The sequence below is a fragment of the Canis lupus genome, chromosome 26 (genome assembly GCF_003254725.2).
Source record: "Canis lupus dingo isolate Sandy chromosome 26, ASM325472v2, whole genome shotgun sequence".
Lineage (NCBI taxonomy): Eukaryota > Metazoa > Chordata > Mammalia > Carnivora > Canidae > Canis > Canis lupus.
Genome location: NC_064268.1, coordinates 19,799,855 through 20,088,212, shown reverse-complemented (window position 1 = coordinate 20,088,212; position 288,358 = coordinate 19,799,855). Strand labels below are relative to the sequence as shown.

Sequence of the window (288,358 nt, the reverse complement as noted above, 5' to 3'; positions counted from 1 at the left end):
TTTGTTTTGTTTTGTTTTTTTGCCTGCTGACCACCTTTACCTAATTCCTCTATCCTCACACCCACCCCTGACTCTGGCAACTACAAATCTGATCTCTGTTTCAATGTGTTTGGTTTTTTGAGATTCTACGTATTAAGTGAGATCAGACAACATTTGTCTTTCTCTGACTTATTTCATTTAATGTAATGCCCTCAATGTCCAGCCATGCTGTTGCCAATGGCAGGATTTCATTCTATTTTATGGCTCGATAATATTCCATTGTATGTATATACCATAGTTTCTTTATCCATTCATCCATCAATGAATACTTAGTTTTTTTCCATATCTTGGCTATTGTAAATAATGTGGCAGTAAACATAGGGTTTCAGACATTTCTTTGGGATAGTGACTTCATTTCCTTTGGATAAACACCCAAAAGTGGAATTGCTGTATCATACGGTAGTTCTATTTTTTAAAAAAAATTTTGAGGAACCTCCATCCTGTTCTCCACAGTGGCAGCACCATTTTACATTTCCACTCACAGTCCACAGCGTATTCTCTACATCCTTGCCAACATTTGCCATATCTTGTCTTTTTGACAGTAACTGTTCTGACAGGTGTGAGGTGATATCTCCTTGTGTCTTTGGGTTGCATTTCCCTGATGATGAGTGATGTTGAGCATCTTCTCATGTGTCTGTTGACCCTTTGAATATCTTTTTTGGGAAAATATCTATTCAGTTCCTTTACCTATTTTTAATTAGATTATTTGGGATTTTGCTCATTTTCTATTGAGTTGGATGAGTTCCTTATATATTTTGGATATTAACCGCCTATCAGATATGTGGTTTTCGAGGCTTTTCTCCCCTAACTTGTATTATGTAGTAGCCTCTCCCCCTCCCCATAGACCTCCTTGCTTCTGTCCCTGTCTCCATCATCTGTTCTCTACCCAGCAATAAAATGGATTTATTTATTTATTTATTTATTTATTTATTTATTTATTTATTTATTGAGGGGGAGGGGCAGAGGGAGACAATCTCAAGCAGACTCCCCACTGAGCACAGAGCCCACTAGGGGCTCAATCCCATGATCTATGAGATCATGACCTGAGCTGAAACCAAGAGATGGATCTCAACTGACTCACCACCCAAGCGCCCCTGGAAGGATCCTTTTATTTATTTTTTTTTAAACTTTTTTATTTATTTATTTATGATAGGCACACAGTGAGAGAGAGGCAGAGACACAGGCAGAGGGAGAAGCAGGCTCCATGCACCGGGAGCCCGACGTGGGATTCGATCCTGGATATCCAGGACCGCGCCCTGGGCCAAAGGCAGGCGCCAAACCGCTGCTCCACCCAGGGATCCCGGATCCTTTTAAAATAAGATTTAAATTGTGTCATTTCTTTACTCAATATTCTCCAGGGATTTCCTATCTTATATGGATGCTGAGGTGCTACATCTGTTATGAGATTTCTTGTACACCTGTTTATCTCTTCCATCCTGTTACCTCTATCTCTTAGCCAAGTCCCTACTGCATATATTTTTTTCTAGAGACACCTGTGTGTTTTCTCATTCCTGGAGCTGCAAACTCTGCAGGCTCACCACCTTTTCCAACTCAGTGCCACACTTTCTAATATCTTTCCTGCTCACTCCAGCTCTGACGCCATCCTCTTTCTGGTCCAGGGACTTCAAGTCACTTCTGCCCAAACTTTACATGCCTGAGTGTAGTGTAGACTGTTACACATGTTCACAGGAAATTAATCTTTCCATCTTTGTTAGTAATGGAATAGGAAGGCAGGGTAGAGAGTGGTCTAGTCCTTTCATTCGGGAGTCAGATGGGGCTCAGATTGAATCCTGACACCTCCTAGCTGCATCACCTTGGGCTGGCAACTTCTTTCTGGGACTCACTTTATGCACTTGTCAAATAGGGATGTGGACTCTCTTCCTTTCCCAGAATTGTGGAGCAATCAAATGAGATTATGAGCATAAAGGAGATGGATTTTTAATCAATGCCTGGCTCTGCCCTCCATTCACTTTGTGACCTTGGGCAAGTATCTTTACATTTCTGACCCTCTGTTCATTTAGTTATAAAATGGGGATATGTGTGAATACCTTATAAGGCTATTGTTGAAGATTACAGGAAATCATGCATCAAGAATGCTTGGCTAAGAGCCTGGTGCCTAGCAAGTACTTAATCAGTTATTATCACTATTATTTTTTATAAAGCTTTTGATCCAAAAGCCACGGTGGAATAACAGTCACCAAGAATACGGGGCAAATCCCTGAAACGTCAGAGGGCCTGAATAAAATGTAGTGGTATCAGCAATAAAATCTTAACCTGGAGATGTTACATTTCTGGGGCTTAGAATCTTCTGTTCTTCTTTGGGCATTTTGCTTCTTGAATAGCACTTCAGAAGCAAACCAAACTTCTTCAGTTGTGAAGAAGGCAACTGCCAGAGAGCCTAGGGTAAAATATGAAAGCCTTTCTCTTCACGCTTATCCTGCCAGCGATCTTAAAGGGGGCAACACACCGCCCTTTTATCTTCATCTGCAGATGAATGTAAAACATGCTGCTTGGGGCATGATGGATGGGGCAGGCTGCTGAACACATCAGCTCCTCTCCAGAAGGTTGAGGCTCCCTTGGTGAAGGCAAATACATCACCCAGAAGCCCGTAGAAAGGGCTAGATTTCAGCCTGGAGGGGGAGGAGAAAGAGGCTGAGCCTTTTCAATAATTAATTCCATTTAATCTTTTGAAAATTTTATTGTTCAACATATAGTACATACAAAACAGTGAAAATCTATAGACAGTGAAAGAATAATAATAGCATGAATATCCGTGTACTCACGTCTTGACTCGAGGAACAGAACACTATTAATAATTTAGAAGCTCCTCAAAGAAACTATTGCTCTAAATTTTGTTTTAATCATTTCTTTGCTTCGCTTTATAGCTTTACCATCATGTGCATATTCCTAAATAATGATAATAATACGGTGGTAAAAACAACAATGAAGGCAAAAATAACCGTAAGATCTAACATTTACAGATATTTGTCTGTGCCAGACAGTCCGTGCCTTGACACATTTTCATTCTTTTAATCTTCATAAGAACTCTTTGGGGTAGGAGCTGCTGCAGTCTTTAACATTCCTCCCTGGAGGAATTAGCTCTAAAGTCTCTATTGTCTTCCTTCTGGGAGAAGCCATATCATTCTTTACTTTCGATGTGCATGGCACATCCTATAATTCAGTTTTGTGGATAGAAAGATGATTAAGGCATGGGTGACCCTGGGATCGCTCTGATTGCAGGGAGAGAAGACAGACATTCCTAACAGAAGTTAACATGTGAATGGGTGACGGGCACTGGGTGTTATTCTGTATGTTAGTAAATTGAACACCAATAAAAAAAAAAAAATAAAAAAATTAAAAAAAAAAAAAAAAAAAAAAAAAAAAAAAAAGAAGTTAACATGTACTTTAGGTCTTACAGGAGAGAGCAGTACAAAAGGATCTGGAAGTGCAAAGGTGAAAGTAAAATCAGGGAAGACTTCCTGAGGAGGAAACATTTGAGGCAGTCCTTGAAGACTGAATAGGAGTTATTCTGTTGGGTGAAACAAGGCACTTCTTATGGGGAAACAGCACAGGTCAAGACTCTGAGTAGGTAGGAAAGTCATGGCATATTCAGAGCAGGGTGAAGTTTGGGGTGGCTTGAGAGTCAGCTGTGGGAGAAAAGGGGGCATGAAAGCTTGATGGCGAGTGGTCTTGTATGCCAAGCGAGGGTGGACATGGTCTTATGAGTAATGGGGTGGTCATCACTGAGGTCTCAAGGCACAAGTGGACCGCTCTTACAGAATAATCTCCTTTGTCCAACACAGAAATCACTCTTGGAGAATAGTCACAAAGCTTCCCTTTTGAGAGAATGGAAGTCAGGGACCCCATTCCGAGAAGTGCGAAGGATCCAGAAGAGAATTCATAATTCAGATTCACACCTTATTCTCTCCCTCCCAATAGTACTTACCTGCCATGTGTTTAGTTCCTACTCCACTAGCTGTATGAATTGGGGAAAATGATATAAATTCTCTGTGTTGTGGCTTCCTATCTATAAAATGAGCATAATAAAATCTCCTAATAATGTCAGGGAGTTTTAGGACAGTTAAAGGCATTCATATATATAAAGTAGTTAGAACAAAGCCAGGTACATAGTCTTCAGTTTTATTGAAAATTTAATGTGATTATCCTCTTCTTCCTCCTCCTCCTCTTCCTCGTTGCCCTCCTCCTATCCCCCTCCCCCTCTTCCTCCTCCTCCTCTTCCTCACATTTTCAGGAGACAAAACTAGACTCTGAAATACATTTAATGATACTGAATCTTTTTAATAGCTCTGTGGAGTGGATAGCATAAGTATTTTCCTCCACAGACAGATGAGAGATCTAATAGGTTGAGAGAGCTGACCACTATCACCAGAATCAATAATGGGCTTGCAATTTCAACCCGTGCCTTTTTATGGATTTCCAACCATGACCTTCTATACCCACTCTCAGACTAGGACATTGCCCCATGACCTCTGCAGAACGTGGCAATCCTTAGAAATGACCAAATATTTGAACTCGACAACTGCTCAGTCAGGACCTTGGACAGTGGCATAAATTCTTAAAGAATTGAGCGCTTCAGCCACAGAGAAAAACATCCCCTCAGTGTTCATTCTAGCATGACCACCATCAGTCTTGCAATGAATTAAATAGCACCTTTGGGGGAGCCCGGATGCTTCCTTACTCACTTTATAATTCTGTAAGTCACCCCCCACCACCGATACTCTTACTTATCTTCAGGGCTAATTCTTTGCTCTGATCACAGTGGGAAGCCTGTGCCCAGTTCCTGAACAGTTAATTAAGGTCAAAACTCATTTCTACAAAATCGCAGTGAGATTGAGGCTGCAGAGTGTACTGTAACCTCCATTATTCACGAAAAGAGGACGTGTGTGAGGGGAGCCAGGGGGAAGAAGAGAGAGAGGGGAATGGAAATTATAAAACATGTTGGCAAACTCACTGTTTAGATCATTAGGATTATAACTGCAAAAAATTCTTTATTGGGATTTCTGGGCCAAGAAATGAAGACCCAGGAGAAGCCCAACTGGTGACAAGATCAGGGGATCACAATAAGGTCTACCAGTGACTTCACCCCACCTCTGTTGAATCCAGAGACTTTTCCTTAGATGTCTTTCTCTGTGGGGCTAAAAAGGGTTCACAAATGAGCAGTATAAATGGAGCGATTTCTCTGCTTCAGCTTTTACTAATCGTCAGGATTTTGACTGATTCTGGTTCCCAGGTTCTGGTTTGGATGTTCCTGGTTGTCCAGTGGAAAAAGAACCTGAGCTGGAGGCTGGAGACATGGGCATGACATCAGCTTGGTCTGTTGCATGAACGGTTCTTCCTCCTCTCTGGGCTGCAGCACCCACATCTGTCAAAGACTTCTTTGGTGGGACAGTGGGGGTCCAAGTGCAATCACAGAGCAAATCACTTTGAAAAAATAAATCAACACAAGGGAGTTCAGTTCCCATGCTTAGTTCTGATCACTAATAATTTAGTAATTGCCTGTGTGTGCCTTTCTTTCCTAAATGAAGGTGAGCTCCTTGAGGACAGAAGCTGTATCTCATTCATCCTTGACTCTTTAGCACCCAACACGGTGTGTTATACAGAGTCACCCTCATTTAATGTTTGTGGAACAAGAGGTAGGATAGCCTAACTGGTAAGTGCATGAACTCCACTGTCACAAAAAGAGGGTCATGTCTTGGGTCTGTGACATCCTAGCTGTGTAACCTTGAGCAAGTCTCTTAATGTCTGTCATTCCCAGTTTGCCCATGTATAAAAGGGTGATGACTCCTCACTGAGAATGTTGAATAAGGCCATGAATATAAAGCATTTGAGGAAATTTCTGGTATCTACTCAGTGCTTAACAAGCCTCAGCTAACACATTTATCTTCTGTATTTGAATTCTTTTACTGTGGACCACCAGTGGGCTCCATGAGGGAGCCTACAATTGCTAAGAGGGAACTCTGTTGGTTCTGTGTGGCTATTCCAAATCTATTGTAGTATGACTGTTTCATCAGTCAGTAAATATCCAGAAATAGCCAGTGAGACTCTCCAGACACGGTAGAAAGGTAGATCTCTATCAGCTCTGCCACTCACCTGCTGTGCAGCCCCATGCCAATTGCTTTTCATTTCTCAGCTTAGTTTCCCTATAGGTAAAGAGGTGGCCAGGATTGACTTCTAAGCCCACTCTGCTGCTCTAAGCACCATGAATAATCTCTGTACTAAAAGGAGGTCATCCTTTCAGAAACCCCAGCAGCTGTTTCTAGGGAGGACTGAACCTAATAGAACAAGGGATATTTGCTTTGGACAGAGCTAAGATCCTACCTACATCAGTGTTGATGAGCTGCCTGAAAGACACAATTCAAAGCAGAAATTAGAGATGAGTGCCCCACATTTCATTTGGGGGAAATCTGAGGCTTTGGGCTTTCCCGGTTCCTGCCCCCATCCCCTCAAGGACTCATTTCACTCAGGTAACACATTTCCCAAGCTGACTACTCTCTTTAAAAGAAGTCATCAGTGACTGGATTTCACAAGGAGGCCATTGCTGCTATACTGAAAAGCACATAGAACCCATTTTCATTCAGGAAATGGAATGCTTGCTTAGAGAATCAAGACAAAAAGTAGCTTTTCCTTCTCCCCTTTGAAAATTAGAGAGAGTATGCCAATCTTGAGGTTTTTGCAGTAGTGGGAACTGGTTTGCGTTTGTGTGACCTCAGTAGGGACAGAGACTACCCCAGACAAGACTCGAGACTTGGGTCAGCTGTGCCTTTACCATTGACATGCTGTGTGATGTTGGGCCAGTGCTTTCCCCTCTCTGAGTCTGGTACTCCATGCCTGCTTTGACATTGTCTAGGGTGCGTCAAATGTACCACTCTGAGCCAGCACTACCCTGGGTGCTGGGGATGCAACAGGATATGGTTCCTCTTTGCCCAGAGCTGATGAGTGAGGAAAGCAGAGGTATAGAAAAATAGTAAGTAATTGCTTTACCATGAGACAATGCTGGGGGTACAGGTGGAGAAAGTACAGGTGCTGGGATAGACTTGGGAAGGGAGTGTGCGTGTGTGTGTGTGTGTGTTGGGGAGTTAGAGAAGCATTTTCAAAGGATGAGTATCTACATCAAAACTCTAGGAAGAATCATAACCACATTTTTTGAGTACTTACTATGTTAAGTACTCAAAAAGTACTATGTTACTATGTGACAGGTAAAGGGTTATCTCATTTAATCCTTAAAACATTTTTTTTTGAGGTAGGTAGTATTAACATAGTCCTCATCTAAGGGACAAAGAAACTGAGGCTCAGAGAGGTTAAATCATTTTTGCAAAGCTGCACAGCTAAGAAATGACAAGATTGGGTTTGAACCCAGGCCCGGAGGCTTCTGAGCCCATGCATGAACAAGCCATCACCCTGTCTCTCATAATGAAAGATGTCCAAGCCACTGAGCAGCAAGAGGAAGTTCTAGGTAGAGGAGGACGGTGCACGAAAAAGTCTGCAGGGCAGCCTGGTGGCTCAGTGGTTTAGCACCACGTTGAGCCCATGGCCTGATTCTGGAGACCCGGGATCGAGTTCCATGTCAGGCTCCCTGCATGGAGCCTACTTCTCTCTCTGCCTGTCTCCCTCTCTCTCTCTCTCTTTGTGTCTCTCATGAATAAATAAAATCTTTTAAAAAAAAGAAAGAAAAGGTCTGCAATTGGGGTGCCTTGGTGGCTCAGACAGTTAAACATCTATCTGCCTTTGGCTCCAATCATGGTCCTGGGGTTCCTGGGATCAAGCCCCACATTGGGTTCCCTGCCTCCCCTTCCCCGTGCTTGTGCTCCCTCTCACTCTGTCAAATAAATAAAACAAAAACTTTTAAAAAAGAAGAAGAAAAAGAACAGGTGTACAGGTGAGTGGCAGAGTGGTGGGTCTGAGAAACTGAATGGTGTGCACACTGGGTGGAATGTAATATGGCAGGGGGAGGGTCAAGGAAGCAATTGATGGCACCCAATGTGGCCAACAAGAAAGATAAAATATGGTAAGGGGTAGAGACTTGGTCTCAAGGCAAAGATAAGCCTAAAGGGTTTCCGGCATCAGAGAACTATTGCCAAATTCGCTGTTTTGAAAAACCATTCTGGCTGTCCTACTGAAAACAAAGTGTTTGGTGCCACTTGGTGCTGATGGCCAGGGGACTTTGCCCAAGAGTCAGTGAGATGTTACCATGGAGAATGGTGCTCACCTCACTCACTGTCATCTGCTCTCCATGCGTGACCCAATGAGCTTCTGCTTCATCAGCATCTGGTCAGACTCATCAGTTAGGAGGCCAGTGTTCCATGGCAGCCACAGCCAGAGGCCTATGAGTGTGTTCAGTGAGAAGGACCACCTGCTACTTCCCATCCAGTCCCAGTCATGTTTTGGGGGAGATGCCACTGAGAAAGAATTGATGACACTGCAGAGAAAGACCAGAGGGCAACCAACAAGTACTCCATGGTTGCAAGTTCCATCATTGCTTCCCTGCTATATTGCTTAATATCAGCTGCTTTTAAAGCCTCAGTTTCCCCATCTGTAAAATGAACTGGTGAAAGAAGGCCAATGTTTTCCAGAGTATATTCCAACAAAATGGATTTAGAAGATGCTCCATGGAAAATAGATCTTGTGACCAAATACTTTTTGGAGAGGCTGCCTGCCAAGACCTTCTGCAGATTCACATCACACAACTATACATTAAAGGCTTTGACAAGTCCTGCAGGAAAATCATTTACTTTCTTTTGTTTCTTCATTCTTTCTTCTTTCTTTCGACATTCTGCAACCATTTTTTTATTTATTTAGTTGGTTAGATAGTTTTTATTTTAATTTAATTCCAGTGTAGTTAATGTACAGTGTTAGACTAGTTTCAGGTGTACAATACAGTGACTCAGCAAGGAAAAGCAGTTTCTGAATTCACAGGCCATACACTGGCAATGGACTTTTCTCCTCCCATATAACATCTCAGAGCATCGTATCCAAGTAGAGTTTCTGTGGCACTCACAACAGGGAGATTTTGGAAGAGATATTTTTAACTTTCTTGCTCTAGGAGTCTCTAGTTAAATATTAAGAGCTCCTGGAGGTCAGAGATGATCCCTCCCATAGTAGGCACTGATAAGGTATTGGATGAGAGGAAGAAGTTCGTGGCTACTTCACTCCTGTGCAGAATCTAAAGGTAATCCCTAATCTTTAACTTTATTTTACCAGGTGCCAGGTGACGTACCTGCTAATTCCTATAACCATGGGTTGATTGGCTACTGTGTGCCAGATTTGGAGGCTGCAGCTCTGACTGCCCCCTAGCAGGTTCCAGTCTCTGGGAAAACTGGAGCAAAACAGCAAGTGCCCTAATAGAGACCTATACAGAGGATGCTGGGTGCTGGGCAGCTTTTTCTGTCCTTCTACCCTTCTCCACCTACTCTGGCATCCAGATATGGACCACATTAGCAGACTCCCTTGTATTTTCACTGCCAGTGTGTCTGCCAATGAAAGACACCAACGGGACCCTGGGAGTAAAAAGTAAGTGATTTTGGGGTTTATTTTCCTGGCCCCTTCCCTGATAGTTCCCTGTGAGGTGAGGCTGTCAGGGAACCCTCTCTATAGTTCTATCCTTTGTGAGTTTCACTGTCTCATTCTTCCTCCCTTGGCTGTTTTAGGCCTTGGGGGTAGCACTCCCCACCCCCCTACCACCACCACCTCCCGCCGTTGTGTTGCTAGCCCCAGATGCTGCATGGTATCCAGTGGGTTTCCTAAAACCCATCCCTTAAGGCCTATACATTAATGATGTATCCTCCATTGTAAATAACCCTTCATTATTAAAGTCAAGGGTGCATTTATTTTCAGCTGAGACCCTGACTAATAAACAGTGTGAATCTGGTGAGTGGAGTGGTGGGGGTGTGGCTGGGACAGGGGATTAACTCTTGGGAGAGGAGGATAATGATCAGGAAAGATTTCACAGAGGCCGGGACATTGAGCTGGGTTTTGAAGGCTGAATAAGAGTTGTCCAGTAGCTGTTCTGTTGTGGAGGGATGTGCCTACACAAAAGCAAAAGGGTAGGGAGAGACATAGTACTTAAGGGAACAGCTGAAACTTACATGATGTTAGCTCTTCTTTAAGATCATCCTGACACCCTGAAAACTCACATCTTAGAAGCTGTCGAGGCAAGCCATGGCCAGAAATTCCTCAGGATTTAGTGACAAAGAGGTTGCAGATAAGGCCTAGCTCCTCAGAGATTGCAAACAAATAGCCTGTGGTTCAGATCAGCCACTTGAAGATCCATTATACTCACAAGGATCTTTAAGAAAACTTGGGCCAACACTTAAAAATTGAGATGCTTTACTTCAAAATTCTGGCTTCTCTTAATTAAAAAAAAAAAAGAAAAAGAGACAGTCTGGCAGCCACGTGCCACCTGCCTTCCCATCTGGCAGCAACAGTTGGAGCTGGGAAAGCCCTTTCCCAAGGCCAGGAAAGGAGCATGTGTTTGCCACAGTCCTCACCACTCCCTACCATCTCCCGACCAGGACTTTTTTCACTCCTGTCCACCAAGCTCTGTGAGATTCATCCACTGAGCTCTGTAAGAATTTAGACTGATGATCTGGGCTATAGAGGGTCTGAAGCCACCAGAGACCCTCCGACCTCTCTTCTCCTGTGGCCAGTACCTTCGCTCAGCAAGAACTTTTCCACCCTCTGACCTGCCTTTCTCCAGACTCAGTGTCTGGGAGATGCCAGAGCATGTTCTTGCCTCACTGTCTTTGTGCAATGTGCACACAGCCTTATTTTTAAGTGGGAAGAGGGTGGGTTTGATATGCCTCTTATGATCAGAGCCGGCAGGATTTTTAAGAGCCCATTCCAGAGAAGAGCACATTCTTTGATATGTGATGCCATCCCCAGAAGTACTCAGAGCATCAAAGTCAGCCCCCTCATTTTACAGATGGGGAAACAGATGGAGAGGGTGGTAGGAGTCATATCGGGGGCATGTGGGGAGTAAGAGGTGGGCTGGGGAAGAAAAGGGACCAGCATTTGGCGGCTTCCTACTAGATGCTTCAGAGGGGATGTTTGTGTTCTTGTGACAATTAGGTAGGTGACTGTTAATTTCCTTTTACAAATGAAGTGATGAATGCTTGGAGCCGTGGGCTGGTGTCAGAGGCCACGGGGCCAAGATGTTACAATGATTCTGAACTTGGGGACCCCAGCATCTCGATCCGGCATGGATACAAATATCAATTGTGTCACCTACAAGAAATGAAGAGTTATCCACTATCCCAGAGGAATCATCCCCCTTTCTCAGCTCACAGAATGGAGCAGTTCCGGATACCAGAGGCTTATCTTGATGGGGATGGCCTCTCCTCCCTGTAAAGGGAGGCTGCTATCATGTGGCAAATCCCACAGGACAAGTGTAACCACTCTTCTATTTACTAACCTTGTATCCTTGGTTAAGCCACTTGCTTCTCTGAGATTTAGTGTCCTAATCTCTGAAATGAAAACACTATTTCCTTCATGGAGTGGTTAAGAAGATTAGTGCAACGATATTGTAAAGAGCTTCACAAATTGTAGACTCCTCCTTCCAGGTTTGGTCTGATTTTGAGGGTTTCCTAAGACCCCCCCACCCCTCCACCTTCCACGATTCACTGGAGGCATTTATGGGACTCAGCAGGTGGTTGTGCTCATGGCTAAAGTGTAGTACAGACACCGGGTCAGGAGGCCCAGTCAGCCCAGATAGGCAGGGAAGCATAGCTGGGTGTGCAGGAGTCCACACGTAGGATCCTATGCTGCCTTCCTCTGGAAGTAAACATGCAGAGGTGCAGATATACTCTTTGTAATGTCCAAGGTTGCCTGTTTGAGACTCAGAATTCAGGTAGTTTACTGGAGGCTGGTTGCATAGATGTCTCTATGCAGCAACTACAAAATTCCAGACTCCTGGAAAAAAACCCGCATGTTCACCATCAATCACATTGTACGAACGGTCCAGGCCCAGAGAATCTATCTTATCAGTTAAGGAACAGAGGAAGCACACTGAAAGCCAAGACCCTAGGTACCAGCTAAGGACCAATCTTGCAAGCAGGCATTTCTAAAAATCATAACCTTGGGCATGCTGTGTTAACTCTTTTCTACAAAGACCCCCTTTCAGAGTACTGACACTCATTCCACGACTTTTTTTTTTTTTTTTTTTTTTTAGAGAGAGAGAGAGGGAGATAGAGACAGCCTGTGTGAGGGTCAGGGGCAGAGGAAGAGGGAAATAGAGGATCTTAAGCAGGCTCTATGCTGACTGTGGAGCCTGAATTCAGGCTCGATCTCATGACCCTGAGATCATGACCTGAGCCTAAATCAAGAGTCTGATGCTTAACTAACTGAGCCACCCAGATGCCCCATCATCTTATGAATCTTTATGGAGCTCCCACTAAGGTTCTGAGACTAGAGGCTGTGTGTTTGCTGGGGCAATGAGAGATTCTGATCTCAAGAAATTGGCTGTCTAGGTAATGAGAGAGAGAGACAAGGAGGAAAATACCCAACAATGGCAACAGAAGTCTGTGTAGGACACCTGTTGGTTCAGAAACCTGAGCTCCTTCATTGTTTCTCGAGATAACAACACTGTCTCCTTCTTTGTGAAGAACTTTCTCCCCTGCTCCTCACCCTGGCACTTCTCCAGTGTGTAAGCAGTAAGGCTGCCAATCACAGAGGGCCACAGGTACTTGAGTACAGGCCACTTTGGGCCAATCATATTCTGTTGGCCATGAATTTGGATTTTGGCCGGAGCTGCTCAGAGACAGAAAGTGGGACCGTGTCACCCATGCCAATGTCTTAGAGAGACCATGCTCCAACCTCTGTTTTTATAATCTCTGAAGGCTGCCTGGTGCATGACCTTCTGGAAGTCTGGTGGTGACTTCCAGTAACTCCTTGTCCTGGTTCAAATGAGCTAGGATGGGTTTTTAGTGGGAACATGCAGGAGAAGTGTCCTGACGGGGTTAGAAGACTGATGTGGAGTCCATAGCAGAGAGAGCTATGTCCTGACAGAGTGTGGGTGGAGGGCCAAGGACCACGCTCTACCCCACATCCCCCTCCCAAGCCAGAGTTGCCAGAATTAACAAATCAAATATGAGATGCCAGGTCAATTTGAATTTCCGAGACATAATAATGCTTAGGATAAGTATATCCCAAGTGTTGCATGGGACAAACTTTTTCTAAAATTATAATTGTTATTTTTTAATCTGAAATTCAAATTTTATTGGGGTTGGGGTTAGGGTTAAGGTCAGGGTTAGGGTTAGGGTTCAAGTTACCAGCCAGCCCATTTGGCTCACGCAAAAGAGAAGTTCCATATCTACCTCCTGGCTCATCTGAGACTTGTGCTAATTGTGCACTTTCATCAATAAACCTTTGGTGCTCAGCCCACCATTCCACGTGGGACCCATCTTGTTACCTTCTCTTACTGCCTTTGATGGATGGGAACAGCAGAGGCTCACCAGATGCAACCAGGACAGCCCTGTCATACAATCATTGCTCTCAGACTCTGCAACGCAATGCCAATGCACCAAGCGTCATCTCTCTTTTGATCCCATGAGAGGGGAGGAAATACTCATGTGCCTCACAAAGCCAGGGGCTCCAGTTCTCTGGCATCCATTAGAGATTCCGGAACAGGCTCTTTGGGATCCGGCTTCCCCAGGTCACAGATAAGATGATAATATGGTAGATAATATGTCATCTTATTGGGATGCATTGTGTGAGAGTGTCCAAATAGCCCAGTGCAAGGTTTTCCTTTCTCTGCCCAACACGTATACATGCTCTCTTTGCAAAATGTGTTTTGTAGACAGCTGGGTGGCTGGGGTGTCCTATTTCTCTTTCTTTCTTCTAAATGTCCTCCCCGGATGCCTCTGAATGCCCTGCCAATGAATGGTCCCACTGTCAAGCATCCTTGAGCAGTCAGCAGGCAGCGATTTGCCCTCACTCAATTTGCTTCGTTTGCGACCAACACATCCAACACATCCGTCCTTCCCAGGCCCCCAGGGAGAAATCCAACCAAATGCCCCTTTGCACTCACAACAAAGTGATAGGGCTTCCCAAACTTCTTTTGCTACTGGGCATCTGTTTGCACTCTCTTCCTCTGTCTTGCTTCTCTGGCCCCATGAATCTGTTGCATCCCCCCAACCCCAACCCCAGACTGCTTCTTTAGCCTCCCACCCAGACTCAGCCTTGTCTGAGTCTGTGCACAGGCCCTAAGGTGGGAAAAAACAACATGCCCCTAATCTTCATTTATAATAAGCAGGCCTAAGTGACCCCACAGGCTTACCCTCTAAAACTCCCTGCCTTTCCTCCAGCACAGTCCAGCAGGACCTAGAGCCAAAAACCGTTTGTTGGATCATCTATATGCAGGCTTCCACAACTGTGATTTAATTACAGCATGGATGCCAAAGGCTTTGAAAGTCCCAGACTAGGTGTTTAAAGCACAGGAAGTAAGAAGGGCTTTGCCATGCCTCAATATACCTTCCAGAATTGCTCCCAGGGACACATCAAATCTCCAACCCCCTTTCATCTCCCTTTTGCTTCTCCAGCTCTGGAGCAGAGAAGTGTTTTTTCCCCCCAGATAATTATTTACACAGAAGGAGAATAATTAGCAGCCCAGGAAATACTTCTTTGTTCTCAGCTCCCTGCCCCTGCCTGCCTCTCTTGTCTGAAGTGGTGCCGCTTAGAAGAGGGACTTCAAAGTGTGCTGAGGAGGCTTTGCAAGGAGAGGGATTTTCTTTGTCTGATTGAAAAGCAAAGAAAGACAGTCTCGGCTTGTTTGTCTCTGCCCCCTAACTGCTGCCATTTCTCTGGGCCCGAGGACCACCCCAGCAACCCTGGAGAGGTTAGAATAACAGATTGCTTCTTCCCAAGTATGGAAATAAATCTATTTTGGGTTCAAATCTTTTCCCCTGGACGCTAAACGGTATGTTCTGCTTTCTTAGAAAGCCATAGAGCTGTAAGAGAATGGTTGGTCTGGAAAACACATACTCAGACGTCTCTAATGGCCAGCAGGTCAGGAGCTGAGAGAAGCAGGCAAGTACAAGGTGATGGGATCTGGGGTGACTTGGAGCACATTTGCCCATCCAAAAGCCTGTCTTGTCATTGTCACATGGCAATGGGGGCCCAAGAGGGGATGACTCCCCAATTTTCTGAAGGAGCTGGATATTGGACTTTTCAGATGGAAATTTCTGGATTGCAAAACACTGTGCAGGCCAAATAAAACATCAAAAGAAGGGATGGATCTAGCCCACAGCCACCAATTTCCAATGTCTGATCTTACAGATGAGGTAAACTGAGACCCAAATAGTAGCAGTCAGTACCTTACCAAGTAGTACTAGCAGTACCAAGTATGTCATGACCATTTCCAGCATTTAACATAACTTAACATGCTTGACACGTAGTAGATACTTAAATTGCTATGAACTAAATAATTAGTAACAATATTTATTTGACATTGATTTCCTAAGATGTTTTAGCAGTACCTAGATGTTACATGTCTCAGATACGCTCACCAGAACTCTTAAAGGCTGCAAATGAGAGAAACCCACCTCAAAATAGTTTAAACAAAGAAACAAAGATGTATGAGCTGCCATATGTTAAGGTGTATGATCTTCTCATGTGGCTGTATTTAGATGTTCTCTGCACCTGTCAGTTTGTTTTGCAGCCCCATGTTGTTCTCTTTTCCTCACTTTATTGAAGACATTGCACTGATTCCATTTCCAGATAGGTGCAAGGTGGCACGATTGGCTGCAGGCAGCTCCAGGTTTTCTCCTTTCCAACTAAAAACCCTACAAGGCCAAAGTGCTCCATGTCCCAAGAGTTGAGCAACAGTCCCAGGACTGACTCTCATTGGACCCAACTAAGTAATGCTTCATTCCTTTTTTTTTTTTTAAGATTTTATTTATTTATTCATGAGAGACACACACACAGAGAGGCAGAGACATAGGCAGAGGGAGAAGCAGGTTCCTTGCAGGAAGCCCGATGCGGGACTCCATCCCAGGACCCCAGGATCACGACCTGAGCTGAAAGTGGACGCCCAACCACTGAGCCACATGGGCGCCCCAGTAATGCTTTATTCCTAATCCAATCCATTTGGCCAAGAGGATGGAATGCCCTGATTGATCTCGGGGTTGATGACTACCCTTAGCATGTGAGTGGAAGGAGATGAAAAGGAACTCCATCCAAATCCATGACCTGAGAGTGGCTGGAGTGGGGGGGGGCGGGGAGTGTGCCCCAAAGGAACATCAGTGTGCTGTATGGGGAATGGACAGACAGAGGCCACAGATGCCCATTCTATCAGTGTGAATCCTTACAGCACCCTTATGAAAGAGATACTGTCCCTGGATCCGTGTGACTACCCTTGAAGTGAGACGTGGGACAAGCAGGATGTCTCTATTCAGGGGAAACCATGTTGAGTTTTCTCAAGCAGAGGATCTCAACTAGGAGCAATTTTTGGCAACAGTGGGAACATTTTTGATTGTCATAACTGGGATGGGGGTGCTACTGGCATCTCTCCGGTAAAGGCCAGGGATGATATTAGATATCAAACAATGCACAGGACAGCCCCCACCACAAAGAATTACCCAGTCAAAATGTCAGTAGTGTTGCCATTGATAAAACCTGTTATAAGAGTTAACCACTACGGAAACTGCATGCACGTTTTTCAAAGCAAATAGACATGCAAGAGCCATGCCTCCCCTGGGATTTCATCTATTTCCTTATAATAAGGTAGAACAGATGGAAGGAGTGGCATTAATCCCTCCTCCTAGAGGAGGCATCCCATATGGTGGTGCCCAAAGCAAGTTTAAGATGGCAGGAAAAGGTGGTCATTTATGGGGTCAAGTCAAGTTCTAGCAAACAGGATCGTTGAGACTCCAAAGTGACCCATTGGTAGAGTGCTGGGAAGACCAGAGAAATGGGCATCAGGGGAATTCATTGCAGGGCTCAACCTCTGTGCTAGGGTCCAGGGCCCTACAGGGACTGGACAGATCGAGACAAGACTAAAGCATCTTAGAGATAGAGATTTGGGCCAAAGTTTATAAGAAGAAGCAGGACACTGAGCAGAAGGCAGAGTGCACAGGAAACAAGGCAGAGGCGCAGGTGGAAGACTGGATTATGGGTACCTCCAAGGCAAGAGAGGTTTAAATCTGGCCCATCCACATGCAGGATTGGTTCTTGGATCCGAGGCAGGGAGGGGCATAAATAGAAAGCAAGTAGTTATAGATGTGAGTGGAGCAAACATGTGAGGGTCAGCCCCTGGTGTATCCTGACCAGTAGAGGGCCAAACCAAGACATTTTCTCCAATTTTTAAAATTGTGATAGAATATGTATAACATAAAACTTACATATCTTATGCGGCACCTGCATGGCTTAGTTGGTTAAGCATCTGCCTTTGGCTCAGGTCATGATCCTGGGGTCCCAGGATGGAGCCCCACATCAGGCTCTGAGCTCAGTAGAGAACCTGCTTCTCCCTCTTCCTTGGCCTTTCCCCACTCATGCTGTTTCTCTTCCTCTGTCTCTAATATAAATTTTAAAAATCTTTAAAAAAAACCTTACATATCTTAACTATATTTAAATGTATGGTTCAGTAGCAATAAGCACATTGGGTGACCACCATCCACATCCAGAACTCTTTTTTTTTTTTTAAGATTTTATTTATTTATGAGAGAGAGAGAGAGAGGGAGGGAGGGAGAAAAGAGAGGCAGAGACACAGGCAGAGGGAGAAGCAGGCTCCATGCAGGGACTCAATCCCGGGTCTCCAGGATCAGGCCCTGGGCTGAAGGCAGCACTAAACTGCTGAGCCACCCGGGCTGCCCTAGAACTCTTTTAATCTTGCGAGACTGAAGCTCTATGCTCATTAAACACTAACTTTCCGCTCCTTCCTCCCACCTAGCCCTTGGCACCCATCATTCTACTTTCTGTCTGTAGGATTCTGATGGCTCTGTGTACCTCATATGAGTAGAATTATACAGTATTTGTGTTTTCATTATTGGCTTATTTCACTTAGCGTAATCTCCACAAGGTCTATCCATGTTGTAGTTTATATCAGAATTTCTTTTTTTTTTTTGAGGCTGGATTATATATATATATATATATATATATATATATATATATATAATAATTTACTTACCCATTTATCTGTCAATGGACTCTTGGGTCACTTCTATGCTTTAGCTATTGTGAATAATGTTGCTATGAACATGGGTATACAAATATCTCTTTGAGATCCTGCTCTTAATTCTTTTGAATATATACCCAACAGTGAAATTTCTGGATTATATGGTAATTCTATTTTTAACTTTTTGAGGAAACCTCACTCTGTTTTCTCATAGGGGCTGCATCATTTTACATTCCCACCAGCAGGGAATGAGAGTCACAATTTCTCCACATCCTTGCCAACACTTACCTTCTGTGTGTGTGTGTGTGTGTGTGTGTGTGTGTATTTATAGTAGCCATTCTAATGAGTGTGTGGTGATATCTCATTGTGGCTTTTATTTGTCTTTCCCCAATGATTAGCTTTGTCAAGCATCTTTGCATGTGCCAACAATTTATAGATCTTCTCTGGAGAAATATCTATTTAAGTCCTTTGCCCATTTCTGAATTGTGTTGTTTTTTGTTGTTGTTGTTGAGCTTTGGGGGTTCTCTATATAGTCTAGATATTCATCTCATCGAATATATGATTTGCAACTATTTCCCCCCATCCTGTGGGTCACCTTTTTACTCTATTATAGAGTAAAAATTAATGCACGCAATTTTTAAATTTTCATGAAGTCCAAGTGTCTGATTTTCTTTTTGCCTGTGCCTTCAGTATCATATCCAAGAAATCAAGGCCAAATCTAATGTCTTGAAGGTTTTTCTCTGTGTTTTCCTCTAAGAGTGGTATAGTTCTGGGTCTTACATTTAAGGTCTTTGATTTATTTTGAATTAATTTCTGTATGCAATGTTAGGTAAGGGTCCACCTTTTGCATGTGGCTCTCTGGTATTCCCAGCACCATTTGTTAAAAAGATTGTATTTTCCCCAATGAATGATCTCAGTATCCTCATTGAGAACCATTGAACCATAAATGTGAGGATTTATTTCTGGACTTTCTAGTCCTCTCCATTGGTGGATATGCCTGTCACTAGGCCAGTACCACACTGTTTTGATTAATGCAGGTTTGTAGCATGTTTTGGAAAAAAGGAAGGGTGAGTTTGCTCTTCTTTTTCAGGATTGCCTTGGCTACTCTAGGCTTCATGGAATTTCATATACATTTTTGGATGTGTTTTTCTACTTCTGAAAAAAAATTGGGATTTTGAAAGGTGTTAGAACTATAGATAGCTTAGGGTAGAATTGAAATCTGAACAAAATTAAGACTTAAAAATATGTCTTATATGAATGTATATACCCACATGTATGTATGTGTGTGTATATTTGTGTTTGTGTGTCTATGTGTGGTATGCATTTGTATGTTTACATTTTTTGTATGTTTGTGTGTCTGTGTGTTTGTATCTTGATCCAGTCTAAAAAGAATATGAAATGGTTCTCAATCTAAAACACCCCTGGCACACAGTGGGAAATAATAACTAATTTGCGAGTTAATCTAAATGAGCAGAGAGCTCATTATTGGCCATAATGTTCAGAGGCTAAGGTTTATCTAGGGTCAGTCAATGAGTAAGTTGTATTTGTGCTGATTTTATTATCTCATCTTAATGGTTTAATTATTCATCCAATCAATATCTTGTTTCCTCAGTTAAGTGTTTAGCACGTGCTCAGCGCTGTACTACTGCTAAGGATATAAAGTGATCAACAGGACAATTTCTTCTGGCATTTATTGATCTGGGGAGAAAGACATTAATGAAATGATAGTTAACAATTTAACTGATGGCTGCTGTCCTTCTTAGGGACTGTTAGCTTATCTTAATGAAGTTGGTCGTGTCTGTTAAGAATGATAAAATTTACTTATGTCACCATATTTTCAAGGGTTATCTTTGGAATATTTTATACTTTTCAAAAAAATTCTTTGATTAGTTAAAATGCCATAAGAGGCCTTAAGCTACCAAATCAAGAAATGAATGACAGAGAAAAAGAAAAGCCTAAATTGTCATCACCTTTTATACTCAGACTCTGACCCCTTATGGTTTGGGTTGGGCTTATATAGTCACTGTTTTCACAGGTGGCTACCAGAAAGGCTGGAAAGAAAACACAGATAGTCAAGCAAAATGATGTTTACGGTTGAGGATGAACTTTAGACCTCAGAGTAGGGGTTTAGGGCATATGTGTTTATCTGCTGGCTTAAAAACATTGACCTGCATTGACCACAGATGGGAGCCAGCCAACACGGTCTTGTGGGATACTGTGTAGAAAACTTGATCAGTACCAGGTATCCCACAATCAAGCCCCACCTTATGCCCTCTTGCCATGTGATCTTTGGCACATCACTTCATATTTTTGGCTGCCTCTATGATCTCCTCTGTGAAATAGGGCTCATCATTTTGCCCACTCAGAGGAAAGCTTGAATCTCAACAAGATTGTCTGTGGAAGCTCTTTTCCAATGTTGATGGCATTGAACATGTAAGGTAATATTTTCATTGTTCTCTACACGCATTGAATTCTTCTCATTTCTGCCACTTGTTTACACCTATATTCTTGGCATTTCTGCCATTCCACATGAGTAATTTCCAAATTAAAACTGCCACTCAGCTGGAAGGCCTTGGAGTTTCTTGTTTATTAATCTGAATATCTTTCAAGTCAACAAATGTTATTTTCTAGTTGCACCAAGTAAATTATTTCAGAGATAGAATCAATGATCTTCAGTGTTAGAGCAGTGCCACGGCAAAGAAGAAATTTAGAGGAAACAGATAATCACAAGGGGAGGCACAAGGCTACATGACTACGCCCTAAAAGCCCACCCAGTGTGTTTGTGTATAACCAATGCCTAGAGCACTAACTGTGACCTGGCATTAGGAAGATAAATTACTGATGGAGGCTATGCTGTATTTTTGCCTTGTACCATCTCTCTACTCATTATCAACCCCTTGTTTCTATTCCTTCTCTCTTCGGGGAACCTGGAATGGGTAGACCAGAACACCAGCCATGGAGCTTGGCCTTGAGGACCAAGGATTCAGGGACAGCAGAGGGATTCTGACGCAGAGTGACATGGCACATCCATTGAACCAGAGGAGGCTGTGTTTTCTCCATCAGCTACATTTCATTGATGAGAGATAAAAAGCGAGCTCAAATTAGCTTAAGCAAAACTTAAAATTAAAAATGAAATGGTGGGATTTATTAGCTGATGTTGTTAGGAAATCATAGGAATGGAACTAGCTTCAGACTTGACTGTGAACAGTGCCTGGGAAATATTGTCAGGATTCTGCTCTGTCTCCACCTCTTAATTCTTGGCTTGGGTTTCCCCTGCAATAGATTCTCTCCATCTGATGGCCATTTGACCTCCTGGCTCACCAATCGCCTAGCAACTCAACACGTCCAGTGGAAAACAGAACAAGTTTTTTCTTGAAACCCTTGCCAGAAAGGTCTCAGAAAGAACAGTGATTTGTTCAGTTTAGATCACATTTTCAATCTCAGCTGAGCTCCTTGGGCAGACTGGGCCAAACCAATCCTGTTGTTGGAGATGGTGGCACAGCATCAGTGTCACCCACACTGAATGGGAAAGGTATCTGGCTACAGAGAGGTATCCCAGAAGAGGAGTAGGGGAAGGATGGAAGCTGGGCAAAAATGACAAGCATTCATCATATCAAATAAGGCTTTGTGGATCCCAAGTCCTGTGGGACAATCCCTACACAGAGAAAAGACAAGTCCCATGCTCAAATTAGCTTTGAAAACACTACAGTCTCAACTGCTATGTATTTTAAAGGCCTTAGGAAGTCAGAGAGAAGAGATTTCTTTAAATTTGTCTAACCCAGCATCTCCTAAGATGGTTTGACCACAGAACCTTCCTGTTTTTCAGAATCATTTTCAAAATTGGCAACCAGATGGGCTAGGATGGCCCAAGATTTAAATGCTAAAGATGTCAAGGCCAAACTCTCTAGGGCAGGAGGGAAGTTGGTGTCATAGGACCAAGAGGTTGGAGCTGGGCAGAGGTACGTTAAGAGTGTCAGCAGCTCAGAGACAAGCAAAGAGCATCCAATGGATGATCTTCCTTGGACAGAAGGGACAGAGTGCATGGGTGTGCTAGAGTGGCCAGAAAAACTAGAAGCTAACAACTATAACCGTGTCACCTATTTGAGGGCCCACCTCGCTGTGAGCAGGAGAGAAACGTAGGAGAATGGAGATGTGTGTTCTTCTGGGGAGGGTAAAGAGAAGCCAAGTTCCTCGCAAGGACTCCTTAGCTGATGGAGCTGTGTGCTCCCAACACATGGCATAAGAGTCACTGAGAATTCAAAGCAAAACTCTAACAGCTTAATCAAAGCTAATTCTAACAGGCTCAGGATTTGGAGTTAGGACTTATATCTGTCAGAGACAACCAGGAGAACAGAAAAACTGTATGGATGTGAAATATGGGATATAGTCCAGGGAGCTGGTTCCATAGGTGATGGAAGAGCTGAGAAGCTGGACAGGCCCTGGTAAGATATCCCAGAGAGTTAACACAGCAGGAAGCCCCTGCCCTTCTTGGCTGTGTGTTCCAGCTGGGGAGACAGTATTACCAGAGTCCAGGTCTGAGGCACTCCGCAGAAGCTGGCTTCCCAACAAAAACTCAACTCTACTGTTACAGAGTAATCCGTTCTAATAAAGCTTTATTTATGTAAACAACTATAAGCTGGATTTGACATTCCAGGTTATGTGAACCTGGGAATGTAGAGAGACAGTGATTATTGCTGTACTTGACACCCACAACGTGAACACTTCGGTTCTCCATAGGAATGGAATCACAGGGCTAATAAAAGAACCATTTAAAAATATTCTTATGCTTAACACTGTTTCTCCCTGGGTTCTGACTTGCAAAATCTTTCCTAGGCTGTCACAACAATTTACTACATTGTTACCACACGTGTCTTTAAGATGCACCAATATGTTGCAGCCTGGATCTACATACCATCTCCAAACTTCTTTAGGACAACCTGTAATTTCTCCTTCCCAGCGCCTCAGGCACAGGGGAAGCTGGAGCAGCAGGGGGTTAATTTCCCATTGTACATAATGAACCACCAGTCAAGAGTGACTCTTCTCATTGGTTTGAAGAGGCTAATTCCATCTCTGGACTCCGGAGAATAATTTTCTAAAACGGCCCCCTCTTGTGATTTCTGGATGGATTTAGGCAAGCAGTGGCAATGCATTCAAGTTGGAATTGGTCTGAAGTGGTGCAGACTTAGGGAGACTGACCCTTTCCCCAAGCTCCAGGCACAGCCATGGCCCAGCCTGAGAGGATTGGTACTACACTTCGACGCATCCATAAAACAGAAATCCTCCCATGAAGACAAACTTTTCTAGAAAGTCTGTGTTTCTTGGCATTCCAAATGTAAATAGGGCTATTCATTTTGGTGTTTGTAGATGCCTTCTCTTCCTGGCCTGGGCTGTTTTAGACTTGATGTCTCATCATCTACATCTCCTTCCCCTCCCATTTCATCTCTTTTCCTTTTATTCTTTTGAGATCCCTTGTTAATGCCCCCAAGATCCATCACCCCAGTAGCCATGGTCCTCAGAGGGGCGTGTAACAACCAATAAAGCAGAGACTTGCTTGGTTGGACGAATCTTGTTGGAATTTCTGGCCACGTGGCATCCACCAATCTGGGGAACCAAGAAGTGTCCTTGTTCAAGCCAACTTTAAAGAGGGCAACAGTCCCCAAAATTTTATGAGGGCCACCATTACATTACTCTTCCCTCTTAATTCTATTATTTTCCCTTTGATCATGGCCAGCCATATAAAAGAGGGGAGGAGCAAAAAGAACCATCTTGTCTACAAGTCTTGAATCATACAACAAATTGTATTTCTTACCTATCAACCTTCAAATCTCAGCATTGTCCCTATAACCCAGTGCATGTCACCTTCTTTCTTTGCTGTCAGTTTCGGCTTTCCTCTTGGTCAGATCATATACCCCGCCCCCCCAACTCCTTGGTTTCATGAACTCACAGAGTGCACTCAGATTATTGTGGGGTTTTTTTTTTTTTAGATTTAATTATCTATTTGAGAGAGATAGTGAGTGAGCAGGGGGAGGGGCAGAGGAAGAGAAATCCTCAGACTGACTCCCTGCTGAGCATGGAGACTGACATGGGACTGGATCTTATGACTCTGAGATCACGACCTGAGCCAAAATCACAAGTTGGATGCTTAACCAACTGAGCCATCCAGGCACCCCAAGTTATTGTGTTCTTATATTGATTGGCCATCTAGCTACCAACTTATCCCACTCACCTCCAGTCCCTGCATGGTGGTCCTCCTCCCTGTTCCCATCCTGGTTTTTCTTGACCTTGAAGAAGGGTACAGGAATTGACTTACAACATTGCTTATCTGTCTCCAACCATCATCAGCATGGAAATGGATCTTTCTTAGTACTTTGGAAGAAGTTACTTTGGACTGAAATAATTTTCAGAAAGCAATACAATTTTTGACAGTAGATGCTCACTTTTTACTTATTTTGTGTCATCCTTAAGGGCCTCAGATAGTGTTGTATATGATGACAATAGTAATAGGGTTTATCTTGCTTGCCAGATCCAGTTGATTGGGAGTGCTTGCCTGGAGTCATATCCAGGCTCTGCAGGAAAGAGTTCCATGACTGATTAATAATGTCTGCAGCAGGTATATGCTGGGAGAGTGGGGACCCATGAGCTACCTATCTATTGTCCCCATGGTAGGTGTTCAACTATTACTCTCCAAAGCTGAGGGAGAGTACAAAGAGCTCAGGACCAGAATTAGAAGTGCTAGGATTTAAAATTAACATTGCTGCTAATTAGCTGGATTGATTTTGAGCAAATTTCTAATCCTCTCTGGACCTCTACTACCTGCACTATTAAGGGAAAAGTTGTGACCAAAACAAAAACATTTAACCTGGAGCCTCCAATCTTGCAGAAGGTTGTGAAGAAATTGATGGATGTTCCTTAAATGACGGGCTATGTTTCAAAAAGGCTAATGAAAAGGCTGTAGCATGTAATGGTTAAAAGTGACTCTGTGGTCAGATAAACCCAAGTTTGGAGCCTATCTGGGCAAGTTACAGAACTCTCTGTGCTTCAGTTCCCTAAACTGTGAAATGAGGACAAGTTTATGACAGTCTAGTAAAGATTAAGCAAGATAAGGTTTGTAAATCCCTTAGCTGGGACCCAGGTGATATCTAGTAAATCCTATTAATATTGGTTTGTTATTATTATTATTTTAAAGATTTTATTTATTTATTAGGGGGGGCAGAGTGAGAGAGGAGAGAGAATCTCAAGCAGACTCCCTGCTGAGCATGGAGCCTGATGCAGGGCTCCATCCCACGAGCCTGAGATCATAACCTGAGCCAAAATCAAGACTCAGACCCTTAACTGACTGTGCCACCCAGACACCCTGGTATTATTATTATTATTTTAGATGGAATAGGCCCCTTATCTTTTAGAGGCATCATATTAACCGAGTGTTCCACGAGTTCTATAGATCCATGGTTACTCTCTGGGAAAATACATCCTTTTTCAGATACTCAGAGCAGTTTAGTCTGCTGGCTGCATCCTTTACAACATGAGAACCATGGGAAGGGGGCACATTCAAAGAGCCCTCTGATGTGGAAAAGGCTGGAACCCCCAGGGATGGTTGCCCTCCAAAGCCCTTTCTTATGCCAAATGTCTGCTCTCCTCCAGGTGCCAGGAATGCATCTCTACAGGGCTCAGCACACAGGCAGCCCTCCTGGCGGGGGATGCAAAGCCATTCTGAGATTTTTCTGTGCTATTCGGACTCAGTGTACAGTTCGTGTCCCCTGTTGGGCCAATTACCGACTTAAAACGTTAGGAAAAGGTAAGCATGTTCATTATGTAGCAGCGAGCCCGCAGGCCCCATGGTTTTCTATTTATGCTGTTTGAAAAGCCATTATTTCCTGGCACTCTTTGTGCACACATGTCACCAAAAGGTCTCCGAATTTCAGATTCTTCCCTGGCTGCTGCCTGTCTCCCCTCTTCCTGCCTGTCCTCTCCCACTCTGTAAGGAGTGGCCAAGAGAGGAGCCACAGGGGACGGACTGTGGAGTAGGGGCTGCCGTTGCTGGTGGCAGAGATGCTCAGTATTGTAAGATGAGGGGAAGGCAAGAGCAAGAAGGCAGCAACTGATTTACAGAACCAGCATTCTTGTGGCTCAAGTGGAGGGGAGATCTCATGGTGCCATAATCATGGGTAAATTCAAAGAAGACACTTGAAAACATCAAATAAAGCAAGAGCTCCCCTTTGTAAAAGGCAGATGAGAATAGGAGCTAGGATACCCAGGTTCTGGTTCTGGCCCATTTGACCTTGAACAAGTAATTGAACCTTTCTGGCTCCCAGCTTTTTTCTTCTGCAAATTGAAATTGTTTGGTAAGATCTTCAGTGTGTTTTCATCCAGCACCTACCCTCTATGGGTTTATGATTCCATGAACCAGAACTGGAGGAGAATCTGTGTTCTTTGGGATTCCTATTTTAGCTTACAGAGACCCAATCTCGATACTTAAGGACAGAACCTCGATTTCCTAAATTTGTATACATCTTAGATAAATCTTGATGTGTTAAAGTACAGAGCTCAAATCGCCAACCACTTGGAATACTATTTACCCATCTGGCCAATCAATCTTTTTTATCTTGTGATAAATATTTTATTGCAAGAAATGCATACATAGGGGCTTTTTATTAATCCAAGTCTGCTATCAATCAGGGAATAGATTAATGCTTTCACTTTATTTTTCTTAAGCATGCAGAACGAGCTCATCTCAGGGGTAGGATTAACTCCTCCAGGAGTGTGGATCGCTTTCTGCATCGTCAAGCTAACCTGACATCTGAGTCCTCACCTCATCAGAAGCCAGCTTCTCCAACCCAGTTACAAAGAAGCATGTATGTATCCTCTCTTAAATTGGCTCTTCTAATTTTGTTTGTCTTAATTTTCTACTGCCTTTTTTTTAAAAAAAAATTATTTGTTCTTAAGTATAAGGGTGCAGGTCTCCAGAGGTAAACTTAAGGAGCCCAGATTTTTTTATTAGCTAAAAGATTACGATGGGGTTTCTCCATCTCCTCTGCCTCCTTTCTAGGCTCATGATGAACAGAAACATAAAGAGTGGCAAAGTGCTTTGATCCTCTTGGCAAAATGATGGCAACAACCTCCATGATGGCTTTCCCCCTTCCATCTAAAGGGAGAGATTTTCCTTTCTCAAAAGAGCAAGGCTCTCCTCACTAGAGTCACCAGCCTCTCAGTGTTTACTGAGTTAATATGACAATGGTCTCCTTAGCAACCTCACTATCACAGGATTAGAGGAGACAAGCCCTTCTTCAATGCTCTGGATTACAAAAAAACCCCAGCCTAGATCAGGACATGGCTCTTCCCAACATCAGTAAACAGAAGAAAATGAGGTTACAAAAAAAACCAGAGTATAAGATACTTCTCCCCCACCCTGCCCCCCATAGCAAGGAGGGGTTATTTAGGCTACACAGTGGCTCTCTATAATGAAGGGCCTGGCCCACAGAGGATGGTCTGTCCCTTCCTAAATGAACTTGATGTTCTAAACATACAAAATGTTGCATTTTATAGAATGCACATTCTTGGCTTTTGATTGAGGCTCACAGATAATAAATGAAAACTCCTAGCGTGGAGTCTGGCACACACTAGGCAGTCACTAAGGATGCCTGATGGGTGTGAAGAGCTTATAATTTACTAGACTATATGGTCTAAGAAGACAGGGGATCAATCTGCCGTTTTTAGCAATCGATGCTTAGAATGGAGCCTGGCACATGGCGGATGCTCAAAAGTTAGTGTTGCTTAAATGCACTTGGTATGTGTTATTACATCATTGAATCTTCAATATACCAGGGGGGTTAGATAACACCATTATCTTACATTTTACAGAAGGGGAAGATGAGAATCTGAAGCCAATCTCTGGACTCAGGTCCTATGATAAGTGGAAGAGCCAGGCTCTGTCCCCACATCCAGTTGACATTAGTGCCAAAGTTCTCACCTCTACTACACCATCTCAACAAACAGTTGCTCTGTCTCTGGGCTCCTTGAAGAACAGAACAAGGTTCAATTTCTCACTGGTGCTCTCAGCCCTGTTTACTTGCCAAGTTGGAAGGAACAAGTGCAATGTGGGGGATTCCCCTCAAAGAACTTTCAGCATCATTGGTGCTTTGGAATTCCACACCTCTGCCTGCCCACTGTCTCCGCCATCCTGTGTCCCCTGAAAGTTGTCTCCAAATTTGATGCTTGAGCGATCCAGTTTCAACACGGCTCATTCTAATTCATCCAGGAGAGCTCTCACTCTCTGTTGCTTTTCCAACATATGTTTATCCAAATTAATCATAGTAACAGGGGATCGCACGTCCCTGGCATGGGGCTCCGCTGCCTGGGCAGATTTTCCTGGCAAGGAACTCGAGCACACAGAACTCTGGGAATGGGGTGGGCGCACAGCTAATTTTATTGAGCCCTGGGAAGGTGCTAACAGCCTCCTTTCAAAGGTTAGGATAATGGAATAAGGAGACAAAAATGCAGTTGTGAACATCTGGGCGAGTCAGTGTAGTTCATGACCACAGGTTGTTCTGTGAGAGCCCCCAGGGAGTAGATGACACTGTGAAACTGTCTGCCGGGACTGCAGAATTTGTGCATGATCCTGGGCCTCCCTGCTCTGGACTGATGCTAATCAGTGACCTGTGAAAGTAATAGGCTCCCAGACTAAAAGCCACTGGAACATCTGGGGTTTGTCCCCTTTTCCCAACCTCCATGTCCAATTAGATTCTGGACCCTTGTATAGAACCTTCTCTCTGTCTGAGTTCACTCATTAGCATCTCTTCCCTGCACTTTTGCAATAACGTCCCTACCATCCCCCAGCCCCTTCTCGTGCCCCTCTCCATTATATCATCTCCTTTGCAGCTGGAGTGATTTTTTTTCTTGGTAGGAAAATCTACTCAAAATCCTCCAAAGACGTCTCACGTCTTTATCATAACACCAGATCCCATAGCCTGGCATTCAAATCTGTTCATGAGCTAGCCCCTGTCTAATTCCGCGGTTTCACCTTTTTGCACCAGATTTACCCTTTCCAAGCAGCAATAAACTTCCTTATCTCCATGTCTCTGCCCATGCTATTCCTATTATCTGTAATTGTATTTCAGCCATTTTTAAGAGTTGACACACTGCTTTCCCATGAGCGACACACTCCAGCTCCCCAGGAAAATTTTAGGTCACCATGAATTTGGAGCTTACTCCCACGAGACTGAAAGGCGTCTGATGCACATTATGTACACCCCTGCGTTGACACAGATGACACAAATAAGATGCTAACCAGAATGATAGAGAATTAGAGCACGGACTTTTGATATGGATACATGCAAGTGTAAATTCCAGTGCTGGCACCAGCCATGAGGCCATAGGCAAAGTGCTGAACTATGTTGAACTTGAATTTCTTCTCCTGCCAGATAGGAGTGATCTAACCTCAATTTTTAAAAATTGTGCAAAGCATCTAATGTTGTGTCTTGTCTACAAATGTGTTTAATAAACAGCAGTAATGATGATGAGGATGATTGATGATGATAACAGTGACCAGAGCATAACCCAAGTACATCTGGGGCTCCACATGGTCCAGTTTGGGGTAGCATGGTGCTCAAAGAAACACAGTCCAGCAATCAGAAGGTACTAAAAAGCAATTCCAATATTTACTCATCTCTCTCAAAGAGACATCCAAGTCATAATCACAGTGCCATATTTAAAACACCTTTTCCCAAATTCTTTTACTCTCCTATTTGGTAGCTACCCCAAAGGGATTCCCTCTCTAACCACCCTGCAATACTCAGCTCTGAAACAAAAATTCAGCACCCAAGCTACCAACTTGTCCTTTTTTCCTTTCTTTTTTTTGCTCGCTTTTCCTTCCAAAAGAAATCTCTCCAACTCCACCTTTTTTGGTTCTCCCCCAGCTGAGTTCTTGTTCTTTCTACATAATGAATGTTGGGAGGGCAGGAGAGGGAGGGAAGGAGGGAGGGAGGGAGGGAAAGAGGGAGGGAGAGAGGAAGGGAGAGGGGTAATGCTGAGCAAACAGTGGCAAAATTTTCCTTATTTGGTGAGGATAGGGAATGGAGCTGATAATATATGCCCATTATCCCCATGTTTCCTCTTAAAACAGCAACAGGACAATAGAGGACAGGATAAAAACAATGAATTGGTGAATCGCACCTCTCTCCTTGGTAACTAACCAGCTCTGTAAGTGGAGAAGACCTTTTTGATTCTATAAGAAGATAATGTGTGAAATTATCACAAACGTTTCAAAGCAAACTGCAGCCAAGTTGGAAGGATTCCTAGCTCCCAAAACTATGCCTTTCACCCTAACAAGACAACCTCAAATATAGCCAACAGTGGTGAAACGTGTGTGTATGTGTGTGTGTGGTGGGGGGCGGGGTGGAGAGGATGTCTAGAATAGTGGAACAGAATGTTAGCTGTAGATTTTACCAATACCTCCTAAAATAAACAAAGAATGCACTTAATCTTTTGGTTTAACCCTAAACATTTATCTTCTGAATGAACCTGGCTGACTCCATCTGGAAGGCATGTGACTCTTGGTCTTGGGGTTGTGAGTTTGAGGCCCATCCTGGGTGTGGAACCTACTTAAAAAATATATCCTACAAATGACCTCAAACATATATTCAAGGCTATTCATTACAACATTGTAGAAGCAATGGCTGGAAAGAAGCTAAGTGTCCACCAAGGAGGAATGGTTAAGGAATTATGGTTGATTCAGGTAGTGACATTCTGGTGGCCCTCGTTGAGCCAATACAAATCAACCTCCAAGGTGTATTTTTAAGTACAAAAAGTGCAGAAACATTTATTTAATATGCTTCAGTTCATATTTTTAAAAATTGTTTTATACGTTTAAAATTTGCGTGTTTTGCATTTATGCTTGTCTATGCTTAAAACAGTATTTCAGAAAAGATGAACAAGAAATCAGGGGGAGTGGCTTATCCCTGGCAAAAGGACCAGGGGTAGAAGCGGGAAGGAAACCTTTCTCATTGCATATCTTTTGGCACTTATTTTATTTCACAGGCATATCTTACTTTATAATGAAACCTTTTCTTTTTTGGAACAAAATTGCACTCTCTTGTAGAGAGACCTGGATCAGATCTCATGTCTTTATTGATCAGCTTTGGCAAAGCATTTCACCAGTCAGACCTCTGTGTTCTTACTATAAAATAGGAACAATGATCTATTTCTTGCCTGATCTGAGAATGAAGTGACGCCATGTACTCAAAATACCCAGCATACATCTGGGAGATACTATTTATTTATTTATTTTTTTAATTTATTTTTTATTGGTGTTCAATTTACTAACATACAGAATAACCCCCAGTGCCCGTCACCAATGCTCAATGCATGAGTCTTTCTGTTTTGGTCTATTGTTAATCCTTGTTCATCATACAAGTCCCGGGCACTCTGTTCCCAAGACTTCCAACTTCACTTCCCCTCTCTCAGAACTACACCTGCCCTTGAGCTTAATAGCTATGCATATTTACCTTCAATGACTCCTCAACACAGTTTGTAACTTCCCAACCTTACTCAACTTCCTACCCAACCTTACTCAACTCTGGACCCTACAATGAGTCCATTGGCTGCCTGAAACTTGCAGGGCTGGCTTATAGCTGCCCATGAGCAATAATAATAATAATAATATCTAAATTTTATTGGGCATTTTCTATGAGTCTAATGCTATTCTAACGCTTGTCTCATGCAAATATCCAGGGAGGTAAAGATCATTATCATCCTTCTTATGTAGACCACGAAACTAAGGGTGGGCTATCATGAGGTTAAGAAACTTGCCAAGAACCACAACGTGGTGGTATTGTGCTGTTCTTCTGTCTCCTGAATTCCTACCGCACCCTGTCCAGAAAAATTCAGATACCAAACCTGATCTCCACTCCATCACTACCTCTTAGTAACACTTATCTATTCAAATAGATTTGTTAATCTCTTCTTCACTGTCCTTCTAGCCAACACCTGCCGAATAAGTAGCTCCAGAAGGCAATCTTTTTTTTTCAAGATTTTATTAATTTATTCATGAGAGACACACACAGAGAGGCAGAGGGAGAAGCAGGCTCCCTGTGGGGAGCCTTATGTGGGACTCGATCCTGCGACCCCGGGACCATGACCTGAGCCAAAGGCAGACGCCCAACCACTGAGCCATCCAAGTGCCCTCCAGAAGAATATCTTAAACAGCTTTTCCAAACTGGTGAGGTCTGAAACCACTTTTCGTCCACAGTCTACATATCAAAAATTCAGTGGAAGCCACCGTGCCCCCATAATGCCAGGGTTCTGATCAGACTCTGGAGCCTATACTGCATACCTAAGGCACATAGTTATGGCACCATAGGTGCATCTGTGAGCCCATCTTCAGCCTCAGATAAATGGCTCATCTTACCCTCACTGCCAACCCGTGTTTGTCCAGTGGTTCTGCAAGAGTGATTGTACATTTAATGATGACCCATCAATTTCCACACACCCATTACCATGGCCTGATGGGGCGGGGGGGGGGGGGTGATTGCCCTTGTTGATTTGTCTCATCATCTAACTTCCCACCAGAGATAAATGGAGCTCTTTTCCTGAAGCCGTTTCTTGTAAGAATTAAAATCAACTCAAGTTCCCGATTCAGAATTGCTTTGTAGGGACAACTATGCCTTACATTCAAAAGCACAGGTGTATTTAACCTAGTTTTGGGCTTTGCAGTGCAAAGGAGGGTCTGCCAGTATTTAGCACCTGCTGTCTACCAGCCATCTCACCTACTACTTAACACACATTTTCCCACTGAATCCCACGAGCAGCTAAGTGAGGCGGGTGCTATGGTTATAGACTAGGAAACAGACTTGCCCAAGGCCATGTTGGAAATGTGGTCAGAACACAAACTCAAGCCTCTGGATTCCCAGCCCTGGGATGATTCACGCGAACCTCATTCAGTCACTCATTTCTCCAACAAGTGCATGTTAGTGTCTCCCGGTGCCAGACTCTGGGGATTCAGCCTTGAACAAGACAGTCACAACTCTGCATTATGGAACCTTTATTACATTTTGTCAGGAGCACATTATGCTTGCAAAATAACCATCGCCTTTTATTTGCCAAGCGCTTTAAAGTTTACAAAATGCATTCATGCCCATTATCTCATTTTGAATAAATTTACTGTACTCCCTGATGCTTAAATAAATGGTAAATGAGACCAGTGACTTTGGAGTGGCCTGTTATTGACAGCACACCCTCTTCCACTCAATCTTTCCCAGACCAGAGGCTTGTGTTTACTAGACGGAGGCAATTGCATTTAAATTAAATTACTATCCCTCCTTCATTCATGCCCCTCTCTGCTTTCTGCTACTAATAAAATCCTCCGTGGGTCTCCATATTGGTGACTTTTGCTTTCTCTTGCCATTGCATTTGGATGAACACGTAGTTCTCCTGGTACTGGGGGACAGGCATCACCTGGGAGACATACAGGGCTCCGTGTAACAGCTTGGAACAGTGCCCTGAGCCATAAGTCCCCCTCTTGGAAGTTACTAGTCCTTTACCATGTATCTACCCATTCTTTTTTGGGCTCTTTTTTTTTTGTAGTGGGGAAATAACAAGCAAATACCCCATCAAATGTTGTGCATCAATGGTGTGTCCATAGCCCAATAGACCATGATACAGAACTGAGCTTTCTTTTCTTACCCAGGGTAATAGGAAGCCATAGAATAATGGATCCCTGCTATGAGAGTCTATCTGCACTGCTTTCCTCTCTGCTGATGAAGAAGAAGCCCTGCGTGGCACCTTCACTCTGTCCCTGAGAATTCCCTCCAGGTCTTTAATCCTCAGCTAATAATAATAATAATAATAATAATAATAATAATATCACTACATGTAAATCTAAGCCTCTATCTGGGGGGTTCACCATACATTTATCCCATTACTCTAGAGTTCAGGAAGGTTCTTTCAGCCTATGCATCCAAGTCTCTGTAGGGTGTTCATTTAGCAATGATATTTTGAGTGCCGGCTCTACAGCAGGAGAGCATTCCTATCCTCATGGATTTTACTGTAACAATGAAACAGACGGTATACCAGGAGACCAATAACTAAAGCACAATCTATGATTTAGGCCAGAAAGGAAATCAACAGAAAGCTAGGTATAAAGCGATCATGCCAAGCCCACCTAGACTCTGAGAGGAGGGGGCACTTAAGTGGAGAGCGAAAGGATGAGAAGGAGCCAGACACATAGGCTTCAAGGGGAGGAACATTCTGGGAGCAGGGAAGAGCCTGCGAAAAGGATCAGACCTAAGAAAGGAACTGACAGGAAGCCAGGGCAGCAGGAGTTGGTGAATGAAAAAGTGGTATCAGGTGTCAGAGAGGCAGGTAAGGGCTGAAGAAGTACTAATTTAAAAATTTCTGGATTGTCAAAAGAGTAGAAAGAAGTAGGTGACATTAATTTTAGTAATACATGTTCTTTACAACCAAAAAAGTTATCATTTCAACTTATAAGCACATATAAAATGATTAGTGATATATTTTACATTTTTTGATATAATGTCATTGTAACCCGGCATGTATTGTAGGCTTATAGCACGTCTCAACTTGCACTGGCCACACTGCATGTGCTCAAGAGGCATATGTGACCAGTGGCTACCATATTAGACAGAGCAAGACTCGTTCATGCAAGGTCTTAAGATAGTCAATGACATTGGTGACATCCCCTCCCCCACCCTCAGTAGATTACATTTCTCAACAGTCATGCCATTCTGCATTTTCTCCCACAGTAAAAATGGGCCAACCAATAGAACACAGAAGTGATGCTGGCCTTAAGAGTTTGGCTTTGGCAGCCTCCACCTTCACCTCTTGCTCCTGGACTTGGTCACTGTGCTGGGAGGAAGCCCCAGCAGCTGTGTGAATAAGATCACATGGAGGAGAACTAGGCACCCAGCTGATAGCCCCAGGTGAGCTTCCAGACAGCAGCCAACTCTAACTACCTATAAGGGGACTGAGCTCATTTTGGACCTTCCAGCCATGCCAGGGTCCCTGCCCATCCCGTGTGAAGTAGAAGGGCATAGTCAACCCATAGAGTTGTGAGAAATAATTTACAGTTATCTTAAGCCACTAAGCATTAGGGTGGTTTGTGTCACAGCATTTGAGAAGCAAAATACTATGGTAATGATGTTGTGGGGTTTGAGGGGGGCTGAGTTGAGGAAGCATGGAAGAATCTTAAGCAGAGGTGAGGTTTGATCTGACTTTATTTTGAAGCAGATCGTTCTGATTGTTGGGTTGAGGACAGACTCTGCAGGAAGAATGGAAATACAGAATTGAGGCAGGGAAGCTCACAGCACCCAGACTAGAGATGCTGGAGACTCTAACCAAGTTGACAGTGGTGGAGGTAGAGAATGAGCTTATTTGAGATATTTTGATGGTAGCATCAAATGTCCCCCTGATGATTTGGATAAAGGAGGTGATATACAGAGGGGAGCTCAAGATGTACGTGGGAAACTCTACTGGGGAGGCTTGAAGGACAATCCTGAGCCTTTCCCAACCATTGTGGTGCCCTACTTCTGGATATATCAGATTTTCCTGCAAGATGGAAGCTAAAAGTGTCTACTTTCCTCTTCCTAGGCAGGTATTTAGGGCACACTACCCCATGTTCAAGGAGCACAGGCCAACAATGCCCACTGCCTGTTCCCAAGCCTCAAGGACATAAGTGGATGAGCCTGGATAATTAACAATTGTCCCACAATTTTTCGACAGCCACTGTATCTTAGTGGCTGCATAAAACCCTCCCCCAGACAACTGCTGAAAAACCATGATGGCACTAGTCCTCATAAATTGATACTCAAAGAAGTTATAAGCACAGACATTATTAACTGGAAATGGATTGCCTGACAGAGTCAGGCACACTCATGGCAACCAAGCACTTTAAAGTCTTATTTATTTATTTATTTATTTATTTATTTATTTATTTATTTAGCTGGAGCAGAGCTTCCCTCCTTCCCCTGTGAGAAGTGAGGCACACACCCCTTGAGAGCAGACGTTCTATCAGTCATCTACTGACACTCTGATGCTGCATAACAAGTATCCACAGAAACCTGGTGGTCTACAAAGATGAGTGCTTCTTGCTTAGTGCCTCGAGTGGTTGGCTGGGTGACTCTGCTCCGCTGGTCATAGCTGAGATCTCTCACCTGTCTGTGTGTGACAGTTATGGGGGTGCACTGCTTATATCTGGCCTCTAGGAGAATTTTATGTTCAGCCCCAAGAAGTACCATTACGTGACAGTCTCCAGCTTCTGGGGTACCTTCAGGATCTCGTCTGGCCACATACTTCCAGGACACCTTCAGATAAAGACTGAATCCAGTAGGGTACTTGAGCCTGGCTATTTCTTCCCGATGCTAGATTCCTATAAAGGAAAAGCTCTGCTCCAGAGCTTCCTTTGAGGTTGGTTGGGATTTCATCAGATGTGTCTCATGATCTGAGGCTCTCTTCTCAATACTATTTCCTTCTCATATTACCTTTCACAGGTGACACCCCCCCCTCCCCAAGGAAACACCTTGTACTCTGAATCCCGTTTATGCTTCCCATGTGACTCAGGTGACATGCTGTGGGCTGGCCGGCTCTAGGCTGGTGTTGGATGGCTTTAGCTAGGATGACTGGGGTGAGTTGGTGCTGCTCCATGTGTCTCTCATCCACTAGTGGCTCAAGTCTGGGTGTGTTCCCATGATGATGACAGAGGTACAAGAGAGCAAGCAGAAACATGCAAGACCTCCTGCTATGGACTGAATGTTTGTGTTCCCTCAAAATTCTTATGTTGAAGCCCTAATCCCCATGTGCTGTATCCGGAGACAGCATCTTTACAAAGGTAATAAGGTTAAATGAAGGCATGAGATAGGGCCCCGATCTGATAGGATTCAGGTCCTTATAGGAAGAAGTGCCAGAGAGCTCTTCTCTCTCTTTCTCTCTCTCTCTTTATGCATGCACAGGAAGAGATGGTGTCCACCTACAGGCCAAGAAAAGAAGCTCCAGAATGTCACCACTGCCTTGACATTGGACTTCAGCCTCTGAGAACCATGAGAAATAAAATTCTACTATTTAAGTCACCCAAACTGTGATATTTTGTAAGGGCAACACCAGCTTATGAAGATACTTCTTGAGATCTAGGCTTAGAACAGGTGCACTATCGTCTCCACCTCATTCAAATGCCTAAAAAAGTCACAAGGGGAAAAAAGGACTTTGTGTGGAGAGAAGGAAGTCCGAGGTCAACAATGAAGCAAGGGGATAGGAAGAGATGAAGAAGTGGGGTCATCAGTACAATGCACCATACTTATTACCATTGGACAAGCCATCCCAGGGGGAGGGACACCAGCCTTGAGCCTTTGCCCATGTATTTCCCCTCTCTTGATGTCTTTTCTTCTTGTATTTGAACCCTTGCATCTTATCCAACCTCCAAAGGCTATTTCAAACCCTCCTCTTCTGTGAAGTCCTTTCTGGTCACAATCCTTGTGCCTGTGTCCCCTGGATTCTCCCTGGGCAGATATTGAAAGCCTTCAAAGTGCAAGTCAAATGCAAATTCAAAGCAGGTCTGCTCAGGGTCAAAATGAACTTCAGATAAATGTTTGTGAAGGAAACCACTGAATAATGAGTGCAATGCAACAAGAGACCTACACAAGAGTCCTCCACGTGAAAATGGAAACAATGCTTCTACCTATTGCATGGAATTGCTAAGGAGAATTAAATAAGATGCTCCATGTTAAGCACCTGACACATCTGCAGTATATTATGAATGATCACAGTCCTAAGTGTAAGAGCTAAGACAAAAAGCCACTTGTAGAAAAAAAAAAATAGAAGAATATCTTGATGACCTTTTCGGCAGGCAAAGGTCTCGCTGAAATGGTTTAGAAAGTATGAATCACAAAATGGGGAAGAAAAAAACTGAGCTTCACCAAAAATTAAAACTCCTGTTTATCAAAATACACCTTTAAGAATATAAATAAGCAAGCCACAGACTGGAAGAAAAGACTGCAAAACATGTATCTGACAAAAGACTTGCATCCAGAATATATTAAGAATTTGTACAACCTGATAATATGAAGATGAGTGATTCGATTTAAAAAAATGTGAACAGATAGATCCTACAAGAATATACGCAAATGGCCAAGAGGCACATGAAAAAGTGCTCACCATCATTAGTCATTAGAAACATGCCAATTAAAATCATAATGAGATATTGCGACATGCCCACCAGAGTGGCTGAGATTAAAGGGCCCGCAACACTGAATGTAGGTAAGAGCGTAGGGGAGCTGGGACCCGCCCTCGAGGCTGGCGGGAATGTGAAATGGCACCATCACTTTGGAAAACAGTTGGGCAATTTCTCAAGAAGTTACACATACACTCACCCTGGGACCCACCAATCCCTCCTGAGGCGTCTGTCCCAGAGAAATGAAAACAAACGTCCAGGAAACACTTTGAAGACAAATGTTCATAGCAGCCCTTTTCATAAGAGCTCCCCAAGGGAAACAGCCTAAATAGTCACCTACAGGAAAATAGATTTTAAAAGATTGTGGTATATTTAGACAATTAAATAGTACTTAGAAAAAAAAAAAGCCCATAAATGACTGACTCATCCCATAACATAGATGAATCTCCAAAGTGGCTTGCTGAGGGAAAAAGACATCCAAGCACAGAGAAGTGTATTTGGTATGATCTCATTTATATGAAATTCTCGAGATAAGTAGAACTGACCCTGTGATGATAGAAACCAGGACAGGGGTTGCTTGGAGGGGAGGGAGGATGGGACGAGGAAGGAGCATGTGGAACTTGGAGCATGGGGGTGACTAAATGTCTCCTTTTGATAAGAATTGCTCAAAAGAGATTGAACAGATACTTTAGATCTGAGCATTTCTCTGTATGTGAAATCAAACTCAATTAGAGAAGAAATATGAGTTATCGGGGCACCTGGGTGACTCAGTCAGTTAAGCATCTGCCTTCGGCTCAGATCGTGTTCCTGGGTCCTGGGATCGAGTCCTGTGTCAGGCTCCCTGCTCAGCGGGGAGTCTGCTTCTCCCTCTCCCTCTGCTCTTCTGCCCACTGTGCTCTCTCTCTCTCTCTCAAATAAATAAATAAAATCTTTAGGAAAAAAAGAGTATGAGCTCTCATGAATATTATCGTCATTATTGTTTTTCTGTGCACTGGGCACCTTGACTGACACTTTGATGTCTTGTCTTGTAGTCAGGGGACTACAAGCACAGCGAGGGCAGGACCCTGTCCTGCTCCAGCACAGTGGCTGGCACAAAATAGATGCTCAGTGGATATCCGTTGGATACATTCATGAATGAACAAGTGAGTGAGCATTTGCAGAGGGGGAGAGCACTAGTGAAAGAAATGTCTGGCTTTTGAAAGCGGAGCTGGGAGAAACAACAGTTTCGGATATTTACAGCCCTCCAGTCTCTCTGTTTTGGTTTGCTGGACCAACGGGGGCTCCGTTAGCACTCATATCTGTGTATTTACAGGACAGCCTGGAGGCTGCTTGGGAACTAATTCAGCATCTCAGAGAAATCGTTTGCCTTTAGAACAGGAGATGTGAGTATTCCCCACTCAGCTGAACAGAATGGCTCCACTGGGCTCCCCAAAACAGTCCTTAAGAACGTCCTTTAACTCACTCCGGAGGCTGGGAGAAGGATCGCAGGAAAGAAAGAGAAGCTGGAAGCATCGACGGCTTGCTACAGTTCCCCACTCATTGTCTCCTTTACTCCCCATGATGATGAAGCCGGCAAGGGTCACCGTCTCCATTTCACAAATGAGAAAATGAAGGCTCAGAAGGGTCCCAGGTGAGTTGCACTGTGTTGGGGTTGGCACTGCCTGCCTGGCAGTTGGTGGGGCTGGATACCCAGGTGTCATCCGAGCTCCGACTCTCACTTGCTGGGTGCCCGGGGTCAGGGTGCTCTCTGAGCTTCAATTTCCTCATCTGTAGAAAGGGGTCCATGCCTTGCCCTCCCAGCTAGGAAGAAGTGAGGCTGAGAGGAGCCCCAGGGAATGCAGAAAAGCACCCACTTCTCCTCCCACCCAGGGAGCTGGACGTGTCACCTGCCAGGAGGTCACCACAAAGAACAGGTGCTTCTCCATCAAATGTCTCCAGCTGGCAATGCCCTTCTCACTCTGTTTAGAAGCTCCTCCTTCTGCACGGCCTTCATTGCTACCACTCTGGTCCGAGCCATCTGGCATCCCTCACCTGGGTTAGCGGCCTCCACACTGGTCCCCCTGATTCCACCCTTGTCCCTCAAAGTCCATTCTCTACTCAGCAACCAGGATGATCCTTGTGAACCCCAGGTCAGATCATGTCACAGCTCCAAACACTGGAGTGGTTCTAAGGGGACCGCCTCATCCTGGCTTGCCTGGGACTTTCCTGGTTTGAGCACACAAAGTCCTGTGTCCCGGGAGCCCTCTCAGTCCTGAGCCAAGTGGGATGGTTGATTACCCTAACGGTTTCCAAATCTTTCTGTGTTAAAGCCAACGGGTTCACAAAGTCCCATATCACCCGGCTCCCATCACCTCTGTGACCCTGTCTACTGCTCCTTTCCTCCCAGCTCGCCCCACTCCAGCCATACTGGCCTCCTTGCATTCATGCTGTCACCCCAAAGCCTTTGCACTGGCTGTTCCTTCTGCCTAGAATGTTCTTCCCCCATTTCATGATTGGCTGTCTTACTCCTGTCAGGTCTTTGCTTAAATATGTCTTTCTCAAGGACCCTTTCTCTGCTTATTCCAACTAAAATAATTCTCCACATCCCTCCCAATGCCTCCCAGATCTCTGTCTGCTTCATTTTTTTCCTTTGCCACACTTTTAATTATCTAACACATTACATATGTTACTTTCTTCTCTTGTCTACCATTTGCCCCTACCCCCAACTAGAATGTAAATTCCACGAAGGCATGAACGTCTTTCTACTTTAGTCACTGCTGTACCTCTGGGGCTGGAACAATGCTTTATAAATCAACACACAGCAGGTGCTTTGTGAATCATGGTTGAGTGAATGAGTTGCCTTAGCATCACCCATAAGTTGGGTCCTCAAGCTCCCAGTTAGGTGGGGGAGAGCAGCTAGCACACAGAGCCTAAGCAGGGCTGCAATGGCAGAGGGAGACACAGGGGTGTGGAGCCTGTGGAAGAGCCCCCCAAGCCTGCCCGGAAGTCAGGGAAAGCTGAGAATAGGAGGAAGAAGGGCAAGAAGACAGAAGCCTGCCAGTGGCATCTGTTTCGCAGCCACAGAGAGCTCTGTCCCTGCATGCCCCTCCATGCTCTCTCTGCCATGCAGGGTTCCCTTGGGGACTTCGGGGACATAGCTGTGGCGGGCAGTGGCCCACCCACCTAACTCCGATTGAAGCACCCCATGAGCTGCCAGCAGCCAGAATGATTTTCTAGAAGCCTCTCTCTTTCCTGGAAAGGACACCTTTAAATCTATCTGGTGGTGTCTCATGCTGTGGCAATTTGGGATAAGCCATTCCACCCCTTATGCACAGAACTGGATTCCTTCAAAGTCAGGAGGGCTGGCGAGGTACCCCTGGAGTCGTCCCCTCCTGGATCCCATGCCACCTTCAATGGAGTTGCTTGAGATCAGAGCTGACAATAGAAGTGAACGTCTGCTCATGCTGGGCCTTCACTTAGTGGGTCTCTGCCTGGGTTGGAGCCAGACACCCTTTCAGCCACTCCCCATGTGGGCCAGGCGACCAGGCCAGAAGACTGGGAGGAGGCCAGGGAGCACTGGACAAGGGAGCTCTGAACTCCGATCCTAGCTCCTCTGCTGCCAACTCGGTCAGTCACTCAGGCTTCCTAAGCCTCAGTTTTGTCATCTCTAAAACGGGCTCAGTGATCCTGTGTGCTGGTGCTTCTGTGGACCAAACAAGCTCTAAAACCAGGAATTCCTCTCCCACTGCTTATTACCCAAGGCCTAGAGGAGTTTAATAAACTGCTTGAGATCCCAGCTTAAAAAGTGGCAAAGAGGGGAAAAAAATCCAAAGCCATTCCAGGCCACTGGGCACATGACCTCCAGATGGAGCAAGTGGAGCTGACTTTGGCCAGAGAGATATGGCGGAAGGAGAAGCGATATTCCCCATAGGCCCATGCTACCAGCTGGCCTTGTGGGAATCACAGTCTACACTACCAAGCTTGGCCAGTGGTCTTCTTATAAGAATGGTGGGCTTAGGAGTCAGGGCTTTGGATTCAGATCACAGCTTCACTTGTCCTTCTCACGTTCTTCCTGAACCTCAATGTCTGACTGCGGGGTGGACCCTCCAACCCTCTCCTCTGATTCACCCATTGAGCATGAAGAACTGTTATTCATTGAATTGGTGAGAACCAGCTATAGTCTCTGGACTGAGTGTACCAGGGGGTAAGACCACTGTGCCTTACAGGGTTGCACACCCCAGCATCCTTCCACCTCTTGCAGCAGATGCTCCCAAGGACAGGTGGGAACGACATAAGGCCAAGGGCTTTCTGCAAGCACAGCTGCATCCCTGCCACTCCCCATCCACCCTTTGTGGCCAGCCAGAACAGGAAGATCACAGACTTGAGATTACAGGAGATTCGAGATGGGGAGGGTTGATATAAGCTGCTCCACTGAACTCTCCAAGCTGATGGCAAGCAGTATGAGCACGGTTTTATCAGAACCCAGAAAGGGGGTACTGGGCCTTCATGTGGCCGTCATAAAGCAGCACCTGAGTCATTTTTAATTTTATCTTGCATGAATAGAACGTGAGGGGTGATTGATAGAGCAGTGGACCCCCAACCATCTGCCTCTTAGAAGTGATGTTAAATACCCCTGAGCACAGCACCTAGCTTCTTGCCGACATATGAGGAGTGGGAGCTGTTGGTGGCTCTGAACACAGGGTGACAAGGTCACCACCTCACCTTGTCACCAAGGCTACTGCTTAGCATCTGGCACTGTGCTCTGAAGGGAGCTGCCCACGCTGACAGGTGAATAAGCAACCGGGACAGGGGTGGTGGGAACAGAGCCTCAGCTGCCTGTCATCTCCTAAAGACAACAGCGGGAGCCTGGTTAAGCCATTAATCATATCTAGAGCCATCCATGGCCACAGCCGACATCCTCTGGCATCTGCCTCTCCCAGCTGCAATGTCTTCCTTCTCTTGTTCTTTCCACGGAATGATCCCTGAGATTAGGAAAGAATACAAACCCTCAATTCCTCAGCCCTAAACTGTGCAGTTGGCCATGGGTCTGGGACAGGGCTGGATCTCCGGTGGCCTGCGGAGCATCTGGGCAGGGATGGGATGGTGCAGACACAGGAGGATGACCCGTAGCAGGTGGATGATGGACAGGACATCAGGTGATGTGGGCACAGCCAATGCCTAACTCCAAGGTTATTATTCTCGTAAGACGTAAGCTTCGCAAAGGCAGCCCTCCTCCCACCCCAGCCTCAGCCTTATCTTCAGTGCCTGCAACAGAGCCCAGCACGTGGGGGTGGTGGGAAGATCTGTAAATATTTACTAAATGAAAAAATGTTAACTGGGTCTTAAATTCAAATCTGCCTTTGGACACATCTTTTCCCTCTCTGAGTCCCACTTGCCTTTCCTGTAAAATTACCCCAAGTTTCTTTCTTCTTGTCCTGAAACTATAGGGTTCTTTTAAGATCCTGGGCACAGAAACAAGAGGAGACATTTGGGATGGCTGCTTAACCACTCTCACCTCTCAAATAACTTCGGTTATGCTGGCAGGGAAGCCCCTGGAGGGCATGGCCGTGCAGATGGAGCCTCCAACTTGGGCATCAGGGAGCCAGGATGCCCGAAGGTCAACGGAGCAGCCATGCTTACTGTGAGCTGACATGCCGGACACTGTGCTTTGGGGAGTGTGGACTTCACAAGGTGCTGGTGGGCCGGTTGCTATGAGTTCCAGACCCCTTGCACAGATGAGGGAAGGAGGGCCCAGAAAGAAGGAACTGGCTGAGGTCACACAGGGAGGGGATGGCGGAGCCAAGGGCATGAGCCATTTTGATATTCATATAGAAGTGGTGGGATCCCTGGGTGGCGCAGCGCTTTGGCGCCTGCCTTTGGCCCAGGGCACGATCCTGGAAGACCCAGGATCGAATCCCACGTCGGGCTCCCGGTGCATGGAGCCTGCTTCTCCCTCTGCCTGTGTCTCTGCCTCTCTCTCTCTCTCTGTGAGACTATCATAAATAAATAAAAATTAAAAAAAAAAAAAAAAGAAGTGGTGGCTTGGGTGGCACTTACTGCACTGGGTCCTGGGCTGAACAAGACGCAATGTGACACCAGGGTCCACCTGGGGGTTTCTGCAGGTGGCTTCCGAGGAGGAAGACCAAACTGACTCAGTAGCTTCTGCATCAGGCCGTGTTGAGTTGGGGGGATCTGAGGGGCAAGGGGGCAGTCATCATCTTCAGGGATGTTAAGCTCACTTCTAACGAGGGAGCATCTTTGGGGTTTCCGTCTCCTGCGCAACAGTGAGGGGAGCTTTGCTGCTATGACTTGGGTTTAACCTTTTTGGATGCACTGCTCACACATCATTGAAGAATAATGACAGGTTTCTCCTTTACCAAAATGGACTTCATAAAATAAATTGTCCAGTAAATTTTTAACAGAGAACTCACAGAACTCGCAAGATAATTTCATCCTTATTTTTCTTTATTGCGCTTCTGGTTCTCTGAAAACATTTATTTTATGCTTACTGCCTGTCTCCCCAGGTAGGATGTTCCCTCTAGACATGCAGGAGGGGCTCTGACTGCTTACCATGGATCCCCCCTGTGGGGAACAGTGCCTGGCACTTAGCAGGTGCCCAACAAATATTGGTTCAATGAGGAATCCTGCTGGCACAGGAAACGAAGCTCCTGGAAACTCACAGGTTCCAGGCCCTAAAAATGCCCGCAAATCTCCAATGCCAAGAAGGCAATGCAAATCTTTTCTTGAGTTCTATAATTGCTTTCATTTGGGGACCAAACTGGGAGCTTGGGACATATTTATCTGATCACTACATGAATAATGCACACTATTAGCAAATTAAATTACCACCTACTTTTGCAGAGCACAGGTTATGAGCTGAATTATGATCTCTACAAACTGTGCATGGGGAAGCCCTGACGCAAACCACTTCAGAATGTGACTGTATTTGCAGTTGGGACTTTGAGAGGGGTGATTCTGGTAAAGCGAATCCTTTTGCATTGCCCCAATCCAAGCTGACTGGTGTCCTTATAAGAAGTGTACATTTAGACACACGGGGAGACGAGGAGGGATGCATGCAGACAGGCCATGTGAACACAGGGAGAAGTCGCTGTCTACAAGCCAAGGAGAGATGTCCAAAGAAACCAGACCTACTGACACCTGCCTCTTGGACTTTTAGCCCCCAAAACCATAGGGCGATACGTTTGTGGTTTAAGCCACCCACTTTGTGGTACTTTGTTACAGCAGCCCTAGCAAACTAACACACAGAGGGAGCTCTGATTGGCTATCCCGGAGGTGTCCCAGGGATAGGGGCACATTGGGGGTAGGACAAAGTCTATGCCCATGGGAATTTAAATAGAGGTAGCATTGGCATCTTCCTGTGGGCATAAGCTGGCATTGCTTTTGTAAACAAGGAATAATAAGTACATTTATCTCCCAGGACTATTTCTAAAGTTGTGGTGTGATGCTCCATGTAAAATGCTTAGTACAGTGTCCAACGTAGCATGTGAATAATAAACACTAGCCTACACTTTTAATATAATACTTCAAGAGTGTTGAAGAAGCACGTATCCAAGCTCTAGACGTGCTTATACAAGTGTAGTGTGTGGTACATGCACATATTTGCATGTGCGTGGTGGGCTCTGAGCAGACGCTCACAGGTGCTTGAGTGCTGATACGGGTGCACGTTTGTGGGGATGCATTCATGTCGGTGTGTCACACGAAAAAGTTCCTTAACTTTTTCAGTTGGTTCGTTCATTCATTAATTCATCCAAATTTCTTGCCCACACGTATATACACAATGCAGACAGACAAGGAAACCATGATAGAGGTAAAGAGGAGAATTAAGGGCGAATGGAGAAAGAGCATTTATTTCAGTTCGATGTATCAGGGAAAACTTCCTGGAGGAGGTGGCACTTGATTTGACTCAGCCAAGGGAAGACGAGTAAGGCCATTGTCTGGAGTTATGTAGGGGAGAGATATAGCAGTATGCACTCAAAACTACAAACAGTTTGGGCTGATTCCATTCCTTGGAACCCTTCTACCCGTGCTGGACCCCTCCGTCCCTGTAGAAACCTCCAGAGTCCCATGATCACAGAACAGAGAGGAAACATGGATGTCAAGGAGCCATGGCTTTATTTTGTACAGACCAAGCATGCTGGGATCCCCATGCCTGAGGGATATGCCTCCTGCTGGGCCCCTCTTGCCTCTCAAGCACAGCCATGCTGGCTGGCTCTGGACTGAGGGTCCCTGGGGAGGTCTGGCTGGTCTCTCTCTCTCTCTCTCTCTCACTCTCTCTCTCTCTCCCCAGACAGTTATGGAGTCAGGAAGTCTTCAACGGCAGTACATCTCAGGAGGCTGTAAACAAACGCAGGTCAGAGTGGATCAATGGGTTGCAGGAGGTGTGTTTTGGGGGTGGAGGCCCTAGCGTCCCAAATCCCCAGGTGACACTCCTGCAGAGACACCACCCGTTCCCAGAGGAATGAAGGGTCGTAGGCAGCAGAAGGGGAACGAGTGGAGACACACGTAGGATACAGCTCCCAAAGGGCCAAATGTCCGAACTCGGCACAAAATGACACTTCCCCGAGGGTGGGGATGTCTGGCACTCACATCAAACTCACAGTGTTACTTTGGGGGGTGGTATTATTTGCCCTGCCCTTGAGCTGTGGACACAGGTGCTTGGCCAGGTCACATCATTTGCCTAAGATCTCATGGCCAGTTACAAGGAAGACGTGAGCTTTGAGGGAGCTTGCTTGGTTCTGAATCCCCTAATACATTTGCCTTATGGGAGCCGGGGCTGTGTTGTTCAGTTCAAGCCTCCAGCGTGGAGGATTTTTTTGGCAGGTGCTCTGTTATCACGGTGAGCACCGCTGGGAGGGAGGACTTGAGTTTAAAAAAAAAAAATGGCAGAGACAAGATGTTCTGTGATGACTTCTGCTAAGAACTGTTCTCCTTATGGACGTGTGCCCTTTACTTGGCCTTTGAAACTGCTTTCTGTGTCCCCGAGAGCATAATAATGTAAATGAATATCACATCTCTTCCCGGTAATTGAGAGCAGAGAGAAGGCCATGTTAAGTCAAATTAATTTGCTCTGATACAGTCCAAGCCCATCTTCACAGAAGGGGCAATGGCTTTTTGATGGGCTGAGGGTGGCTCTCGAAGTAGCAGGTCTATGGAAGTGGAGGCCGGGTGGCTCGCTTGGGTCCAGGGGGCCTCTGGAAGGGGGGCTAGGGAGGGAGGCAAGGCCTGGAGCTGCTTCCAGTTCAGTGGCTAAGAGATCTCTGGAGGCCACATGTTATTACCGGGCAGAGGGTTTGCCTTGTGTCTGGACCAGGAGGGAGGTGCTCACATGTCCTCCGCTGATGCCCAACTTTCCCCTAACTGGCTTTGCCTTTCAGCCTGGAGCTGTGAACTGGAAATGCCCAGGGCCCCAAGGTTTGAAACGTGCTCTGGAAGGACTTGTCAGGGGCCAGCCCTGCGTCAGGGCAAAGAGCACAAAACTGGAGGTCAAGGTGGCTGGGTTGGCAGCAGACTCACTTTGTGGTGGGGAGGGGCCTTGATCTTGAGGTCTCCTTCATTTGTTTTACTGGGGAGGTTGGAGTTGAGGAGTTCCAACATCCCTTTAAGTGTAGATGGTTGTGATGTCGAGGGAGGCAACCTCTTTAAAGATCCAGCTCCGTCACGGAGGCTCTGCATTTACTCCTGTGCATGCTGGGAACATGTATTAGGGTCACCAGTGGGGATTCTGGAGTTTTGAATGCCAGTTCCACCTGGGTGACTTCGTACAAGTGGCTTGACCTCTTTGACTCAGTTTGCCAATGTGTGAAATGGGAATAAATCATACTAACCTCCTTTTGGGGGTGACCGTGGATCTTAACTCACCTGTTTGATATGTACACCCAACAAATGTAAGCCATTATGAGCAATGGATTCCTCTTCCTACCTTCAGTCTGGAGAAGTTCCAGGGTTAGCACTGGGGTAGGAGAGAAGGCAGAGAGCAGCCCTACTTCTCCCACTGCTGCTCTGGGACCTTTGCCCTCACTCCTTCCCCTTCCGCCAACCCCTACCTGGGGCCTCAGTTTCTCTCTAGATATTTAATGCAAGAGTTGGACTCCACTATTCCCAGAGCCCCTTCTACCCTGGCCTGAGCCTAGCTCACAAGATCTGCCGTCATTAATGTGGACAGAGCACCACCACGGCTCCTCCAGCTCCAGGTGGAATGGAGGCCTGGAGAGACAAGACAAGAGTGGGGAAACTGAAGACCCAGAACCTTCTTTAGCATTGCCCCACAGGACCCTCTGGCTTTCTGATGGGTCTGCATTTTAAAGTACTAAGGAGTCAGTGGCACCTAGTAGAGCGCTTTGGATGCAGCAACTCATTATTTCTGCAAAAACCTCTAAAGCCCGTCGTCTCTAGAGAAATCATGCACAGCGTGGAAGGCAGTGGCAGCGACAGGTTTTCTCCAGGCTGGCAGGCCTGGGAGGGCTATTTGGTGTTCACTCCCCCCAGAACGGCCCCCGCCCGTTGCTTTTTACCTGTACTGGCTCCTACTTCTGGAGGTATTTCTTCATTATGCTCTCCACATCCTCGTCTTTTGTCCCCACCCCCGGCTCTCTGTGCTCGGGGGACATTCGCTCGCCACCATCACCCTCCAGCCGTGGCATCCTTGGTCGGCTCTTGATGCTGTCGGCGCTTTTGAAAGACACGATGGAGCTGGAGGAGGACGACGAGTCAGAGAGGTGAGCAGGGTCCTCCTTGGACTCCGGACTCTTTTTCAAAATGGTCTTGATCCCTGAGAGAACGTTCCGGTCGGCCTCCTCTGTCTCAAAGTGGATGCGTGAACGCCGTGGACTGTCTGGACCCTCTTTGGCTGCTCTGGTCAAGGACACAGGAGTCTCAGGCCTCCGGATGGCCGGGAGGAAGTCATCGAAATCCACTTTGGTCTTGCGTTCGTAGTTGAGGCTTGGGACCTTCCAGGTGAAAGGATCGCTGTCCAGGGATTCCCCCATTAGGTGGGCAAACTGGCGGTTCTGGAAGACGAGTGGCTCCTTCCCCAGGTCTGGACAGCCCGCATCTTCGAGTGAGGACTCCAGGCAGCGCCTCCGAGGCCGCAGTGTGGGTGACAAGAGCGTGTCCCTGGCTGTGCTTGGGGAGCTCAGTTTTCTCCCCACGTTCTGCCCTGATTCGAAGAGGGACTCGCAGGAGCTGAACCGGGTCTTCAGCTTCTCAGGCAGCAGGGGGGTGCCCTCCGTGCCCTGGGAAGAGATGCATTTCAGGCTGGTGGACCGCAGGAGCCCGGCCGACGACGTCCCGCAGGCGCCCTGGGGCTCCGGGGCTGCTGCCTTGGCCCCAGGCCTCAGCGAGAGGTCTCCAGCGTCGCTGCCCGCCCTGGCCCTCCGCAGCGTGGAGGCCCCGGTGGTCTGGTAAATGGGTAGAGTGGGCCAGTCCTCCAGGCCCAGTGGGGACCCCTGGCCCCTCTGAGCTCTCTTCCTCCGGAGACCCTCCACAAACTCCGACAGGGCTGCCGAGGGGCTGGGCAGCTTTTCCCTGGACGCTGGGGACGCATCTGCGCTCTGAGAAGCCGGGGAAGAAGACCGCGCTCCCAATCTCTCCGTGGACTTTCTCTGCCCACCACGCTCGTCGCCGTCCCCCAGATGGTAGTACTTTTGCCGTCGGAGGCAGAGGGGAGAAACAGACTTGTCCCCCGAGGTCTGGCTCTGCACCGTCCGGGCTCTGCTCAAGGCGGACGCCACCTGGGACCTCTCTGCATCCCCGGCTTCCTCGTTCATCCTGCGCCAGGAAGACACATGCATGCGGTCAGTGGAAACCGTGCAACGCATACAATCTGTGCAACTGGTGTGAGAGCCGCTCAGCATAGGCGCTAATACTATTTTTCTTTGGACACACCACCCCTACCACACTCTCAAATGAACAGAATCATTTAATGCGTAAATTCAAGCCATGTAAGTGATTTCTTGTTGCTTTCCGAAATGCAATTTCTGCCTATAATTAAACCCAGCTAAGCACGTGTGAGTGGATTAAAACTGCAGTTAGGACAGGTGACTTGGATTTATGAGCCATCATATCTGACACGATAGGACCTGCCATCCCAGAACCTGCTGCGAAATAAGTGGTTTACTTCTTGAAGACTCTAGGGGGATTCATGGGGGGCTATTTATTTATTTAGGGCCAAGCCCAGAGGAAGGTCCTACACCAAGCAGGGCTTCTGAGAGTCAGTGACCCAAATACGTCTCAGTGGGGGTGCTCCACAACACCCTTGATTATCTTATGAGGTGGAGGTAAAAACACAGTCCCCCCAAAAGGGAAAGATTTTCATAAAATAGACACGAAACCAAGTCTATACACAAGAGGACAGACGGTTTCTATTCCGGGACTATACCAGGCTTGGCTCTGATGCAGAGGCATTTTGTAGCAGCTGAGCCAAGAACACTCCCCCTCTGAAAAGTAGGAGCCTTGCAGCGAGGTGAAATTATAGACTATAAAATAAAGGGCATCTTTACAGGAGAGAGACCGGAGTCCATCAACCATTCCTTTAATAAATAAAACCCATTTGTCCTCCCCCTAAGAGAAATGACCCCCCTTCTCATCCATGGCAAAGTTTTATAATTTATGAAAAAGCAAAAGGGGGATGAATGTCAGAGCTTTGGCATGGCAGACAAAGTCAGGGGCTGGAGCCTGATTATGGCCAAGGGCCATGTTTAGGCAGGTTTCTCGTCATTATCCTGCTTCTCTACACTGTTGCTCCAACTGTAACAATGGGATTCAGCCCCCTTTACATAAGGGGTGGTTGGGATTCTGGCACAAGACTCTGGGGAGGGCTTCTTGCTCGCTGTGGTATGATATCACCATTTCCACCTCGACCACACGGGACAGTTTAGAAGGAAAAGAGAGGACCACAATGACCCAAAGTGCTTTTTAATCTGTTCAGGGAGCCAAGCCGATGGTCCCTAGAGGAGATACCCAGATTGATAGGAAGGTACAGACGGGGTAAGGGGATCAGGGTCCTTTCTAGGGACATGGGTAGGGACCTGCCTTCCTGAGCTCCCGAAGCCAAAGCTTCAACCTTCCCATATGGCTCTCTCTTCTGGGGTTGGCAGGAGCCTCCCTGGACCTTGGCTTGTGGGAGGTCACCATGGCAATGATGCTCTGTTACAGAGTTCCATGAGCGACAGGCACAGGGCTGGCTGTGTTCATCTGCTTCTCCTTCTTCCCTTGGTCAGCTAGGTGGAGGGTCAAAGTCATGGTCATGATGGGGGCGACCACAGGGTCAAGGTGGTGGTCTAGGTGAGCTACCTCTGTCACCCACTCTCTTCCCCATCCTCCAGACTTCTCTGGCAGAGGCATGCTCCCCACTCCTTTCCCAGCCTCCTGTCTTGAACAAGCCCATCCAGCTTCCAGTCTGCAAGAGATGCACGCAGGCATGGTGCTGACATGTGAAGTCACAGGAATGAAAGAAAAGCGCTGGGGCACGATGGCTGGCACCTAGCTCCTCAAAGAATGGGGGCGAGATGAATAATTAAGAACCAATAACTAACAGCTGTGCATCATGGATCACAAACAGCTCATGGTGATCCTTAAGACTCCTAGGAATCTCTGAATCTCGAGCCTAATCACAGCTGGACTCCGTGAAAGCCTCAGTTCAAGCTCCAGGAGGGATGAGCAGAGGAGTGAGTGAGCAGGTGACCTGGCTGCTCATCGTTCCTGAGAAAGCTTGGTCCCCATGTGCTAAGACAGCAGCCACACCATTTGCCAAGAGCATCTGCCTCCTTTCCCGTTTCTTGGCTGTCACCTCCAGCTCTGTCACCACTGGACGTGGGCTGGAGTGCCCCCTTTATGAGGACCCGAAGGTGTATGGTCAATATCATTGCCTTGGAATCCCTCCCCGAGCACATGGCGAGACAGCCTTCTCGCTCTTTGCTTTATCTTTACTTTTTATTTTTATTTATTGATTTTTAAAAATAAACAGCTCGGAGCTGCCAGGGGCAATGGGCTACCACCAGAGCCAACAAAAGTCATTTCTGTCCTGCCTTGGCCCTGAAGGGAGGTGGGCATTGATGAATGTGTCTCAGGTGCTCAGGCCCATTCATCACCTGCCATGCGGGGATGGTGCGATTTAGGCTCCTGTCCCTGAGTCTCCTGGGGTGCTGATACCCCACTCACCCCAGCTCCCACCTTGAGCGCTGGCTGTGGGTGCCAGGACAGGGCATGGGGAGAGGGATGAAAGAGGAGTTAAGAGGAGGAAGGGGGGAGGAGGAGGGAGGGGAAGAGGAGAAGGAGGAAAGGGGAGGAAGGAGGTGGAGAGGAGGAAAGGGGGAGGAGGAAGAAGGGGAGGAGGAGAAAAAGGGGAAGAGGGGAAGATGGGGAGAAGGAGGAGGAAGGGAAGAAGAGAAGAAAGTGGAGGGAGGGGAGTAGGAAGAAGGGGAGGAGGAGGAGGAAGAGGGGGAAAGAAGGAAGAAGGAGGAGGAGGAAAGAAGGAAGAAGTAGAAAAAAGCAAAAAGAGAGGAGTTGGGGAGCCCCCACCCGCCAGCCATTCTGTCAGGACTGTGCAGGCTCTCCTCCCCGCTCCCCCTGACTTGGCACGGAGCCCAGCTCACAGCAGCTGCTCAGTAAATGTTGTTGAACTGAATCAAGTCTACCTTGGAAATAGGTCTACAAGGAAGAGGACCTAGAAGGACAGGAGAAGGGGAGGAAGGGCAGAAGGAAGTGGGAAGCAGGCAAACAGGCAAGTGAGCAGCTGTGGTGAGAAGGGATGGGGGCTGGAGTGCAGGGGGACGAAGGGAAGGAGGAGAGTGTCTGAGGGCAAAGGTGGGGACAAGGGGTCATGGGGAAGAGGTGCAGGCTGCAGGGGAGGATCTGCCCTCCTCGTCTTTGACCCAAGGAGGGATGGGTTGGGGGGCACAGCAGGCCACCAGCAGCCTAGGAGTGGGGGCCTGGAGGCCCCAGGCTGGGAGAGCTGGTGTCCAGGACACCCGGCACAGGATCACTAGGACCGACCCATGGGGACGCCCAGATCCCCCAGACCTGACAGACCTGACTGCCTTCCCCAAGACCCGCCAGAAGCAGCACCTTCCTTAAGGGATGCAAGCCGAAGTGTCCCAGCCTGGTGGTCACTGAGCTGCACGGAGGAGCCCAAGGGCCCAGTGTTCTGGGGGTGGGGTGGGCTGGGTCCTGCTTTCCTGGAGTTGTCTGGTGCAGTCAGAGCCTCAGCTGGTGGGTGGAAACAGGACCTCGAGCCAAGCTCGTAGACCCCTGGGGAGCCAGAGGGGAAGGAGGAGGGGATAGAAGGAGAGGGCAGTAGGAGACACAGGGAAGGGGAGGGCAGGGCAGCAGCAGAGAAAGAAAGGAGTGGTGGCTGAGGACTGCTTCCTGGATCTGCCATTCGGAAGTCCACCCACGTCTCTGCGATGCCGGTGTCTATTTCCTGTCTGCATTTCCACTCAAAGTATGGAAGTTCCTTGCATCCACTCCTTTCTGTGTGCACACCGCAGGATTTAATGTGAATGCAGATACCCTCTTGCAGGCTTCAGGGGGAGGGTCCCAGGTCTGCCCTTTGAGGCGGGAAGGTCCTCTCCATTTCTGAGGCGGCTTTTGATATTTCAAACCAGCCTGCTGTTTTCATCCACGGACCTGGGAAGACTCATTTTTCCCCCAGTTGTCCTTACTGGACAGCTTGGTTCAGATAGAACTCTCCTCCATCAGCATCACATGATAGATGGATGACAGATAATCAAGATGTCGCTGTGCCTGCCTCCCAGAACCTTGGCCAGGGCGAGCGATAATGGATAGAAGTTTTTCTGAGTTACTGGGAGACAGGTATGGACAAATGCTAGGCAGGGACATGCTGTTTCTCTAAGAAGAGATTCCAGAAGCATCTTGGGAACTTCTGCTGTCTGGCCTTTAGTCTATCAGAAGAGCAATAGCTCTCTAGAATACTTGCTGAAAGGAGCCAGCAGGCATCCCTGAGAATCTAGCCACAACACCAGGCTGGTCCCATAATTGAGTGGAGGGGGTAGTCAGTTGTCATTGAAACAGGCACCTCTAGGCTGGGCACCTACTGTGTGCCAGGCACTGTGCTGAGTGCCATGCCTACAAGAGAGACCAATCCGATAGGCCTCCTGCTCTCCCGGAGCTGCCAGCCATGTTCATTTATAATCTTTATAGCAACTCCAGAGATAGAATTTATGACCTTCAAGCACAGCAAGGGGGGTGGTGACCTCCCCAAGCACACATGAGTGGAAATGACAGAGGTGGGGTTCCAATCCCAGGAGAGATGACCCCACGGCCAGTAGCAATGTCCTCTGTAAACTTCCTTTGAGCCCTGCGATGTGATACAGAATTAACAGTTTTTCCTATGTCACCTTGTCCAGATAACATTTGTCACTTGAAGCTTGGTTTGCTTCTGCCACTCACCAATCACATGGCCTTGGGACAGTCACCTATCTCTTAGCCTCAGTGTCTTCAGCTATGAAATGTGGGAAATCAGGTCAATGTTGCAATGTTGTGGAATTAAGGTCTCCAAGGGGAAGGGGTTTTGTCTGTCATATTCACTGCCCCATCCTCCAGTGCCAAGAACAGCATCCTAGCACACTGTAGCTGCTCCACAAACATGTGCTCAATTAATGAATGAAATGCCAGTGCCCTGGCACCTAATAGATACTTAACTACTGTGTGTTGGATGAGTGGGTTAAGCTCTAGTGCCTACCACCTAGTAGGTGCCCAATTGATGTTTATTAAGTGAATTGATGAAGAAACATGAAATGCTGAAAATGCTGTATTAGTGGCTTAACCTTCTGAAGGTTTATTAGGGAGATGAGGATATGAACATCCAGATGTACTGGAATTTGCATTTTCTTACCTCCTAGGCTAGGAAAATGGGCTTCAGAGGCAGACAGGTCCAGATTAAAATCATGGCTCTGTTCTGGCCCAGCCAGGTCTCGTGTAGAGCTGGAACTTGCTCAGCTGGAAGAGTGGGAATGATAATGCCCTATCTCACAGGGATCTGTGAGGCATCAGAGAGGACATATATGATCGGTATAGCCAGTTCCTGTGAGTGTTGTCCGGGTCTACCGCCACTTGCCCCCAGCACTCCATGCAAGGCGAAGAGTGGTGCACTTCAACATGCATGTGTTACTTATTCGGTTCAAAATGCTGCTCTTAGTAAATGTATGTTTACAAATGTTAATGCTTGTTTGATTGTTTTTCTTTAATGGCCCTGCCCATCAGGGCTAGAGAAGGCCCCAGACTGAGGGCAGAGGTTCAAGAACAAGCAGTTGCTATATATGACCCTGATCTGAGCAGCACAGAAGAAGGACAAGCATATCAAAGTGGTCTGTTGGGTGGCAGAATGAGCCAGCTGCCGAGACATGTGTCTCAGCAGGGTCCACACTCCTGTTCCTGCCAGGCTGTCCTGTGAATGAGGCTCCAGCATTTTACCACATGAGTAGACGCTCCATGAATATCAGGTGAAGAATGAAAAAGGACCTCTATATGCATGTGATTTGTATGCACGATCTCATCAGAATCAGAATCCTTGCCCCATCTTTCAGATGAGGAAATTGAGTCTCACTGGTGAGAAGCCATTTACTCAAGGTCACACTTCTAAGTGGCAAAGCCTGGATTTGAACCCTGGTGAGCCAGATCTGAACCTCTTGCCTTTTCCTTCCATGACATCCTACACCCTCCCGGTAGAAAGCTGAGTGGAAACCTCAACTAGTTGAACTCATATCTACATGTTTATATATTTCAATGTCCACTGAGACATAATGAACCAAAAAAGTGAGGTCCAAGTGAAGGAGAGATATGGGATTCACCGGCTTTTGACATCATTACACAGCAAAAATAATTCCCAGGTCTGAGTCTGGGCAGAGCTTGAGCCAACTGTAGCTATAGGAAACTGGATGCAGACTTAATGATGCCATGAATCATCCCCCAAGATGTGCTGTCACCCCCATTCTTCATTCTCACCCTGAAATTCAAGAGGAAATTAAAAATGTATAGATGTTCTAATACTAGCAAGGCCTGGGATGGGAAACCAGATGTGCTTTTACAATGACCTGAAGGTTTTGTGACCAAGGCCAACACAACGGTGGATAATCTGTAATAAACATTGATATGGTGCCAGCAACTGTGCAAGATGTGGTAGGAACGTGAGACATTTATTAAGTCCCTATAGGGTGCTGCTGAATTCCGCATAATCGCTACTGTAGCCTGTGCCTTTAGGCTTTGCAGAAACTCCTTGATTTTATCTTCACAATAGTCTTCTATTATAATCCACTATCGTAATCTTCCCATTTCGCAAATGAGGCTCAGAAGGATATGCAACTTGCCATGTAATACATGGGAGAACATGGATTTAAGCCAAGGAGTCCAATTCCAGGATCCATGTCTCTTGGCTGCTCGCTCTCCTGCCCTTTGCTGGCCTATTTTACAGATGAGGAAACAGAGACTGGGAGAGGCATGTAGGCTTGCTGAGGAAGTAGTAGAGCCAAGGGTCTCCTCTCAGTCTGACTGTATACAATGCTAGGCTGAGCTCACGGCAGCAGAGGACACCTTTCCTTCCTGGAGAACACATGGTAGGAGTGGCAACTGGATAGACCCGCAAAGAAAGGTCAGTAGGACAAAAGTTCTGGGTAAATTGAGCCTCAGGGTAATTGGAGCAGGAGGTTGGCAAGGGAGAGAGGTGCCAGGGCCTGTGTACTTGGCCTTCTGGGGGACATTGGGGTTGAATGAGGCTTTGGAAGGGGGGTAGGGTTTGGGCAGGGATATCAAGGAAGACATGCTAAGCACCAGAAAGGGATCACCATCCCTCCCCCCCAAACCTGCCAAGTTATGAGCTTATTTAATCTGCAAAACCCTTGGCAAGCAAGAGCTGATCATCTAAATCTCACAGACAAGGAAACCAAGGATGAGAAAGGCTATCCAGTTGGAAGACTCAAAACAAGGAGAAAGCCACGGAGTAGGATAACCAAAGAAGCATGCTCAACTGCAATGAGCCTGGTTACTCCTGGAAGAAAGGTACAAAGACTTGAGACAGGAAACAGACTCTAAATATCCTACATTCTTGATATCTTGATCCTATATCCTATATTCTTCATGATGGTTTCTATGAGACAAGATAACTCCCAAGTCTTCCTTGCTGTTGACTCTGATCTTAAGTGGCTGCTGAGTCCTTGACACTGGGGCAAAAGCAATCCAGTGACCCGCCCTCAGTAGATGGCTGTCTACCTACCTCCTGTGCACCAGGAGACTTTGCTTTGGCCTCACCCCTACATTCTACTTGGTCCCAGGTACTAGGACCAGCTATTTTTGAATGCAGTTGCCCATCAGAACCATCCCTGATACTCTATTAAAACACACCCATGCACGCATGCATGCACGCACACACACACACCCACTTCAGTGTGATGAAGAGGAGATGAAGGGCTATTCTAGTTTCAAGAGAATAAAGGCTAACCAAAGATGGGAATAAAAGAGGGAAAACTGTGTGTGGGAAGAGAGGGGGTATATGGGTACCCCTTAATTTTTCTGTAATCCTTCTTAAAACTTCCCCCCCCAAAGAAACTCTAATAATTTTTTTTAAGAAGAGAGATTAAAGAAACAACAACCAAATGCAATGAATATCTTTGATAGGGTACAGTGATATAGACAGTTTTAGGATATTGGGGGTAATATAGATATTGGGATCTTGGATGATCTTATTGGTTTGTTTCATTTTCTTAGATGGGAGAGTGTTGTAGTAGTTAGGAAATGTCCTTCTCAGGAGAAAGTTGGGAAAGTATTTGAAGGAGAACCGCCATGATGTTTTCAACTTACTTTCACATTGTTTAGCATTTAAAAAATGTGTTTAGATATGGATAGAAGTATAAAAGGAACAAAATAAAATGAAGAAATGAAGTGTATACACAAAACATTGGTCATTGTCAAATTAAGGTGGAGGCTAATAGAATGGATGGTGCCCAGATATTTCTGGAGTAGGAATATATAAGAAGAAAGAAGGTAGGAAGGACACAAAGAGAGGGTGAGTGATACTTACAGGTGATTTGGAAGAACCACTATTCCATGTTACAATGAAACCCACACACACAAAAAAAAGCAAAACAAACATCTTTCCTCATCCTTCAATGTTCAGACCAACTGTAGCCTTCTCCAGAAAGCCTTCCCTCATCTCCCAGGCTGGGTGAGGTGTCTCCTTTGGCTTCCACAGCCACTGTGCTTCCCCATCGCTGGGGATCGCAATTGCTTGTTGACTTATTTATAACCCCTAACAAGATTATTATGAACTAGAATGGATTATTCTTCTACAAATCCCTGGTATCTAGAAAAGCATCTCAAGGAAAGTTCACTGATGGGAAAGAATGAAGGAATGGAGGTGTAGAGGGAAGGGAAGCATGTGGAAATGTAGAAAGAATGAACAAAAGGGCTCCATCTGACTCCTCTAGCTGGTTAATTCAGACTCCAGCAGCCCTACTTCTCAGCCAGCCAATCCCACTTCTCTGAGTTTAAAAACAATAGATTCTAAGCCAACTTCCGGCACACAATCTGGAGTGAATGCTTCATGTCTAAGCCCAAGCCAAAAGCTTTGTTTCATTGCTATAGAATTTCATCAACTTCTAGAATATCAGAATGGAAAGGGAGCTGAAACCCCAGCTAGCTTGAACTCCTCATTCTTTTTTCTCTTAAATATTTTATTTATTTATTCATGAGAGAGAGAGAGAGAGAGAGAGGCAGAGACACAGGCAGAGGGAGAAGCAGGCTCCATGCAGGGAGCCTGACGTGGGACTCGATCCTGGGTCTCCAGGATCAGGCCCTGGGCTGAAGGCAGTGCTAAACTGCTGAGCCACCTGGGCTTCTCCGAACTCATTCTATACCTGGAAGGGAAGAGAATATCTCAGTTCATACTCTGATGACACAGTGAAAGTATTGGTTCTATTCCTCCTCCTCCTCCTCTTTTTTTTCTTCTTCTTCTTCTTCTTCTTCTTCTTCTTCTTCTTCTTCTTCTTCTTCTTCTTCTTCTTCTTCTTTCTTCTTCTTCAGAGAGGGAAGGGGGAGGGGCAGAGGGAGAGAGAGAGAATCCCAAGGAGACTCCCCACTGAGCACAGAGCCTGATGTGGGGCTCAATCTCACAGCCCTGAGATCACAACCTGAGTCGAAATCAAGAGTCAGATTCTTAACTGACTGAACCACCCAGGCACTCCTATACTTCTTTACCTTCTGATACAATTTCCACAATGTTTTGAAATAACAAACTGGATATGTCAACGGATTAAAATCTCTAGCTGGATTGGAGATTCAACTTGGGTTCAACATATTTAACAAATTTTCAATGCATTCCTTCACTTTTCACTGACATTGCCTCAGTGGAATGTGGTGCAATGGAAATAGTCATTAAAAAAACCCAGACTTAATCAAAAAAGGACCCAGTTCCTCATGAAAATGTAGTTTTAAGTGGATGGAAATTATCCAGCCATCCAGCCAGCCACCCTTCCTTACATCCATCCAGAGTCGTTTACTGAATCCATGACCCCAGATGCCATCAATACGAAGATCAATAGCCCTAGCAGTACAGAAGATTACAGTCTAACAGGGAAAGTAGATTCACCAAGTTTATGACTGGAAGGAAATTTGAATGAAATCTTCATATCCTCTTAGGCATGGAAATCAAAGAAGAAATGTTTACTTAGCAAAGAGAGTAAAAAGTCTAGCTCAGCATTCAGTTTCTGGGTGTGATAGATGAGCTTTTCTGGATATGATAAAACTAGATTTTCCAGAGGGAATCTCCACTTAGAAAAACTAGAAAAGCTAAGTTTAAATTTACAGGCATTGGAGAGCACCAAAGCAGCCAGGACTTGAAGGGTCAAATTTTGAAAGAGAGAAGTATGTTGAAGTGACCCCAGCACTATGGCATTTTACCTCTGGAGTTCTGTTTCTTTCTTTCGTCTTTCTTCTTTCTCTCTTATGAGAGACACAGAGAGAGAGAGGCAGAGACATAAGCAGAGGGAGAAGCAGGCTCAGGAGCCTAATGCAGGACTCGATCCCAGGACCCCGGGATCATGACCTGAGCAGATGCTCAACCGCTGAGCCACCCAGGTGTCCCTGGAGTAATTTTCTGATGTTGAGGAACAACTAATCCAAGTTTATGACTGGAAGGAAATTTGAATGAAATCTTCATATCCTCTCAGGCATGGAAAGCAAAGAAGAAATGTTTACTTAGCAAAGGGAGTAAAAAGTCTGCACATGCAGATATCAAGACTTACATATAAAGCTACATTAGCTAAGGCAATGGCAAATCAGCTCAAAGATGGACAAGTAGAAAAATGGAATAGAACAGGGTCTAAAATATATATATAAATCACTTGATTTAATAGAAGATGATATGGTTGTAAAATGTGAAAAATATGATTCCTTTTAAAATACACAACAGGGCTAGTTGGATATTCATATGGCAATGAATCTCAACCTCTACCTCATACCATAAATATTAATTCCTGATGAATTGTATATCCAGATATAAAAGTTAAATCAATACAGTATTTGTAAGAAAACATAGGGGGACATGTTCATAATTTGGAAGTAGGCAAATAAATTTTCAATGGGATAGGAAAAGAACCAACCATAAAAGAAAATATTCTATGCTTAGTTACATTAAAATTAAGAACTTTTTTTTGTCAAAATAAATCAGAAGATGGTGAAAAAGGCATTGCATCAAATGAAGAGGATCCACATACTCAAGAAAGGACTTATATCTAGAATATATTAAGGACTCCTACAAATTAATAAAAAAGAGACAGCCCAAAAGAAAAAAGCATCATGGGCAAAAGTCTTGATCAGACATTTCACCAAACAGGGTATTCCAATAAGCATATAAACATATGAAAAGGTTTCTTTACAAGGAATATGCAAGTTAAAACCAAAAAGGTGGCTCTATCAATATCTACCAGAATAGCTAACTTTAAAGAAAAATGACAAAATCAAGTGTTAGCAAAAAATGCAGAGTGACTGGAACCCCTATCCACAGCTGGTCAGAATATAAATTGGTACCACTGTCTTGACAATATTTACTAAAGTTGAAAATATACCTATGGCCCAGCAATTTTACTCCTGGGCATAAACCCAACAGAAATCTAAATACATGCAAGAAAAGATGTGCACAAGATGGCCCATAGTAGTGCCATCCATAATAGCGTTAAACTAGAAACAACTGAGGGGCACCTAAGTTAAGAGTCCAACTTATTTTTTGACTTAGGTCATGATCTCATGGGTCGTGATATGGAGCCCTGTGTTAGGCTTTGCATTCACTGAGCAAGTCCACTTGGAGATTCTCTCCCTCTGCCCCTGCCCCCACTTCCTTGCTCTCTCTCTCTTTCTCTCTCTGTCTCTCAAATAAATAAATAAATCTTTTTAAAAAACTGCTAGCAACAATCTAACTGCCTATTACTAACTGAATGAGTCATTATTATATATTCCTAAAAAGGAGCATTATAGACCAGGTTTTCTCAATGGCAGCATAATTGACATCTTGGACCAGATAATTCTTTGCAGCCAGTCCTATGCATTGCAGGATGTTTAGCAGCATCCTGGTCTTCTACAGTAGAATCTGTCTCTGTTATGATTACCAAAGATATCTCCAGACATTATCAGCTATCTGCTGGCAGAGAGGGGACATGCAAAATTGTCCTCATTTGAGAACCACAGTAATAGACTATAGAGCAAAGAAGTCAAGGGAATTAGCCCTACATGTAACAATGTGAGTTACTCATAATATTAAAAAGGGAGCCTGGGTGATGCAGTCGGTTAACATCTGATTCTTGTTTAGCTCAGGTCATGATCTCAGCCCTGTGTCCAGCTCTAATTTCAGCTTGGAGTCTGCTTGAGAATCTCTCTCTCTCCCTCTGCCCCTCCTACTCGTGTTCTCTTTCTAAAATAAAATATATATATATATATATTTTTAAAAACCACCTAACATTAAAAGAAAGAAGCCAGATGCCAAAGAGTACTACCAGATACTTCCTCTTACACAGAATTTTTAAAAATCAGTCATATCTAATTCATAGTGTTAGAAGTCAGGATGGTGGTTACCTTTGAGGGAGGATGAGGTCATGAATTGAACAGGTGTAAGAAGGTTTTAGGGGCACCTGCAATGATCTGGTTTTGATTTGGGTAGTAATTACATAGGTAGGACCCATTTTTAAAAATTTCATAAAGATGTACTTTCCAGAATGTGTATTACTTTTTTTAAAAAAGATTTTATTTATTTATTTATTTATTTATTTATTATTTATTTATTTATTTATTTATGAGAGACACAGAGAGGCAGAGACATGGGCAGAGGGAGAAGCAGGCTCCCTGCAGAGAGCCTGATGAGAGACTCGATTCCAGGACCCTGGAATCACAACCTGAGCCAAAGGCAGATGCTCAACCACTGAGCCACCCAGGTGCCCCCAGGATGTATATTTCAATAATAGTTCTACTTCACAAAAATAGAGCTCAGTGAGAGAACCACAAGTTCTAAAAAATGTTCTGGACCATCAACGTTTAATCCAAATGGTTTTTACATAAACTTGCAGCTAAATTAGATGAGCCTCAAAATTCCTGAGACAACCACAGATCTACCATCCAATACCTGGAGTTTTAGATAGAAAACAGCCCTCCTTCCCATGGGAACCCATCCAAGAGTCATGTTGGCTTCAGAGATGAATCCTGGACAGAGCCAGATTTCTGTTTCCATTTGCTCAGGCTATGGGTCCACTGGTAAATGTATCTGCACTGATACTTCAATGCTTTCATTTTCCACTCATCTCCCTAACACTGATAAAAGTGAATAGAACCCTTTTGTCCCAGGAAGACATAAAACCATATTGATGAGAGGTCTGTTCATTAAATATCTTCAGGATGGATTAAAATGATCATGAGCTCTGGTTCTAAGAATGCAGAGACCAGTAAATAAATGTACTATTGAAAGGAGATTAGCGGTGAATGCTTAACCTACTTTGAGAACAACTTGTTTTTAACACTAAGTACCATCCATTCACATTTACATAATTAATGAACTAATTACAAACGCATCTTATCTAATCATTTAAGTGGGCCTTATGTGACCCATCCTTGCCTTCACTTCTAATTGCACTTCCTTCAAAGGAATACAACTTTACTTTCAAAACAATACCCTGTAATTTAGACCTTTTTATTAATTCAAGCCAGCCTCCTCCCACATAAAAATCAACCGGGGGTGAAAGGAAGTTGGTGTCTAAATGTTGTTCTTTTTTAAACTAAGAACTGCAAGCCAAAAGTATGGGGCTGCAAATGTTTACAGAAAGCAAATTTTCCCCAGAAAAAGGAAAAGTTGTAATGCCATCGTTTAGCCAGACGAACAGCGGTTGTGTTAAATCGGCACCAAAGCAAATGATACATACAACAGTAATTAGCGAAGATTACACAGTAATTAAAATCACGATGATTATGTGAGTGAGAATAATTTATACAATAATCTCCACGCTCACATTGCAATATGGTACAAGTCCAATAGCAACAGTGGAGAGCCATGTTTGGTAATAAATTCAAATCACAGCGTCACTAATTATGTGGTGATAGATTGGTCACTGAAGTTTAGGGATAAATTAAGTCTCTGACCAGGATACACACAATTTTATTTGGGCTTCCCAAGGCTACCAGTGGGGACCTCAAACACTTGAGTGATTTTTCTCTTTACTTACAGTCCTCTCTTTTTCCTTCTCATCCCTCCTCTAACCCCATCCCTCAACTCTGTCAGCATAATTTTGTCCACTCCCATGATTCAATCTTCCACTTGGTGGAAAACATTTGCTTTGCTTATTTGTTTTTTATCTACTCACTGTTATTCTGCTTCAGGTAAGGGACCCAGTTATTCTTTTGGGAAACTTTTCCTCCCCCAGTGTTCCTGTGGTTTGGGTGGGAATAACCGCATCTCCCAGAACCAGGTGAGAACACCAACTTGAGCCTAGGATAAGAGACTCCTTCATTCCCTTTATCCATTCTGACTGGTTCAGAATAGCCATGTGACTCCCTTTGGGCCAATGAAAGTCAAGCTCAGGATTTTTGTGGAACTGTTTAGAAAAGAGAAGCCCTCTTTACTTTTGGACTCTGGGTGGTGCAGACATGAGCTGGAAGGTCTTGGCCACCATCTTGCTACCTCAGAAAAAAGCCAATGTAGAGAAGAGTAGAGCAGAGAGGTTGCTGAGGGATCAAATACCCAAGATCATTTTTTGAATCCCTGGATCCAATAATGCCTGAAGCTAGATCTACCTTTGTTTCCAAGCTGCATGAGATAATGCTAGTTTTCATTTTGCACAAGCCAGGTTGAGTTGGGTTTCATGTCATTGATACCCTCCACCAATCCTAGTAATTATATTATGCAGAGAAGTTCTGGCATCTCCATGGATCCAGACCAGAGTTCAAAACTTCTGGATGGTTCCACTTGCATGTCCTTAAACGCATCAAATTCAACATGTTTAAAACCATTTACTGAACCTCCACTGTCATTGGCAAGGGATTCTCTGTCATGCTCATGGTTTTCTGCTGCAAGTCTGGTCCACTTCCACAATCTCTGGTATGTGAGATTATTATAACCCAGTCATAGGGTTCCCTAGTCCTGCCTGTCACCATCCCTGACTTCAAGAGCAGCACTGCCCAGGCCAGCCAGGATGAAGGAAGGAGAGTGGAAGGGAACTCTTGCTTAGTAAACACCAGCTTGGTGCCAGGGCTTCCACCAGCCACTATATAACTATTAACTCTTTAATCTTGCAAAGGGGATATAATCATGGAGGAGAGGCTGTAACGTGCTCATGACCAGGTGGCTAATAAGTTTGGATTAGAAACCAGGTCTACCACACCGCACAGTCTATTGTTCTCCTCTTACCTCTTTTGAAATAGGTCTTCAAGATCTCTGCCAGAGCTGGTTTAACACTGTGTCCACCACTCACCTCCGTCCTTGGTCTGCACTCTGGGGGAGCTGAGGCCCAGACCTTGAGTATTCCTCCCTATATTCCATCAACACTGGAGACAGTTGAGCAGTCTGACAAATTTACCCTTAGTGTTGACAGCAGAAGCATCCTTCAAATCACCCTGGTGAGGGGTCATCTAACTTCTATCCACTGTCAGTCATTTGCTCCATGCATATTTATTATCTACTATGTGTCAGGCACTGTGCTAGGTGCTGACGTACAAGAAGAAAAAGACAAGGTTTTTTTTTTTTTTTTTCTTAAAAGGCTGCTAAGATGTTTGAATTCCATCCTGTTCTATCCTGGAAGGCAGAGATCACCAAAGTTTTTCTGTAAAGGGCAGACGGCAATTATTTTTGGCCTGGAGGCCATCTGGTTTCTGTTGCAACTACTCAGTTCTGCCGTCATGGTGCAGAGAGAGTCACCAACAATATGCAAACTCAAAAATGAAAATGTGGGCATGGCTGGGTTCCAATAAAACTTTATTTACAAAAACAAATCGAGCGCCAGATCTGGCCTGTAGGCAGGAGTTTGCTGACTTTTGAAGTAGGAGATGGGAAGCCACTGCAGCCAGACTTTCACTTTAAAGGGATCATACTGGCTGAGGTGTGGGGGATGGACCAAGGGAAGATGGTTTTGGAAGTTTTTTGTCAGCATCTAGGACAGAAATGATGGCAGCCTGACTTACAGGGGTTGGCAGTGAGGATGGAGAGAAGCAGAGAGAGCCAAGAGTGTTGGAAGGGGACAGGATAAACAAGATTTGGGGATCCGTTGAATATGAGGATGAAAGAGAGGGGATGATAATCTGAGACTATCCAGCTTGGGTGACTTTATGAATGGATAGAACCACCAAATGATACTGATTACACACAGTGGGCAGGGAGGCAGGAGTTCCTCCTGGATATGCAGGGAGACATGTGGTTGGCAGATCTCAATGTAGACAATTAAATACGATGTCTACGTTTAAAACCTAGGAGAACATAAGAGCTGGATGTCTAGATTTGGGGGTTGCCTACTTACAGTAGAGGAGTTAAAATCACAAAAAGGTTATCTGGGATCAGGTAGGGAGCAAAACAGTCAAGTGAGGGCAGAGTACCCCCACTGCCCCCCAGATTTGGGGATTGAGGGTGGGAAGGAAAAGACCAGAAAAGAGAGGTTTGAGGAACTCCAAGGAGCAGAAACGTCTACAAGGCTGAGTGAATAGAGAAGTGTTTGACAGTTTGCCAATGCTGGGGAGAAGTCCAGAAAAAGATCAAGACTGGAGACTACTTCATGTATTATTTTTTAAAAAGATTTTATTTATTTGAGACTCAGAGAGAGAGAGAGAGAGAGAGAGAGAGAGAGAGAGAGAGAAAGCATGAGTGTCAGGGTAGGGGGGAGCAGAGGGAGAGGGAGAAGCAGGCTCCCTACTGAGCAAGGAGCCTAATGCAGGGCTCGATCCCAGGACCCCAAGATCATGACCTGAGCCTAAGGCAGACGCCTAACCAACTGAGCCATCCAGGCAACCCCAAAGATGAATTTATAGGCAACACAGAGGTGGAGGCAGTTATTATTATTATTTTTTTTTACTGGGAATGAACCAAGAATTTAGGGTTTAGGGTCTCTTTAGAGTGAAGGACAAAGGTAGAAAGAAAGTTGGGATGGTTTGGAATAATGACCAATGGTTTGAAATGACTGGTCCATGACCAGACATCAGCATTCTGTTCCACTGGGTCAATTCAGACTTGTCAGCACATGGATCCTGCACAATGGGGTGAGAGACCTGGGTTGGGGGTCATTTGGGTTTGGGGAAGAAGGAAAAGCCTGATATACTGTGAAGACAAGAAGGAAGTGGGGGGAGGTCCTCCAGCTTTATCACTCTTCCAGTGAGGGCTGAGGCAGGAGAGTCCAGGCACACGGAGTGCGGTCTAGGTGTGAGGTGAGTGCGCCAGTCCTAGGACGGCCCTGGCACCACCTGCAGCCAGATATTTAGAGAGATTCCTAAGCCAAGTATGACTGCCACCACCAAGCCTATAAACTTCCTCTCTGGGGGCCATGGAGGTAATTTAGTGTCTCCATCTCCAGAAGCTTTTGCATTTATCAGCGCAGCTGCATGGTTCCTGGACTATAAATCATAAGGCTTTAGGTGTATTTCTCTGGGGTTGACGTCCCCTTATAAATAATGCAGGGAATGCTTTTATTTTTTGGCAGAAGACCACTTTCTCTCTCTCTCTTCTGTTTTTAAAGTGACCTTCCTTCTCAGTCAAACTCAAAATGTCCAAGAGACCCATTTATTGAGCCCAGCAATGGGTCAGGTAGTGTGGGGCTGGGGATACAGGTGTGTCATCCTCTCCTACCGCACAGTCTCCTAGCAGAAAGGACACTGGGACAATCCGGTAGTATCCAGTCACATTTAACATACAAATGCCCTTGGACTCACAGAATCATTTGCCCCTGTGGATAAGAATGTGTGTGTGTCTGTTGGTGGGAATGTGAAATGGTGCAGCCACTCTGGAAAACTGTGTGGAGGTTCCTCAAAGAGTTAAAAATAGACCTGCCCTACGACCCAGCAATAGCACTGTTGGGGATTTACCCCAAAGATACAGATGCAATGAAACTCTGGGACACCTGCACCCCGATGTTTATAGCAGCAATGTCCATAATAGCCAAACTGTGGAAGGAGCCTCAATGTCCATCGAAAGATGAACGGATAAAGAAGATGTGGTTTATTTATACAATGGAATATTACTCAGCCATTAGAAATGACAAATACCCACCATTTGCTTCAACATGGATGGAACTAGAGGGTATTATGCTGAGTGAAATAAGTCAATCGGAGAAGGACAAACATTATATGTTCTCATTCATTTGGGGAATATAAATAATAGTGAAAGGGAATAGAAGGGAAGGGAGAAGAAATGGGTAGGAAATATCAGAAAGGGAGACAGAACATAAAGACTCCTAACTCTGGGAAACAAGCTAGGGGTGGTGGAAGGGGAGAAGGGCGGGGGGTGGGGTGAATGGGTGATGGGCACTGAGGGGGGCACTTGACGGGATGAGCACTGGGTGTTATTCTGTATGTTGGCAAATTGAACACCAATAAAAAATAAATTTATTATTAAATAAATAAATAAATAAATAAATAAATAAATAAAGCTACAGGGGGAATAAAAAGCAATTGTCAAATAAAAAAAATAAAAATAAATAAAAAAATGTGTGTGTGTGTATGTATGTGTGTGTTTTAAAGGCTTATAGGCTCAGAGAAAATGTCCTGAAAACCTCTGAAAGCAAAAAAGACAACTTTAATTAAATAAACCGTGGCATGACTTGAAGATCTTTTGCAGGACTTGAAAAAACTGAGACCTGCCTGGGCGTACTGATAAGGAAAGGTCACCAAAATATATTGTCGAGGGAAAGGAGCACATTGTAAGAATTTATGCAGAGCATAAGGTACATAATAGGGCATAACATCATTTATGTCTTTTAAAAGCCCACAAATGTGTGATATATTTGGTACAGGTACATATATGTTTAAACATCCAGAGAGAAAGGTGTCAAAGGGGGCACACCGAACGGAAGGTGGTGGATACCTCTGGGAAGGGAGCTGAGATTGGGGTTGTGGTTAAGAGGACTTTAGCTTTTGGGGTGCCTGGGCAGCTCAGTCGGTTAAACGTCTGACTCTTGATTTCAGCTCAGGTCATGATCTCAGGGTTGTGAGATTGAGCCCCATGTCAGGCTCTGCTCTAGGGGTACAGCCTGACTAAGACTGTCTCCCTTTCTCTCTGCTCCATATCCATTCTCCTGCTTGAGGGCATGTGCGCGCTTTCTCTCTCTCTCTCTCAAGAGGATTTTAGCTCTTTCTATTATATTTTAAGTTCTTGAAGAGAGCAAGTATTCATAGATTACTTGCACAGTTAGAAGGCACTGGAAGGCACCTGAGCTCTAAGGCCGGACCTCACTATAAATTTGGATAAGATACTTCCTTCCACAGACCTCTGTGTTCCCCATCTGCATAATGAGCAAATTAGATCAGATAATCCCAGTGGTTCCTTCCAATTCAGAAGTTCGAGAATCTTTAAATTGTAAACGTATTCCAAGGGCGGTGCTCAAAAGTTTCAGGGCTTACTGCCATAGGATCTGGCACTCAGTAGGCATCTTTTGGAATGATGCTGAATGTTGAATAATAATCCTTATGCAGTTTTAATATTAAGAATAGATGTTCGCCAGTAAATTTTGCAGGTGAGTGATTTGCACCCCGCCTCCACCCACTCTGGATAAATATCAGAGAGCCATGGCAGTGCAACAAATACAAATATAGGCTTTGGATGGATTTCAACCTGGGTTCAAAGATTGGCTCTTCTGGGATGCCTGGGTGGCTCAGTGGTTGAGCATCTGCCTTGGGCTCAGGTTGTGATCCCAGGGTTGTGGGATCAAGCCCCGCATTGGGCTCCCCGGAGGGAGCCTGTTTCTCCCTCTGCCTATATCTCCGCCTCTCTCTCTGTGTCTCTCATGAATAAATAAAATCTTAAAAAAAAAAAACAACTTAACCCTCCCCCCCCACAAGACTGGCTCTTCCACTTACTTGCTATGGGACATTGATCAATTACTGGCCCTCTGGGAGTCACAGTCCGTGCTGAGATATAACCAGGTATGGTCAATATTTTTGCTCCAGCTTTTATATTATGGTTAGTTATTCACTCAACAAACATTTACTATTTATTGTTTGAGAGAGAGACAGAGAAAGAGATACTGTGGTGTGTGGGTGGGTAGGGAGGGGTCGAGGGAGAAGAAGAGAAAGAATCTCAGGCAGGCTCCATATCCAAGAATCCAATGCAGGGCTTGATCTTACAACCCTGATATCATGACCTGAGCCAAAATCTATCAGACCCTTAACTGACTGAGCCATCCAGGCACCTTCTCAACAAACATTTATTGGCACCAACTGTGTGCTAACCCCAGGAATGCAGACATAAAGAAAATAGACAAGGACCCTTATCATCCCTCCTTGCTTCCTGTTCTATCACTGTCCTTGGTGTAGGCACCACTGTTCTGAACTGTCCAGGGACAAACCTGAGGACTTGGAAGGGGGGAAAGGAAAGAATAGGGGAGCTAGGCTCTGGACAGCCTGCCTGGGGATGCCAAGGACAGATGCTGCTTGAGGCACAGCTATAGGAGCAAGGTAAGACTGTGCCTGGACCAGTTGTGGGCCTCATATTCCTATTCTGTCATAGTGAGATTAATATCTGTCTCCTGGGTTTCCTTGGGGCATTGAGTAGATACCAACATCAACAAAGCCAATTTTCTTGAGCTCCTTCTAGGTGCCAGTCTGAATGAAGACACATTTGTGCATCATCTCATTAACCTGACAACAACCCAGATCGATTCCCAAAGAAACACAGACGGAGAAGTTCAGAAATCTTGCCCCAAATCTCACTGCCCCAAGTCCTCCATGAAGGTTGCAATCAACCTCTTCCACGCTCATTAATGTTGCGCTTTTGACCCCTCCAGTGAATCAGGAGTGTTCTCAATGTTCTCTTGAATGGTGAGCCCTTTCCAGAAGGTTTCCAATTTACTTTGCCCAGACACATCAGAGGACGCGCTATCTCTGGCGGCTCTAGCATTTCAAATGGATTTCTTAAATAGTAAGATCTGAAAGTTGAAATTACTCCTTGGTCCATGGGCTGCAGAAAGGATGCTGTGTTAGCAGGCATGGAAATATCATGAATCCTGCATGTCTCCACTCCATCAGAGCCCATGGGTGACCAGGTGTGCTGCCAAAGAGCAGTGTGATTCTGAAAGGCATTCTTTTTTTTCTGAGCAGCAGGTCTCAACAATGGGCTTGAAATATTCAGGCAGCCTTATTGTAAACAGATGTACTGTCATCTTGGCTTTATTGTTCCATTTATAGAGCATGGGAAGAATAGATTTAGTATAATTCTTAAGGGCCCTGGGATTTTCAGAATGGTAAGTGAGCACCAGCTTCCACTCACAGACACCAGCTGCATGAGCCCCTCCCAAGAGAGTCAGCCTGTCCTTTGAAGCTTTGAAGCCAGGCACTGACTTCTCCTCTCTAGCTATGTAAGTCCTCTGGTAGTAGGCTCTTGCATCTACACTGGAAATCTGTTGTTTAGTGTGGCCACCTTCGTGAATGATCTTAACTGGATCTTCTGGAGAACTTACTGCAGCTTCTCCATGAGCACCTGCTGCTTCACCTTGCGCTCTGTGTTATGGAGATGGCTTCTTTCCTTAAGAAAGCCAACCTTTCCTCGTGAGCCAACCTCTGCTAGCTTCAAATGTTTCTTCTGTAGCCTCCTCACCTCTCTCAGCCTTCACAGAATTAAAGGGAATTAGGGCCTTGTTCTGGTAACTAGGCTTTGGTTTAAGAGAGTGTTGTGCCAGTTTTGAGCTTCCATCCAGACCACTCACACTTTCTCCAGATCAGCAATAAGGCTGTTTTCTTTCCTTATCATTCATGTGTTCCCTGGAGTAGCACTTGTCATGTCTGTCAAGATCTCTTCCTTTGTGTCCACAACTTGGCTAAGTGTTTGGCACAAGAGGCCTAGCTGTTGGCCTCTTTCAGCTCTTGATGTGCCTTCCTCACGAAGCTGAATCATTTCTAGCTTTTGATTTAAAGTGAGAGATGTGTGACTCTTCCTTTCACTTGAACACTTAGAGGCCACTGTAGGTTTATTAATTGGCCTAAGTTATTTTTTAAAAAGATTTTATTTATTTGATAGAGAGGGAGAGAGAGAGCATGAGCAGGAGAGAGGAGAGAGAGAAGCAGACTAGTCTCCCTGCTGAGCAGGGAGCCTGAGGCTCAATCCTAGGACCCTAGGGTCATGACCTCAGCCAAAGTCAGACACTTAGACAACTGAGCCAAGCAGGTGCCCCTTGACCTAATTTCAATATTGTTGTGCCTCAGGGAATAGGGAAGCCCGAGAAGAGGGAGAGAGACAAGGGAATGGCTAGTCGTGGAGAAGTCAGAACACATACAACATTTACTGATTAAGTTCAACATCTCATATGGGTGTGTTATTCGTCATGCCTCAGAATAATTACAATAGCAACATCAAAGATCATTGATCACAGTTCATCATAACAAATATAATAAGGAGAAAGTTTGAAATATTGCAAGAATTACCAAAATGTGACACAGAGAGCCGGAGCAAGAGCTGTTGGAAAAAATGGCACTGATTGACTTGCTTGACAAACCTCCAATTTGTAAGAAACACAATATTTGACAGTGCAATCGGCGAACACGATAAAGCAAGGTATGCCTGTACAATTCTAATTATGAAACTTGGATATGATGTTAATGAGCATTCACATCCTGCTATGGCCACCCCTGGTTCTGCCTCTGCTGCCTTATACACTGGCTAATGGGGGAAACCAGGGGGTATGTATTTATCAGGAGAGCACAAAGCCCTCATCCTTTGGGGTTCACAGAAGAGGTGGCTCTTTTTCCATATAGGTTTTTGTTTTTAATTAAGAGCAGTAATCAGATAATCTTGCTTTAATTAACTCCCCAGATGCATTCCCACTCTTGGAGCCTCTCTTTGATATTTTCGACATCAAATTTTTCAGCCTAAGATTATCTGCAGGCATGCATCAGACATTTGCCATTTGCTGAATATGCCCAAAAGGTTAGCATGAATTTCCACTCCCTTCTTTTTGTAGAGACAGCATCCCCCTCCTTCAGAGCAAACACATTTCAAGTCAGGATGGGGTTGTCTGCATTTGCTCCTTGAGTCTGTGACTTTTCTTTCTACTTTATCACACTGGTTCTTCTGGTATCACAAAAGCAGTATGTATTTCATCTTAATTATGCATCTGCTTAATCCATAACTTCTGATTTATGGCCATTAGCTCCTAATTACAAGAAGGCCACCCTTGAAAAGGAAAACCAAATGAGCTGAGAGAAACAAAGCTGGCTGAAAAACAAGAGTGAAGATGGATTTAAGTCCTAAACTAAGAGTGGATCCCAAGGCCCGTTTGTCAGAGGAACCTATTGTTGGCAATCCTACAGATTTGCAAGAGTTTATCTTAGGTCATAACTGAATCCATCTCCCTCTGTGATGGGGAAAATATAAAACCTTGACATTCAAAACAAAGCTAAAAATTCTAAGGGAGAAATCATCCAGCCCAACTGTCTCCATACTGATTTGCCATTAAAAGAACACCCCAAAATATAGAAATGCCAAAGTTAATATGTTTACAAAAGAAAAATTGAAATCCAGAACTACCTATAAACAGAAAATAAGTATGACTAGCTTTAGATAGAAGGCAACTATAATAAATCCACAGTTATTTAAAAAATCTTCACCACATGCTATTTAAAAATCATTGGGAAAACCTGCTTTAGGAAGCGTTGCATTAGGTTCTCATCATTTCAACTGGAGCAGTAAACAGAATTATACTTCCTGTTGCACAAATGAGGAAATGAAGGCTTGGAGAGGATCATCGACCTGCCTAAAGTCATTCAGCTAAGTGGCAGGGTTATAGCTCAAACTGTCCAAGGCCATGCTTATCCTTGCTTTAGCTGGAGAAAATGGAAGACATGAACAACAACCTTCAAGGCATCACATTCTTCAAGTTATCACCCATCCAGTGGCAGCAGAGAGATAATCTTACCTGGGGCTGAGAATGTGGCTGCTGCTGGCTGACTGTCGAGAGGGGCTCCTCATGGTATCTGTGGCCAGGGACAGCGTACAACTCAACCAGGACTGCAGACTGCCCTCTGGCTGGGAACTGAGGATGGAGACATTATCTCTAGAACCAGAAAACAGGGTGCTGTCAGCACAATGACAACCACACTAACAGCAATAACTAGATATTCACCCCTAAGCATAAGCCAGGCATGTGCTACAACCTGTACATGCATAACCTCAATCAGTGCTCACAACACCATCCCTGAGAGATGGGAGCCAGTTCTGTCCCCATTACATAGATGAGAGTAATGGGATCTGAGGAGGCCAACGTGGGTCTTGTCAAGGTCATCCACTTAGTCAGTGATGAAGCTGGAGTGCAAATCCTGGTCTCTCCGATTCCAATGTCCATGCTCTTAACCACATTCTTCCTTAGAGAGGTACTCTAATACAGATGTTGAGGCAACTCAGATTTTAGAGTAAAAGTTGGCACTGAATTTTATACCAAATAAAATGTCCATGGAATATGCCAAGTGTGAAGATCTTAACTCTTTGCCTGCCTTAACCAGAATGTCTTTGTAGATAGACGACTTTTATATCCTCTAATTCTTAAATTAGGCCTTGTGTGGGCCTGTCATTGATGTGGGTACTCAACAATGGTTTTATATTCTGGTTTATATACTCACACAACTATATCAATATTGATATGTATATCAATATATGTATCTATATCTACCTATACTTGTGTCTGTCTATAAATTTTTTTGCTTGTTTATAGAATACTCTATGGCGGGCAACATGGGAAGGAGCTTTAAATATGAATCCAACATTGACCCTGTCCTCAAGACTCCATCTTAGAGGAGCACACATCTATAGAAATAACCACAAAATAAAGGAGAAAATTATTAATGCCAAGAGAGGGACAGAAGGTAGGAGAATAAGGAAGGAGCATTGATTTGCTTCTTGGAGGCATAAGGGAAGGCATTAAGTAATGATAGTTGAGCCACAACTTGTTTGAAGGTTGGTTATCTCTAGAACCAGAAAACGGGGTGCTGTCAGCACCTGTTCTTCTGCCTGAAGAAAGGAATTTGAGCTGGAAGGAACAGCATACACATAACTATGAGTAGGGCATGGATGATATGGAAAGCAGGAGTCCCAGGTAGAGAGGGAAGGAAGGGTCAGATATGTGTGGGGCTCAAATGTCAGTCTGAAAAGTCTATTCTGAGGCAATAGGGAGCCATTGAGGATATTTGAGGATGTCGGTGGCATGCCAAGTGGTAGGCTTCTTTCTGTCTGGAAGAAGTTGCACAGTTCAATAACATGTCCCCAGTGCTATATGTTATGATCATGGAGTCAGAGCTATCATAGACATTGCTAGTAATTCTCCAAGTGGGTGTGGATGTTCCCACTGGACACAGAGAGCCAGGGGCTTATTCTTGGCTTCAATGTCAACTGCCCAGTTCTATTTGGGGTTAACTTACATCTCTTTTCTGCCACTGCTGTAGTCCACTGCTGTCTGGACACTAGAAAGAGACACAAGAAAGAGTCTGTTATCCTTGTGCTGTCAGGAAAGAACATAGTCCTTGGTGTTAGACATATTTAGGTTTGAGTTCCACTTCCAACCTTTGCTCCTGTGTGATCTCAGGCAAGTCACTTGCCTTCTCTGACTCCCCTGCATTCCTTTGTAAAATGTGGTTGCGAATAGGACTGAGGTGTGGAGCAGATGCTTCCTGTGAAGCAAGATAATCCCTAGAAAGATCTCGGCACAAATAAATAGTGTTGATTAAAAGGAAACAACCATGATCACTGCTCTTGTTTTAGGACAACCACTACTGCTATTATTAACAGCACCATTACTGTCAACAAGCCATGCATTTGCTTTATGTTCTTTGTGAGTGCTAGCGAATCAGACAAGAGGGCAGGTGGCCAGCTTTCTAGGGCATTCTGGGAAATGCTGAGACTAATTACTGTAGTAGCTATTCTGTAGGGAGCATCCCTTCATTCAACAAATATGCTTTACCTGCGATCTCATCTAACCATCCTGCCTCTGTCCATTTAGTGAACAAAGAAACTGGCACCTTTGCTTAAGATCACACAGCTTTGAATCCCAGGTCTGTAAGAGCTATTAACCTCATGCTCTTCATCAAAAGGCAGTTGCCCAGTGTGTGGGTGTAGACAGCGAAACCACAACCTCAGATGCCTAAGACCTCATTTGAATCCTGGGTTCACAGGCCAGGGCCTCCCAGTTTTATTCTTCGTGTGGAATCTGGGAAATTTCTTCCTTAAAAAACCTGGTCATGGGGTAGCCCGGGTGGCTCAGCGGTTTAGTGCAGCCTTCAGCCCAGGGCCTGATCCTGGGGACCTGGGATCGAGTCCCACGTTGGGCTCTCACTGCCTGTGTCTCTGCCTCTCTCTCTCTCTGTCTTTCATGAATAAATAAATAAAATCTTAAAAAAAAACAAAAACCTGGTCATGGGGCACCTGGGTGGCTCAGTGGTTGAGGGTGTGCCTTTGGCTCAGGTCGTGATCCTGGGGTCCTGGGATTGAGTCCTGTATCATACTCCCCACTGGGATCCTGATTCTCCCTCTGCCTGTGTCTCTGCCTCTTTATCTGTGTCTCTCATGAATAAATAGGTAAAATATTGAAAGAAGAAAGAAAGAAAGAAAGAAAGAAAGAAAGAAAGAAAGAAAGAAAGAAAGCCAGGTTGCCTCTCCAAGGGTTGTACCTGTGGCTCCTTGGTCCCTACTCTCAAGGGTCTGTTTGTCCTGGGGCTTCTATTCAGACATGTCTGTCCCCACCAGGACAGCAAGTAGCCCTCCTGAACCAAAAACATGTCTTATTCATCCATTTGGCTCCAGTGTTCAGGCCAGACCAGAAGTTCTCTCAGATACTGCTTTGTGAATTCAGAGAACTTCTGCTGTGAGCCAAGTCCAACCTATCAATGTTTTTATAAATAAAGTTTTATTAAAATACAGCCCCACTAACTCATTTCCATTTTGCCCATGACTGCTTTTGCTCTATAGTAGCAGAGGAGTTGCAAGAAAGATCATATGACCCCCGAAGCCTAACATACTTACTATCTAGCCCTTTAAAGAGAAGATTGATGTGACTCCCCCCAGCCCACCACCACCACTACCACAGTAAAACAAAAGCAACTTTTGTGAATGAGCCTCGGAGTGGAAGAATAATCACCCCCGGAGATGTCAATATCCAAATCCTCAATCCCAAGAACCTGTAGCTATGTTTCTTGACCTAGTAAAAGGGACTCTGCAGATGTGGTTAAGGCTAAGGATCCTGAGATGGGGAAGTTATCCTGGATTATTTGGGTGGCCCAATCTATGCACTTACAGCCTTCAAAGCAGGGAACTCTCCCCAGGTTTGGTCAGAGGAAGACATGGCTACGGTAGAATGGCCACAGATGCAACATTGCTGGCTCTGAAGATGGAAGTGTGGCAAGGCAAGGTGTGTTGATACCTTCTACAAAATGGAAAAGGTGAGAAAATGCATTCTCCCCTAGAGTCTCCAGAAGGAACACAGTCCTTCTGACTCCTTGACTAGGCCAGGGAGATTCTTGTTGGGCTTCTAATCATCACAACTCCAAGATAATAAAATCCATGTTGGTTAAAGATACCAAATTTGTGACAATTTGCTGTGGCACCAATAAAAAGCCCTGCAATAGGACAAAAGTGTCTTTGGTGAGTGATCTTGAATCTTCTTGGAGATCTAAACACAAAGTCTTGATGCAGCTTTTTAAGAAACTATTTGAAAATACTGAAAAATGACACTTTGTGAACTGGAGCAGTCCATGTGAGTAGATCAAAGTCTGATCCTGCTAGTGACCTGAGTCTTTCTAAGGCTCTACTGGGCTAGGGTTGTGGACAGAATAGAAGAGTGAGAAAAAGGCAAACAAACCCTAGAGGCCTCGCGGTGTGGTCCTTTCCCACCCTCTTTCCTGCTTGGGATCTCAGTTTCCCCATCTGTGATCTAAGGAGTTTAGGCCAATGAGCTGAGGCCTTGTCCAGCTTAGATGCTTGATGATTATATACACTGAAAAGGATATACTTGTCCCTAAAGCAGGAGTCCTAAGTCATATTGGTGAGAATCTTTTGTGAAGAATCTAGAACGTACACTTCTACTTCTCCAAATGCACAAATCCTGATTCAAATTTTGGGGCAATGCCTGAGACGTCATGGTATCATTTAGACTTCATGCATGGAAACCCCCTCCCGTGAACTACTGACCCCAGGCTAAGGACACTGGTTCCAGCTAGCCAAAGAAACTAAGGATGTGGTAGGCAAGGGCCCTTGGAGGCAGAGTAGTTCCAATGAATAGGGCTAAACCTTCTGAGTGTTGATTGAAAGAAAAAAAACCTGAAGACACCTGTGGCCCAAGCTATTGAGTTGTAAATGGTGTGACATTCCTCTTTAAAAATAGAGAGGCTTAGTTGTACGGGAACAGGAACAGGTTTTCTTGTGGCCACAGACAGAGAGGATAGGCAAACGCTGGCTGCAACAGGGATGGGATTTGGGAAAAGTTGTGGGGGGGCGGGGGGCTTCCCACCCCAGGATTCCATGACTCTGGATTAAAAGAGGCTGTGCTCACAGGTCCTAGTGGGTGTCCAGGCAACTTCACATCTCCATAGTCCTAAGGCAACTTGCCTTGAGCGCTATAGGAGACAAACTCTCTCTGCTGGGCAGCCAGGCGTGCTCCCTGACACACTTCATTTGACTGAACAACAATCTTTAATTGAACCTGACCCAGGAAAGTCTTTACAGGACAACACACCTAATCAAAGCACCTGCTGGTGTTAATCCATGCCCACTATTCACCCTTGAATGAGTGTCAGCCCCATGGCTGAACTCAGTGTTTAAATCTGTCCCCTTCTGAAAGGGCTCTCCCCTCACCCCAGACTAAAGAACCGTTCACTTTGAGATGTATAGTTGTGTTCAACGTCTGCTCTCCATTCCTTTCCATCCACTTCATGCTGCCCACCTCACCAGATGCCAAGGAGGCTGATATATCTGGGCCACATCCATAGGCTCCCTGCCCTGTGACCTCCCCTTGGGTGTGGCCAGTAGGGAGCTCAGATGGCAGCTGGAGGGAAGGATGGAAGAGAAGAAGCTGGAGTATTTATTCTCTTAGAATTCTCCCTCCTGGGGCACCTGGGTGGCTCAGTGGTTGAGCTTCTGCCTTTGGCTCAAGTCATGATCCTGGGGGTCCTGGGATCAAGTCCTACATCAGTCTTCCCACAGGGAGCCTGCTTCTCCCTCTGCCTGTGTCTCTGCCTCACTCTCTAGGTCTCTCCTGAATAAATAAAATCTAAAAAAGAAAGAAAGAAAGAAAGAAAGAAAGAAAGAAAGAAAGAAAGAAAGAAAGAAAGAAAAACAGAATTCTCCCTCCTGCTTCTCCTTGTGTTCTCCAGCCCTCAACCCAAAGCCAGAGCTCCTCCTGCCAGGCAGCCCTCTTTACATTCTCCCAGGCATTACTACTACCCCTGGTGCTGTACCACCCCTGGTGCTTCTCTACACTGGGTCCATATCTGTAAATGGTCCTTTTCAGGCCCCCTCTTTTGGGGCATGCTTCTGGCTCCTGCCAGACGCTGACTGTTACAATTGCTCATCTCAGTGCTGGTTTCTACCTTAACAGAAAAAACTGGATTTTCCGATCCAGTATTTCTATGAGAAATAAGCAAACAGCAGGCATGAACCATCACTGCTCTACCAATGACTGTTATACCTTTTATCACCATGTGGGGAAAAAAAATGGTGAAAAATCTCAAGAAGCAATCTTGTAAGAGCATAAGATTATCAGCAATCATTATAATGCCTTCTAAGCCCATGACTCTGGAAAAGAACCAGCCACGAGAAATAAAAAGATATAGGTACGGAAGCTTATTGAAAATAATCCTACTTTTTTATAGACATTTTAATCTGTGTGCTGGTTGCTTTTGCCTGTGAACCCATGTCATTGAATTTCCACAGACCTTCTGAGGTTAAAGTCAAGGTCTGCTGGGCATTCCGCTTGTCAACTTTTGATGAATTACCGTCCTGGCCAATTGTGGTGTCCGGCCTGCACCCTGTACCAGCCTTCATTTTAGATGGTCTCAACAACACAGAGGATGTATAAAATAAAGAGTCTGGGTTGAGAAGGGTTTCAGGAAGCCACATCATACCTTATGGTCTGAAAGATTGCAGGAGGCACTTATCAGCTTTACCCTGTGGTGGTCTACAGCTTGGGGATAGGGAGAGGAGAAAGGTTTTCAGGCAGAAACAGGAGTTTTGTTCTGTGTGATCCTGAAACTCATTGAACCAGATGGGTAGAAATCACCCTCCAGGGTGACTTTTTACAAGTCATGGATTATTGGTCCTGGCAGATAACTGGAGTTTGTGCAGCACAGTCTATAGAGCCCTTGTGTTCTGAGAGACCTCACGGAGGCTCCCAAGGGGTCAGGGAGAGAGACTGAGTAGGGAGGTCTGACCCTGCACTTTTGGCTCCTTAGGACTCCATCCTAAGCTAGAATTTTCTTTTTCCTTGACCTGAGCTGAAGGCAGATGCTTAACCAACTGAGCCATCCAGGTTACCCTAAGCTAGAATTTTCTATAGGAGTTTGTGCTGGTGGGTTCCACACTTAAGGAGGGTTTTACTTAAGAGGGAATTTGAAATCCACTTACCCTTTAACCCTGTGAAGAGTCTCTGGGTTGGAAGCTCCATGTTTGCCTATTTCTTACTGTTACCTTCTGTCTTAACGTGGAAGGCGAATATTGATGGTGATGATGATGATGATGGTTTTAATGTGTTGACTGGGCAAGTAATGGCTCTGGAAGTGCAGATGACCTGGTCTAGGTCTATTTGGTGGTATGTCCAGAACAGAACCCTGTCTCCCGACCTATCAGTGGTTCTCTCTCTCACCTTGGTACGTGTGGCTTTTAAAGAACTTGTGCCAGGGGGATCCCTGGGTGGCTCAACAGTTTGGCATGTTGAGGGTGTGATCCTGGAGTCCCGGGATCGAGTCCCACATTGCGCTCCCTGCATGGAGCCTGCTTCTCCCTCTGCCTGTATGCCTCTGTCTATGTCTCTCATGAATAAATAAATAAAATCTTAAAAAAAAAAAAAAGAACTTGTGCCAGGCATTTGTGGACAGGGCCTTGTTGATAAGCAAGATAACTAATTAGATGTCTTCTATTGTATTGTTTTTGCGTGTGTCTTTGTCAGGCAATTCCAGCCTAAATGCCCACATTGCCTGGGAAGTAACACAAGAATGCACTGGCCCCCTGTCACAGTGACAGACACACATGCACCAGAGTGACAGGTCAGTTACTTGGCTAAGAGCAAAGAGTTTGACAAGATAAAAGAGGAAGATGGGGTATGTCAAATACAACGGCAGAGCTTGCTCATTGGAAGTGTGGGTGGTGGGGTCAGCCTAGAAATCATCACAGCCCCATCACTGCTGTGTGAGCCCAAGCCAGCTCCTTGACTTATTTGACTCCAGTGTCCCAGTCCGTAAGTTGGGCACCAATCTTAAAAAGTTGTGAGGAAAGTGTCTGCAAAGCAAGTAGTTTGCGTAGCCCAGCACACAGTCAGCTCTCAGCAGAGACTACCTCTTATCCCAATTACCATCATTTCCTATAAGGCAGGAGTGGGTAAAAATAGGTTGGAGCCCTGACTCCTCATGACCCCCATCAGCCGAGTATCCAGGCCTCCCAAGCTAGAAGGACACTTGGAAGTCAGGTGGCTTCTGTGGCATCACTAGGTTACGTGTCTTCACTGGGAATGGGGTATCAAGCTTCTCAGGGTAATGAAGAGATGCTAAAGCATCTAAGGCCTAAGGCAGGCTTATTACTCGAGGCGGGAGCTCAGGGATTGCAAATCAGAAGATAAGGGCGTTTTAGGAAGAGGAATGTGAGCAGTTCCAAAGTCTGTCCTTTTATGTAACAGGAACCTTTACAGTCTGGCCAGAGCCTGGGCCCACTAATAAATAAATCAACCCAGAATTAGGCCCTCAGTGGCAGCTGCCATCTGTGGTGAGACCCACATCTTCCTACTTATGCTGCTGCAGCCTAATTTTAGCCCAGTTAGAAGGATGTATGTTGAGAAACATGTAACTTACATGCAACACAGCACAAGAGACACCTTTCAAGAGCATTGGTCTCTGACCGGGCCAGCTGGAATTGGTACATTCTCAGCTGACCTAGAAGTCAGAAGTCATCCACTGATCTCTCCACGCTGCCTGCCACCCTACCCCAGATCCCCAGAAAGGTGCCAGGCAGAGCAGCCACAGACCCTGGGGCCAGGAATAGATGGGGCTGTCAACTGACACATCCCTTCCTCCATGAGTAATGAGCATGCTCCAGGCTCTGGGGGAACAGCTTAAAGCATTTCCCCATTAATCTGCGAAGGTTGATGCCCCGATCTAAGTCACAGCACAGAGCCCGAGTGCAGGAATGGCACGTGTTTAAATGTCACCGCATGGGCCACCTGGCTTTCTGAGCACGTAACCACGTTTCCAGCCTGGAAGGCCTGTTACACTCGGATCTAATTCCCAACATGGGGAAATGTGACTTTTCATAATTTGAACAAGTCTCTTAAAGAACCTTACCTCCAGCAGAAGCAACACACACACACACACACACACACACACACACTCTCTCTCTCTCTCTCTTTCTCTCTCCCCCAGGGTGGGTGTGAATCCTAATTGAGAGCTCAGTTTGGAGAGGTACCTCCACAAATCCCTCAGGCTCCCATCCAAACTACGTACCCCAGGTGACAAGACAATTATGAAGGAAGTACAGCGTGTTGCCATCAGGATGGGGAAGAGGACAGGCTGGCACCAGGGTAGGAGCTGGAGCTCTGCTCCAGACGGCGCCTCTGTAGCCCAGCAAGGCATGGATTTCCTTCTATTGATGAGGATCATTTTAATTGCAGTGTGGCCAGAGAACAAAGTTTGTGCAATATTAATTCTTCAAAATGTGTCGAGACTTCTTTGTAGGCAATCCCCATCACCTGCCCATCTCTCCCTATTTGCGTGCTATGGGTGAAATCTCTGCTCTGCATCTATTTCAAATCCAGGTTACAGGGCAGAGGGCCAGGACCAAGTCCTGCTGAGACAGAAGATCATGAAAATGCAGGCAGGAAGCTAAGTTCAGATAGGATTCCTGGGGTCCCAAGGTCTGGAACTCAGAAAAGCTGGATGAGCGAGTAGGGGGCTTGTCAGCTGGAGTGGAAAGAGATAAAGTTACCTCTTATCGAGATGAGGGTGAGGTCAGGGTCCCTTTCAGGCTTGAGAGGAGCCTCTATAAGCTGAGACTAGAGCGATGTCCATGACCATCTGTGACCTCACCACGAGGATCTCACTCCCCAGACAAGAATGTGCTCCCTGCTTCTGTCACTACTTCTATCTAGCCTCCAAGCATGGATCCTTTGCTTCTTTCCAATTTTGTTATTTTTAGTAACAAATTTTGTTTTAATAATGAAATTTCATTTATTTCACTGATAACTTTCACGTATCAGAAAAGCAACCTCAACACCTTAAAAACAAATAATCCAATTAAAAGTGGACAGAAGAGATGAGCAGACATTTCTCCAAAGAAAACCCGCAGATGGCCGACAGACACATGGAAAGATGCTCAACATCACTGGCATCAGGGAAATGCAAATCCAGCCCACAATGAGATAGCGCCTCACACCTGTCACCACGGTTAAAATCAAAACCACAAAGAACGAGTGCTGGCGAAGAAGTGGAGAAAAAGGAGCGCACTTATCATGCCAAGCACTGAATAATGTTTAGAATTGTTCAATCACTATACGATACACCTGAAACTAAGAGAACACTGTATGTTAGTTATGCTGGAATTAAAATAAAAACTTGAAAAAAAAAAAGAAAAGGAAAGCTAGGACCTTAGGTGGCTCCATCAGTTAAGCATCCCAATCTTCATTTTGGCTCAGGTCATGATCTCAGGCTCGTGGGACTGAGCCCTGCATCAGTCTCTATGATGAGCATGGAGCCTGCTTAAGATTCTCTCTTTCCCTCTCTGTTTGCCCCTGCCCCCCCCACCCCCCGCCAAGCTTGTGTTCTCTCCCTAAAGAGAGCGGGAGAGAGAGAGAAAGAGAGAATAAAAGAAAAGCAATCTCTGGCTATGCAAGTAAAAATGTTTCAAAAGTTTTACTCATTAGTTAAAAAAACCTTCATATATACAACCATTAATTCTCATTATAATTAGTGCAGAAGTGCTCATGTCTTTATTAACAGAAGAGCCAGCCCAAGCATCAAGTAGGTAATATTGACAATAGGGTTTACAATTACAGGCACGATTTCTGTCAGGACACTAATAAACTGCAGGGAGGGCAGCCCACGGGACATCCTAAATGTAATCGTGAGCCAGGAAGCAGGTGCAACACCAGTATTTGCCATTTCACCACAATTTGGCAGCTGTGCAAATTAACAGGGCATGGTAGCAACACTTAGAATTGTGCATGGAAGCAAGTTTTGCACAAACTGCGATTTCTTAGATAAAGTCCTTTATTTAGAGGCAAAGACATGCAGAGTCCACTAGGTCTCTGTCAGATGACGCTGAGCATGAACAAGTTCAATGTTACCCATCTCTGAGCAGCTTATGACCAGCCCAGAACCACATCAAGGAAAGGATGTGCTCACATACTAAAATCAGGTGTATAAAGTCTGCAACTTAGGGGTGCCTGGGTGCTCAATTGGTTAAGCAACCGACTCTGGTTTCAACTCAGTCATGATCTCAGAGTCATGAGATCAAGCCCCACATTGGGCTCCACGCTTAGTGCAGAGTCTGCTTGGGACTTTCTCTCCCTCTTCCTCTGCCCCTTCACCCTGCTCTTTCCCTGTCTCTCTAAAATTAATAAATAATCTTTAAAAAAAAATAAAGTCCGTAACTTATATGAGCAAAATCTCCAAATGAGGATCCTACTCTAGGGTTGTATGTGTATGCTCATTGCAGAAATTTTATAATATATAAATAAAGCTTGAAGAAAACAAAAATTGAGGTCAGGAGTGATGCCTTCCATCAGTATTAGAATGTTGGTGTGTTTCCTTCTGGGCTTTTTTTCCCTTGACCAGGCATGGTCTGCTCCACGGGTTCTTCCCACTGGCTAAACGACAGCTGACTTGCAACTCTATTTCCCTCACCGCCCACCTCTTGCCCATGCCTCCTGCAGGTCAGCAGCTGGCCCCTGCTTCACCCTATTATGAAGGGTGCGACAGGCAAAGGCCTAGGGTAGGAAACTCAGCAGCCCCAGGTTCAAACTCCATGCACACTCCTAATTTGCTATGTGACCTTAAACTTCTCTCAGGGTCCTCCTAGAAGTGGAGAGGGTTGCACTCATGGTCCAATACTGGATTGTTCAAGCTGCAACGTGAATCATTCCACAGAGACAGGGACCAAGGGGGAGCAGCAGCGGGTGCAGCCCCACAGGTGTGTGTAGGGAGGGAGTCACATCTGAAGGTTACATTAAGGCACCCTGTTTCTTAGCAGACAATGCAAACAAAATGCCTCTCCTTGCTGCCCAGGTTTTAGGCAGAGACTGGGATGTGGGCAGAGAGGCTACAGCCAGACAGGCAGCTATAGTTTCCAGAGAAGTAACATGCCAATGTTACAAAGGCAGCTCTGGGGAACAGGATGCTATGGGCCACCTGCAAGAGACTGGACAGCCCGGGTCCATGTGCCCATCTGGAACACCTCGAACTCCTTCCATCCAGGTGAGCAGCCCAACCATGGCCTGGGGAAGCTTGAGATTTGAGTGGAGATGGTGTGAAGTAACCTGTCTTCTAAGACAGGAGAGAAGCCCTGACATTGAATTTGGGTGGTCTGATGTATCACCAGCTGTCTAATCTTACATCTTCCAATCAGATTTTGCCTCTGTGAAAAGATGCCCTTTCTGTGCCCAAACACAGCTTACACCCCTACACCCTGTGTGCACTCCTGGTACTGCTCTAAATGGTGTCCATCTGGTACCTCATTTGACACTGACAACCCTTCGAGGTATGCAGTGGGTTGGGTACATGAAATGTCAATCTGCGTGCCAAAAAGTAGTCAAAATAGAACAATTTGATGTAGCTGGTCCGAAGCATTATGTCCATTTTGCATGTGAGGAGATTGGGCTCAGACTGGACATGGAAACTGCCCACAATCACGATCTGCAGCCCACTCTGCAAGCACTCCACTGATTGCTTCCCTGAAGGCTTGGAGAGCTAGGCTAGGTGGCTTCAGTGGCAACAAGGAGATGCTAACACCACAGGGGAAGCAAAGATCCGGTCGCTGCTCACATAAGCCAGCCAGTTATCCCTCCCACCACTCAATGCCCTGGGGTCTCCCTGTAGATGGGGACCCTCAGAACTGAGAATGGGAGTTCTGTCTACCAAAGACTGTAGAACACTCAGGGTACAGTTCACTTGCTGTACCCAGCCACACCTGGGCCCTGTAGATTACCTCTCCGTGTCACTGTCGCTGGACACCACCTCCTCTAAGGCTGCCTGTAGGTCAGCAATCCGCCGGATGGACGTCTCCAGGTCTGTCTGGAGGGTCTGTCTCACTGCTGCGAGTTCCTCCACATACTTCTCCTGGAGACAGAGACCACAAGCAAATGTTGGCCTTGGGCAAGAACTCACCTACCTGCCAGAGCTTCTGGGGAGGAAAAACACACCCCAGGTGGAGCCTAGTGTTCACTGAGTACCTAGTACATGGTGAGCACCCTCTCCATACAGGTGGGCTTTCAGACCCTCGGATAGATGCTGTGAATTGTATAAACATGGATGTTTTGGGGGCCACCAGGGCATGGCTGATGGCCCCCAAGACAGAGCTCCCTCATCCACACTGGAGGGGGGGTGGGTCTCAGCCTAGTGTGTCTGACCCCAAAGTCATGCACCACCACCCACTTTGCACCAGTCAGTACATCTTGGATGGATGAGTAAATATATGGACCAATTCATGTTTCCCAGAACAGTAACTGAGGCTGGTTCTGGAAGCTATGTCTGCCTCAGGGATGGATCTGGAGTGAGGCATCTGGAATAAGAGATAGGGCATGTAGTGGGGGGCAGACAGGAATGGTTCCTTTTGAACTCCACCATGCTGACTCCCCCAGCTCTGCATCTTAGAGGCAGCAAAGGCAAAGACGGACAAGCCAGAGGGGTTCCTCCCAGAGCAAGCAGATACCACTGCCATTTACCGAGCTCTTTCTGTGCCTGGCACTGTGTCAGGCAGGGGTGCTACTGGCATTAGTGGGTAGAGGCCAGGGATGATGCCTGACATCCTACAATGTGCACAAAAGCCCCTCCACAAAGAACTACCTCACCCAAATGTGCATAGTGCCCAGTCTGAGAAACCTTGGGTTAAACCTGGAATCCCACCTGCTAGGAATTTGTCCTACAGGGAATGAGTCAAAAGGCAGAGTAAAGTCTGTACCAGAGAATGCTCAGAGCAGTGGGATTGGGGACGGGGAGAAGCTGAAAGCAGCCTCATCATCCAACACAACTGGGAATGGTTAGGAAGACCACAGTAGTGTCTCTTTGATGCCATGAGGCAGACATTAACATTTGAAATAAGGGTTGTGGTAGTGTGGAATGCTTCTGTGGAATAATGTTAAGCAAACGAAATAGAACAGGGACTATCATGCCCCTATCTATCTGCAAATAACACACATACCATTGGAAAAACACTTAGGGAGCTGGTGATATTTATAGATGAGGATGATGGGGGAGTGTAGATTAGGGATAAAGTTTTTCTTTTAAGCTGTTCTAAATTATGTAAGGATTATTTGTTGACTGTTTTATTTATTTATTTATTTATTTATTTATTTATTTATTTATTTATTTATTTATTTTAAAGTAGGCTCTCAGAATCCTGAGATCAAGACCTGGGCTGAGATCAAGAGTCGGACTCTTGGGGCACCTGGGTGGATCTATGGTTGAGTGTCTGCCTTCAGCTCAGGTCATGATCCTGGGGTCTGGGGATCAAGTCTTACAGGGAGCCTGCTCCTTCCTCTGCCTGTGTCTCTGTCTCTCTCTGTGTGTCTCTCATGAATAGATAAATAAAATCTTAAAAAAAAAAAGTCAGACTCTTAACCAACCGAGTAACCCAGGCGCCCCTGATGCTTTAAGGAACACATATATACCAACTGCTGAGGGTGTAGAAAGGTGAAAATATGAAGATTTAGGGTCAGATCTAAGCAATATTCCAAGTTACCCATTTAACTCACCAGCTGTGCAATCTGAAACAGCTTACAGTGACTCTCTGGGGCTGGGATCGTTTTCTTTATGTTGTAAATGAAGAAGTGGAGGCCAGTGAAGGCATTCAGTGCAGAGCCTGGATTTATTTATTTATTTTTTTAATTTATTTTTTATTGGTGTTCAATTTACTAACATACAGAATAACCCCCAGTGCCCGTCACCCATTCACTCCCACCCCCCGCCCTCCTCCCCTTCTACCACCCCTAGTTCGTTTCCAGAGTTAGCAGTCTTTACGTTCTGTCTCCCTTTCTGATATTTCCCACACATTTCTTCCCCCTTCCCTTATATTCCTTTTCACTATTATTTATATTCCCCAAATGAATGAGAACATATAATGTTTGTCCTTCTCCGACTGGCTTACTTCACTCAGCATAATACCCTCCAGAGCCTGGATTTAAAGCCTGATCTTGCCAGTGATCTTTCTGGGGCTGCGTGTGCACACTCCCAATGAAAGTCAGGGAGAACCAGGTCCTCCCCATTGCGGGGATGTGCACAGCTGTCCTTTGCAGAGTGGCCTGTCTATTCGCGGTATTGTGGGTCTGTGCTTTTCATCTGATCTTGAGTTTTCCCAATTTTAACGAGAGAGAGAGAGAGAGAGAGAGAGAGAGAAAGAGAGAGAGAGAGAGAAAGCGAGCAGGCAAAGACTGAGAAGTGTAAGGGCTGAGTGGAGCTGAGAAGCAGCAGCGTGGAGAGAGAAGGGGGTGACGGACGAGAAGCTGGCAAGCACTAGAGTTGATTGAAGTTGCCAGCTGTGAAATCCCCATCTTGGTGCTGACAAGGTGAGAGCCGGTCGGAGGCAGGGGCCCTGGGCAGGAGGCCAGTGGACTGTCACAGGAAATAACACGCACCGGGGGATGGCTGGGAGGCGCTTGCCTCTGGACGCTGGCATATCAGCTCATAAAGACACCCAGAGAAACGGCCGGGTGCAAAGTCTCAGGAACTTATAGGAGCACTTGTCTGAGCTCAGCTCTCTCCAAGGCGACAGAAATCAAACATGTTCTCCCAGGAGATGGGGCACCTGTATCTTTCTTTGTAAGATACAGAGATGCTAGCTGACGTCCGTCCACAGGCCATGTTAGATGTGCAGTAAGTGTTTGTTTGGGGGCTACGGAAAGCCAGAGCAGCAGAGGGGCCTATGTGAGGTCATGCAGCTGGGAGAGCACAAAGCTCAGAGGTGTTGTCTTGGGTTCTTGGGGGATAGTTTTCTGCCTCATGAGCCCAGGGATGAGAGAAGAGCACAGGTGTCCCCTCCCAGCTGTGCCTGGGTGAACTTTGCACCGGCAACGTCATGCAGTGTGAGCAACAAGGGCCTGACGTCTTAACCCTCACAGAGCCTCCTGGTAGGCAGAAACCAGGGGACCGGGCCCCCGGGGACAGTCACTATCTCAGGGATGGATGGCTCTGCTCTGGGACTAAGAAGGTGGGTGCAGCAAGGGCGAGCTTAGGTGAGTCCAATCTGTAGTATCATCAAAGACAAAGTAGCTTCTAGAGCCAGTGTGCCTAGGTTCAAAGCCCAGCTCTGCCCCTCACTGGCTGTGTGACCTGTAGCAAGGTACCCAACCTCTCTGACCTCCAGAAGAGGAAAGGCTTGGTCAACGCTGGTATTGCTATCATTTAATTTTCAGAGGAGAATGAGGAGCCACTGGGGATGAGGAGCAGAGGTTTGCCAAGGTCACAGGTGAATAAGGACTCTAGTTCCAAAGGTTTTTCAGCACCCCGCAGAGAAAAGACATGGATGCAACTAAGGGCCGCATAGGGGATGAGTTATTAGAACGAGGAGAGCTTCAAGCAAGAAAAGCATCCATAGATGAGAGTATACGGACCAAGGATGGGATCCGGGGTACTCAGATCAGGCCCAGTGGGAACACAAGGAGACGGACTTGGGAAATCTAGAGTCTGTGCAATCAGCAATCAGCAAACCTTTTCTGCTTCAACTTGCAAAGCAAATAGAGCCTGCTGATTGCAGAGACCAAGTCGTTAGGGGAAATGCATGCGGTGCCCCAAACTGTCCCTGGGGCAGACAAAACAAAACCCAGCTAGAGACTGCTCAGGGGACACTGGGGGTGGGGGGCACGACACAGGAGAAGAGGGTACAAGAGACGTGTCCACTTTCCTGTCTGGGAGTCTGGGGCTTTCTCTCCCTCTCATGACATCTGACTAATGATGCTTGGGATTGAATCGGTATTGCCAAGTGCAATCAGGGTTGCATTTTGAGACCAAGTGTGAAGCTGGTCTTCTCTGTTATTCTCTCTCTTTAGAGGCTTGAAGCAAAAAGAAGTTGGGGGAGAAACTAGGATATGAAACTATGCAGATGCTAAGATGTATACAGCAGAAGCCTACTAATAAATACATCATATACCTATGTTAATCTCTAACTACAGTAATGGTGATATACACATTGCAATGACACCCAACATATAGTTGGTGTCATTACACCCAACATATCTATAGTAATAGATATGATATATTCATTACACTTGGGCACATATATTCACATGCCATTCATTCATTCAGTAAACACCCATTGAGCACCTACCATGTGCCAGCGCTGACCTGTGCAGGACGCAGATAAAGTCCTAATTTCTGTGGAGCTTACATTCTTGCCAGGACCAAATCTCTCTGTATTGCTGGTGTTTAGAACATAGCGAGCACTCCATCTATACTTGGGGATCGGATGAATGGTGTTACTGCATGACTGGAAACGGCGAATGAAGGAGGAGCCCGGGTATTACACTCACTATGTATACATAATACACCCCATGCATTCAGAGACAAAATCAATAAAAGTATTTTTACTGTGTGTGTACTTGTGACCTCCCCAGCATTGCTTAAGAGAATCACTAACCCTTGTTAAACTCCCAAGCTACTCCCCCTGGAGCATGCCACACAGAGCTGCCCGTGTGGGAGGTCTTTCATACGATAATTAGTGGCTGCAATTAAAATTGTCTCCTTTTGTGATGTTCAATTAGAGGTTAATATTTAAAACTGCTGTTTGTTTTCTTTGCCTGGGGCATCTTTAGGGGACTGTCTCTTGTCTGCAATTGCACAGAACTCTCATGTCCGTTTCTGGAACCCTAGAGGTTGCCTCTCCATCTTTTCAAGGTGTCCTCCAAGAAAATTAATTTCATGTAGCTTATATTCTAGGGCACAATATCTCAAAACACCCCTGAAACCTGATGAAAACTCACTTTGTCATTTTCTTCTGATTCACTAAAGACAAATAGAAACTCCATGTTACAGAGCCCATAGCTAAAAAAAAATTTACACACAAATACATATGCTATTATAAATACATATAAATACATGCAAATATGTGCTCACATACATACATTCAGATACACACGCATGAACCTTCCCAGTCTGACACACAGCACATACTTAATATTTAATTATTACATGAATATATTTATTTGTTTTCTCACGTACATTTAGCAGGTCTCATCTCACATAATCTTTATGAACCCTCAGAGTCAAGTGCAATGTAAAAACACAAAAAGTAACTCAACCACATTACAGGAAAGTAATGGCAGTGTTATTATCTCCGAGTGGTGAGATATCAGGTGATTTTTGTTTTCCGTTTTATTCTCCTCCAGATCTTCTACAAAGGATATGAATGACTTTTCTGATCAGTAAGTTAAAAAAATATGGGATTTTATTTCTGTCTATGGTATGAGGAACAATCCCCTGGACTGCCCACTCAGTGTCTCCCATGGCAGCCTCATTATCCCCAGTTTACAGATGAACAGGCTGAGCCTCAAAGGATAAATCACTTCCCCAGTGTCGTGCAGTCAAGACACAGTGATCTGCAGTCAAACCCAGGTGTCCTGACACCTGCCCGCAGCGCTTTTCTACTTTGCCTCCAATTACTCCTGCTTTAGCCAAGGATGCCTGTGTTTCCAGAGGTGGGGGCAGTCCGCCCAGAAAGAAATGATGAGATGATGAGGACCTGCCACTGTTTCATTCAGATTGTCCTAGGGTCACTTGCCTGGGAGAAATGAGGCTGTAGGGGAATAAAAAGCCCTGTGAACTGTGCTTTGGCTCATCATGGAGTGAGCATTAACATGAATGTTCGGTCTCCATATGGGAAAGACTTGGTGTACCCAGAAGAAAACCCAGAATTATGCATTAGATTCTCTTATATAAGGCTGAAAAAGAGCCCAACCTTCAGCAAAAAGAGGAAGTAGGAAGAAGATGGTCATCACTATGCCAGGTTCTTTCTTCCTAATCCTCTTGCAAATTAATTGTCTGAGTCTAGGTTTATCATGTGGTAATAGACCCAGAGAGACTCATCCAAGATCCTAAAGTCACACAGCTAGAAAGTGACACACAGATTCAAGCTCAGGCCTGCCTGTTTCCAAAGGGTCAGTCAATACCTGACCGTTCCTCCTACCCTTTTCTACACCCACAGTGGGCATGTCCAATCGATCACTGTCTAGACCCAGGCAATCTAGGGTCAGAGTCCACCCTATGAACTACCAAGCTAAGCACTTCATCCAGTGATCCATCTACTAGCATCAACTAGACCTCCCAAAGCTTTCGCACTCTACTCAACCCTCTTGGAAATGCCTCCTGAGTCCTCAAAGAAGATGCTTATAGTAGTTGGCTGGTTGGCAGGGGAGGGGGCTGTTTTTCCTTGAAAACTGGTAAGTGGGGGCACCTGGGTGGCTCAGTAGTTGAGTGTCCGCCTTCGGCTCAGGTCCTGATCCTGGGATCCTGGGATCCTGGGATCAATTCTTGCACTGGGCTCCCTGTAGGAAGCCTGCTTCTCCCTCTGCCTATGTCTCTGCCACTCTGTGTCTCTCATGAATAAATAAATAAAAATCTTAAAAAAAAAAAAAAAAGTAAACTGGTAAGTGCTCCGTGGGACTGAGGGAAGTGGAAGGCTACCACTTTTAGGGAGAGATCCTGATGGGTGGGGAGAAGGGAGAGGCAAGCTACCAATAACACAGGAGGAGCAGGAGAAACAAAACACCTATGTGAATTTTGAAGAGTTCTTAATCCTTCCTTACTTTCACCTCCTCATCTCGTAACATGCCAGTATTATTTCCTAACAAAAGATTATCACCAGGAACAAACAAAATAATGTCCAACTGTGTACATCTGGTATACCTAATATGTGGGCTCTCACTTGATATCTAACAGATATCCTTCTTTCTAAGTAAAGACTTGGAAAGTATGAAGCCTGTAGGTATTGTGTAGCAAGGACAACCTCATTTTTCAGAAAATGAAGCCTATAAACCTGATGGTTTTTTTGTTGTTGTTGTTGAAGCTGGAGGATTTAATACAGTGCCTTGAAGGAGCCCATATCAGTCAAGAAAATGGAAATTGCTCTAGATCATTCACATAAAGGGATTTAATACAGGGAATTGGTTATTCAGATGATAGGAAAGATGAGAAGCCAGGATAGATAAGCAATGGCAGGAAGGCACTGCCAACCTAGGACTGGAAGGAAAAAATGGGACGTTGGGCCATCCAATGGAAGTGTGCCCAGTGGAAGGTGGTTTCATGGAAGAAGAGCATTCTGAATGGGATGATCTGGAATTAGAGTTTCAGCTGCCATCAGGGACGCCCCCCACCAAGGCAGCACAGGAGATGGAGAAATACCCTGGCTTCTCTCCTTCCCCTGTCCTTCAATTGGCCATCACCACCTATCTTTGGCTGACCCTACCAGGGAAACTAGAAAGCATAGTTTCCTACAATTTAGAGTAGAGTAGAGAAGGGTGGGAATGTATCTGAGAGGAATCAGGAGAATCACTGGCACAGAGCAGAGACATATCCAGGTTCAACCCAGGCTTCATTCCTCAAACTGTATACTTACAATTTCTATCTATCTATATCTATGTATATATTTATAAACATTTATATTTTATATAGATGTATATATGTGTATGTATATATATGTGTGTGTATATATGTGTGTGAATATATATATATATATATACACATATATTTCAAGGAAAAGGTTACAAGAAATCCAGAATAACAATTTTCAAAGTATTACAGCCTCAAATGCTGTATTGCAAACCCCTAGTCTATTTTAATTATTTATTGCTACATAACACCTCAACACCTAGTGTTTTGAAACATCGAATACCACTCATTATCTCTCATGGTTTCCTGCGGGTCAGGAATTCAGGAGTGATTTATCTGGGTGGTTCTGCTTCAGTCTGGCTAGAAGGAATAACAGCCCCCAAAGATGTCCACATCCTAATCCCTGCAATTCTGGAATATGTTAATTTAGATGGCAAGAGAATTTTGCAGGTGTGATTAAATTAAGGCTCTTGAGATAGAGAGATTATCTTGGATTATCTGGGTGGGCCCTAAATGTAATGAAAAGGGTCCTTACAAGAGGGAGGCAGAAAGGTCAATGGAGCAGAGGGACACAATTCAACCTCTAAACAGATGTATTTCTAGAAATAGGAGGAAGTTCAGGATGGCTACACTGTTTTCCTTTGTGGGTGGTGGAGTCCATTGAGTTGGGGCCTATACAATAGCATTCTGGACAATGAACATTTTAGGCAGGTTGGGCTGTTCATATCTAGATGATGGAGATCTGGCTTGTGGAAGGTCTAAGCTGTGTGTGTTTGCTACACACGCACACCACCACTGCATCCATGGACACACACACTATATACCAGGCCAGAGCAGGAGGCCACCTGGCCAAGGTTGCTGGGCCACTCCCTGGGTGGCTGAGGCAGAACTAGAACCTGGGCTTTCCTATCTAGGCCTTCTCTCTGTTAGAAGGTGAGCTTCTCTCTCTATGTTTTGTTTCACACACTTTGGAACATGACTCATTTTTGCCTAAACACCGGCCCTCACCGCTTGGGCAATAATGATGCCATGGCCTGGGGTTCCAATGGTGAGGAGGGGGTCCCAAGATTCCCCCGAAGGCTGGGGGGTGGCAGAGGTCACAGACTCCTCGGACCCTTGTACAAAGGGGTTGTACACAGGCCCTAGACCCTTATACAAAGAATGTGGTTGAGGTTCTCAGACAGTGGGATGGGGACAGCCAGGGGGAGGGTGGTGATTAGGCTTTGAGGCATGAGTGTGAAACTCTCCTGTGAGTCTTTGAATCACAGGTTTGCAAGTTAAATTAAATTAAGTTTAAATTTAAATAGAATAGAATGGAATAGAAAAGTAAAATAAAATAAAATAAAATAAAATAAAATAAACCCACTCTCTAAATTTTCTTATGGCTCTAGGTATTCAGAGCTCATAGCTTTCCCAGCCCTAAAACTCCCCCCAGGCTGTGATTTCTGATGCAGCCATCTTCAGAACAGGGCAAAAACAAGGACTGCCAGAGGACTCCAACCCTCTCAAGGTTGACACCTGCCAAGACCTTACAAAACCCCACCATTCGCTGACAGATATCCTGACCCAGAGTGAACTTCCACATGCCCCACTCCTGACTTTCCAGAGTCACTGACCCAACTGCTTTCTGCAAAAAAGAAGGAAGGCATTTCGTTTTTCTGCTCAAATGCAAATATGACAGATCTGTGCCACCCAATTTTCCTGACAGAGAAATAATTATATCAACATAATTAAGTCTCAAATGCAAAAATTATCTGTACCACATACACCGACACTACACTTCCCGCATCAGAGGGCCATTGTTCCAGGCAGTAATTATCGGGCCACCTTTGACATGTCTTATTTCAATTTAAATGGAAATGAAGCTCATGTGTCTTCTCAGCCCGCTAGTCCATGTGATTGCAGAAATAGGGAAACTGGACTTTGAAATTTCTCAAGTGTCCACTGGGTTCTGTAACCAAAGAGGGTAGTGTGAGAACAATTTATTTCATATCCCTTGTCCCTACTCTGGGCATCAAGTATCTTGTCAATACAATGGGCTAATCTCTTGGCATCTTTCTCCTGCTCTCTATTCATGAGCATAGAGATAGTGTCCATTATTGTCCCCTAAGCTTTCTCTTGCTGTCTTGAATTGCTGTCCTTCTCTTCTACCCAGGCCCTTCCCCATGCTGTATCCCATAAATAGCCCAAGAGAGAATCTCTGTAATCTGATAAATCTCCTGCTTAAGAGGCCACAATTACTCCTCATTTCCCACAATTCAAACTGGGTGGTTAAGCCTAGCGAGCCCTGCATAGTCCATCCCCCAGTCTACGTTCCGAGGTTCTTCTCCTTCTACTGCCCATACTCTGCACCCCAATTCTTCAGAACTCTCACGGTCTTCAGAGCTCCCAAACATACTGCATTCCCTCATGCCTCTGTGCCTTTGCACCTACTATTCCTCCACCTAGAATGCTCTTCCCTGCTGACAGGTGAACTCCTACTCATCTTCCAAGACCGATTTCATAGTCACTTCTTCCATGATGCCTTTTCCCACACCTACGGTCTAACCCCAACCCTCAGTTTCCTCATCTATAACGTGGGAATGACTTCAGCATGGTCATGCTGTGGGACTAGCTGTGCACTCATGAGTGGAAAGCACCTGATGCACTGCATACAATGTAGCAGGTACTCCATACACATCAGACCTCTGTCTTGTTCCCATGATGACCAGGTGATAGCTTGTGAAGTATGGCAGGTTGATGGGGACTCCTCTGCTGTGACGCTTTCTCACACTCCCCCCAACTCCTGTGACCCTCTCATGTTCCTCTCTTCATTTAGACATCCAGAACACTCAACCCTGCAACCCTACTAGCCCTACCGATTAAATGCCCCAGATCTCGCCCCCCAAATCCTCCTTGTCCCCTCTCCACCAAAACATGCTCTTATTTGCCCCAATTCCTCACTGCCAGCTCACGAGTCATGCAAACATGCCCAAGAATCAGATAAAAGCATCATTGCCAATGTGCTAACCCGCACCCTGCCCACTCTCAGATTTAAGTCTCATCCTTATTAGCATCCTTATGTATCCAGAGTTTCCCAGGAGAGACAAGACTCAGGATTGCAGTTTCTGCCTACAAGTCCAGGAACACGCCCCCCTCCCACCCCCACCCCACGAATAGAGTCATCCAGGCCAGCAGTGACTGAAATGATTGTATCCCAACAGCTATGCCCAGTAGGCACAGCCAAGGAGAGGCAGCACAGAGGTGAGGTTGAGAAATGCACCAGACCCGAGAGCTGGACACGGGTCCCCCCTCTGCCCTGACTCACCAGCAGCAAGGAGTACATGCTAGAGTCTGTCCCCTCGACTCCACAACTGGCATGAGTTCCTTTCCTGTCTGCGGTACAGAAGGCTATGAGGCCCGCATCATGTCCACATGCTCTGTGAACTGCACAGAGCTGAATGCATACGAGATCATTATTTATCATATGGTCTCTTGCCCCTCCAGAGACCTACTTCTCTTCAGGCACATCCAATCGCTCTGTAATGACTAAAGCCCCAGCCAGCGTTCCCAACAAGCCAGAGAACCATCATGAACGAACTCGAGTAAACAGAATCAAACCCTCCCAGGTACATCAGCCTTCATGAATCATCTTATATTATTAGATACAACCCCCCCCCCCCAGCCCCAAGAAGTGATCAGACGGGACATGGACTGGAGCTGTCTCTACTGGCAATCAATGTTGGATCCTGCCCCTCCTCGCGCTTGGACCACAGTCAATGCCGTCTGGCTGAGAAATGGGTGGAGGTGGGAGCTATTGTCAGAGAAAACAGTGCATGCGACATTAACAGCTAAAGACGCCAATAAACAGCGTGCGGCCAGGCGTGATAATGACCGGAGATTAAGACAATGATTTCCCAACTTGATTGGCTTCCATCTGCTGAGGCGAGAGGATGTTCCAGAGACGCAAACACTCTGGCCTCATCTTGAAGCAGTGGAAACTTACACTTATTGATTGGGAAATGGGCTTTTTCTTTTTTTTCAGTTATGACTCTTGTTTATTTGTGCTACTTTGGGGGGGGGGGAATTGTTTCAAGTGCTCACTGACTCCTCTAATTCAAGGGCACTATATGGCCTCCAGACAAGGGTTCTGGGTGGATTTTTATTTCCTGGACTGAAGAAGACTCTGCTAGAGAGAAGCATTACTGACATTATTGATGTATTGACATCAATTGACAATTGACATTGACATGGGGAGAGAGATCATTCTTTGCTCGGGGTGCCAGGAAGGTGACTGTTCTATGCATTTCAGAATGATTAGCAGCCTTGACCTAGTAGTTATCAGGAGCATCTCCGGATATTGCAAAATATTCCCTGAGTGGCAAGATCCCACGCAGTTGAAAGCCAAGCTAAAGGCAGAAGGGTAGGCGATAGACATCATTTCAGAAAAGCCACAGCCTCTGGATCAGATGTGAATTTGAATCTTGAACAAACCACTTTCTGCTCTGTGACCTCATCTTAAAAAAGCAATCCCCCCCCCTTTCAAGGCTTCAGGGGGTCTGGAATAAGGAGAGGGTATAATATAGTGCCAGCCACCCCAAGGGAGGTCCCTGGGCTGGTGGCATCTCCTGGTTGCTGGTTAGGAACGCAGACACTCAGGTCCTGTCCCAGATCTGCTGACATAGGACCTGCATTTTAACCACATCCCTAGGTGACCTGCATGCACGTGATTTGAGAAATGCCAGCATCGTGATCGGGAGCTTACATTTCAGAGTCCAGGAGACTGATTGCCTGTCTAGTGCGAATCTTTCCTACTTATTTAGCCTTGGGCAAATCACTTAGTCTTTCTATGCTTTTTTTTTTAATTGTGTAAAATAGGGGGGAAAATATCACCTCACTCATAAGATCCAAAGTGCAGCTTTAATTAGACAAATCGTGGAAAGCACGGGAAGCACTTTGCACCATGTCTGCCATGCAGCAGACAGGCACTAGCTGTTTCCAGACTGCTCCATCCTCCTTTGAGATGCCTCCCAGACTATAACATTAGGAAGCCCGGGCTCCCTGCGGGGGAACAGAGAGATGTAGAAGCTCCCTCCATACACTTTTGTGATCTTCCTTTTGATGGAGTCTAAAATTATATCAGCCACTTGGCCACTCATGGTCCATTTATTCATTTATTGACTCAGCAGGAAAGAAAAACAACTGCTAGGCGGTGTGTGCGCTCTCTTGTGCCCTCTACATCTCAAGGTTAGGGCCCAGTGGCACGTGTCTCTCCAATGAAGAGCCTCATCAAATCCACCTCGCAGCTGGGCCCCCGGCTCTCGCCAGCTCCATCGATCCTGCCCTCTCTGGCACTCAGGGTCATCTGGAGCTTCTCACTGAGGAACTTGGCTCACTGGGACAGCTGGCCCTGGTCTTCTCAGTATAGGCACACAGCTCATTGATTCCCTCCCAGTGCCAGGGAACACATTAGCAACTGCCCTCAGAGACTCTCCTCATTCCCCCCTTGGGAGCCACACACTGCCCTGCAAAAGACAGTGGTTTGAACTAGGCCATACTGTCCTTAAAATTTTTCCACATTTGAATGGGCCCCTTTAGACCCTCTGGAAGTAGGGCTAGGAGTTTCCTATGCAAATCCAAGTGCCTGATGGAATACTATCAGTTTTTATGTTCCAAAACAATGGCAGCAAACTATGGCCTGCAAAGCCCATCTGGCCCTTGCCTGTCTTTGTAAATAAAGTTTTATAAGAACACAACCACACATTCATCTGTGTATTATTTGTGTGGCTGCTTTCAGGGTTCAGAGGTTGTGACATACTCTGTGGTACATGAAGCTGAAAATATTACTCTCTGGACCTTAGCAAAAAAAAAAAAAAAAAAAAAGTTCCCTGGCTCCTGTTCTACAATCAATCCTAGGCTTCTAAAATTCTATAGCATTAGGATCTAATGATTCTGAGAATGTGTGAATTTCAATATTCCACACTTTTATTAGGTTGAGCCATGTGAAATCAACTATATTCAATCTTTTTGTATGCAAATGGAATTTCGTATGGTTCAACCTAATAAGATTTTAATATTATGTACGTTAATGATCCAAGCTTCCACAAGTGAGATTTTCTGGCTTGAAGTTTCTTTTCTTTCTTTTTTTTTTTTTTAAGATTTTATTTATTTATTCATGAGAGACACAGAGAGAGAGGCAGAGACACAGGCAGAGGGAGAAGCAGGCTCCATGCAGGGAGCCCAACATGGGACTTGATCCTGGTTCTCCAGGATCAGGCCCTGGGCTGAAGGCAGCGCTAAACCGCTGAGCCTCCAGGGCTGCCTCTGGCTTGAAGTTTCTAAGGTCTTAGACATCATACACAGTTCTAGGAAGCCATCATTCCAAATGCTAAGGTTCTGTGGATCTAAATGTTGAGTAGCCATATTGATAATTAGGAAGCACTGTTATAGTGGGGAGGGGGTGGAAGTCTGAAAGTTAATGCACAGGCATCAAAGAGTGTAGCTAGTAAAATTATTATGCAAAACATGCAGGGCAGTGGTGTCTTGTGGAAAAATGGATAAATGACAGAGACTAGATGACAGTGCGTCCTTGCCATCCCAAGACTAGGGTGGCCCCAGGCTGAAGTGGGGTTTAACCTAAAAGAGCTGAGGTCCTGAGGAGGCTATGCTGAGCATACCCTGCTCTTTGTTCCTCCAAACCAAGTTCCCCTCTTTATGGCAATGAGAAAAGCCATAAGTACATAAAAAGGGAATCAGAAAGTTAAGTGGCATGTGGTCTGGCTAGCTCTGCCCTGGCGAAGAAGTCTGGGAGAAATTGTGTCTGAGATGAGAACAAAGGGGAAAAATTCAGATTATACACCAAATGGTTAAGTTGGCATGAGAATCCACCTGCTGTCCACAGGTGGCTATGGGGCATCTGATACGAGGCCAGTGCAGGTGAGCAACTGAATTCTTAATTGTATTTAATTTTAATTAACTTAAATTTAAATAGTTCCATCTGGCAGGTGAGTACCACATCAGACACCACCATGCTAGGGGATTTATATATGTTGTAGTGAGATAGAAAATAATCTAGGGGCACCTGGCTGCAGTTGGTGGAACACGTGGCTCTTGATGTCTCAGGGTTGGGAGTTCAAGCCTCCAGATTGGACATAGAGACTACCTTTTTTTTTAAATTTAAGAAAGAAAAAAAAAAAGGAGAGAATCTGAACATCTGAGAAACCACTGTCTTGACTACTGAAGAGGAAAACTAGAGAAACTCCAAGTTTCTAAGAGCCATTGGGTTCACGGTTTCTACGGTTCTAACATTCCAGGAGGTGTTATTATTCTATATTCTAAAGACTCAAAGTGCTGAAGGGCAGATGTGCCCAGGAAACCCTACTAATGGGGCACCTGGGTGGCTCAGTTGGTTAAGCATCTACCTTCAGCTCAGGTCTTGATCCCACGGTCCTGGGATCAAGCCCCCACATCAGACTCCCTGCTCAGCTGGGAGCCTGCTTCTCCTTCTCCACTGCTCATGCTCTTTCTAGCTCTCTCTCTCTTTTTCTCTCTCTCTCAAATAAATAAAAAAATCTTTAAAAAAATCAAACTCCAGCTAAAATTCATCATGAAAAACAAAAATCACAAATCAAGGTTCTGTTTATATTTTTTCTATGAAGAGCAATCCTTTCCCCCTCTGGTTAAGTATGTCTTAGCATCATCATACAAAAGTCAGAATTCTCTCAAAGATCCCATCTAAAAATCATACCAGTTAAAATGCAAACATAATTATAAGACTTGAAATGCAGTGTCCTTGACTTAGTCTTTCATGACAGTCCAACATTAATCCACAATGTAAACTGCTCACTCTAATAATGACTGTACACAGACTGTTGATTTGTATACTTGGGGTTTTCCAGCCAAGGCAGTGCTTTATGGTGAACATGGGGTAGGCTGAGCCAAGGAAGGCATTTTGGGGTATGAAGGTACTAGTAGAAATAGATGACGGCGGGACCAACCTTGGGAAACTTAGAGCAGAGACACTTTCAAATGAGCTTTAAAGAGATGTGTGTCAGAACTTATCACCATTGCTGGGGCCAAAGAAAAGCCTTTAGTCACACTTCTTTTCTCCTGCATGATTTATAGCAGGAGTGAGGAAGTGGGTACTAGGGAAGACTTATTATTTATTGACCTTTAAAATGTGCAAGACACTCTTTAATCTCCTGACTACCTTATAACCCATTTTACAGATGAGGAAACTGAGACTCAGAGGAGACAGGTGACTTGCCCCAGACAGAGTCTGGAAAGGCTAGAGTCAAGATTTAAATCTAACTCTGCCATCTGTCTCTTATTCTACTTTTTCTCCCAATAGAACTTAGAGCAGGAGTCAGCAAACGATAGCCTGTGGGCCAAATCTGGCCTATTGTTTTTTTAAATAAAGTTTTCTTGGAACACACGTGCCCATTAATTTGTGTGTTGCTTATGGCTGCTTTTGTGCAAAGATGTGCAGAGTTTTATGACAGAATATAGGCTGCAAAGTCTGAAATATTTACTTCCTGGCCCTTTACAGAAAACATTTGCTTAATCCTGGCAAACAGCATCCAATTGCTACCTGGGCACAACCATCGGAGGTTTTGGTAGGCTTTCAGGAAGAAGTGAAAGCCATCTTATTTCTTCAGTTCCTTTCCTTTTGTTTGCTGAGAAGTGACATCAGTCTTCTTTTTTTCCCCCCACCCACCAGCCATGAGCTCACAAAGGCTGGAGCCTAAAGGATTCCCCCTGAGCATTTGTTTATAAGCCACTCTCCAGCAGGATGCTTTGTCTCCAAATCACTGCCAAACTTAATAACAGCATCGACCACGTCATCTCCCACCAAAAGTATAAAGGAAACTAGCTCTACCGCCCAGCTGGGTGGATGTCAGCCGTGGAGAGCTGCAAATTGCCCACACAAGGACAGATGTAGCTTGTTTTTGCCTTTCTTTTTCTATTTGAAAACTTTTCGGCGGGGGGGTGGGTGGGGGGGATGAGAATGCCATTAGGGAAATGGATGTGTTGATTCTAATTATCTGAGCGGGGAACAGAGGTGACTAGTGGCAGGATGGGCTCCACGTCATTTACCTGGAATGCAGCCAAAGCAAGGCTGGGGAAAGAACAGAATTCCAATGAAGCCAGTGCTCAAGACACTGAACACAAATAAGGAGGCATCCATGAACCCATAGGACGACAGCACATGGGGGACAAGATTCTCAGAATTGTCAAACTGGAAATGATCCAACTCCTGTTCTGGCATTCTACCTCTGTTTTTAATGCATGTTCAGTTGGCCTGTTCCCAGAGGGACTCTAAGGTGCTCTCTGCTCTGGGCCTCACTTTTGTGGTGATGATGATGATGGTGGTCAAGATGATGATGGTGGTTGTGGTGCTAGTGGTCATAATGGTGGTGATGATGAAAATGGTGGTGGTGGTCATGCTGGTGGTGACAATGATGACAGTGGTGGTGGTTGTGGTAGTGACAATGATGATGGTGCTGGTGGTGGTGGGACGATGTTGGTGATGATGATGATGATGGTCATGATAGTGGTGACGATGATGACTGGGAACAGGATGATAGTAGTAGTGGGGTGATGAGGATCATGATGGTAATGGTAATGATGGTGGCAATGATGATGATGTTGGAGGGATGGTAGTGGTGGTACTAATGATGATGAGGTAATGGTGATAGTGATGAAGAAGATGATGATGATAATGGTGATGATGGTAGCAGTGATGACGATTGCTATGGTCTGAATGTTTACATCCCTCCCCACCCAAAATTCTAATGATGAAATCTTAACCCCCAAGGTGAAAGTATTAGTAAGTGGGGCTTTAGGAAGTGATTAGGCCATGAGGGTGAAATCTTCATAAATGGAATTAGCACTTTTATGGTGCTCCAGAGAGCACCCTAGCACCTTCCGCCATGTGAGGATACAAGAAGGTGCCAGTTACAAACTAGGAGGAGGGCCCTTACTAAAATACAACTGTGCTGATGCCTTGATCTTGAACTTCCCATCTTCCAGTACTGTCAGCACTAACTTTCTATTGCCTAAACATTAGTTGTAATGTTTTGTTACAGTAGCCCAAATGAACTGAGACCATGTTCATGACGATGATAGTAAGTTTGCTTTCTTTGCACCAGCCCCCATGACAGGCCTTTAAACACATTATCTCATTAAATCTTCCCCTCAATGTTGTGAAGAAGTTGCAGTGATTATCCCCATTGTATAAGATAATGGAGACACAGAGAAGGTGAGTGTCTTGACCAAAATAACACAGAAGGGAAACAAGGGAACTAAGATTTTCATCTAGGTCTCCTTACTTCCATATCTTGCCCTTCTGTCAAGCTCTTTCTTCATTCAACATGTATTTTTTTTTCAGGCCTTATATGTGTCCAGCAATGTTCTAGGGCAAAGGTAAGCACATTTTTTTTTTCTGAAAAGGGCTAGGTAATAAATATTTGAGATTTTATGGGCTAAGTGACCTCTGTCATTGTCATCTCTGCCATTGTAGCATGAAAGCAGCCTTAGACAATACATAAACAGCTGTGACTACCTACGTTCTAATAAAACTTTGTTTACCAAAGAAACCCAAACAAAACCAAACCAGAAGACAGACAAGATCTGGGCCATGGATTAGAATTTGCTGATTTGGTCTATTTGCTATTGGTCTGGGCCATGGATTGGTCTAGATCATGGGATACGAAGCTGAGTTTTATGGCGTTGCATCAGGGGCCAGGGTAAATGGTGGTAGAAGCCTGATGGAGGGCTCTGCTTTGATTTACCACAAATCCGCATTAGCTATGGACTTTAAAGGGGGTGGGAAGTTGGCTATTTAAAAAAACAACAACATGGTAGTCTCTAGATAACCCCTTGCGGTCTTCCAGGTGAGAGAAGCAAGGGGATGCCTCTCTATATCTCCCCAGAGATAAAGTGATACATCCGGAATCTACCTCTGGAATCTGTGGTAGGTACAGAATCCACTTGGAAGGCACAAGAGTAAAGGGGCTATGTACAGGGATTTTGTCACCTTCAGAGGTTCATGATTTCTCCAGCACTATAGTCTGTTTAACCAGAGGTGGAATTTCCACCAGTCTGAGACTGGAGAAGGCATCAGATGAGATGAAAGAGCCCAGACAGTTTCAGGTTTGAGATTCTGCAACCCTGTTCAGAGATCTTGGGGTGTAAGGACATGCTCCTTCCAGAGGAGGTTCCCAGAATGACCTGTCAGCCCTTTGAGACACCTCCAAAGCTCGCAGCTCCATAACCACTGAAGTCTACCCTTGCATGCTGTCTCAGCCGAAAGGGCCTTGGAGATGATCCGATCCATTTTATGGGGAGAGAGAAAGTGAGCCCTGCTCAGGGGAGAGGCATGTCCCAGGTCCCACAGCCAATATGAGGCACAAGCGGGGCTCTCGAATCCAAGCCCTCTGGCTCCCAGGCAGGCTCCTCTCATTATAGGAGCTGCTCCCTTACGGAGCCAGAAAGGAAAATCAGGTTGCCCCCTTCTAGTCTGCTCCCCTGTTTCTTTGATCTGTCCTACTTATGGGACCTCCCAGCTGCATGAGTAACAGAAAAGTATAAAACAGAAGGGGAAGAAAAGTCAAGTGAGAGAAAAAAGAATAAGTAGAGAGGAGAAAACATAAAAGGAACTTGGGGCAGAGTGGAGGAAAGCTGGCAAAGGTCAAGGCACACAGACACGGCCTTCGAGGTGGGCACCTGAGGGCTTCCCCTCCCTGGAATCCATTCCTCATCCTTCTGGTTTTCCTTGGGGGAGCTATTTTTCTCCTATTCTCCATCCACATGGTGAGGACAGGGTTGACTCCACCCCTGGATTCAGGGCTGGGCACGTCTCCCAGAACTATCCAACCAGAGACTGCTCCCTTCTGGCACTGGTGCTCACTTTAGGGATGGGCATGGAACCCATACCAGGCCAATCAGAATCAGTAAGATTCCATTTCTGGACCTCTGTCTGAGCTGTCGGGTACAAGGAACTGTCTTACCACTGAGGTTGATTTGCTGATAATTTTTCAGCCTGACTGTGGCATCTGGGAAGGAAAAGCCTACCTGAGAATGGGGATGGAGAGGAGGGTTCAGTCAGTGGCATCCTGGTAAATTTTTTAAATTGGCCCTATGGGGAAGGGGAAGCCCCACTTTGGAACAATTTCCATGGTATAAATTCTCCTTTGATGACTAATGTCAATCTATCAAACCAACATCCTCAAATACACAGTTAGGAACAGATGTGCACAGTTAGCTCTGGTGAGCTGGTGCAAGTTGGCCCAGCACACTGCATTCAGCCCGTCAACATCATCTGAGTCCCTGAATTCCACTGGACCTGAAATCACAGGTCACTAGACTTTTCCATTAGATGTGCCAATACAATCCCTTTTGTTGAAGCCAATTTGAATTTTGTCACTTACAACCAACAGCACCTTAATTTAGACCAGTTCGCTCATCCTTTCCCACTATGTTACACTCGCAACTCCAAACCAGCCAATTCTCCCAGTAAAAACCATTTTCTTTACCACTTTCTGGTCTATCCTCAAGTCCTGGGGTCTCCTTCCATCTTCTCATTGTTTAAGCTCAGCCAAAATTAGAAAGGGCACCAAAAAGAGATGAATCACCTTTCCAAACAAATTGCTGCTTGGAAATGATTTCAGAACATTGAGTCTGATTTAGGGCCCCCTGGGTTTCCTTGGGACCACTATCTTCTGAAGATGTCCAGCTGGTGCCAATGATCCTGCTTTCGATCGTGAAGATTAACCTTCCTGAGCCTCTCTGCCATGCAATTAGGTGAAGCATAATCTCATCTAAACAATTTCAGTTGGATCTATTTGAATAATTTAATGTACACCTGCAACATTCAATCAATACCTGCCCCCCCTTACTTTTTAAAATAATTAACTTTGCTTCATTAAGTTACTCTAATTTCCAGCAAGTCTTAAAGTGACAAAAGTTCAATCGGTGAAGTCTCGGGGGACAAGATCAGTATCTACTCTTCTGTTCACCATCTCAACACTCCATGCATTATTTGTAATTGGTATTAGCAACTTTAAATTCTGATTAATTATAGGAGAGCCTGTTCTCAATGCAGAAACAAAGCCACAAGTCAGGGAGTAATAGACCCAATTATTCCTAGGTAGGGCTTTCCGTAATAGATTTTATTATCAAGATATCTCATCTCAGAGGCAGACGCAAAGAAACTCATTTCATTAGACGATACCACCTCTTGAAGCGAGACAAGCACATTTATCGTTTGGGATAAAGATAGCTTCGAAGAATTCTGTCCCAGAAACATGTCTGGGGCTAGTGGCGTGGGCTCCCACTCCTTCTTAGGACCAAGTTTCTTTTGTAGGGAGACTTTTGTGGGGAGACAGACAGGAACCCATGGTGCCTGGAAGGGGGTATTGATATAAATACCCACATTTCCCCCTGCTAGCTCCCTGAGAATGCAGGAGGCTATTACGGGTGGGAAGTGAACAGGGAGTTTATAAACGTGCTGGGCCACTTTGGATCAAACAGAGATAACGGGGTGGTAATTAGGAGAGCTATCTCCCCGTCAGGAGAGCCATAAAAGGTATTATTTACACCCTACTCATGGCCCCAAATGCCCTCCATATGGAATGCCTTTTTAAATACTTCAGTTCCCAGCCAAAATAATTCATCTTTATGCTCTGAAGTTCACAGCCATTTGCAGGAGGAAAACACAGAGAGGTTTTTTCTTTTCTTTTCTTTTCTTTTTTTTCTTTTCTTTTCTTTTCTTTTCTTTTCTTTTCTTTTCTTTTCTTTTCTTTTCTTTTTTTTCTTTTTTCCTTTCTTTTCTTTTTTTTTAAAGGAAACCCTCAATTCTGGATTTGGTGAATGCCTCCAGGTGAAGTGGTAGGAGGGAGCTGTGTTTCCAACTACAGTTTGGAGATACGGGTCTTCGGGTGGCCAAGAAAACCCAATGAGAGAAAACAAGAATGAACATGAAACCTAAGGCCCTTACCAGCAGTGGCCAGATCCTCAGAAGCCAGGAGGAAGCTGCCAAGAGGGAAAGATGAAGGAGCTGGCAAGACCAGCAGAGATAGAACATGGAGTGAAGCCACTCAGAAAGAGTAGATGGGATCCTCTGACCCACAAGGCCAAAGAAGTCCTTCAGATAACAGAGTTCTGATGGTGAAATCATTTTGCTTAAAAAAAAAATCAGTTAATGATGAGATTTGATTTAAGAGCCTTCGGACCCCTAAGCCACCCTCTTTCTACTCTACACCACAGCCTCCTAACTGGAGCTTGGGGACCCTACCCCAAGGAAACTCCAAGCAACTGGTGTGCTGGAAGGGGCTCTTAACAGCTTGCATGAGCCAACTGCTGAATTTTCTAGGACTTTGCAGGCCAGTTGTTCGACATAATTGCCATTAAAACTTAAACGGTACAAATTTACAAGTCAATAAATCATATTAAAAATTAAAGTAACACATACTCAAAATGCATTGCTTCCTAATTATTTTAGCACCATTGTAAAATATTAGCACTTTTATCCATGCTTTTGAGGAGTTCAGTGTCTATCCCATGTGAAGGGTGGCTTCCCAATTCTGTGTTCAGGGACATCATGTGGTTAGCTTGAAATCAGCCCTGGTGGGAGATTCGAACACACTACATATCAGGACTCACCTGCTCTGGAGAGCTGGTTGGTTGGGGTTTTGTTTGTTTGTTTATATTTTTATTTATTTATTCATGAGGTACAGAGAGAGAGGGGCAGAGACATAGGCAGAGGGAGAAGCAGGCTCCTCTCAGGGATCCCGATTTGGAACTTGATCCCAGGACTCTGGGATCATGCCCTGACCCAAAAGCAGACACTCAGTCACTGAGCCACCCAGGTGCCCTGAGCTGGTTGGTTGTTAAACTCCTACTAGCATACTACTTACTGCCCTAAGCTTTCCTCCTGGCAATGCCTTCCCAAATCCAGATTCACTCCAATTTCTCCATCACATCAACGGGAGGTGAGGTCTCCTCCTTATAGGGAGTATGGAAACCCCACCAACCAGTTCAGAAAGGAGACAAGACCCTCATGGCTAGCCCATCAGCTGTTTCAGATCTCACCTTCTTTTCCCTTTTGCCCCCTACCCCAAAGGTGGAAAATATACCCCCACGTAACAACCACTAAATAATTCATGGGCCATATATAATTGATGCTGGATTTAACAGAAGTAGAGCCGTAAGTGGTTGTCTATTAACTATTTATGATTTTGCCTGGGCAGCTGACAAGCCAGGCTCAGTGAGGAGATCACACCCATGCTCCCATGTTTTATTTAAACATTATTAAAAGTACACAGTCTGCAGCAAGGTCTTCCATTCCACTCAGAATTAGGTTCTGCTGTGAAGTCACCTCTGGGGCAAGCCTAACATTGGGATTGGGATTTACTGGAATCACTCCTTTTTCCTTTGGGTATAGGGAGTTAAGCTACCTTCTTCCTCCTTCTGTCCTTGAATTCTCTCCTCCTGATGGGTATGCCTCTCCTCTAGTTTTTCTGGGATCTTGGGTACATCCCATCACCCCCAAGTGGGGAGTATCATGAGCATTGCCTTCAGAGTTACTGCGAGGGTCATGTGAGAGCAGTGATCCTAATGGGGTGCTTTTGCTCCCCAGCGCACATTTGGCAATGTCTGGAGATAGTTTTGATTGTGATGTCTTGTGGTAGGAGGGTGGGGGTGCTACTAGAGTCTAGTGAGTAGAAGCCAAGGAGGCTGCGAAATATCCTACAGGGCACAGGCCAGCCCTGCACCAGACAATTATCCAACTCCAAAAGTCAATAAGGCCTAGATTACAGAATCAAAACCAATATTACTTTTTATGACTCAATTAAAAAAAATACTCGAATGAGTAAATATTATGTACCTAAAACTTTTTGAGGAGGAAAATGGGTTTGAGTCAGACAGACCTGGGTTCAGATTCTGACTCTGCCACTTGCTGGGAATATGGCTTTGGAGAAGTAGCTTAATTAAGCTTTCTGGTTCCCAGTTCCTTTACTGGTAAAATAGGGATAATTTGCTCAGAAGGAGAGGTTTGAATGGGAGAATCCATGTAACTGCTTAGCCCAGGGCCCAGGATGCAGTAAGTGATAAACAAGCACTAACTCCCCACAATATCACTACCATCAACCATCCTGGCCATGGGATGGGATGGGGAAGTAGAGCTGGTAGGTTTATGATAAAGTTTAAGCAGAAGGAGAATCAGAGTCAGAGGAAGAGGAAAAGACGAAAGGAGCAAGAATACAGTGTGATATCTATTAAGTCCCTACTGTGTGCTATCACTGGGCACTTTTATGTAAATCATCTCATTAAAAAATATTTATTTATTTATTTATTTATTTATTTATTTTAGAAGTGGGAAGGGGTAGAAGCAGAAGGAGAGAGAAACTCAGGTAGACTCGGTGCCAAGTGTGGAGCCCAACACAGAGCTTGCCCTCTTGACTCATGAGATCACAACCTGAGCCAAAACCAAGAGTCAGACTCTTAACCAACTGTACCACCCAGGCACCCCTAAATCACTTCATTTGATCCTCACTGCCACCCAGTAAGATCAGCTGCATTATATTCACCACCCCATTCCCAGTTTATAGATGGTGAAGTGAGGTCCTGCCATGTTAATTTAGCTGCCCAAGCTCTCTGGCTTCAAGTCCAGGGCTCTTTCTACCATCCTATAAGTGAGATAAAGAGTGTCTCCCCAAAATTAATATCCACTGGGAACCTCAGAATGTGACATTTTTGCAAACTGGGTCTTTGCAGATGTAATTAGTCAAATAATGTCATATAGGATGAGAGTGGATCCTAAATACAATGCCTAGTGTTCTTATGAGAAGAGGAGAGAACACAGAGGCAGGGAAGAAAAAGAAGGCCATGTGGATGCGGAGCCAGAGGTTAAAGTTATGTTGCCACAGCCAAAGAACACCCAGAGCCACCAGAAATTGTATGAGGAAGAAAGGATTCTCCCCTAGGGCCTTCAGAGGGACCGTGGCCCTGCCAACAACTTGATTTCAGACTTCAGCCTCCAGAACTATGAAATAATAAATTTACGTTGTTTTAAGACAACCAGTTTTTTGGCAATTCATTACAGCAGTGTTAAGGAGCTAGGCATCCTTCCCCCACCCACACGCATGAGTCAAAGCAATTCTTTGGGGGAATGAGAGAGAAGGATAGAGAGAGAGAAAGAGGGAGGTAACATGCATGCACCTATGCAGGTGGTGGACAGGTGGGAGCTGAGGAAGAACGAGGCCAGCAGAGGAGAACAGGTGTGGGGTGGGAGGAAGGGACTCAGCAGCTGGCATTCAGTGGAGGGAGCCGCAATGAGAAAGAAGGAAAGGATAGAAAGGAAGGTGAAGAGTCAGTGTTTATGGCCCTATCTGTGGTGTGTCTCTACCCTTCTGGAAACTTGACATTGCCTAACACACATCAGGCATTTGCTGATTGCAGGTGTAAAGAGGCCACACTGAACAGGATTGGACAACTCCCCCAAAGCTGCCAGCCGATCCTGCTTTATCATTCAAGACACGCATCTTCCACGTGCTCTTCTCTGCATCTCCTGATTATACCAAACTACTTCCCCCTGTGCCTACAAATCCCATCATGTACCAGAATCATTTAGGGCTGCCTCCATCTCTTCCTCTCAATCTTGAAATCTCCAGAGGTATAGTTCCTGGGCCATTCATGTCTGCATGATTTGGTAAACACAGAGGGAAGTAGGAAGACAGAGGAGATGCTTCACCTAGTAAGGGGTGGGGGTAACAGTAAGGACTTCCTGGAGGTGGGACCTGACTTGAGTTTGAAGGTTAAGTAAGCAGGCAGAGGGATGCATGGGAACAAATATGGTGAGTCAAGAAACAACATGATGTTGGGTCTTTTCACACTTGAGTAGAATGTGCAAAGTGATAAAAGGGAGACAACCAAAGGCAGAAAATCTAGAGGCTAGATCGCAGAGGCTCTGAGAAGGAGCCTGGGTTTGGTTCTGAAGGCCGTGGAGAGCCATGGAAGTTTTCTTAGCAAGAAGATTGCCCAGGTAAGAACTGTTCTTTCCAGGAAGATCTTCTGCAAGGATGAATGCGAGTGGAGGGAGAATGGGGAGACAGGTTGAAAGGTAATTATAGAGCCCCAGACCAGAGGGGATGGAGCCTAATTAAAGACAAAGGAAGCAGGGATAGGAGGATGGAAGGGGATGAATTTTTTTTTTTTTGGTTTTTTAAAAGATTTTATTTATTTATTCATGAGAGACATACAGAGAGAGGCAGAAACATAGGCAGAGAGGGAAGCAGGCTCCCCCGATGTGGGACTTGATCCTGGAACTCCGGGATTACACCCTGAGCCGAAGGCATACGCTCAACTGCTGAGCCACCCAGGTGCCCACTGGGGATGGATTTTTAAAACAGCAGGCCTGGCCATTGATCTATGTGAGCCAGAGAGAGACAGGCCACTGGGATTTCTAGTGTGGGTCACTGGGTGGTGCGCTAAGAGTAAACAGAAGTCCAATCTATGTTTTTCAAGGCCTGGGAACTTTTGAAAGACACCTGGCAGGGATCCCTGGGTGGCTCAGCAGTTTAGAGCCTGCCTTCTGCCTAGGGTGTGATCCTGGAGTCCTGGGATCGAGTCCCACATCGGGCTCCCTGTGTGGAGCTTACTTCTCCCTCTGCCTGTGTCTCTGCCTCTCTCTCTCTCTCTCTCTCTCTCTCTGTGTGTCTCATGAATAAATAAATAAAATCTTTAAAAAAGAGAAAAAGACACCTGGCCCAGGAGAAAGTAAAGGGTAGGGAGTCGGGCCAAGGTACTGGAGGATAAACCCAATAGGTGCAGCCTCCAGAACAGGTGCATCTGGTGGAAAGCAAGCAGAGGATAGGCCTTCCTGTCACCATCAGCCCTTCTAGCTGCCCTTGACCTTCCTCGGTTACCCTGTTGTGGGGCTGAGGTGGTTTCCCCTGGGCTCTGTAACTATTGAAAAACAACAGGACATAAATCCACAGATGAGCCATCTCATGGCTCCCATGACAAAGGGACTTGAATGATTTAGGGCCAGAATATTCTTTTTCTCCATAATGTCTCCTGGAGTCGCCAGGAATAGTACATTTACTAAAATTAATGGCAAAACCTCATTTTTCTTTTTTCCGGGAAGAGAAGTTCCATCGGCAGGGTAATTGATCCTGATCTGGACGTGCCGGTGGGCCAGCTAGGGATGTAAATCATTCACACGAAACAACTCGCAGCCTTTAAACCAACACCAACAGTGACAAATGGCACAGTCTGGGACAGGCGGAAGGGAACACGAAAGGGAGATCCATCAACATCCTTCCCACTTCTCACCAGGGCCTGGCAGGTGGGATCTTTCTGGGGGTCTCCCATGGCAGAACCATTTTTCAGCAGGATCAGGCTGACAGGGCAGGGTGGGGTCCTAGTGACACATGGGGACACCCATCCCACTTCCACCACTCCCAACTCTGCAGCCCTGGGCCAAGCCCTTCATGTGTCTGCACCTCCACATTCTCCACCTGCTGCACTTGGTATCAATGTGAAGGAAAACCATGTCTGCAAAGGGCCTAAGCATTGAATGAATGAATGAATGAATGAATGAATGCTTGGGCTGGAGCATTAAAAAATTCATTCTATCCCTACCAGGAAGATTTGAATCTAAAACATGGAAAGTGCAAAGAGCAATGCTTTACTCAAAGAAATGGCTGTTGGCCAACAGTGGCCATGGTGTCAACTGGCTTTCTTTTTTTTTTTATTTTTTTTTAATTTTTATTTATTTATGAGAGTCACAGAGAGAGAGAGAGAGGCAGAGACACAGGCAGAGGGAGAAGCAGGCTCCATGCACCGGGAGCCCGACGTGGGACTCGATCCCGGGTCTCCAGGATCGCGCCCTAGGCCAAAGGCAGGCGCCAAACCGCTACGCCACCCAGGGATCCCTCAACTGGCTTTCTAAGAATCCTCCAAACCCTGGTGTACAGACACCTTGCTTTGCCTATAAACACTCTGAGCACCCCTCACAGAGAAATGCATATAATACATGAATAGTGGTCTTTGTGATACCTTTTCATTCGGTGTGAGCTCCTCGAGGGCAAAGGTATGTATGTCTTGTTCCCTGCTGGATCCCTCAATATGGAGCACCGGGCATGGCCCATGGGAAAAGCTGAAGATACACAGTGAATAGGGAAAGAGCCAGAATGCTGACTACCTTGCAGAACACATGGCACCAGGGGCACCTAGGTGACTCAGTTGGCTGAGCATCTGCCTTGGGCTCAGGTCATGATCCCAGGGTCTTGCAATTGAGCCCCACATCTGGCTCCCTACACAGCAGGGAGTCTACTTCTCCCTCTCCTCCCTAGCTTAAGCTCTGTCACTATCTGTCTTTCTCTCAAACAGATAGATAAAATTAAGGAAAAAAAGAACACATGAACAGAGTGGCTGCTCCCTAGTCTTACAGGGGTTGGAGGAAGGCAGACTGGTGGCTTAAACATGAACCCAGAGAGGTGAGATCACACTTGGGAAGCCTGGGGAAGTACCAGTATGCCACAATGATGGGAAGTTGGGACAGGAAGGGGGGGGCCTTGGGAACAGGGTGCTCCCACTGAGCTGTGCTTTGTCCATACTGTGAGCTTCTACAAAGCAGGGGCTCTATGATTCCTTGCACTCCCTACTAATGCCCACCCCTACACTATGCCCATAGTTGGTGCTGAATAGACAAATGTTGAATAAATTGGTGAATAAATGATACGAGAGAAAAGGACATCCTCTCTTCTCCCAGTGGATATATCCCGGGCTCTTAGGCAAGGAATGGATTTGAGGGCAAATGGGTTGGAGAGTGTGGGATACCTACTATTAAGCAGGGTCTGCCAGCCTGATAGTAGCCCTCTGAGCCTTGCTGATCTACAGAGTCACTGAAGAAACAGGCAATTTAGGGTCACTGCAGAACACCAGCGAGGCAGGAGCATGACCTCCTTTCTCACGGTAGATTGAAAGGCGGCTCCCTTAAACCAAAAATCCTCCTAGGACCTGTCAATGTGACCTTATCTTTTTTTTTTTTTAAGTGTCTTTATGGATATAATTAAAGTAAGGATCTCAAGATAAAATCCACCTGGATTCAGGGGGATCCCTAAATTCAATTATAGGCATCTTTTTAAGAAAAGGGCAGAGGGATATTCAAGACACACATACACAGAGACAACCACCACATGAAGACCAAGGCAGATATTGGAGAGATATGGCCGCAATCCAAGGAATCTTCAGTGGGAGTGTGTTACTGCCCACACCTTGATTTCAGACCTTTGACCTTTAAAACTGTGAGAGAATAAATTTCTGTTATTTTAAGCCACCCAATTTTTGCTACTTTGTTAAGGCAGCCCTAGGAAACCAGAGATACACCAAAATGAAGGGAAGAATTCAGTCTTGGTAAACTTATGCAGCATCTTGCAATCAGAAAGCAGAGAACGACACAGGTCTCATGTCAGCATACACACAAGCTTTGTGTTTTACAGCTTTTTGTTTTCATTTTGAATCCTGTATGATGGTTGCTCTATCATCTTTTCAGTATTTCAGGGCCTTTAACGATCTTAACCTGTCCCTGGAAATGGAAATAGAGAAAGGAAAGGGAGACAGAGAGGGAGGAGAGGAGAGACAGGGAGAAAAGGAGAACAAAGAAAAGAGGAAGAAAGCCACTGTTTGATCTGACCGGCATGCCTGGGTGTCTGGCCAGTTAAAGAAGACATCAGAGGAGACGGGCTGGGATGTTCTCTTGCTCCCAGCCAGAGCTGGCGGGAGGGGAACTCAGCTGCATGAGAAACAGGGCTGGTGAATGAGGAAGTCATCCTGTCAACTGGAGGAAAGAGCCTTTCTCTCTCCCTGGCTATGGGAGGTGGAGGAACTGCCAGTCATGGAGCTTGGACTTTGTCTGGGAACCTGGGTCTCTGTGCAGAGCCTCACCTCCCCCCCCACCCCGCCCCACACGACAGCCACATTGATGGCTTGTCAAGGGCAAAGCTGATGAGAATGGCCCTGGCTGTGGCAGGCAGTGGCCCGAGAAATATACTTGCTGCAGGCAGACAAGTTGGTGAGACCTGTCACAAAACCAGAATGGACAGGGCGGGTAGGAGATAAAGACTGTGATTTAGAGACCTTCTGGGCAAGCTTTGGCAGGTGGTGGGTTGTCTCAGTGAAGGCTCTATAGTGGTGGGCAAAGGCAGTGCCAGATGTCTCCCAGGTCACAGAACCAGAAACCTGGAGTCTTAGGGATATTGGATCTCATGGGGAAAAGGAGGAACCAGCTCTCTCAGATGGCCTGTGATCCCTGCAGGAAACTCTCCTCAGAAAAATACCACGCATGATGGGAGAGACCTTCCCACTGGACATGAAACAAAATTTTTATCTGTGTTCCCCTTTTTCTTCCCTATGAAACTTAGTAAAATGCCAAACTCGACATTTTATTCATTCTTACTTTTTTATTATTTTATCTTTTTGTTCCCCATCCTGTTGGGAAACAGATTTTTAAGTGTTGCTTGGACCACACCAGGGAGCTAAGCATGGCTTAGTGAATAAAAGCACAGACTACAGAGTTGGACAGCCGGGGTTCAAATTCTTACTAGTGTGTGTAGCCTTGGGCAAGTGAGTATACCACTCCGAGCCTCAATTTGGCGTGTTGATGGCCCTTGCCTCAGTTCTCCCACCTGTAAAATGGGAATAACATTCTGACTTTGCAGGGTTGTTATGGGGATTCTATGACATGGATGTTAAGGCTCAGTGTAAGGTGGGCATTTAATCAACGTTGGTTCCTTCCTCTCCCCACGAGGGTGCCCTGCCTTTGGAATGTGTGAGGCAGGAAAAGTCTAGAATCTGAAATGCACACAGGCTGGGTGGCCATCCAGCAGCAGGGAATGCGATTGGTCCACCTTGGACCCGACCCCAGAGCTTGCAGCCAATGGCAGCGTCATTTCTCTGCCCATCCCCTTCTGGTTTCTCCCTGCTTCCCAAAGGCCCTGGAGACCAGCCTGGAGAAGGCTCCCGCAGGGAAACCCTCCATCACTTGACAGCCAGTGTGGGGACAGCACTCACCAGCTCCATGCACCTGCGGCTGGCTTCCGCCTCCCGCTGCACCAGCTCCTCCATGTCCGCCTTCAGCTCCTCCAGGCGCCGCTGGTAATATTGGCTGCTCTCCCGCTGCTGGGACTCGGACTTGGCCGCCTGCGTGAGCTCCTCACCCATCTTGATCAGGCTGTCCCGAAGCCGGATCACCAGGACCTGGAGTCGGGGCGGAGAGCACACATCCCCCTCGTCGGTAGAGGCCAGAGGCGGGAGACAGGGGCCTCCAGGAAGAGAAATCCTGTGCTGAGTCTCTGGGCGTGTAAATAAGGTCATCAAGACGATAATCCTGATTTCTGATACAGAAACGAAGAATTTATTTTAAAAGCCTGAGAAAATGATAATTGCTATACCGCGGGGCAGCCTGGCAGGCGGACAAGCACCCTGGCTTTGAATAGGTGCTAGGTTCAATCTCCACCACTACCTCTTCCTGGTTGTGTGAACCTTGGGCAGGTTATATAACCTCTCTGAGAGACAGGGATGACTGACAGTATTTATGTCCCAGGGAGACTGTCAGAATCGAAAATGTTATGTTATGCAGAACGCTTAGCTCAGTGCCTGGCACACAGAACATTCTAGATAAGGGTTGGGAATTATTAATATTTAGAGCAGCCCTCATCATTTTAGGAAGCTGTGTGGCAGGGAGCACACGAGGCTGGGGAGTCAAAACCCCTTCTCCAGCATGGGTTCGGGTTTCTTGATTTGTAAAATGAGGTGTTTGATCAGATAAACTTACACGAGCTTCCACTCTAATGCTTTATGGCAATTTTCCTTTTTCTGGGGGGGGGAGAAACCAAGAGGACACAATGAGACAGTAAAGAGAAAGGAGCTGTGGGCATCACCATCGCTATAGAAAACAAACCCAAGTGCTATTCTGCAGAATTCATTAGTTGGCCAACAAGCCTGGAGCCAATCGATTCTGATGGGCAAATACTCGAGTGTTGACCTAAAACTGAGCCTACATGAATATTTCAGGCCCTCGCTCTGGTGACTCTGAGCCCCTCTCTCCAGATCAGAGACTGAATAACAGTCTAAAAGAAAAGTTTTACTATTCAATTGCCCTTTGCTTTTCAAATAGCATTTAGCAACAATTTCAAAGGGCAGCGGGGGAAAGGGGCGGTATTAAAAGGAAGAAGAGCAGTTCTCAAATGGTGTCCCCCAAGGAACCTCTTCCTTTCAAGGGCCTGGGATTCTACTAAATTCAAATCATGGTGGCAGAGGGAGAATGTGAACTTGGACATAGACTCTGCCCCTGAAAATTTTTTTCTTATCATTTTATTTCTTCCTTCCTATCCCTTGATTATGCTAGAATCAAATTTTTAAAAAATCTGATAGAGCCCAATATTACGTATACTTAAAATGTAGTAGATCAAAGTTCCATGGTGATCTGCAGAAACCATTATGGCTTGAGGGATCCCTTGAGGTATTCCGGGAAACACTGAGGGTCAATGCAGGGAAGACTCTTTCTCTGTTCTTCATATATAGCAGCCTTCTTAGAGACAAAAGGTCTAATGGGGGCATCAGGAGAATATTTCCAAGTGAGGAATGCAGGCTCCCATTTCTAGATGCACTGTCATCCTGTGGCTCAGCCAGCTGATTACAGAGAAATTATAATCTGGGACCAGAAGGTCCAGCATCAATCTACCCCTGTCACTGACACTACTTGGTTTTATCTTGAATAGGTTACTTGACCTCTCTGGGGACCTCTTGGAGTTCATTCAGTGAGGCCTATCCTACCTGCCCCAAGGTGGTTGCGACCAACATCCCAAGGTGTGGCTACTGAGAAACAGCTTTGACAGAGGCGACGTCCTCTGGTGGTGGCTCGTGTCACTGGCCTGCAGAGCTAAATATGAATGTCATTCACCCTGCCCCAGCCCATCCATGTCTTACCTGCCCTGTTCAAGGTCCAGCATCAATGCCACCTCCTCCTGGAGGCCTCCCTGATTCCCCAGCTTGCAAAAGACCTCCATCCCCCAAGCCTCACAGCTCTCTCACCATCTTATTTTATATTTCACCCACATCTCCAGACAAAAATCTGTTTCCGGAAAGCAGAATCTGCTTTGTACATCTGCCTTTCATCTGCCTAACACGGAACCTGGTACACCCTAAGTGGAAAATAAATTTCTGCTCAAAGCGAGTTTTGTGTGCCTAAGTGCATGAGGGGGTGGATGGAGATGGGGAAAATGGATCAACAGATAAAGATGAGGACAGACAGAGGGGTCAAGGAAGATCTGAAGAAAGGGAAAGACCAGAGAAAGAGAAGACAGACTGGAGAAAGGGGGAAAGAAAAGACAGAAGGGGACTAATGGATGGAGTGATGGCACATGGACATGGATGGAGGGAGATGGAGGTATGTGGGCTGGTTGGATAGGTACTTGTGGGACTGTGAGGTTGAGGGAAGGCAGAAAGGAGGGAGCAGGGGAAGGAACACGAATTGTAGATGCAGGAGGATTATGGATCCAAGGAAAGGCATGAGGGATGGCCGGAGGACGGACAGAGCGAACAGACTTGGCTCTAGGCCTAAGTAATATTTACATGGCCACTGATACCTCAAATCTCTTAATCTGCACTTTCTGGAACTCCGTCTTGTTCTCCAGGTCACAGATGACTGCCTCCTGCCTGCTGACAATGGCTCGATCCACGGTGGACTGCTCCAGGTACTCGATCCGCATCTGAGCCACCTGCAGCTGGAGGTGAACCCGAGAGGTCCGTTGGCCACCCGCTGGCCCCAAGTCCACCCAGCATCAAGACATAGGTGGGACTTGGCCCCAGGCCCATTCACACTGCCTCCTTCTTCGTTCATGTTCAAGGCACAAACACAGACAGTTGGTACCCTCACACCAGACCCTGCCCTCATGTCCCAGAGGCTGGAGGTGATGTTTCTGTGTCTTCAGCCTCTGATATAAGACTTTCCATCAGGTGCTTGCTCACCCTCCTTTCCCTGCTGTGCTAAGAGAGCAAAGCCAGTGTGTGAGCAGCAAACTTGGGCATTCCAGGTCGGCACCGAGAGTGGGCTTGGGAGCCAAGCACGTATATCAGAGTCCAAAGTCAGGCTCTGCCATTTTCCAGCAGGAGGCACCTGGGCAGGCCAGTTCCCCTCCTCGAGCTCATTCTTTCATTTCTGTGTGTGTGGGAGGATTGAAGGCAATTAGTACCTGGTATATCATAAGTACCCAGCAGAGGCCTTGTGCTATTATTGTGGTGTTACTGTTGGTGTTACTCATGCCCATGGACATTTGCTCCCGGCCCCGTCACTTCGACAGAACCTCTTAGCAGGCACATGCAATAGTTCTAGAAAAGCTTTGAGAACTGCATGGATAAGAGCAGCCCACTAGCTAATGAGTGAAATTCAGGAGTATTTGAAAGAATCATGGCCTCAAAGAAAGATTTCACAAAGGATGAGGATCCTGTCTCATCCAGACCAACACTTTCTCCTTGGAAACGTTTCTCAGAGAAAGAAAAATCTTGTATTGGATGGCTGATGAGTTTCACTACACAAGACACATCTGGAGGCTGAATTGACATGAGCAAAAGTCAGTGTGTGTGTGTGTGTGTGTGTGTGTGTGTGTGCATGAGAGAGAGAGAAAGAGAGAGAGAGACGGCTGAGATTGTTCTCAGTTCATTTGCACAACTCAAGTTGAGTGAGTGGACGGATGGATGGATGAATGAGTGACAGTTTCCAGGATCCAAACAGGGAGGTTCTCCCCCCCAAGTGAATACTTTCCTTCCTCCCCACCACCAAAGCAGCTCTGAGCTCTGAGCACGTACATGTTCCTGAAGTTTGTGCTTCTCTTTCTTGGCTTCTTCCAGCTGTAGCTGCAGTTCTTGGATCTGCCCAATGTCAGTAGCAGACTAGTGAGACAATAAATAAATAAATAAATAAATAAATAAATAAATAAATAAATATCACCTTGAGACTTTGCTGGGAAACTACTGCTGGAAAGCCCTTCCACCCCATCCCCACATGTCTAAGACTCTCAGAGCCTCCATGACAATAGTTCATTCCTAAAAAATTACTCCTCGCCTCCTCCCCACAATGTTCCTCACAGTGCCTGCTGAGTCACTCCAGTTATATAAGCCCATGGCTTTGGTCAACCACCCAGCACACAGTCTATCACACACTCTTGAGAGCCCAGAAAGAAATGAGCTTGTCATGGCCCCAGGGCCAGATTCTGAGGAGAGAGGACTCCCAAATGTCAGGTGACTGGGATACTGGCCTTGGCCTCTCTGCACCTCAGTATCCCCATCTGTAAAATGGGCTGATAGGCTCTTCTTAGCTCCTCTACCTAAGGTTTGGTCAGAGATTAAATGAGGCAATGGAGACTATAAAGGTCCTCAAAAAGAAGTAGAACCAAACTGTTAAGCGTGATGATCTCCTAGGAGAGGGATTCCAGGGGGCAGGAGGGCCCATCACTTTCTATTTTCCACATGTCTTTACTGTTTAAATTGCTTATAACATACATATGAACATACTGCTTTGAGTAATGGATCAAACAAACAAGTTTCTCTTTGACCCAAAATAATTGTGAGTCACAAGGGCAGAAGATGGCATAGGCTATTTCTGTGATGGCTGTTCTGACGTTGAAGATATAATTGGCTATTTTTGTTATCATTATTCCTCATTTAGTAGAAATCCCCAAAGATTCCATCTGGGGAGGATGCATTTGAAGTCTGGCAGGCACTGTACCATGGATCCCCTCTGGGGCACAACATGGGGAAGACACTCATTACTCCTGGAGGGAGCTGCTCTCTCTTCTTATGCAGATCAGAAACCTACCAGGGATCCCCATCGCTCATCTGTTGGCTCTATCTCAAAGCCTCTGCTGCACCCCAGCCTGCCACCGTGCCTCCCGATGTGTCCTGGGTCCCCGTCTACCCATGTCCACTCCATGTTCCCGGTACAAGCCGACCACAGTTTTCATTCATCCACCAGCTGTCTACCAGGTGCCCTACTCCATGGCAGCCACCTATCTAGGCTCTGGAATACAGAGCTGGACAAGACAGGAGAATCTGGGGGTGGCATCCTGGCTGACCCTTTCTCTCCTGCTCTTGCCCCTGAAAAATTTGACAATGATTCTCATCACACATAAAATAAAATCCAAACTCATCTCAGCCTATGAGCCCCTGTTCTGGCCCTGCTCTGCTGGCCTCATTGAACTCATCTCTTGCCACACTCTTCTTGCTGGCCTCCTTCCAGCCTCTCAAATGCACCATCTTCGGCCCTTTGCACACACTGTTCCTTCTGCCTAGAACATTTTCCACACAACCCTTACTATTCCACCCAACCTAATTAACTCCTGTTCCTCATCCTGATCTCCATCCAAGAGCCACCTCCTTAGGGAGGCCCTCCCTGACCTCCAGCCTCAGTCAAGATCCACAGAAACATGTTCATTTCCTTTCTGGACTCTAAGCTCACTTTGCAAGCACCTCCTGTGTTCTGGGTGATTATGTGAGAAGGCCTGTCCAGCCCATGAAATTACAGGCAAACACAGGGATGGATGTGCTTCTCTCAATATGGTATCCTTGGCATTTCACACAGTACCTCACACATGGTGGGGGCACAGTAAATATTAAGTAAATGAATAGATATATAAACAGATGTATGGAGAGGTAGATGGATAGAGGAATTGGTGGATGAATGGTCGGATGGATGGATGGATGGATGGATGGATGGATGGATGGATGGGTAGGTGAGTGGCTGAATGGGTAGGTGGGTGGATGGGTAGAGGGATAGGTGGAAGGACGGGTGGGTGGACAAAAATGGGGATAGGTGAGTGGGGAGGACAGATGAGCAGATGAATGGTGGATGAATGAATATTTTGATGGGTAAGTAGAAGGGTGTGGGGGTGGGTGGGTGGATGTGTGGACAGATGTAAAAATAAATCAAATTTTTCTCGGTGGAGATGTCTTCCAGGCATGCACACTCATCTGAAGGTGACGCCCTCCTCCATTAGGACCACATGAAATGTCACAGTTCCTATTTATCATTGTGGCATTTAATTCCTCCAAGGTCCTAAGACCAGAGAGGGGCCCAATCACATCCCTTTTTCAACATCCCCCACCTGCCTGGCCCAAGGCCACCAAGCCATCTTCCACTTCCCACTGTTACCTGAGCAATGAGGTCCTTGTGCTTCTGCATGAGGTCATTCAGGTCATCCTGGTCCTCATCGATGCGCTTCAGCAGGTCTGCTCTTTCAAACTGCAGCCGGTACAGCTGCTCATCCACCTGGCGGGAGGCAGGACAATGTGGGGGTAAGACAGAAGGGTGGATAGGAGCAAGACAGCAGAGTCCTCATGAAGAGCAAAGGGAGGGGGGTTCCCCTGTGAGTGTGTTGGATAAGTGACCACATACCTGAAAGGATGGTCATGATGTGTGTGTGTGTGTGTGTGTGTGTGTGTCGGGGCACCCATGTGGCTATGTGAATGCAGCGTGTGTGTATGTGAATGGATATATGTCTGTATAAGCCCCTGTGGCCTTACATTTTATGTTCATTTTATTTTTTTAAGATTTTATTTATTCATGAGAGACACAGAGAGAGAGGCAGAGACATAGACAGAGGGAGAAACAGGCTCCCTGTGGGGAACCCGATGCAGGACTCAATCCCGGGGTCCCGGGACCACCACCTGAACCAAATGCATATACTCAACCACTGAGCCACCCAAATGCCTCTTTATGTTCATTTTAAATGTCCCTAGGACACACATATGAGTACAAATCCCTGGAATCTCCCTAAGAACTGGGACTTTGCTCTGCTCGGGGATATACCCTCAGTACTAGGCCTGCATACAGCAGGTGCTCAGTAAACAGGTATTGGGTGGGTAGACAAAATTGGATGCATGTTTTACCTATGAGGGCATTTGTGTGTCTGGTGATTTTGTAGGTGAGTGTGCACATTCGTGTGTGTGTGTGTAAATGTTTGTGGGCAAGTTCTCCTTAATCTGGTGCCCATAAAATCTGGAATAAAAGGTCCAAGAGGGATCTTGAGACAAACTTTTGTCTATATATCTGTGGCTATACCTAAACTTTAGGATTTTGCATGCCGAGTAAAAATTGAAGTCAACCTTGTATACAGACAGATGACTTAGAAACGCACACCCAATATTCACCAGTTGTATTAGATTCATGCTATATGTTCATTTCCCCCCATTCGGTGGCAAGCACATAGTAGGTTCATAATAGATGGTTGGGTTCCTTATAGGAGTGAGCCTAAGTGGGCCCACGAGGTACACCTTTGTCTCCACTCTTAAGATTGGACATACACTAACCCAGTTATAATGACCAAGTCCCCTGTAATGGTGGTGAGCACACAGTAGGACCACAGCAGGTGCCTGGGGACCCCTTACAGTTGGCAGCATACTGTGGACACACTGTAGACATTTTTGTTCCCACTTAGGGTACTGAGCAAACATTAGGCTCATACTGAATGCATCCCTACAGTGCTGAGCACACATTAGTTCTACAACAGGTTCCCTTGTCTACCTTTGCAGAGATAAGCACACAGCTGACCCTTATAGATGCCCTTATACCTTTATAATGCTCAGCTCACAGTAGAATGTTTTTACTCTCAGAGAGTTGACCCAGTAAGAACCCAATGAGTGCCTCTTGTCCCTCTTATAGTGCTGAGCACTTGGTGCGCCCATGCTAGCCCCCAGAGCCCTGAGCTGGCCTGGGTCCCCACAGATTCCAAGACAGGACAGGTACCAGGCTCTTATTCCGGGTCATGTTCTCCAGCTCGCTATGCATACTCTCCAGGTCTGCTGCCAGTGCCTTCTGGGTCTTCAGAGCATCCTCACACTTGGCTTCACTCTGCTCCAGCTGCACCAGGCAGGAGGATGCGAAGAGGAGAGAAGAGGAGAGGAGGGAAGGGGAGGGGAGAGAAGGGGAAGGGAACGGAAAGGAAAGGAAGGGAAGGGAAGGGAAGGGAAGGGAAGGAAAGGGAAGGGAAGGGAAGGGAAGGGAAGGGAAGGGAAGGGAAGGGAAGGGAAGGGGAGAAGGGAAGGGAATGGGAGAAGGGAAGGGAAGAGGAGAAGGGAAGGGAAGGGAAGGGAAGGGAAGGGGAGAAGGGAAGGGAATGGGAGAAGGGAAGGGAATGGGAGAAGGGAAGGGAAGGGAAGGGAAGAGGGGAAGGGAAGGGAATGGGAGAAGGGAAGGGAATGGGAGAAGGGAAGGGAATGGGAGAAGGGAAGGGAAGGGAAGAGGAGAAGGGAAGAGAAGGAAAGGGAAGAGGAGAAGGGAAGGGAAGGGAAGAGGAGAAGGGAAGGGAAGGGAAGAGGAGAAGGGAAGGGAAGGGAAGGGAAGAGGAGAAGGGAAGGGAAGGGAAGAGGAGAAGGGAAGGGAAGGGAAGAGGAGAAGGGAAGGGAAGGGAAGGGAAGGGAAGAGGAGAAGGGAAGGGAAGGGAAGGGAAGGGAAGAGGAGAAGGGAAGGGAAGGGAAGGGAAGGGAAGGGAAGGGAAGGGAAGGGAAGGGAAGGGAGGGGAGGGGAGGGGAGGGAGGGGAGGGGAGGGGAGGGGAAGGGAAGAAGAGAAGAGCAGAGCCTCGTGATGTTGCCTCCTTGATGTGCTTCCCCTCTGGCCCAGCCCTTCTCTGGCGGCAGAATAATTTACAGACGATCCTCATGCCTTCAAAACCATCCATCAGCCCACAAGGAGGGGAAGGGAATGTGTTTCCATCTGAGGTGGCCAGGGTCTGAGCTACTCAAAATTTAACAGGCACTGTCCCATGAAATACGGCTAGTCCGTGTCAGTGCCAGGAGCTCGTCCCCAGCTATGTTCAGCAGATATTTGCTGACACCCACTCAGAGCATGCAGGGAACCATCAACCTGGCCCCTGCCCCATGATGCTGGGGGGTGGGGTGGGGTGGGGGTGGAGGATTTGGGCAGGCAGGCAGAGACAGCCTCCCTGAGGAGCACAGGAAGGAAGGCGTGGAGATACTGGGAATACAGGATGAGGTCAGGGAAGGCTTCCTGGAGGAGGTGCTCAAAAGTCAGTGGGAACTTGCCAAGTAAACATTTCTTTATTGTTATTTGTTTTTTTAAAAAATATTATATTTATTTATTTGAGAAATAGCAGAGGACAGCATGAGCTGGGGGAGGGGCAGGGGAAGAGAGAAGGACACTCAAACTCCCTGCTGAGTGGGATTGATCTCAGGACCCTGAGATCATGATCTGAGCCAAAGCCAGATGCTTAATGGACTGAGCCACCCGGATGCTCCCAAGGAGACATTTCTTAAAATGAGGTTTCAGACTTGTAAACTCCCTTGTAAAATATTTGCCATGTGAGCATTTTCCTGGGTTCTTAAAGACTAAGAGCCACTGACCTGAACAAAGTTTCTCTTTGTCACTCTTCTTTCTCATTCATTCACCCACCTGCACACATCTTAGCAACGGGGGGCTATCAAGTAGGTACAAGGACCTACATGGACCCAGAAAACAGACATTCCCTGCTGGAGAAAACCGGGGCACAAACCCTAAGTCCATTCTGCAATTGGCAGTTTCCCCTTGATTTCCAAATCTTAGAATCTCTGAGCAGAAAACAGTCTCAGAAATCGCCTAAGGAAAATGCTCGGAGCTCAGAGAGGGACAGTGGAAGTCACACAGCTGCAAGGAGTGAAGACAGCCGCTTGTATTGTCCATACTAGCAGACTTTTTCACTGCCAGGCCACTGTCCCTCCAAAATAGTTAATAATATTAAAATTGGTGCTCAAATACAGAAAAAAAATTTCTGCACACAATTCCTGGTCCCTGAGGCCACCAAGTTAGTGAGGGGGCCCCATTGATCTATAAAAGGACAACAATTGAGCCAAGGTGGATGCCGCCCCAGGCAACTGGCCAAGGTGGGGACACTCTGTGGGCAGAGCCCACCTTGGGATCATTTTCATCTCCTTCCAAACTGGGCAGAGAATGTCATCCTCAGAGTATCAACAGCTCAGCCCAGATGTTAGAATAATAATAATAATAATAATAACAACAACAACAACAACAAAAGAGAGTGGAGAGAATGGAGGTCACCACCGACTCCAGGATCTTCGGTCAAGTGCCGTGGGGAATGTTCTGATGTTCTGCTGCCATTTTGTCCTGTAATCCGTCGTCTTCCATGTGAGGTGCATACCGCTGAAATCCCATTATACAGATGGGGAAATTAAGGCCCTAACCTCCTCCCACAGCTTTCTCACACTGGTGCCTGGAGTTCCAGCCCCACCTCCCTTGCCAGCAGCCACAGCCACAACCCCCTGCCACCCACCCCTGCCGATTTTCCAAGACCCAAGAACAATGTATTCCTGCTGGGGGTTTGGCACAGGGTGGCCCATTTCCCTCTCTGTGGGGGCTGAGATACACAGAGAGTGACATGGAGCAAGGAGAGGTATCGGCATTGGTAGAGCATCCCGAAAAGGGCAAATGAGACATCAGGCACAGTCTTGTCTTCCCGCAGGCGACCCCCAAGGCCTCTAGCAAGGCAGGGAGGAGGCAAAGAGGGCTGTCTGTGGGCAGGCTGGCAGGGCAAAGCCAGCTCTCAGTTCCCACAGAAGTCAGAGGCCTCACTAAGGAGGGGTATTGAAGCTAAGACCTGAAAGATGCAAGGAGACAGCCGTGCACAGATTGAGGGGGAAGAAAGAGTCCCCTGAGTGGAGGCAGTAGCTGGTGCAAAGGTCCTGAGACAGGATAAGAACACGAGTGAAAGTCATGCTGAGGGACAGAAAGGCAGCCACTGTGACTGAACAGGTAGCTCTACAGGGAAGGGGAGGGGAGAGGATGCTGAAGAAGTGGGTGGGTTGGGGAGCACGTTGGTGGGGCTAGTGACCCAAATGCAAAGTGCTGGTTCATTTTCAATCTGCAGAGAAACCACTAAGGAGGAAGAGGAGGAGGAGGAGGAAGAGGCAGGTAGCATGATCTACCCCCTGGCTGCTATGGGGAGGATAGGCTTTGGTGGACAGGGCTGGAAACAGGGCAGCCAGTGAGGACACACCATGATGTGTGCAAAGAAGAGAAGGTCTGGGCAGGCAGGAGCAGGTGGGCCGTCAGGGGAGGTGACGTCAGCGCTCTCTGACAGTGGAAAGGAGGCATCACACAGGGCCCCGCTGCCAGGCCAAGCTGCTCGGCCTGGGGCCAAGAGACAAGCGAGAGCCACTCTTGGTGACTGAACAGCACAGCACCAAATACGAGGACAGCACTTCCCATCTGCTGAGCTCCTCCTCGGGCTGAGGGTTTTGGCAGCATGATGCCCTGGTCCTCAGAGCCTCCCCAGAGAGAGGAGGCTCTGTTTGTGTCTCCACTTTATAGGCGAAATGATGCATGATTAAGAAATGCTCTTCTTTTCCCCAAGCTGAGCAAGCAGAGAGGGGAATAATTTGTCCCCGGGCAGAGACGGACATGGCTATCGATGTGATTCTTACCTCCTTCTGGGTTAGGGATAGGATTATCTTGGCCCTGATGATTTGGGCATTAATGGTTGCACCTGCTACTGTTGTTTGGGGACTATTTCCAGGGCACTGTGCTTTCTCCGTCTTGCTTCATAAAAGCCCCACAAGACCTCTTAGGAGCAGGGCACCACCGTTAGGACCAGTTGATATATGAGGACACCGGGGCTAGCAGAGGGGAAAGGACTTGCCCATGGTCACACAGCCAGTCAGTGGAGAAGCCTGGCTGGTCCAACTCCAGAGTCCAACCTCTTAACTGCTGGTCTCCACTGTCCCTCATGGAAAACCACCCTCTGGAAGGTCTGGACCACATGGGGAGGATGGGTTGAAATAAAAAAGAAAGCCCTGTTGCAGAGTGAATGGTTAGCTCAGCAGCAGTGCCATGAGGTGCTGGAGACCAGGTCTGGGGGCTCTAGAATATGGGCAATCAGAGACAATGGACAGAACTCGGAAGTTGAATCAATGTGGTGGCACCAAGGAAACACACATCATCCCCGGAGCCTCTTGGAGATAAACAAGTTCATCCCCGAGGGACAAGAGAAGAAACCAAAGCTTACTCGCACTTGCTAAGTGCCAAGTCCCACCAGTGTGGGGGCCAGAGCTTGGGCACAGAACCAGAGCTGGGGGATCGGCCTCTCTCAGCTGGTCACTTAACCTCGTGTCTCAGTATCCTCGCCTGTAAAATGGGGAGAGTCACACCATAGGGTCTATGTGAACCCTCGTAGTGAGTGAGTGAAATCAGGGCAGCACCTGCTACTGAGAAAACCCTAGAAAAGTAATGGTGGTTGTTACTGCTATTTGTCCCTTTCTTTCCCTGATCAGCCTAAGAAATAGGGGATTTCAACCCCACTTTAGGGGTCAAGAGAATGAAAGAAATGGCAGCTGAATGAGCCGTCAAGTTCCCCTCACTGGGATGAGGCAGGGCCTGGGCTCCCAACGTTTCAGGAACAGTATCAGGCTTCCTGGCAGACTGGGTGGGAAGAGAGAGGGTACCAACCCTGGAGGCACCCAAGCCAGTAGGATCAGAATGAGCAAGACCAGAAACAGCCTCCCTCGCCCAGCCCGAGTTCTCCGCTGGGCAGGCTCCAGGCTGCTGCCGACAAGCCATCTAAATGCTGAGCTTTAAAAATTTCAATTTATTATACTTTAGGGAGCGGGAAGAAATACAGGGCCATCTCAGGCTGATTTTCCATTATGGATGACCCGCTGTAAGAATAACTCACCGCATGTTATTTCCATATGGGGGCTGTTTGAGTGACATTTTTATGAAGTCGGGTGGCAAGTCATGTTGGGGCTGAGATCAGACCCTTCAGGGCAGTGACACTGCCCACCGCCTCTTTGCAAACGCCTTCCCTTCCCGGGAGGTGCTCCAGGAGGGGCAGTCAAGAGAGCAGAAAGGAACTGGGCCACTGGGCAGGACTCCCTTTGGGAAGGGCTATTGGGGTCCACCCTCCGGTCCTCGCAGCCAGTGTGGCAAAGAGGATCCCAGGGGGAGCAGATCTCACATCTTTTGGCTCGAAGTTCACCATCCACGTGCACGGATGAGCCCTTGAGGGTTCCCTGTCAGACCTCCAAGATACAAGTTGGGGAGTGTTAGGAGAATGAAGTCCCTGGTGATTTCCATCCATTTCCAGACCTGGCATGGTGCTGAAGATAGAGAGGTCAAGTGACTTCCTGAAGGTCTCACAAGTACAAGGGCGGCAGGCCTGGGATATGACTCCAACTCTAAGCCATTACACTGCATTCCCTCTATAACAGTAGCACTCACGACAGATGCTTAATGGGGAAATTTTGTGATGTGTCTGCACAACATCCACTCTCCCTTCTTTGGATAGGAGCACCCCATCTTCTCTGCAAAAAAAAAAAGTGCATCCTCCAAATGTCCATGTGCTTTTGATGGAGCTGACCCCCTCCCCAGAGCTATCAAGTTCTAAGAAGGGAATGCAACTCAGCCTAGCCAATCAGAGCATCACTTCCTGTTGGCCAGAGGGCTTAGTTGTGGGATAATAGCACGGCTGACACCAGGATTTTTGCTGGGACTGTGGAAGCGAAGTTCTTTTTTTGTGATGCAGAATGTAAGCTTGGAGTGTTTGGTGGCCCTCTTCCTAGCAAGAAAGAAAATACTTCCTAGAATAGAAGGTGACATTGAAGGTGCAAAGGCAAGAAACACATTCTTGATGATGTGGTTGGAGCACCTAGATCCAGGCAAGCCTGAAGGCAGCTTTCGCCTCAGAACTTTTCAGATATTTTGGCCAATAACTTCACTTGTCCTGCTTGAGCCAATTGGAGCTGTGTGGCTGGGCACCAGATACAGATGAGTGAACAGGTTAGAGGAGAAGTACGTGCACAGTGTCAGCCACAGAGTAAACCCATGAAACCACTGGTGATAGTGTTCATTGATCCTATCCTGCCAAAAATATTGGATCAAAGTAGCTCTGTCCAAAACCCTGTGATAGAATAGCGATCATTCATTCTTTATCTATGCTGTGTATGGATCCCTCCCTATAAGGGGATAAGTATTGCCCCTTCCAGATCGCTCAGTGGGGAAATGAGGAGGGAATGCGAGTTCTCCCACATTGACTATATGAGGCACCATTGGGGCCACTTGGTGTTCATTATCACTATGGCCCACAGCAGCCCTGCACAGCGGGAATCGGCCCACACCCTGTTACAAAGGAGGAAAGTGTACCCCCAGCAGGGGAAGGGACTTGCACAGGGTCAGATTCAAGTCAATGGGACTCTGAGCCTAAGCTCTCCCTGGGCCACCACCCAGCCTACTCTGCACACAAGTCTTTCCCTCCTGTTGAGTTCATCCTCTGCGTTCTCTCTGCAACATCCCCCCCCCTCCTTTCATTCCCCAGGAGGGCAATTGAGATTCCCATCACATATACATCAACTACAACCCGATGAATAGCATTACTTTCCTATGCAAAGCCATCTGCCTGCTTTAAATACCTGGCGAAAATGTTTGCTTTGGACTTATTAAGCTACTAGATGAGTGGGCTAGGCATATGGAATGAGGCAGGGAGAGGGGGAAATGCTGATATTTCAGTGGAGCAGTTAGAACCTGGATTTCTGGGTTCGGCTGAACAACCCGGAGGATTTAAGGATCCTGTATTGCAAATGCCACGGGGAAGCGTTCTAAGAAACGGTGTCATTGGCGGGCTAATCTCAACACATTCCAGGCCTTGACATCCTATCAGAGCACTCAGAAGAATTAACCTTCAGTAGGAAGGCTTTCCCTGAAGGGAATTACCAGCATCTCAAACTACAGACGGCCTTGATATCGAACAAATTTATTAAATGCAAACATATTAAAAATGTCAGGCCAGGTCCACCAATGGTCTATCTGGCTCAGAAATCTGATGACAGTGGCCCCAAGGGGAAATTCCTAAGACCATCTGGCAGTTACTCTCTGTGTCCTTGATCAAACCATTTGAGCATATATTAGACAGTCCATCATTTTCCTTACATTGTGCTAGAGGATCATTATTTATTGATGCATTGAAATGCTTTCTGAGTATTTACCATTTCCATCTTCTTCAGAGTAAAAATAATCATTATTAGTAGTGGCATTTTCATAACTACTCTCTGAATGCTTACCACGAATTTGTTATTTGCAAAATGTAACAACTCTGTGCAGTAGGTACTTTCATCACCATTTTATAGATGAAGAAATTGAGGCTCAGAGAGGTTAGTTAACTTGTCAAGATCACATAGCTTCTAAGGGGTGAATGGGGCTAGGACCTGGACTGAATTTTAAGCCCACAGCTTTCTCTTGTAAGAGCCCTGTGGCTTGTGCCTCCCAGCTGCTGGGTATAAAAAAAAAAACAACAACCTTCTTTTACTTGTTTTTTTTTTTTTTTAAAGATTTTATTTATTTATTTATTCATGAGAGACACAGAGAGAGAGAGAGAGAGAGAGGCAGAGACACAGGCAGAGGGAGAAGCAGGCTCCATGCAGGGAACCCCATGTGGGACTCGATCCCGGATCTCCAAGGATCACACCCCGGGCTGCAAGCGGCACTAAACCACTGCGCCACCCAGGCTGCCCCCTTTTACTTGTTTTAAGTCTATTTCTTTGAGGGTTTAAGGGTCCTTCTTCAGTGACAGAGGACAACTACATTTCGTAATGCACCTAATTGTCTAATTGCTAGACTGTACACCTGAAACTATTATATGGATGTATATACTAACATAATATACTAATATTGTATGTCCACTATACTTCAATAAAAATAATATATTTTTTAAAGGAGTCCTTCCTAATTTTGTGTCATAGGCTCTCAGGACTGCTTAGGTACTACATGATTGAATAGGCTTCAAGACTTTCCTTCCTGACTTCACCTCTGGCGGCAGTGGATTTGAAATATACTGGTGTTCTCCAAAGAGAGAAAGAAAAAGAAAAAGAAGAAGAAGAAGAAGAAGAAGAAGAAGAAGAAGAAGAGAAGAAGAAGAAGAAGAAGAAGAAGAAGAAGAAGAAGAAGAAGAAGAAGAAGGAAGAAGAAAAAGAAACCTTGGACAGGCAGGATAAAATACACATAAAACACACTCTCTGCTTCTGTCCTATCACACCCCCATTTATATCATATTTCCAACACCCACTGCTCCAGCACCCTATTGCTCCCCTAAATAGTGCAGTATCTGAGTGCTTCCCTGTCTGTCTTCTCACTAGACAGTGGTTGCCTAGAGGCCACCTGAGTCTTGCTGCCCTCTGGGTCCCCACATGGTAGGGGTCCCCCACACACACTCACAGAAGGAGCCAGGGGAAGGAGTCAGTTCAGTGCATTCCTAACCTGTCCTGGGCAGCAGGGTCACCTGAGTCTGTAGCCCATACTGCCTGAGCTAGCCCCGAACACCCCCTTGGGAAGCCATCCCAACCTCCTCCTGAGCACGAGTCTCTGACCCAGACACTGGCCAATGTCCACACAGCCAGTTCCCCAGGGGCAGGCCGGGTGGACAAGACCCTCTCCTGCAGGAGGAAATGACCTGGCTAGGGAGAGTGACCACAGGCTTGTTCAGCAAACCTGGATCTCAAGTCCAGCCTGAGCCCCCAGTAGGGAGGTAAGCTTCCTGCTGTCCTGTGCCACCATACTCACCAGAATATGTGGCTAACCAGAACACTCCCTGCCTGGCCAAGTGATTTTAAATTTGGATTCCAAGGTATCTGATGAAGACTGACCAGTTGGGTTGTTCATAAAATGGCACAGTCAGAATATTGCAATGTATATTATCTACTATCTCCAAAGCGGGAGAAAGTATTTGCAAGGTACATAACTAGCAAAGAGCTTACATCCAGAATATCCTACAAATCACCTAAGAAAAATAGCCAACCGTTTGAAAATGAACATATGGCTTCAATGGGCAGAAGTAGCTAACCAAATGGTCCATCTACTTTTTTTTTAAGGATTTCATTTATTCATGAGAGACACAGAGAGAGAGAGAGAGGCAGAGACATCAGCAGAGGGAGAAGCAGGAATCCCACAGGGAAGGAGCCTGATGCGGGACTCTATCCCAGGACCCTAAGATCATGACTCAAGCTAAAGGCAGATGCTCAACCACTAAGCCACCCAGGTGCCCCGGGCATCTACTTTAAAAAGGTGACTTGGTTCATTCCTAGTCAGGGAAATGCAAAACGGGACCACAAGACACCTCCCCCCTCAGGATGGCTAAGATGTGAATAACTAACAAAACCAGGTGCTGAGCAGGATGGGAGCCTGGAGTAAACTATGTTTACAAGATACTTGACAGAACCATTTGGCTACATCTACCACAGTTAAGGAAACAGGTGTACTGTGATCCAGAAGTACTACACTTCTAGGTCTACACCCAACAGAGATGCATACACTGCACCTCCTTCCCAGATAAAATAACATGGGAACAAATGTTCCCAGTCGCCGTGTACCTAACCACCAAAATCTAGATGCAACCTATGTGTCTACCAACAGCAAAATGGCTAGCTCATGATATAGTCTCAGAAATAGCAAGGAGAATGAACCAACTACTACATACGATAATATCAGTAAGTCTTGTCTGCATACATGGAGAGAAAAAAATAAAAGCAAGAACACGTAGATGGTAAGAATTCATTCAAGGAGCAACATGAGCAGATAATTGAGAAAAGGTGCTCAAGCTAACATCTGGTTCATCACCTTCTCCCCTAAACCTGTGGGCACCTGCCTTGATCTTCCACACAATTACTCCACGTTGGCAATGTTGGCCCTACGACAGGAAGCTCCCCTCACCCCATTTGCCCGAGACTTCCCTGGTTTGAGAATCAGAGATCCCTCGTCCAGAGAACACCCTCAGGCCTGCCCAGAATCCAAAGGCTCTGGAATTACAGAGATGGAGACTCAAATTCCAGTTCCTCCAAATGGAAGAGCAAACACAACTGGCCTGAACCCTCCCCAAAAGCCAGCATCATAAAACAAAGAGGAAAGACAGACTGAGGATCTTTGGCATCATGAACACTGAATGCAAGCACTTCTGCATTCTGGGTTGGATCCCTCCTGAACATGGAGAAAAATCTCTACGAAGAACGTTAACGGGGTGATAGGCAAAATCTGTGTCATGGAAAGATAAGATCGAGGGGTTGGCAAACTTTTTCAAGGATCAGAGAGTAAATATGTTTGGCTTTGCAGGCCAGGGAAGAAACGGAAGGAGATACATATAGGTAGGTACTGTACTTACCTAACCACATTAAAATGTAGCCTCTTGGGGTGCCTGGGTGGCCTAGTCAGTTAAGCATTTTCCTTGGGTTCAGGTTGTGGCTTTGGGGTCCCCGGGATGGAGCCCTGCCATCTGCCTTCCTGTTCAGTGGGAGGTCTGCTTCTCCCTCTGCCCCTCCCCCCGGCTCATGCTCTCTCTTGAATAAATAAATAAAATCCTTAAGAAAGATAAGACATAGCCATTTAAAAACATGAAAACCATGCTTAGCTCTCAGGCTGTGATAAAAAACAAAAACAGACCACCACAACAAGAAACAGGCAATTGGATTTGAGCCGGATTTGGCCCGTGGGCCATAGTTCATTGACCCCCGGATCAGAAAACAACATATTATCAATGTGAAGTTTCCCTCTTTTGATTAGAGCAAAAGGTCATCATGTTTGTGACTCTTTCCCCAATAACTCGGGAAACAGTTATCTGGAGAGAGAATGATAAAGCAAAAGTAGTAAAAATGTTACAAATTGATGAATCTAAGGGAAGGATAAACAGGGATCATCTCTGCTATTCTTGCCACTTTGAGATTCTTTCAAAATATGTTATTTAAAAAAAATACAGTTCCTCCCGAATTCTGTACTTTGGACAAGTGTCCTAATGCTGAGCTTCCTCCAGCATAAAAGGAGCATAATACAGGGACGCCTGGGTGGCTCAGTGGTTGAGCATCTGCCTTTGGCTCAGGTTGTGATCCCGGGCTCCTGGGATCGAGTCCCACATCAGGTCCCTGCATGGAGCCTGCTTCTCCCTCTGCCTGTGTCTCTGCCTCTCTCTGTGTCTCTCATGGACAAATAAAAATAAATAAAATCTTAAAAAAAAAGCGGGGGGGAGGGGAGCATAATACTGGCTGCTTTCCAGGGGGAGTCAGGGCCCATTCCGCGAGTTCTTACTCATCCGCAGAACACCTGCTGCCTGCAGATCCACCTCTACACTCTGGCCCCAAACAGAAACAGGCGTGCTCACATGGTGTTCACTGCATTCACATAGGTTCAGGGGCTCAGATTAAGTCATGGCATCTAAGTGCCTGGCCCCATGCCTGGTGGCCACTTGCCATCAACATAATCATTGTTAAGATGGCTATGATTACCCTGATGGCTGGCTGGCTGCTCTGGGGGCCCAGCCCTCCACAGTGCTCGAGGGGGACAGGTCCTTTTGGGGAGATGTATAGATATCACTCTCTGCCTATGATGAAACCAGCCTTCCCCCACTTCATTTATAATAGCATCGGAAGTGTCAATATTTGTGGGGTGAACAGGCCTGCGATAACCATGTTCTCACCCAATTACAACTCGGTTTTTATCTCCTCTGACAGGAGGTTATGTTAATATTGAATCAATTCACTCCAACATCATCTTTAAAGAGGAAAAAAAAAAGTCTTTTCAAATAAAATACCCAGGCCACCTGTCCTGTGGTTCTTGGCCGAGGAGAAGCATTCCAAAGGTGCTCACTCACGCAAAAGACTCCCATCAGAGTCATCTTCCCAGGGCGTATTATTATTTTCAATGTCTCATGGAAGCATGGGTGACACGTGGTGACAAACGTCCTGACTAAAGGCACTGGGGAGGAGTCAAGGGCTATCAAGTCTTGGGCACACTGGTGGGGGGACCTCAGGCTGTTGCCCAACCCTGGCTGGGAGTTCATCATGTGGAAGATACCCCAGGCCCAGTGGGCCCTCCTGAAGGAACACTGAAATTGAGCCCGGATCCCACCCCCTTTCCTCCCATGGAAAGGTCCTACAGGGGTATTTGGGAGCTTTCCAAAGGGACTCGAGGGCCCAGAGGTGGCAGAGAGCCAAGAGGAGACACATTCATGGTCTTGGGGTAGCACATACTAAACTCCCAGGAGTTGAAGGCTGTGGGTTCAACTCTCACCTTCATCTCTTCATACCTCCATGACTTTGGAACAGTCTCCTGGTATTTTTACTTAGGTCCCTGCCTTTAAGGTGGTAGAAGGTAAACGGGGAACACAGGCAAGCAAAGGTAGTAATTGCGAGAGACCGATGTACTCTTCTAAATGTAAACCCAGGAGACAGTGAAGGTAGAGAGGTGGGCCCTCACCCAGCCTGTGGGAGTCAGAGACGGCTCTCAGAGATGATGCCCTAACCCCAGCTCAGGAGAGAACTAGATGTTCAGCAGGAGAAGAGGTTTCAGTGGGGAGAAGCAAGAAGACATAGCTTGGGCAAAGGTGGGAAGGTGGGACAGGTGTAAGGGACCCCAAGCTGTCCCTTAGCTGCCGGTCAGAAGTGTCAGGAGCACAGGAGCCAGACTGCACCCGTCAAGGTCGTGTCAAGGAACTTGCACCATACCGTATTCTGAGGGCAGTGGGAAGCCACTGAAGGCTCTTGAGCATAAAGAGCCAAGATTGCACATAAATTTTAAAATTCTCTCTCCAGGGGCGCCTGGGTGGCTCGGTCCATTGGGTGTCTAACTCTTAATGTTGGTTCAGATCATGATCTCGGGGTTTGTGGGATCGAGCCCCGCATCAGGCACCACACTGGGTGTGGAGCCTGCTTGGGACTGTCTGTCTCTCTATTCCTCTGCCCACCCCCCAAATTCTCTCTCCAAAGATCAGCTGGGAGTAAGATGGTTTGGACAAGGCCAGAGGCCAGAGACGTGAGAGAACCCCAAATGAGAGCTACGAGTGGTGGGTGACATGGGGGGAGGACAGGAGGGACAGACTTAAGAGCTGTTTAGGGGTACAATGATTGAGACTTGGTGACAGCTTTGTGCTCAGCAGCCCCCCGCATGATTTCAGTAAACACGAGAGCTGGTGAGGGGAACAAGGGTCTCCACTTGAAAAACGCAAAACCATATTTCCTTTGGGGAAGAAACAAAGGTCAAGGGCATGAATCCAACTAAGAAAAAACAAAACAAAAAAAGCAACCACCGCCCCGGAGAGGACATCCTCTTCGATGTTCTCGTCGGAGCCAGGTGCCAGCATCTGCTCCTCACAGATGTTATTTATACATGGCGATTATCTCAATTATATATCTTGGTTGTTGAGATTGCTTCTGTCTCCAGATTAGTTTGTTTCCAGTGGAAACATTCCATGGGAATTAATTAGTAATTGGCTCCTAAAGAACAGGTGTCAACAGGACAACCCCACACACTGCCTCGCCTACCTGTTCTACGAGGTCTTGTAAAATCGTGTACCCAGAAACCAGTCTATGAAGCCAGCAGGGAGCTCCTCATTTAAAAAATCATTGTCTTATTGGTTTATTGTTTTTGTTTTTTTGTCATATAGTTTTTAATCTAGAGAATTCACTCGAATCCATGGTCTCGTGTTCTTCTGACCAGCTCCATAACAGGGAATATCGTGCCCCTTTTTTCAGTGAGAAAAAGGAGGCCGAAAGGCAGGGTGGTTTGCTCAAAATCACACAGCTAATTAGGTAGCAGAGGCAGGATTGGGACCCAAGAAGGTTCTACGCTCCTTCGAGGGGTCTTCCTGATTTTATTACCAGAGTCTTAACCTTCAGGTGTTACCTGAGATATAGCCAAAGCTCCCGATGGAGGGAACCTGGGTGGAATGAGCCAAATAGTGATCTTGGGGTTCTAGATGGTGGGGCAATGGGTGAAGATGCCTGTCCTTAAGGCAGTTATTTAGAGATTCTGGAAGATACTCTGTCTAAGGGACCTCTCCCATGCTGCTGGTTGAGCCTGGCACACGGCACATCAGTGCTTTGGCCAGGACCTGGAGTCCTGCCATTTCTTACAAGCACTTCTGATTACATCCATCTCCGCTCTGTAACTCTCCATGGCTCCTCATCACCAAACCAATCATGAGCCAACTCCAGTCTCAACTCCCAACATTCCCCTCTCTGCTCTCATCCCCCGCCACCTACACATGATACTCCAGCAACACCACTGTCAAGAGGAATAGTTCCCTGTCTCCACGTGCCTCCATCCCTTTATGCTCTGCTGCTCCCTCCCCTAGCCAGCAATCCATTTCCATAAAGAGACAGCTGAAGCCGCCAGCCCCCCTCCCACAGCTAAGCTAAGGGCATCCTCTTTTGCTAACCCCCCACCTCCCACCCCCTGCCTGCCTACCATTCCTCTGGTAAGGAGCTTATCCCTCTGCTTGGCAAGTGGCTGCTCCTTGCTCTGCCTCTTGCAGACTGGGAGTCCCTCAAGGGAAGGGGCTGTATGGTCTCCTCCTTATCCCGGCATCCTGGCCTCCGATCTGTCCCAGAGTGACTGAGTCAGTATCTGCTGAATGCAAGTAGTTCTTTAAGAGGTATATTCCAACAATTTCCTCATCTGTGCCCTGAGAGAGGAAACCTTTCTCTGGATTGTCTGGCACCATAGTTAGCGAGCTGTAAGGGCTGCAGGATGTGTGTTCACTGTTTCCCAAGAGCCTCGCTGGCTTGACCTCATCAGCAACCCCTCCACACACTGGACCATCGAGTGAATGAAAACGTTCCACTTTGAGAAAAAGTCTTGGGGTGGTCACGTTGCATGTCCAAGGTCACAAGATTAGCAAGTGCCAGATCCAGTCCTCTTGACTCAAGTGTAATTAATTTCAAAACAGCCGAACAAAGATCTGTCACACTAATACAAATTCGCTGTCAGTTTTCTCGCCTGCAAAATGGACTCGTGGCCGCTGACCTTGAAAGGGAGTTTTGAGAGATAAATGAGGCCCATGACTCCCACGTGCTGGTCCTCAGACCAGCATCCGAATCCTCCGATAAGGATGGTTTAAAATGGAGGATATCAGGTGCCAACCCAGACTTCATGAAGAAAAACAAAGAAAAGATTATTGGGGGTGGGAACTGGAATCTGTGATTTTAAAATTTGCTTAAGTAATCTGATGTACAGCAAGTTTGGGGATCCCAAGATACCAAGGAAAAGCCTGGTACATAGTAGGTGCTTGACAAATGTTAACAGGACCCATATTATACCAACTAAGTTGCAAAGAAGACTGAGCAAACAATGATACAAATAAGTGGAAAACATCCCACACCTCAATATGAGTATTAAGGGAAATAAATAAGGTTCTGAAATAGGGACTTGCAAGGGGTCTCATGTAACTTGGGTGGTCAGGTAAATTCTCACCCCGGGAGAAGGAGAAGCAGGTGGGGACCCGAACATGTAGAACCCGGGAGGTCTGGATTTTATTTCAAGGGTCATGCAAAGCCATTGGGAGGTTTTGAGCAGAGAGTAACATAATCTGATTCACAGTTTAGAGGATTGCTCCTCTGTGCCGAGAATGGATGCAGAGGGGACAACAATGCCGTTAGGAGGCAATGGACCCTTCCAGTCTGGACAAAATGATATCTGGGATAAGTGTCGATGGAGCTGGCTAGTAGGGACAAACTTGGGGCTGGTTTGAAGGTTATGGGACTTGTAGATGTTCTGGTGGCAGCAGTAATTGCAGTATTTAGCTAATCCTTAACGTAACTGCAGGAGGTGGGTATTTCTGTTTGACTCATTTAACTAATAAAGAAACCATCTCTGAGAGGTCGAGTAACTTATCCAAGGGCACACAGCAATGCATGTCTGAAAGCTGTGGATGCCAACATTCTTTGCCATCACATCAGACTTAAGTTTCACGAGGAAGGGTACCTGTCTAACCATTGTACACCTAGACGGAGCGTATCACCTGACACACAGTAGGTGCTGCATAAATCAGGAAGGAAGGAAGGAAGGAAGGAGGGAAGGAAGGAAGGAAGAGAGGGAGGAAGGAAGAAAAGGAGGAAGGAAGTTGCCCAGGGCCAGACCCAGCACTCCCGGCCCAGTCAACAACAAAGTTAGCTCCCTCTCTGTTCCCCCTCCCATCTGCTCGCCCTGCCTCTGTCCCTCTGAGCCTTCAGGTAAAGGACAAATACCTTCCCTGGGAGGGGAAACACAGTGATGCCCAATGTCATCACCACTCTATTTGATTAGCTCTGACACCAGCATCCGGGACACGTGTGCTGGGAGCCAAAGCAACTGTAGCCTGACCCCTGGTCTACGCGATCCCATCCTTATAACGATTTCCATGACAACAGCAACAGAAAGCCAAGGCTGTGAATTCCCTTTGATAGGAGCCGGATGCAGAGATGAGGAAGAAGGACTTTCAGAAGAATGAAGCTCTTTGATTCAGCTCGAGGCGCCTTCATTAAATACCACTATTTTTCAAGAACACACATTTTAACCCTGCAGAGGAAGGTTTCTCATGAATACTTAAAAAAGGAAGAAGAAGGAGGCACAAAACCATCCTGGTTCTTTTTCAAGAACAATCACCTGTAGGGAGGGGGATGCTGGGTGGCTGTGGCTTTAGGAGTATTTGTGGGGAGGTGAAGAGCTCACGGCCCCCTGACAAAGAGGCTGCGTGAACCCGAGGCCTGGCCAAGTGCTCCACTATCTCAGCCCACATGAGGCAAGTCAAAAGGCCACCCATGTGGACAGCCAAACAGGCAGGCAAAAGAACCCCTAGATCCTACAATTAGAATCATGAGCTGGATATGAATCCCAGCCCTGCCACTCAGCTGCTATGCTGCCTTGGGCGTACCACTTTCCATCTCTCAACAGGATTTCCCCATCCGTGAGGTGGGCACAATATCACTTCCCCTGCCCCAGGGGTAGGAGAGGGTATGAGGATTGAGTGAGGTAACACATTGAAGCCCAGGTGATTCTGGTTTTCTGACCTGGCCATGGAGAGAATAGAGTGACCAACTGTCCTGGTTTGTCTGGGGCTTGCCCAGGACAGGGGACTTTCAGCCCTAAAACCAGGACAATCAAGGACAAGCCGGGATGGTTGGTCACACTAGCCAAGCATGGTTGCTAAACAAAGGAACTGCTAAAAATCCTAGAATTTTTGAGAGAGTAGAGCCGTTCCGTGTGGTCTCGTTTAACAGCATTGTGCCTGTGGGGTATTCTCTCCAAAAACCCACCAACCTGGTCCAATCATGAGAAAAGCATCGCAAAAACCCAGATTGGAGGGACACTTTACAGGATACCTGGCCAGTGCTCCTCAAAACTGTCAAGGTCGTGAAAAGCAAGGTAGGACTGGGAAACTGTCCCAGACCAGAGGAGAGACTGGGCCTGCACAAAAGAGAACAGAGAAACTAATGATATCTAAATTAAGCCTAAAAATTAGTTTAGAAAAAAAAACTGTGGTTGGGGGCAGGGGGAGGTTCTCCTGTAGCTAATAATCTCTACGTGAAACCTTTCATTTTACAGATGGGAAACTGATGCAGGGACAGGACGTGTAGAAGGCTCTAGATCCAGTTTCTAAGACCTGGAGCTAGACTCTGCTGCCTCTCACTGCTTGCCTGGGAACCCGCTGACCCTCATGAGCTCCAGAAGGAAGAGAGAAGATTACTGGTTTTGGAGTCAGGGAATGTGGGTTCAAGGCCCAGCTTTGCCTTTAACTGGCTGTGTGACCTCAGGCTAATCTCTCACCCTCTCTGTACCCTGGTTTCCTCATTAGGTGAATGAGTCCATTGACATTTATTCAGTATTTATTACATGCGGTGGACTGGATGGGCAACATCAGACACAAATAAAGCATAGTCCTGCTATCAGGAAGTATATAGTTTTGCCTGAGACTCCAAAAAATACGGATAACCCATCTGAGCTTCTGGGGATGGCAGGGCTAAGGCCATGTGATAGGAGGCCAGAGAAGGAAGAAGAAAGGAGGGCAAGAGCCTGAGAAGGTGAGGTGGTGAAGGCAGCAAGAAATACCTTCCAGCTCCCCACACCTGGCTTCAGCACAAATGGTTTACCCACAGGACGTGTGGGTGCACGCATCAAAAGCATGGGCGCAACACCCCCAGTGGGGATCTGAGCATCCATGCCTCGTTCCAGCTCCCTGTGGGGTTGGGTAGCCAGTCCTGTGTCCCTGCTCTGGGACCTCTCTCCCCAAGCCCCCCACCACTCCACTGTGGGATCTGGCCCTCACATCTCTCAACACCTACCACCCCGGGCCATGCCGCCTGCACTTGGCACAGCCCAAGCCTGTCCCACCCCCCAAGGTCTCTGGCCTCTGCCTGGTCTCACTGCCCATCTGTCTCCAGTCCTTCTCTGAGGCTGCCAGGGAGGGTGGAGCCCTGAGTTCGAATCCCAGCTTGGACACTTTCTAGCTATGTGACTTTGGGTGGGTCTCGTCCCCTCTTTGCCACCTCCTTTGGGAACTGGAGATGATGTGCCATCCTGCATGGCATAATTGGTACATGGTGGGCACTCCGGCAGGTGACAGCCAAAGGTAACTCATTACCATTCTAATCGGCACTGTCGGTGGTGGTGGTTGTGCAAGCTTTGCTGTATTAGCACGATCACTGGTGGCTTCATCTCCAGCGACCACACACACATGCACACACCCACACGCACGTGCTGCACCCAGCCATTCTGCCTCAGGCCCCTATTCTGCCCATGTCCTTGAGGTGCATTCTATTTCAGCCCTGAAGAAGGGAACTGGGCTCATCAGTCATTTATAAACCCATCCTCCTCATCCTCCACCTCCATGTGACCTGCCCAGCCAGCCCCTCAGTGTCGCCCATCTTCATGCAGGTCTGGGAAAGTCAGAGGTCACTGCTGTGGCCACAGCCATACCTGGGACAGAGAGCCACTGTCCCTGGCTGGCTGCAGCATCCTCCCCAGCCTGGTCCTAAAGGGACACCACGACACCCACCTGGCTGTGCACTTTCTCCAGCTCCTCCTTGCTGACTGACGTCTTGCCATCCTCCATGCTCCCCAGAAGGAGCTGCACATCTGACAGCAGTGCATGAGTCCTTTTGAGGTCCCTCCGAAGACGCTTCTCCACATCAAAGTCTCGATGGCCAATCTGGAAGCCAAGGGAAGGCTCTGGTGAGCTAAGATGGTAGAGCAGTGGACAGACAGGTTCCAAGTTCTCTGGAAGCAGGCTTGCCTGGTCTCAGATCCTGCCTCTGCCTCTCACACTGTGGGACCTTGGACAAGACCTTTCTCCTTTCCCCGAGCCTCATCTTCCACATCTGCAAAATGGGAACGGCACCAACCACACAGAGCTGTTATGGGAAGTAAGCAGCTGTTTAGCTGCAGGCCTGACTCATAATAAAGGCATGAGAATCTGAGCTGTGCTCCTTGCTGCTTTCACAGCCTGCAAGCATCAAAGTCACCGGCTCTCATCTTTTGCACCCAAGTCATCAATAAGGCCTCTCCCCACCTCATCAGTGCCTAGGGGTCAGGTGAGGCCCTCTGGTGACAGAAGTGAGGACAGCAGTTACCGGGGCTGAGACTAGCTAGGGCAAGAGAGCTAACTCCCCACTGGCTGTTAATGCTATTCCTATGGGTGCTCTGTCTCTGAGTTTATGAAAATTCATTGAGCTGTGCAGGTGGGGTACACCGTGCTTCCCCGCATGCATGTTACACCTCAGTAAATAGTTTTAAAATAGCTGTGCTGCTTTTGCTGGTCTAAATCGAGTTTTTTGTCCCTTGCGCTGGTCCCCTTTGCCAGGTTAAGGCACAAGGTCATTTTCTGCAAAGGGATGTTACCCAGAAGGGAGCACATTCCTTTCCCCAAAATCCTGAATGTCCTGCCCCTTCAAGTGGGCAGCTTTCCAGTGGCTCCTGCAGAAGCCACAACCTGGACTTGGTGTCAGGGGGGCGAAAACTCCCAGTGGCCGACAGTACAGGCTGAGATGAATGGAGGCAGGTGCAGGATTACCTGAGGCTGGACCCAAAACACTGACAGTCCGCTGTCTCCCCTAGAAATGGTGCTGATGGGGGGATCCCTGGGTGGCGCAGCGGTTTAGCGCCTGCCTTTGGCCCAGGGCGCAATCCTGGAGACCCGGGATCGAGTCCCACGTCGGGCTCCCGGTGCATGGAGCCCGCTTCTCCCTCTCCCTGTGTCTCTGCCTCTCTCTCTCTCTCTCTCTCTCTGTGTGACTATCATAAATAAGTAAAAATTAAAAAAAAAAAAGAAAGAAATGGTGCTGATGGGAAAGACACTGAGTATCTCTGAAACTCGCAAAGAAACTAACAGCCCCCCTCTTTAGGAGACTGGCGGAAAGAATGAGGACCGATCAATCAGATGCGGAGTTTTCAAGAAAATGCAGCGGAGGTGTTTGTGGGACCCAAATTCTACACACCTGGATACCTTTGTCTCTACAGAACCATTTCCTGGGATGCTCACAATGCCCCCAGAATATTCTAGAAAGAAGGTAGGGGTTGGAACAGGGTGGCCCAGGTTTTAAACCCTGGGGCCATTTGCTGGCAGCGGGAAGTATGGCTGAATCACGCCACCGCTCTGAACCCGAGGCTCCTGGTCTATAAATATAAGGTAAAAAAAAATAAAAATAAAAACTCTATCCTCCATGTTGAGATAAGACAAGGATCAGGCATGATAATGGATCAGAAAGCACTTTGTATGCTGTCAAGCGCTTTACAAATATAAAGAATTATGAGTATTGTCTGATGACCTAGAATGCACTCCTCTAGATTTTGCATTACTATTTCTCTGCTCCCAGTTTTGGATTCTTTGAAACATGCGTTGGTTCTTCAAATCTAACCTTTTTGTTCTCAGATGTATTGCTTTGTTAAGTTTCAAATACTGGTCTAATATATATATATATACACACATACATAAATGTATATGTTATATAATCTCACCTGCCGAGCTAAGATCAGAACCGGGCATGGTGCCAGGCCCTTCGTCACATGTTATTGCATTTAACTCCTGTGACCGTCTCTTAAAAATAGACATTATTATTATTTTTATTGCCTTTATAAAAGCAGAAATAGCTAACATTTATAGAGAGCTTCCTAAGTGTCAGACACTGTTCTAAACACTTTATGGGAGTTAACCTGTTTGGACCTCTTGGAGAATCTATGAGGTGTGTAGTTATTACAGTTCCCATTTTACAGAAGATGAAGCTGAAGCCTACAGGGGGAGAAGAAAGTGGCCCAAGATCACACAGGTAGTAAGTGGCAGAGTTAAGATAGAAATCCAGCTGTCCAGGGGTACGTGGGTGGCTCAGCGGTTGAGCGTCGGCCTTTAGCTCAGGGCATGAGCTCGGGGTCCTGGGATCAAATCCTGCTTCCCCCTCTGCCCATGTCTCTGCCTCTCTCTCTCTCTCTCTCTGTGTGTGTCTCTCATGAATAAATAAATAAATAATCTTTAAAGAAAGAAAGAAAGAAAAGAACAGAAAAGAAAAGAAGAAAAAGAAATCCAGCTGCCCTGATCAGAAAAAGGTAATTTCAGTGCAATGTATGATAACAGAGGTAGGTTTTGCTCCTTCGTCTAAGAGAAAGTATTGTGGAAGTACAGAGGAGTGTCAGCCAGCTACGGCTGAGATGGGATCAGAAAGAGGCCTAGGTAAGTGGGAGCCAGGTGAGGTGCAGGGAAGGGCATTCTAGGAAGAAGCCACACCATGAGCAAAGACAGAGAGCTGAGAAAGTCTCGTATATCTGGTTCCAGGTGATTAGCATGAGGGCATAAAACACGAGGTGGAGTAGGTCGTAGAGCAAGAGAAGTCACCTGGGGCTAGCTCACGTCTTGTAAGCGATGTGAGACTCATGTACCGTCTCGGGAAAATGGAGGTATAGCTGATGCAATTAGTAGAGTAAGGAATCTTCTCAAGGTTCTGGTGTGGCTCTGCAGGGAGGATTCTAACCCAGCATTAGAATGCAAGTCTCTAACCATTGCACTGTAGCGCTAGGGGAACCTGAATCCTGATTCACTAACTCGAGCCCAGGTTCTTCACCACGGTTGCATTCAAGCAGCATACTTGGCATCTTTCTTATTTTCTATCTGTTCTTGCTCTTTACACATCCCAGAGTATAAGGAGCATTCAGTCTCCTGCAGGGCAGGTTGGCATCAGGGGCATCCCCTGATGTTGGTGCTGACCACGGCTCAGAAGACCCTGAAAATGCTGTCACTCTGCCTCCTTTCCAGTGGGATGTTTGCAAATGAAACTTAAACAAAAATCTCAGACCACGTCACCCTCCCCTTCATAATGAATTGCAACAAGAGAGGAGAGCAAAAAAAGAGAGAGAGAGGGAGAGCTCATTAGGTTAATGGGAAATAAATGTCATTCTGCAAGTTCACATTCTGTAGCACAGAGATTCAAATTTGGATAAAGCTGGTGAATAATTAACCAATAAATCTAAATGATGTTTAGTGTTGTTGTGGGAAACTATATTCAAATCTCAACTGTTTCAACATTAATCACAAAGCCAAATTGCCTGGGGCAGTTGTTAAATGTCTGTTGAGCACTTAAAAAATATAAGCTGGAAATGCTGGTAGGGATAATCAGCCACTTTACAGATGGGGAAATTGAGGCTAGGCAAGAGAATGGATAACATTCTGAAAAAATCAACATGGGCAACTAAAGGTTTCTTTTAATTAACTGGACCTTAATCATTTTTAAGCAGCATAGTGCTAGATTTTAAAAATACTGGCTTTCAAATAATACAGACTTCATTTCAAGTCTACTTAGGCCACTTACAAGCTATATGATCTTGAACAATTTGTTTTAGCTTTTGAGCCTCAATTCTATTATTTATAAGAAGGAACTAATAATAACAGAGTATGTTAGAAAAAATTACAATCAAATAGTTATCTACAAGGCGCCTGGTGGTTCAGTAGGTTAAGCATCCGACTCTTGGTTTTGGCTTAGGTTATGATCTCAGGGTTGTGGGATGGAGCCTGACATTGGGCTCTGTGCTCAGCTTGGAGTCTGAGATTCTCTTTCTCTCCCTCTGCTCCTCCCCCAGCTTGCTCTCTTTTAAATAAATAAATAAATAAATAAATAAATAAATAAATAAAATCTTTAATATAAAAAAATTTCAAAAGCAAGAAAGGAATAAAAGAAGAAGCAAAGAAAGGAGACAATAAGACAGCAAATATTAAACACAAAATAAAAGAATAGAGGGACAGCTGGGTTGCTCAGTGGTTGAGCATCTGCCTTTGGTTCGGGGGTGGTCCCAGAGTCCCAGGATTTAGTCCCATATTGGGCTCCCCAAGAGGAGCCTGCTTCTCCCTCTGCCTATGTCTCTGCCTCTCTTTATATGTCTCTCATGAATAAATAAAATCTTTTTAAAAATAAGAGAATAGAAATAACTCCACATATATCAGTCATTCCAATAAATGTAAATGAATTAGAATCTCCTATAAAAAATTTGAGACTGAAATGCTGAATTAAACAAAACATACACACACACACACACACACACTTGGAAGAATTGAACATGAAGGAATTTAAAAATGTCTTGCAGCCAAACTAACTAAAAGAAATCAAGCAAAATAAAATAAGGCAAAAATCATTCATGGAGAAAAGACAGACCACATAATAATCAAAGGAGCAATCTGCTAAGTAAATGAAACAATAATAAAATTCGGTGCACCCAAAAATATAATCTCAAAACATGGAGAAACATGGAGTTCCCTTGGAGAAACTATTGCTCATGTGCACAGTGAGATGTATATAAGAATAGGCACTGTAGTTTTGTGTCTTAGGACAGAAACAACTGAATATCCACCAGTGGAAGAATAGAATTACAAATAAAAATAGTACTGTGTAGCAGTTAAGATGAATGAATTAGAGCTACACGTATTATCATGGACTGGTCTCACAAACATGGTGAAAGCAATAAATTGCAGAATCATATTACTGTATGTGGTTAAAGTTTAAACACACATGCCAGGGAATTCCATACTCCAACCATAGGATGATAGTCTCCTCTGGGAGGCAAGGAAGAAGGAAGGGGGAAGGAGAGAGGAGGAGGAGCTTTAAGAATGGAAACCACAGGGGCTACCAACTGTTTCTGAAGTGTGTTTTCCTTAAAAATATCTGAATCTGAAATGGCAAAATTTTAATTTATGTGAACCCTGGGTGCTTGGTGCATAAGCACTGATTCTATTATTCATTGTACTCTTTCATGTGTTTGGCAAACATCTTAATAAAACTTTAGAAAATTACCAAATGCGATCATTTATTTAAGGGTTCCAGCTTAGTGACTAACACCAAATTAGCATTTTATTCATTTCTAGTCACCTTCCGTTTGCACAGAAAATGTTTCATTTCAGCAACATCTATAAAAAAAAACCTTTCTTTACTGAATTACCTACTTTGTCTCCTTCAGTGGACCATGCTGAATAGAATGCCACCTTCTCCCAGTGATTTCTTGCTATCATTCTAGAGTCAAATATTGGGCTGGGCTCTCTTGCACTAATGCTAAAGAAAGAGTAACCCCAATGGCTCTGCACTCACTGGCCGGGTTGGCTTGGCTGAGACACTAGAAAATTCAGAGCAGGAAGATGATAAAGCTTTCCTGTCCATTCCTTCAGCTTCCAACCCTGACATTCAGTGCTATGGTGGTCCTGCCCCAGGACTCACTCGATCAATTAAAAAAAAATACAGGGGCTCCTGGGTAGCTCAGTTAGCTAAAGTGTCTGCCTTTGCCTCAGGTTGTGATCCCGGGGTCCTAGGATTGAACCCTACATGGGCTTCCTGTTCGGTGGGAAGCCTGCTTCTCCCTCTCCTGCTCCCTTGTGCCTATGCTGTTTCTCTTTCTCTCTCTCTGTCAAATAAATAAATAAAATCTTTTAAAAATGCACAATGAGCACCTATTTGTCTAAGGCCTGGCTGCCCTACATGACCGTTTGAAGAGGGGCCCACATTCCTTTGTGACCAGAAAGAGTAACTCTGGTGATTGACAGTGAGATCATTGCTAATTAAAAGACACTGAATGCCCATTAAGCAAAGACATTAAAATACACTCCTGTGATACTTGAAAAGAAATCACAGAAGCCACAGGCATCTCTCTCCGAAAGCCGGGCTTCATGCAGAGGCAGTACAGGCAGGGCAAGGAATATCTGGGAAATAGAGGAGTGATTCTCCCCAACTGGGAAATCAGGAGCTGGCGCTGTGCTCTGCTGCCCGCCTTATTTACAGCTGTGGATTTTTTTTTTCAAAGGGGTAGGTGGATTTTGTGCTCAAAGGACATTTGGTCATGTTTGCAGGTATTTCTGGTTGTTACAATGAAAGAGGGATGGTCTGCTGCTGGCATTTAGTAGATGGAGGCCTGGGATGCTGCTTGACATCCCACAGTGCATGGGACAGCATCCCTACAGCCAAGGATGGCATGGTTTGAAATGTCCACGGGGCCACAGTCGAGAACCTTGGTATACCACCATGGCAACCCCCCCACACACACACATACAACAAGGCTCTGCCCTCCAGAAGCTCAGAGCCGGTTCATTAGTTCACCCAAAGCCATAAAGCCATGAAGACACAGAAGCAGCCCCAGCTAGGGCTTCTTCTTCTTCTTTTTTTTTTTTTTAAAGATTTTATTTATTTATTCATAGACACAGAGAGAGAAAGGCAGAGACACAGGCAGAGGGAGAAGCAGGCTCCATGCAGGGAGCCCGATGTGGGACTTGATCCCCGGTCTCCAAGATCACACCCCAGGCTGCAGGCGGCACCAAACTGCTGCACCACCGGGGCTGCTCCCCAGCTAGGGCTTCTTTTTCCTTTTCTTTTTCTTTCTTTTTTAATCCCAGGGTTTGGGATTAGGCCCTGAGCCATAGGCAGAGGCTCAACCACTGAACCACCCAGGTGTACCCCCCCCCCACCTCCCCTAGCTAGGGTTTCAAGCTACATGTGCTTGACTCTGAGCCTGGTTGCTGCTAACAAAAGTCTTATTCTCACAAGGCCAGCTGCAAACACAGCGGCCATTCGCATTCATCCCCTTAAGCCAAGGGCTAGGCTGCCTATCCTCCCGCCCTGACAGCTGCTGAAGGCAAGGCGACCTTGTCTGTCCCTGCTGGCCAGGCCTCCTCTGTTTTTTCTCATGGCCCTTCCAAGAACCCTGCTGTGTGTGGACCCCCACCCCCCGCCAGAAGGTGTCCTTTGAAGACCCAGTGCATGTGGACAGGGCCAGAATTGATGGGCAAGAGGGCATTTGGGAGGAGCAAGTGGAGGCTAGCTGAAATGACCAGCTTCTGAGTTTTCCTGAAGACTTATTGAGCTGCCCTCCCCACCCCCCACCTTGAATCCATTTCTCTTAACAGGGCCTGGAGGCAGGGAATGTGTTCTCTGGAAGGTCTGCTGATGATTTCCTCTTACCTGATCACAGAGGGTTCCAATCAAGCCTTCCAAATCCTGCTTCTCATGGAGGACCATCTGCTTCTCCTCGTATTCTTGTTCCAGCTGCATTTCCAGCTGGCGGAGCTGCGGGCAGAAAGGGCAGATGCAAAAGTAGGATAAATGAGCTCCATCCGGACAAAGCCCACAAGGCAGGGAGACTGTCTGGAGGAGGGGGCGACTGGGAAGCTCGCAGTCCCTTAGCCCCGTCCCATGAAGGCCGCCCTAGCGATTAGGAGGAAGGCGTCTCTGTCGGAGAACTCAGGAGACTAAGAGCTTGGGAGCCCCACAATTATGAGGAGAGCTGGTCTGTGATGGCAAGCCCCCTGCCACTCACCATGAAGCCCTTGCCCCCAGTTCCCTACCCATTCCCTACCAACTGTTTCCTTCCTATGCCATGACCTTGCTTGAATATTGGCAAAATCTTGGCACTCTGACTTTTAAGGCTCTGGGCCACATTTACCCAACATGTTAAAATGCATCCACCTTCTTTCTCAAATAGACTGTGGATCCATTTTTTTGGGGGGAGGGGTTGCATTTGCAATTACTCAGTGTTGTAGACTACATGTTCAGGTCTCTCCAAAATTCCTATGTCAACCTTCTAAATCTCTCAGGTAGTATTATTTGAAGATGCAGCCTCTGGGAGAGAATGGGGTTCAGATAAGGCCAGGATGGTGGAGCCTCCACACTGGGGTCAGTGCCCTTATAAGAAGAGACAGCAGGGACCTCAAGAGGCCAGTTTGTCTGTAAGCCAGGAAGAAGGTCCCTCACCAGATGCCCAGTCTGCTGGCACCCTGATCCTGGACTTCACAAACAATCTCCAGAACTGCGAGAAGTAAATGTTTGTCATTTAAGCCCCCAATCTGTGATGATTCATTATAGCAGTCCAAACAGACTAAGACATTTAGGATCTGAGCAACTCATTTCATTTACATCTGGCTCTGATTTCTCTACTCACCCAGCAGAGGCAGGTGTTCTCCACTAACGTGAATACCCCACGACAACCGCTCTGCACACCCTCTTCCCCGCCAGCCTCTCTCCTATATGCTATCTTGCCCACCCTTCACCCTCCCTTTCCAAGCTGGATCAATGACCCTATTGCCCTGGTGGGCAAACTGAGTCCAAGAGAAGTTCTAAAGTACACACTCCTAAGTCAGTTGCCGCTAAAAGCAGTTACTGTTCCACCCTCTGGCCCCAGTTCTTCTGTCACCCTGGACAGCCATCAGCATTCCCACCCTGGTGGTTAAAGCAATTGATTTCCTGCCACGGCAAGAGACAGACGGAGCAGAGTGGGCACTAGATGTGAGGTCCAGGGGAGCATCTGTCATCAGGAGAAAAACACCTTTCTCTGACCTCATGCTCCCCCTTTATAAATCTGTCCACAGAAAAGCCTCAGGAGGGCCTGGGTCACATCTCCACCTCATCGGAGCCCTGGCTCAGGGCACTCATGATGCTTTGAGGCACTTCTACAATGCACCAGAAATTGTGCAACCTTCACGGGAGGGCACGAGGGCAGGGACTGGGGGCTTCCATCTCCTGACCCATGGAGGGCAAAAAGAAAGTACTGATTGATGGTCATTTATGGAGAAAGCAAGTCCATTTCAAAACTTTCTTTCAAGAGTGAGAGACACAAGGCCCTCTCCTCATATGTGCTTTTAGTGTGAAGACTGGCAAAGCTAAGATCCATTTTGAAAAATACACAAAAGAATAAAAAGTCTGTATCAAGCAAGCCAAAGTTTTCTGGAGGGTGATGGGTATGCAGGTGGAGGACTGAGGAAAGTCCATGCTGGAATGAGTGTGGGAACGACTGAGTTAAGAGGTTGTTGAATGCAAGACTTATCAGAGCCTTTGGCAAATTCCCTTATGGGAAGCTAAAGGGTAGAGCATTGCCCAATGCTGACTTCTGTCAATACTTCCCAAACATTTGCAAAAGAAAAAGAATTTAAGTCTACTGTTTTTGTTAAGAGACTGGGCTTTGGAGTGAGACACACCTAAGTTCAAGTCCCAGCTTGGCTACTTCCCGGCTGGGTAACTTTGGGCAACTCATTTCACCCCTTGAACTCTGGTTTCCTCATCTGTGAACCAGAACAACAAACTTTACAGAGTTCTTCAGAAGAGCAAAGATGCTGGTGGACATCAAGACCCAAGCCTGGTGCATGGCGCCCATTGGGTGTTCAAAGAATCCCATTCATTTCTCCCAGATATGTAAGAATGGAAAAGAAGCAGAAACTGGCCCCTCCATGCTAACTCCCGGTACTTTACAGTTTACAAGGCACTTCTCATTCTTTTATCTCACCTTCACAATAGCACAGGAAGGCAGAACATTTTCTATCCCTTCTTCTATTTCATGGGAGTCTCAGGAGGTTCTGAGACTTAACTCAGGGACACTCAGATTGGGATGAGTCCAAAATCATTGACTCTTTCTTTCCAATCCTGAGGAATTTGGGAAGGAATGCACTTGCTTCCTTAGAATGATCCATGTGAAGCCCCAGAGGGACTGAGCTTGAATGGGACCCCAAAAGGAATATTTGAAGAGCAGGACAGATGCAGTAGCATCAACCACTGGGGGTGAAGAATGGGTTCGGCTCTCAAACACCCCCCTGCAGTGAGGGCAGGGTACCAAGGAAGTCAGATCTGCCCGAGGATGTGCTCAGCTAGACTCCCATTTCCTGCCAAGGTTCTGACAATCACCAAGGCTCCCCTCAGTCCTGCCCAAGAGGATGCTCGGCTGTGAGCTCTGAAAGGCGCCAAGTTCCCACACCCTCCTTCTCTTGGATGGGTGAATCACACCTGGGAGCAAATGAACCACCCGGCTGGTTCCCTGGCTCCTCTGAAGGGCCGGCTGCATGGAAATCCACTAGTGCTTGTAAGTTTCCAACAAACAAGGATTGTTTGTACGTGTCCAACAAACAACGATTATATTACAAAACTGCGCAATATTTCCCCATCTGAGATCTCCTTGAGTCTTCACTGTGACCCTGCATGTAGCCATATTATCCTATTTTACAGATGACAACAGTAAGGCTAAATACTATCAAGGTTATGGGGTTTTTCCAACACCCCACACTTGGTAGTTGATGACTTTGGGACCTGACCCAAGCCCCCATTGACTTGACTCCAAGTAAAGCAGCAACATTGGCTTTCTTGTATGACTTATAAATTGACTGTGGGTGACCAGCACTGGATACAGAGAAAGATGTCAAAGAATAGCCTGGAGTTGAACAGTAGTTAAGGCTTAAAGTCACTTTCCCAAGATGGCACAGTTGTTAAGGTGGAAGGACAATGATCCAACACCCAGGCCCACAAGCCCTACAGCTCTAGAGGTCTCTGTGGACAGACCACTGAAGGAGCCAATAATGGGAATAAGCTTTGGGAAATGCTACCTGGCCCTTTTCTGGAGACCCAAATGCACACAAGACTATGAAGGACCTGGAGGGGGTCCCACAGTGAGAAAACCTATTCACTGAGCCATAATCCCAAGCTTTCCAGCCATTCCACTTAAAAGATTCATCTTCTATTCACATCAGTCAATGCATCTGTAAGGATGTTTATCTCAGCAATGGTTAGAGGAGCAGAAAATCCGAAAACCCTAAATACCCAACCACAGGAGACTTGTTGAACAGATTACAGCGGGTGCCTCAGGTGGACTGCTTTTAAAGCTCTTAAATATGTAAGTTAGAGCTGTATTTACTGACATGGAAAGAAGTCCAGGACGAATCGCTGTGTGAAAATAGTGGGCTTTGAGAAAGCATGACCCCATTTAGGGAAAACGATATTGCAATAAATATGTATGTGTGTGTACACAATGACAGAGAGCAATGAAGTGACTTTTAAAATAGTATTAATGATGTTTCTAGGTGGTAAGATTTCAAGGATTTATTACTTTCTTGTCCACTGTTTGAAATGTCTGCAGGAGCTTAGATGAAGTGTAAGAAAATATTTGCAAAAGGAAATAGCTAGAAGAGACTAGTCCCCTTCTTGAAACATGTAAGCCCTTTCCCCAAGCTATAAGGTCACATGGCATGATGGGCTTATGGGTGGATATCTTGAGGGTTATTATGCTCGACAGTTCCAGAGGATTCTGGAAGTTCCAGGACCATATTTAAGACAGGTACTTTTGCTCCAGCACCCATGACAGCTAAGGTCTTAGCTTAGGTGGATGCAGGAACAGTCTAACCCCAGGCCCTAGATTCCATCCCTTTCCACCCCACTCTAAGGAAGATGGCATCAAGACTGGATCTGCCAGGGCCCAAGGGCACATACCCGCTTCTGACAGGACTGACGGACATCTTCCAACTCCTCCTCCTGATCCTCACGGTCCTTCTGGTGCATTTGCTTCATCCGCTCGATCTCCAGCTCGAACCGCTGGCGGAGCTGCAGGGCAGCAAGAAGAGCAGCACATGAGGGCAACCCACACCAACCATGTCATCCTGCTCATTCTATCTGCATTTTTCATTTCTGGAGTGCAGGGTGAGAGTCAAGTAATCCCCGCAGGCACCCAGGAGGGGCAGAAAGGAGATGGATAAATGGCCCCCGTGCTACCTCTCCCTTCCTGCAGTCATTACAAACATCAGTTATCAATCATGCTCTTGGGGATCCCTGGGTGGCTCAGTGGTTTCACACCTGCCTTCAGTCCAGGGCGTGATCCTGGAGACCTGGGATCGAGTCCCACATTGGGCTCCCTGCCTGGAGCCTGCTTCTCCCTCTGCCTGTGTCTCTGCTTCTCTCTGTGTCTCTCATGAATAAATCAATCATGCTCTTTCCCACTGACTTTAGAAGGAAGGATCCTTCTCAACACTTTTAACACAAAGCAAATAAATGTGTCAGCCTTGGAGCCAGCATCGGTGAGGGTTTTTTGGATGGGCGGATAGGTGGGTGGATGGATGGCAGAATGGAAGTTTCTTTATGAAGATAAAAGGCCTACAGAGGGAGACCACTTGCTCCAAAATGTCACCATGGACAACCCACTTGGCTACTGGTTGCTTTGTGGGAAACCACCACGTTAGGACGCTTTAGGAGAATTCAGTGAGATTCTCCTGTCCGTGTAAAACACCTAGCACATTGCCTGGCACACGAATAGGCCTTTCTCGTTTGAAAACAGACAGAAAGGACTGCCCCCCTCCCTTCCTAGGAAAACAAAATTAAGAGCTGTGTCCCCATGGAGGAGATGAGTTTTTTAAATGAGAGCCTCCAAAACTTGCTCGGAGCTGACAAAGAGCCATGATCCATGACGTTTTTAAACTATGTAATTATGTATAGAAGGTTCTAGAATCGAAAGCAGATGTCGTAGGTTCCTGTTCCAGTTCAAGATTTTCTTTTCTTGATCTTTGTAATTGAGGGACTGACCTAAGCTCTTGCTTCACAAATTCTGTAGCATGTTAGCATTAAATAATAAGATTTTTGAAAAAACTTACATTCCAGGGCTTCACCCTAGACCTGCCAAATCAGAAGAATCTCCAGGTGCCAGGCTCCGAGCATCTATACTTCTAAGCTTCCATTTATCTGGGCTCTAATGCTGCTGGTCTTGAAGCGGCATTTGGAACCCAATACAGTAGATGGGTTGCAATGTAGAAAATTTCTGATCATTTACCACACCAAGCAGCACCTCTCACCAAGCCCTCAGAAGGTTACAATTGCTGTCCCTACCATGGAAATTAAATTGCAAAAAAAACCAATCTTAGTCTTTTAAAATGTTGACAATATTCTCTACTATGCAGAACTGTGGTGGAGAGGAGAAAGGAGAGTGTACCACAGAGCCCCTATTACAGTTCCTGGCATAAAGTAGGCTCACTTTAAATGTCAGCCTCCTTCCTCGGCTCCTTTAAAATGACAGAGGTTATGGGAAAATAATCCAAAACGAGGAGCTTAAGCAAGTAAATATAATATTTCTTTTTCATTTTTTTTCTAGCCCCTTGGACACCCCTGACATCTGCAATACCATTTATGTCAAGCTTATATGAGTTAACATAAAATTCCCTGGAAAAAGTGCTATATTGTGATCAATAAATATCTCCCGGATGTCTACAAGGGCACAGTGCAGCGTGAGGTTTTGGGCAAAGCTCAAGTGATTCAAGTGTTGCGTCAGCCTCACCTTTTGTGCACGCTAAGGATGGAAAATTAGGAAGGATGCATTAACTTTCGGGTCCCTGAGGTCGCAGGAATACATTTCTGCTCCCGAGCACCATGGGGTCCCCTGATGGTATCTTAAAGAACTTAACAGAATTTTCCGGAGGACTCACTTTATTCTTGACTCTGGGTTGTTATGCCAGCTGCTGCATCCTCCATGTCTCTTAAAGATCTACACAGATATTCCACCTCTTTCATGAGCCTCCCTGGATTCCTAGCTGGAGCTGGGGGAAGCCAGGGGATTGACAAGGCTCCAGTTTCATTGTACAGATGAGGAGACTGAAGTCTAGAGAAGATAGTGGGTTTGCCTATGGTCATAGGGATGCCTTGAGGGTCCCATGTGGATGTGACCATATTTCAGTGCTTTGAATGCCACAGGACTTTCTTGCCTCTGGGCGTTTGCACGGGTTGTTCCTCCTGCCTGGAACTCTCTTGGTGCCAACTCGGACTCATCCTTCAGTACATGTCACTTCCTCCAGGAAATCTTCCCTGATTATTCCCCCAACCCTGCTCCCAAGACCAGATATGCAAATTAAGCTTTCTCATGATACTCAGCATGACTATAAACTTCCAGAAGGCAGAGGGGCACATCTGTCTTGTTTTGTTTTGTTTTGTTTTGTTTTTAGAGAGAAAGAGAGAGAGCAAGGTGGGGGGAGGGCGGGGAGGGCAGGGCAGAAGGAGAGGGAGAAAGAGACAATCCCAAGCAGGCATGGAACTTGACACAAGGCTCATCCCAGGAACCTGAGCCAAAATCGAGAGTAATGCTCAACTGACTGAGCCAACCAGGCGTCCCTTGTCTTGTTTACCCCGGCATCCTTAACATCCACACCTTGCACGAGCAAAGAAGTGCTTGATCAATTCTCATTGGCTGAGTGAGTTAAAGGAACTCTGTTTTCTGAACTGCCCCAGACTCTGTCCCTCCATGCCCGCCACACCCAGGTCTCAGTACTTGGTAGGTTCCGTGCCAGTAAGTGAGTGTAAGGGAGAAGCCAGGGCAGGCACCCCAACCTTCCCACTCCTGCTTCCCCCTTATCCCTCCCCCCACTTAACCAGAGCTGCTCAGAGTTCATCTACTTTACTTATTTATGCTACCACGTCAGATTATCTAGAAAGTGATCTCCACCTTATAATCACTTCGAAGTCATTGCCACTTGTGAAATGCCACATGAGCAATTTCTTTCCAGTTAAGCCTCAAAAAAAAGCTCCGCTTCCCCTTGAAAAGCTGGTTTGTTTTTACCTTGGGATAACACAGAGCAGGCAACTCACATTTCCTTTCTCTCTCTGGCCACCAGGAATTTTAGAGCTGAAATCATTAAGTGTATGAGTTCGTTTGTTTTGTGTATTGGCTTATTAATTCACAATCCCCAAACCTCCTAGGTGTCTATTTTAGTGTGTGTTTTTCTGGCTCGTGTTGTTTTATTTATAATTTTTCTATTTTATGATGCATTCAAGGCTCTATAAGCCGCTTTGAATCTTTGTGGAATGAGGCGGGCATATCAGCAAACGAACCGACAAAGAACATATTCATCAGATAATACTTCGTTAAGGATGATGACGGAACAGAGGACTAGCTGAGGACAAAGCACAAACCTGGGGCAACGTATTGACAAGTCCTTAAAACAGGGAGACCGACATTCCTCTTAGGACTCAACTGCCTCAATGTTAATACTTTGCTAAGGGCAAAAGGCAGTCTTAGCCTGACCCCCAGGATCCTTTAAGTACTTTAACATAAAAAAAAAAAAATCCTTTAGAAATTTCCTTTATCTCTATCCCCCAAGATACATGTTGGCAATCATCCCCCAAGCACATGGCCCACCGATATACATTTGAAGGGTCTCATGGCTCAGGTTTTATTAGACGGTAATAAGTGACCTTTTCCCAGCAACAGCTAGCCCCCTCAAGGTCCTGGAAACCTTGTTTCCAAAATTCCTTAGAGAGTACGCTATCCTCAAACCCCTCCCAACTCCCAGGTATATAATCAGCCACCCCTCACAGGCCTCGGGCAGCAGCTCTTCCTGCCCACGGGTCCTGTCCCCGTGCTTTAATAAAAACACCATTTTGCACCACAGACATCTCAAGAATTCTTTCTTGGTTGTCGACTCCAGACTTCACCCCACCGGACCTCACCTATATTCCAAAACTTCATCAAAGGGTGCTGGTATTAGGGTATTCAATATTCCTGCCTTATTCTCTTTATTTTGTGTTCTCCAAAGACTAGTGCTCCAATCTTTCTGGAGGTTGTGCACAGCGCTGTGCTCGTAGCAGATATTTTAGGTGCTACGGACTCAGATGGCACAGGCTCCACATCCCATCCCTGGCACCCCTCTTGGTGTCTCCAAGCCTTAGTTTCCATATCCAGGAAGTGGGGTCTGACCCTTGTGGGATGGGAGGAGTGGGCTAGATCATGAAGGATCTGAATGCCATATCTGGAGGTTGAGAGGGTTTCCAAGGGTAATAGGGAGCCACAACAGAATGAGGAACAGTTGAGTGAGGTGAGGTGAAGTGCTGGTATTGCATTTCAATAACCCGCTTCTGCACTGCAGCCAGTATGCGACAGGACATTGGCCTGGGACGGAGCTTTCCTACCTGCTCCAGCTGCTTGATGGTGTTTTCTTGCTGGTTCTGGATTTTCTGTTGCTCGAGGGCACTGGATTCCAGTTTCCAGAGCCTGTCCTTCAAGCCAGCGACGCAGTTTTCTCCCAGAGAGGACAATCCCAACAGCTCCTGCTTATGGGCCTGCAGCATCTCCACCTCCTGCTTCAGCTGCGAGGTTTCCTGTTCCTTTTGCTACAGAGATAAAGGGGTTGGGGATCTGGAGTCTCATGACCACACATCCCCACCCACCGGGGCACAATATGCCATCTCTGCCTCAGGCTAGAAGCCGGGCAGGACACCCTTTGGGGCACCAAGGCCTGGGCCCTGGGACAGCTCACACAAGCAGGAATGGAGGGCTGCCCCCATAGTTAGACCTCAAAACATGCCCATTTGTAAGCCGTGTATCCATCTGCCAAGGCGAGGATTGAGACATGGGGGCAGTGAGGCAAGGTGTCTAGAAATGACTCACCCAGGTTAGAAAGTCAGCTCCAAGGTCAAAGAACTTTGGGCTAGACCAAGAAAAACTGCTGAATGCCTGGCTGAGAGCTTTCTTGCAGTGGGAGTGGGGGGTGGGTGGCGGGCGGGGTAAGCAGGGAGCCACAGAAGGGTAAGGAGCAACTGAGTAAAGTGCCCACATAGTATTTTAATAAAATCTCTCTGCACCAGAGCCTGCATGGGACAGAGCGTTGCCCCTAGATGGGGTGACAGCTAACTCATTCTTTGCCCAGCCTCTCCTACCTCCCAGGTGGGCACCTTGAAAGAGCTAGGAAGATCTGATTATCAATCTTCCAACTACTGTTTGTTGTATCAAGGCACCCTGGGACCCAGGACTCCAGCTGGCTGACAGACCTGCATGCCCGCTCCCCACCCTCCACCCAGAGTTCTCTCCCTGTCACTGTCTACCTCAGATGCCCGGGCGGGGAGGGGGGTCGTGGAAGCCAGCAGCTAAGAGCCAAGAGGGCTCCATGCACCCTCCCTTACCTTCAACTGCTGCTGAAGCTGGCCTAGTTCCCACCGGACGCTGGTGTTCTCCTGGGTCACTTTCTCTCGAAGGCCCTTCTCAAACACAGACTCCCCTAGGGCCTGGGCCAGCTGCATATCAAACCTGTTCAAGCAGAGCACATGTCACGGCACTGGGGTGGGGGCCCCTGGGGCAGGGGCAGATAAGACTGGACACAGGCATTTAGCTTTCCGGGAACCAGGAGAGAGGGGGCAGAGAGAGATGGGAGGTTTCACTTGGTGCTTGTAGGTGAGGTTGTGGATGGACGGTAGGAATCTGGAACACCAGAGAGCAATTTTTTAGGGTTTATATAGAGTTCCCACAAAAATAATGGAGTCTTACATAAAACATGATAAAATACATAGGTGAAAACAAGAGTAGAATAAAACTATATACAGACACAGGAAAGGAATTAAGAAACATATAGAATGATAGAAAAATTTCATCTATCTGGTTTGCCCATATAAGCTAATGCTCCTTAAATCCAAAGCCCAGTTTGGGTGTCTAATGTTGGTTGATCAGTGAAGGAATGAAAGCATATATCTGCACAAACAAGGCATATTCTATGTTTCATCTCCTACATGATATCAGCTGGCTCCCACGCTCATAAGCCATATTAGAGCAGAGTAACTTTTGATAAGAGGATGGACATTAGTACATTCAGTCTTGTCTTCATTTGTTTCCCCAGGGAAAACCACAGAGACTAGACAGTCATTTTGGGGACTGTTCCGGGAATTAGGAAATGCCTCGTTTGGGGCCCAACTGCCCCTCCATGAGGGTGCCTGCTGTGTGAGAAGCACTTTCTGGGCTTGGACATCATACCATGAAGTTGTCTTCCTCTTATATCCCTATCACACATGAGGAGACCAGTAGAGGAGGCTGTGCCAAGCCTCAGTAAGATGTGACCTTGGTAACTTGCCCTTGACCCACACGGAAAGTCCCACTGCTCCAGGGAACTTGGTGAGGTCAGAAAAGATGAACTAAGCATGGGCTTTGGGCACTGGTGAGAAGAAAGTCTCCCTTGTTACAAGGCTATCCAATGTATCTTAACAGTAGATAGTCCTTCAAAGCCTCAGACTCCAGAGAAAGCCATTAGGCATCACATGAGGGAGTCTGCCTGTTGGAAGAGCCAGGAGCTTTCTGATTGGCTGTTGGTGACATCACTCAGGAGGTGCCACTGGCCCCCTGGAAAGGGAAACATTGTGAGGGTGATAGTGCTCTGGAGTCCCAATCGGCCGGGGCTCTGCACTGGGGTCCTTGTAGTCCTTGTACCGCCTTCAGTAAGAAACAGGTAATGATGTCCATTTTACAGAAGAGGAAGTGAAGCTCAGGGAGGCAGAGTGATTCAGTCCCAAATGCCAAGGTGGTGGAAGTGGGCTGGCATCCAGCTCCCCTGCTATCTTAGCTAGCCCTCCATCTAATTGGGACAGGTGGGGGCAGACAGTAGGGGCCAGACAATGACCGGTTTCCAAGAAGTCCCTGACCTAGCAGGACCCTGATGCCAAAGGGTGGCTCCTACAGACTCTAACTTCTAGGATGTCCTGACCAACCAACTGCCCGAGGCCAGAGGGATTGACACGCATGCCTCACCCCACCCGAAGCAGGCCTGCAGTCTAACCTCCAGTGAGTGTGGGAGTCAGTGAGCCCAGCATGGGCCTCATCCCAGCGAAGCAGGCTGGGAGTTCCATCGGTTCTCGGAACTGAGCTCTGTGACCCATGCAATAACCGTGGCAACAGGAAGCCAAACCTGTTGGAACCACTTCAGGCCATTGTGAACTTAGAAGACAGGGAGCTCTACAGGCATGGAGACATCAGTCCATCCAGGGCCCAGAAAACTGAGGAGGTGGCTACATCTATACTTTGATTAGACTTAGAGAGATATGAGGAAGTGACCCTCATTTCCAGATCCTTCCTTCCCTCAAGACAGTCATTTTACCTGAGTTCCCATTATTAGAGCAAGGCTTCCCTGCTCAAATGCTGGTCCACCCAGAAAGATAACGGCTGCCATTTGCAATGAGCTTCAAAACATGAACTAACTTCTGCCAGGAGATGGTACAGGGATGGGAAGTATCACAGGATAGGTAAGTCTTAGGGGAGGGGAAAGCAACGTTAAATATGAAGAAATGGGACTTTCCCATGGGAGCTCAATAGGGAGGTTCTTGAGTGCCTGGAAAGGAGGATTTTGCCAAGGGGTGTCAGGGAACGACCAGAGAGATGGAAGTTTCTGGTTGCATAAACTCCATGGACAGCCTCTATTCCCATCAGAGAGTGGAAATCCTCCATATCACCCCTCAGAGCAGGAGGAGAGGGGGACACCTGGGTGGCTCAGGTGGTTTAGCATCTGCCTTTGGCTCAGGTCTGGATCTCAAGGGTCCTGGGATTGAGCCCCACATCTGGCTCTTTGCTCCCAGGAGGGAGTCTGCTTCTCCCTCTCCCTCTGCCCCTGCCCCAGCTCATTCTCTCTCTCTCAAATAAATAAATAACATCTCAAAAAAAAAAAAAAAAAGAATAGGAGCAGAATCCACAGATGACAGCCAAGACTGTCATAGCTGGCAGAAACTCCAGAGGAGGCTGGAGTCCCCACCTCTGGGTTTACAGAGGGGTTCTCTAGGGGCTTTTCTCAACAATAAGTCCAAGAACTCCTCCAGAACCTCAGTCTCTCTCTGGCCCAGAGAGGTGGCATCATTTGACAAGCTCACACAGGAAATGGCCAAGGTATAACCAAGCCATCTTCCCCACTGCAAGGACAAGGTTCATCCGGAGTCCCCAGGAAGGTGGAAAAGAAAACAGAGTCAAATATTAATAAAAGATTAAAGAAACCTCTCTCATTTGGGGAGTGCATGCTAACAACCCCCAAGGATCTTTTTTTTCACACGAGGAAGCCAGCCCAGAAAAGCTCAAAGTGAGACATACAATATTTAATTACGCAGACCCAGTTCAAAATCTATGCCACTCCCATGGAAATATAATTCAGCTTGCCACCTCTTGCACATCTTGTAACATTTTTCTGTACTGTTATCCCAGACTGTCTAAAAGAGGCTGTATCTCATCTCTTTATCTCCTCTAAGTCTCCACTGGACATCATCTGATTCAAAAGGGGACCCCTACACACCACTAACCTCACCAAACAAGGTGAAGAGCTTCCAACCCAGGGTGGCCAGGGTGGCCAGGGATAAATCAGCACAGGTGCTAAATAAGGTTTTGCATATGGAAGTTTCTGGGTCCCAGTCTAGGCTCCACCATTTGAGGAGCATGGGAACCAGAGTGCAGCTTCAAGACTGGCTTCTTGGGGTGCCTGGATGGCTCAGTGGCTGAGCATCTGCCTTTCAGTCAGATCATGATCCCTGGGTACTGGGATTGAGTCCTGAATAGGGCTCCCCACAGGAAGACTGTATCTGCCTCTGTGTCTCTGCCTCTCTCTGTGTGTCTCTCATGAATAAATAAATAAAATCTTTAAAAAGACTGGCTTCTTGTTCATCCATCCATCCATCCATCTGTGCTAGAACTGCTCACATGATCTGAGAGGCCTAAGCCCAAATGCAAAGGGCGGTGAGTAGATCTTTGGCCTCCCCCTTCTGTGACCCACTGGGTCTACCAACAATATCATTAAGTCCTCACTGCTATGTGGTGTTCTCAACCCCCACCTGAGGCTAAGAAACTGAGGCACAGGGAGTTGAATAACTCATCCAAGGTCATACAGCTAGAAAAAGGCACAGTGAGGTCTGGAGCTGGGGTGGTTTGACATCAGCGCTTGCTTCCCCAACCACTGCGCTAGGGTGTCCCTGCCCTCCATCACCAAGTCTTCCCTCGATAAATGAGGATCCCTGGGGCCCAGAGAGGCCAAGAAAGTTCCCCAAGGTCACATGGTCAACTGATTGGATAACCGGTAAGAATCGCTTCTTGCTGTACACTTAGGGGGAACCTTCTGGGAATGAGGTGTGAGGGGTGGAGAGGAAAATACATGACCAAACAAGCAGGTTATGCCCTGTGGATGAGTGGGCCTGACAGAAGTTGGGGAGCTGAGGAGGAGAACCCAGATGCCCCAGAAGACAACCACTATTCCCCACTGCCCATTGGTACCAACACAGCCCATCCTGCAGCCCAGGTAATTGGTGGGAAATGCAACTTACTTCTTCTGCTTCTTCTCAAGCTCATGATTCCGGCTTTGCTGGTTCTCCAGCTGGAGGCGGGTGTCCTCCAGGTCACAGGTTAGATAGTGGCACTTCCTCTTCAGCTGGTGGGCCGTCCTCTTGGCCTCCTCGTAAGCACTCTGCAGCTCCCCAAACTGTGGGAGTCACAGAATGAATCATCCTGCTCTGATCGGGCTTTCTGCCTTTTATTTCAAGCAGCTGCCAGCCCTAAGGTGAGTGTGGTGGACAGAGAACAGGTGCTGAAACCAGAGAGACCCTGACTTGACCGCTTTCTGCTTGTGTCACCTCAAGGAAGAGACTTCTGCTAGGGGGAGCCAAGGGTGAGTCCATCAGTCTCTTGGCATTGTTTCTTATTTGCCTCAATAATAACCCTGCCAAGGCGCCCAGAGGTTCTTTAGGTGCCCTGCCTCCACATGACAGCCCTGTGGGTCCCGTGTATTTAATACCCCCAATGGTGGGCAGACTCTCAGAGCCTTGTGGGGACCAGCCATGGCACACCTCGAAGACATGCCCAGGAAATCCATGAGACAGGCTCTAAAGGTCAGAGCCATCGATGGCACATTCGATGGGCCTGATGGCACAGGGATACACATAACCGTAAACAGAAAAGCCAAGCCTCTTGCCTCTTCTTCAAGGAAAAACCTTCCCAAATGTCCTAGTTTAAATCTGGGAGAGAGGACAAGTCAGCACACTTGCTTTGAAGAAATGGCCTCATTAAAGAATTTCTTTAAATAAGCAAAACTCTGAGTTAATGAAGCCTGTAATTCTAAATTCAGTATTTGAAGGCAAATGGGATGTTTTCTTATATTCCGCAGCTCAGAAAAGGTTGCAGCCTTATTACTTTTTAATGCAGCATGAATAGCCCCCCTTCCTTGGGGAAACTAACCCGCCTTTGTAATTTGTTACTAAAGAACTGTGCTATTTCCTTGCAGTTGGGTTTATCTACAGCTCAAGATGCTTTTGAGGATCACAGTACAGTGTCTGGGTTGGAAGTGACCACTGAAACCGTAGGAGGATCCTGAGCTTACTTCCATTGTTTATAAAACCCCACGTGAGCTCACCCTGTCCCTCCTCTGCACGTGGTCACACAGTGCTTTTCTCTCACAGTGAGGAGGTATACACAATGGTAGGACAGGCAAATATGACCTCAGTTCTCAAGGTGCTCACCACGAATGGCGGTGGTGGAGAGACCAGGAAGTGCAGATAATTATAATGCATCACCATGAGGTTTATACTTGGGGACACAATTCAGGAGCACCCAACCAGTCTGTAACAGGGGAAACATCCTGGAGGGAAAGATATGTAAGCTCAGATCTTAAGGATAGTTGGAAGTATTCAGGTCGGGGGGAGAGAGTATTCTAAGAAAAGGAAACAGTATGTACAAAGGCCCAGATGTGAGGAAGACTAAGGTACTGCAAGGGAATAGGATAGAGAGCTCAGAAATATAGATATTTGATCTTTCCACAAAGGGGTAAAGGTGATACAATGAGCAAAATAGTCTTTTCCACAAATGATGCTGGGACAACTGGTCATCCATGTGCAAAAAAAAAAAAAAAAAAATCTTGACACAGAGCTTACATCTTCACAGAAATTAACTCAAAATGGATCACAGACCTAAATGTAAAATGCAAAACTATAAAGCTCCTAGAAGATAATGTAGGAGAAAACCTACATGACCTTGGGTTTGGCGATGACTTTTTAGAAATATACTAAAGGCATGACCCATGAAAAAAAGAGTTTGTAAGCTGGACTTCATTAAAATTTAAATTTTTCTGCCCCATAAAAGACATTATCAAGAAAATGAAAAAGACAGGGGTGCCTGGGTGGCTCAGTTGGTTAAGCATCCATCTGCCTTCAGCTCAGATCATGATCCCAGGGTCCTGGGATCAAGCCCCATATTGGGCTCCCTGCTCAGTGAGAAAGGAGCCTGCTTCTCTCTCTTTCTCAGTGAGAAAGGAGCCTTCTTCTTTCCGCACTCCCTGCTTGTGCTTTCTCTTGCTCTTTCTCAAATAAATACCTTAAAAAAAGAAGAATGAATAGACAAGCCATGGACTGGGAGAAAACTTTCCCAAAAAACATATCGGATGGAGGACTATTATCCAAAATATACAAAGAACACTGAAAACCCAACAAGAAAACAACTCAATTAAAAAATGGGTCAAAGACTTTAAAAGACAATTTGCCAAAGAAAAAAATGAATAAGCATATGAAAATGCACTCCACATCCTATGGCATCAGGGAATTGAGAATTAAAACAATAAGACACCACCACCCACCTATGAGAATGGCCAAAATCTGGAATGCACATGAAAACAAATGCTACTAAAGATACGAAGCAACGGGAGCTCTCTCGCTCACTGCTGGCAAAAATGCAAAATGGGACAGCCACTTTGGGAGACAGTTTGGCAGTATCTTCCAAAACTGAACACACTCTTACCATATGACCCAGTAATTGTTCTCCGTGGCATTGACCCAGAGGAGATGAAAGTTTACGTCCTCATAAAAACCTGCACATGGATGTTTATTTCAGCTTTACTCACAATTGCCCAAACATGGAAGCAACCAAGATGTGCTTCAGTAGGTAAGTGGATATACTGTTGTCCATCCAGGCCATGGATTACTATTCAGCACTCAAAAGAAATGAGCTATCAGGCCATGAAAAGATGTGGAGGTAACTTTAATGCATATGACCAATTGAAAGAAGCCAATCTGAAAAGACGACATACTGTATGATTCCAACTATATGACATTCTGGAAAAGGCGAAAGCATGGAGGGATGAACTGTTGAAGCAGAGAAGATTTTTAGGGTAGCAAAACTACTCCATAAAACTACAGTGGAGGATTCACATCATCGTACATTCGTCTAAACTCACAGAATGTACAACAACAAGAGTGAACCCTACTGCAAATTCTGGACTTTGCATGATGATGATGTGTTGTTAACACAGGTTCATCCATTGTATCAAGGTGGTCACTCTGGTTGGGGGGAGTTGACAATGAGGGAGGCTGTGCATGTGTAGCCTAAGCAGGTGATGTTTGGGAAAGTACTTTCCTCTCTTTGCAGTGAGCTTTAAACAGGTGAGTATGGTTGAATTCAGTGTGCTAGAGCCATGCTGAGAGCTGATCCTCTTCCCAACTCCACACCCAAGGATATCACAGTAGTAGGTTGAGATCGGCCCTGGTGGAAATATTTACACCATGGAAATTGGCAATTGGCAGATGCTAGACAGTTGGAGTGCAAGCCAGCTAGAATATAGACTAGGAGGAGTTGGAGATGACACAAAACAGGCGAAGAGGTCACGCTATCCTACCTTCATCTAAAAAACCCTAGATATGAATATCTTATTTGCGTAATGTCCAGCTGCACTTTCAAGAAAGGAAGGGAAATTTAGGGATATCCAAAATGCAAAGGACACAAAACAAAGGCAATCATGATAGAGGCTGACATTCTGGCAGCCAGGGTGGGAGGGAAGAGGAGAAGCTGAAAGATCCAGAAATATCACTAAGGAAAACGGCTGTGTTTGAATGCCCTGTTGGAGACAAGGAACAAAGCCTTGGGACCATGGAAAGTGGGGTTTGGAATGAAGTTCCTTGCATCAAGTCAGGACCCTCAAAGAGCTGCACCTTGGGGTGAGGGGACAGGAGAAGCTCCACCCACCGGCCTGGAAGGAGGTCAGAAAGCCTGGCGCCACTCTGGCTCTGGGTGGGGGAGGACACATTCCCATAAGAAATCAAAACTCCAGGCCTGTGCCTCCAGGTTTAGATCTTGAAACTGGCACTTTGCACCTGCTACAAGTTGCAAGAGTCTGCAATGGAGAGAATTTTGCATCATCTCAGGGGCTGGTGCAGAAGACAGTGCAAAAGTGCTCCTTCTAGAGAAATACACTGCAACTCTATAAACACAGGGCTGCCGGGAACATCAATACCATGTTTTTTAAAATTGAAAAGTAAGAGCAACTGACACAAAAATAACTAAGTACACACAAGATTCACCCTAAGAGTCAGAGGAAGAAACAGAAACATTCCACCATGCAGACTACCTGAGGCTTCCGTGACAGGAGTATGAGGGGCATGTTGAAGATGAGCTCACAATCAAAATTGACCAAATACTCAAGGAAATGGTCCACCATGAGAGTCAGCATAACTTGCAAAATCTCTTGGCGGCAATATAGCAAGTGGGTGAGGGGAGAGGCTGGAGGCAAGGAGACCAAGCAGGAGGCTGTTGCTGTGGTCTAGGTGAGAGATGGAGGTGGCAGATTCAAGGCAAAAGAGATAGATGGATCGAGGATTCTAAGAGCATAGTGCAATCATTTTATAAAGCAGAAAGATCTGAGGCCCAATACCCAAGGTTCTTTGGAATATCCAGAGTATTCTTTCCCCGGGTAGAACACCCACATGCAGAAAAAATGTTTTCATCTCCCATAGTGATGAGCGTTTTTAACAACAGTGAAGGTGGAAAGACACGAAGTAAGGGTGCCCTCTTTCTCCCTCCCTAGGTTCGGCCGATGTACAGTGCTGCTAAGAACCTGCCCAATCTGACACTCTGGGGACCCAGGCTAGCTACAACCTCTTACCTTCTGTTCCACCTCTTTCCTGGATGTCAGCTCTGAGTCCAACCTCTCCTCGAACTGCTGTAGACGCTTCCTGAGGAACTCATTCTCCATCTGAGCACAGTCAAAGCGCATTTGCCATTCGTCTGCTATTTAACAAAGTAGGGGGAGGGAGGGGGCAGCAGAAGGGTAGGCTAGGTGAATGAGGGTGGTTCTCTCACACTTTCTCAGCTCTCTGCACACAATTTCACAATAGAGAGTACCTGAGGCCTGACCTTGGACTTCAGGGTAAGAAATTCTGCTTTAAGTCCAAGTTAAAAACAAAAACAAAAAAACCAAAATATTTCTGCCAGGCAGCCTGTTCTGTCCACCTCTAGTTGTCTAAAGTTATTGACTGCTCACTATTTTAAGCTTGGTTGCTTTATACTGCTCAATTTCTCTATAACCATACATATACTTTTCTTTTTCCAAGGAAATCCATAACCCTTGAGGTCAAGAGAGCTGTTTTTATCATTTGTAGATCCTCAACACACTCTAGAAGCATCCCCTACACACAGAAGTTTCCTCCATATGTGTTGATACAAGCTCACCAACTGGAATCATCTTACTGGCCAACCACAATGGGTGACAGTATGTAAGCTTTTACTGCTGGTTAAATTAACAAATAAATCAATGAACAATAATTAAAGGGTCTACTGAATGTGTAGCAACAGAGACATTGATTCCAAGATATCTCTATGAGATAACAGAACAATCCCTTGTTTCAGTACAAATATTAAAAAAAATCACTTGCTGGTGTGCTGAAAACTATTTGACTGTATAGAATAGGCCAGACCAGGTTATGATGTCTTCAGATAATCTGAGTAATAGAGTAACGTCCCTTAAGGTAATGGAGCTGTGGGAAACATTCCACATATGGATAGCTGAAGATAGAGACCACCCACTTCATTCATCTTTCCATCCATCCATACATCCATACATCCATCCATACATATCTCTATCCATCTGTCTCTCCATCCATCCATCCAGCCATCTCTCCATCCACCCATCATACATTGTTCTATCTACCATACACTGGAATGCCCACTGAGCACATTACTCCATACCAGGCACAAGGGATATCGAAACAAATAAGAAACCACTCTATCTTCCAGCAGAATCTAGTAGAGGAGACAAATATACAAAAAGACAGTTACAACCTAGCATGATCAGAGCTCTCATAAAGGAAGCTTACAGGAATCCAGATGAGAATTCAAATTCATAAAAGCAGCAAATGTTTTTGCTCATGATTGTATCTGCAGGACTTACTACAATGCCTAGCATATCATATATGCTTCATAACTTCCACTGGATAGGTGGATGGTTGGATGGATGGATGGAAGGACCAGATGGGTGGTTTTTAGGACAGGCATATGTATATATGTATTGATGGACGGATGAGTTTCCACCAAGGTAATAACATCATGGAAGAAAAAGAATTCTATCTCCTTTCCAGGAAAAAAAAAAAAAAAGAAACCTTAAATGCACCTGCAAAAGGAAGAGAAAACAAAAAGCATTTGTGCAGCTGTACGTGTGCTCTGTTCTATGATGTGCCACAGAGCAAGAGGTATGAGTGGTCAACATGAGCAGATGAGGAAACCATTCTCCATTCTTCGAGGCTGATTTCCACCACCAGTGCCCATTCCGGGGGCAGGGGGCATTCTTAATCAGTACATATAATTCAGCCCTTCGTTAGCCATTTTTTCCTGTATTTATCTGACCTCCCCATGTCTACTTCAAATTTCTCGAGAGCAGGGCCCAACTAAAATTCTTCCAAAACCCCCTCCTCCTGGTGGCCTGCTCAGTGCTGGCTGCACACCATGAAAGGTCCTCTCCAAATACTTAACCATGCATGGTGGAAAAATAGCTATGTTCTTAATAATTGATACTCCAGCTTGATCCATTGAGGAGGTTAGGGTGGCATTGCTCTGGTGTGATTAAAGTGTTTTATGGCTCCTTTCAACTTTCCTATATTTTAGAAATTTTCTATAATGAGTATGTATTGCTTTCATAATGAAAAACAAAATATTTGTGGATTTGGCTTCCTGGAATGAGCATCCAGGGCTGAGAGCCTATATAGCATTGTGACTAATGGGCTCATGAGCTAAGTACAACCCCCCTCCCTTTCAGTTCCCAGATCTTCCCATAGAAAACAAACTGGGAAATAAATCACAGTCAGGATGGAATTGGGGCTGATGCTCTTCTGAGGAAACTGTGCTGTCCCACCTCCCAGGTCCAAGCAAACCCATTTCCCACTCCCTGATTGCACCCTACTTGTTGGGTGTCACGTATCAGAGAATCCCCCAGCTCCCCTGGTAAGTGCCTGCCCTGGAGGGAGCCAGGATGAGAGGAAGCAAGAGCAGAGTGAAAAGCAAATGCACTTTGCCTCTTCACCGCCTCCTGACCTCTGTTCCTCTGAGTGTCCCTGACGTTTTTAGGGCATAAATCCTCTGGGGGCACCGACAGAATGATGTCAATGTTTTATAAAAGCTGACAGACACGCTAGGCATCCTTCTCACCTGACTCATTTAGACTGGAGAGAGGAATTGACAGAGATGTCACCATGCCCACTGAGCCATGAGATGTGAGTCTCCAGGCAACCATGGAAGCCGAGCACCACCCGAAAGCCCTGGCTCTGCTGAGTACACCTATTGCTGGGCAGTTCAGGGGCCTCACCTTCTCTCCAATGACGGCTGAGCACCTGACACCACTTTGAAATGGGGATAGTAGTAGTTCTTGCTCCATAGTTTACAAACACAGATAGTGACCCACTATTAACAGTATTAATAATAACAATAAAGCAGCCATGCCCATGGCTAACCACTTTTCCACTAATCACCTATGACTACATCCATTTGAAAGATGAGCAAACCGAGGTACACATTTCTTTGCCCAAAGTCACCCACCTCATGAGAGACGGAGTCTAGATTCAGATCCAGAGAGGCAATTTCATCAATTCTACTTTTAACTACTGAAATGTCTTGCTCAAAATTTATATTAAAAATATTCATATAAGGGCACCTGAGTGGCTCAGTTGGTGAGTGTCTGCCTTTGGCCCAGGGTGTGGTCCTGGGGTCCTGGGATTGAGTCCCACATCAGGCTCCCTGTAGGGAGCCTGCTTCTCCCTCTGCCTATGTCTCTGCCTCTCTTTCTGTGTCTCTCAGTAATAAATAAATAAATTTTTTTTTTAAAATTCATATAATTAGGGCAGCCCGGGTGGCTCAGCAGTTTAGCGCCACCTTCGGCCCAGGGTCTGATCCTGGAGACTCAGGATCGAGTCACACATCGGGCTCCCTGCATGGAGGCTGCTTCTCCCCCTATCTGTGTCTCTGCCTCTCTGTGTGTCTCTCATGAATAAATAAATAAAATCTTTAAAAGAATTCATATAATTATAAAGGTGCCTTGTCATAGAGCCATTTTTTTTTATCATTCTTTGCATTATTACTAAACTGTACCTGTCTCATTTTGATAATTTACTGTTTGGGATATTGTCGGGTTCTTTGTTTCAGGCCTGCACTAGATAGGAAGTTCCAGGAGGATGGTGGGGCCAGGTCTGCTGGCTCTGCCAAAGCGTCAGCCCCTAAGGCAGTGTCTAGAGCATAGGAAGTGCTCAGTGTGTATGAATGAATGAATGAATGAATGAATGAATGGACGAATGGACGAATGAATGGAACAAACAGCAATTTCCACCCACAGCTAACCCCAAGGGTCCCAGTTTGCTCACCCCCTCCTGTGTGGCTCCTTCCCAAGTCACTCAGCTGAATTTTCTGCTGGGCTTCTTCCAGCTGCTTCTGTACTTCCCCCAAATTCTTCTGGACTTGCTCATACTTGCTCTGGAAGAAAGGCCTCGACGTGTCAAACTAGAGATCCAGAGAGCCTGGGCCTGGCCATCTCCCCCGTGGCGCCTCCATAGCCAGGGACTGTCTACCCCCTGTGCAGTGTTCATCCAGGGCACCACCGAGGCCAAGCCTTAGGAAGACCCAAATGCTCTCCAGGGCCTTGAACGTGGAAGTCAGTAAGCTGCACATCTGGCTTAGGCTTACTGCCCCACGTGTGAGCAGATGGGGAGGAGGGCAGGCCCAAGCACTCCCAGCCACCTTGCTCAGTCACACACACACCGCCCCCACCCAGGGAACACCCACCTTCAGTTCCTGGACCTCCCGGAAGGCACGTTGCCGCTCTGCCCTCTCACTCTCCAACACCTGGCAGGCCACATCCCCTTTGAAGTGTTCATCTGCGAGCTCAGTAGTCAAATCAGCAATCTGGAAGGAAGAGGGTTAGAGCAGGGTCACTCGTGGGGGGCCACCAACCCTTCTTCCCCCAGGCACCCTCCACAGGACCACCCTGGGACAAATCACCAGCTCTCATAGCAAAACGACCTCTCAGGGTAATGAGGTGGTTGAGAGCGTGGATGTCAGAATTTTATTGGTCTTGCTGTGTTAGAATTCTTGGCCCAGCGCTTACCTGCCGTGTGACTTTGAACCAGGCAGGATGCCTACCTGATTCTCAGTTTTCTCAACTTTTGAGGAGGGGGGGATAACTTATAGAATTGTCTTGAGAATTAAATGAGATAATCCACATACAGCTTAGCACAGTGCTGGCACACACAGTAAGTGCTCACTTTAAAAAGATGCTCTAGCAGAAACTCTCCTTACCCATCCTTCAGTGAGCCATCGTGCTGGACGGACCAACAGGCTACCCTCAGTAAGACACACAGGTGCCCACCACATAGGGGTGCTCTCAGCTAGAAAACCTCTCTATGGTTCCCCATGGTCTTCATGCCTCTATCAGGGGATAGCCATGCGCACGCAGCATCAGCTGCGTGTGCCCTATCCATTTGTGCCTGTTGCATTTCTGCCATAACTACTGATTAATTAGCTGTTACATATGCAGAAAAAAATATGATCAGGCAAGGAGATTCCATGAAAATTAGGTGGAATGCATCAGAAGAAATGAATACAGGTGAGTTGCTTCTTAAAACTCTTAAAATTCGAATTAAAATACATCTATGTTGGGCACCTGGGTGGCCAGTCAGGTTAAGTGTCTGCCTTAGGCTCAGGTCGTGATCCCAGGGTTCTAGGATCAAGCCCCATGTCGGGCTCCTCGCTCCTCAGGGAGCCTGCTTTTCCCTCAGTCTGCTTCCCTCTCTCTCTTTCTGTCTTTCATGAATAAATAAAATCCATACAGAAATTAAAATAAAATATACCTATTTTTTCAAATAGTTGCAGGTACAAAAACTATGGGGGGAAAAAACCCCAGAATTTAAAAAATTAGTTTTCTGCAATCAAACTACTCTGCCATTTGCTCTGCTTTAATGAAATCAAAACTGGAAATCACGTAGTCGTGCGTTGAGGGGATGATTTAAGAAAGGAAGAAGCGGGTCTTGAGTCAGTTGCTCATACTCTAAAAGCCGGGCATCTACCACAGAAATGCAGTGAATTCAGGAAGTCCTGTTTCGAGGCAAAAAATAAAAATGCTTATATTTTAATGAATTCCCACTCGCGCTGACTTTTTTTTTCCCATCAATGACCAACGACAGACGCCAGATGGGTCAAGGCTCCTGTGCTATTATTGTTCCAAAGTGCAGCCTTCCAGGTGCAAGGATATGCCAAAGCAAGTGAGGAAAGACACAGATAAGTGGACTGTTTATGAGTAAAGTGGCTCAGACATGACCTTACACAGAAGGATTGCACAGGAGACAGCGCCTCCCTCCATGGAGGACAGTGGTCAAGAGACAGGGAAAGAAAAAAAAAAAGGTATGGGGTTCAGGTCCAGACACAACAATTAACATATCATATGACCTGGGATAAATCTCTTCCTCTCTGGGCCTGTCCTCCCCTGAGCTAGAAAAAGCGCTGCATTTAGGTAATGCCTGTTGTCCTGTTGGCCTTCCCATCTGATGCCATTAATGTTGCAAGAAGATGTCTAAACACTTGACTCTGCCTTCAGACTCTGTGCATGACACGGAGGAGTGGCCATGGGAGTTGCCACAGATGCAAAGTGGCCCCTCCAGCATGGAATCCAGAGGCCCTCTGGAGCTAGTTGCTATCAATACCACCAGCTCACAGGTGGTCTCAAAAATCATTCCTCATCCAAAAAAAAAAAAAAAAAAAAAAAAAAAAAAAAAAATCATTCCTCTGAAATTGAACACCAATAAAAAATAAATTTATTATTAAAAAATAATAATAATAAAATAAAAATCATTCCTCTGCCCCATGAAGGAGAAGGATGAGGATCCATACATTTTGACATGGGAAAAAAAAAAAAAGGCCCCAAGATCTATCAACGGTGGGGGGAGAAAAAGCAAAGTTGCAGAATAGAATGTCTGGCATGTACCCATTTTTGTTTGGTTTGTATCTGCACAGAAAAAGGCACTCCTGAACTGTTCATAGGGATTTTTTTTTTCCTAGAGGGTGGGCTCACAGGGGACACTAATTTCCTTGTGATGCATTTCTGATTGTTGATTTTTTTTGTATCAACTTTTGTAATCGGAAAAACCAAAATAAATCTCTTTAAAAAAAATAATCCCCCAAAATCGAGCTACAAATATGAGGGTTGCTGCTCCGGAACATTCTGTGCCACCCACCTTCTTCTTCCCTCCTCCAGCCCATTGGCTTCTTGGTGATCACACCAGTGACTGGCTCAGACCAAAACACGCATTTCAACAGAAACGGGGAATAAAGGAGGCTTAGGAGGAGCATTCCAAAGTCACATAGCAAGTGAATGACAGAGCTGGGACTTGAGCCCAGACGCCTCTTGTCCAAGCAATGGCCACCACTTAACAAAGCAGGGGCTCCCCCAGGGTGTTCCTGGCTGTCTCTGGGGTGGGGCTTCTTTTGTGGATCCTTATATTGCTATCTTTTAAGTGTTCTGGGGAAACACTTTTGCAGTCCCCTGAGATGGTCGTTAAAACACAGAGCCCCGGATTCCCAGAACGCCCACACCGTAGTCTGCAGTGAGACCCCGGGATCTGAATTTCAATGCACTCCACGGTTATTCTTAAGCGCAACCGAGTTTAAGAATTATTGCCATAGAAATTGGCAGTATCTCTTCCTAATCTTGGCTTCATGCTTGGCTTTCGATGGGTTACATTGGCTTACGTCCAGGCACACTACAGCACTGGCATTGGAGGAGTGATCATTTGCAGCGGGCACGGAATACAGGCTGGTGCAATTCGGGAACACCCCACATCATGCCCCTCACCCCCACCTCCCCATCCCTGTGATCACCATTGATCCCGAACACCAGGATGGTGTTCTCTCCGCCTTAGCCAATTAGTGTGAAATTTAATTTTTGCTAATCAGCCTGAGCAAAGGGAGCACAAAATTAATTTAATGCATTAATTTTGAGTTCTACACAACCCAAGTCTGGAGCCCAAAGGAAAATTAGTGCTTTCAAATTAGGGACATGACAGACGCTTTTCACAGAGACAAGTAGCCCCTGACCTACCCCTGCCCCCAAACCCCTCTCCCTTCCTACATTCAGGGCCCGAGGGCTTCATCCATAGAGGTGAGGGGTGGGCACCACGCCCAGAGCCATTAGGTGAATATAAAATGAAAACCAATTTAACGAGGAGAGAGCCTAGTTTGCAAACCCAGAAGGGTCCTTGCGGATTACTCAAGGACCAATTAACTAGAAATTATTCCGAAAACCTCCCTGGATCTACCACTTAAGCCAAATCATCAGAAACTCTCTTTCTACTTAGGGACAATGACTCCAAAGTTCTGCCAGGGAGAAGGGGACAGAAGTGAATGAATTTTCTGTACATTTTGCATAGAGTCAAATAGAAATAATATATATCCTGCTCACTGGCATCATTTCCACTTTGAGCGAAACAGCAGGTAACAAAAAATTTTGATGGACGTTAAATGCTGAGCACAAATGGGACCCACTGGGCTGTCACTGTCACTTGTCATTCATTATGTGAGCACCGACTGTGTGCCAGGCCCTGCTTTCAAGGATCTGCCCGCTGAGTTGGGGAGATTAAAACACATGTGGAGCACCCATATATCTGAACCCAACCCTGTCCTTGGCTCTTAATATACAAGAGCTCTCAAAACTCCCCAAATCGGGACACCTGGGTGGCTTAGTGGTTGAGTGTCTGCCTTCGACTCAGATCGTGATCCTGAGTCCTGGAATCTAGTCCCGCATCAGGCTCCCTGCAGGGAGCCTGCTTCTCCCTCTGCCTGTGTCTCTGCCTCTCTGTGTGTCTCTCATGAATAAATAAATAAAAATCTTAAAAAAAAAAACTTATCTATAGAGAGTGAGCAGTGGCCTTTCCCTGTCTTCCTCTACTTTTCGATTTGATGAAAAGAATCAGTTCATTATAAACCCTTGTAGGAGTAATAGCTCACCCTCACTGAATGCTGGAAAGAGACATTTTTGTCATTCCCTGTTCACAGAATAGGAAACTGAGGCATTGAGTGGTGAAATGATTTGTTCAAAGTCATGGCTGATAGGTCCCACGGGGAGTCTGGCTCAGACAGCCTGAGTCCCAGGTCCTGACTCATAATTACAATGCTGTCCTGTCCCTACATCCACTGTCTAATTCAATCCCTCACCCCCCAAGCCCCTGGGGGTCAGCAGTGCAAGAGTCGTAGATGATCCTCAGGAAGTAGTGGATGGGGAAGGAAGTATAAAACATCCAGCTGCATGCAGCTCAAAGACAAGATCAACCACCCCTCTGGGGCCATGGCCAAAGGGAGTTTTATGAACCCCTAGTGTAAGGCAAGCCCCATCCCCATCCTCATCAACCTGAGTGATTAAGAGAGAAAATGGAAAATAAAATCAGAAAAAGTGGGGTGGGGGAGGGGGATAAATCAATAGACAAAAGGTCTATCCAACTGCAGAGCCAGCTGGCTGGTGCGCTGTTTGCTTGTCAAGGAGATTAAGCCACGGCTTCAATCTCACGGTATCTGCCCTCAAAGCTGCTTCAGTCATTAGGGGAAATTCAGAACAATTCTGTGGCTTAGTGGCAGGCTCCAGGGTTCCCCAGAGACTCACTCTGGGCAGCAGTTCAAGCTCTGCCCTGTGGATTTTTCTTCCCAGACAGATACACCACCTGCTCCTAGGTGATGGTAACAGTTACCTTAATCGTCGTCACTACTACACAATGCTCACCACGAGCCTGGCACAGGGTAACCCACAGAACCTTCGCAGCAGCACCAGGAGCTAGGTCCAGACATCTCGGCATTCCAGATGAGGACCTGAGGCACCAGGGACCCGAGGACACCCAGCCAGCCAGTGGCATAGCTGGACGTGAATCGAGGCAGCCTGGCTTGAGAGACTTCACTCCTGACTACACCATCAAACTGCCTCTCGGGAGCTCAAAAAATCCATAAAAATTCTGCGGGAGCCAAGGACAAAGGGAGGGACAGACAGCCTCTAGCACGTCTGTGGGAACTGGTCATGGGGCCACGCTGGGAGAAATGTCATGCCTCAGAGCAGAACACAGGGGATGACACATCACTGACTGGCCTTGTGGGGAGAGTGGTTTTCATGAGCTTTCGAAGGGGTCTTCAAGAGGAAATAACTCCTTGGACGCTGTTCCCTACATCTCCCACCTTGGAAATACTTTGGGGCCAGCCCCCATCTTCAGGATGGAGTTCAAACCTCTAATAAGATTCTCACAGCCACTGTGATCTAAGCCGGCTTCAAGGACTGGCCCCACTCCATCACCTCCCCATGCACCCGACACCCTCCAACCACCAGAACCACAACTGCCAGCACAGGTCCTCGATCTCAGTCTGGTTCTTGCTGTGCCCTTTACCTGGAATGCTTCTCTACCTTGTCACCTGGCCAGCTCCGGTTCATCTTGAAGGATGAGCCACTCCCTGACCTGATTCCCAGTCCAAGGAGGTGCTCTTCCTCCATCACAGCCTGTTTGGAGTCAGCCAGACCCAGGGTCAAAGCCCAGCTCTGCTACTCACCAGCTGTGTGATATTGGACAAATCACTTCACCTCTCTGGTCTTCACTGTACCCATCTAAAACATAGGGGTAACTAATGATACCTTCCTTATGGTTTGATTTGATGGTAAAATGAGATAAAGCAGGTAAAGGATGTGTCACAACACTGGCACGGACACATTGCTCATTTCGTATTTCTCTAATTACTAAATCCACTATTATTTCATTCATTCATTCCATTGGCATTGAATTCTTTGAGGGGTAGAGAAATAGCTAAGACACAATCACATATATGTTAGCAATGGTGGCAATGTGCGAAGTCTTGCTGTGTAAGAGACAGTGTAATAATTACTTTATATGCACCTCCACACACCACCCTGTGGAGAAGAATATGGAGTCATCACTGTCACCATGTTGCTGATAATGACACAAAGGCTCAGAGTCCCGTAGCAGTGAGGGCCCAAAGCCAGCCGTCCTGATCCACCCTCTGCTCCTGGACCAGACACACCAAGTCAGGACATCACATCCATCCCTTAACCTGTACTTAAAATACAGTCCCTAGTATTTTCATTTGTGTTACAAAGTAGGTAAAGAAGACATTGTGGCCCTGGGGGAAACTGAGGCATGCAGAGCATTCCAACTGTGCACTCCTCTGTGGGGCTTTAGCTAAGCCCATGGTGGTCATCTGGGACTATGCCCACACTGTGGCCATAGAACCTCTGCAGCCAGCTTTCTATCAGTAGGACACTCTCCCCAGAATGTCCCAGCAGCTAAGGCTCAAGAGGCTCTAATATCCTGAGGTAGATAGGCAACCTGGCTGGTTTAGTCTCCTGGGGATTACAGAGCTGCCACACCCAGTCCCCACCCAGTCTTAGCAGAGCACGAAGAGTCGGAAGACTTGGTAGATGATCTAGACTCAGTCACAAATCACTTCCCTTACCTCCTGGAACTTAGCTCCTGCTGGCCACGCTTGTGACTAGCCAGGGCCAAACTCCTCAGCACCTTGCAAATGGACTTTCTGACCTAAACCATATCCTGGTGGATCCCATGGATCCTCTCTTGGCCATTCCTTAACAAAAAGTGAAATGTCTCAAGCTAACGATACCAGACATCCGGAGTGCACAGACCTGTCTTTTGCTATAAATAAAGTCTTAGGGAAAACCCAGAAGATACTCCAGAGAGGGAAGAAAACACCCCATTCTCATTTTTCTCCATGTGTTCCCTATAGGAAATTCCTATAAGAAGAAAGACCTGCTTTCTTGCGAAAATAAAAAACCCCACTTTGCATCGAGGCAGATTTTGCACGCTTGAAGAATATTTATAGCCAGCTTCCTGGAGGCTTCTCATCTCCTCTTCTGCTCCTTTGCAAATGAAGCACTTAAATCATTTTGCAATAATGTTGTCTTTTTAATAAGCCTAGTCAAAGGGAGTTTCCACTGATGAGGCACAACATGTTTTAGCAACATTTCTATCAATTGTTTCCCCCCTCCTACGGAGACAAGCGGGTGGGGTTCAGAGGCCGTGAATAGGGCCAGGGGTGTCTTCAGGATGCACACATGGCCTGAAGGAATATCTGCCTCCTAACCTTTACCAGGTACTCTCGGAAGAAAGTAGACCACATGCAAGGGGATGCCTTGTACCTGTTCCCTAAGTGTGGCCCCCAGACCAGCAGGTTCAGCATCATCTGACAGCTCATGAGACATTCAGAATCTCCAGAGCCACTCCACGCCTACTAACTCAGAATCTCTAGGGCTGGGGACCAGCAACTATAGTCTAAGAGTTCACCTTGGGGCTCATTAAATGAAGCAGTGAAAGACTCCCCTCCCCAAGATTCCCTCCTGGGTCAAATCCACAGGAGATGGGATGGGGAAGCTACAGGGTACATAGCTCCCCACCCCCGCCCCGCCCAGGTGATTCTGATGCACTTCACAGTATAAAAGCAACCATTAAAAAAAAAATCAAAGTAGCTTTTTGGTGGAGGGAAAAGAATTAAAGACCTTTCTTCAAAGAAAATCTTACTTGGGCTCCAGTATGCTACATTTCACCAAATCTGAGCTGCCTCTGATTATAAGATGCACCACTATAGAAATAAGAAAAGAAAGTGCTACCAATTTTTAGTGGAAGGTGCCAGTGATTTTCAAGATGCATCACAATCACAGAGAAGTGGAAAGGTGAGAAATAATGTGCATTGGGAATCAATAAAATACATTATTAAAGCAAAGAAATGTATCTATTGCCATTGATAGGTTTGGGAGTTCTGAAGTCCTTTGATCTCTTCTTAGCCCTTTGACAGAGAGAATCTTGGGACTTCAGAAGATAAATCTTCTAATTACTGCATCCAAAAAAAGGCAAGCCAAAGAGCAGAGGAAGAGATCTGTGCCACATACATCCAACAACTGAACTTATATCCACGGTATATGAAGGGTTGCTACAAATCAATAAGAAAAGCAGTAGAAAATGGCCAAAAGACTTGAAAGACCACTTTGCCAAAGAGGGTAACAAGCAGCCAAAAACATATGAAAAGCTGCAAATTAAAATCATGATGTTGGATTACTGCATGCCCAACAATATTGCTAACTGAAAAGGATAATACCAAGTGCTGGTAAGAGTGTGGAGCAACTGGAATGCTCACCCATTGCCATGGGAAGATAAATTGATACATATAATTGAGCAAACTGTTTGTATCAATTAAAACCCAAAATAGAAAGAACTTAAAACCTAGCAATTCCATTCTTAGTGATTTCTTAAAAGAAAATGCATGATCTGTGCACCAAAAGATGTGTGGAAGGATGTTCACGGCAGGCTTATTCATAAGAGTTTAAAGCTGGAAATAACCAAATGTTCATTTAGAATAGAATGAATCAGTAGTGCTATATACACATGATAGCACGCTATACGGCAGTGACAATGAGCAAGCCACAACTGCCCATAACATGGATGATTGTCACAAACAATGTCACATGAAAGAAACCACACAAATGGGTACACACATTTGATTGCATTTAGGTAAAGTTTAAAAAATAGGGGGTAAAAAACCCCATCGATATTGCTAGAAGTCAGTTCAGTGGTTACCCTTGGAGGGTAGTGGCTGAAAGGGCCACGAGGGTGGGTTTGAAGGGAGCTGGGAATGTTCTGTGTCTCCACATGGCTGTTGATTGCCTTGGTGTGTTCAGTTTGTGAAAACTCATTGAGCTGTATACTTATGAGGTGTGTGCTTTTTTGTATGTTGGACCTTAATATAAAGTTTACAAAGGAAGAAGAGGGTGGGGAGAGAATCTGAATAGGAGGAGGAAGAAACCATAACATTTGGTCCACTCAAATGTGCTTCCTGAATAAAGCTGTTTTGCCTCCTATTTGAATTCTTTAGGGAACTGATGTCATAACCTTGGTTTGTAGTTCAAGACGATGTCCGCAAAAGCACCCCTCTTCTATTCACTGTACGAACATCCCTGAAGTGGTACTTTGCCAGGTTACTTAGTACCCCTTTTCATGAGGACTCATAGAAGGAACTTCTCTGATATTTCCATACCAGGGAAAATTAGGATTATCTCAAGCAACAGGTGTGTGTGTGTGTGTGTGTGTGTGTGTGTGTGTGTGTGTCTAACTTGGGGGACAACATGTCTTTGGAATATCTTAATATCTTGCTTCCCTCTTTGCTTTGGTTGCTAAGAAGCTCAGTGTCAACATTTCAGTTCACCTTTCATGGCTCCATTTTGTGTTTACTGTGCACCAGGGACTGGGCCAATATGATGAACAAGACACACCCCTGCTCTTGCGGCCTCAGTTAGAACACACCCATCAGTGCAGTGGTGGGAAGCACAGGGCTCCGGGATCACATATGGTAGGAGCCGAACTGGGCACTTGAGTGGCTCAGTTGGTTGAGCATCTGCCTTCTGCCTGGGATTGAGCCCTGCATTACGCTTCCTGCTCAGCAGAGAGCTTGCTTCTCCCACTCCCTCTCCTGCTCCCCCTGCTTGTGCTCTCTCTCTCTCTGTCAAATAAGTAAATAAATCTTTAAAAAAAAGAAAAAAAGGTAGAAGAACCACCTGAACTGGGTGAAAAGGGATGACCAGGCATTAACCAGGGGAGGAGGGTGGAGAGAACAGCCCATGCAAAGTCTGTGAAGTGAGAGCAAGTCTAAGGTTCAACAGTAGATTTCTATTTCCTAAGTCTTCCTCTGGTTGGATGCACTCTTCAACTCTTCCTTCCCGTTGCTCTGACTTTCTTAGCTTTTAAACTATATCCTACTTTTCCCAGGCCCTATACCTCTTTTTATAACCGCATACAACACAAAGACATAGAGAACCTGAGTAGAATATCGTGCAGGTGCTGATACTTTGAATGCTCAGTTCAGGTCTCAGAAGCCTGGCCCCCTCCCTTCCTTCTCCCAGCATGGCATAAGCTGTAGCCCAAGCTGTTAATGATGCTTAATGATGCTAACCTCATCACTCTCTCCAGTCTCCCCCAGCAGCTGAGGCACCCCCCAAGCCCCCAAGTCTGACTTGACAGTTTGTGATGAATTACTGTATGAAATGTCAGCTCAGTGGGAAGGAGTTTCTATAGGGAAGTCACCAATATTCCCAACCCACGCAGAGCTCTCTGATTTTTTGCTTCTGCCGCTCTACCAATGCTACTCCCTGCAAGAGAGGTCAGGCTGCATGCTCTCTAGAGCCTTCAATGAGACTGGGGGTGAGGGGCTTGTGTGCCATTTCCTCTCCTCCTTACAGTATTTTGCCCAAGAGGGCATACCTGTGGTACAGCCTTTCCACCCACCCTCACCTAACTCGCTGTGATACGACTGTCCCTTCTAGGAGTCCCTGCCTCTTCCTTGCCCATGGGACTCAGACAGAGAACCCTTGGTGGGGAGAGTGGACACAATTATAAGGAGAATGAGAAAGGACAGAAAAGAGATAGCCTGCCCCCCCAAACTTCATACATGTCCCCTTGTGAGCCAGCCAGGGTCAGCTCAGGCTGTCCACATAGGAAAGAGAAGGTGTTCTGTTGGCTTGATCATAAACCCAATTATAGCCACCACTATCCATAAACCAAACCAAGCAACATTATTGTAATAATAGCAACACGGGCCCACAGGTGTGGAAAGCTCCAGTTTTGCTCTAAATTGATGAATATAGTCCCAAGTTGCCTCAGGACCTTTGCACTTGTCACTTCTACTCTTTTCCCCAGATCTGCACATAGATGGCTATGCCAAATGATTCAGAACTAGACTCAAACATCTCAGTGCATGGAAGCTTTCCTGGACACTTAGACAAAAAATAGCCACCTCCCCTCTGACCATCACCTCCCTCTGCTTAATATCTACAGCACTGTACCATCCAAAAATAGTTTGCTTGTTTATTTACTTGTGGTCTGTCTTCCTCAGTTGGCCTGGGGACCTCGTGAGGACAGGGATTTTTGCCTTCTCCCTAGCTGTATCTGAGGTGGCCAGCTGAATGCCTGGTACATGGAAGATGCTCACACATATTTGCTCAAGGGATGAATAACTGGACTTCCTTTGAACTTCAGTAGGCCCCTGTAAACTACCTAGGACTAAGGATGAGATGGGCAAAGCACTCACCCAGGGTGCAAAATTTTAGGGAGTGCCAAGAAACTCAGAAACCGAGATAAATAACATTCTAATGCAATATTTAAGAACGTCAAAATTAATGCCAAAATCCATGATGAATAAAACATCAAAAATTTAAATGAAGACAGGATCCCACTGTGCCGACTGCCTTACTTGCCTCACCTTAATCCCGGCCCACCAGTCCTGTGTTTATTTGAAATTTTGGTATTTGGCTCATCATGGATTTTTTTTGCATTAATTTACATTTTAAAAGATACTGCACTGAAATATGATTTATCTTGCTGAGTTTTTGGCACCCCTTTAAATTTCATGCCCTATGCACGCGACTTACTTGAGTCCAGGCTCTGAAAAACTAAGCAGAACAGCAAGTTTCCATGAACAACTCTTCCTTGATCTATCCACGGCTCTTTGACCGTGACCCACATATATATTATATGGATCTGTTTAGGAATCTGGAATTTTCTGTAGTCCCCTTGGGGGCAGGGACCGTCTGGCTCCCATCCTTATCCTCAGTCCGTGAACTCAACACCCCACTAAGGATAGAGGACGTGAGCAAATGGTCATACCCTCACCCCACAACGTAATCTCCAATTACATGTCCCTTTCCACCCCCGAGAGGTGACCACCACTCTGAATTTGGTGCTATTATTTCCATTAAATAGCTTCACACCATAAGGCAAATGTCCCCACTCAATATACAGTATTATTCTGCATATTTAAAAAATTAATACATCTGATATCATATTTTAAGTATTCTTTCATAACCTAAATCATTTGTCTTCAGTGCTATGTTTTCAAGGGCAATCCATGTAGATCCATGTACCTTTTGTGGAAGGGTCAGGAAATTTTTTCTATAAAGAGCCAGATAGTAAATATGTTTAGTCTTTGTAGATCATAGATTCTCTGTCACGACTTCTCAGCTCTGTCATTGTGGCATGAAAGCCACCAGAGACTGCACACAAATGAATGGGTGTGGCTGTGTGCCAATAAAACTTTCTTCACAAAAACAAAAACAAAAACAAAAATGTAGTCAACTGGGTTCAGCCCGTGGACCATAGTTTTCTGCCTCTTTATTCATTTTTACTTTTGGCAACTCAATTTTTCACCTAACAAAATGTGTTCATTTTCTTATTGATAGACTCCCATTTGGGTGTTTACATTTCTTCAGCATGACAAAGCCACTCCTATATACTTCTTCGTGTCTCTTCTTATATAAATGAGAGAGATTCTCTTGCATATACACACAAAATGGAATTGCTGGAGCATGGTGTATGGACAGGATCATCTTGTTCAGAGACAAAGTTGGGTTGTTCAAGAGTGAAGAGATCAATTTACACTCCCACAGCAGCATATGAATTCCTGCTGCTATACATCCTTGCCAACACATGGCAACTCAGCCTTGGATTTTGCCAATTTGAGGTGAGAAATGGTACCTATTGTGGTGTTAATTTGCATTTCCTGATTGCTTACTTACCTTAAGCATCTTTTCATGAGACTACTGGCCATTTGAATTCCAGGATGTTTGAACTCTTGACACAAGAGTTCCCCTCTTGGGACCTGCCGATTCCTCTTTTTGCCCATTTTTTCCCCTACTGGAGTGCTTTTTCTTTTTCCAATTGATTCAAGAAAGTTCTTTACATGTCCACATACTCTTTGCCAGTTATATGTATTGCAAATTTCATGGCCTAGTATGCGGTGTGTCTTCATCTTACGCTTTGATAAACAGAAGTTGATTACTCTCATAGAGTCAAATTTGTCAATTTTTCCCTTGTGATTTGTGCTTTCATGACTTACATGAGAAATTCTTCCCCTTGGAGTCAGGTGATACGAGTTTGCATCTCAGTGCTACACATGCTAGGTGTGTGACCTTAGGAAGAGATGTAATTTCCCAGAACTTCAGTCTCCTCCTTTGCAAAATGGGGACAAGGTCTGCATGCCACCCCCACCCCCCCACACACACACCCAGGGCTATTTTGAGGAGGCTTGTAAAGTACTTAGCACAGTGCCGGGCACATCATCACCTCCCTGGTCAACCTCGTCCCACCCAGGGACCCAACACAGGAGGGATGCAGTACCTTGCTCTCTAGCAGGTCTGCATTCTGCCGGAGTTCATTCCGGGACTTTTCCGATTTTTCTAGCTTCTGTCTCAGCATCGTAAGCTCCTCCTACAAAAACAAACACTTTAACAGAAACCATCCTGGAGCAGAGGCAGAGGTCCCACGCGGGTTAAGAGCAGCTGGGGAATGGAGTAGTGGTTCTGTCAACCCAACTGATGATGTCCAGATGCTCAGCTCATTCCCCATTTCTGAATCTCAACCTCCCAGTCTAGGGGCTGAATGCAAATCCTCAGAATGAGTCCATTGTTTAACCTGGGACTGGGAATGCCTGAGTGAGATGGTGCCCTGGGCCCTTCACCCTCTCTGAGACCGCTCTTCTGTCAATGGCTCAGCGTTATGTTTGCAGTACTGCCATCAGGAGCTGCCTCGATGTGCACCCACAGAAGACTGTTGGGGTGAACTATGGAATGTACACAGAAAAGGGTCCTAGGCTGTCGTGGAGAGAGAACCAGGGAGACCTCTGCGAAATGGGACACGGCATGACTCCCAAAATATATTGCTAAGTGTAATATGCCAGCGGCAGAAGCATATGAACAGTATGCTATCTTTTGTGTATGAGAGAAAGAAAGTCTGCATGCATGGGTGAATTGACTAATTCTGCAAGAATAAACAACAGCAAAGATAAACCAGAAAGCAATCGACGTGGGTACTGTAGAAGGCGGGCGCTACCAGGGTAGAAGAGACAGCAAGAGGAGTGTTCTCCAAGAGGCAAAGAGATCAAGGACTCAAGGATCCCACCACCAAGTTTCTCTGGGATGGATAGTAGGTGTCCATGTGCCGCTGGGTGGTAATGGGGTATCTAACACCAACAAGTCTACAGTGTAGCCAGACATGGGACAGAGGGTGGTCTATGTCTGCATTGATGGAAGCCAAGGGATATCTGGAAAAGGGCAGTGAGGGCTGATGGGCAGAGCATTTCTAAATCAAGAATCTGCAGGGTGGAGACACTGGGTCCGGACGCAAGCACTAACATGAGGGTGCAAAGAAGGAGCGGCCACCCGGCGCCCTGCCTGCCACGTGGACTGACCTCCTTGGCATGGAGCTGCTCGTCTCCAATAGTGGAGCTCAGCAGCGGCCGGAGGGAACCGAGCAGCTGCCACCATGACCAGTCCTTGACCGCCAGGAACACAGCCACATTCTTCTGGATGCACTGTGAGGCCAGTCGGTGAATCTGCAGGGAGAAGAGGTCAGAAACTTGAGGGGAGCCCTTCCCAACCCAGGGAAGGTGAAGGAAAGAGAGCAAGGGGATGGCAAAAGGGATGGAAAAAGTGGGCTCATGGCTAATGGAAGAGATTGGGTAACTTAAAAATTTTAAGAGGTTCTTTTCAATGGTGCCATAATAGCGCTGCATAGTGACAGCTGGTAGCTGTGCCTGTGAGCCGAGCACAACATATAGACTTGAATCACCATGTTGTACGCCTGAAACTAACGTAACACCGGGTGTCGACTCTATTCAGCAAAAGTAAATATGAAAGACTCCTAACTCTGGGAAACGAACAAGGGGTAGTGGAAGGAGAGTTGGGTGGGTGGATGGGGTGACTGGGTGACGGACACAGAGGGGGGCACTTGACAGGATGAGCACTGGGTGTTATACTATATGTTGGCAAATCAAACTCCGATAAAAAATACACAAAAAATAAATTAAAAATAAATTAAAAAAAGAAAAAGTAAATAAAAATGTTGTTAAATTTTAAAAAATTGTTTTGAAAGCCTCTTCTCATCAAGTTGGGCTCTGGGCATTGGATGTTATGCCACAATATAATTTTGCATGACCTAAGAAGAAGAGGAAGAGGAGTCCAAAATATTATACAGCAACACCTTGTATGGGGCTTAGATTCAGAAGCCACCATGAAAGGCAAATCATTGAATATCCCTGCAATTGCCCACAAGACACAATGGCCATAATTATGTCTCATGGTGATATTTAGGGGCTAGGTATCACTTTAAGTGAATTTAAACACAAATCCCAGGCTTCTCAAACCCGAGTGTGCCTCACAAGTGCCAGAAGAGCTTGTTAAAACACAGATGCTGGGCTCTGCCCCCAGAGGGTCTGATTCAGTAAGTCTGAGTGGGGCCCGAGAATGTGCATGGCTAACAGATGCCAGGTTGGCATGGATACTGTTGGCCTGGGGACCACCCTTGGAGGTCCACCGGCCACATTCATTCATGTCTCAGGTGGGAACCATGTTGCCTACCAAGCCAGAAGATCCGTCCCCATCATCACCATCATGAGAGCCAATGCTTGCACAGCGGTACGGCTCTCCCTACAGGCCAGGCAGCATGCTGAGCACCTCACAGACTTAGCTCAGTTCACACCACAGCCCCAGGAATGGAGGCGTTACTGTCATGTCCATTTTACAGATGGGGAAGCTGAGGCACAGAGCGGCACGCTCAGGTGCTCAGCACCATACAGCTGCCCAGCTATGGGGTTGGGATTTGCACCCCTGCAGCCTGGGTGCAGGAAGAATCTCGGGTCTTAATTAACCTCTATTCTAAATAATTCCAAGGGCATAAGCTACTGGAGAGCAGTGGGTCAGTGGGTTCGCCCACAATATTTCAATTATTAATGTTCTTGCATTTGCCAAGTAAGTATACTTGAATTTACAGATTCACATAAACTGGAAGTGCATGTAATGAGACTGCGTGCTAGTAGTACTTAGTAATGAGGATACTAAGGTAACAGCAACTAGCATTTATCGAGTAGCTGCTCTACGGCACGTACCATGCTAAGTGCACACGACCCCATTTCACCTTGACCCAGCTACTAAGTGGTGGAAGTGAGATTCAAGCATAGTTCTTATTTGTCAAAGCTGTGCTGCCTTTTTTTTTTCCATTGCTCAAGCAACAGGGAAGTGCAGTCTCCAAAGGTCTCAGAGGATAGTAGCCCAGGGTGGCTCAGGATTGCGGACTCTGAACTCTGAACTTGGGTCCCCTAAGCCTCGGTGGCCCGGTCCTGTCATGCCCTGCCCACTGACCCATGAAAGCCAAGTTCTCCAGAGATGGAACAAGTGGAGGCCATAACAAACCAAGCAGGGCTTGGACCGCCCCATGATATCCAGATCAAGTCTGACATCATTGATAATTTGACGTCAATGTCCTAGAGACAATCACAACATCTTACAAAGTGTCACTTTAAAGTCCTGCCATTCAGGGTAAGCCTGTGGACCAGCAGCGCTGGCACCATCATGGGAGACCTGCAGAGCCCTGTGCTCACCCCAGACCCACTGGATCTGCAAGTGCATGTTAGTAATATCCTTTAGGGTTTCATGCACCAGCGCAAGTGTGAGAAGCGTGAGATCGCAGCCCCCAGATCAGCTCGGATGCTGCTTTGCCCGGATCTCACACCTCTGCAGGGATGACGAGGCACGCTAGCCACCATACCTTCAGCTTTTTGAATTCCTGCCGAGACAGAAAGCCCTTACAAGCCGCCTGGAATAAAAGGATCCTGTGAGACGCCAGCTTCTCCCGCTGCCTCTCAAGCCTAGAGACCACGCCTGCCTTGAGGAAAACCTGGAAGGAGAGAAGGTGGCAGGTGACTCCTCTTTCCCTTCTTCTAGCTTCTGGATGCTCAGAGCACGGCCCCATGAGCAGCATTGTCACCACTGAGGAGCCTGTTAGAAATGCAGAATCTGGGACCCCACCCCAGACCTGATGAACCAGAGCGACATTTTAACATGATCCTCAAGGGACCCAGGCACATGTTTGCTTGAACACCACAGCTAGGAGACTTGGCCTAAAAGTCTCTGTGCACCAGGACTGCCTGGAGAGTGTGGGAAACACACAATCCCAGGCTTCACCCCAGGAAAGCTGATGAAATCCCTGGGTTTAGTGTCAGGCCTGGAAATGTGCAATCTTTCTGGGAAGAGCTGCCAACTGTCTGAAAGAAACAGTGCCCTCGAAATACTTGGTCCTACTTTAAAAGGAGGGGCAGAGGATGTTGGGGAGCTGAGGGCAGCCCTCCTGGGCTAAGAGAGGAGGGGGCCAGGCTGGTGCCATCTACATGAGGTGCTCAGGTAGCTAACAGAAAAACAGCTTGCAGTCCATAGTTTCCAGGCCTCTGCTCATCAATAATGGATGGAGGTCCCTCTGCAGCAGAGTGATCAATGCCTCCTCGGCACCCTGCAGGGCCGCCTTCCATAGACTGCAGGACATGCAGAGGGATTTTCTGAGAACCTGATGCTTTGGGGCCGGACCTGATCTGGCCAGTGTGCTAAGGTAGCCATAATCTGTGTCACCCCACTAGAGGCAAAGGAAAGATGCCCTAATGGCCGGGGACTTGAGTCAGTGACAGGCGAAGGGGTCACTTTTCAGATGCCCAGCTGCTGCTCATTTCTGTAACCAGCCTGATGTATTTCTTTGCCAGATGTGGCTTATCACCCCCAAAGATGTTCAATTTCTCCAGGGGCACTGGATTAATCAGTGATAATATGTTAATCAGCGATATTATCAAGCAATGGGGCGCATTATCAACCAATGTTATGGATCAGAACCAACCACTTGATACATGCAGGGAAAGTACTTCACACGCACAATCCTATATGGCGGTTATTGTGATCCCCCCACTTTATGGAAGGAGACATTAAAGCTAAAAATGGCATTCCCCCCACAACCCTCCACTAGCAAGTGGCAACAGCAGGCCTATTTCCCTCTGCCTAACTCCAGACTACAGTTACCACTGAATGCAATTAACATTTGCATGGCATCTAGGTTTTTCAAAGCTCTTTCTCCTATGTCCCATTTTAATAATAATAAAAAAAAACAACCTTATGAGGAATCTATTGGCCTGGGGAGATTATGTAATTGACTCCAGTTCACATAGCTGGTGAGCTGCAAAGCCAAGTTCACCTCCAGTACCCCATCCTCATTGTCAACATGAAGCTTCATTTCCTCCTTCGCTATGATATAAACGTCTGAAGCTTGGGGTTGAATTGCAATTTGATTCCAGGTGGAACAAAGGGTCTCCATCGATTGGCCATTCCCCTAAACCTATTTGCTGTAATGGAGACCACTCTACCTATCCCACAGCGAACCCTCCCCCCACGGGAAAATGAGAATTTGCACGTCCAATCCGCGCGAACTCTGTTTTGCAACCTTCCCTGGCCTTACAGAACACTTCATATCCACCAGAGCCACCAAGACAATTAGCCTCATTGAAATAAAGACACGATTGACTCATTACCTATCAGATTGCCTCAATAATGACTGTATTAATTTCACAAGCTAGCGAGTCCCAAAAGCCGCTATAAAAAAAAAAATCAATGATCAAAATGATGACAGCTCTAGTTCGTATATTACAAAAGGCGGCGGGTGCTGCCAAAACCACTATTGATTAAGTATGAAGCTTTCATTAAAAAGATAATTGGAAACGACCATACGCAGAACGGGAATAAGTCACCGGCTGTGCAGAATCTTATCTTGATTTTTTTTCCTTCTAAAGAGCATCTTGCCAGCCAGAAGGCCAACTGCATGTGGGATACCACCTTTTTCATAAATGTCATGGCCCTCAGCACAGGCCTTGATAAGGCACCAGGGGCTGAGAATCACAAAGAAACGTCTAAATTATTTGCTTTTGTGGGTCCAATGGCTTATCGGACCCAAGCAGAGTGTAACATCCCAACAGCCCCACATTTAAGGAATCTACTGGGGCTACTGCTAATGCAAACTGTTTTCCTCTAAAAATGCTGAAGGCCAAGGTCTAAAAAAATCTGATATGACAAGAGCTCCCATATCTGGGACTGCTAAGGAATTAGGTCCTGTCTTAGTCATTTTCCAGATTAGAGGAGATTCATTCTTTAAACATTACAATGTTAGCCTCTTTGATAAACGTCTCGCCCCCCTGACAAATGCATTCAACAAGTAAATGACAACTGGCTGATTCCCATAGCCAACTTGTGGGATAAGAAACAGTGGCTCCATTTTACAGATGTTGGAAGAGAGCCCCAGAGAGGCTAAATCACTTATGATTCACACAGTTGGGGAGTGGCTGAGCTGGGGTAGGGACCAGGTCTGACTGGTTCCTCTGCTTCATGACCTTCCCACCTAGGAAGTGTCCAATCCTGCCACACCTAAGACTTACACCTGCGCTGAAGGGTCACAGGCTAGTCTGGTTTCCAAAGGATGCATTACTGTAATTTGCTCTCGACTGTTTCTTAATGGTTTTCTCAAGAACAATGATTTTCTTTATTGGGACGTTTTGGCTTCTTCTAGATTTCTTGCCCTCACCATGTGAAAATGTGTGTAAAGACTTCTCCTGTTTTCTCCCATGCTCTACAATAGCCGCAGGGATGATAGAGACTGATTTTTATATTCATGAAAAAAACGGAGTAATTATCCAGACCAGTGGTTCTCAAACTTGAACATGTGCTGGAATCCCCTAGAGGGCTTGTCACAACCCACCCTTCTGAATCCAAACCCACAGAGTTTCAGATTCACTATGTCTCAGGTGGGGGCCTCTGAGAGTTGATGTTTCTAGCAAGCTCTCAGGGGATGCTGCAGCCACCACTGGCCCAGTGACCCTATTTTGAGAATTGCTGGTCCGCAAGGATGACGTTTTTAGAGCAAAGGAACAAGTGCTCTGATTTCAGGCCATAAAGACCCAGATATATTTCCACTAATAAATAGCAGACCCTACAGTATATTGAGAAGACCCTGGGATTCAGGGTGATATGGGTTTCCATGGGAGCTTTAACTGTCCTCCCTAGCTACCATAAGGCCTTTAAAAGGTATAGCTCCCTCACCAATAAAGAAGGGATTTCCCAGGCACCTGGGCAGCTCAGTGATTGAGTATCTGTCTTTGGTTCAGGTCATGATCCCAAGGTCTTGGGATCGAGTCCCAACTCCGGCTCCCCATGGGGAGCCTGCTTCTCCCTCTACCTATGTCCCTGCCTCTGTGTGTGTGTGTGTGTCTCTTATGGATAAATAAATAAAAATTAAAATTAAAAGGAAGGAGTTTACTAGTTATCTCACAGGAAATTTCAAGGGAAAAGAGGAATAATATGTGAAATGTCCAGCTTGGCACCTGGCCATGGGGGTGGGTGGGGAGGTTGGGGGGGGCGGACACCAAGGACCGACAGGTTCGTTCCTTGGAAAGGCTTGCAAAAGTCCAATCGCTGCTAACTCCTAGCGGGATAAATCAGGTTGAAACCACAGTAGACTACAGCTTTCACCACACATTTTTGTAGGAGGCCTGTGGGGAGAGGCTTGGGTGTCTTTGGGGCAATGACTATATGAAAGACTATGAGCTCTCCAAGAAAGCAGGTGGGACAGGGTACTCAGGGTTCCATGAATGACCAATAGCCAGTGATGCCACCATGGTGGGCTTCTGGAGACCAGGGCCCTTCCCCCAGTACCTTGCATGGCACATGGAAGTGGAAGGTGGTCAACAAAGGTTTGCGGGTTGATGTTACTCAATCAGGAGATGAGTGGAGAAGTGGATGGAGCAATTTTTCCTTTGGTTTATTCTCTCCAGTTTCTATTTCTGAACTTTGTCCCCCACCCCCACCTCTCACCTACCACATGATGCTTGAGTTTATAATCTCCATACCCCACTTCCCAAACTAGAACCCATGGAACACTGGTTCTGGGAGATGGTAAGGGTTCTTCCACAAAGACAAAAGGATGGGAGTCCCATAGTCAAAGAGTTTGGGAATTTGGGAAGCTCTGAATATATTTTCCTTCTTGAAAACTGAGTGGATATACGGATATATCAGACTCCATGAAATTCTTCCCTAAATGTTGAAACATTATGGAAAGGCTTTTGGCTTAACATTAGTTTGGGAAAAGCTATTCCTTTCAACATTAAAATCATGTGCCTTCTCATGGAGCCTTACTTTTCACTTTGCTGCTAATCAGCAAGGACTATAGTTGGGTTACTCTTGGTTTCAAAGTAAAAGTTACAAGCTCTGAGTGAAGATGAGCGTTTCTTCTTGCATTTTATGGCAGCTCTTCCTGAGATTTAGAAAGTCACAGTGATGTGCAGGGTGTTAACTCTTCCAGACCACTGAGGTCCCTGGGGGTGTAACTAACCTCTAATAAATGATATTTCCCAATGTTCTTTCTTCCCATATTATACCATGTTATCTTCCTGGCCTTGTAAGATAGGCATGGCAGAAAATCGCCAGCCCTGCCTTCAGTTTCCTGAAAAGGATTCCCACAGAGTTAGCAGACAATGAAGTAGGACAAGAATTGGGGCTCATCTAGATCTGTAATGGGATGAATGGAGTGACCTCAGAAAGCAGCTCTACTCACTTGGCTGTGCCCAACGACGACTGCCTTCTTCTCCAGGTCCAGGGTCTGCAGGAGCTCCTCCACAGCCTGGGGAGAAGAAGAAAGTTAAAGAGAGATAAAATGAGACAGACCCCACCATGGGACATCAGGCCAGCTGGCTGGCTGGCTAATACCTCAGGAAAGACAGGATGAGAGGCCCACCTCACCCAGGCAAGTGTAAAAGATGAGCATGTACTGACACCTATTGTGTGCCATCCACTATGTTGGGACCCTCACAGACACCATCTCCTTGCATCTCCATGGCAAGGTTGGGTACTCACACATTATGCCCATTTATATATAGAGAAAAAAAAACAGAGATGTAGAAGTAAGTGAAGGATGTGTCTGTTATGGAAAACAGTATGGCAGTTCCTTTAAAAATTAAACATAGAAAGATGCCTGAGTGGCTCAGTTGGTTAAGCATCTGCCTTCGGCTCAGGCCATGATCCCAGGGTTCTGGGATTGAGCCCCGCCTCAGGCTCCCTACTACTCAGAGGGGAGTCTGCTTCTCCCTCTCCCCCTGCCCCTACCTTTGCTCACACTCTCTCACACTTACACACTCTCTGTCTCTCAAACAAGTAAAACATTTTTAAAAAAATAGTGATAAATTTTATGTTATGTATATTTCACCACAATTTTTTAAGAAACAACAACAAGAAATGAAGGCATTTCTCCAAAGCTATAAATCACACAGAGCCAGACGACAGAGCCAAATTAGAATTGAAATCTGTCCGGCCACATTGCAACACCTATGATTTAACCATTTCCAGTGCCCAGGATGGCTCCAGAGGACCCTAGACCACTAGGAACTTCACCTGCTGTGTTGATGAAGTGTGCTGTGACAGCATGGCCGGCATTCTGTCCTTTCCCCATTGTACTTGCCAGAAACAATCTGGCCTTCACAAATATTTCCTGAATAAATGGCATGGCTGTTAACCATGTGTGCCCGACCCAGAGGATGGAGGGGGAGCCTCTGTTTGCTTCTTCTCTTATTTCCTCCACTCCACCTGGTACTGTTCTAGGCACACAGTAGAAGCACAATAAGTACAACGACTGTGCAAACAAATAAACAAGTGATCTAACAGAGGTGGAAATGGTGTAGGGGTGGTGGAAGGAGAAGGACAGACCCATGCAGGAGACATAAATTCACTCAAAGACATTTTCTGAATGCAGCCTTGGCCAAATCACAGCCATGTCGTGGGATTTTCCTTTGTCATCAAGGTATGCAGGCTCTGAAATAGCCCTGCTGGAGATATGTACCCTCAGGAAAATACAGGTCACACCTGGTTCCTTTGTGCCTGCAATTCCGCCCCCACTCTACCTCCACACCACCCCTCATGGACCTTCCATTCACTGAAAATCACAGTCTATTTTCAGAATAAATTGTCAGAAAAATAATTGCCACACTCAAGAAACAAAAGGTATTATGGGCCTGGTGTAATTTACTAGATGAGTTTCAGTTCCATGGGTCATCAGCATTATAGAAAATTTCCTAAGATGCTTTAAAAAAAAAAAAAGCTTATTAAAATCTGGTCCAAGACTATCGTCTAGGAGCAATTTTCCTCCTCTGACCTCCTCGAAGAACATTCCATAATGCCCCTCCACAAAATTCAGTGGTTTTACTCATTACATTTTAGCCAAAAATGTTCCCAAGGAGCTGTAGGCTGCAGAATGCATAAAAGCCAATATCTTCAAAACACAACATCTTTTTCTCTGCACAAGAGCAAAACAAAATGAAATTTGACCAAAAATGGATGAAAAATAAATAAAACCTACAGCCAGTGGAATTTTTCTAAGTCAATCATGGTGTTAACACTCAGAGTAGCGGTGGGGGGAATCAAGATCTGGAGGAGGTAGATCCACCTGGGCTGAGATCCTACCTGGTTTTATCACTCATGAACTGTGTGGCCTTGGACAAGCGCTTTACCCTGAGCTCTGGGCTCCTCTTCAGAAATATTATTTTAGAAGAAATAATAGCATCTATTCCAGAAGATTCTGTGGTTGTTCTTGCAGAAGGCTCCATGCCGAACCTGGCATGTAGCAAGTGCTCAATTGACATGAGAAGTTAGTTGTGCTAAAGTCCTTGAGTGAGTCTTACCAGTTCTGTCTTGGTCAAAACTTGGTAGAGGTGCTACAGAACATAAACGGAGCCTCCTTTTTGTGGGTACACCCTCAAATACCCGATATTCAGATTCGTCCCCATCTCCTTTCTTAGAGCCCTGTAGATGTCCATGTGGCCAAGAAGATCAGGCCTAATGAAGACACATTCTGTCCTGTTCATCTCATTTTATAGGTAAGAAAGCTTATCCAAAAGATGGAGCAAATGAGTGGCTGCAGGCATTGAATCATGCTCCTTGTCCTCATTTTCCTCACCTGCAAAATGGTACTAATGTGTCCCACATAGACCATATGGGTGTTGGGATGATGAACTGAGAATCTACGTAAAGGTAAGCGATGTTGCACTTGATTGCTCTTATTGTTATCATAATGAATATTACTCTTAGATTGAACCATATGAAATTGGTACTTGCTTAGGTCAATTACCAGTGATCTGATTTGTTTCTATACAAGGTCAATCACTGTCCAACAGATTGTTGGTGGAAAATAGGGCAAGAATTCAGATTGCTGTAATAAATGTCTTCCTTGTGCCACATCTTTATGGAATCAGCTATTCCACCCTAATTGTCCAGATACTTGAGGTTTACCCTCCTCACATAGAATGCTGAGTACAATGTTGGCCATTTTACTTCAAGGAAACAGTTTGCTCTTGTGCTTTGAACTTGAGCATGACTCTCAGTGCTCTATACATTACTCATTTTATTTTCAAACCTCTTCAACAGATACTACTTGGTGCCAGTTTTATTTATTTCTTTTTAAAGATTTTTATCTATTTTCTGAGAAAGAGAGCACAAGCAGAAAGAGGAGCAGAGGGAGAGGAAGAAGCAGACCCCCCGCTATGCAGGGAGCCCAATGCAGGCTCTATCCCAGGACCCTGGGATCATGACCTGAGCCAAAGGCAGATGCTTAACTGACTAAGTCACCCAGGCACGCTGTTTGATGCCTGTTTTACAGACAAAGAAAGTGAATTCTAGCATAATGAAATGGCCTGTTAAAAATCATGTGCTAGGAAATCGTGGGTGGAGATACAACCCTATGGAATCAGATTCTTGAATTTTTTCTCTGCCCTCTGATGCTGGGGTCCTGTCCAGCTCCACTACTCACTGGCTGTGTGACCCCGAGCAAGCCATACCTCCTCTCTGTCCTCTGATCCTCCATGTCCTACTCTACTATGTGGGGTAATCATGTCTGTCCTCCAAGGATAGAGTGGAGCTTTAATGAGGTCACAAAGGTAGCACACAGGAGTGAGACTTACAGAAAGGTGATGGAAGGAGCTTGATAAATCCTCTGCCCCTCCAAAAACAGTGGTAAAAACGGATACAATTTTTGAAAGCAACAAGTTCAATACTCTGGAAATTGAACAAGGGGATACATAAATGGAAAAGCATTTGTTCAAAAGAAGCTATTGAATCTCAGGTAAGAACAGTGAGAGATTGCAGCAATCTTGACCAGGGCTGTTCCAGTCCTGACCAAGCCCTGCACTGCAGTAATCCTATAGGGGAGAAGGAAGTCATAAAAACCAGCAGCTTTGCTGCCAGAAGGGGCTCACACATGAAGTAAAGTATAGGAATATCCCATCCCCAGGATCATTGTCAGAAATCCTAGTGATCTTGGCAGCAAAGCAATGGAGAACGTCATTAGCACACCTAGCCTAAGATTGTTATCTGGAGGGATGCCTGGGTGACTCAGAGGTTGAGCATCTGCCTTTGGCTCAGGTCATGATCCCAGGGTCCTGGGATCGAGTATCGCATCAGACTCCCCTCAGGGAGCCTGTTTCTCCCTCTGCCTATGTCTCTGCCTCTCTGTGTGTGTTTCTCATGAATAAAAAAAATAAAATATTTTTTAAAAGATTGTTATCTTATTGGGGCAAGCAATGAACATTGACAAGCCGGAAATGTGATGAAGGGATATAAGGAATGGACACGCATGTAGGGGCCTTGTCAAGCCCCCATATATTCCTGACAACCTGGAGGGCTGCACACATGACTCAGAGTTACATGCAGGCAGAGGCTGACAGAGCCTTTAGCTAACTACACGTCCCTATTTAAACATAAGGCCACGTACAAAGGCAGAAAATCTGGGAAAGGGCCAAAGAGTAAAAGCTGTGGCACAACTGTAAGTGTCTGAACATTGACTACATTTCCCACACATAACTCCATTTGAATCAGGTAACGGCTTGCAGATTCCCGGTGTTTGATTACAGCCTGTACTGACCGCTAAGCTATGCTGACAAAGGGGCAGCCCCTGAGAATCCAGGATTTGTAATAAAAACAGGAATGAAAAACCCAACTGGAGACATCAATAACCTTATAGTGTGGGGGAGACAGACTCTAGTCCACATACATCACTAAATAATTGGGAAAAGATCAGAATCTGGAGATGCTATTATGTAATATCTAAAATGTCCAGTTTTCAGCCACAAAAAAAAAAAAACACAAAAGAACCCAATATGAGACATACAAAGAAACTGGAAAGTGGTGACCTACACTCTCAAGGAAACAAATAGAAATTCAGTCAGTAGAAATCCTTCGTGGGCTTAAATGTGGGACCTAATACAGACTGCCAAGCAGCTATCATAATGCCCAGAGTCCTCACTCTCTGGCCTGGTGCATGCTACATTTCAGTAAATACTAACAACTGGTGGAGGTTCAGAGGTTATCAGGCCCTGTTAGGCACTTTCAAGTGATGACACATTCTTCATCCCCACCCTTCCAGGCTCAAATTATGAGTCCTTGAATGCACCTGGAAGAAGCCCAGCTCATGCCTCTACTTATAGAGCCCCTTTGAGTCCTAGAATTTTGCAGAGAGTTTTCCCTCTGATGTTCAACAAGGATGCACCCAATAAACATGCGATCTGACATCTCACATTAAGCTGAACATGCCAGACAGGCAATAAGAGACTCCAGGAATAATGGAGAGCCATGGTGGGCAATTCTTCCCCAACTCACTCCTCAGCGAGTAGTGTGGTGTGAAGATCCATGTCTGTGGAATCGAATGCTCACCCAGGGAACCATTTGGCTGCTGTGAGCACAGCACCTCTTCCCTGAAATCCACACCATGACCCAATGGCCACCATGGCCCAATGACTGCCATCTGTTGCATACCTGCTAGGTGCCAGGCACTTTGTTATGCCCTATGACATGCCGCCTGTGTTCATACAGCTAATCAGACATCAAGGGCTGTGGATGAATGAAAAGATGACAGAAACGAGGATTTGAATACAAATCTGTCTGATTCTAAACCACATGCTTTTAACCACTGAAGCACCAATCAAATCAACCCATAAGGGTAGGACTATGTCCCTGTTATTTAACTCCTTATACTCAGAACTGCATATAGAATGCGGTATGAACACACACACACACACACACACACACACACACAATTGAGTGAACACTGACTAGAAAATGTGTACAATTATTAAAGCAGTAAATCCAAAATGGAGGAAGACAGTAAGGTGAGCAAGAAAAGAATGGTGAATACACCTCAAGGGCTTAGGCCATGGAGAAACCCTGAGTAAGGGTTCAGCACTGTCCAGTGGACAGCTCCCCTCCCAGCTGTTGGGCTCCTGGGGGCCCCTCCCCAGCAGAAAGGGGTTCAGACAAATTCAGAGAAAATGGGAGTGTCCACAAGGGTCTAAGATGGAACAAGAGTGGCTGCCTTCGAGAAGACAGACTGACATCCCTTAATCGTGCTCTTCCAATCAAGTCCACAGGGACAGGCTTTGTTGGCTAAAATCAGTCGACACTGTAGGCAGTCTGAGGAAAGGGCAGGCCATAGGGTTTCCTCACGTCGACTGGGGAGACTTGGAAAGTCCTGTTGGAACAGCAGAGAGACCGAAGAGACCAGAATCTGGGACATGGCCAAGGTGAACTGAAAGAGCCCCTCACCTGACTTGCCTGAGATTCCACCATTTATGGTCATTCTGAGGGGGCTTCAGTGCAGGTGAATGCATAATCTCAGCCAGATGGGATAACTCGGGGAGGAGAGGAATGGGATGCCAGGTGATCAGAGAGGGAGACAGGGTCATTTTGGAGAAAAGTGCATGTGCCTGAGTGTCTAGAAGGCATAGGGGCATCCTGAAGAGCTGGAGACCACGGTGAGGAGAATGCTCCCTAGATAGGACCGTGGAAAGACAGAGTAGACTGGACTTCCTTCATGATTTTGCTTCAGCCACTTCATGTAATGAAGGCCAGGTTTCTACGCCATGCCCCTGCCAATAACTTCTCAGTTGACCATCACTGACCACCTGATAAAGCCCAGATTCTCTTGTTTGACCAACAATGACCCTTGACAATATCCTCAGCCTGTGTTCTTGACACATGGCATCCTTTGTGCTCCAGTTACTCTAAATTAGCCATGCAACTTCATCACCAGACTTTTGTATATGTTACACACAGTATAGGTTGCCCTTTACTCTTTCTCTTACCTAATTCTTCAAATTGTCCCATAGGGCTCAACTCAATCATCATCTCCTCTGAGGAATCTTCCCTGAATGCCCCACCCTCAACCTGACTGCAAACACTTTAGGGGTGTTCCCTGGGGTATCCCAAAGCCATCCCTCTGCATGGAAATGTCCTGTTTTAGTCTTTCCCTCACCCTGTGAGACTGTGTTCTGTCCATCCCTGTATCTCTGACACCTAGCATAGGACCTGGTGCAAAGCAGACACTTGGTTAAAGCTGACTGGAATCAAAAATAGATTTTAAATGAACATCATGGATGGTATATTCTGTACAGAAATTCACCAGACACTCCGCCTATCCTCAAAGGGCTCCCATTCCAAAGTCTTATGTGAACATGAAAAGACGCTCGACATCATTGATCATCGGGGAGGCGCAAATCAAAACTACACTGGGATGCCACTTCATACCCCTTAGGATGGTTCTTATCCAAACAAAAACAAAAACAAAACAGAAAATAACAAATGTTGGCAAGGATGCAGAGAAACTGGAACCCATGTGCCCTGTTAGCTGGAATATAAAATGGTGCAGCCGCTGTGGAAAATAGTGCGGCATGTTCTCAAAAAATCATAGACACAGGATTACATGATCCAGCAATCCCACATCTGGGTAGACACCCCAAAAGAAATGACAGCACGATCTCAAAGATCTCTACACCCATGTTCACAGCATCATTTTCCACAATAGCCAAAAGGTGGAAGCAACTCAAGTGTCCATTGACCAGTGGATAAGCAAAATGCTGTGTATAAAGACACAGTGGAATACTATTCATCCTTAAAAGGAAAGAGGTTCTAACACATGCTAAGATACGGATGAATTTGAGGAATTATGCAAAGTGCAGTAAGCGACACAAAAGGACAAGTAGTGTGTGATTCTACTTATATGAGGTCTCTAGAGCAGCCAACTCCATAGAGACAGGAAGTCGAATGGTAGTGGCCGGGGGCTGGGGGAGAGGAGAGAATAGGGAGTTAGTGGTGTCTAATGGGGGTAGAGTTTCAGTTTTACAAGATGAAAAAGGTGCTGGAGTCGGATGGTGGTGCTGGCTGCACAACAAAATGGATGTGCCAAATGCCATTGAACTGTATGCTTAAAAATGGTTAACATGATATATTTTATGCCTCGTACTGTGCCACAACAGTTTTGTTTGTTTGTTTGTTTTTTAAGAAAAAAAAAAGCCCTTTGTGCAGAGTCTGAGAGCCTGAGTTCAAATCCCAGCTTCACCAGTCCTTGGCTGGTGGTGATGGCCTCAGTTGCCTCTGCTGTAAAATGGGTATGACTCCCAGAGTGGGAAACCTTTATCTTTTGAGGTCTGTTTCAGGTGAAAAATCTGAAATTTTTTTCACATCGTGCCTATTTTGTGATGAGAGTTTGCACATATGCAGTAAAAGGCATATGCTATTTTTGTTCGAGAAATACCAAGTAGCCAGCAGGTGCCCACCAAAGGCGTGTACGTTATTGGGAAAGAGTCTTGATTAGGTACCACGTATTAGGCACATGGGGGACCTCATCAAAGGCCCCTTTCGCACCCTGACAATGCATTCTCTCTGCTGCCATCTAGTGTCTTGTGGCAATATTGACCTTTCCTCGCTGTCAAACTTGTCTTATTAAATCCTGAGGTCTTAACTGCTTTGCACACAGAGGCTGACAGTTTGCCCACCCAAGCACGTGTTCATGTATAATTCATGGTGTATCACGTTGCCTGGCAAATGAATATTTATCAGCTTTTTCATAAGAGGCAGGCTGGTGTTTCCTTTTGTTGCTACCAAAATTCTATGCTGTAGCAAATGAAATTTGCGAGCAAATAAAAAGAGAATGAGAAGAAGAGAAACCTCCCAGCCAAGTCCATTCCACTTGTATTTTTCCATTTATCCGAGGCCCCCCGGCATGTGCATGGAGGTGGTTTCGGCTTGGCTACAACAGAGGACTGCCGAGTCCTCCAGAATAGAATCATTCCATATGCTGTACCTCTTGCCCCCGCAGAACACACCCCCACACCCCTCTTCTGTGCTGTGTTCAACTGCAGAAGAGCCCAAGACCTTTTCCATGGCTCCACTCCAGATGCTCTGAACACAGACCAAGTTTAGGGGTGACCGAGGACAAGGAACCCCAAATGGAGATTGGTACAGACTGGCTGGTGGCGTCAAGCCCAGGCAGTTTCATGACTTCCAAACTGGGCTGCCACCAAGAAAGGGGATTTCCCTGCACCACACTGGTTGGGTCTGATGTCCCCTCCCCATAATGAGTTAGGAGGGCCATGTAGAAGGGGCTACCTTGTCTATAGGAGGTGACCTGTGCCCTGGTCCCTACAGCAGTGAGGAGCCATAAAGGACCTGAGAATTGTGACTCTATTTACTCTTCTTGCCTCATGACTCATTGACTGAAGATTCCAGTGATGATGATCTCAGACACACCTGGGCACACTCCCGTGGAGGTGGAGTCTCAACATGGTTGTGAGCATGGTGGCTGTTGCCATCATTCTGGCCTTGCAAGATGCTGATGACAGTACTGACGTTCATGCTAATGACAGCAGTGCGCATACACTGAGCCCTTACAATAATACAGCAGGGCCCATGTCAAGCCTGTGAACTCTACCACTGCATGTAATCGCCAAAACACCCTCTGGATGGAGGCATTCATGCCGTGCCCACTTTACAGATGAGAAGACTGAGGCAGAGAGCTGCCATCACTTGCTTATGTTCATGCACCCCCCACTGGGAGTCAACCACAGCTCTCTTTGACTCTGGAGCCATGCTTGCTCAACTGCCCTCCCTGGAAGCAACAAACTTGGGTCCAAGGGCAAAACCCACAAATGCCTGGCTGCATGGTCTTGGGGGAGTCAGTTCATCTCCCCGAACTTCCATTTTCTCATCTGTAAAAGGTATGTATGCAACAGCTCTCGTTTTGAAAGGCTGTCAGGAGGATGCAGGGCTTTGCTTATTCTAAAGAGTCTTGTGATCATCGATGAGCCAGGGGCCATTCTCGGCAGAAAAATGTATTGATATTTTGACACTGGAGTAAAGACAAGGTTCCAATCATAGGAGTTTATGGTGGAGTTGGAGAAAGGAGACACATTGGGGCAGAAATACATGGGTAGGTATTTGTATTCATTCATTCATTCATTCATTCATTCAAGGGACAATTTTTTGAGCCTTTGCTGTAAGCCAGAAAACTCGTAGGAAATGTTCGTAATTTCAGAGAAGGGAAATGCACACACATCAGTACAGGATATGTGAGGAGGGTAAGCCCTGAGCTAGCATCTGAAGAGCAAAGTGATACTATCCACACAAAAACTGGGGAAGAGTGCTCAGGCACAGGGAACAGCTAGTGCAAAGGCCCTGGGGCAGCATTCACAGTGATTCCCTAAGATGGGGGCTTTGGTGTGAAGCACTTCCTGAACACTGGGCACCATGAAGCTTTCTTTTTCACGGACTACCCCCGGGTGCTGGTGCTGGCTTTTCATCTTGCGAGAGGCCTTTCTAGTGGGCACATGCTCTTCTCATGGCCCTAGTTTTCCTCCTGCACTTCCTTACACAGAGTTTCAGGAGGGTCATTCCTAAGTGACCAGTGCAGGGGGTACAGGCCGGACCAAAGATCGGAGGCAAACCTCACACGACCCTCACCTTTGCCCCCCCTTTGTCTCCGATCCCCGCACCCCTGCTGGTCCAGATGCCTCCTGGGGCAACCCCCTCTGGAACAGAAGCACCCAGGGACCCACTCCCTCCTGCATTGCCCCACATACCTTCCTCTCGTCTATTCCTTCAGAGGCCAACATGAGCTTCTTTGCGAGGAGAGGGTCGAGCATCTGGAATCGCCGGCGGAACTGAGTGAGTCCCACGTGCTCAGCATAGCCTGGGAGGAGGGCCCAGAGCAAGCAGAAGAACAAGGGGTTCAAGTGAGAAGACCAGCCCAGGGCCTGGCCTCGCTGGCAGCCTCCACCCTGCTCCCAACCTGACAGCGAACTTGTAGGTGGATCCACTTTTTAGGGTCTCAGTTTCCCCATTTGTCAACATCGGAGATTGGGTTCAACCAGCATTTCCCAAATGTGTTCCTCAGAACACAAACCCTATGAAACATTCCACGGATTTGCCCTCTGTAGGGTCACACCGTGTGCCAGCATCGATGCCAAAGGCTCTGCGGGCCACTGCAGGGAAGCTGCCAGATTAGCTTTACTTAAAACCTGTTTGACATGGGAAAAAATTTTGGGGGGGTCCACTATGTATGACCACCCCATAGACTGCATGTGGGAAATACTGCGTTGGATATTGTCAAGGGGTTTTACAAATCTAACATGTAGGATGGACACAGGTATATTCTGTGTGGAACCTGGGCAGAGGCCTCTGGAAAGCTCCAGAGAGGTGACATTAGAGCCAACCTCTGAAGTAGCCAGAAGAGTTTGGCACAGGAGTGAGTATGGAAGGGAGGTCTCAGCAGAGGGAGCCAGACAGGGGTCACACAAGGGTGGGATCCTTGGTCACAGCACTTCTGTGCACAAGACATGAGGTTAACAACTTCCTTGTGTTATAGACAGTCAGGGGCCACCATCATTGTACCCATTTTGTAGACGTGGAAACTGAGGCCTGGAGAGTTCGAGTCACCTAGCCCATAGTGACATGGATAGAAACTCCCCCAGCTGGGATTCAGACCCAGACAGTAAGTAACTGTAACTAATCCACTGGAGAGTAGCCAACAATGAGGTCAAAGATGAACAGGGACAAGATCCCAAAGGAACTTGAAGTCAAACTCCAGGCCTCAATGTTTGGACTTGGTCCTGGATACAAGGGCCATAGAAAACGCTCAGTTGTTTAAAAGGAAACTGGCGGGCAGCCCCGGTGGTGCAGCGATTTAGCACTGCCTACAGCCCAGGGTGTGATCCTGGAGACCTGGGATCGAGTCCCATGTTGGGCTCCCTGCATGGAGCCCACTTCTCCCTCTGCCTGTCTCTGCCTCTGTGTGTGTGTGTGTCTCTCATGAATAAATAAATAAAATCTTTTAAAAAATTATAAATAAATAAATAAATAAATAAATGGAAACTGGCTGGATGGGGCAGAAAGTCTGGTAAAATCTGACTCTACTTTGAGACTTCACAAGAAGCCAAATACATGAACCATGAGGCAGAGTGACGGTGGTGGATATGTGCGGTGAATCTAGGAAGCCTTCCTGGGGGAAGAAGGGCCTTAGGCCAGGTTCACAGGATGCTGACCACACAGAGATGGGGGTAGGAGGTTATAAGCATGCACTTTCAGGTCAGATTGATGTGGGTTCACGTCCCATTTTTACCCTTCTTTGCCCTCTGACCCATCACGAATGACCCCATCTCTTTGAAATTTAAGTTCTTCACTTGTCAGGTGAGAATGGGGTCACTATAAGGATTGAATCTGATGATTTATGTAGTAAAAGATGCTAACACGTATGGATGCTTTCCCACATCCAGGCAATTCTTCTATGCGTTAGTCTCTTATTAACTCATCAAACTGCTCATTAGCAACCTGAGACCTGAGCTATTAGGGCAGACGAAAGAGAGGCATGATCCGGGGACTCACTAGGTATCGGCCACATCCAAGCCCAGGCTGACCGGCTCCGGGGTCTGAGCCACGCCCACCAGGCTGTCCAATGCGTAATGTGTGATGAGCATTTGCTATATGCCAGGTGCTGTGCTAAGGGCTTGGTAAGGATGACCTCAGTTAATATATGTAATGACACAGTGCCAGTACATCGTAGGCACTCGATACCCTGCCCACATACGTGTGCATTATGTGTGCACGTGGGTATATGCATAAATGCACCAAACATGCACGAATTCAAATTCATAAATATTTGATAGGTGTGTATATCCGCATGTGCACAGACATATTTCTTATACAGTGTAAGAGAGACAGAAACCACTTTGAGCAGAAAAATGAGGAACTAACCAGGCCAGGGAGGCAGAAAATCAGAAAGTTCCATCATGAGGCATCAAATCGTTACTTGGTTGGAAAACTTATCCTGCCCCAGGCGGGCTGCACTGAGAATGTACAGGGCAGACACCGTGGAGAGGACCGAAGGCCGAGGACTGGGAAGGGACAGCGGACCCAAGCCTGCATGCAGGGCTTCTCACGGGTAGTCCACGGCGTCTGCAAAGGCCCAGCACCTCCTGCCAGCCAGCCAGCCAGCCAGTCAGCCAGCCGGGCTGAATCGATCGGCCACCGCTGTGACCATTCTGCTCTTCCCCTGTGACATTATCTGTCACCCTTCGCTTGCGGTTGTGCAGGCAAGAGGAAAAATCAATGAGATGCTCAGAGAAGTGAGGGTCTCTTCTCTGCTTCCAGCTGCTTCCAGCCTGTGTGTCACATACCTAGTGCTCTGGGTGCTGGCTATTAATGCGGCGGGAAGAAATGGGACCACAGCCACAAGCCGGGCATCAGTGACCACAGAGAAGTTAAATGAACAGGTGCCCCCCTTGCCAGCCTCCCCCCACCCCACTCCAGCTACCCCGTCCCCTGCAGAGACTGTGACCATGCCTGAGCCATTTCTAATGTCAGGGAGGGGAATCCACTCGGTGGCCTCTGGGGTCTCAGAGGCAGAAAAGAATCAGAAGGATTCAGAGCAAACTCAGCCACTAAAATGAGCTTATGTGGAAAGCTCGGGTGCAGGCTTACTTTCTGAAATATTGACCTAAAGACTTTGTTTCTCGGATTAAAATCCCATCCAGCCCCTGCCACCTCCTTACCACCTCAGCTTGACCTGCTGAAAGCCAAACCTCCAAAATTGGCACTCACGGCCTTCCTTGGTGGATGGCCTGCCTCATCAGCCACAACTGCCCTGCATTTTGAACCCCAGTCCCTGAAAATTCAGGCTCTTCCCTGCCTCTGGGCCTTTGCATATGCTGATCAATATGCCTAGTGTTCTACTTCCCAGACATGAGCTGCTGGCACACAGCTGGTGCTCCCGTCCCTGGGTGCTACCAGTCAGTGGGCATGTCCATGGACTCAGACATAAGGTGCCCACTCCCTGGCTGTCTCTTACCTGCCCTGTGCAGACGCAGTGCCTCCAGGATGTGGGACCCCGCAAGCTGCACCCTCAGTGCCGGGATGTCCAAGGTCAGCAGTCCGCCTGTCCCTGGCTTATCTCTGCCAGGCTGTGGTGGGGTCAGAGGCCCCTGCCCAACCCTGCTTTCCCCAACAGGGCCTGGCACAAGGCAATGGATGAAGTGTACCTGGGACCGTCTAATTATGCTGGTCAATGCATCCTAGGACCAAGAGGAGAGAGGGAAGTCAAGGCCCGCTGCTTTGGGATGATATGGACAGGGATGCTCCCCAAATGTACATTCAGCCTCACCTGGGCATCCTTGGGGGTCCCCATGTCCTATGCCAAGCACTATGCCTATCTACGGCCTGATTGATGCTCATGAGAAAAAAGGGGGAAAGGGCTGTTCTAACAGCCCTTGTAACCACTGGGGAAACTGAGGGCAGGCAAGACCCCATGTCACCAGACCCCTAGCAAAAGAGGCAGGCTAGAAGCCAGGACCCAGGCCTACAGGCTTCTTCTGTTTAATAAGCTATGAGGATTTTTTTCTCCCCAAAATGTGTTCTCCCCATGCCCCACCCTCTGGGCTCAGAGTGACCACTGACCCACCGAGGCATTCTCATTTGTTATTGGATGAATTTCCATCCAGTTGTAGATCCTCCTGCCTTCCCCAAGGAGAGCCTCGTGGTGAAAATGAGGCATGTGAGAGCTGAGACAGGGCTGGTTTGGCTGTGATATTCGTCACCCTGGTCAAGAAGGTATTCGGAGGGGATGGCTGGGTGGCTCAGTGGTTGAGCGTCTGCCTTTGGCTCAGGGTGTGATCCCAGGGTCTGCGGAGTGAGTCCCACATCAGGCTCCTCACAGGGAGCCTGCTTCTCCCTCTGCCTATGTCTCTGCCTCTCTCTGTCTCTCATGAATAAATAAATAAAATCTTTAAAAAAAAAAAAAAGAGGGTATTTGAGGATCCTGGGACTTTCCAAAGCTGCTCAAGGCCACACAGAGGAGCCTAGGCTTTGGCCTTGGATGTGGATAGATAACTCCCCAGGTATTTGATGGTGGATGTTTCTCTGCTGCTCTGAGCCTCAGCTTCTTCCTCTGTGGAAGGCAGGGTGAGGTCTGCCCCTGCAGGCTCGTGGAGGAGTTTCAAGATGATGTGGGCCGATAACTCATCCTGGAGGAGGAGTGGCAGTGGAGGCCAGGGCTCTGTGGAGTTGGGGCTCCTGCTCACCATCTGTAGCTTGATCTGGGAGCACGGGGCTCTCCTCTTCACCGCGGCAAAGCTGCTGGCAAACGCCCTCCTCACAGCGCAGCTCCTTTGCAAGGCCTGCTGGGAGGTGCCCTCCAGGCCAGCCACGGCCCGGCACACGGGGGGCACCTTGGCCCGGGGCTGGCATAGGAGCCTCAGATCCTCCCTGGCAGGTAGGACGGGGAAGAGAGAAGGACTTTAGGGGCTCACGGAGAATGGGTCCCCCTGCTTGCTTCTTGCTAACCTGCTCCCTGAATCCACCCCTTGAGTCACACATCCTGGCTGCTACACTTTTATCTGCAGTCCCTTCTGCCAGACAAGTCTTTGCTTCACGGCAAATGCCAGCTTGTTTCTCCAGGCCTCCCCCTCCTCTGACTTTAGAACAGCAAGAGCAGCAAGAAGCCCAGCTGGATATTGTCACTAAGAGGCCTGTAGGAATCCCACTGAGCCTGCACTTTCTTAGAGAGCAAAGCCATCTTGGTTCTCCCTAGAACAGGTCTAGCACATAGTAGGCCCCTAGGTCTGGCACATAGTAGGTGCTTACTCTACAGTTCATACAAGAATGACTAAGTCAGGGGCTGAAGAGGCCCCACAAGGGCATCAGTGAAATGCCCAGCCCAATGTCCAGTGGCAGAGGGGACCTTCTCAGTACTCCTTAACACACAGCTGTGGGGCCGGGGCTCCCTGAGCATCTGCTCTGATAAATCTGAGCTGCCTTGCCTTCCCGTTTGGGCCAATAAGGGTGAAGAAGGCCAGGAAGACCCTGCTGTGCCCTGGATGGGGCTGGAATCCAGAGAAGGCCGGTGCCTCCCAGGTCCCATCCGTCCCCTCCCCTCCAGTGAAAGCATGCAGACAATTTCCATCACTTTCTGCAAGTCCAGACTGCACCGTCCCCAGCCCTGAAGGTGCGTTATCCACCTCCCTCTATGCCTCCCCAGACTATCCAAACTATTGAGGATCTTCATCCACAGGATCCAAAGGTACTTAAAGTGGTTAAATTCATGGCAGGCCACAAAGATTACCAATGGCTTGACGTCACTGGCATTAAAATAAGAAGCTGGGGAGGAGCTGCAGGATCCCCCCTGGAAGCAGGAGCTGTGAGAGGAGAGGTCAGGGCCCTCAGGCTGTGGGCACCACCCCCTGGCAGAGGGAGAAGAGGCTGCCCATAGCCCTGAGCCCCATATGTGGGTTGCCCCATCTCTAGGGTGGGTAGATCTGACTTGTGGTTTTTAGGGGAAAATGTACCCCTGGACAGGTCATGTCTGCTTTGGGTCTTTGCTTGATATAAGTGGAATGATTGAATTTGACCAAAGCAGTGGAACTTTAGTGTGCATAGTCACCTCCAGGGAAGCCTACCGGCAAAACAAGTCCCCTGAGAGATGGGGTGGGACCCGCAAATTGGAATGTTAGACCAGCAGTGAATCTGGAGAATCTGGCACTCCTGGGGATAAAACCACATTCTAAAAAAAAAAAAAAAAAAAAAGCACTGTCTGCTCTCAAAAATCACCAATGCTTCACTCCCAAGCACACAAGACATCCTCATGGAATTCACCCTCAAACCTGCTGGGTTCTTTCACTCCCACGGGCCATGACCTTACACACGTGGTTCCTTCCTCCCAGAATGTCCCTAACTCGCTGGGCCGTCAGATCAACAAAGCATGGCCTCCCTCTTTCCTAATCCCCCATCTCTTGCCCAGGGGACGCAAGCTGTGGGATGTTAGAGCAGGAGGACTCACGAGGCCACAGGTGTGCAGTGAGGGCCTGCAGTGAACCAAGCTCCTTAATAAGCCACAAAGCCTCACAGCACACACATTCCTGGCACATTCCTTGCCCCACCATTCCCACTTCTCAGAATGTGAAACTGAGGCCCGCATCATGCAGCTTGAAAGTGGTGAAAGCAGAAGTTGAATAACTGACTGACACCCAAGCTGTGCAGTATCCGCCTGATTCACAGCCCCGGCCAACAAACATTCATTTTATGGTGGAGGAAGCAAAACAAGCAAACAAACCCAGGGGAGAGAAAGTGACTGCCCGCAGTCACCCAGGTGAGCAGTGGCGGGGCTAGGACTTCACTCAGGTCCCCTGGCTCTCCACACTGTCCTCTGTGTGCTCATGGACCTTCCTTCTGGTGCCCCACCCTACCCGACCCCACCCCAGCTTGACCTCCTTACACGAACTGCGTGCCCTTGAACCCACATAAGGGCTTTCCAATCCACTCAGACCTACATGCCGAGAACTTCTGCAAGGACCATGTAGACCCAAATGGATCCCGGTCCTGCCTCTCTTTTCCTGCGTGATCAAAGGAAGGCCCCTTCACCGCCTGGGGCCTTCACGGCATGGGTAGCCAGTATGTGCCTCCTCCCCCTTCCCACGCCCCCAGCGCCTGCCCGGTGCTCTCGGTTTCTCTCTGGTGCCCTAGCTCTGCCCCTGCAAGGCTCCAGCAGCGAAGCTGGGATGATCAGCATGCATACTGGCATGCACATGCACACACCCACAGAAGCATTTTTCCAGTAACTGTGGCCTGCAGGCCCCGCTTGCTGCCAGCACTTCTGAGCACAGCCTTCAGGGAATGCAGTGCGCTTTTTTTTTTTTTTTAACACCACAAAATGTTATCGTTTCCGTTTTATGAGCCCCTAGTTCTAGGATGTCCATAAAATCGTTCCAGTCACATCATCTCCCAGATACTTAATGAAAGAAAGGCAAACAGCCAAAGTAAGAAGGCTCAGCTTTCTAGCTTTTGTGCTACCCTTACTCTCTCTCCCCACCCACCGAAGGCCAGCTTTTCTCTTTGGCTAGACTTGTGCTGGCTCCAGGGACACATGATATCTGAGGGATGGAGTTGCTGGACTGACCCTCCCTCACTGGGTTGTTGGGACCGCGTGGCCCCAGTGGGGAGGGAACTGCAGAGCCCTGAATGCCCCTGGCTTGTCCCTATCCCTGGCTGCACTCACCTTTTCGACTGCTGCAGGACCTGGGGGGCGTCCAGGGCTGAAAGGTTGGGCTTGGCCTTATGGAGCCAGCCTGTGAGGTCGTAGCGCACGGGGTCCTGCCCCAGCTGGTGGAAAATCTCGAACTGGAGGGGCTGCTCACAGGACCGGAGGGCCGAGGTCCCTGAAAGCAGACCTAGCACATGAGTGTTGGGACGTGCAGGGGGCGGTGGGGGCGGTGACACTCCACAATCACTTGGCAACACCAAGAACACACTTTTTTCACTTAAGTATATTTCCAGGTAGCGAAAGCTAACAGTTCTGGGCACCCGCACCACTCCTGGTGTTTGCATGTCCACGCATTATTTCTAACCTAGAATCTATTCCTCCTGCTTTCTGAAACACAGGATATCTGTTTTCCCCAAATATCATCAGTGCATACAGTGTTGATGATTCTCACCATACCCATGTACCACCTGGGTTGTTATTTACTTAATATTTTCCTTAAATAGGCCAACATTTATAAACAGGTGAATCCACTTCATAATGAAGCATTACACAACAGGTTTGGTGTGCATGCTCTATTTTCTGGAAATAAGTATACAATCATTAAATATTTTGAAAATATTTGTGTGCCACTGAAAAGCGTCTTGAATGGTACCAACGAATTAAAGGCATAGCATACTCTTGGGAGACGTTGACACGCACTTGGTTGCAGGGTCCAGGCCAGAAAAACAAAAAGGCCTGGAGCTTTGAGAGAAGGCCTGCATTCAAGTCCTGACGCTACCATTTACTACTGTGTGACAGGGGTCAAGCATCTTAAATCACTGACCCTCAGTCTCTTCCTCTGTAAAATGTAAATTATATATATACCTCCCAGGATGGCACAAAGCTTAAAGGAGATAATGTGCGTAAAGTATGTTAGCATGGTGCCTGGCACTCAGCTGTCACTCGGTAAACTGTAGTGGGTGTCACAGCCATTTCTTGCATTCGATCTTATGCCAGTGTTCTAGAGCCAAGTGCTCATCTCCAAATTCCTAGCACTCAGCATGCTGCCTGGTACATGAATGGAGTCCAGGAGTACATGTGGAAGGAAGGGAGGAAGGGACTGAGGGAGGGGGAGAGAGAAGGAAGGGATGGGGGAGGGAGGGAGGGTGGGATCCTGGACATTAATCATATCGCTCTACTTGCAGTGATGCTCTCGGGTTGAGTAATGGCCCCAGACCCATTACTCTCAGGAGTGGTCATACTGTTCCGGTTCTTGTACGTATTCTGAATGTCCGTGAGTTCCCATCTTCCTCCTGTCAACATGCCAGCATGTTCTAGGGCCCCCATCCCTCCCTCAAATGCTAATTTGCCACCTCTATGCCGCAGTGAGGGAGGAAACACGAAACCTGCATCTCTTGGAACTCCGTACACAGTCACCGCAGTCGGAGAGTCTGCAGGCTTCCGACGAGCACGGGACACAGGTTCTGCGTGGGCTTGGCTTCCTGGAGGTCTTTGTGCTCGATACCCAGGACTGACTGAGGTTACCAGCAAGGGAGGCTTCTAGTGAAGTCAAGTGTCCCGTCATCAAGGGCTTCCAGGAGACCTTTGGAGCCATGCAGTCCCTGCCCTCAAGGGGTCACCTTCCAATGAAAGCCAGGTGACACAGCGCCCACCTGGGTCTGGCCTGTACGTCCACGCTGCCTGTACAACGTCCGAGGTATCTGTTTGCATGGCCGCTCCCCAGACTGGACTGGAAGCAGCTTGAGGGCAGCGACCATATTCATTCATCATCATGTCTAGCGGCTAGCACAGAGCTGGGCTCTGAATAAGGACCCCAAGAGCATTTGGGGAGGGGGGCCGAAGGCAAGAGAGTCCTGTTTGCTAAGACCCCACCGGTCTCTGCTGGACATGCACTCAGGCATGATGTCACCTCTCAGGTCTCTGAAGTGAGGATCGCTGGGCTGGTTTTCTAGAAGGTAACACTGAGGTTCAGAGATGAGACCACTTGGCTAAAGTGGCACAGCTCGTGGGGCAGAGCCAGGATGAGGACACTGGTCTGATGGCCCAAAGACTGTGTTCATCCCCATTGGTGGCCCGATACACAAAGAGAAGAAGCGTCACATTTCCTCCGGGGTTCGGCCCCAGGAAACCACTCCCAGGCTCCCAGGGGGCTGCTCTGCTCAGTTCTCTCACTCTTCCCTTTCTTCAGGAGGTGGTTTCAACACAGTTTGTTCATCCAAGCATTTCATGGGCAGTGTTTGCTCTCAGGAGCCCCAGACAGAGCCTGACCCAGTATATCTCTGTTGTGGCCCTGCACCATCACCTCTCCAGGACCCCAACCCTCCCACACTGGAGTCGGGGCTTCTGGGGCACCGTGCCCCCGGCAACCACCCTCTATGTCTGTGCTGCAGAAGCCTGTCACCTGACTGTCGGCTGGGCCTGCGCTCCACGGGGCTGCCCGCTGCTCACCCAAGACACTCAGTGGAGAGGTAACAGCAAGCGCTGGGTTATGAGACAGCATTCTCATTAACTCAGAGCTCATCAGAAAGCCCTAGAAACAAAAGACCTTTTTTTTTTTTTTTTTTTTTTTTAAACCAAAATATCTGAAGTAATGAGTCTATCTCTGTCTGGTCAGGACAACAAATGTTAACAGTCTCCCTCCTGGGAGTGGCCAGCACCAGAGCATCCTGCTGGGGGTGTCTGGGCATGGCAGGTCAGGCCTCACAGGAGGAGAGGGGACCACAGATCTCTGCAAATCCCCGCCTGCCCCCACCATGCCCTACGTGACCTTCCCCTTCTGAGCCTCCTCTGTGTCATTTGCCTAAAAATCAGGATCCAGGAAACATCCCGTTGGAGAAATCCACCTCCTTTGATTCTGGATCGGGGTCTTTTTCCATATTCATCTCTTCTATACCAAGGATTTGTTGGGGTCTTCAGGCCAGTGCCATCCTGGGTGCTGAAGGGGGGCATCTAACCCCTGTCCTGAGGAGCTGACATTCCCATGAGGACAGATGCGAGCTGTCTGGCATGAGGGCTGCAGAGGAGACCGGAAGAGCAGGGGAAGGGGGGCCCGGGGTACGGGTGGAGAGAGGTCATTACTTTTCACAACATGGTCAGGCAGGCCCCTGAGACCCGTAGGAGGTGAGGGAGCCGGTCACGTGGAAACATGGCGGAAGAGCATTCCAGGCAGAGGGAACTGCCAGTGCAAGGCCCTGAGGTGGAAGTGTGCTCGGCAGGTTTGAGGAGCAGCCAAGGCAGCGGGGTGGCTGGAACAGTGACTGGAACAGAGCAGGTGAGGAGACAGGAAGGGAAGACGGCAGATGTCCACAGACGCCCTGCTGTGTTCCAGGCCAAGAGGAGACAGCAGGGAGCATAGGTGCGCCCTGTGCGCTCCACGGTCACACAGGCTGGTCGGGGGATGGAGGACAGGAAAGTGAATGACCAAACATTCCAGAGCCCCGAGAGGCCCCTGAGGGAAATAACCAGGGAGTCAGGCTGGGTCAATGGAGCTACAGAGGGAACAGCTTCAGACAAGGCCTGGAAGGTCTCTGAGGAGGGGCCCTCTGAGCACAAAGGGGAGGGAGGAGGATGTAGAAGGGCTTTGCACACATTAGCTCCTCCATCCTCACACGAGCCCCCTGGGGGGGGGGTGTCACCATTATTCCTATTTTACAGGCTGCGGAGGTGGCTTCCCAGAAGTTACACACATTGCCCTCAAGTAGTAGAGTTGGGATCCAGCCCAAATCTCTGGGGTCTAAAACCTTGCTGAGCTTTTTTTTTTTTTTTCGTAAAGATTTTATTTATTTATTCATGAGAGACACACAGAGAGAGGCAGAGACACAGGCAGAGGGAGAAGCAGGCTCCGTGCAGGGAGCCCGATGTGGGACTCGATCCCAAAGGCAGACGCTCAGCTACTGAGTCACCCAGGCGTCCCCGGTTGAGCTTTTAATAGCTCAGGCTTCCAGCTTCCTGAGGATCTGAGGGATGTTCCTCCTCCACTCCACAAAAGCACTCCCAAGCCCTGGTGTCATTCTCCAAATATAGGGGCTGCTTTCAGAGCCCAGAGAAGGGTGGCAGGTCTGTGTGACCTTTGGAGACAGGACTCCCAGGCCCAGCACTTGCTCTCATTTTGGATGCCTCCAGGGCCCTATAAGCCACCTGGCTTCTCTGAGGCCTCAGCGACCCTGCTGTGGGGTGCAGTAGTACCCACAATCCGACGCTTAGACTAAGGGCTCACTCCTAGCCATTCTCTCTGCCTCTCCATCCTCATTCCCCAGCTGGTCAAGAGGCAGGTGTACTTCGGAGAATAGAGGTGACCTCGAGAGAGGAGAGGTAATCGTCCCTGGGAGCCAGTAAAGCTCTAGGACCCTGCAAGGTGATGGCAGTCAGGGGCTGCATCATGACTTGCTCGGGCCCTGGGCACTTTTGTCTTCATAGGCTGCCCCTTCTTCCATTAAAATATATTTATGTATTAAAAGTTATTGGGGCCCCTGGGTGGCTTGGTGGTTGAGCATCTGCCTTTGGCTCAGGTCGTGACCCCGGGGTCCTGGATGTGAGTCCCACATTGGGCTCCCTCTGGGGAGCTTACTTCTCCCTCTGCCTCTCTCTGTGTGTCTCTCGTGAATAGATAAATAAAATCTTTTTTAAAAAGTTTTATTTCATGACTGTTGATATCAAGGCAAATAATAAAATAATACTAGTAACACATAAGTGCCCTATATGAGTCTGCTACAGCTGCCCTAACTGGGGATACCATAGCTGGGGGGCTAAAACAATAGAAATGTATTTTCTTAAAGTGCTGGAGGCTGGAGGTGCAAGGTATGGGCAGGGCTGGTTTCCCGTGAAGCTTCGTTCCTGAGCTTGTAGCTGGCTGTCTTCTCCCTGCCTTTTTGCTCCGTGCACATCTGAGTCCTGATCTCTTCTTTTAAGGACACCGGTCACATGAAATTAAGACCTCACCTAACTTTAATGACCATTCTAAAGACCCTCTCTCCAAAAACAGCAAATGCAGGCACATTCTGAACTCCTGGAGTCTGGGACTTCAACACATGGATTTGAGGTGGGATACAAGTCAGCCCATACCTAACACACACATACACATATACATAAACATGCATGTACATATATATACACATATACATATATATCATATTTGACCTAAAAGTTCATTTTTTTTCTTCTGCTTTTAACAGAAATTAGAACATGTGCGTGGGCCCCTAAAAGCTCTGTGCCTGGCGAAGTCAGCCCTGGGACGACCACATTTGCGTGGCCAAATCCTCTAGGATTCATTTGGGTACCAGTGCCCTGAGCTTGCACTGGGGAGAGTAGCCAAAGCCCTCAGATGCTGCCGTGGTTTCTGCTCAGAAAGTCTGGTCCTGATGCCAGTGCAGGAAAGCTCTGTGAACGTCCCAGAGAAAGGCCTCAGCTGGTCCCTTTGGGGTACAGGTTTTTGCTGTCACCAGCCCAGCAGACAGCAGCAAAGAGAGCTATTATCTGTCTTTCTCCAATTTTTTCCCAGTTTCCCATAATCTACTCCAGGTGGATGCTTACCCCAAACATTCCATGGAAACGGCACTCATCCCAGTTGCCAATGACCTCCATGTGGCCAAATCTATGGCTATTTCTCTGCCACGCCTCACCTGAGAGGCCAGGTGAGGCCAGTACCCTCCCTCCTTCTGTGGCTTCCAGAGTGCCACACTCTCTCAGCTTCCTTCCTGCCTCCTTGGCTGCCTGTTCTCTGTTGCATTTCCTGGTCCCTGGACTTATCCCTAGGCCTTGACACTGGAGTGTCCCACGGCTGAAGGCTGGACCATCTTCTCTGCCAACCTGGATCCTCTTAGTGATCTCAACCAGAATTGTGGTCCCCAATCCTCTTACAGATTTCCTCATTTTATCATCCATCTCCTCTGCTAGAATGTCAGCCCCATGGAGGCGGAGAGAAGATATTTGTCCTCTTCGGAGATGTATGTCCTGCCGTAGGACAGAGGCTGCCACATGTTAGGTGCCCCATAAATACTGCTGAATGAATGAGCCAGGCCAGTGGGGACCAGGAAGATCTCAAAGCGGATCTGCCTTCGTAGATGCCTGAGGGCATCGGGTGGAGTGGAGGTGGGCAGCAGAGTCACAAGAGAGATTTCGATTCAGACAGAGGTCGTTTTGCATCTGCCTGCTGACACTCCCCCTCTGGGTGACCTTAGACATCTCTACAAGCATCCCTGTGGAGCTCAGTGTCCTCATCTTGGGGGAGAAGAGTATCAACCACCAGACTGATGACAGAATTTGATTAGACGGCCTCCATGAAGATCTGAGCACCATGCCAAGTGCGCAGAATGGACATCACTCCTCCAACCCCTTAACTGACGGGGATAACAGTCTTCATCGCCATCAACAGCTCGGTGCTCATCGATCAGCGCTCCCTCACTACTCTCAGAGGCTGAAAACAAAGCTGATACCTCTCTCACCCAATCATCGTCGCAGAAATCCTGGTGAAAGGCAGGCAGAAGTGACCCCCGCCCCCCAGCCCTCTTCATGTGAGCAGTCCATCTGGGGCTATCCGAGGCTTGCTCAGAGTCACATTGGTGAAACATGGAGAGCCGGACTTAAACTTGGGGCTGAATGAAGCCAAAGCCCACATTCAACCTGTGGTTCCATCTAGATGTCATGATTTCCCCTCCCCCCCCCAGTCCAGCTCATTGCCAGGTGCTGTGGGTTCCACCTGCTAAATACCCCCAGGCTCCGCCCACCTCCCTGACTGCCTTCCATACCACCACATGCATGAACTTTCCAGAACGTAAATCTAACCATACCTCCTGCTGCCTGGAATCCTTCATGCCTCCTCAGAGCTCTAGGGCTGAGACTAATGTTTTTTTGTGTGGCTCACAAGGGCCTCCAGCGGTCTGAGCCCCAACAACATCTCCAACCTTGTTTTCCTGCACTGTATCTCCTCTTCTTTGGCAGATTTGCCTGCATGCCTGTCCCCCCAAGACCCTCTGGCTCCTGGAAGAATTTGGTCTGCCTGACACACACCACCAAGCACCAGGGTCTTTCATCTAAGGTTCACCAAACAGGGACAGGCTTATCTGCTTGCTTGTCCAGTCTTTCCCCCCATATCCTCCCCCGATGAAGACATGGGCCACATCCCATGATCCCATGGCTGGCTCATCACTGGGTAGTGTGGAGCCCAGCACACAGTAGTAGCCAGTCAATACATGCGTTGACTATATTGATAATTGGTTGATAAATGATTGATTGAATAGTGATTAATAAATAATTAAATTGATTGATAAATGTCATTCATTAATAAATGAATGAAAGCACACACAGGCATAGGCACAGACATCTATGCACTCAGATGCCTCCACACCCCACCTCATCTCGTACAGACCTTATTGGGGCTTTCTCTGCAGCAGACAAGGACAGATTCAAACTCCCGGGCTGGACAGAGTGCCCTTCTCCCTTTGTCCTTTGCCTTGACTCTCTTACCTCCGGCCTCAGCCCCTTTCTTCTCAAAGGCCGCACAGAGACGTTCGAGCACCACGCTGTCACTGGAGCCCTCCACCCGGACCTCTTCATCCAAGAGCCAGAAAAGGCCCTTGGCATCCTCAGCACCTCCAACGGCTGGTAAGCGGACCTGGAGGAAAATTCCAGGATCACCGTGGAGCCCTGATCCCAGACAGAGGCTGGTCCTGGGCTTCCCTTCCCACCTCTGGGAGTCGGAAGATCTGAGTCCCTGGCATCACGCCTCAGACGTGCCGGCCCACAGCCACGTTCCCACTCACCCCCAGACTCCCGGTATGGAAACCTCAAAACTATTACCCCCTGTTTCAGGAGGTCCGAATCCGGCCTCTGTCCTCACCTCCTGTGTGACCTTGGGTAACTTACTGCACCACTCTGAGCTCATTTCCTTTTTATGTAAAATGGTGACTGACGATACCTTGTAAGAGGGCTGCAGCGGGGAAGTAACAAGGGAACACACTCTGTGAATTACGCATTCTAGATACACGCAGGCGGCTGTGTGTATCTGTGCACAGCCAAACATCAAAGGATTAATTCCATCTGCATCACTTCTTAGAAGTCTGTATTTTTTTAAACTAAGATCTTAAGTGGGAAGTGGGGCATTGAGTACCCAAAGAATGTTCTAGAAGAGAAGGCGAACTTGGCTCAATAGCATAGGCATGGGAATTTGAAATCCAGTCATGAGCTTCAGAAACCGTCTAGGCAACTCTGAAGTTTTGTTTCTAGGAAACAGAGAGCCCTGGAAAAGCTAAGCAGCTCATCTGAGGCCCACAGTGAGTTGGCATCACCAAAAATGGCACCAAGGGGTTATGGAGGAAATGCATATGATGCATGGGGTAACTGGCTGCCCCTTGGCGACTGGGACTGAGGGACCTCCCAGAGCATGAGGATTTCAGAGCTGTAGCCAGCAAAGTCACTGACAAACCGGGGAAGCTGGGAACCCCAGCTGGGAAATATTGGGCCATGCCCCCAAGAGGCCCAGAAAGGACAAGGGACATATCCAGGGTCACACGGAGAGGCACAGGGGCAGAACGGGAACCAGATCCCAGATATCCAGAGGCTTCACCTTGCCTTTCTTTACGGGGCTGAATTTAACAGCCAGCCCATCCTCAGAAGGTAGCCATTCCCAGCCACTGCCCCAGCGTCCAAGGAACCCCGGGCCCCCACCCCACCTCCCTCTCCTCACACTGCCCAGGTCACCCCTCCAGGCCTGCCTCTTCCAGGTCAGGAAGCACAATAGGGAGGGGGAACCAGCCCAAGAGGTGCCAGCTGGAAGCATAAACAGGTAGTGACCGGCAGGGCTCATGGACAAGGCTGCTTTGCAGGAGCAGGTGCAGGCCACTAGGAGCCAAGAGAAGGCTTGGAAGAGAAGGCCAGGGGTGGCCAACAGGAGACAAAGAATGACAAAACTGGCAGCCTCACATGGCAGGAGGAAAATGTGACCTGTGGGACACCTAGCACATGCCATGCACCCTGCCAGCTGCTGTGTGCCACATCTCATAAACATTCACAACCATCCCAGAGCATGCTATTGTTCCCATTTTAGGGACGGAAAAAAACTTGAGAGACCCAGAGATGTGAAGGGATATGCTCAAGGTCACTGAGATTGGACCAGAACCGGGTGAGCTGAGCGAAATGGTTCAGGGCAGTTCTGAGGGGCAGTTGAGCAGAGGAGGTCTGGGGTCACCCCAGGGGCTCTCGGGATGGGGACAGTAAAGACTCAGGTATACCCGCAACGTAAAGCCTGTAAATGCGTGGACCCAGCATTGCCTCCATTTTCCATCCACCATCGGCCCCTTCCCCCAGGCTCTTCCAGATATGGCACCTGCATCTGAACACCGGACCTTTCCCCCAGGTGTCCCCTCAGCTCACCACGGGCTGCCAGGTGTGAGTGCTGGCGAGACGTGGTGTCAGACATCAGGTAGAGAGGTAGTTCTCAAGCTGAAGGGGTTTGAGGATTCATCGCCCGGGACCACATCCTCGGACCAGGCGGAGAGAGGGTCACCAGCTTCAGCGGTTTTAACAATCCCCATGGGTTTCCAAAGGCCAACAGCAGTGACAGCTAGTGGTTTAAAAGCTCAGGTCATCTTGTTATTTGCCACATGGTGTCTGAGAGCCTCGGTTTGCTGGGCCCTGCCTTACCTGGGAAGGGTTCTGGTCCACTACAGCCACCGTGGTCCCTGGGGAAGTCTCTGGGAGGTCAAAGGGCACGGAAATACCTTCCTGGAAAGTGACAAAAGTTCAGCATTAGTTCCTTCTGTGAGCTAAACAGGGTGGAAAACTTCTGGAGGAGGAGAGATAAGTGAGGCCTGTCACCTCCCCTTCACCTTTTTTTTATTATCATTTTTAAATCTTTTTTTTAAAAGTAAGTTCTACAGGGCACCTGGGTGGTTCAGCAGTTGAGTGTCTGCCTTTGGCTCAGGGAATGACACTGGGGTCCCGGGATCGAGTCCCAAATGGGGCTCCCTACATGGAGCCTGTTTCTCCCTCTGCCTGTGTCTCTGCCTCTCTGAGCCTGCCAGGCGCCCACATTATTTTCTAATTGTGCTAAACTATCCACGGCATAAAAGTCTACCTTTCAGTGTGCACAGTGAGCGGCATTAAGCTCACTCACGTGTTGTGCAACTGTCACCGGCCCTCACCTCCAGAACTCTTCCATCTTGCAAAGCTGAGACTCCGTCTCCATTAAACACTGACTATCCACTCCCTTCCTCCCCCTCCAGCCCCTGGCAATCATCGTTCCACTTTTCGTCTCTGCGAATTTGACTGTTCTTAAGTATCTCATGAGTGGAGTCATACAGGATTCATCCTTTTGTGATGGCTTATTGCACTCCGTATAGTGTCCTGGAGGTTCAATCTACGTTGCAGAATGGGTCAGATTTTCCTTTCTCTTTATGGTTGAATAATAAGGAGCCCATCGTGTGGATAGATCACATTTCTTTACGCCCGCATCCACCCACAGACACTTGGGCTGCTTCTACCCTTTGGCTACTGTGAGCAATGCTGCCGTGCACATGGGCACATATATATCTATTCAAGAACTTACTTTCAACTCTTTTGGGGTAGATACCCGCGGTTAGAACTGCTGGATCATAGAGTAATTCTAATTTTCATTTTTTTCAGAAAAATAGCATACTGTTTTTCACAGCGGCTGCTCTATTTTATAATCCCACCAGCCAGGCACATGGGTTCCAATTTCTCTACATCCCCTCCCACGCTTGCTGCTTGCTATTTTCTGGGGTTTTTGATCTTATTCATTCTACAGGGTATGAAGTGGTATCTCAGTGTTTTGATTTGCAGTTCCTTAAATTTTGGATGCTTATTGGCCATGTGTCTGTCTTTTTTTAGGGGGCTGGAGGGGGAATATCTCTTCAAATCTTTTGCCTTTTTTTCCAGTCAGGCTATTTGTTTGTTTGTTTGTATCCTCACTGCTCAGGCTTTGGATGAGAAGAAAGGGGATAGACTAACATTCCAATAACATCCAGACACGTTCATCCTGCAGGCTCATCAGCAATTGCGGTGAGAACTTTATCAGAAGCTAGTCACTCAGTCCAAACTATTCTAGTATTTACTGGGGAACTCACGAGTGCTGGGCCGAGCACTGGGTGTCAGAGGCAGTATGCACAAACTATGGTTAACGACGATCGCCATACAAAAGTCATCGGAAATGTCCAGGTGAGGCTGTGCAGGAAGATGCCCGTCACAGCGTTGTTTATAAGAGCGTCATCGTGGAAATCACCCAGATGCATAAAAGAGGGGTGAGACAGCATTGGATGTAACCAGTGAAAAGTATGATTACTAAAAGTTGCAAATGGAACAACAATACATGAATAACACAGGAAAGTAGCAGACAACAAAATTGTGTGTAGGGAAGGATCGGAAATCTGCAGAGAGGACAATATATGGAAAATTAAGTGGTATAAAGTACAGACAGCAGCAACAGTGCTTGCCTGTGGGTGGTGGGGCTCCTAAAGGAGGTTGTTTTCTGCTTAGGGCCAGTCCCATGCACTTTCCAGTTTTTAAATAAAGAGCATGTATTGCTTTGATCATCAGAAATAAGCGAAAGAGTAGGCACCTGGGTGGCTCAGTCAGTTAAGCATCTGACTCTTGGTTTCAGCTCAGGTCATGATCTCAGGGTTGTGAGATTGAGCCCCATGTCAGGCTTTGCACTCAGAACAGAGTCTGCCTGAGATTCTCTCTCTCTCTTTCTCTCTCTCTCTCTCTCTCTGTCTGTCTCCCTTTGCCTCTCTCCCATGTCTCTCTCTCTCTCTCTAAAAAGAACAAAAACAACCCACAAAAAAACATTCTTTCCCCTTCTATGTATCTCACTCTTGCAATTTCTCCCATCAAGAAGTGGAACCTATTTCCCCATCCCTTGAATCAGGGCTCAGCCCTGGATTTGCCGTGACCCACTGAATACAGAAGTGATATCACCAGTTTCAAGCCTAGGACTCAAGGGGCCCTGCACACTCTTGCTTGTCTCTTGGAACCCTGCCCAGCACCATGAGCACAGCCTAGGCTAGTCTACTAGTGGATAGGACATTCCTGGCACACAGATGAGTCATCCCAGCCAAGGCCTGCCAGGATCAGCTCATGGCCAGCTGACCCCCAGACACAGGAGAGAGCCACCCAGGACCATCAGAGCCATCTATCCGCCCTGCACCTGCCCACAGACACAGAGTTTGCTCAGCCAAGACCAGAGAGCTTCCCAGGCAATCCAGAGACTTGTCAGCAATAACAAAAGGTAATTTTCAAAGTCACTATGTTCGGGGGCACGTTATTATCTAGCATTATTGTGGCAATTGATAACTGATACGGGAATATTTTTATTTCTATTTTACATGTGATAGAATCAAGAATCAGAGAGAGTGAGTGACTTTCCTACAGCCACATGGCCAATAAATGAGAGGGTTAAAGTCAGACCCCAGGGCTCATCATTTTAGTGTCACGTATTTCAGATTTATCCATGTTGGTGCTTTCATGTTCATTGCTGTGCAGACTCCAACCAAAAAGATAAATAGATAAAAAAAAAAGGACCATAATTTGAATACCATTATCCAATTGATAAGCAAGATGGTCATTTCCAACATCATGCTATTAGCATTTGCTGGAGTCAAAGAGGTCCCTCCCCTTCAGGGAAGAAAGAAGCAGTAGATATGATGGGGCCATCCTGGGTGCTGGCAGCGTTCCACTTTTCACCTGGGTGGTACGTGCATGAGTATGTTCATTGGATAAATTCACTGGGCCATACACTACTGACTGATGCAGTTTCTGTGGAAATGTAATATTTCCATTTAAACTTAAAAAAAAACAAAAAAAACAAGAAGGCATAGGAACATGCCTATGCGCGTTTCCTGGTTCACATTCCTAGGGTCTGGAGGGTGGCTCCTAGGAGGGAAATGCATCTAGGACTTTGTTATGTATTGCCACCCTAGGAGCCCAAGGCCGGGGCAAACCCTCCCATCCAGAGTGCTCCCCCGGCCCCAGAGCACGAAGGGCTTTCCACAGGGAAAATGCAAGCCACGTTAGATGAGGAGCATCCAGCTTGGGCAAAGTGGGCGAGGAGGAACAGGTCACGCCAATGAAGGTGCAAAGCCTGGGGGGGGGGGAAGTTCCCTGGAGTTTGCGGACTGTAGGGACTGTAGGGAGCAGTGCGTGGAGATAGGGGAGCGGCAGGGGTCTGGGGAGCTGACCCGGAGTTAGGGTTTCGTTCAGTGGCAGGCCAAACAGGAGGAAGCCAAGGGTTACTGAAGGACCGGACCGTTCCTGCAACCCTGGCTGACTCACACGCTCCCCAGAGCCCTGCCGATGGCTCCACGGCAGCCAAGTCGTACCTGCCGGTATCGCTCCAGCGTGGAGACGAAGGTCCGCTGGTGGCAAAGCAGCTGCAAGCGCTCATGAGCGTAATTGTGGCACAGCTCCTCGAAGGTGGCAGCCCGGTCCTTGCACTGGTGCCGCGGGTTCTGAAAGCCCGGAGAGTCCACCACCATGATGGAGGCCATGGAGAGGTGGTGGGAAGAGAAGGACCTGGGGGGAGAGGAGAGAGGCCTCAGGACCACGTGGGACCCTAGAGCCTAGATGGCCCCCGCCCCCCACTCCCCCATGGCAGATATGGAGAGACTGAGGCAGCATGCTGGGTGGGCCTGAGGATCTAGCAATCTAGGGCCAAAATGAGGCTCACTGCTTACAGGCTGTGTGACCTGGGGCAAGTTACTTAAGCTCTCTGAGCCAATGTGTCCCCAGCTGTTAAATGATTGTAGGGATGAATAGGATGATGCTGAGGGGTCAGATTCAAGGTCGAATCACGGGAGTCAAAGTGTGGAAAGTGCCTTTCACGGATATAGCAGGCCTTCAGGAAAGGCTCTTTCTCCACCAGGCCCACAGTGGAGAAATGCCTTGCTTAAGGTCACACTACAGATTGTCCATAAACTAGAACCAGAGCCTCCTTGTCTTTCTCAGGGACATGTTGCAATAGAAAAACAACATGCATTTGGTATTTGGTGCCTCCGTTTAAGACATTCTTTCAAGCCCTCTCCTCCTTGGATCATTTTTTTTTAAGATTTTATTTATTTATTCATGAAAGATACAGAGAGAGAGGCAGAGACACAGGCAGAGGGAGAAGCAGGCTCCACGCAGGGAGCCTGACGTGGGACTCGATCCCGGGTCTCCAGGATCATGCCCTGGGCTGAAGGTGGCGCTAAACCGCTGAGCCACCGGGGCTGCCCCTCCTTCGATCGTTTTGATTAATCTATCGGGGTGGCCAGAAAAGGGATTATTTGCATCAACATGCAGGAGTTGAGAGATGTTGGAAATAGTCACACAAAGGCTCCAACCTTCCTTCTGCAGCCAGGGGGCTGTGTGTCTTGGGAGAGCTGCCCAACCTCTCTGGGCCTCAGCTGCAAAAGGGTCAATGATGGACACACCCAGAAGCCTGCTGGGAGGGCTGGAAGTCATGAGACATCCAGGCTCTGAGTGCCAGGTCGGCGGGGGTGGGTACGTGCTTAGTAAAGGTTGCCTGCTATTATTATTAATTATGATTATTATCACGATTGGCCCTACCCTTTGCTGGGCGCTTGTTCGAACCGTAGCTCTTCTGCATTACCTGTCAAGGTTTTCCATCTATACAACGGGGCCAAGAAGATCAACCACCACATAGACATGCGTGAAGATTATCAGTTAACACTCAAGAAACCAGGCACCTACGAGGTGCTCATAGGTGGTGGGGGAGTGGGTTCTGTATCATGGAGGTTTGAAGGATGCGATGAAGCAGCCCCCCTCTGCAGGCCGAGGCAGCTTCTCCCGCCAGCTGTTCATTCCCTACCCCTGGCACTCCCTCCTCCAAGCATGCACGATCTTGGTTTCTAGATGATGCGTCTGTGGCCTCAGATGGCAAATGCTCCAGTAGTGAGAGAGCAAGTGGATGCAGTGTCCCAGCATCATAGGAGAACCCCTGCTGCTCTGCTGCTCCGCACCAGCCTCGCCCCACTAACAGGCTGACGGAAGCCTAATGACGCTTCCTGCTCTCAGGAACCGGGGAGAGAAGCCCTTACAGTGATAGAAATCAGGCTCCTGGCCCCTGCAGCTTGGTAGGCTCCTGGCCCATTCCAAAACGATACCTGGGTTGCTCCCCATCCTTAGCAAAGAATTTTAAAAAGAAATGGATGAGAGCGTTGTGGTGGGTTATTCAGGGAAACATAGCGTTGTGGTGGGTTATTCAGGGAAACGTAAAGGTGTGAGGTGGGAGCACAGCACTGTGCCCGCCTTCCAGCGCCACTTCTCTGCGCGTCTGTTACCTCAGCTGTAAAATGGGCTGATGCACATAGTAAATGATACAAGACATGAAACACACAGAGTGCAGGCCCTTGCCTTAGCGGGGGCCCCCAAATCATTAGCTTTTATTGTCGGTAGTTTATGATCACCATTAGGAAGAACTGTTAAACACGCACTATCTCTTAATCCTTGCAATGACCCTGGCGGCGGTGGGGGGTAGAGCTATTTCACAGGAGCTGGAGGGGAGGTCAGAGAGCTGAAATGATTTCCCTTGGGTCACCAAGGGAGAATTGAAACCGAGCACCACCCAGCTCAAAAATTCACTCTTCTCTAGCCACCCTCCCCCCAAACCTCAGTGTGCTAAAGTGCCTGTGCTTGAGCTTATGTGTGTACCTGTGAAGAGGCTGCCATTACCTGTTGATGAGTGAGATCACAGCAGCAAAGAGCTCTTGGTAGAGGCCCGAGGCCATCCCCTCCACACACTCCACACCTGTCATCTTGAGCCCTGGAATGGGGAGAGAAGGAAGGGTGGACATCTGTGGTCAGACTCTTGTGTGGGGCCAAGGACAACATGCCCCAGCAATGGTTGCTGGCTTTAGAGAAACCCCCTCCCTCATATTCATCCCTCCACTGCTGAAATTACATACCCATGCTCTTAGAACCAAGTTCAAGTGTCTCATCAGGACTTATGCAGTTCTGTGTCACCTGGCCCTACTTCTGATCCAACAAGCGCTCCTACTAATCCCTGGGGGACCAGCCCAGTGTCACCTCCTCAGGAGAGCCTGCCTTGACCACCACCCCCGTGAAGCCAGTTCCTGGTCCTACCTTGCTTCTTTTGATTTAATTAATTCATTTTTGACTGAGGAATGATGGACATACAAAAAGCTGCACCTACCTATTTAGTGTTTCCATCCCGATGAGCTTGAAGGTAAGTTACGTCACCACAAACAGTGCCCTGTGCCTGTCAACTCTAGAGAGTTTCCTCCCTCCTTCTTTGTGTGTACATGTGTGATAAGAACACTTCATGTAAGATCTACCCTCTAAAAAGAATTTTCATCGTGATGTGATGAGCCCTGGGTGCTATACTACATGTTGGCAAATTAAATTTAAATAATAATAAAAAAAAGAAAAAGAAAAAGAATTTTCAGTATACAATACAGTATGGCAACCGTAGGCTCTGTGCTGCCCAGCGGACATATTCACCTGCTGATGATCTAATTTGTCTACTTACTCATCAGCACTCTAGGATTTATTCATCTTGTGCAAATAAAACTCTACCCTTCAGTCATTCTCTTCCTTTTTCCCCATCCCCTCAGCCCTGGGGAACCACTATCACTCTGCTCTCTGCTTCTAAGAGCGTGACTGTTTTAGATTCTGCCTATAAGTAGGAACATGAAGTAGATCATTCAGTCGTAAAAGGGAAAATCCAGCCATTCACTACAACGTGGATGAACCCAGACGACGTCACGCTATGTGAAACAGGCCAGACACGGAAGGACAAAGCTGCCCTGCTTTTACAGTGCTGAGCTCATGTAGTCTTACTTGTGCAGTTAGGTTGTTGACAACCTCCTCCCTGGCCGCGCACCAGGCTGGGAGCCCCGCAAAGATGGGGACAGTCTCTCGGTGAGCTGCCTCCCTGAGCAGCCCGGCGCCTGCCACATAGTAGGCACTCAGAACATTTTTGCCATTCCCTCTTTCTGGAAGGAAATTTGGCAGTTCTCTGTCAGAAGCCATAAAACGTTCATAGATTTGGACTTAATAATTACACTCTTGGGCTTTTATCCTAATGAAATATTCAGAGAAACAAGGATTTCTGGGTACATATGTTCTCCTGATTGTTGATTAAATTGGATGAAAATCACTTTTTTTTAAACAACCTGCATACCCAACAATAGCAAATGGGTTAGATAATTTGTAGTCTGTACAAAGGAGTGCTTAAAGCCAGGCATAGACGAATATTGAATGAGAGGGAAAAGCGCCTACCTGTCACATTAGGAGGAATGAAAATGCTTAGCAAACTATTACTGTAGTCATGGTCTCAATTTTGTTTGAACACACACACACATACACACACATACACAAGAGTGCACGTGTGGCCTGTTAAAATAGCCAGCCTTGATGAGGGTGCATTGAACAAAGCAGAGTGAGAAATTAGGAAGGGATGGTCAGATCATAACTCCTAACCTTTACATTCTGCTTCCATCCATAGAATCAGAAACGTGATTTTCACATCTGCACCGTGCCTGGAGACACAGTTCTGCTTGTACACTCCAGGCAGCCCCCTGCAGCCCCAAAGCACTTCCCATCCCTCCGGTAGCTCCACCCTGAACCTGGGCTGTTGCTAGGCAACCCACAACCTCTCAGCATCTCTCCTAAGCCCGTTGCTCCCCTGTCTTTTTCACACCTACCCTTAATACCTTGGCCTGAGAGGAAATTAGTGTTAATGTTTGAATGTGCATGCCCGTATGCTCATGTTTCTGTGCACGTGTGTGTGCTTCCTGCAGGGTGTGAGTGTGTGTGGTGTATATTTGTGCATGTGTGTGTACATGGATGCATGTGTGCTGGGTGTATAGTGTGGGGTGTGGGTGTGTGTTTCAAAGAGGAAGAGTAACCATAAGCATACTCCAGCTCATACCTGGACCTACAAGCAAACAAAAGGCTAGTGGCATCCAAGTGACATTAGTCATCAAGCTGAAGTCCCTGGAGTGGAGCAGCTCTGAGGATCTAAGGGGCCTCTGAGAGGTGGGCCCCAAAACCACAGTTCAAAAACAGTGCTACCCACTAATGCCAGACTCTGCAGCCTCTGGGACAACCACTCTTAGTTCTCAGGGACTCACAGTCTCTGTGCCCTCACCTCCTGCAGCCAAAGCATCTGGTTGGTGGAGGCTGCAGATTTAGGACCCAGTGGATCATGCTCCAGCAGGTGCCATACAAAGCCCTCTGGCTTCCCCCTACATCAGTTGAAAGCACCCCTACTCCTCCACCCACCTAGGCCGGAAGTCCTAGAGGCTGCCCTGGTCCCTCCCTTCCCCCCAGGCCCATGCTATCATCTCTAGTGTGAAGCAGACCTTGAACATGCCCCGCCCATCCCAGCTGTACTACCACTTCCTTGTGTAACCACCAGCATCTCATTAGGTGACCTGTGTAGGTTCCTTCATGGTCTCCCTTCTCCCACCCATTCCCCAAGCTTCCCTCTGGCTGAGCCATTTGAAGAACAAGTCAAATCATGGCATTTCCTGCCTGTGCTTCTGCATGGTTTCTCATGGGTCTGAGCATAAAAATCCTAGTTTGCAGAGTCTTATATGAGCTGATCACCACTACCCGGCTCTCCAGCCTCAACTACTACCTCCCAGCCCCCCTGGCCATCACAGTCTTATTTCTATTTCTCAAACTAGGAGTCCAGCCTTTCCCCTGACAGGGTAGGGGGAAAGATCATAACTCCTAACTCCTATGGCTCAATAAACATAACAGCTAGTGGAAAAGTGTTTTCCCCTTGGTACTGCTCAGTGTCCCCTCTCCATAGCACAGGGCACCCTCCCAGGTTTTAGTAGAACCTTCAGGACCCTGGACAGAGCTACTTGGCACTAGCACTGTGAAGGTAGGGACCATGTCCACTTCGCCCACAGGTGCCTCCCTTGCACCCAGAAGGTCCGCATATAACAGGTCCTGGTAAGTAGGCGAAGGCCTGTTGGAACGTCCACAGGGGCTGGCCCATGGGAGGAACCCAGCCCACCCAGAGAGGCAGCAGTGTAGCACCTGAGCTGGTCTCCTCTTCCTCTGGATCCCGCCGGCTCGGCCCAGATGTCACTTGCTCAATGATCTGTCGCAAGTGGTGCTTGAAGGTGGCGGTGTTCAGCTCCTCATACTCACAGCCCAGGGCCTCAGCTGCATGGTTTGCCCACTCAAACCGCATGAACTGCTTTCGGCCCACTGCAAGAGGGACAAAGCAGAAGTATGGTGGTGAAGTCCTGGGCATGGAGTGGGTGGGCCCCAATGGTCCTCAGGGATCTCACCACTTCCCACCCTCTGGGCCACCCACCCTCAGCAGGGAGCCTCAACAACCAGCCTGGGCAGGGGTCAGCTTTCCCAAGAGACATGCTTATCCTACTTCCTTGCAATTTGCATTGTTCACTTTTTCAAAGCAATTAAAATTATCATGTGGACTCTCTAAATGGGGAATTGGGGAATTGTTAGTAAAAGTGTGATTTGTCCTCTCGTGTATCCACTTACATATCCATCCACTACCCCCTGCTGCCCACCTACCTATCCATTCAACTACCCACCCAGCCACATACTCAACCATCTCACCGTCCATCCATTTATTCAAAACACACTTATTGAGCTCCTACTGTGCAACAGATAGCACTAGCCACTGGGAAATCAATGATGAGCAAGACAGATAAGGTGCCTGCCCTCAACTCAAGGTGCCTGTGCTTATAATCTATTGAGAAAGTAAGACAATAAATAAGTAAACAAATAGATGAATAAGATAAATTAAGGATAAAATTATAAAGTTTTTCCCCTTTAAGGAGAAAACAAAACCAAGAGATGAGATCAAGAGAAATGGAGAGCAACCCTGTGGATCCATGGTTGTCAAAGTGGGCTCTATCTGAGGATGTGATACCTGAACTGGGTTATGAAAAGTGAGAAGGAGCTGGCTACCTAAAGAACCAGGGGAAGAGCTTTAGAGGTATAAGGAGGAGACTTTACAAAGACCCTGAGGCAAAAAATGAGCATAGTGTATTAGAGAAATGCTGAGAAGGCCAGGTGGCAGGGATATAAGGGGGGCATGAGGACGAATCGAACGAGTTTGAAGACTCAATGAGGAACCACTCTATGAACTATTATAAGGCCATTTAATATCAGAAAGGGAGACAGAACATGAGAGACTCCTAACTCTGGGAAACAAACAAGGAGTGGTAGAAAGGGAGGTGGGCGGGGGGTGGGGGTGACTGGGTAACGGACACTGAGGGGGGCACTTGACGGGATGAGCACTGGGTGTTATTCTATATGTTGGCAAATTGAACACCAATAAAAAATAAATTAAAAAATAATAATTTTTTAAAAAGCCATTTAAGATCAACAACAGGGATGTCTGGGTGGCTCAGTGGTTGAGCATCTGTCTGGCTCAAGTTGTGATCCCGGGGTCTGAGGATCGAGTTCCACATCGGGCTTCCCGCAGGGAGCCTGCTTCTTCCTCTGCCTGTGTCTCTGTCTCTCTCTGTGTGTCCTCATGAATAAATAAAATTTTTTTAATCTTAAGATCAACAACAAAGATTGTACAATATGAACAATATTTATATTAAATAAAAATCAAATTAGAAAACTGTACTAGAGTATGATGTCAACTGTATAAGTTATTCTAAAATGCTATAAAATGAAATAGTAAGAGTCACCTTGGTGACTCAGTTGGCTGAACATCAGACTCTTGATTGCAGCTCTGGTTATGACCTCAGGGTTGTAAGACCGAGTCCCACATCTGACTCCCTGTGGGGTATGCAGCCTGCTTAAGATTCTCTGTCTCTCCCTCTGCCCCCGACCTTGCTAAATAAATAAATAAATAAACAAATAAATAAATAAAATACATCCAAATATTAACAGTCATATCTGACTGTCATAGCTGAGTAAGGGTGTTTTGTGTTTTCTAAATTTTCTACAGGGTTTGCATAGTAACTTTGTAATCCAAATAACAAATTAATGGCTGATTAAAACAAATAACAGTGTCATCCTTAAATAATTTCCTCCCATTGCTTATCTCCCCATACATGTGTTTCCTTCTTTGAAATAAAAATCACAAGTACCAACAGCCCAGCTTAAGGCAAAATTAGAAATTTAGACAAAGACTTAATGTGGGACTTGGATGCTACTCAAGGAAAAGGAGCTCTGGCCCCAGGTCACTGAGGGCCACAAATAGCCACTGCTTTTTTTTTTTTTTTTTAAGAACTTACTTATTTGAGAGAGAGAGAGAAAGAGGGAGCACAAGCCAGGGGGGACGGGCAGAGGGAGAAGCAGACTGTCCACTGAGCAGGAAGCCTGATTTGGGCCTCGATCCCACGACCCCAGAGATCATGACCTGAGCTGAAGGCGACCCTTAACCAACTGAGCCATCCCAGCACCACGAGCCACTGCTTACTGATATCCTCCTCTGTGCCAGTTACTCAGCCCTGATCATCACAAGAGACAATTCCTATTTTACAGATGATAACACTGAATCTCAGTGTTAACAACACTGAGTTATTAACTCAGTTACCAAGGAGGTAACGTGGTTAATAAAAAGTCCTGCCACTTGCAAAAATGATGAAGAAGGTGATGATGGTGGTGATGAAAGCAGTCACCATTTATTGACCCTATTTTATTCAACATGTCACCTTTGCACAGCTCGTGGCTTTTGGAGTCAGAAAGCCTGCATCAGAGTCCCAGGTGTGACAGGAGGAGAAAGCTCAGTACATGTTAGCTGTGATTACTCATCATCATCATCATCATCATCATCATCATCATCATCATCGTGAAGTCTTCACAACGGTCCCAAAAGGCAGTCGTATCATTCCCATTTTACAGATGAGAAAACCGACTCAGATACATCACCAGAAATCAGATGGACAGTAAGTACAAGAACCACGATTTCACCAAAATCAATCCTTCAAATATCACTTTTAGGAAATCGGCCATAGCCTTGTGACCCCACATAAGACTTTCTTTAAAATGGACTTGTTTATCTCTCTCACTTAACTAGACACATTGTGAAAAGAAATGTTACAACATTATCTTAAATGAGAACCCATTGGTTGGAGGGAGCCAATTGAGAGGACGCGACCGCCCCTTCACCTTCGAGCTGGCCTCCGGGCCACTGGAGGCTCCCCACCCCTTCCCCTGTCCATGAAGTGTACATTCCACCCACGTTCCCACAGCGGAAGCTGTCTTCAAGGACGTAGCCTTGAGTGAGGACGGTGTTGTTGAGACCATCTGGACTGAATATGTGACTCTGTATAAACTTTTAAGGTTCTGGTGGTGGGTGCAGAGATGTACAGGGCTGGCCAGCGGAGGCAAACCTCGTAGGTAAGCTCCTTGGCTTATTACACCTGCTGCCCACCAATCTGGAGTGGGCGTCCGCTTTCTTTGCTCTCTCCTTGCCCTCGGTGCACTCGGGCTAGTTTGCAAACCAACATCATTATCACTTGTCACAAATGGAAAGTAGAGATAAATATAATCCGAGCACCAAAGTATCATTCGATTCTAATTAGTTACCTGGGAACCGGAGGGTGGCTCTCTCTTTATCAAAATGCAAGATTAGCGAGTATTAGAGATTTTAAAGACTGTTAGCCCTGAGTGAGACTTCTTTCTTCCTGGGTTGGAGGTTGAAGGGGAATTGAATAAGAGATAGTGTTCTAGATGGGCAATGTCCTGTCCCTCTCCTGCCCTGTCAACCCAAAATAGTCCCCCGCACTCCACTTGCAGTGACCTTCTGTACCTGGCTGAGCCAGGGAGGAGTCAAGAAGGGAATTAGCAAAGGCTCTTTCTGAAAGTAGGAGAAGTGAATGCACTCGACCTGACTCCACATCCCGCCTGACAAGGGGGATATTTCTCAGTTCGATCGCTGAGCAGCACCCTGCTGGGGAAATCCAGGGAGCACCCAAGGGAGCTTCACCGGGATAATGCATTTTTAAAAATATTTTATTTATTTATTCACCAGAGACACATAGAGAGAGGCAGAGACACAGGCAGAGGGAGAAGCAGGCTTCATGCAGGGAGCCTGATGTGGGACTCGATCCCAGGACTTCAGGATCATGACCTGAGCCAATGGCAGACGCTCAACCACTGAGCCACCCAGGTGCCCCAGAAAATGCATTTTTGCTTCCAGTTCCCTGAAAGCTGGCTGGTGTACAAGATCCAACCCATGGGTTCCTCTATCTTTGTTCAGACATGGGTGGAAGCCAAAGCCTCCTCAATGGGGCCTGAGAAAGTTGGCACCTGAGACAGGGACAGGAACACAGACACTGGACCGATAGAATCTGAGTCCCTTTCCCGTTTCCTGCCTTTCCCACTGCCAGTCTTTGGGCAAGTTGCACAGCCCTTTTGAGCCTCCATTTTGTCATCTGTAATATAGTCATAAAACCCCACACACTTCATAGAGCTGCAGGGATGCGTTGACATGGTTCCACTTACATGGGAGATACCCAACAGAGTGCCTGGCCCTGAGAAGGCGATCAGTAACTTTCTAGTCCTTTCTCTGCCTGTGAAAACGAAGAGGGCACCACTCACCCAACAGGGATTGTTCCATCCCTGCGGCTGTAGGGACTCCCTGTGGATCTGTCTATCCATAGCTTCAGGAGAGGATTTGGGGATGGATAACGAACCCGGGCACTTTGGATCTGGGCCAGCTCTACAGAAAGGCGGACACCTGTTGGCTCAGCACCTCCCACCAACCTACCCCAAAGCCAAGGACAAAGCTGTACTTGAAATGCCCCCGAGGTTGAAGATTCCTGTCCAAGTGAGGTTCATGTACACAATGGCTCACTCTCCTGAAAAGCCATCACTTAATGAACAAGGACAGCCTTCAAGCAGCAGCATGCGCCGGACACTGTGCTAAGTGCCTCCTCTGACTCTTCTCCTTTACTCTCATCAAAAGCACTGAGATCATTCAAAGATGGGGAACGGACACAGCAAGGTCTAGCTTCTGGTCCAAGGTGTTGCAGGGAGCAGGGGCGGAGCAGGATTCCCAGCCTCGTGTGCGGGTCTCAGACTGTGCAGTAGCCACCCGCTGGTCTGCTTGAATAGAGTCTGTATGCTCACTGCTCTATCCGGATCAGAGCTGGCACCAGGAGGTGCTCAATAAACATTTGTAAAGCGGGTGATTAAACGATGGAAGCAATTGAGAAAGGAATGCATGCTTCTCCATGATGGCCAGCCCTGCCCACTTTCCCTCCCCGCTTGGCCAAGACTGGGGAGAGAGAATCTCTGTGTTCTGCTCTCTGCATGGCACCCGCCATCTGAACCTTAGAAACAGCCTTTTTGAACAGGAAAGATCAAACAAAAGACAAAACAAAAGTGAGAGAAGCAGAGAGACAGAAATGGAAACAGACAGGATGGAGCCGGGCTCCTCGGAGGGCACTCTTTGTGGGGCGGATGTGTGGATGTCCTCCGGCCTCGAGCCCCCTCCAGAGGGGAAGCACGCACTCAGTCCAGGAGCTTTCTGCCACCCACCAGGAGGCAAGGAGCCGTTGCCCAGAACGATGCCAAAGCTAAATGCAGAGATCATTTCAGGCTTGTGCATCTGGCTGCCAGCTATTCTGCTGGTCTCTGGTGGGAACCAGGACCCCAACAGGGAGAACCACAGTCTGGCTTCTGCACACTACATGTAGGGATCCTCTCCCTCTTCTGCAAGCATCACACAGGACATGTGATGTTGAGCAGTAGGACACGCTCCCTGGCAGCCACCTGTCACTCCTCCTCTGTCTCACCCACCCAGGAAAAAAAAAGAAATCAGAATGTAAATGTTTGACAGTATTACAAAGGTGACCTTACTATCATAACAGCAGCCAGCAGCATGTACTCTACACCTACCCCATGCCAGCCTGGGCTAAGCACTGAACCCTGCTGCCTCATTTAATTGTCCCCGTGGCCCTGTGAGGAAAATGGTAACATCACCACTTGAATTATGAGAAAATTGGTCACCTCGGGGTGACCTTCCAAGGCCATACAGCTGGTAGGGGGCAGAGGCAGGATTTGAATTCATGTCTCCTGCCTCCAGCACTCAATATCCTAAGCAGGGTGCTGTGCAGAGGGGTCTTCTCTCGTAATGAGTATCAATCTCAAGACAGAGTCTAAGGCAAAAAACTCCAGTGCCCTTAAAATCCCCACTTGAGAATCTCCAATTGCCTGTAGCAAATAGTACTGTAGCTTATCTTCCCAAGTCCAACGCAGCAAGCCTTCCCCCAGGCGGCGCAGCAAAGGAAATGGGCAGCTTGCCTTTAGGGGCCGTGACTTAGGAAAAGATAGACACCTGTAACCACCAGCCTCGCATTCGCTTTGCATGCACGGTTGGATTTACATAAATACAACGGATGTGTGATTGGAACCACCCACCCTTGAATCTGTTCTCTATAAAAAAAAAAATTATTTGCAGATGCCAACTCTGTTCTTACTCTTAGTGACAAATGGCCCATGCATCTCACCATGGCCTGGAGGAAGTCCACCCACCTGTGTCTACACTGAGGGCAAGGACAGTCCTGCGACCTTGGCTGAAAAGCCGATCGCCTTGCAAGGTCTGCAGGCTGGGTGTTGTTAAGTAGTAGAAGCTGCTGAAATGCAGAAAGGAATACTGCCCTGCCCTAAGTCACACAGCCTGCAAGTGGCTGACCTAGAACTTGAGTCCAGGTCCCCGACCTCCAGGTCAGTGACAGGGGGTTAGGGGCGGTTCTGGTACCCCCACATATCCCGCTTTAGATCTAGCTTGAGCCTACACATGGGCTGTATGTAGGTCAAATCAAAAGGAAACAGGGACAGGCTTCAGATGGCAACATGGGGCTGGGGAGACCTGCAGCAGAGCTGTCACAGCTCCCCATACCCCTGGGGCTTCCTGTGCCCCGTCCTGATGAGGCGTTTCCTCCTGATGGCACTTGCTCATACAAGGGGAGGCTGGAAGGGCCAAGGAATTAAAATCCTCAGCCCTCAACCAATGAGGGCAGGTGATGCCCTTTGGGTGGGATAGCTGGGGTACGTGTTCTATGCTGCCCCCCAGAGGTCTCTGGCGGGATAGAGCCCTGGTTGCCCACAGGGGTAGCTGGCTTGAAAACACACCCTTCATGTTTGCCTCCCTTCCCCACTTCCCCTCCTCAAGAGCCTCCCAGTACTTCCTGGGATCACCTCCAATAGGCACCGTCTTGGCCTTGAACCCTCGCATCAGCAGCTCTACCCACGTCAGGTGCTAAGACTCAGAGAAGGCCTTAGAGGCTCATCACACGTAGCAAGATTTGGTTTGGTTTGGATTTCCCTTCAATTATTGAGGTCAAAGAAAGGTTCTCTGAAAGGGACCCAAGGCTTGACAGGCTATTTCTTTGTGTCTTTGTTCCTCTGAAGCCATTTGCATATCTGGGGTGAGTGAGGCCTGGCTCCAGCCAATGTGCCACCAAGGGCAAGGCTGAGTCAGAAACTCTCCACATGGCAGAGTGGTATGGAAGAGGGCAAAGCAGCTACACAGCTGGGGCTCAGTTCCCCAAAGGGGCTCCTTACAGTTGTCATTCCATGGAATGTGCATCAGCGTCACCGGGAAAAAATGATCATATCATATCAAATTGGTCATTGCTTGGTGAAACAAGTTTCTTAACTGCAGGACTTCTCAGAGCCTTTAAAGTATATCTAATGACTCCCCAAGAAAGGGATGCTCTGTTTAGACTAAATCGGCCTCAGAATGCTTTCAGGAGCATCTTGTAGGTCTAACGTCCCACGAGACACTAGTTTAGGAAACACTGGTTTAGCAAGAAGAGCCCTCTAATGAACCAGGTGGCCCTAGACAAATTGTCTTACCAGAGTCACTTACCCAAGGTCACTCTGCTGGTAAGGGGCAGGCTGGGATTGAATTAGAGGCTGCACAAGGGAGCAAATGAGAGACAGAAAAAAGGAAGGAGCAAGGGAATGTAATGGGACCAGTTTCTGAGTAGCTCAAATCCACCTGCACAGGCAGGTTTTTCCTTTTATGTTCAGTACCAAAAAAAAAAAAAAAAAAGAGAGAGAGAGAGAGAGAGAGATAAAGAGGAAAAAAAAAATAATACAACTGTTTTCCCCCGTGCTCCATGAGTTCAATTGCTATCAATGACTGCGGCCTCCTGCATTTATTAATAACCGAGTTATTTCTCCTTCCAACAACTTCCAACAATAGCCATGCTGTTGCTGAATTACTGAACATTATGTGACTTATTTATAACGCTGGTGCATCTGGGTCACATTTCCTCACACAGAGGTTTACAATTCGGAAGCCTGAGAAGAAGGCCACCTGCAGGGAAGAGATGAGCCTAGAAGTCTATAGACGCTAGAAGGAAAAGCAGGAGCGCTCTGCAGACAGACTGCCTGGGTTCAAATCCCCCCTGTCCTGCCTAAAGCCCCCTGATGCTGGGGAGGTCCTGTCACCTCCTAGAGCCTCCATTTCCTCTCCTATGAAATGGGAATCTACCCCCCAAGAAGTTCTTGGGAAGCCTCAGTAAGATTACTCTTGCAGGGCGCTTGGCACAGGGTCTGTTCAATAAATGTCAGCTCCCATAATTATGATCACGCTCTGAGATTTCTGCCCTCAAAGGGGACAAATGGGTCAGCGAGAGAAACCCCAGGACCCAACTTAATTCGGGTACCTGTGGCTTCCTGCCCAGGGGTGCCCAGCAAAGTTCTATTGTTGAGACCATGGAAAATGCAACCCTTACAGGCTGGAACTTGCAAGTCCTTCCTGCTTCTTAAGGCTCCTCCTGCATGTCATATGCTGCCTCCAGGCACCAGGCAGCCCTCCACACCTGGACATATTGTTCCACCTATCTGGCTTTGGAGAAAGCTGCCATCTGTCCCAGGACCTTTGCCTATCTGCCCAGTCAGTGGTCCCTGCAAGACCTGGCCAATAAGCCATCTACAACCCAACTGGTATTAGTCATAACTCAACTGGAATCACTGCTCACACCCTAATGGCTGGAAGACAATGCACAGACCACTCCCAATGCTCTCAGGAGTATGAGCAGATGTTTTGGAAAAAGAAGTCTCACCAGACAAATCACTCGGGGCAGCATCAGATTAAATCAAGGAAAATGGTTGCTTTCCCACAGGACTTCTCAGAACCTTGAGTATGCCAACAGGCATCAGGAATTTACAAGAGGAGAGAGGATGGAGAGGAGTGTCCTGAGCTAATATGATCAAGAGGCTGGAGGGAAAAAGCAGACATGGCATCTTTGGGGTGGTGGGAACTATGGAAAGAAGTAAACGCTGGACATCCCCAAAACAGATGCAGCCTGGCTGTGAGGTCTTGAGCACGACGTATCCCTTCTCTGAGCATCAGTTTCCGTGTCTGTGAAATGGGTGGCTCCTCTCCCACAAGGTTGTTTGAAGGATGAAAGGAGACAGTGGGTGTGAAGCTGCCTGAGGATGTCCCCAGAGCCAGTGAGCTCAGCTAAGGAGCAGGGCCATCAGGGAGGGCTCAGGTGGAGGGCACGACTGTCACTCTGGGGAACTCTAGGAGCAAAGGCTCAGCTGCGAGGCCAGCAGCGGGTGCCTGAGCGACTTGCCCGAGGCCACACAGCTAGTGAGGCCACAAAGCAGCCCTGGCTGGCCCCCCCCTAAATGCTTCTTCTACAGTCAAGTGTCCCTCAGCAAGACAAGAAGAACGGGCCGCTCAGAAATCACACTGTCCCCTTTGGAGCTGCTTCCTGGGGCCCAAGGAAAGCCCAACAACAGCCCTAGTGCTTCCTGAGGGCTCACCACATGCCCGACCCTGTGCCGAGTGAGCACGTGATCTCATCAATGCACCAACCGTGCAAAAAGGCCTCATTAGGATTTGCATTTACCGAAGATGCCATGGACTACACGACATAATGTGGCATAAAGACAGGAGGGTAAGAACTCCTTGGTCCAAAATTGGGCTCCTCCCCTTCCCAAGTCCGCGACCTTAGACAACTTACTTTACCTCTCTGAGCCTCCACTGACTCATCCATAAAATGGGTATAACCTACCATGTAGGGATACAAAGATTTAATGGAATAACCACACGCAAATCATGCCTGGCAGAGTGGCTTCTCCGTAAACAGCAACCGCGAAGGAGTCCATCATCGTCTTCAGGGTTGTTATCAGCTGCGCTGTCTTCAAATGGCGAGTCCAGGCACACACAGAGGAGTCCTAGCTTTCGTCCCTCTGCCCCCAACAAAAAGTTAGTAGGGTCTCTGGCGATCAAGGCTTAAAGAGAGCCCAGAGAGCACCTGGCCCACCCCCATGAGGCAAGTCCTTCCCCTCTCTGAGCCTCAGATTTTTTTTTTTTTTTTTTTTTTAGAGTTTATTTATTTATTCATGAGAGACAGAGAGAGAGGGGCAGAGACACAGGCAGAGGGAGAAGGCTCCATGCAGCGAGCCCGACGTGGGACTCGATCCCGGGTCTCCAGGATCACACCCTGGGCTGCAGGCGGCGCCAAACCACTGAGCCACTGGGGCTGCCCTCAGATTTTTAATCTGTAAAATGAGGTAATAGCATTCACTCCGTGGAATTGCTGAGATGGCCAAAGCTCTTAGTGTAGTGCCTGGCTCATAGTAAGCACTAGATAAATATCAGCTGCTATCATCACTTGTGAGAAACAGAGGCTAAGAAGGGGGGAGACGCCTTGGCAGAGCCACCCAGCAAGTGAGTGGCTCGGCCTCTGTGGAACCTGGACCTCCAGGCGGGCCAGCCTTCCACTCAAGGCCCTCCCAAGGCGCGGGGCCTCCCGCAGGTGATGCCTTCTAGCAGCGGCCACTTCAGGGTTTTGCGGAGCTTTTTAAAAATATAATTGTTTACATCCCAGAGCAGCCATTTCAGCTTTAATGAATGAATTCAATATGCTCAGAAAATGTAGAATAAATCCTTGCCTGTGGCCCAGAATAGGCCCGGCTGCACCAGCTGCCGGGCGGGGAGCCAAGTCACCAGCTGGGGCCGGGCTGAGGATGCGGGGCCTTGGTCTACACAGAGGCAGGCGGTGGGTTGGGGCCCAGGAGGGGACCGGCCCGGGTGATGCTGGGTCCAAGAGCAGATCGGTGCCATCTCTAGGTGGCAGGGCCGTGCGGCAATCTGCTCTTAATCAGAGCCCTGTGTCGACCCAGTGTTGCCTGTTAGGTTGGTACCTGGAGGAGGGGAACACAGAGGCTCCAGACTTTGATCCGTGAGGCTCCTCCACCTGGAGCGCCCTCCTGACTTTCGTCTCAGTTTTGAAGATCCCCCTCAGGGGTCCCATCGGATGGTAGGACCCCTTGGCTGGGGCTGACCACTGTGAACTTCGAGTGTCTCCTGCCGACAGTGTTCTCTGGGCATCTCCCACGCACTTATCTGGGTCCATCTCCCTTGATCAGACTGAAATTTTGCCTTGAGAAGTGAGGGTGGTGTCCCAGGGCAGCCAGGGCATGGAGGAGAAGACAGGAAAGGAGGAGAAGAGAGGAAAGAGGGGGAAGAAGGGGAGGGAGGGAGGAGAGAAGGAAGAGCCGAGCAGAATGAACTCGGGAATGGCCCAGGAGCCTGGGGACTCAGATTCTAGTGCCATTGCATCCACAGCCTCACTGTGTGGCCCTGAGCAAGGCCCTTGCCCTCTCTGGTCCTCCGTGTCCACCCGATCTAAAGAGGGGCTGGGGCCTGGCATGATCTCAGCCCTTTCCAGGGGATGGCTCTCTGTCACCGCTGGGGGTTCCCAGAGCCAGGCAGGTGGGATGCCCTCCCTGGCCTCTGCCGGGGTGGGTCCAGGCTATGAGAGGCCAAGCTTGTCATCCGAAGCCCTCTGCAGAGGAAACCCATGCAGGCCCAGACAGCAGCTGTCCTGCTCCTCCCAACTAGGTGACTTGATGTCCCTTCGCCTAGAGCCTGAAGGAATGAACAGCCCTGGTTCCCAGCCAGCTGGGGCCCAGACGCCAACCTTAATCAGAGATAGGAGGTGCTCATACACTGAGCTCTGAACACCTCATTACAACTGTGCAGCTTGTGTCCTTAGGGACAGGAAGCAGCGGGTGCTGGGGGGCAGACAGGGAAAGCCCCTGTCAGGGGAGGGGAGGGGGCAGGGTGCTGGAACTAGAGATGGGGGCCTGACCTGGGCTGCCCTGAGCCCTGCAGTTTTCACCTACAGGAACAGAGATGAGGGGAGCCTGGGTGGCTCAGTAGGTTAAGCATCTGCCTTCAGCTCAGGTCATGAGCCCGGGGCCCTGGGATCAAGCCCCGTATTGAGCTCCTTGCTCAGCGGGGAGTCTGCTTCTCACTCTCTCTCTGCCTGCCGCTCCTGTTCTCCCTCTCACTGGCTCACTCTGTCTCTCCCTCAAATAAATAAATAAAATCTTTTTTTTTTTAAAGGAAAGAAACAGAAATGAGCACAAACAAGCACAGAGAGAACTGGAATGGTGGATGGAGGGAGTGTCCCCAGAGTGGAGGCAGTAGGTCCATTTTGAAACGCCAAGCCTTCCTCTGCCCCAAACCTTCCTCTGCACAGCAGACAGAAGGTCCAGCTTTGGGCCACTTAGAGCTGTGTGACCCTGAGCTAGTGACTGTCACCTCTCAGAGCCTCGACTTCCCCACCTGCACATGGACATGAAAACAGAAGTATCTACACCACAGGCTCGTGGGGATTCAATGAGCCAACCTATGTAATGCCCCGGGGATGCGAATCAGGGCCATGTACGTCCAAATGTCAAGTGAGCACACCCTTCGATCCAGCAGTGACATGGTCTAGGAGACCCATGTCCACTTGCTCTTGTGCCCCAGCTCTGCACACAAGGATGTTCAGCATGGGGTTGTCCAGAACACCAAAATGCAGAAAGCAGTCTGAACGGCCTCCAGGAGAGCTGCTTCGCATATGAAGCCTTCCCCCCAACCAAAGGACAGGTCCCTGCAATCAACAAAGAGAATCAAGGACATTTCGATGACCCAGCGGGCACGCCTTGACTCCTCACAGGCACAGAAGCAGGCATCGTGATATACAAACAACGCTCGACCAAACAGCCAGCCTGTGTATTTGTTACATGCGTGGACGTAGCGGTGGGTCAGTCTCCCGGGGTCAGCTGGCCCCACCACTGCGGGCCGTGCTGTGTTTGGAGAAAGCTCCCGGGACTGTGTATTCCTGCCCCAACCTCCCGTGAGTCTCCCATGACTTCGAATCGAAAAGTTTAAGAGAAAACAAAACAAAACAAAACAAACCTCAGCCTGTTAGGGTGACGAGCTGCCCCGTATGATGTCGTCACAGGGGAAGATGACATTATACATTTGCCAAAACCCACAGAAGGCACAACACCAAGAGTGAGCCCGAATGGAAACTCTGGACTTTAGTCAATAACGGCGTGTCTGTATTGGCTCATCGATTGTAATCAAAGTCACCCTTACACCTTGACCAATGCTCACCTCTGAGGGCAGAGGGATCTGGGGACGGAGGGAGAGGAGGGACCTTTCTTCTTCTATGTTGTCCTGCATGGTTTCTGTTTCTCATAAGAAGACAACTTTACGGTATTCTGCGTGCTGTCGTTTTAAAACCTAAGCAGTGATGCACCTCACAAAGTGCTCGGATATATGGCCATGGCTCTGGGTTGATGATCTCCCTTTTATGACTCCCAGCGGCCTTCTGCGTGGGGAACATCTGGCCACCTTCTCCGATCCTGGGATGGCCCTCCCGGCTGCTGGCAGTCAAGGCACCCAGCAGAAGGCGGGCGGGCTGGGCCTTTGTCATCACTGCTGTTGTCTCTCTTCCCTGCAGGCACCCTCCACCCGGGCTCCCCGAGTTATGATCCCATCCATTTCGGGACTGACATCTTTATTACAGCCCGCGGGGAGTTGCCAGTCGATGGGCAGCCTCCCTTCCTCACCCAATGACGAGGCCCCTCCTCGGGATATATATATGAGCCTCACAGTGTCATATATTAGGCAAAGGGGTCAGTGGCAAGTAGACTGGCACATTTAGTGGAAGAATAATAAATTAAACCTCCCATTGGCCTTCAGATGAAAAGGAAGGCAAAGCAATGGGGCCGTCCAAGCAGGCATCACTCATCCATGGTTATTTTGGATCCTGCACATTATTGTCGTTTTTGTGAAAGAATGAGGGACAGCAGGCAGAGTGACAGTCTCTGGCTTTCTAGGGAGAATGCATATAATCTTTTACAGAGACGGAACCACGGCAATCCTGAAAGAAGAGCCCGAGTCAGCCCTGCAAACTCCAGCTTTGCTAGGAAACCCCTCGCCCCAAAAGTGGACAGACTTCCTATTAATAAGACCAGCATTAATAACCATGATGATGGAGTTTCACATATTCCAATGAAATGATGTGAGCCTCACAAGAACCCTGGCAGGTAAGCACTATTATTACTCCCATTGTACAGATGAGGATACTGAGTCTCCAAGGTCGAGGGAGTGGCCGGGATCGTGCAGAAGAGCAGGGATTGAACACGGATCAGTCATCCTGGTCCCAGAACCCAGGCCTTTAGCCTCAATTCTGAGCTCTCCAACTTTAATTCTGCTTAACGGGATAACCTTCCAGATGGAGGAACAGGGACTGGAGACCAGACAGAGACACGAATGGAAACTAGATGGTGTGGAGAAGGAGCTATTAGGGGAGAGGTAGGCGTCCGGGCACCCAGCTTGCACACAAGAACTGGGCAGCTGGTTGGCCTGGCAGAGAAGGGCAGGGGCCCGGGAGGCAAGCAGACAATGACCCTAAGCCCTTGGGTCCACTACGTGATGCGTGTGACTTTGGCAATGTCACATGACCTCTCAGCCTCTGCATCCTCAGTTCAAAATGAGGATTCTTTCCCTATCTGTCAGGGGTGCTGGGAGGATTCAAAGGGAAAACGCAGATGAAAGGACCCCCAGGCCTGGGCTGAGGTGGAGAGCAGGGAACGGCAAGAAGGCTTCGTTCATGGAGATCATTCCCGGGAAGAGTGTTGTGTCTGATTCCACTCACACAGCCAGGGGGATCCGAGACACAGAAATAGTTTCTCTCTGCAGAGAGGGAACCAAGTTCATCCTTGATGTATGTACTCTTCTGTGGGAAGAGGGTGCGACAGCAAAGGATAGTGGCCGGGGCCAGGGGGAGCACTGGTAATAAAAGCAGGGAGCAGAAGTGTCTTCTTGCTACCCCTGCAGAGAACCGGGAAGCCTTGGCTGTGGAATTTTACAAGCTTCGTGGTATCCCAACTTCCAGCAACCAGGACTCACGCAGTGCCCAGCGCTGTGCCCCGTCCCTGACACACAGCATCTCAGTCCATCTGCATGGTGGACCTGTGAGGTCAGTGCTCTTTTCAGTCCCATTGTAGAGGCCAGAAAACTAAGCCTCAGAAAGCTAAAGTGACTTGCTCAAAGCCACTGTGGCAAAACATGGCCACACCCCTATCTCTCTATGTGTTCTAGAACCTTGTTGCTGCCCATCGCCAAGGGTGGAGTCTGGTTCCCCTGCCCTTTGAAGCTTATAACCCATAGAACACAACAGAAAGGATGCTGCATGATATCTGAGGCCAGCTCAGAAAAGCTTCCAGGTTGGAAACTTGCACCTGAAGCCCAAACAAGCCTATGCGGGGAGACCGGAGACCACACAGGAGAGGGAGATGCCCGGCCGGTGCCAGCCTCCTCCAGCCCCTGCTCTGTCAGTGCCAGCCCCCGCAAGACTGCAACCAAAGGACACACCTCAAGCCAGAGAACCGCCAGCTGAGCCCTTCCAAACTGCAGACCAACTGAAGCCTCGGGAGGTAATGAAATTATTATGTGTAAGCTGTGGGAGCTTGGGGCTCATTTGTCACACAGCATGGTACCACGGCCAGCCCCAAAGCTAACAAGTGATGGAGTTCTCACTTTGAAGCACTTGCTGAACGCCTCATATGTGCCAGGTGTGATGCATCCAGTCTCTGACCATCGCAAATGCCCGTAGAAGGTAGGTGGATTTATTACCATTTTACAGACACGGAAGCTGAGTCCGGAGAGGGGAAATCACTCTGGACAAGTTAAATCACACAGCTGGAGGTGGGGAAGCCTGGATTCAGAGACCCCAGCTCTTCCCTTGTCCCTCTCTCTCCCCTTATCAAGTGAGCTCCAGAGAGCATCCATTTGCTGCCATATGAAACATGGGCCACTTTTTGCCAAAGGAAAGAGACACGAGGTTGGATGAATGGTTTCCTGATGGCTCCTGAGGGATGGCCCGGACCATGAGCCTTGGTTAACAGCAAACCAACCGTGATGTCAAATCACCCGGGGTTTTCTGCCTGCCAAGTGGAGCCAGCCCCAGAGCATCCTCCCGCTGCCTTCCCAAGGGACCAGTCTGGGATGGCAAGTCTGAGAGACAGAAGGGAGGTGAGGACACAGGCGCAGAGCCGGGGAGCTCCGTGGCCCCTTGGCCACAGTAAGAACACATTCCCTAAGACCCAGCTGAGGCTGACTTCACCAAGTCACTATGTAACAACCTCTTCAAACAGGTCACTTTATAATGAACCAGGCAAAGCCAGAAGCCACCTTGCCTGTCCATGGGAGGCGGCCCAGAGTCAGGACATTCTTAGCATCACAGGCTTGAGGGAGCCCCCAGACAAGCTCTAGGACATCCTCGCTCCCCCCTTCCCTCCTCCTCCCTCATCTGAGGCTCAGGCAGGTTCTATAACTTGGCCAAGATCACACCCCGCTGATAAATGGCCGAGCTGAAGTCTGGCAAAACTCAGTGTCCTTCGCCCAGCCCCTGCATCTCCTGGGGGATGGCAAGCCTCTGGCTTCAAGGCTGCCCAGGGCACAGCTGATGACGGGGCAGTCCACAGTCCCCCACCTCCACCCTAGGCAGCCAGCCTCCTGGGATAGAAGCCATCGTGCCACAGGGGCCAAAGGGATTGAGAAGGGGGTGGGAGAGAGTCAGGGTGGAAGAGCTCTGCAGGAGCTCAGGGGGCCTGAGAGGGCCTAAGGGAGCTTTAGGAAGAACAGGATATGACACCCCTTCCAAAGGAGGAGGCTCAGAGCAGCCCCCAGGAGTTAGGCTGAGACCGTGTATGATGTAGGTGCTGAAAGCTCAAAGCAGAGGCCATGAGCATGCTGGGACCCCGTGGTGATCTGACGGCCTGGGGTCTGGCAACCTGGGACCACCCACATGTGCTCAGTGGCCCTTTCATGGGGTTGCCAGGTCTGGAGGCTGCTGCACTGGCTTGGCACCTGTGATCAATACACATTAGGTCTTCATCCCTGGTCCCTGGCACTCCTAAAACCCTTGGCATCTCTCAAGTGAGGAGGGTCTTTTCTACACTAATGAATGGCTGGGGTCTGGTGGCAGTGGGGAAAGGGTCCCCCAATAGCTTCAGGACAGGGGTTGGTTGCTGGGAAGACCAAGGCACAATGAAAAGTTTCAAACTTTGAGCCTCACTCCCTGACCTCCGAGGAGGGGAGAGGGCCTGGAAGCTGAGTAATCACCAGTGGCCAATGACTTCATCAATCAGGTCTCAATATAAAAACTTCCATAAAAGCCCCAAACTACAGCATTTGAAGAGCTTCTGGGTTGGTAAACACATTGAAGTGTTGGAGGTGGGGGTGAGTGTCGTACCAGGGAGGGCAGGCCCCTCGCCCATGCCTGGCCCTACACATCTCCTCCACTTGCTCTTCCTATGTTGTATCCTCTATAACAAATGAATAATAGTAAGTAAAGTGCCTTCTTGGGTTCTGTGAGCTTTTCTGGCAAATCATCAAACCTGAGGCGGTGGTGGGAAGCCCCCCCACTTTATAGCTGCTTGGTCAGAAGCACATGTGTGGTCTGTGTCTGAAGTTGGGCAGTCCCATGGGGTTGAGCCCTTAATCTGTGGAGTCTGCACTGACTCCGGCTCTGAATTGAATTGAATTGAATTGAATTGAATTGAATTGAATTGAATTGAATTGAAATGGAGGAGACACCCAGTCAGTGTCTGGAGAATCAGAGAATTAGTTGACCTAAGGAAAATTTCACACATTTGGTGTTAGAAGCAGTTCAGAGAGCCCTGCTGAGAAAGTGACCCCGCCAGCCATCCGGGAGCCTGAGCAGATGCTGCGGGCCACGGGGGCAAGAGAAGGAGGGATGTGGGGTTCCCAAGTTTGGACTCAGAGCTCGGGAGGACTTGGGTCCAAATCCCACCTCTGACTTTAGTTGTGTGCCCTGGGGATATGGACGAAGCTCTGGCCAGCCTCAGTTTCCCCATCTGTAAAATGGACATCATAATAGGCCTCTTCCGTCCCAGACTGTTCTAAAGGTGCAGTGACATCAGCACGTCTATAAGCCCTCAGCCCGGCACCCAGGAAATCAAGTCGGTTACCCCCCTGGAAATGACCCTCATAGCCTGTCGCGAAGGCGAGGACACTGGAGGTATGTTTGCAGGGAGACTGACCAGCTGAGCTTCCCAACCTCGCTCAGGAACGTACTAGCTGTGCAACGGCAGGTAAAACACATTCTTTCTGAATCTCTGTTCTTCCATCCATCAGAGGGTGATGCGTGACGGCAAACACTACTGAACCCGCACTTCAGGAGCCAAGTCCTGTGCTCCACACTTTTGGGCACTGACTCAGTTAATCCTCACAGTCAAGCCTGCAAGCCGGGGTCTGTTATTGGCTCCATTTTATAGAGCAGAAAACTGAGGCTCAGGGAACCCAAGCCAAAGCTCGCACCCAGCAGGCTGACCCCCGGCTCCCACCCATGGCACTTCGTCCTCACATTACTGCATGAATCAAATCGGATCAAGAGGCACGATTGAGGCACAAGGGCTTTTGAAACCTCCAAACGCTAAACCAATACTGGTGGGGGCTGTTGTCGTTGTTATAACGGTTCAAGAACCCTGAGGCCAGTTACGAGGCCCAAAATCTTCCCCCAGGGACTGATACTGGTTTTTAAAAATAAGATCAGAGCTCTCAAAAGAAGTTAAGGAAGCTAGGCGCGCTGGGAAGAGTTCATCATTCTAGTGGGGGAGAAAAAAACTCTGATTAATGGAAATGATTCTTAATATATTTCAAAATGATCTGTTATGACACAAAGCAAAGACATTTATATATGACTTTGAAATTCTTAATAGCTGATTTTAGAGCAACCTATTATGAAATCTTCCAAAGCAGAATATATAGTAAGTAAATCATCGGGCAGGCCTCCCAGGCAGGCTGACAGCAGCTCCTCTTAAAATAATTTATAAGGTGGGGTAGGGGGGAGGCTGGGAGAAATTATTGCCATAATCATGTATTAATAAAATATTTATAAATGTGACTTTCCCAGATAGCATTACAGGCAGCTACAGGTATGGGTCAAGTCCTCGAGCCCACATCAGAAAAGGGCATCCCACATGCTCCAGGGAGAGAAACTCCACCAACCAAACTCCTCTGGTGACAGGTCAATGGATGGGGGGGGGGGGGGTGTTCTATTAGCCTCTGTTTTGTGGCATTGGAGGTAGAGAGAGTTGAAGTTGACAGTGCAAACTGGAAGGCAGATCCCCCCGTATGCAGACCTTGCAGGGTGCCCAGTGGGGGCAATCCTGTGTCAGTTTACTGCAGCCAGGATGCAACCAGCTGGGCCTCCTTGAGAGAGTCACCTATGCTGGGATCGGCAACAAAATCCTAAACCTTCCTTCTACGGAAGGGTTGCCTTGAGCTAGCCACTACTGATGGCCTATCTGCCATCCCTCACCCTGGCCATCCCATACCTGCCACCCCACAGGTCCCTGGTCTGGCATTGCAGGTACCTATCTGGACCTCACTGCTCTCTCTGGCTGCGGGCACATGCTCAGCTCAAAAGCCGGACAGGCTGGGAGTGCCGCTGTTCATGCCTCCCAGGAGCAACCTTCAACCAGGGAGAAGCAGAAGGTGGTGAATAAATATCCCGGCTCGCTCGTCTCCCAAGTAATACGACTTGGAGCCATGCTCCTCAGAGTCGCCCAGAGGTCCCCAGTGGAACTGGGCTCCAGGCATCAGAGGTAATGCGCTCATTAAAGCACATGGTATCACCTGTCTTCCCTCCCCTGTCTCCTTCCCCTACTCGTGATCGCCTCCCAGAAAGGACACGTGCACCCAATCTTTGTCTCCAGGTCTGCTTTAGGGGACCCAGTGCAGTTCAGCTTTCTCTTCCATATTCCATTTGATCTTCCCATCAACCCCGTTCTCTGCATGTGGAAAGAGGAGACCACTTGAAGCTCAGACCAGTCTGGTATTCAGTCTTAGTTAATTGCATCAAGAGCCTCAGCTTTCCATTCTGTAAAGTGGGCTTGCTTCCTTCAACTCATCCCCAACCCACTGATGTCCCGACTCTGAACTTTCAGGACTTTCCTGCTCTGACCTCTGTAATCACACCCTCAACCCAATCAGCTCACAAAACTGGCTCATGGGGATCCCTGGGTAGCTCAGCGGTTTAGGGCCGGCCTTCAGCCCAGGGCGTGATCCTGGAGTCCCAGGATGGAGTCCCGCATCAGTTTCCCTGCATGGAGCCTGCTTCTCTCACTGTCTGTGCCTCTGCCTCTCTTTCTCTGTGTTTCTCATGAATAAATAAATAAAATCTTAAAAAAAAAAAAAAAAAAAACACAAAACTGGCTGGTGGTCCCAGCGAGGAAGTCTCAAGTCTCCTAATAAGATGATGAATTCACAAGAAGGGACCCTCGTATTTTTCCCTTTGCCAGGTCTGGACACAATGTAGGTGTTGGCCCATCTCAGGGATGGGGATGTGTTAGGGGCTGAATTATGTCCTCTCAAAGTCCATATGGTAAAGTATTAATGCACAAGACTTCAAATTGTGGCTGTATGTGTTGATCAAGGCTTTAAAGAGATAACTAAGGTAAAATGAGGTCCTAGGGGTGGGCCCGAATCCAACGTGATGGTGTCCTAACCAGAAGAAGAGATCAAGACACAGACACACACACACACACACACACACACACACACACACACACACGAGTGGAGGGCCAGCCATGTGAGGACGCAGCAGGAAGGCAAGCCTAGGACAGAGGCCTGGGGAGAAACCAACCCTTCAGGTATCTTGATCTTGAACTTGCAGCCTCCAGAACTGCCAGAAAATGAATAAAGAACCTCGAATCTGGCTCAACTGCAGAATTTCACATCTGACAAAACTGGGACCAGAGAGAAGGCTGGACTTGCTTAAGGTGACACATGAAGTTGGGGGCAGAGTCAGATTCCTAACATCCTCTCTCTGGCTTGACTGGGTCTAAGGGGGATGGAGGAGTTTTTTTCCAGAGCACAATCAAACAGTTAGGCACTTTGGACGCATAAGCCTCCCAGATGCTGTGACCTCCCGTGGGAGCGGTGCAGGATAGGGATGAGCCAGCTTTTTCTGTAAAAGGCTAGATAATAATAATTTGAGCCTTAGCAAGCCACAGAATCGCTGTCTCAACAACTCAACTCTGCCATTGTGGCAGGAATGTAGCCATAGCCATATAAATGAATGGGCATGACCATGTTCCAATACAACTTTAATTATGGACACTACAATTTGAATGCCATAGAATTTTCACACATGCCGAAATATTATAGATAGCTAGCTAGATAGCCACCTAATTGAAATATAAAGATTATTTTTAGCTTATTGCTATCCCAAATCAGACAGCAGACTGGATTTAGCCCATGAGCCATAGTTTGCTGATGCTTCCTGTGGACAAAGCCAGCTGCAGAGGTAGAGATTTTACCAGATGATGAGAGTTTTGCAGGAAAAGAAATGCAGCTCAGGTTGGAGATGGGGCCATGTTCTCACACCGTGGTGTGTATGACTCATGTTGGTCTTGGTGACAAGGAAGCTGAGAGAGACATTACGGTTCCACAGGCAAAACGCTGTGATGCCCCGGTAGCCAACGTGTTGAGCATGGCCCACGACTAATTAACGAAAGGCAAGTGGTCTTTGATTTTTTCACTTTTGCCAGGTCACGCATGTCTGTCCTTGGTTTGGACCAATGGTGGGAATCCCTACCTTACTTATTTCTGACTTACCATAACTTCTGGAAATTTCCCAAACCAAATCAGTGGGCATCGGCCAAACTGATATGCAGTTCACGTGTATGAGAATCCAAAAAGTGAGCCCCAAGGCCCAGGAATGTGGGGATGGCCAGAATGATGTGCCAACATATTCCAGAAGTCTGCTGCCCACAGACAAATGATAGAGAATGTCAGCCAGAGTTGGTACACAGCCCCAGAAGACAAGACCTCAATTTACATGTATTCATTGAACAAGTAAATCCCAACTCTTTGCCCTGGGCCCCAAGGAAGTCATTCCTTACTAGCAAGAGCTAGACAAGGACACAATCACAATACAAGGCACCACAATCTGCATGAAGGCAGGAATCACACTGCTCTTGATCCCCACTGTCTCCCTAGGACTTTTTACAGTGCCAAAAGAGATCAAAGAAATTGGCTGGGGAAGTTAGGAGCCTTGAATGCCAAGTCAAGGAATTTTACTTGACTTAGCAGGCAAGGGAGAGCCTCAAGAGGATTCTAAGCAGAGGAATGGCACAACAGAGCTATTTTCTTAGAAAAGAGCCCAAAGGTCACAATGAAGATGAACAGAGGGAGGAATGTAGACATGAGCAATGAGACTACTCAATTGTCCAAGTAAAAAAAGAAAAGAAGAAAAGAAAAGAAAACCCCACTGGCAAACAGGAAGAATAGAGAAACAAGGACAGAAATGCTGTCACAGAGATCATCTGCAGGGCAAGGTGAATAATGATCCACTAGGGAGGAGTGAGGGCAAGAGGGAAGACCAGAACCACTTGGGAAACCAAGCTGCAGTAGGGATGATCAGTGAGCAGAAAATTAAGGGCAGGGAGCAGACTCAGGACGAGAAGGATGGCTGGGTGAGCTTCAGCACATGAGGTGGGGAGCAGCTCCAAGATACCCAGATAGAAACACAGCGCCTTTATGGCTCGGACCCAGCTATCTCTCAAATGTTCTAGAGCTCCTGTGCTCAATGCAGCAGCCACTAGTTCCATATGGCTATTTAAATTTATGTGGATTACAATGTAATGCAATTAAAAACTCAACCCCTCAGTCGCGCTAGCTGCATGTCAAGTGCCCAACAGGCACACGCAGCTCGACGCTGGTTCTGGACTGCACAGAGGGAGAACATCTCCATCATCACAGAAAGTTCCACCGGACGATGCCCGTCTGCAAGGCTTCCTTGAAAAACCCAGCCCCATTTCCAGCTCAGTGCGCCTGGTCCGGCAGCTTCCCAGAGAACAGTCCCAGAGACCCAGAAGATGACAGATTGCTCCTGTCCCACCTCATGGAGCGAGGGGCCTTGTCAGGCACCTGCCAACGCAGACAGCTGGCAGCGCAGGTGAGCTCGGCGGGAAGGACGTACCTTTGCAGGCCCCCGCCGCGCCGAGGTGGTAGATGGCTGCCAACACCCGCCAAATGGCTCGCTGCTCGCCCTCCGAAATGCCCAGTGTCTCCATGGCGCCCCGGAGCTGGGCAAAGGCGGCTGCCGCCTTCTGCTTGTCTTCAGGCTGAGAGCAGAGGGAGAGAGGAGGAGGCCATGAGGGTGGAGGAAAGGCAAAGCTCCGATCAGGGCCCACCCTCGGGGGGAGGGGGGGACGCACGCTCGCTTTATTGCCACAGTAAATTACCCACAATTAGGCTGTGGCATGTTGACACCCAGGGCTCCAACTGCAGGGAAGTTATAAAGATCGTTTCTTTTTTTAAAAGATTTTATCTATTTATTCATGAGAGGCAGAGACACAGGCAGAGGGAAAAGCAGACTCCCCACAGGGAGCCCAATGTGGGACTCAATCCCAGGACCCGGGGGTCACTCCCTGAGCCAAAGGCAGATGCTCAACCGCTGAGCCACCCAGGCATCCCATAACTATCATTTCTATCTGACTTGGAATGTGCTGTGATTTTTATCTATCCTCATGTTCATGCAGGAGATTTTTTTTTTTTTTAGGCGCTGCCTTGTCCTGGGCCCTGAGGACACAAAGCCAAGGGAAGCCCAGAACTTGACTTGGAGGGCCTCTCAAGGTAGCAGTGAAAGGAGACATAACCGGGGTCTAGGTATGAGTGGGGAATAGTGGGGTCTCAAAAGCAGGCAGGCACTAATGATTCCCACCCAAAAGTGTCAAAAGAGATTTTCATAGAAGGGGAGACAAAACCGAGATTGAAGTTTGAAAAATGAATAGGCATCATTGACCAATTTAGTGCAATAAGTCCCGACAGGCAGAGGGAACAACATGACCGCAGGAGACCCAAGGAGACAACACGTGGCCCACAGAATGTGGGCACAGAAGCAGGTATTTTTGGAGGTGGTGCCGACAGAGAAGAGAGAAAGCCTGAGAAGCTGGCAGGTGCCAACTGTGAAGGCCTCACGCATGATGCTATGGTCATAGGCTTTCAAATTCCAACCATGACTGGCAAACACTGTCTACACTCCTGCACCAGTGGCAGACATCACGAATCGATCAGGAGCCCACAGCAAGCTAGTGAGTCCCGATTCTTTTCAGGACACCACCCCTTGCAGCCGACACCAACTGATCTGCCTCAGCAACTGAAGTGGAATCTGTTTACCGTCCCCAGTGCAAGTGATAGGAAACTGCCCAAGACTTTTAAAGCGGAAAGAAAGACAAAGTGACACGATCAGATGTTTATGGGTTGTAGGGTGTTGTTTTTTCTTTTTCAGATTTATGATCCCAATTATGTTTGATTGAATATTAAAATTAGTCTGAAACTCCTGCACGCACCATCTGGCCAAGGAGGCTCAGCCCAGAAACCTGCTGGGTTGAGAGGAAGTGAGCTGGGGACAAGAATTCTTTTGTCACTAATCCGCCAGCAGATAATGAGGAACTGATTTGCACTTGGCCCTCTTACAGAGCGTGGGCGATGAACTGTAGGCTGTTGAAGTTGGCAGGTCCTTGCGTTTTGCGGAACCCAATGCCCAGAGAGGGGATAACACTTGCCCAAGGTCACACAGTAAATTAGTATCAGAGAACTAGAATCAGGCTTCTCTGATTCCCGGCCCAGGCCACTTGTCTCCTCCATCCAAGCCACTTCTAACTAGGAAAGAAACCTTGCAAGGATCGGCAACCAATTGGGACGACGTCAAAGCATACAGTGACATTGAGAGATGCGCTGTGAAAATATTTCAATTAATAGCAAAAGCATGTTCCACTGATCCATCATATTTCTGGGCCACCACAGGACCACAAAATCCCTAGCAACCAGGAGCTCAACCTAGCAACCACAGCTGCTCCACTGAAGCAAACGGAGGGAAGGAAGGCATCTTACCAACATGTTCTCGGTTATTTATGAGATTTCAAAGCAGCAGCGAAAGGACACCAAAAGGACAGTGGCAACACATTTATTATGGCTCCCACTGTCAGTTCTGAGCATTTGACTTTAAATTATAGGCGGACTCCATCATCTGCCACTTAGCTCATGTGAAGAGAAGGAGCAACTTTCCCTGAAGCTTAATCTGTTTGTCTTTCCCTCCCCTCGCAGCCCCCCCGCCCTGTGTCTGTTGCAACAGAAAATATAGAGAGACAAATGTATATGTTTCTGATCCGAACAATTAGGGTCAGGAAAATGCTTGCAGTTCCTTAAATTTCCAGGGAACCAAACACTCCTGCCTCTTGCTGGGTGCAAGCCACTGGCATCCCAATCGTGCACATGGAGATTGGTGAAATTAGTGGAATACATCAAGTCACAGCCCAAATGTCTACCCACGGAGAATGAATAAATGGGGAGCCGTGTAGCTGGGGCATGGAGTTGGAGTACGACACGGCATTGAACAAGAATGAGCCACTGGTGGGTCAACTGCATGCCCGCATCCCATAGACCCAGGGTGAGCCAGAGAGGCCACATACCAAAGACACTGCACCCAGGGACCCCCTTTTCTGCGAGGTTCAAGCATGGGCCAAGCTAACCCACAGCGAGACAAGTCAGGTTGATGACTTCGGGCCAGGGGCCGGGGGGACAAGTCTGATGGCCAAGAGACTTGAGGGAGCCTGTGTCAGAATGAGGAATGTTCCAGGTGTTGATCTGGGCTGTGGCTACAGGTGTGGTTAAGAACATAATCATCACTGAGTTGGAGGCTGAGAATGAGAGCACTTTATACGCTTTATGTCTCACCTCGATTTAAAAAAAAAAAAAAATTAACGGAAAAAAAGCCAACTCACACAATGCCCGGAGTTTATCTGAGGCAATCAAAGACTCAAGGTCAACCCAAGACTGCAGATAATTTAGTGAGAAAGAAAAAATCCAAAATGCTGTCTCCACATTAGACTGGCTGTGCTTAGAGCACCCAGGAGATTCCTACAGAGAGAGGCCAAGTTTGGATTTGGAGTCGGGCAGAGCTGGACGTCCCCAGCACGGTGACTCTGCACAGGTCTCTTGGCCTTGTGCTGGGACTCAGTTTCCACTTCTGTAGGATGGAAATCATCTCCTACCTTCCTCCAGAGCCACTGTGAGGAATAAATGAGTCATATGTAAAGCACCTGGCATTGTGCCCGGCACACAGTGGTGCTGGATAAATGCTGATCTCCGTGCACCAGGGCATCTGCTCCGGCCACGTCGTTACTCAGGCTGTTCCGCTTTCTGGGACACCTTTCCCTACTGCTGCCCACGGGCATGCCCGGCCCTCCATGGAAAGCAAAGCAGGCATGGCCCTGTCCTTGAGAGGCTCCCAGTCCAATGAGGGGGACAGATGTGCCAACAGAATGACAGCCAGAGTGAGTGCAGGGGTGGGAAGAGGGGGCTGGGAGACTCTGGGGAGGGTCAGAGGCTTCCTGGAAGTAGTGGCACATGAAGCAAACAGAACAAGCAAGGAGAAATGGGTGCTGAGGGTCGTGGGGGTGCAGGAAGAGTCTGTCTCCACACAGAAGGACGCGGGGCTGGGGAGCATGGTGCACTGGGTGCAGAGAACCCTGCGGATGGTGGTGCAGGGCTGTCGCAGAGCGGAGGGCAGTGGGGAGCCTCGGGTTGCAGCCGGGAGCTGCTCTCCGAAGGAGTCCATGGTGCTGGAGGACTCGCTGGTCGGTGGGAGACTGGCACGTGAGCATCCTCCTCCCTGAAGCCGGCTCTGGGAGGAAAATGCTGAACATTGACTCACTTCGCTTGCAAAGAACATCGGTGCCCACACAGGTGGGTGAAGCTCATAGAGAACGTGGGGAGGGCAGGAAGGTGTCAGCCCAGAGCCTGGACCTCCTCATGTCTGGGCAGCTCTCCCCATGCTCTCGATCTGACCAATTTGCATCCTACCTGGGCACTGAGAGTCTATTTAAGGAGCGAGAAGGGCAAACATTAGCTGAGCACCTACTATACCACATGGGGCACTTTTACTCTATATGGTGGGTGTGAGTCTCTCCAACGGACAGAGGAGGAAACTGAGGCCAAAGCCACCCACCTGGGGAGGAGGCAAATCACTACTTGCCAGATACTCTACTGGGTCTCCAATCCTGGGAGCTGACCAAGGAGCTGGGTATGGCTCTACCCATTCCACAGGTGCAAACACTGAGGCCAAAAAAGACGCTTGGGTGGCTCAACAGTTGAGCAACTGCCTTTGGCTCAGGCGAGGTCCCATGGTCCTGGGATCGAGTTCCACATCGGGCTCCCTGCAGGGAGCCTGCTTCTCCCTCTGCGTATATCTCTGCTTCTCTCTGTGTGTCCCTCATGAATAAATAAAATCTTTAAAAAAAAAAAAAAAAAAGAGGAAGCGACCCAAGAGGACCCAGTGGGCCAGACCCCAGGGCACATGGTCTTCAGCTGTGATACAGGATTGAAGTAACAGAGTGGAACGGACAATAGTGCCAAATTTAGGGTCAGGTCCAACCCTGCCCCTGCCACTGCCAAGCTGTGTGCTCTTAGGCAAGTAACTCTACCTCTCTGAGCCTGGTTACTGCTGCTGAAAAACAGATGTGATAATAATCCCTTTGCTCAAAGGATCATTCAGAGGATTAGGGAAGAGAAGGCTCTGGGCAGAGCCCCTGGCAAGAGTGCATGATCCCCCAACTTCCCGTTGGGAGACCATTCCTCCACAGTTGACAATTGGGTCATAAAAAATAAATGTGCCTCGGGCCAAAGCCTGGAAGGTAACAGCCAGAAGCAAACTGCTGGGAGGCAAAGATGATTATTATTATCACCGCTGCTGGGCACTTTAAAAAAAAAAAATCAGGCTAGGTTGCAGAAAAATAAATTACAGAGAAGAAGAAAATAATATGAAAGCTTTGTGATTTCAAATGTGTCCTGGTGCCCTGGCAGATCTCAAATAAGTTCCATTTAAAAGCTGAAAGTGGCAGGCAGCAAGGGCGCAGTGCAGGGACAGGATGTGGGACTGCCAGTCAGTGAGCGGAGGCGGAGGCCACTGGGGGACCAGCACCGGCCCGATTTCCCACCCCGGGCCCTGCTCCAGCCTCATCCTGTGCTCTGCAGCCACACTGCCCTGTTTGCTGCTCTCCCCCTTCCCCTTTGCATCAGGCGCCCAGCGGAGCAGGAATACTGGCCTCGCTGCACCTGTCTGACTTCACTCCATGCACCAGCAGACCAGCTCATGCTCACCTCCTCCGGGCAGCCTTCCTTGATACGCCTCCACCCCTCCCAGCCTGACCTCAGCCTACGCGCACCTCTGTTCAAGCACCTGTCATTCTGGCTTCGAATTATCTGCTAATATGGCCTCATGGAGGCCTCCACCTGCCTTCAAAGCCATGAGTCCTTTGTGACAGAGACCCAGCTGAGCTATCTCTGTGCCAGTGCCTGGGACACAATGAGATCAGTAAATGTCCACTGATGAGTGAATGTCAATGGGATGCCACTTAGTGTCCCTGAATCACAGCCATTAATGCTGAGATAGTTTATCCACCCACTGTGCCAGGCCCACGGTGCTACCAAACCCCATGTTCACGGACCCCAGAGGCCAGGCTGGCTGAGGAAGGAGGGCCCCGAACTCTCAAATTCCCTTCTCTGGGCCCCTCTGTGATTCCCAGCAACCACCCCAGCTCCCAGGACACAGGCAATGGATCCAACGAGAGACATGAGATCCCCAAGGCCCCCAGGAAATGCCTTTAAATGCATAGTGGGATAAATTAAAGTGCAATTAATAAAGTTCTGTCTACCAGAACTAAAATCGCAGTGAAATTTAGAAAATTGAAAAGACACGATATTAGCCCAGTTATGGTGAGTGGGGCTGCTCGTTCGTTCATTTATTCACTCAACAAACATTTATTGAGCACTTGCTGTATGCTGGGCTCAGGGCAAGGCCTTGTAAAATATACAAGCAGTGAACAGGACACTGAGGTCCCCCATCTTCTTGGACCTTAGGATGGTGGGAAGACAGACAATTAGCAAGCAAACATGATGAGAGATTGTTATCAATGAGCTCATACACACACACACACACACACACACACACACACACACAAACATTAGCAGGAGGTCTCTCCCCAGAGGGCTGGGAAGCAGGGACAGTAACACTGAGCCGGATGCCCAGGATGGAAGCACAAAGATGTTTATCATCTCATTATTAAGAACTACAAGATGGCTTTAGAACCTTTTCAGTAAATGGACAACAGCGGGGAACTCTTCGGGGAATCCTGACTCACCTCTGAACGTCTAGTCATTAAGGATACTGTTTGTGAAAGTTTTGATGACATCCAGTTTGTTACGAACTATATAAAATATTCATAGAGGGATCCCTGGGTGGCGCAGCGGTTTGGCGCCTGCCTTTGGCCCAGGGCACGATCCTGGAGACCCGGGATCGAATCCCACGTCAGGCTCCCGGTGCATGGAGCCTGCTTCTCCCTCTGCCTGTGTCTCTGCCTCTCTCTCTCTCTCTCTGTGTGACTGTCATAAATAAATTAAAAAAATATATAAAAAAAATAAATAAATAAAATAAAAATAAAAAATAAAAAAAAATAAAATATTCATAGAAAAATTGCTGAGAGCAGATCTGTAAACGCGTTACCAATGGATGTCTCAGGTTGGCCAAGTCATGGGTGTCTGTGTTTTTTTTTTTTTTTTTTTTTTTTTTTTGGGTGTCTGTGTTTTGGTTTATGTGAGTGCATGTGATTTCATGTTGGTTTTGTCTCTATGCTTTTTTCTGATTTTTTTCACAGAAAGTGTGCATGGGGGCAGCCTGGGTGGCTCAGTGGTTTAGCGCTGCCTTCAGCCCAGGGCCTGATTCTGAAGACCTGGGATCGAGTCCCACGTTGGGCTCCTTGAATGGAGCCTGCTTCTCCCTCTGCCTGTGTCTCTGCCTCTCTCTGTGTGTCTCATGTCTCTCATGAATAAATAAATAAAATCTTAAAAAAAAGGAAGTGTGCATGGATTAATTTTGAAAAAATAAGTATTATATGTATATATATTTATTTAATCTCTACATCCAACGTGGGGCTCAAACTCACAACCCTGAGATCAAGAGCCACATGCTCCATCTACTGAACCTGGCCAGGGTGTCCCAAAAAGTAACTGTTATATTAAAAATATAAACTTGAGGAGAGAGATAAGGCCAATGAGACAGAAAACAAGGTGTGTACTGCCGAGAGGCCTGGACTGGGGGTCTCGTGGACCGCTGAGGCCTTGCCCCACCCAGCTGGTCCAGTGCTGCCATACAAGGTAATGGTGAGTAATAATAACAAATCATAATCATCATAATAAATGTTGAGCGTCCAAGCACTTGATGGACTTTATTTCACTTAACCTGGGCACAAGGGGGACTATGAACACCCAGTTTTACCATTGAGGAAACTGAGGCACAGGGAAATGAAGTCACCCAGCTTAGGGCCACCCATCCGGTACTGGAATCCGAACCTGGATTTGTCAAACTCCAGAACCGTTTTATTTATTTATTTTATTTTATTTTATTTTATTTTATTTTATTTTATTTTATTTTTTTATTTTATTTTTTTATTTTATTTATTCATGAGAGACAGAGACAGAGAGAGAGAGAGAGAGAGAGAGAGGGAAAGATACAGGCAGAGGGAGAAGCAGCCTCCCTGCGGAGAGCTGATGTGGGACTCGATCCCAGGACCCCGGGATCATGACCTGAGCCGAAGGAAGACACTCAACCACTGAGCCACCCAGGCGTCCCCAGAACTCGTTTCTTAACCACTGTCATCAGTGAATTTTCAGGGAACAATGAAAGCCTCGGTTACAGATGAAGTCAGAGGTGATCCAAGCCTGCGGGACTGGCTAGGAGGAGGAGGAAGACGGCTCAGCCAGGGATGAAGTGGGCAGTAGAACTGCCAGATGAAATGCAAGACCTATAGTTCAATTTCAACCTCTGATAAATGGTGGGTAATGTCGTCCTGTACGCATATTCCCCCTCAATATCTGGTGGTGCAGGAATGCTGGCTTCTTGACTCTCTGGCTCACCTCCTCCAGGCAGCCTTCTCTGATAGGACTCCAACACTCCAGGCCTGCCCATGCAATATTTAAGGCATCATTATACTAAAAAAATTATTCCGTGTTTATCTGAATTTCAAGTGCAACTGGGCATCCCGTGGGGGTGGTTTTTTTATTTTGTTTTTTTGTTTTTTGTTTTTTGTTTTTTAATTTTACTGAGTTATAATTGACAGATAAAAATTGCATATTTTAGGTGTACCGTGTGATGATGTGATATAAGTACACATTCTGAAATGATTGCCACGATGAAGTTAATGAATACATCCATCACTTCACATAGTTACTATTTTTTGTGTGTGGTGAGAACACTTAAGATCCACTCTCCTAGGAAATTTGAAGTATGCCATAAGCACCATTATGAACTAGAGTCACCACGCTGTACATTAGCTCCATTACAAGATGGAAGTCCTGGGCATCCTATATTTTTGCGTGCTCAATCTGGCAGCTTTGGGAGCTTGTACTTAGCAACTCCCATCCTTGGGGGTATTTCCTGACCACCCAATTCCCCCCTACTGAGACAGTACCGGGACCACCCAACCCCAGAAAACTAGCTTTGGCTGGGATCAAAGACCAGTGAGCTTTCAGACTTTATTTTTGTTCGTAGAACACTGAGAAAAGCTTCCCTGGATACCTGCCAGGTAGCAGAGAGAGAGAACAAAGGAACACCCCACCAGTTCCCGCAAATCAGCTGGCCTAAAGAAAACACCCCCCACAAACATACACAAAAAAGAAATCTACTTCAAAAGGCTGCCTGACACGGATTCCCACTGTGACCCATTCCTGTGTGCAGACTGTTAACAAAAAAGTCAGGCTGGAGAGAGCTCACAAGGACGGGGCTCGGGCTCTTCTCCTCAAAAACAGCCCTCTTGCGGACTCAGATGGATCCACTAGGCCAAAATTCCTGAACACAAACGGGAAACCCCAGTGCTGGGATAGCCTCTCATCCTGCGCTGTCACGGTCAAGGTCTGGGGTCCTAAAGGTTCCCCATCTGTGGGGAGAAAGTGCGTGGGAGAAAACCCCACTCTGGATGCCTGCCAGCGATACAGGGTGTCGGAAGAAGAGAGGGTTAGCCCCCAGAATTTAAAAAAGGAACAGCTGCACCATTTCTGCCTACTGCAGAAATGAGCCCCATGTCACCGGTTCTTAGAGAGGGCGGCCCCTGGGCCAAGAGCAGCAGCATCACCTGGGAACTGGTGAGGAATGCAGATCCCCAAGCCCTGCCCAGACCTGCTGGACACGTCCCTCTGGAGAGGCCCCAGCAGGTGTGTGTGCACGCGTAGACCGCTTCATTACAATGTCATCGACAAAAGATAAACTACTCATCTTTAAAAGGTATAATCTGGGCACCTGGGTGGCTCAGTGGCTGAGCATCTGCCTTCAGCTCAGGTCATGATCCCGGGGTCCTGGGATCGAGTCCTGCATCGGAGCCTGCTTCTCCCTCTGCCTGTGTCTCTGCCTCTCTCTGTGTGTTTCTCATGAATAAATAAAAAATTTTTTAAAAGGTATAATCTGATAAGCTATTGCTGCAATAAAGACAATGACCATACCCATCGCCACCCCAAAAGTTCCCTTTTATCATTCTTTCTCCCCCCGCCGCCCACCCCCACCCAGTGCCCAGGCAACCCCCATCCTGTCTTCTGTCACTGGCAGCCCGTCTGCAATTTGGAAAGTTTCACATACATGGGGTCATACAGTTATTCTCTCTTTCATCAGAGATTTTTATCAGCATGATGATTTCGAGAGCCATCATCTCCTTGGATATGCTAGTCGCTCCTTCATTTTTACAGCTGACTAGAATACTATCTTTATCGATACTCCACAGCCACTCACCTGTTATTAGACACGCAGGTAGTTAGTTGTTAGGTTTGGGCTATTGCAAGTAAAATTGCCAAGAACTGGGGACGCCTGGGTGGCTCAGTGGTTGAGCATCTGCCTTTGACTCAGGGTGTGATCACGGGGTCCTGGGATCGAGTCCTGCATCAGGCTCCCCCTGTCTCTGCCTCTCTCTGTGTGTCTCTCATGAATAAATAAATAAAATCTTATTTTAAAGAAAACTTGCCAAGAACTGTCAGGTCACAACCTTTGTCTGGACATGCACTTTTATTTTCCTGTATAAATACCTAAGAGTAGACCAGTGTATCATACAGAAAGTGTAGGTTTCACTTTTTTAAGAGACCGTTTTCACAAACAGCTGTACTGTTTTACATCCTTGCCAGTGGCGTGTGAGAGTTCCAGCTGCCCCAAATTCTCACCAGCACTTGGCATGATCAGTCTTTTAAAACCCAGACGTTCCAGTGATGGTGTAGTGATATCGTAGTGGTTTTAATTTGAATTTCTTTAAAGACTAACGATGTGGAGCGTATTTTCACGTGCGTATCAACCATCCGTGTGTCTTCCTTGGCAAAGTGTAGGTTGAAATCTTTTGCCCATCTCTTTGGTCAGGTTGTATTTATGTGTTTGGATAGTCGTCCATAATATTCTGGATTCAAATACTTTATCAGATATGTGATTTGAGAATATTTTTTCCTGGTCTGTGGTGTGTATTTTCATATTAACAGTGCCTTTCAAAGAGGACTGTGTGTTTAGTGGCCCATCTAAGAAACCTTAGCCCAAAACAAAGCCAAGAGAAATCTTTCCCTCGTTTTCTTTTTTTTTTCTTTTTTAAGATTTTATTTATTTATCATTGAGAGACACAGAGAGTGAGAGAGAGAGGCAGAGACACAGGCAGAGGGAGAAGCAGGCTCCATGCAGGGAGCCCAATGCAGGAGGCCAAAGGCAGGTGCTAAACCGCTGAGCCACCCAGGGATCCCCCTCCCTCATTTTCTTCTAGAAATATTATGGCTTTAAGGTTTACATTTGGGCCTATAATCCATTTTTATCCATTTCTGTGTATGGTGTGAGGTTGTGGATTGAAATACGTTTTTGACACAAGAATTCCCCATTATTCCAGCACTATTTGTTTCCCAAACTGTATCTTTGTTAAAAGGCTTTGGCATGGAAATGATCTATCCTCCCCAAAGTGGTGAACTTCTATTCATTCCTCAAACCCTGTCAAATGTCCCTGTAGCTAAGAAGCTCTTTAAACTATCCTCTGGTGCCCACGGCATTTTGGGCAACGTCTGGCACATTTGTATCTCACATGACTGCATCAGTGCCCATATCCGTCTCTCCTGAGAGAGTAAAAATTTGTGAATGGAGACCATAATCCCAGCACTTAGCACAGACTTGGCATAGGAGCTGGTGGTATATGCATTGGGTGGTGGGTGACTCAGAAACCAATTGTTAAAATATAAACCAATGAATTTTTTTTAAAGCAAACAAGTCAACACCTTGCTTTTTTAAACATCTCTACCATCTCTCAAGGTCCTACTCACAGACCACATCTTCCAGGAAGCCGTCTCTGACTGTACCTACCCATGGGAATCACCAATAATATTGACTAAGAGTACCTGATTGATGGATCTAGGCCAAGACCTGCGCTCAGCACTTTATGCCCATCATTTCATTTACCACTCACCCCGACCCAATGAGTCCGATACTACGACTCCCATTACTTGACCGGAGAGGATACAAATGTTCGGAGAGGTGAGGTCTGAGGTCATGTATCTAATAAGTGTCAGAGCCGGGGTTTGAGCCCAGAACCCACACGCTTACCTCTCCGAATACCACCTCCTGAATCCCTTGATGTGTACAAGTCCCACTTACCCTACAAGCCAGGCCCTGCAAAGGCAACCCTTGCGTCCCCCACATGACCAGTCCTTGCCAACCACTGGTTAAAAAGAAGAGTAACACAGGGAGCCCCTCCATCACGCTCCCATCCTGGCCACGGGGACACAGACACCCACACCCCTCCCCCCAGAAGGACCTCCTCCTCACCTTAGGCCATACACCCATGCCGAACGAGCTGCTGTCTGCCATCTGGTGAAGGTACAGCTCCGTCCTGGAAGCAGAGAAGGGACTGGAAGTCAGGGAGGGGCTGCCCACCTCAGTGGCTCGGCAGACCAAGTGTTCATCACAGCAGAGGGCTCCCAGGGCCTGCCCCAGGCCCTTGTCCCCTTTCTGGAACATTCCTCACTTGCAGCTCTTCCCCGGCCCTTCCTAAGTGCCAGGAGAACCCAGCATGAAGAATCACAAGCTACACCCAAGGGAGCAGGTTCTAACTCCAGGTCCTCTGCTAACCGGCTGCGTGAACTCGCTCCAGGGTAATCTCGGGGCAGTGGACCTGAATGAGTCCTTGCCACCTGCTAAGTTCAAAGATGCCAACCCTGTCACTCACCTGAGATCCAGGTCCAACCCCGCTAGCATCTGGGAGAAAACCTCGAAATTGCCTTCCCCTTCTGGCTGCCGGGCCACACGGCTCTTCTCCAAAAGCATCGTCTGCAAGGGGAGCGGACGGGACGTGGTGGGCCCTCGGGGTACACCTGCCGGCGGGCCTGCGGCCAGCTACCCAGAGGCCCCGTCGGGGTGCCCCTCTGCCCTGATGCACTTTGCGGGGGGGGGCAACAGCTCAGATCCGCACTCTGCCGGGACAGGTCCGTATGGAAAGTGCACCGTCCCCCATCCCACTGGCCCGGAGCCCACCCAGGGCCTCGACTAGGGCAACACTCTCCCGATGAAAGCGCCCAGAGGCAATGACAGCTGCACGGAGCCGGCGGCCAACACCCTCGACACCCTCGTGGTGAACAGAAGCTGACCAACCTGGACCAACCTGACCCGCGTGCTGACTATTGGTGGCACTGCAGGGCCAGGACAGAAAAGGGACTTCGGGGGCACCTATGAGTTTTCTTTGAGTCTGGATATCATCCCAGCTCAGTGTCCAAACTGCCCTGCTAATAACCTGGTCCTATTTTCTGCTCAAACATGCGTGAGGCGAGAAGGGGAGCGGCATGGTCATCGGGGTGCTGGGGGCCAGCAGGCCCTGTGCCGGGTACACGCGGCCGGCCGCGGAGGGCTGGCGAGCGGCTGTTTCACGTCAGCTTATGCTTGTAAGGATCCAGCGGATGAGAGGCTGGGCTATATGTTTACCCATGAATATTTCATCCCTGCAGCATCCAGAGGTGCAGACAGGCCGGCGATGCTCCGGGATGCTGAGCGAGCCAGGGAGGAGGTGGCCACGGCTGGGGGAGCCACCACAACTTAGCCACATCCCAGGGACCCAGGTGGAGACGTGGCCCTCCCTATGCCGGGGCTGGGGATACTGCAGGACCAAGGGCCCTCCTCTCCTGTCCACCAGAGCACGCACCTGGAGCTGAGCGGCCGTGACTCGTCCCGTGGCATTGAAGTCCAGCGACATCACCATGGCAAACCGGGTGGCACTGCAGCTATGGCTGGTGGACACAGAGCCAAAAGCCCGGAGGATGGTGAAGGTAGCTCGGATCTTCTCCACTGTTGGGGGCAGGAGGCAGGGCGTTACCCATGGCCCAGGAGCCACCGCCCTCACTTCTCACAAAACCACCTTCCTCACTGGCAGCTGCACCAGTCCAAGCCCATCTGGGCCCAAGCCCCAGCAGACTCCCCGCTGCCTCCCCAACTCACACTAACCCACACACATTCCACCACTGCCCTGGTTGTGTACTGCAAGCAGGATGCAGAGGGAGCAGGATGGAGTCAGGAAGGAGACGTGCGCGGCCAGGATAGATACAGCCCGATGACAGGGGCCTCCTGGATCTGATCCAGAGGGGCAGGGCATTAACGTTCTCAGGCCTGCTTTGAGGTAGTTCACAGGGTAGCAGCAGCCTTGAAAAGCCCCGCTGGCTCTCCACAACTATTTACTGGGCACCTACTATGTGCTAGGCACTGTGCCGGGCACCTGGATACAGTCTATCCTGACTCCCACCCTCAAGCTCATGTGCTCACAGCAGAGCTGTGAGCCAAGACTGGTGCCTCTCTCCGCTGCATTCCCAGCCCCTTCTATGGGTCCGGGGAAGAGTAGGTGATCAATAGAGCTTTGGAATAACCCCACTGGCACAGCGGCACCCATAACAGTTAAGGGGATTTGATATGGCTCTGCCTTTGCTGGATCACTAATGTGCAAACCAACCTCCCTATGCCTCTGATTCCCCATCGGAAGATGGGGATAGTGATAGTACCCACGTCGGGGCACCGGGGTGGCTCAGCGGTTGAGCATCTGCCTTCAGCTCAGGGCGTGACCCTGGGGTCCCGGGATCAAGTCCCACATCGGGCTCCCTGCATGGAGCCTGCTTCTTCTGCCTGTGTCTCTGCCTCTGTGTTTGTGTGTGTGTGTGTGTGTGTGTGTGTGTGTGTCTCATGAATAAATAAATAAAATCTTTAAAAAATAATAATAATGATAGTACCTACATCATGCGGTTGTCACAAGGACTAAAAGATTTTAATAATGTAAAGCCTTTAGTCCCTGCTCCAAAGGCGGTGTGGCTAGTATTAGAATTGTGATCACTAGAAAAGCAATGTTTCCGAGACTATGTAATTCTCAGTGGGGAGAATATTGCCCCCAAGAGGGCAAAAGCGGATTCTTGCTGGTAGGGAGAATGTTGCTTTCTTACGTATAAAGCACAGACATGCCTGCACTGCATGAAGAGAACGCAGTATATCTATGACAATAAGATTTCATGGTAGGGGGTGATTGGGGGAGAAAATGTCCAAAAAGCCTCCTTAGGGGTGCAGCAATGAGAGAAACATTGAGAGCACGGGCCCAGGGCCTGGAGCTCCGGAGCCAGGTGGCCTGGGTTCGACTCTCAGCTCCAGGATGTATTAGCTGTGTGGCCTCAGGCAAGCTAGTCAACCTCACTGAGTCCTAATGGTTTCATCTATGATATTTGAAGAATAACATCTGCCTCATAGAACTGCTTTTTTTTTTTTTTTTTTAGAACTGCTTTAAATCATAAATAAGTTAATATGCTTGGAATACAACTGGCGCCTAAGTCCTCAGCAAACATTTATTATAGTTACTATTAATATTGTCATTATTATTATTAATTGGCACTCTTTCTTTAAAGCCTAGCTGAAACATCGCTTCCCCAAGGAAGCCCCCCACCCCCTCCTCTCCTCTGAGCTCCCTCTGCCTCTCTCCTAACCAGCTCTGCCACCACTTTGTGCAGAGCATTCAAGTTTGGCACATATGCGAAGTTCGGTTGCCCTTCTGGCTGTCAACTCCTCATGAGCATAGGCCCTGCCCTTCTGTCTTTACTTATTGGGTCCCCTGTACAGTTCAGCAGATTGTGCACTGCACAAGGACACCATTTCCAAGGGGCCCATCGTTTACATCATACAATCATAGGTCAGTATATTTATTAGGATGATTCCCCAGCACGTGGCAGGCAAGTGTTTGGCTCTAGCAATGTCAGTGTATGATAATTTTCCTGTGGTTAGCTGTGAATGTCTTGAGGAAGGAACACCTTTTTCTAATTTGCACAAGGGTGTCCAATGGACAGGTGGCCCTGCCCAGAACCAAGCACAGGGTCTGCACATAGGTGATCCATGAATGCCAGCACACCTTCCCACTCTCCCCACCCTCTCCCACAACCCACCCCGGACACACATCACGTGGAGACCACAGTACCTGAGACCCTGCCATCCACACTGCCTGCCATTGCCACCAGGTGCTCCAGGACCTGCTCACAGCAGGTGGTCTTCCCAGCACCACTGCGGCCCAGAGCCACGATGCTCTGGTCTCTCCGCTGGCTCAGTAGCGCCCAGTATGCCCGCTTTGCTAGGGAGCCAAGGTGGGCTGGCAGGCCGTCCCGGCGGCCCCTGAGCACCTGCAGGAAGATGATCCTAGGCATTAATCTTCCCACCGCAGCCAGTGCCCAGGGAGCACCCCAAGACAGTGCCCTACCCCAGCCTCGAACGCTGACCCCTATGCCTGCCTGCCATCCTACCCCAGCCTGGTCAGAGGAGTCTGGAATTGGGATAGCCTAGACTAGACTAGACTCCAAAGTCTAGCCTTGGAGTTTAGTTCTGCCCCTGACTCACTGTGAGTCCTTTGGCAGCCTTTGAGCCTACTCTGAATCTGGGTCTCCTCTTTAGCTCCCAGGAGGCTTGTGTTGGCTCATTATTGGATAGTACTTGCCCGGAATGAGGCAGCTGGATGAAATGGCAAGATTGATTAGTGATGTCTGCCAGGAAAACAGAAGAGGCATGGGGTAGCTGATGGTACATGTGTCATGTATTTGCCATAACAGTTTTAGGTAATACCTGAGGTCCTCCACTCCATTCAGTCACCCACTCATCCATTCATTTACTTTTCATTCAATTAAAAAAAATTATTGAGTGTCTACTATGTAGCAGGCACTGTTCCAGGCAGTGGGGGCAGAGCACTATGCAAAACGGATAAAGGAAATCCCTCCCAACCATGAGGAGATACTATTGTATACCTCTTAGAATGGCAAAAAAAAAAAAAAAAAAAAAAAAGTTTTTGTAACACTCACTACCACATTCTGGTGAAGACACAGAGCAACTGGCATCTCCTACAATGCTGGTAAGAAGGCTCAAATGATACAGTCACTTGGGAAAAAGTGAGACAGACGCTCATCATACAGCCCAGCAATCCCACTGTTAAGGACCTACCCAAGAGCAATGACCCTTTATGTTCACCAAAGACCCTCCATGCCACTGGTTCTATTGGATATGTATTCAATATATTATATTCTGGCAATATATTCAAAATCACCAGAAACTAGAAACAGCCCCAAGTGCCTTTTAACTAGTGAATGAAGGTAAGCGACCATCCTGGTTGTAACAGCGGGAGCCCCTGTCCCAGAACACCCTTCCCTCCTGGGGAAACCAGGACAACCGGTCACCCAGTGAGTAGACAAACTGGGCACGCACTCCATAGATGAACCAGTGGCCAGTCGCCGCAATCACATGGGCCAATGCCAAATGCATGGTGGTAAGTGGAAGAAGCCAATTCAAAGGTGACCGGCTGCACGATTCCAATTATATGACTTTTCAGAAAAGGCCCAATGATAAGAACAAAAACAAAAAAATAAAACAAAGCCCAGATCAGTGCCTGCCAAAAGCAGGACATGGAAGTGGAAGGTGACGACAAAGGTTCCAGGGAGCTTCTCAGGGGCCATGGAACTGGAACGATCCTGTAATTGATGGCTGAGTTGGTTACACAACTATACGCGTTGGTCAGAAAATTCTAGGCCCATAAGCTGGGAAGGGTGAATCGAACTGTATGTAAATTATACCTTAATAAATCTGACTTAAAACAGCCCTGCCTACGGAGCTCGCTTTCTGCTGGAAGAGGCAGATGATAAACAAAATAGGGAATTAAACTATATCTCACGGGAGACGTTTTAAAGCCTTGAGCCTGCATGAGATTGCCAGGGAGGTGGGCTTTACAGAGGAGGAGAGAAGAGGTGTGGGGACAGGGCACTGGGCCTTGGCGAGGTCAGGGAGACCAGCGGAGGAGGCTGAGGGGGAGGGCCAGCGGGACAGGGGGAGATCCAGGACAGGGGAGTCCTGGAGCTCACGCAGGGAGCGTCTGCAGGAGGGGGGCGGTGCTTGGCCTGGCCAAATGCAGCTGAGGGCCAAGTAAGGGGAAACCAGAGGTCGGCGCATTCGGAATTGTGTTTGGCAGCATGGAAACCACTGGTGACCTTGATGAAAGTCGGCTGAGCCTGGCCTTTGGGATAGAGGCCGATGGGAGATGAAACAGTGAGTGGGAAGGCACCGAAATGGGCCGGGCAGCGGGCCTGGCTGGAGGAGGACATCCGAGAGCCTGGCATGACAAACAGGCGACCGCTGGGCCAGCCAAGACCCCATCTGCCCCCTCCAGTGCCGTTGCAGGGCCAGGGCTGCAAAGCACAGTGTGGTGGCATTTCCTGTCGCCTGGACCTTCGGCCTGGGGCTCAGGCCCATTCCCAGCTCTCTGCTGGCCTTTTCACCTTTTCTGCCCAAGACACCAAGGCACAATGATGAGTCCCTGTCCTGACACAGAACACAGGGCTCAGAAGGACCCCAAAGCTGACGAAGGTGGGACAAGCCCCTACCAGCACCCCCCTCCGTCCCTGCACTGGCTGGAGACGGCCTCTGGACACGCAGCAGGCAGAGAGTCCTGGGGTTCTGAGCCCCGGAGCCACCTCCCACTCTGGGAACGCCAAAGTTCAGGGGACAGGCTATCCCATCTGTCAGGCCCCTCGGGGAGGGGGTGCCGGAAGGGCAAAGAGAATCCTCCTAATCCAGGCCCCCGTGTACACATACAGGTGCAGGCATGCACACGTGCCTTACGTGCTTGCACATGGGTGTGCTCACAGGCACATGCACCCAACCACGTGGCTCGCAGCCACACAAAGGTGTCCCCATCTACACCACACACTCTCAGACCCATGCTCACACACCTAGGTGCCCCCACACCCCCAGGCACACACCCAGCTCCCAGCCGCTGAGTGGGCCAGACTTCCAGTGAGAGAGACCCTCAGCCCTGCCCAGGCCCCGACCAAACCCATCTCAGGGTGGCCCCAGGCCCAGGCTCACCGCGGGCCTGTGCTCCCACCTGGTGGCCATCTGAAGAACCAGACTTGACTCAGCCAAAGCGCAGAAGGTGGTTTCGGGTTTAGACTGGGGAAGCTGGACGCTTTGAGGGGGCCTCACCCTCATCCCAGGGTTACAGGGCCTGGGGCATCACCGAACTCAAATTCCCTCTTACAGGGCACCTTCCAATGCCTGCACGTTAGTCTGCCCGGGATCTGCAATGGACGCCTCGGGCCAGAGTAGTCGGCGAGAATCTGGCTCAGCATTAGGGCCTGTCCTAAGTCTCCCAGGAGCTTATGAGGAGCAAGAGGAACCATCAGCTTCTTGGGAGGCTCAAGAGGCCTGGGCTGCACTCCCAGAAGCACGGCCCTCACAGCAAGGGAGGGGAGAGTGCACACAGCGGACAGCCAGGCTGGACGGGCCACGGGCTGGGGAGCACCTGACCGGGAGGGGTGGGGAAGAGAAGTCTTGGGGGGTCCAGCCCGTTCCCACCTACCCTCCACGCAGCAGCCGAGGGGAGCCTGTTCTGGCACAGGGCACACCATCTCACGCCTCTCTGAAGACCCCCAGAAGCTGGCATCACGCTCAGAGCAAGAGCCAGAAACATTAGGATCATAACAAAGAACTGGTGTGACCTCGTCCCCACGTGTCCCTGACGCTCAGCTGCTCTACTGGACCACGGTTGTCTTTGCTAGTGGGGGCCTGTCTTCCCCCGTCAAGAACGGAAGCCCCCCAAGGGCAGGCTTCTCTATCCTCCCTGCTCTCCCTCCCTCCTGTCTCAGTCAACAGCCTGTGGGACCAGCCAGGGGGCCCCGGCTGAGGGTGCGCGTGTGGCTGCAGGTCTCGCCACAGGGTGGCGCTGAGAGCTCGCCTTTGCTGTCACTGTCTTGACCAAAAAAAAAAAAAAAAAAAAGAAATCAAAAACCAAAAATCCCAGCCATTTCTATACTTTGCAGGAAAAGAGTAAGTACGAGCAGAGTGGAGACTTCTGGGTCCCCATGTCTGTGGGTGTCCGGGCCTGCCGAATGTGCAGCATGGGCTTCAGAGCCCAGAGAGGCTGGCGGTCCGGGCTTAGCTTGAGGACTGGCCCAGCAGATGTCATCCGTCACATGCAGCTAGTAAGGGTCCCTGTCTCTTCAGGTGTGCGTGAGCGTCCGTTGAGCTCTTCTGCTCAGGGGCTTGGAGCAGGTCCTGGCACAGGGCTGATACTCCTTCAATACTTGCTGGCATTGTTACCATCCCCAAGACCCTGCTGCTTCTAGCTGTGACTCTTCGTCCCCCTCTATGGAGGGGGGTCAGGTGGTCTGCGATGACCACTATGACCACAGTGACCATGATGCCCCGGATCTCGTATCTGGCAGGATGCTACTCACAGACGGGTTTGCAGGGGGCTTTGGCTGCCCTGCTCTCTCCTCTGAGATGCAGAGGGAACCCCCACACCCTGAGGACACCCCATGGGTGTCTGTCGAGGCACCTGTCCCCAGCCCTGTCCCTATGATCCCACTCACCTTGCCTGCAGAGTGTGCTGGGGGCCCTGGAGGCTGGAGGACGATCAGGTCTGGCCCCTTGAAGGTACAGGGCAGCTGTGCCCGGTAGCGATGCAAAAGCGTGTTCAGGACACTCGATTCGTTGACACTGACCAGGGAGGCCAGGTCCTCAGCCTGGTCCAGCTCAGGGGGGTTGGCCTGTGGAGCATCACACAAAGTGTCCTCTGGCCTCACACACACACACAGACACACACACACACACACATGCACAGCCCTGGTGACCCCATCCCTGGAGAGCTGTTTGCCACACACCAGGACAGAAGACAAGGACTCTGGAGAGAGAGAAACAGGACCCTACAAGTGAAATAAGGGTACCCTGCTCCTTTGCCCTTCGTGCATCCTGAGGGCCACCTGTCTCCTCAAGCTGGTCCTCCTTCCTGAACTCACTGCCCCGGGAGGACGATGCTCCTGAGAGACTTGGCAAGATTCAGAGAGCCTCCCGGGTCTCAAACACCACACGGACGGTGGTGTTCCAGAGTGAGGAAGTGCCCGTGGCTGTTGCCTCCTCTCCGGCTCTTGCCAGGAAGCTCTGCGTGTGTTCTGTGATTCTCGGGGGCCAAGGCCAGTGCCCAAACAGCCCCATTTCTCTGTCAGCCCATCATGCATTGATCCCTTGGAAGTAGGCCCAAACCCTTCCAGAAGCAAGGGATGATTGCAGCTTCTTGGGGCATCCATTCTAAAAGGCTTCCTACTATTCTTTCCAGCTTCAAAGAGTTTTCTGGGCCTATGGCTCTGGGGTTTGCGTCAAGCCTGAGCTCTCTCATGGGTCAGCCTCTTTGTTTTTTTTTTTGTTTGTTTGTTTTGTTTTGTTTTTTAATTTTTATTTATTTATGATAGTCACACAGAGAGAGAGGCAGAGACATAGGCAGAGGGAGAAGCAGGCTCCATGCACCGGGAGCCCAAAGTGGGATTGGATCCCGGGTCTCCAGGATCGCGCCCTGGGCCAAAGGCAGGTGCCAAACTGCTGCGCCACCCAGGGATCCCATGGGTCAGCCTCTTTGTTAGGGACACAGGCCTACTGCAAACTCTGAACACCAGCTGGGGTAGAGCGCCCAGGGTGGGTAGAGGGTGGAGAAAGGGGAATGATGAATGAGGCCCACACAGACCTTCTGGAAGAAACACCTTCTTGATTAATAATAGTCTGTGAGAGATGGAAGAGGATCAGGACAGGACCCTTTTCCCCATCATTATACTCTAAATCTCAAAAAGATTTATGGTGTGCTACAAAAATTATGCAAAACATAATTGGGCTTATCAACCAAAAGAAAAGGTAATACCCAAAATAATAGGCCATTGAAACCTAAGCTATAGCTAACGACAAGCTGCAAATTTGGCTCTGAGTTCCCTGGCAGCCAGGGTGAAAAGGGAAACTTGCTCCATAGCATGATTTGCAATGTTCATAAAACAAAAAGTGAACTCCCAGTTCTGACAAACAATGTCTGTTAATGTGTCCTCATAAAGAGAACACAGGGATAGAGCAGCAACCTGCCCCCTCAACAATATACCTCCCGCAGAGCAATGAGTTCCATGATGGTCTTCCTCACAACTCCCTCCGGGGCTTTGGGCCAAAGCAGACTTTGCAGTCAGGTGTAAGGAAATCTCTTGCAGGGGTGGGGGAAAGAGGTGTGGAGTAGGTGGGGAGGGAGACAGAGCGCTCACCCTGTGAACATGCTCCTCATCCACCTCGGTGATGGTTTTGTCAGCATCGATGCAAAGTCGTACCCTGCCTGCCGGCAGGTCAGCTGTTCCCTCATCTGGCTTCAGCACGGTTGCTGGTGACAGTCCAGAGAGAGAAAGAGGACAGGCTCTAAGCTGAGAAGCCAGACCAGGGAGCTTAAATAGGTGTCCTGGCTCAGGTCAGAAGGGGGCAGCACTGTCTCCCCTTGGGGCCTGCTCACATGGAGGCTTCCGAACTGTGACCCCAAGTCCTTTGAGGACAGCAGCTGGGTCTGCCCCACCTTGGGCTTGGTGCCAGGCACAGGGCAGGCACCCTGAGGGTTGGGAGCATACGGACTGCCACCTCCCCTTCCAGGCGTCCGTGGCAGACATCACTAATCAATCACTCTTCCCAGCCGTGTTCTGACTGGGACTCATAATTGCCTCTCGGTAGAGCGTGGTCACGACTACTTGACAACAGTGGGCTCGTGAGATGAAACCCCTTTGCCCATTTGCACCACACTTCATTTCCTGGAGGAACACAGTAGGGGCTGAACAATGCATGGGGCATCAATGAATTCATTAAATAATTAATTACCAAAGCTTAATTGCCTTTGGAAACAGTCCCCAGGAGACCAACTGCCGGGTGGGGCAAATGGCACTCAACGCTTCTCAATCCAGAGGCCACAGACCCCCACCCTGGACTCCTTGTCCCTCACCTTTCCCCCCACCAAACCGTGATCCAGCACCTGCGGCTAGTGGCAGAGGGGGCACAAGAAGAAAATACAGGAACCCTCCTCTACTTAGGGGTTAACACCCCTAATTACCAAGGGTAAATCCATCCTTCTGAACCAGCCAGACCTTCTCTGCCTCGTACCATCTGTCCTCGGGCGCCTGAGAGCAAAGATCACATAAATCAGAGCAAGAGGACACTTCCCCCGGCCGCCACCCCACCCCACCCCGAATCAGGAGCGAACCCAGGAGTCAGTGGGAGTTTCTTACAGTGGGATCTGGGACCACCCAAAGCAGAATTTCCCCCAAGGAAGAGCAAAGGGGGGGGGGTGCTTATTTAAATGCAGATGCCTTGGCCCCACTCGTGGCCTTTTGAATGGGAGCTCCAAGGCGGGGCCCGGGAATCCGAATTTTGAGCAATCCGCCCTCCCCGCTCGGGACCGCAGCCCCTCACCTGGTCCGAATCTTCGCTCTGGGCTCCCCTGCTGCCCTCGGGCAGGCCTGGCCCCTCTTCACTCTCCCTGCGACTCCGAGGCCTTTCTGTGGGGCCATCCCGAGCAGGGGGTCTGGGTCCTTCCACCTCCATCTCCAGGGCCTCGGCCCCATCAGCTGCTCCCGAGCGGGGCTCCCCGGCCTTCCGCGCTGCGCTGTGTGGCCCGCCCTCCTTCTCAGCAGTCGCCGGCGTCTCCCCGCGGGCCCCCACCTCCTTGGGGGCTTTCCAGCCCTTCTCTGTCTTCCCTGCAGCTTCACCGGCCTCCCGGGACTCACCCTGGGGCTGTCCTTTTCCTACCTTGGCCCCGGGCTCACCTGACCTCCCAGGTGCACTGGGATGCTCGCCTGCTTTGCCCACCTCTCGGGGAGCGTCCCCCCCCTTCCCGGCCTTCTCCTGCTCCTTGCTCCCCTTCTCCACCTTGATCTGCGGTTCCTCTGACTTCTCTGCCTTACTTGGGAGGACACTTTCCTTGTCCTTCTTACTCTGGGGACCATCCCACTTGCTCCTTCTGCCCAGGGGGCCTCCCCACTTTCTCACCTGGATTTGGGCCCCAGCCCTTTTCCCTTCACCACCCACATCCTTGGAGAGATTCCCTTTTGCCATCTTGCTTGGGGGGTCCTCTGCCCCCTTCTCTGCTGTTTCCACCTGCTCCCCTTGGCCTGGCCCCTCTCTGCCCTGGAGCTCATCCCCTTTCAGCCCTTTGGTTTGGGGGGCCCCGTCCCCTTTCCCCCCTGCACCTTGTTTTGTTAGTAGCACCATGCCTGGGTCCCCAACACCCTCAGTCCGGGGCTTCTCGGCCTTTGTGGCTGTGTCCTTAGTGCTGGCCTGGGGGCCACGAGGAGTCCCTGGAGTCCCCCCCTTTTTTTCCCCTCCAGGGTCTGTGGCTGGGGGTGGGGTCTTGCAAGCAGGGGCATCACGGGGCTGGGTCCTCTGCTCCGGCTTGGATGCATCTGGGTCTAGCTTGGCTACCATCAGCAACACGTCACCCCTCCTCACGCCTCTCTTGAAGGGCAGGGGTTTTCTGGCTGGTGTCCCAGTGGGGCCCGATTCCTGGGGCTTCTCGCCATTGATGCTGGTCATCAGCACGGAGTCTGTGGTGCCGGCCCCCTTGCTCTCCTTGCCCGGAATGTCTGAGTTCTGCGGAGAGCTTAACTGGTTGCCTTGGGAAATTTGCTGGTTTCCAGATTTGGTGCCACTGTCGGACTTGCTCTTGGGTTGGCTAGCAGAAATTTCTGGGGTCTAGGAGACAGGCCACAATCATACTTAGCTGCTTGCTGACCAGAGAGCTTTGCCATTTGCTCACCACTCCCTCCCTCCCTCCCTCCCTCCTTTGTTCACCCAGCCATTCATCCACCCAAAGACCTTCAAGCGCCCACAAGATCTAACAGGCACTGTGCTAGGCGGTGAGCCGAACCCCAACACCCTGGACCTTGGCCCAACACCTCAAGACCAACTTCAGAGCCCACAGACCCAAGTTCAACTCCTCACTTTGCCATTCGCTAACTGTGTGGCCTTAGGTATAATTACTTGCCCTCCCTAAGCCTGTTTCCTTATCAATAAAATGAGGATCATAAGGGCCTACCTCGCATGGTGAGCGTTAGGATTCATGATAATATAGGAAACTGAGCCCAGCACAGAGTAGGTCCTCCTGCCTTGCCTGGCCGGGACATCTGTGCTACAACACCCCCTGCCAGCTCCCCTCCCGGGCCTTGCTGCCTTGTGGTGTCATCTCTGCTCAGAGTTCTGTCCTCAAGCCCACCTGGCTGTGGCCTGAACTGCTCACAGGGCCCGCTGTGCCGAGGCCTCTAGAGGAAGAGACCCGGGCGGGGAGCGCAGGTCCGCCCTGATGCCTGGCTTCACCGCCTGCCCTCGCCTGGGTACCGCCATCGGGCACCGCGCTGATGCTGGCCTCCCGCACAAACCTGGGCCCAGGAGTCTGGGGTCCTCACCCTCCGCTTGCACCCAAAGCAACAGCAGGATCATGTTGATTCCACCCTCATGGCCTCACACCTGTGTCTCTCTTTCCAAACCCGGCTCCACATTCACCTGGGCCATTGTCACAGTCTGATCTGCTGTTCCTTCAATTCGCTGCCAGCCATTTTAATCTAAATCAAAAGATTTTGGCAGTGGCCCATAGCCTATGGGAAAATTATTCAATACCATCCCCTGCCATTCAGAGCCCTTAAAAAGGAGCCACCACCCTCCATTCTGGTCCATGGTCCCTGCTTGTTCCCTTTGAGTCACGTGGGGGCATCTCCTACCACATCTGACCAGCCTCTGCTTCCATGCTTCATCCTCCGTTAGCTCCCTGCCTGCGATGCTCTCTCCCGTCCTCACTTACCCATGCTCTGCTCATCCTTCTAGACCCAGCTCCAATGCCACCCCCTCCACAAATCCCCGCCTGCAAACCTCAGTCAGAACCTGTCTCGGGCACCCCCGAGGCCCCAGGGCACCGTGCTGGTACACGGTCTGTGGCGATGATCGTAGTCTGCAGCCCATTCTAGCTCCGATGTGTATCTCTGTTCCGTTTCAGGTGGCGGATGCCTCAAGGACACGGCCTCTATCTATAGCTTTGTAATGATGATGATGATGACAGTACTAACAGCCATCACGTGTAGATCCCTCTTACCAAGGGCCCAACGTCACCGTCATATCCTACTCAACCCTCCTAGGAACCCAGGGAGGTAGGTTCTGAACTGCCCCCTGTTCTACAGATAAAGAAGCCAACACAAGGATATCAGGTGGCCCAAGAGACAAAGTCAAAATGTAAAGTCATGCAGGCCCCCATGAGTCTAAAGTCCACGTCCTTACTGGATGCATATTACCAGCCTTCCTTATCCCTAGGACTCACTAGAACCTCTGGGGAGCTTTACAAAAATACTGATGCTTTGGCCCCAATCCCAAAGAATCAGATGGAGTTGGTCTGGGTTGTGGGCCCCCCGGGTGATTCCAGCGTGTAGCCAGGGCTGAGAACCCCCACTCCAGGGCCCTAGTGGCTCCGTCTGACCAGGGGCCAGGGAGGACATAGCCTTGGAAAGGGGATTGGCCTCACTTGTCAAACATCACCGCTGTCTATACCATTTTGAAGAGTGAGTCAAGGCCGTATTTTTAACCAAACTGCCATAGTGGAGACAGTAACATGGCTCTGAGCCAAACAAGATAACCAATGCGACCCTACCTCTCTCCCACCCATGGGCTCTCGTCCTTTGGATTTTCATAGTCGCCAAAGCCCCCAATCCACTCTGCGGCCTTCTTGGTATACGGGAGGAGGTGCCTCTAGAATCATTGAGGCCAGGAGGCAACTCACACACACCCATTTTACAGATGAGCAAACCGAGGCCTGGACCACACAGAGGGGTGGGTCCTAGGACCCAGCTGTCCTGACATTCCATATGAGTCCCTTTCTGCCCCTGTCTCTCACTGACTGCCTGACCTTTGGAAAGCCAAGTCACCTCTCTGAGCCTCATTTTTACCTCCCTGCAAGATGGTGACAGCTTCCAATGGCTCGTTGCAAGGATTACATGAGGACCTTGTGCTGGGGTGTCAGCTGTGCGGGGGGAAGGAGAGAATCCAGTTATTTACCAATGGGGACAAGAAAATTAAATTGGTGAGAACTAGCCAGGGCTTGCTGCCTCAGAGAAACATGTCCCCAGGCTGCCCTGCTCCAGCCCCAGGACCATCTTGGCCCTTGGTCCAGACACCTGTTGTGGTCTGAGGCCTGTCCATCCTGCATCTTGGCTCTGAGTCGCTGCCTAGACTCTGGGGTGACAGTTTGTCCCCATCCTGTGCTCAGTTCTTAGCTTGTGCACCATGACGCCAGCACGGCCGGCAGCCTGTGGGACAACTTCCTGCTCAGGTCTCCGCATCAGCCACCTTGCTCCCCGGAGTGGCCCTTCCCGAGGCAGCTCCCCAGAGCCAAGAATGCACAAGCCCTTGCCCTGGCTCTGCCTCTATCTGGCCTCATGACCTTCAGCAAGTTGCTTGACCTCTCTAAACCTCAGTCTCCACCTCTAAGAAGTGGGTATGATTCCCATCTACCCTGTTGCTGCAGAGGAGCTCAAAGGAGCCAATGAACGGCAAAGGGAACCTTGTCTAGTAACAAACGGCACCCGCTCACACTGCATCATGACCTAACAACAGCTTTGGAGGCTGACCGTGGCCCCCCACTTATGCCTGGCTCAGGCAGGGGTGGGGACAGAGCCCATCCTCCCTGTAATCCTCCCCCAGAAGACTTGGCAGGGACGTTTCAACAGTTGCTGCCATTCAGCTGCCGGAGAACTTCTCTGATACAGCGAAGCCATTGTAATTGGACAGGTGCAGGCACGTGGGGGACAGCACAGGCACACGGGGGATGGGACAGGCACGTGAGGGATGGGACAGGCAAACAACAGCTGGAGGGATGTGGGGGGGCGGAGTCAGGCTGGTCACTGGGCCCGAGCCAACTCCAGGCCCCGAGGCCACTGGGTCACTCAGCCCAGTCACTGCAGTATTTGCTCCACCTCCAGGGTGCACTGCAGAGACTCCAGTAGAGGATAAATTTGCAAGTCCTTAAAGCACAGGGGAGGATAAATTTGCAAGGAGAGGATAAATTTGCAAGTCCTTAAAGCTTGTCCAATGACTGCTTCGATTTAGTGGAATTCTTCAGAATAATTAAGGAATTTAGTGGACACCGACCAATCAGAAATGATGCCAGCTAGGTACTGAGGTCTCTACTCGTGCAAGCATTAACCCTTTAATTGTTGGCATGTGGCCATTCTGAGGGACTTGGGGGAGGGGCAGCTGGAGGGCAGGGGCCGGGGTCACCCCTGTTTGCCACCTGGCATAGAGAGGTCTCAGTATCATTACAACCAATACACCCATAACCAGTAACCGAACATAACCAGTAACTGAATAGCTTGGCCACATAAAGTAAGCTAGCTACACATTGTTAGCCAACACCTAGGTTTCTCTCTCTGCAAAAGTGGGGTTAAAATGATCCCTGCAATCGCTGGTCAGCTGATGTCCTTCATGCATTCATTCAACAAACATTTGTCCAGCACTCACTCTGGACCAAGTTCACAAGAGGTGCTCCATATACAGAGTTGAAGGAGAGAGAACCACCGGCCCTAAGGAATGCCCCGTCCAAAAGTCGCACGATCAAATATTTAACTCTGCCGACCTCCATTAAGACAGACACAGAGGGCGCCATGGGAATCAGAGAAAGGAAGGCAATGGGGGAGCTTTCCAGAGATGTACTATTTGAGCCGGGTTCTGAGGGAGGAATAGGAGTTCGGTAGATCGACTGCAGAAAAGGACATTCCTCAGAGAGCAGGAGCGAAGGCGAGATGGCCACTGAATCTAGAGGCTCATAGGAGGGGACTGTCCTGTTGATTGGCACCTGGTCCCCTTCCTGCGGGGCCACTTACCTCTTGTTCTGGAGAGGCGAGCGCTGCCTCTTTCCTCAACCTTGCTTCTTTGGACTCTTTCTCGGTCTCCCGGACCAGCTGCTTAATGAAGCCCCCTGGGATGACCGAGAAAAGGGGAGGGGGCGAAGATGGTGGAGGGCTCTTGTCTTCCTCCCGAATCTGTTTTGCAGAAGCAAAGAAGGAGAAAGCTCAGTGAGTGAACCAGTGCAAGCAGGCAGACCTTGGAAAGGTTTGTGATGGAGCCTGGGAGGCGGCCCAGGGGGACATCCGTGACCAAGCACATGTATGAGAGGCCGTGGCAAAGCAGATGGGGTCGGCCGGGGCTCCGGGACGCCTTGAGACAGCGCATGGAGATGGAATGCATGAGCAGCAGAGGCCACCCTGTCTGTGTGATTTCTGCCTGGACCCAATTTCCTCATAATGCGAATCTGGCCCTTGGGTTCCCTTCCTGGGCGGGGAACAGACCATCTCTGGGAGGAGCTAGTACAGCAGGAGCTTTTCCATTTTCCAGAAGGGGATGGACCCCAGGGCACCATGCACATTCTCTGCCTCCGCTTGCAATTAAAATAATAGATTGATCAGTTACTCACTGATGACACGCCAGGGACATGGGAAGGTAGGGAATGGCTCGCAGCCACGGTTTATATAAAAAAATCCAGCCCTATGGCTACAGCCCACTCCACTGATGCAGAGCTGTGGCTTCTTGATGGTCCTTGAACCGGGACCCAGGCAGCCAGGGGCTCCCCAATACGGGATCCTAAAGTTGGGGGGCTAGATACTGCCATTTTACACCAGAAACATAGCCTAGACCCAAGCTGGCTGGAGTTGGCGTGTAGCTAAGGCTCCTTTGTGGACCACAGGGTCCTCGGGGACTGAGGCAATGGGACCTGTTGTAGGTGACTGGGGTACATCTTTAACCAGCATCATTGTGGCCACCCGTGGGGGTGGCGGGGTGGCAGAAATCTGTAGCACTTTTTATGGCAGAGCCACACAGCGGTTAAAATAAGCTACTTATCAAGGTTCTCCGCGTGTGGCTGGCAAAGACTTGATCTCAGCAGCCCAGCTGATAAAGGGGAAATCCGAAGGGGATAGGGACGTCTAGGAGACAAAGCAGAGGCCAAGGGTTAAGGCTGGTTGATGCAGCCCCCTGTCCGGGGCTCACTGACCCCACGCCTCTCCCTCTCGATGGGGCCCAAAAGCCACCTCATAAGACAGAGCGAGGCTTACGGCCCACTCAGCAGGTGTCACCCCTGCTTCCTGCAGCATTGCTCTCAGTGCTACACCCGGAGCAGTCTGGGAGGCAGCCAGAGAGAAGCTTCTCAACCGCCTCACCCCTCAGCCTCTAACTCATCAAATCCTACACGAGGGTGGGAGGCGAGGCGAAGGAGAGCTCAGGCATCAGAGACAGCCCTTCGTGGAATCTTGTGAAAAAATACAAAAGGGAGAAGAATAACTGGGAAGAAGGGCCCGTTTCCAGTTCTCCATGGTGACAGAAGGCAGGGAGCACGGAAACCCGTCCCCAAGGCAGAAGTCTGGCAGCCACCAGCCCTGTCCCCGCCCCGCCGCCCACACAAAGCCGGTGTTCGTGGAGGCCGCCCCGGTGATCCAGACAGGACAGCTGGTCTACCCTCAGTCCCCCGCTGCCTACTGAGGAACAGGAAGAGAGCGGCCAGGCATGGGAGGAGTTCAAGGGGCTCATGAACTGGGTTGGAGAGGCCTCGGCTCACCAGGGCTGGCCGGAGGGAGTGGAGCGGGGCACTGGACACGTCACAGGGAGGTACGGATGCCAGATGCCCCGCCTGAGGCGGGAGGGGACAGCCTGGCCACCCATGCTCTGGCTTGTCCTCCCGCTTGGCAGTCGGCCCTATGGCTGTCGCCTGAACCCTGAACGTTACTTTCCTTCTGCTCCCACAGGGCGAGGCGTGATGAGATGGCCATGCTGAGGCAGTGTCAGGGCTGAGATGGGATGACACGGAGCTCTCTGGCGGGCAGCACGAAATGTGGCTTTATGGACACACACACGGCACACGACACTGACGCATGGAGACACGGGCGCGGACAGGGGAGAGAAGAGAGATACAGGTTAGCTCTTGGACACAGCCCTCCTCCCACCCCCATCGCGCCACGAACCAAGGCCACGCCGCCGGGCACAGCCCGCTGGGAGGACGACTGTCAGCAAGGGGGCCGCTGCCTGCGGACTGGACAGCGCCCCCAAATCCTTTTCCCCTTGACCCACCCTTTGTCATTGAGACATAACCAATGTCAGAAAAGTATAGAAATATACAGCTCAGCGGCTCTCACCTAAAGATCATATCTATTTAAGCAGCATCCTGATGAAGAATAAGAAAATATTATTTTATTTATGGGCAGTTCAAGATGGGACAGATCTAATCTATGGTGATGAAGGTCAGAGCAGCTGCTGGCTTTGGGCTGGAAAGGGGAACAAGGGAACTTCCTGGGGTGATGGAAACGTTCTCTGTCTTGATCTGGGAGAGGGCCCCAAGGGAGCATCATATGTAAAGATTCACCCAGCTATCCAATTAATTCACTGGATGTCGATCGCATCTCAACTCAAAAATAAACAAAACAGGGGCGCCTGGGGGGGCTCAGTCGGTTAAATGTCCAGACTCTTGGTTTGGGCTCAGGTCATGATCTCATGGGTCATGAGCTCCAGCCCCTTGTCAGGCTCTACATTCAGCAGGGAGTCTGCTAGAGGTTCTCTCTCCGTCTCCACCCCACCCCCGCCCGTGCATGCATGGACACACTCTCTCTCTCTCGAAAAACAAAATTTAAAAATAAACAAAACATTACAGCCTCCCTGACCTTCCCTCCCGCCCCTTCTTAAGTTACTATTCCCCAGAGGACAACCACCGTCCTGACTTGTAATACCATAGCATAGTGTGTTTTTCTCTTGTCCGGGACTAGTGGGTGCCACAATTTGACCACGTGCACTAGGAAAGGACGGGAAACCGAAACTATTAATTGGCCCGTGCTTTGGGGGAAATGCTTTAGCACACTTAGCATCATATTGAGAGTCTTGACAAACGCTCAGGACTTTTGACTTACCTAGTAAGGCCTCTTCTGGAAAACAAAGTTTGGGGAAGTAATCCTAAAGCGGAAAATCTTACTCCGCTGGGTCGCTTGGAGCCCCCAAACCAGAGACACAACCCCCGTGTGCAGTAACTGGAGAAGGTCAAATACATCGGAGCCCATCTGACTTTAAGGAACACAATGAATCCATCGAGAAGGGTATTTAGGAAGCATTTGGAAACAGCTCCACTGAGGTATCATTTCTAGGCCAGCCATAAAGCTCACCCACTTGTAAGCATACAGTGTGACGACCTTTGATGAGTTCACAGAGTTTTGCAACCATGACCACAACCCCATCACCCCAAGAAGACCCTCCAAGACCATCTGCAGTCACTAGCTGTTCCCTCCCTCAGCCCCCTGGGTAACCACTAAATCTGTCTGTTGCTATAGATGGCCTTTTCTGGACATTTGCTCTAAATGGAATCCTAGCATCTGTGGTCTTTTGTGTCTGGCTTCTTCCACTTTGCATACCGTCTTTGCGGTTCATCCACATTGTTGTGTGTAGGAGCACTTTGCCCCTCTCTGTTGCTAAGTGGCGCTCCATTGTGCGCACAGACCGCATCTCTGTTTATGGGGTCACCGTGAATAGCGCTGCCAGGAGCAGTCCCCTCAAGCTTTGTGTGCCATATGTTTCCACTTCTCTTAGGTAGATACCCCGGAGTGGCATGGCTAAACTATAGGGTAACGTCGCGCTGGACTTTCTCAGAAACTGCCAGGCTGGGATCCCTGGGTGGCTCAGCAGTTTAGCGCCTGCCTTTGCCCCAGTGCATGATCCTGGAGTCCTGGGATCGAGTCCCGCATCGGGCTCCCTGCATGGAGCCTGCTTCTCCCTCTCCCTGTGTTTCTGCCTCTCTGTCTCTGTATCACTCATGAATAAATAAATAAAATCTTAAAAAAAGAAAAAGAAAAAGAAACTGCCAGGCTGTTTTCCCAAGTGGCCACCCTGGTGGCCTGCAGTGCATGAGGCTGGTTCAGGGAGCCTGAAGCCTCTCACGGGGTCTGGTAAAGATCAGAAGGCAGAGAGTAACACTTACCTGCACTAAACCATCCCAAACGGGCAAAACCCAAAACCGGCCACAGAAAGTGAAGAGCGGAAGGATGCACACCAATATCTCGGTGGAAGCGGTCGTGAGTGAAGGAGTGGGTATCCTCTCCTCCCTCCAACTTCTCTCACTTCTGGGCTGGGTTGGCCCCCGGAGCAGTGCCCCCACCCTGACCCCTCGCAGCCCCCTTCCTGGGCGAGGCCCCCTCTCGATCATCCCAGAGCTTCCAAAGGCCTGCTTGGCCTGTGAGTAGCCACTTTGAGCAACGACGTATCCATAAGAGGATGGCTTGCACAGAGGTCCAGGTGATCCTGCC

General features: G+C 47.7%; 1 protein-coding gene and 1 long non-coding RNA gene across 2 annotated transcripts; one reads left to right on the top strand and one right to left on the bottom strand.

Moving 5' to 3' along the window:
* Nucleotides 1-46,428: 46,428 nt before the first annotated feature.
* Nucleotides 46,429-285,915, bottom strand: MYO18B (myosin XVIIIB; the record flags this gene model as incomplete). The annotated part of the gene is made up of 43 exons (XM_049102131.1): nucleotides 46,429-46,667; nucleotides 48,845-50,099; nucleotides 73,913-74,050; nucleotides 75,408-75,449; nucleotides 86,380-86,510; nucleotides 117,045-117,230; nucleotides 119,621-119,758; nucleotides 120,840-120,923; nucleotides 123,181-123,297; nucleotides 124,774-124,887; nucleotides 143,811-143,963; nucleotides 151,228-151,332; nucleotides 155,509-155,619; nucleotides 159,958-160,158; nucleotides 160,948-161,071; nucleotides 165,097-165,251; nucleotides 169,692-169,813; nucleotides 173,431-173,539; nucleotides 173,849-173,968; nucleotides 187,273-187,362; nucleotides 188,342-188,485; nucleotides 190,696-190,824; nucleotides 195,562-195,627; nucleotides 205,898-206,007; nucleotides 209,161-209,383; nucleotides 210,389-210,572; nucleotides 213,358-213,517; nucleotides 220,804-220,951; nucleotides 222,979-223,059; nucleotides 226,671-226,863; nucleotides 229,021-229,111; nucleotides 232,363-232,536; nucleotides 255,597-255,741; nucleotides 267,498-267,561; nucleotides 267,898-267,998; nucleotides 268,864-269,006; nucleotides 271,159-271,357; nucleotides 275,585-275,761; nucleotides 277,283-277,395; nucleotides 278,107-278,173; nucleotides 278,466-279,743; nucleotides 283,910-284,068; nucleotides 285,637-285,915. Coding segments are annotated over 42 exons (7,911 nt in total), but the record flags the coding sequence as incomplete, so codon positions are not given.
* Nucleotides 169,832-170,298, top strand: LOC112676747 (uncharacterized). Its single transcript, XR_007406073.1, has 2 exons — nucleotides 169,832-169,955; nucleotides 170,188-170,298. It is a non-coding gene; the product is annotated as an uncharacterized LOC112676747 (long non-coding RNA).
* Nucleotides 285,916-288,358: the final 2,443 nt, after the last annotated feature.